At 43.2% G+C, this 253,443-nt stretch overlaps 3 protein-coding genes across 5 annotated transcripts; 1 reads left to right on the top strand and 2 right to left on the bottom strand.

Annotated features, from left to right (window-relative positions):
- Window positions 1–5,421: 5,421 nt before the first annotated feature.
- LOC119652822 (cytochrome c oxidase subunit 5B, mitochondrial-like) lies at window positions 5,422–7,163 on the bottom strand. The gene is made up of 3 exons (XM_038057150.1): window positions 6,945–7,163; window positions 5,909–6,082; window positions 5,422–5,839 (listed from the first exon to the last, which is right to left on the bottom strand). Exons 1-3 carry the CDS (start codon window positions 7,024–7,026, stop codon window positions 5,733–5,735), a joined length of 363 nt encoding a protein of 120 aa, XP_037913078.1. The 5' UTR covers window positions 7,027–7,163; the 3' UTR covers window positions 5,422–5,732.
- A 6,472-nt stretch (window positions 7,164–13,635) lies between these two features.
- Window positions 13,636–179,546, bottom strand: LOC119652817 (developmental protein eyes absent). Of its 3 annotated transcripts, XM_038057143.1 has the most exons (6): window positions 75,007–76,105; window positions 74,661–74,829; window positions 40,616–40,662; window positions 14,716–16,383; window positions 14,401–14,645; window positions 13,745–13,926 (listed from the first exon to the last, which is right to left on the bottom strand). In XM_038057143.1, exons 2-6 carry the CDS (start codon window positions 74,733–74,735, stop codon window positions 13,745–13,747), a joined length of 2,217 nt encoding a protein of 738 aa, XP_037913071.1. In that variant the 5' UTR covers window positions 74,736–74,829; window positions 75,007–76,105. The 3 variants fall into 3 exon arrangements, with proteins under 3 accessions (XP_037913072.1, XP_037913071.1, XP_037913073.1); XM_038057144.1 differs by having other exon boundaries at window positions 13,636–13,926; window positions 74,661–76,104; XM_038057145.1 differs by lacking the exons at window positions 74,661–74,829; window positions 75,007–76,105 and adding an exon at window positions 179,462–179,546.
- Window positions 179,547–228,999: 49,453 nt separating this feature from the next.
- Window positions 229,000–234,600, top strand: LOC119651566 (intraflagellar transport protein 52 homolog). The gene is made up of 6 exons (XM_038055200.1): window positions 229,000–229,213; window positions 229,364–229,466; window positions 233,013–233,127; window positions 233,192–233,616; window positions 233,675–233,923; window positions 234,029–234,600. Exons 1-6 carry the CDS (start codon window positions 229,092–229,094, stop codon window positions 234,320–234,322), a joined length of 1,308 nt encoding a protein of 435 aa, XP_037911128.1. The 5' UTR covers window positions 229,000–229,091; the 3' UTR covers window positions 234,323–234,600.
- Window positions 234,601–253,443: the final 18,843 nt, after the last annotated feature.

Here is a 253,443-nt window from a genome sequence, read left to right on the forward strand (position 1 = left end):
TTATATTGCATGAGACACAGGTCCCTCATTGTTGAAGTAGCCATCTTCTCTAGCCACGGCCGCACTGTTCAAAATTTGGCCTCTTGTCCCACGCTGAAGTTCATGCAGTAATTCTGGGTCACTTTTCATCTAATTCGACAGTACATTTAGACAGATTCCCGATCTATACTTTCAGGGGGAGTACATTTTTGGAGAGCCCTTCTACGCAAAAAATTATGTAAAGTGCAACACGCGAAAACTACAATGTCAATCAATCATCATCATCAACAGCGCAACAACCGGTATTTGGTCTAGACCTGCCTTAATAAGGAACTCCAGACATTCCGGTTTTGCACCAATTCGATATCCCTAAAAGCTGCCTGGCCTCCTGACCTACGCCATCGCTCCATCTCATTTCTCTCATCTCATCTGCCTCGCCTTCTTTTTCTACCATAGATACTGCCCTTATAGACTTTCCGGGCAGGATCATCCTCATCCATACAGATAAGGTGACCCGCCCACCGTAACCAAGTGAGCCGGATTTGATCCACTACTTGACGGCCATGTAACGCTCATAGATTTCGTTATGTAGGCTACGGAATCGTCCATCCTCATGTAGGGGGCCAAAAATTCTTCGGAGGATTCTTCTCTCGAACGCGGCCAAGAGTTCGCAATTCTTCTTGCTAAGAACTCAAGTCTCTGAGGGATACATGAGGACTGGCAAGATCATTTTCTCGTGCAGTAAGAGCTTTGACCCTATGGTGAGACCTTTCGAGCGAAACAGTTTTTGTAAGCTGAAATAGGCTCTGTTGGCTGCCAACAACCATGCGCGGATTTAATCGATAGCTGTTATCGGTTGTGATTTTCGACCCTAGATAGGAGAAATCTTCAACGGTCTCAAAGTTCTTATATCTTCATTATTTTCGTTCTTGCTAGCTTACATTCATCGTCAAACCAGCCGTTCCGACTCTAGTGGACGGCTATGTTGTGGATGGCTTCAGTGTTAACTCTCACCTGATTGTCAGAGAGAATTCTAGGTGGTGTTGTTATTCGAGCTCGGAGCACCATGACAATAAGATAATGATGCAAGTCTCTATTGGCCCCCTTATATGTTCTTACATTGACCAAGGCTGAGAGGTGGCGGCGTTCAATCAGCACGTGGTCAACTTGGTTGAAAGTGGTTCCGTCTGGAGAGACGCACGTTTGATTGTGGACCGCTTTCCGCGCAAACCAGCTACTTGCAACAACCATTTCCTGTGATACTGCTAATTGAATAATCCGCAGTCCGTTATCATTTGTAATTTGATGTAAGCTATGCGAGCCAACATAACGCCTGAATACGGGTTCCGCCCCTACTTGGCTGTTAAAATCCCCAAGTATGATTTTGATATCATACCCGCGACAGGCTTCGAGGATTCGCTCAACTGCCGCGTAAAAGGTATCCTTCTCCGACTTTGCAGTCTTCTCTGGTGTAGCGACTCTTCTCCAGGAATCCGGTCCCTGTTCAACGCTTCTCCTGCGACGCTGTTACGTCAGCCCTATATTGGCTGCTCAGCAGCATTCGGTTTCTACATGGAGCGCACGTTCCATGAGAAAATGCGCAAATCGTTATTCCGTTGTCGGTGCCGGGTTCGTCCTTTTGAAATCCATCCTGCCCGAGGCTCCTTCCGTGGCTTCGTAATTTTGGTTTTCCGTGTAGGGTTGTCAGCCTTACTCAACCCCCAACCTTGAGGACTAATTAGTACAGTTTGTCCCATTTTTAGGCGCGGGATGCTCGCCCTCATCCCTCTCCGTCTGCAGTTTTTTATTAAGAAACGACTCCCAGCGATCACCACGTGGAGGTGGAGATAGGGTTTGGTAGTAGAGCTGTTGGTGTTGGTTCAGCTCAGCTTCATTTCACAGTAGGGGACCTAATACCGACACCTGTGGTATCCGACTGTGACGGTGTACTCTTTGGGACCCTCACCCGCCTCGCACCAGAAAGTTCTGAGAGGTAACTTTCGATGACTAGACTCGCTAAATATTCAGGAGCACCCATGTCAGCTAACGCCCCTTCAAAAATTAACATACACCGGAGTGCAACCGCTCACCAGTTGCTAGCACAGTTCGCTGCGGAAGTAAATGCTGATCTAGTGCTAATTAGCGAGCAATATCGACACAAGGATCCGTCCTCATGGCATCTCGACTTATCGGACACCACTGCCATCTCGGTTCGGGACGACGTTCGACTTCATGTTCTTGCTGAAGGCCGGGGGAACGGGTTTGTCTGGATAACGTTTCGAGCAAGCACGGAGGGACAAATCCTGGTGAATGGGGCATGTCTCAGTCAGACTTCAGAGGGAAATGGATTCTGGAAATGGCCGCGAGAACTGGGCTCGTAGTTTTAAACACCGGATCCACACCAACGTTTGGCGCCGGAATCTCTGGCATCATCGGTGGTCGGGTGGCGAGTCCTGGAAGACTTCTCGACAAGTAACCACCAGTACATCGCGTTCGAAGTGGTTGACGCTACTTGCCGGCGAGCACCAACGCGACGCTCCCCCTGCCTGTGGAATGTTGCGAGGGTGAACATCGGGAAGTTCGTTGAAGCTCTTGGAGCAGGCAGAGTCGCGCTGGAGGGCGCTCCGGGGAGTGGTAGTGGTCGCAGCTGACACCGTCGTGAATTCAGTGATGAACCTGATTACGACGGCGTGTGAGGCTTTCATTCTCGGGAGGGGCTCCAATGGTGGACGGCAGAAATTACCGGTCTACAGAGGGAGTGTCATAAGCTCCGCTGTTTGCACATTAACGAGGAGGCATGCGCCATAAAGGCACAGTATAGATCAGCAAAAAGGAGACTCCGCAGCGTTATAAATAAAAGTAAAGCTCGAGGCTGGCAGAACCTTGTGAACGAAGTGAATGAGGACCCGTGAAGGACTTGGCTATAAGCTTGTCACCCGGAAAATCGGCGTTTTGCGGGGGCCCTGCACACTAAGTACCCTTCAGATGGACCGCATTGTACCCCAGACATCCTGCAAGGGTTGATGACAATAGCGGGGAAAGCGTGGAGGATTGCCCCCTTTTCACAATGAGAGAGCTCGAAGAAACGGCTGTCACTATGAAAAACAAGAAGGCACCAGGTGCTGATGGCATCCCGGCGGAAGTTTACAAACTGGTGTTCCGCCAACGGCCAGAATTGCTGCTTGGGGCGTTTAACGCATGCTTAAAGGAGGGCATTTTTCCGTGTCGCTGGAAAGTGGCCAGACTCGCGCTGATTAGCAAGGGTGAAGGAGACATGGAGCTCCCGTCTGCATATCGACCGCTGTGTATGGTTGGCACGGCCGGAAAAGTGCTCGAGAAGCTCTTCAGGAGTAGACTCACTGAAGCGATCTGCACTGTCTGGGACTTATCCCCAAGACAGTACGAGTTCAGAATAGGGAGATCCATAGTGGATGCTATTATGGAGGTTGCGGATGCGATTCATCGAGTCGAGGCACACAGCCGCCAATCTCGACGGATACTGCTCTTCATAACGCTTGATGTCAGAAATGTCTTCAATTCCGTAAGATGGACAGATATGCTAGGCACATTAGAAAACTCATTCCATGTGCCAAGTTATCTCTTGCGGATATTGAGGGATTATCTGAAAGACCGCTCCCTGCTCTATGAGACGCTACAGAGCCATAGGAGGATGGAAACCACGCAGTTAAATACATTGGTTTAATGCTCGACTCGAAGATGAGCTTCTTCGAGCAAATTAAAGCAGCAGGGGACAGAGCTGCAGCTGGAGTCGAATGTTGGGGACCCTATATCTACTAGGAGACGCTTCCTTATGGGAGCAACGCAGTCGGTTCTGCTCTATGGCGCGGAGGTATGGGCTGATGCCCCTGGCAAGGAGGTGTATCGTAAGCGCCTTGGTCAAGTGCAAAGGCGGGGAGTTTTGCGAGTGGCGCCTGCTTATCGCACCGTCTCCGAACCGGCCGTGATGGTGATCGCGGGAGTCATCCCCGTTGCCCTCCTTGCCAAGAAGCACAAAGCTATCTACCGTCGTAAGGGCGTAAGCGAAGTGATTGCCCGTGAAGAACGTCAACGCATCCTTACCGAGTGGCAACTCTCTTGGCAAAATGAGCCAAGGGGCAGATGGACCGCGCGGCTCATCGACAATTTAGACCCGTAGTTGAACCAAACGCACGGTGAGATTGATTATTTCCTTACCCAACTTCTAAGGGGGCATGGAGGTTTTCAGTTTTACCTGCACAGGATTGGGAAGGCGCGACCTCCTGATTGTGTGTTCTGCAATGGAGTGACGGACGACGCTGAACACACCTTTTTCTCTTGCAAGAGATGACACGGCTTTCGTCAGCAGCTTTATGCAGTCACAGGGGAGCTCTCTCCAGACAATATTGCCAGAGAGATGCTGAAGGGCGCTGGCCGCTGGAATCGTGTTGCGCATTATATTCGGGCTCTTATTATTGCGAAGATTGAACTCGACCAGCGAAGGGATCGAATGGTAAGGGGTTTCCTGAACTAACAACTCCCTTCCTCCCGTTGGTGAAAGGTGACTTGAAGGCTTCCGAAGCCGGGAGAGCGGAGGGCTAGCCCGAAGTAATGTGTCAAACGGTTCGAGGCTTATAATGCCCCTTTAATTCGGTTCCATTTGGCGGAGTCTAATTCGTTTTTGACATTCAATGCTAACATTGCCCAGCAGCGACCAGAAACCAGCCCATACTTTGCCAGATTCCCCACCATGCTTATTGCATCTACCGTAGAGTGAGCGCCCCGGAAGCCATATTGGCGCTCCAACAAGTTAGGTCTGTTGTAGATGACTCTCTCATGCGATATGATGATGGATCCCCAGAGGGGTTGTTGAGTTTTGAAAACAACACCAACTTTTGTTTTTTCAACTGAGCAGGGGTATACCTTCACACCTCGAATGTGTTAGGGAAAAGATGGGGCCTAGTCTTCATCGCCAGCTTCAAAAAACTGTTAGGGATGCCTCCCAAACCTAATCTCCCGGTTAGTGCCTTAGACGTAACAGGGGATTTTAGCTGGTAGTTTGTCTGAGACAGGAATCTGATGCTTTATACCACAAGCGACATTCATGTAACGTCGCTTTTGTGCTCCAACGCTTCTACAATGTTGAGCCTACATTATTGATAGTTGGTGATGATCAAAATGAGCATCCTGTCGTCAACCGCAGAGATATTGTGTCGACGGCATACTGCAGTTTAGGTGCTGACAGATCTGCATATTCATCACATTTCCATTCCACCATAGTCACTACAAGCCCAGTATTATTGCCTTGTTCTATTTTTTTGGCGTTTTTGCGATAAAAACCTTGAAATCCCCGCCCTAGACCGACATTCTCCTTTGAATACCTCAAATAGCGTCGCAAACTTCGCTACTTTGTTCGTCTCACGCCAACAGAGACTTCAGCGTCAACCAAAAACAATAGAAATTCACTCTACTGGCAAAATTATTTAATTCGCTGACTAACGGTATGAAAAAAAAGAAACAATTGTGAGAAATAGTTTGTAGTTCGGTGACCATCGAATTATATGACACAGCGGCGAAACCATTTTGTCAGTGGTTCGGACAGAGCGGAACGCCCATACGCATTCCATTAATTACCTGCACAGTCCCATCCTTCCCCTTTGGTATATAGAATTCATTTTTGTTGTTCTAGAACTTTTTCTTTTCTTAAGATCATTTCACTGACAATTACTTTTCTAAGGAAAGAACATAATTTGATGGTATTATGGTACGCTGGCGTCTTATACTGGGGCTTTCTCGACTAGTTTGAACCAATGGCCGCACTCGCAACGCTTCGGCTGTCCTTTCTGGAGCCACATCCATTGTACGTAGGTTTGATCTTCTTCGCCTGCAAGCAAGGAATCGTGTTATTCTTACATGATTGTATCGTGGGGAGTAGAGGGGGCGGAATACTTACAAATACATCCTACAATACGTGCATCGAATGCAGATGGAATTAGGTTGGGTTGATCCTTGGAGCCAGCTCCGCGTTTGAAGACCTTCATGTCGAAGGGATTGTCGTTGCCGGCAGCTTTGGCTAGAAGTTCACGCTTCTCAATACCCGTGGCGTGTTCGAGGGGATCGTTCATCACTGAAAGGGGAAAGTGCATTGTATAATTTCACGCGATATGAACGTCTGTTACGGATACATTTATCGGGAAAACTCAAGGTTTGTTAGAAAATGTGCTGGAATTCGTACATTAGGACGCCTATCCTACCGAATTTCAGGGACGGAAGCATCGCCTATTGTCTTAGAAACGACGAGGTACAAGCTAGAATTTTGGAAGATGTCACAGTTGATCCGACATTGCTAGAATACGTGACAATTCCAATTGGTTGTATTTTCATTTTCCAAAGTGGAACTGAGAGGCGGCAAATGCGATGCCTAGAAATTGACGCCGACTCATCAATCGCTAAAATAACCAGCCTCGGTCACTTGATTTCTTTTTTTCATTTGACAGATTCGCTCGCGTTCGCCGCTAATGCGTTATGTAAACTTACGAGCCTATCAGTTCCGCTTCTAGGTTAGGGCGTATTATCAAAGAATGAATGCTATCCGGAGTATTTTTCTGTGGAATTCATGTAAAAAATCGATATCTCTTCCCCGATTTACAGATAAACAAGCACTTTGTCTGGATTCGATAAGAACGCTGGAACCAATAGACCTAACCGTCGCCTCCATCACTGCATGTGATGCATTCCCGAATTGACGTCAAAAACGCCCTTCGGACGCAAGAGACCCACCAAGTGCTCTTAATCACACTTTCCAGGATTCATCTTTTGCCCTCCACGGCCCACAATCCCCCGGAAAAGCTGGAAAATCGCCTGTTACGTAACCTCATTCGGTCACCCAAAACTCCCTCTGAGCCAGCGGACATGTCAAAATCCAGCCATCCATCGGCTGCACGCTCGACGTTTTCTCACGTCGCTGCTGGGGCAAGAGTTTTACTTACTTTTACAGAATCGCACGGGCGTGTAGGTGACATTGTTGCGGGCTGCCACACGGACTGCAAGACGGGTGCAAATCGATGCCATTTTTATGTGAATTCCGCTAAACTGATCTTGGTTTGACGCACTATAAAAATTAGCCCGAGATAGAAAACTCTCGTCCGGAGAAAAAATTTCGCTGTTCAGTCGGATCGGCGTTTAAATGACAGTCAGACGGAGAGATAGGTGTGAAGTTGGTAAACGGTTGTTTGTGGGAAATGTGTATTTTAGAGAAGAATTACTTCTAGGCTATGAAAATGTAAATAATTGGCGAGTAGGTGTCACTATTTGGGATCGAAATCGATTTTTTCAACCGGAAGAGAATTATTTTCAATTCAAATTTGAATTCGAAAATAAATTATTCTGGGGAATCCCGTAAAATCTCCATACATTGCGTAAACCGATTTCTGGCGTTTGTCATAACTCTCAGGTGATCTAACGGGCCGTGGGACTCCAGTTCTCCCTTTTGTCGCACTTGCAGTTTGTCTGAATGTAGTGACCCATGTAACAATTGATTTGCGGTCTGGGACGGGAGCGAACGGGGCTAAATTAAAGCGATTCCGAAATGCACGCTGTGTTGCAATAACCGAACATCCGCTTGAAAAGTAAACCTCAACGGCAAAGGCACGCTCCTCACTATTCCAAAGCATGATGGCGACTGAACCGTTCCGGGACAAAACTTTACAGTATCCCCTCTTGAACGAGACCACTAGCGCTCCGCTATGACATCAACTAACTGAGTGGCGCGCATTTTAAAAAAGGAAGTTATGCTGCCGCACCCTGTACTAGGAATAAGGCAAATATAGACAATAATTTAAAATAAAAAAATAGTTAGGTTTTTCTGGAAATTGTGCTAGCACTCTTAAAAAGACTTATAAGTTAAACACTTGAGTTTAATTAATTTTTAATTTTTATTGTATATTTATTTCTGAGTTTTCACAATCTCGGTAGATGTCGGAGTCTACCTAATATTAGCACAAAGTGCCAAACATTTAGGCTCGGACGATCCTATCTGGTGAAAAGCTAAAGTGGCGCTGGTGGTAGTGGCCGGTGGCAGGTTAGTGGGAGAATCCGCCGAGAACTCCCCGCAACATCTAGCACGTACGCAGAATGGTATACTTCTGCATGGTTTGAACCAGACTGTGAGAAAGTCCCAGGACATCAAGGGAAGTCCTGAGGGATTTAGGTACAATACCTGTAGCTGACAATATTATGGGAACTACAACCACCCGCTCGAGACGTCAAATTTCCTTGATTTCCGCGACCACGCCGTCCTGAATGGTACACATGAATCCCACCGTCTCAGCAAAGAGCTCCCCAGCACACAACCATCTGTTCGACAAATGCAAATCGACAAATGGCTGCCAAAGGCAATTCAGGTGTTTACCGTGCATTGCTTGCGACTTCCATTCATCGATCCGCTCTTGGTCCGAATTCACCCCACTCAGGGGATTGAAAGATCGTTCCTTCAAGTCAAGTGGAGCCCGTCCACAACCTGCCTTACGCATGCAAGGAACCAGCCTGCTCTTTGCTGTAAAAATAACCGCACAGCGAATCGACTTGGCGATGATGTTGTGCCGCCACGTCAACCACGCCCTACCTCCGATGTCAAGAGGTAGGTTCATCCGCTCGACGGCAGAGTTTGGATGATGCATTCGGAATTTGGACATAGTTATCCATATCCGCTGCTGGACGTTTTCCAGATCAGTCTTCGTTCACGGCAATATTCCGAATACATAAGCCAGTGAAAAGATAGCGAATATATTCAGAGAGATGCGATTTGAGTACTAGCTTTACACGTCGCTGGGATTTGGACAGCAGAGCATCCTTCAGATCATCATCAACGGCGTAACAACCAGTATCCGGTTTAGGCCTGCCTTAATAAGGGACTCGAGATATCCCGGTTTTGCACTGAGGTCCACCAATTCGATATCCCTAAAAGCTGTCTGGCGTCCTAACCTACGCCGTCGTCCCATCTCAGGCAGGGTCTGCCTCGTTTTCTTTTTCTACCATAGATATTTCCCTTACAGACTTTTCGGACTGGATCATCCTCACTATTCAGCTTTTACCGATATCGAATTGGTGGACCCCGGCGCAAAACCGAGATGTCTGGAGTTCTTTATTAAGGCAGACCTAGACCGGATACCGGTTGTTGCGCCGTTGGTGATGATGATGATGAAGCCTCTTTGGTTTGGGTCAATGATGTTCTGGGCGTATGGGGTTATCCGGCCTAGCAAGATAGAGGATATCTTATAGATGGTACTCAACAACGTGATACCTTTATAATTGCTGCACTGCATGATATCCCCCTTTTTATGTATGGGACGGATAATACCTGGTTGCCAGTCGTCAGGCATTGATTCGCTGTCCCATACTTTGAGCATCAGTTCATGAACCACTTGGTGTAGTTGGTCGTCTTCATATTTAACCAATTCGGCTTTAATTCCATTGGCTCCTTGCGACTTTTGGTTTTTAAGCCGGTGGATTCCACGGACTGTTTCTTATATGCTTGGTGGTGACAGTATTTGTCCGTCGTCTTCAGTTGGCGGGACCTCTAACTCGCTGATGTTTTGGTTGTTGTGCAGTTCATCAAAATGCTCAACCCATCGCTCCAATATGCTCATTCAGTCGGAAATCAGATTTCCCTCTTTGCCTCGGCAGGATGAGCATAGACGTGTATAAGGTTTCATCCTGCTGACCTGTTGGCAAGACTTGCGCGCCTGGTGCGGTTGCTCCCTGTAATTTTCTAGTTCACACTCTTGTTGGTTCTCCCAGGCTTCCATTTTCGGTCTGTGTAGCCGCTTCTCCGCTCGACGGAGTTCGTGATAAATCTCTGCGAGTGTCCACGTTCTTTGCGAATGCTACATTACTGGGTATGCGGCATTCTTCCGTTCCGTTGCTAGCTTGCATTCATTGTCAAACCAGTCGTTCCGACTCCTTTTGCGGCTGGAGCCAAGTATGTTTGTGGCCGTATTTATTATAACGCTCTTCAGAAGGTTGTGAAGATCATACTACCCAACTAGGGTCCCTTCGGGATCCTAATACCCCTAATAACCTAACAACCGACAATGTCTTAGGGTAGAGGACTGGAGAGTGTCTGATCAGAGATCCTTCTCGGATCACAGTTGGATACTTTTCAGTTTAGATCTTGAAGCAGAGGTCTCCAAACCCTTCAGAGACCCCAGGACGATCGACTGGAGAAATTAATTAAGAACAAACTGTCCGCTGCGCAAATTGGTAAGATTGGCACGACAGACGAACTGGAGTCAACGGTCGGGGCTCTGGAAAAGGCATTCGATACTGCTTTTAAAGTCTCGTGCCCTACTAAATACAGTAAAAAGACACTGCCACCGTGGTGGAATGAAGATCTCTACAGCCTCAGGAAGCTGACCAGAGAAATCTTCAACATCTGCTACAGGCATAAATACTGGCAGCCATACAAGGGCTGCCTGAAGAAGTACAAGTCGGCCATCAGGACCCCCAAGAGGCGGTCTTGGTTGGACTATTGTCAGAACATCGAAAACATCAGTGAATCCGCGAGGCTCAGTAAGATTCTGTCCAAGGAATATAAGAGTCCATCCTTTCCTAGAAAGTCGGAAGGCTCCTCGATTCAAACGCATTTTCCTGCCAGCGAGGATGACTGTGCGAGACTTTCAAATCGGTAATTACCGAGGATAAGATCGGCGGGCTATAAACAGCTTCTCCGCATAGAAATCTCCAGGTCCAGATGGCATAATGCCAGTTATGCTACAGAAGCAGCAGGAAAGGGATGTGCCGTGACTTGTTGAGATTTACCGGAGCTGCATCTCTTTAGGATACGTATCACAGCCCTGGAGACGCGCACGAGTGGTTTTCATACCGAAAGCGGGCAGTCGCGGTCATGAGTCCCCGAAGGACTTTCCACCAATCAGCCTGACCTCTTTCGTGCTGAAGACCCTAGAGTGCGTCCTGGACATCCCGATTATGGATTGAACGCCTAGTGCTAGCATGCCTACCTCAAAGGAAAATCCACAGAAACCGCCCTCCACGAAGTAATTGGCACGGTTGAGCGGTCGCTGCAGTCTCAGTATACCCTAGCTGCCTACTTGAATATAGAGGGAGCTTTCAATAATGTTAGTACCAACGCCATCAAGGAAGCCTTGACCAGTATTGGATTGGAGGAGTATTTTACGCATTGGATTATCGCCATGCAAAGTACTAGAATAATACAGTCGGATCTGGGAGGAAACCGCTTGACTAGAGCTGTGAACAGAGGCACGCCCTAGGGTGGCGCAATCTCTCCGGTGCTCTGGCTAATAGTAATGGACGAAATTTTACGCACATGGGACAGCAGCGGGTTGAAGGCGTATGTCGACGACTTGGTAATATTAGTGTCAGGGATGTTTCCGTCCATTATGAGGGAGATCATGGAAGGGGCGTTGCGAAAGGTGTGCTTGTGGGTCGCAAGATGCGGACTTGGCATAAACCTAACCAAAACAGAACTGATGCTATTCACCACCAAGACAAGAATACCTGAATTCCACCTACCACGGCTGAATGAACAAAGACTGGTTATTTCTTCTAATGTAGAGTATCTGGGTGAAATCCTGGATCGAAAGCTAAATTGGAGATTGAACGTAGAACTGAGGGTTAAGAAGGTCTGTATAGCCTTCCATGCCTGCAAGGGAACCTTTGCAAAGAATTGGGCCGAGGATGGTTCTCTGAGTGTACACCGCTGTAGTCCGACCAATCCTAACGTACGGCTCTATTAGATGGTGGCAGGCTTTGAGTTAAAATACAAGAGAATGATGCTTAATAGGATTCAAAGAACTGCGTGTGCAGGTGTTATTGGGGCTCTGCCGTCTTGCCCGGTAGATACTCTTAATGTACTCCTGAATCTCGTCCCCCTAGATCTCCACATTAAATACGTTCCAGGGTGCAGTGCCGTCAGACTACGTGAGTCCGGATGCTAGGCAGCGAAGTCCTACGGCCACAGTAATATCCTAGACGAAGTACCTCGGTACATCTGGTCATTCCCCACGGACTATGTCACACGCAAGCTGAACTTCACGAGAAACTTTGCTATGGACTTTCCAACCAGGGCAAAGTGGAAGACAGGCGGCGTGTTGAAGGGCTATGACGCAGTATTCTTTACCGATGGATCAAAGATGGCCTGTGGAGTCGGCGCGAGGGTTTTCTCGAATACACACAGTCGTATGGTTTGCCAGGTTTTGCCAGTGTATTCCAAGCGGAAGTACTGGTGATATTGGAAATCTGTCGATGGCTGGAGCGAGATTCGAGCCCCAAGCGTAACATAGCCATTCTGACCGACAGTAAAGTGACCATCAAAGCCTTGTACTCAGCGACGGCATCTTCCAGACTGGTGGGGCACTGCAGAGACGCGCTGAACCGTCTGGGCAGCATGCTCAAGGTCACCCTCCTCTGGGCTCCCGGGCATAGAAATATAGAAGGGAATGAGCGGGCTGACGGGTTGGTCAGGCAAGGCTCTGCTCTTGGCAGCCCTTCGGTGAATACAGCCGGTGTTTCGCTGGTGGCTGTCAGGGGGGAGTCTACTCGTACTACCTAGCAGCCGCGGGCCTTAGATGGTGAAGGCTTACGAGCTGTGCTAAGTCAAGGAGAATTTGGCTTGTGATAACATAGCCCGATCATGAGAGCCCTTGTGCCAGATGCGTGCAAATGCATTCAGGATTACGGCGGTCTGGTGGTCGGGGCACTGGCCAATAGGGGACTATGCCGCCAGGCTCGCCATACCCTACAATTCGCATTGCAAGCTGCGGAGAAGGAAGGGAAACCCTCATGCACTTTCTCTGCGATTGCTCAGCTCTAGCTAGAGTCAGGCTACGGACAGTGGGGAAACCATTCTTTGGGGACCTCCGAGAGATTTCTAGCTGCAGGGTGGGAGAGCTGCTTTCCCTCGTGAATGCTACGGCTGGCGCTGAAGATACTCGCTGAAGACTCGCATAGCAGCAGTCACGATCTTAGGAGTTTTTGGCAGGATCGACGATGACGATTCAAAAGAACTACCTCTTGCAATTCACACACCAACACGTCAGACAACTTCTCTAAAATATGAAATTATTTTATTATTTTATTTTGATTACATAAATTATTTTTATAATAGTATTTAGTGCATTTATTATTTGTTCAACTTATATTTTAGTCTTCTATTCTACATATAACTTTTTTCATCTAATCTTAGTAACATTATATCTATTTTTATGAAATAAATTTATTTTTCCATCTTTTCTTATTTAAATCACTGGTATTTTGTCCAAATTATTGACTTTTTCATATTTTCATTTACACGAATTCGGTTTGGCGGTTTTTTTCTTGAATTTAATTTAACATTATTTTAGTTTGATGCCGGATAGTTTATGGCAGAGAACGCAGTTTTGTAGATAATAACTGAATAAATCTAAAGGAAATTTTTCTCTGTTAATAAAATACGAACGCTTTGGAAAAACCCTGACTGTAGCAGTCTTTGGAGATAAATTTAAAAAAGAAAACCAAACCATTTTTACTAAATATTCTGCTCTTTTTTAAAATTTTGTCCTGTCCAAGTTTTCTATTAATTTGATAATTTTTTTTTTGTACAAATAAAATATTAATTACAATAATTAATTAAATAATGAGAAAAGTCTTTTGTTTTTAGGATCTTTTTTGTTTTTATTTTTTTTTAATATTTAATGTGTACAGTAAAGAAAATTGTCGATTTGATCATCACAAGTTTCTCTAAATTTCCGTTTCTAGTATTAACAATGGGATTTCATAAGAATCCCATATCTAAAGCTGTGTAGAGGGCTCTGATGTCGCTATGACTCGATATTCGCCAGAATGGAAAATTCAGGTTTTTCGCGGCTGTCTCCTCGTCGGGGCCGTCGCCAATGACAACGTAGGTACTTTTTCGGCCGAATCTCGTTACAATTCGCTCAAAACATGATTCTTGCCCTGGAATGAGGAGAACGGGTGGTTAGTTTAAGGTTTAGTACGGGAGGCATACTATGAAGGATTCTGTTTTCTATTTTAAATTAGAACTTTCTAGGGTTAGAGCATAAGACTGCCGCGGTTCAAATCTCCCTCTCTTTCTTTCGCTCGATTTGACGTCGGATGTCAGTCCACTCAGCTGTCAATGAGTCAAAACAGGGTAATAATCTCGGGGAATGCAATGCTGCCCACATTGCCTCCTACAGGCTACTGTAATCCTATAGTGTACCGTTACGTCTTAAATGAAATGCTCTAACACACTTCAAGGCCTTGCTTCCATTGGATTGTTGCGCCAACGATTATTATTATTATTTTTAGGGTTGCAATACAAAAATTGGGGGGCGCGGAGTTCATTTGAAACGGCATAGTGTGTCTCTAGCATAAGGAGTTCTATTGATGGATGATACCTCTTCCATTCTTCGCTGGTTTTACACTTACCTACTTTATGTGCGCTGTAGATATTTTCAATAGAAAATATTTGTCCCAAACCGAACAGTAGAACTTTAGCTAGTGCTGGCGCTAACTGTGTCGTTGTAACTAAAACATTCACACAATTTTCACGTTGTGCTATCATATTCAGACATTTTGTTGCTAGGCTTGCCCAATTGTCCGTTGCTACTTCAATTTCTGAACGAACCTGGAGCCATTGATCACGTTTAGGTTGTCCCAGAAGGCCACCAACACTGAAAATAGCAAAAATAAATTTATAAATAAAACTTATTCATTAATTATTCATCCCCTTCAGATACTTACTTATTCCTATACATATTATACGTGTCCTTAATTTTCCTATAACGAAATGCTAATTTTCGCATCCAATCAACGCCACCCCTCACGCCAGTGGGCAAACACAGGTTTGGTGGAGCACCTTGAGGCGCACCGGAATGAAATCCATCTGTGGCGAAATTATAGTTACTTAAGTCCTGTCCATTATCATCCGACGAAACGTCATCGATATGAACTTGATCACAGTCTTCGATTTCATTGAAAAAGAAATGTGTATCGGCCATATTGAAGATCAACTCCTCCATTCGGAATGCCAGTTGAAGCAGGTGATTAGGGTCTTTGGTATAACGATTTGCATATGAGCCTGATAGCAAAGTGTGGAAGATTATGATGGTTTCGTCGAGGTCCCAGATGAAAACTCGTTCGGGACATTTCACATTATCTGGTGCACCCGGATCGGAAGTTGTACTTCGTGTTGGGCTAGGGTGAGCATGTCGACGTCCTCGCGCTCGTCCTGTTTTACTCGTTGGTGTGGTCGTTTTTGCTGAGAGAACTGCGTTGGGTGATATCGTGATTGGCGAGTTAGGGGAGTGGGTGGTATGTAGGATCGGAGTAGTAGAATGTCCATCAGATGGGCTTTCGGATAATCCAGGTGCCACGTGGAATCCGTGACCTGCACTCGAGCCAGGAGAACTGACGTAGGTGGAGTAACTGGCAGGGCTATAATAGTTGCTGTATTGGTCGTTATAGTATCCTGTGTAATCCTGCTGGGAAGCCCCAAACTGACTAAAATTATTGTAGCCATACGTTGAATAGAGTTGAGAAGAGTTGTTATTTGAAGCCGCTGCTGCCGCTGTGTAGCTTGAAGTCAAATATGTATTGGGAGATGGAATCTTTCCCTGGGTTCTTGTCGTATACGGTGACCCATAGGATGGATAAAATGAAGGCGTGTATTGCTGCATGCTGTTGTAATAACTATAATATTCTTGCTTATGATCTGCATACGCCGAAGTAGCGTTTCCCGTTACAATGTTCGACCCTTGTACTGACGACGATCCAGCCACTGGTCCCTCCACTAGTCCTGCAGAACAGAACAAGGCAGGATCCAAGTGTGCTCCGCTAGCCCCTATTAAACCCGATCCTGTTGCCGAAGAAATCCCGGCTGTACCGGCTGCTATCACCACTGAATCTAGGCTACTAGGGCTACGATTTTCCGACTTCACAGGATTCGATTCGGCCGCGGACAACCAATGTGACATTCCCAGATCGGGGTGGTGAGATCGTCCGATGACGCCGCTCCCGCCTGTTGTACTACTACCACTACTTCCGCTACTAGATGATGTTAAGTTAAGACCGGCACTGATTGAAAGGTTATCTCCGTTTGTAGCAACATTGACGTCAGGTAATACAATGCCAGGTGGTAGTCCAGAGATTGATGAACTAGAATTTGCACTACTGTTGCCTGATGGCGAGGTCGATCGGAGATTGAGTCTACTGGATCCTGTGCTGAGATTTGAATTTGTGGCAATCAATTGTTGGTGCTGTTGGTTATTGTTTAAATGGGAGAGACTGGATTGTGCAAATGATATTGAGGATGATGACGGTGAGGAGAGTAGTATACCGTTGTTGCTATTGGTTCCGGTGCTTATATTTGGGCTACATTGATCGCTGGATGTTATAGAAATGCTGCCTAGTCTGCAATAAGAGAAAAGAAAGGTGTGAAAAAGATTTCATTGGAGTATACAAAAAAAAGAAGGTCAAGAGAGATAAGAGACAACAGCTCGACGAGTCATCAGAAAAACCTCTGCTTAATAGTAAGGCGGACATGAAGGAATGGAGCGCCAAGAAAAAGGTGGGGAGATGAAGGAGGGCTAGATCGTCAGCTTTGCTTATTAAGACGACGGAGGCACGACTTTTGCGGAAGTCCCCAGTGAAATCTGCTTCAAAATCGGCCCCGAAGCTAGCAGAGCAGAAGTGTCTTCCATTCGAAAAAGGAAGGGTGGTGGAGTCCTAGCCGAATTAAGCCCGAGGAAAACAAATAAAGTTACGTTGTGTCAAGCAGTTTGGGAGAGTGAGCTTTGGTTTCTAGCCTGAAAACCACGTGCCCTCTGGAAATCTGAGACCTGAGAACGAGGTAGAAGAAGACATCAAACGAATGTTCGGAGGTAACCAACGTCCGGATTGGTATCACCTCTGCGAGCTCCCGAGGCCAAAAACTCGAGAGCTCGACCGGTGGAGAAGCCGGATGGCCGGGGGCTCCTTGAACTGACAGTTCCCTTCCTCCTCTTCCTTACGTTAGTGAACGCTTATGTCGGCCCTTCAACGGTACTTTCACGTTCAGTCGCCCATTATAGGCGTAGATTCCCTCCGTGACTACACCTTCCTAATCGATCTCTGTAAGCAGTTGATTGACGGCTTTAACAAGTTCATCTCGAAGGGCTTGAATAATGGGTGCATTTAGAAGGACTTGAATAATGGGCATCGAGGTAGTTTGTATATTTAGGAACCTTCGTTTCTGCTGACGTTCACATTGAACTAAAATGATTTCCCTCGGCGTAATAACAGCACTAAATCCAGAACCACTGCTTTGTCCAAAATTTGAAGATGCGACTATCTCAACAAAAACATCAAGTTGAGCCTGATCGGTTCCTTTGTATGCTACTATATGGGAAAAATACATGAAAACTGATCACCAATGTTACCCAGAACCTTGTGGAGGAGTATGCATATATTTAGTTGGTGCATTCTCCCCCATATATCGATTTTATGGCATCCGTAACAAACAATTCCTGCCCCGGCGGCTTTAGAGAAAAAGCGGCGGCGTTAACTCAACTTATGCCTATACCGATCCTTTAGCTGAATTTTCATGTCTAGATGTGCCATTTGAGGTGCGGATTTCATCTTATAGAATTCCCTCTCATCGACCACCGAGGTCAGCAGCTGATCGACTATCGTCTATCGTCCAAGACCAAGCTGCCTTGTATCTCCTTTTATTGTGGTATTGTTGTAGTAGGTGGAGCGCAACCGCCGTAGATATGAATGCGGTTGACTTTTACCTCTACAAAGCCGACTTTTGGGAATGCCATTGTTTCTTCTATGGCTGGCATTCTATATGCCCATATCGCACGTTTTCAGATGCACATAGTACCACCATAATTTTGATAAGGTTCACAAATTACCGTCACGTCCACATTCGACTCTTGGAGGGTTCCTAAGAGCAGGTCTTGAGCTGCCCCGTAATGGTTGAAGTTGATTTGTAGCAACCTCATTCAGCTCCTTCCTATACGCTAGAAATCTTCCACCATCTGCAACGTACCAGTCGTCCACCCCCTGTTTTCCTTTGCGCAACATGCATCCCACTCTTTATGGTCCACGGACTCCTCTTTTTGAGTTTAACACCCCCTAACTGATGAGTTGCCTCTGCCCTGGTACGAAACTTTAGCCGTCTTCGTCCCTCTTTTACTTTTTGAACTTTGGGTGTTAAACTCAAAAAGAGGAGTCCGTGGACCATAAAGAGGTGGAGCAAGTTGCTCTCCATTTGGTCTGGTCCGGCATTAAGTGGATGCGGACTTAGGACTCCCCAATCAAAGAAAAAGTGTCTAGCTCCGGCGAAGCTGTGTTTCGAACTGTGGGCGGATTTACGTTGAATATAATTTGTGGGCTTTTCGTGTTTTGCAAATTATAAAAGGGAGCGTATAACATCTGCAAGCTGCTTCGGTTACGCTACTGCCAGGGCAGAGATGAGGCAGCGTCTGATGAGTTGCCTCTGTCCCGGTACGAAACTTTTATCTACATATATGGATCTAGCAGTTCTCCTCTTTAGACCCCATTTGAAGCCCATCAGACGCCTCGATATATACATCAGTTTGAACCTCTTTCTGAGCCTAATCAGGTGCATGTGTAATATATACTCTCGTCAAGATAATCCCTAAGTACTTAACTCGATTCTCGTATTTTAAACAGCTGCCATTCAACTTAGGCGTTGGGCCCGGTGTAGGCAGCATTTGAACAGCACAGCCAAAGTTGGAGACAGACATACCGACTTTTTCTTACCAGGCATTAACGATACCCATGTTTTCCGTACCCCTCTCTTCGTACTCAAGTTTTGTGCTCCCTTTAAATAGAGCTATCGAGCTCAGCTCGATCACCAGTTTGTCCATCATTAGGTCCCATAGAATTGGACCTGGAATGGATCCCAGTGAACAGCCGGATTTGGCATCTACCAAGTCGCAATTCCGCACAGCTGAGGAATTTTGTACTTTTAGGATGAACTAACGGGGGGTTCCGGGTTAATTTCTAAAATATGGTAACATACTATTATTAACTTTCTTATAACACATATCGGAATGGGATGTATTTTGAGGCCTAGATTTCGTACGGGCGGATAGCTCCTGAGAACGAGACCTGTTACACTTTTTGGGACACACATTTTGAGTACTCATTCCTTCTATGTTCCATCCAGTATCAAAAATATCAGTTTCGAAAAGTACTTATCGAGCCCTTTCATTTGACGTGAATTTACATCCCTCTTTCGCATGTATGGGGAGCCCCCCTTAAATCCAGTGCAAACTGATGCCACCTATTTTATGTAAAGAGATTCATAGATCACATGTTCTCACCAAATTTCGTGACAATTAGTTTAGCCGCTTCCGAGTAAATCGGGTGTGACAGACAGACGGGTAGATAGACAGACAGACATGGAATCGATTCTGTTAAGGTTTTGTTTATAGAAAAACTTTAAAAGGGCATATAGGGTATACAGACGGCTATTGTAAATTTGCCGTGAGCAAGGTAAGGATAGGTTGGATAGTCGTAGTCAGAACGATAGATGAAAAAGGCGCAGGAAGTGTAGGGAAGAGGGCCATCTAATCATAGTTTGTACTCGAGATCCATGATGTATATAGTGCAAAGGAAAAGAGGTAGTGGTCGATGTGGTTCTAATTTGCGCCCCTTATCGAAATTTCGGTAGTACTACGTGCGTGAACGATACATCTGGAAATGCTAAGTGACGAACGCCAGGAGCTAAACCTTGCTTGAAATCTCTTTGTTGCAGACATGGTCCTTGCTTGAAACCTCTTTGTTGCAGACATCGTCTACTGGGTGAATCAACACTACGCAAACACTGACCACTAGGTAATTTTCCTAAACATCAGAAACGGGACAGGCGGCAGTGAAGAAAAACTAGGATAGCTGACTGTTTTACTGGAGCTTTCGGCGAGGACAGAATGGAGCTGGAAAGGGTGAGTTAGAATTGTCTGCGGGTAACTGAGGTATGCGACTCCACTATAGTAGGAAACCAAACTGCTGGTGGAACCAGGAAATCTGCTTCTGCGAGCGAAGGGACTTTGCCGACGACAATAGGTAAACCGGAATATCGGGAGCTTGCAAAAGAACACCGCGAGTTTCGTAGTCCCTTTATGTAGTGTGGAAGTGTTACAAACAGCTGTGCCTGGTGCACATACGAAACCATGGGGCGCTGCGTACAATTTTGTAATGAAAAAGACTCTTGGGCAAAATTCATCCCAAGTAGTGTGTCGGTGATTCTTGTTTAAAATAATAGAAATTCTTTTCCCATAAGACGAACCTCAGCCAATGGTTCAGCTGGATGTCTAATCGATCCTTGACTCTACCGAGGAGAAACTACGAGAGATCTGTGAAAGAATTGGGAATAAGAAAGCTTCGGGACTGGAGGAGACTACGAACAAAGTGCTGAAATTAGCTATTAAAATTAGACCCACATGGATCATAACCACTTTTGAATTGCACATGGTGGAAGGAGTGTTTTCCACAGTGAACCAGGTAGAGGTTGGTTCTCCTACCGAAGTCCCAGAAACCATTTCGCGTACTTCTTTTTATCGCTCCATCTGCCTTTGAGTCACTATAGAGAAGATGTGTGAGAAAGTGATATACAATAGGATTCTTCCGTTCGTTGGCGCGGCAACATGGCTTTTGGCGAGCCCGTTTTATGATCGAGGCAATAGGAATACTCGTGGAGCCGGCTCGGAATTTGAATAATCGAGAGTTACCTCCCGAAGAGAGTTCTTTCGTATGAGGCGGACGACGGTCCGAAAGAAGATGTTGTGATAGCAGGTGTTCCCCAAGGCTCTGTATTGGGCCCCTATTGTGGAACATAATGTACGATGGAGGGCTCAACCTATGCGTTCCAGAGGAGCCAACTTTGATTGGTTTTACAAATAACTTGGCGGTGGTGGTAGTTACGAAGCATCCCCTGAAGCTTATTATGGGGGTGTCGAAATCCAGTTTGTCATACGCGGCTTCTGTCGGGGTGGGAGAACTGAACAACGTGGCCCCCCGTTCGTCATACCAACCAATTGCGCTGAGGGCGTGCAGTGCATATAGGACAGTATCGGGTGAGATACGAAAGATGTGTCGAGCGAAAACGTGGCGAATTGAACTACCACCTAACACAGTTTTTTGCGGGAAACGTCACTCCAGATTGGACCAATTCCTCGGCTGCTTTTGCACCATGACCTCTGGGAAAGATCGCTTCTATCTGTTGGGTCTGCAATTTGTTATAGAGAAAATTTTTATTTCAGTGGGCGTAGTATTCCGAATTTCCAATGGTCCTCATGGTTAGCGCTAATATTTTCAGCGTTCCCTGGAAAAGTTCAGATTTTCCAGCTTTCCAGCTAGTTTTTCTACAATAGTTACATGATCATGGCATACAAAACGTTCTCGGATTTTTTTGTATGTGACTTGAAGGCTCCTAAGCGCATAAGTCAGGAAGGTTCTCAAAAATGCATCATCCACCAGTCAAACACGTCCTCCCAAGATTATGAATCCATTTCTAATGCAGATATATCTTCAAAATTTTCGATCAATTCATCTTATCCATCTGCATTCCACTAAATTTAGGCAAAAACCTGAATTGGGTCGGTTTGCAATCCGGAAAGACACACGATTTATGTCTATCTTAAGAATGGACATCATTTGTCGACCATGTGTGCAATTTTTTTCTGCTGCTTTCCTATTGGGATCTCTATATCTAGACTAGAATTTAATGTGACTATTTTTTCGACCCTCAATATGTCTTTTATTATACTCAAGTAGTGGTCGGCATATTCTTAGTCCAAAAATTACACTTGACTTTTAAGAGCTCTTTCAGAATAGGGTTTGGTTCCTACTTGTGCCTTCCATCCGTATGGAAATTAGGGAATGGAGAGAATGCATTTAAGGGATGATCGCGTTTTGTGTTCTCAAAAATGAGAAAAGTTGGAAGCTGGAGGCAGTTGTGATAATTTTCAGTCAAAAATTGTAAGAATTATAGACAATCTCAGAATTATAGATACATTATTCGGTTTTATGAAAAATCTTGAATTATTTCTTTTAAAATAAATTTTCATATATTAAAGAATAAAATAAATATAAATTTTTTGAATTTAGAGTATCTATTCTTTCTTCTACAATTTTTTTTTTAATTAGATTACAATTGTTTTGACAAACGCAGTACAAAAGGGTCATATTGCTAATTCGGTAGAACAATTCCACTATAACAAAATGAAATGTTATGAATTCTAGGTTTTGAGGTTTTAATTGAATTTAATTATATTCAAGATTTCTCTATTTTTCATCTTTCTCCTCGACACAAAATCTTATCTTCCAAAACCATACATTTCTCTATCTAAATCTAATGCCACCCCTTAAATTACTGCATCTTTAATAGATTAAAGTAAATAACGCACGAAACTCATTTCATAATTTGATTTGACGGTTCTTCATTTTAAAGATTTAACTGTTTTTTTCGAAGAAATTGACAAAATGTGAATAAAAAATATGATTGAAGAAGGTCGGGCCCATGAAGTTAACGAAGAGGTTTCCTGGGTCTTAAATAAATAGCTTGAGGGTAATGAGGCGTTTAGTTTTTTATGCATATATGGGCATAAAAAGAACATTTGGAGACGGAAAAATAGGATTTTTTGGGTGAAGAAATGAACTTTGTTTCACACATCTTAAGGAAATAGCTCTCATACTATTTTAGGAGAGTGTGTAATAAAAATTATACTAAATATTTAGAATTTATTTTTTTCTTTTTAGTAGGAAATTAAATATATTAATTATCTTAAGAATGTACTATATGTGAGCCAGGTTTAATATAATTATTTTTTTTTGAATAATTATTATGAATTTTATTAAAAGAAATGATTTTTCACAACCTGGATACTGTTATCTTATATTCTTTGCAATGGGTATCAACCCACATTGGGCGCCAATATGAATATAGTTAAAACAACATTTACAGTATGAGGGGTGCCTTTGAATACTACCACACTATGGATATCTTTGATATTCTATAGTGAATTTCCTTTAGAGAAGGTTTAATAAGTTACTTTAAGGTAGCTGCCATTTCTATTGCAACCACTTTCGGCTTTGTATTCCAACAACGGCGGTCAGCTGTACCACTGGTAGGCCACCTTTTTTTCTTTATGGGTGGAGGTGGAAATCTTGAAAAGATGCTGCTGCGTCTGGTTGCAGCTGTGTGTGGAATTCTCACCCACTAAAACCACCCCTACTTCTCCGCCTATACCTTTAAGGGACCACCGTGAAATATTACTTCGCGAGGAGGGCTCTCGTTTACATCAGCACAACTAAGTCACGCGTCCGTCGGGCTTTCCGGGCTCGTTCTAGTTCCCGCAGTTTCTCCTGTATCGCAGTTACTGTTGCGTTTATCGCCCTCAAGACCTCAGCATCTCCTCCACGAAAATAACTGCGTTGAGGGTGTCGTTTAACCTCTCTTCTTCATTCGTGAATCTCGGACAATGGAACATAACATGCTCCGGATCCTCGGGTGTAGCGGCGCATTCGGGATATTCGGGGGACTGATCCAATCCGAAGCGATGCAAGTACTTCCTATATCCACCGTTTCCGGTAAGGAACTGCACTAGGTGATAGTTCAACTCTCCATGTTTGCGCTGGACCCATCCCTCAATACATGGGATGAGTGTATGGGTACAGCGGCCTTTTTCAAAATTATCCCACCGTTGCTGTCACTTCCTGTACAGCTCCTTCCTAGTGGCGTTTAGGAAGCTCACAGTCACTTCGGCAGGATTCGCCCTCCTTCTCCAATAGAGATAGTGTGGGTCATTTGCTAGAATATCCAAGGGAATCACCCCCACGATGACATACACCGATATGCTATATGCACTGCATCCTCTTCAGCGCGATTGGTCAGTATGCCGAACTTACCCTGCCCTGGTTCACTGTGTTATCTAGTCCGCCCGCCTATACAGGAGCCGGGTATAGCAGGATGGATTTCACCACCCCTGCGATAAGCAGCCGGCGACTAGACTTTGCCTCTCTAATATTACGAATCATCCTTGCTCGATATGAGCTAGCCTTTGTTGGCTTTTCGCGCGAATAGTCCAGGTGCCCCTTGAAGATCAACTTGGCATCGATCGTTACCTCCAGGTATGATTGATTTTGAAACGACCTCGTGATTACCAACCCAGATTTTGACAGTGTTATTTTTCCTGCGATTGGCAAGAAGGATCGCCTCCGCCTTATCTTCCGCCATATCCAGTTTCACCATTTGGAGCCATGCTTTGATGGCGTGAAAGGTTTCTCTTCCGCACCGTCCCACGTCCTGGTGGTGTTTCGCAACTACTACCACTGCCAGGTCGTCTGCAAAACCAATCAATATTGCCTCCTTTGACACGCGAAGCCGAGCACTCCGTCGTGCAGTATGTTTCACAGCAGGGACCCTAGTACAGAACCTTGGGAAACACCTGCTGTTATAACATATTCCTTCGGTCTGTCGTCCGTCTCGTACCAAAGAAGTCTCCCTGAAAGGTAACTCTCGATTATTCGAGCTAAGTAACCAAGGACATTCAGTTTAGCCAGCGTGCCCTTAATCCAACCCTAGTTAGCCGAGTTAAAGGCATTCCTGACATCCAGTGCCATCACCGCGCAGCACTTAGCCCATGCCCCCCGGGCCAGGTCTACGACCGTTGCATTGACATCGACTGTGGACCACCCGCTAACTCGGCGAACGGAAGCAGCCTGTTGTATATCACCTTCTCCAAAATCTTCCCCATAGTGTCTAAAAGACAGATAGGGCGATATGAAAACGGTACGCCAAGTGGTTTTCGGGACTTCGGTAGCAGAACCAACTTCTGCCTTTTCCATTGCGCGGGAACACTCCTTCCACCATGCACGATTCAAAAGTGCTTATGAACCATGCGGGCCTGATTTTAGCAGCCAATTTCAAGGCTTTGTTCGGAATCCCATCCAATCCCGGAACCTTATTATCCCCAATTCGTCCACAGATCTCCCGTAGTTCCTCCTCGGTAACTCCTGGGATTGTGAACACGTCCTGTTACACCATTGGTTGAGGTCCACTTTTTTCGTGTTGTGAGAAAAGAATTATTTTGAACAAGAGTCGCGGGACGTCACTTGGGGTGATTTTTGTCCACGAATCTTGTTCATAACAACCTTGTAAGCAGTGGCCCACGGATTCGTATTTGCATCAAGGCACAACTGCTTCTAGCAATTCCGCTCACTTTTCCGAATAGTCTTCGTGCGCGCTCTGCATTGCGTGATTTCCTGGTTCCACCAGTAGTTTGGTTTCCTATTGTGGTGAAACTTCCGTCGTGGCATTGTAACCGTACCCGTTGACATAACTGGCTCACTTTTTCCAGCGCCGTTCTCTCGGGACGTAGTCTCCTTTTAAAGCCGCCAGAAATGTCTCTTCCAGGAAAGGTGCAATGGACCACCCAGCTATCCTGTTTTTTCCGCTTCTACTCTCACTCGACTATTGCCTCCTTCATTCCTGATGTCGCAAAAGATGGTCCGGTGGTCACTGTCGGTGTAGTGTTTACTCACCCGTCAACGAGGTACTGAGGTAGGTTAGATCGACGATTGAGCCTAGCCCTCTGCCTCGGAACCTCCAACGTTGGCTAGTACGATCTCCAGCTTCGCGAAGGTTTCAAACAAGAATGGTACGGCTAGAGAAAAAGCCCACCCAAATCACTCGATGGGTGATGGAAGCATGCGATGCTATTATGCCCAGAAGGCGATTGCTCCACAGTAGGCAACCCAACTTCTGGTGGAACAATGAAATTGCAAGCATGCGGGACGCATATTTCTGGGCAAGGAGGCTTTGCGAGAGGTTGAGGGGAAAGCCCGGTGCCGACGATCGAGAGGAGGCACACAGGCAATTGCGTGGGCACCTAAAAGAAGCAATTCGGAGGAGTAAAAAGAACTGCTTCAAATAGATGTGTGACCACGCCGACATAAACCCTCTGGGCGAGGTCTACAGAGTGGTAATGAAAAGGCTGCGGAGACCACCCCAGTTGACCTGTTCGCGCCTCTTGAAACAGATTGTTACCACTCGGTTACCTCACCACGAAAATAGGGAAAGGCAAATGGTCGTCCACGGCATAGTATTACCATTATGCCAGTAACTGTGGAAGACCTGCAGAAAATATGTGGTAGGTTCGGTAACAACAAGGCCCCAAGTTTGGATGGCATCCCCAACCGAGCTTTGAAACTGGCAGTGAAGCCAACACGTTCGAGGCCTAAAAGAAGGAATATTCCCTGCCCAGTGGAAAAGTTGGTGTTGTTTCCGAAACATGGCAAGCCACCTGAAAACCCAGCATCGTATCGTCCTATCTGCATGCTGGATACAACGGGGAAGATGATGGAGAGAGTCATCTACAACAGACTTCTGGCCATCGTTGAAGCCTGCAATGGTTTGTCGGAATGCCAGTTTGGTTTCCGATGTGCCCACTCTACGGTGGACGCAATTAACATGATGGTAAACCTGGCAAAAGGCGCACTGATTTCTGGCGGCTGCTGTGCCCTGTTGACACTGGATGTTAAAAACGCTTTCAACTCGGTCAACTGGAACAGAATTAAAGGGGCGTTGGCTGACATAGGTGTCCCCGGATATTTAGCGAATTTGATGGAAAACAGGTACTGGTACAGGATAGATGGGGACCCCAAAGAGTACATTGTCACAGCCGGGGTACCACAGGGATCGGTACTTGGTCCCTTGTTGTGGAATATCATGTATAATGGCGTGCTTGCTTTTCCCGTCCCAGAGGGGACTACGATTCCCGGCTTTGCTGATGACCTAGCTGTGGCTGTTGCAGCAAACACCCTGAAGGTGTGGGGGTCTACGCGACGGAAATAGTGAGAGCAGGAAAATAACACCGTGAAAGTTCAGGTCGGTGCATATATGGCCGTATCAAAGCCGGCCATCAAATACTGTTGGGTAATAATTAACACCAAATTGAGCTTTAGGGGACACCTAGAATATGCACGCCAAAAGGCAACCAGTATCATCACGGCAGTTGCAAAAATGTTGCCGAATATTGGTGGGTCGAAACACTGTCGGAGGTTGGTGCTAGTCGGAATGGTGCGTTCCATCTTGCTCTACTCGTCACCTTTGTGGGCAGTGGCGCTTGCAAACTCATAAAGACGGAAGTAGGTAAACTCGGTTTACCGGCTGATGGCTTTGAAGGTTTGCAGTGATTTTAGAACCACATCAGATGAGACAGTATTAGTGGTGGCAGGCATGATCCTTGTCGACATTCTGCCTAAAGAAATGAGTGTGCTGTACCAGGCAAGACGTAGCAAGGGGAATACAGAGCGTAGAAATGCGGCAAGGTCAGAGTCGCATGATCTCTGGCAGCGCAGATGGAACGAGTAAACGAAAGGTCGGTTGATGCACAGGCTTATTTCCAACATTAGGGTGTGGCTTGAGCGGAAACATGGGGAGACCAACTACCACATTACCCAATTCCTTACGGGACACGTTGGTTGCTACAGCAGTATCTGCACCGCTTTGGGTTGGATGATTCTCTGAATTGTATTAGATGCGGTAGCATATCGGAGGATCCCGAGCATGTGATGTTTCACTGCCCAAGATTTGCAATGGAGAGGGAGAGCTTAAACCAGGTACTCGACAGAAACGTGACCCCGGAGAACTTAGTTGCAGAGATGCTGAAGTCCGAGGAGAACTGGCTCACGGTTTGCTCCTGAAGGTGTAAAGAAGGAGGAAAGCCGCAAATAGGAGAAGGACGAGTGCCTAAGGGCAAACCTACCCCGCGAAGTAATACCTAAATGGTGCTCCCGCGGGCTATGGTTGGAGAGACCGGCGGTAGTTTTTAGTGGGTGCGAATCCCACACGCGCCCGTTGTATCTCCGGCGTTTGGGTGGATGTGTCTTTCTAAGATTTTGTACTTCCGTGTGTCAGAACATCCATCATACCCTCTATGTAATAGTAGAACTATAGATTCATAAATAGGTTTAATTTAAACCCACCCTTAATTTTTTTGAGCTAGAAGAGTTTCCGGTCTAGACGCGAACCTGTTTAGCGCGACTTCACTATATAAATATTCATATTGTTGGCTGTTTGCTTTTTAATTCTTAATGAATAAGCTAACACCAAAGCTTCTACATATATTATCATTGAAATTTATGTAAATATTATAAAAATGGATTTATGTTAATTTTAATGAGCCTGCGCATACTTTCCAGGGCATTTTACTGTTAATTATTTCGTTGGATCTGTAGACAATATTGCTTTCTACGTAAGTCTAGCGCTACCAAACACAGTTTTTCTAGCAACATTCTTCGGAAAAAACCCGGATATAAATTTTATATCTCTTGAAGTCTTATACCGTGCATGTATACACAATAAAATTTTAATTTCAACCCCTTTTTTAATGAGGGCTTTAATTGTCCGTACGTACTTTGTTCAACAAAAATGTTAATTTACATTTAACGGGCTGCAACCATTTGTTCCTCACTTAACAACCACGTACTGGATTGTCTGAATATCTTGAGCCTTATCCTTGATTTTTTTTAGCCGTTCTGATTTAAAATGAAAGGCGTCTATGCACTTAAAAAAATACCCCACAAAAAATCCCGAAGCCCAAAGATTCGGGACGTAAAATCAGTGTGAATTTGCTTGGCTGGTGGAACGATTGGGGGGCGTCATTAATGAGCCGGCACGAAATGCTAACGTATGCGGGCGAAAAGCCAACAATTAAACAACAAAAGATAAAAACTACCATAACCATATACAAAACTCAAATTAGTGTTGTGTTATCACTAGCATCTGGTATTTAATCGCGTCACTATTAATTTGGAATTTCATATAGTCCGTTGAATGTGCCATTCTTAGATGGCTTCCAGCTTGGCTCGTTAGTTCTTGGAAGCAAGCTGTTATGATAATGAATTATATCATTGATATCTATTTATATTGTATGCAGGATTGCTGACGATTGGGTTTGTCAAAATTCCACTGCGATGATGATGGAGGTTGTGAACGAATAAAGTCAGAATCAACAAATATTCTTATTCGATCATTGATAAATTCTCGATGTTAATTATGACACGAATGCCATAATAAATTCTCAAGCAGATACAAAAGCCACTGGATTCTGGTTGAGTTACATTATAAGATACTTTATTAAAAAAAGAAAAATTCTGAAAGAAAAAATGCCTAACCGGTGCTCACTCGTGAAAACACATGTAAAATAAACGTATTGGAAAATATTCGTGAGAATGGTCTTCATTAATATACCAAGGAAGTGATTTGTAAGCATGAATGGTTTATCTAAACAAATGATACTTTTGAAGTATCATAAATTCAGAAATTGCGATAGTGGCGGAATTTTAGTGGTTTACATATTTATGTTTCTTAGTGAGATTTCTACCCTGATAAGGGTGATTTAAGATTGTCTATGAGATGCAAAAAGTGGAATTTATTTGTATAATTTCTTATTCTATTTTGGACCTGGTCAGCAAATAATTTTATTGGCCCAAGTTGCGGAATAAAGATATTGACTGTATTAGATAAATATAATAATTCAAAATATAGGAGCTCGGTGAAGGGTTTACCTTTGTCTCCCTTTTACGTTTTGGAACTTCTGGCGTTGTCCAACCAAATGGACAATTTTTTTTAAGAATGAGAGAGTCTTAAACCCGTTTTTCACTTGATGGCGCATGGGATCAATTGGAGTGACGGGTAGGTATCAGTGGCCGCTCCAAGGGGTCAATTACCGCTGTGGTGCCCTGTTTTGATACTACAAACTCTTAAGAGCATTACTGCTGTGGCAAGAGCAAGAGGGGCAGAGCTTAGCCGACTCAGTCCGTAGTATTTAGGAAGCAAACTAGCTCGCCAACCCTGTAACTAGAGATCTCCCTGAGGTCATCAAAGAATGGTTCACTTAGTGTCCTGAAACTGGATCTAGCTAGAGCAGGGCAATCATAAAGGAAGTGCCTGGGAGTTTCTCCTGCTAATACGCAGCTTCGGCAATGCAAATTGCAGGGTATACCGAGCCTGGCGGAATGGTCTCCTATAGGTCAGTGCCCTGTGCAGACCGTCGTAACTTTGTATGAATTTGCACGTGTTTAACACAAGAGGTCTTACGATCGGGCCTCTTATGACCGGGAACTCAGAGGAGGACTTTAAGCGTGCCAGGCGTCCAGGCTGTTCACCACGTTCCTTCACCAGCCTGGATGATGTTGCCACTGAATACAAAGTCTTAATGGGCGCTTGCCTGTTGGTCAATTAGAGTGAAACTTTCTCTTAATTTTTTGGTCCACAGACCCTTGTTTTTGGACAAAACGGCCGATTTTAAAAAAACAGACAACTTGCAGTACAGGTAAGACATGTGAGTGAATCATACTGAAAACAAAGACCCGCCCAGTTGAGTCTGAAGCTACCCAAAGTAAAGTAAGTAAGTTTTTGTTTTAGGAACTTGATTTTGGACCAGTCTGATTGAAGATAAAGTTTTCTCCACCCATCAAGTTGATTAAGTAGTCCTGCTTCGATTGGCTTTGGCTTGAATTCAGCACTTTTTCGTCTTTAACATGAATCTCACTTATGTTGTGTCTGTGAGCGAGTAGTATCTAAGAACTAACTTCGGTTATATTGCTCTTCGGGCAAAGGTGAGGCAGCTTCTGATGAGTTTGAGAGGTGAGGCAGTGCCTGATGAGTTGCGTCTGCGCTGGCGAAACTACAAGTCGTTTTCTTTTTAAACGTGGGCAATATTTATGGTAGAAAAAGAAGACGAGGCAGACCCTGCCTGAGATGGAGCGATGGCGTAGGTCAGGATGCCAAACAGTTTTTAGGGATATCGAATTGGTGGACCTGGTTCAAGTTTCGCAAGGAAGCGGATTCAGATTTTTTGTCTCTTCACTACACGTCGTTCTTTGCAGCAGTGCAGCTAACTTGGCTTTGGCGTTCTTCCAAATTTGCCTCCAGCTATCTTGGTTTAATCACTTGGTTTTCCAATTCCTTAGGCCCAATAGTACATCATTGCCCACGTTAAGTGTATCTTTTCGTCTTTTGCCAGTTTTGACGACTGGTCTACTTCCGTCAGTTTACAATATGTGTACCGTTATAGGTATTCTTGCGTTGCCTATATTAGGTAGATGGCCAACTTACTGAGGCTCTTATAACTGTAAGATGACCGGAACTTCTGGCTCATTGTAAATTTCGCACAGTTTCTTGATGTAGCTGATGTGGCATTCATCTTCAATGAGAACTTCGCTCAATATTCTGCGTAGAAACTTCTTTTCAAAGGTTCTTGACTTTCGTTTTTGCTGAGGAAGGTTGATGTCCACATTTTCTTCTATATTAAGGCCTTCTGGCGTTTTTTAGAACCGCAAAAAGATCCCTATATAACTATATGCTGGGGCTTAAATAGTAGCGACTATTTCTTATTGGCGGGCAGCTTTTTGGTTACGCGTCATCATATAGGTCTGCTGAGATGGATTTGAATCCGTTCCTGGATTCTCCTAGAACCCTACACTCGTCTTCTACTGTTTTATGCCAAGTTCTCCTGAAGTGGGTTGAATTATCCTATCTCCTCCATTGTCACTTTCGCCTTTTCAAAAGCTCGCCCAAGGGTAACAGGGGTCCCATAGGATAGAACTGTCTAAATTTTATCTTGGCGTTGAGATACTTGGATTTCCAGATTTTAGACAAGGCAGCGAAGGTGGATTTAGGGTTGTTAATGCGTCGAGTGACATCTAGTTCGGTGCGTCCGTCGACAGGAACCTCCTTCCTTACGTTAATAAAGATGAGGAGATTGTGACGGTGTTTATCTTCAGTCCGACTTTACTTACCTTTCGTTCCAAATCCAGAGTCGAAGTCTCTCGGTGAGAAAGTAAGCAAATGTCATCAGCGTATTTGAAGTGTTGAAAAAAGAAGTCTTCCACGTCCTCCGGACAAAGCCGCATGAATAACGTCACCGATAACAATAACAAATAATATCGGTGACAGAATGCAACCTTGCCGAATTCCGTTTTGGACTCTGGCAATAATAATAGTTATTATTTTATTTGGCGATTGGGGGAGTCCTAAGTCCTAAGTGGGAAGAAAGTTTCTTCCATATTTGTGGTCCACGGACCCCTCTTTTTTAATTAAAAACCCAAAAGTTTCAAAAAGTGACTGACGGTGTTGTCCAGGGTCAGTGTAAGTTTCATCCCAAATAGTCCGGTCCAGTATAAATTGGATGCGGACATAGCACTCCCTCAAACCTTAAACAAAATAATTTCACTTCGGCCTGTGGTGGGTCTGAATACAAATTCCACTTGGATATAATTCGCACTCATATCGTGTTTGTGATTATACATAAAGGAGCAATTACCACCTATAGCCGCTTTCGATCAACTGATGAGTTGCCTTTGCCCTGGACTAAACCGGCAGTTATTTTTTGAATAGCTATTAGTTTGTCTGGAATACCTCTCCGGCGTTCTCTGTTGGCATTGTTGAAAATCTTCTCCAAATTTATGGAGAGCAAAATGATCCGTAGAGTGTTGATGTAGTCAATGCAGGAGGATCCAGAGTGGAAATCAGTCTGTTCTCTGTCGACCAAGCTTTCGAGATGTTCCTTCACGCATTCTAGGATTATTTTGGCTACTATCTTTGTTACGAACAGGAGCACGCAGATACTCCTTTAATTGTTGCACTCAAGTCCGAGACCCTTCTTTTTTCACTCTCTCCGAAATATTTCGGATTCCTAAGATTTACGAGTCTAAGTAGCAAATTCACTGAAGCTAACTTTTTTTTCAAACGTGTTTAGGAAGCGCACCGAATGAGGAGAATCAATTGAGCAACCTATATTGTATTGAACTGTTTAAGGATAAAAAGCACATTTTCATCCTAAATTAAGAGAAGTCTCCCTACGCCCAGTCCTACTGTAAGCAAGAAGCTTTTTATTTAGTGAACTTTTCTAGATTTATGATTGAATCGAAGGCAATTTATAACGAAAACCATTCCTTCAAAACTACTTAACTGGGGCCTCAAAAGAGCTGAATTTTTGTTACGAGTAAGAAGCATATCTTCCTATATAATTCCTACCCTGAACAGAGACCAAGCTCCCTATATGCAAATGGGTCTAGCTATCGGCCTCAATGATCCAATCTCTAACGCCCTTGGGCATAGCATTAGTCACAGTGCAGAAATTTATCCTGGTGTTAAAGGAACTTTCAACGCTGGGTTGACCTGTCTGAAGATTGCTACAGGCCTCTTGTTATTTACTCGACAAAGGAATCCTCAAATATTATAAGGGAATTACGCTACCAAATGAAAGATAATTGGTTTCAAAAACTTCCTTTTTTGCATATGAATTCTTCAAAACCTTTAAGTCATACTGATCACTGAATACAAATGATTGTATGATCCTAAAACAGAAATTCAGGAATGTAGGCCAAGGAAACTATCGTTAACAACCCACCTGGTAAGAAAGTCTAATTTTTTTTGCATAAACCTCTTCCTCGTATAATCACACTTGTGTTTCAATCGGAAAAAATATATATGCCGTTTTAAACAAAAACCAACCTGGTGTACGGTAGGGGAAGAGGGAGGTTCCCCTTTTAAGCCCGCGGCAGCTAATAAACTTCCTTCAAAAACCAATGGTGGTCCAAATAGGGTTCTAAGACCTTGTTAAAGTTTGCATTTGTAATACCATTTTCGGGAGAGCAGGGACAGGAAGCGTATTTAGGAGGAACAAGAAGGTCAACCACCTCAATTTTCCAGTGGGATTCGAGAGAAGGGACTCCCAGTTCACTTCACTTCACTTGCCCACACCCCTCCTCTCCGGGAGTAGGGTTAGAAAATCAAACCTTAGCATTTCAATATTAAAAAGTACTTCGGGTCATCATGATTTTTTAAGGAGAGATGATCGCCATGTGATTCCAAGGGGTCGAGAAGGGAGACCTCTTCCTTTGTCTTCCATATCTGTCCCATTCACTCGAGGGTTGGGTTGAGAATTAAACGCTTACCTTAACTTACTACCGAGCTAAGTGCGTATTTATTTCATTTTTGTAACGCTGGTACAAATTTAGTTACGAAGGATGATTCATATGCTTTCGAAAAAGAGTTATTATAGGGCAGTTAATAATATGGATGGTAGCGGGTCATTAGTTGTACCTGTGGTGCTAGACAAAACGCCAGCCCCAAAACGTGTTTTATTAATAATCTCTATTCGCCTTTGTTACTCAAATTAGAGTTGAGGACTTACTTTGTTTGCCTAGATGTGCATGTATGTATATCTAATTAGGACAATAGGAACTCAATTTACAATTTTATTGTGATTACCCCAGAAACCTTGCTATCAACTATCACATAAATCAACACCCCATTGGAATTTGAGCAATTTTCTAACAATTTCTAGGAATTACAAAAATTAACCCCAAGATCATCAGCTTAACTGCCTAACACTATTTTCCATAAAAAAAAGGGAAATAAACTAAAGAGAAATTCTGAAGAGATTAACCTATCTTCATCTATTTATCCCCTGTAAGTGCCAAGAAGACATTAATCAATAAAATAATGATCATAAAGGAAAGAAAAGACAGAAAGACGAAGTGCGGAGGGACCGGTGGCTTATGTCTTTTCGGAGGAAAACATGTGTTCCGATCTTCCACACATACGGGTCTGAGATATATGGACCAGTTTCTGGATTTCTTGTGGTGTCTATTTTTTTGTGTGCTTCTATTGTATCATACAAAAAGATGTCCCATAGTGTCTTTTTTTCTTTGGAATTATTAGTTTTGGCATGTGTTTGATTCTGGAATTGTTTTTATAGGGTAAGTAGTTAAGAATAATGGGCAAATGTCTTTTACTTTCACTATAGATTCACAGTTCATAGCCAAGGCGATTGCAGGCAGAATTGTGAGTAGGGAGCTAGGTCGCGTGGAGAAAAAGATAGGACCCATAACTAACCGAAAGCTACCAAAAATTATAATTTAATAATCGCTCGTGCAAACAGTCGAATATTGATCCTAGGTCGTGGACTATACTCTGTGAAAAGGTAAGTTCAAAATTTGGTGGGTTCAGTCTGAAGCTTACCGCAAGTCTACCGTCCAGAGTAATTGCAAGTATTGGAGGCATATAGTCTGGGACTTCAACTTCGGCTTGAGAGAATGGTGATAATGATGTGTACCATTCATTGATCGTGGTATAAATCCAATAAAACTCAAAGTTTGAAAATTTGGTGATTGCCCTCTTTTTAATTTCCTTAGTGAAATATGACGATTGGTAATGGATATACATATATGGTTGACATTTACCCCTTCGTGAAGTATAGTGCGTCAACTACGTCTACGTGCCATCGCTCGCGATTATTTAATCTGCGCTTCAGCTTTCCCCAAGACTTTTCGAGACGCTTGCACTCATCCTCTATTGTTCTATGTTAAGGGCCCTTGGGGCGACTCATTCGTCGGCCATCTTGGCCATCTCCCTAATGTGTGACCTATCCATTGTTACTTCTGTCTTCCGATCATAGTGTTTACGAGTTTACGGGTCAAGTTTGTGCGCCGACCAAGTTCTTCGTTTTAGATAGTGTCAGGCTAGGTGTTGATGAAGGCTTAGAGCTTTTGAGTAACAGTGGAGTTCACTTTCTATATACTACTACTATACAGCAACACAGAAAGAACACTAGCATAGAACAATTCCAACTTGATTTTGGTATTGAGATAACTGTATTTCCAGATTTTAAACAAAGCAGCGAAAGCGGATCCAGCGCTGTTAATGTGTCGGGCAACAGCTAGTTCGGTGCCACCGTTGGCAGAAACCATGCATCGTAGATATACAAATTGATCATCATTTTCACTGCTATGCTCATTAATTCAGATAGGGAGAGTGCGATGACCTAGTCAGACTGTAGAGGCTTTAATGGTGAAAGAGCAAACATATGTCATCAGCGTAGTCGAGGTGTTTGAGGAAAGATGTCATATTCCATTGAATTCCTCCACATCCTTCGAACAAGGCAACATGAAGAATGTCACCGATAACAAGAAGTAATAAAATCGGTGACATCGGTGGCCCTGGCAGACTTCATTTTGGACCTCAAATGCTCTGAGATTTTACTTCGGTACATCATGTGACATTTTGCACTATCATATGCCGCTCTCTCTAGTTATTAGTTCCTCGGGAATGCCTCTCCTGCGTAGAGCACTCTAGATGCACTTCCTGTTCACATTAACGAAAGCTTCTCGAAACCGATGAAGAGCAGTTGCAGCAAAGATCTACACTACGCGGATTGTTTCAAAATGATCCGTAGAATGTTGATGTGGAAATGTATCATATGATGAGCGAATATTTCCTCAGCAATTTAATTTGGTAGACGGCTGCGCGTGACATTAGTCCATAAGCAGGGCCGTCGAGGAAAAATCCGGGCCCGGGGTTAAACTTATTTGAAAAAAGGGGCGAAAACTACATGGGCCTGGAGTGAAAAGTAGACGGGGCCTCTCTTATCCATTGTTTTTATAGAAATTTCTATTCCGGGCTCCTGAGAAAACCGCGGTGCGAATCCCCTTTTTCACCCCCTTGCCAGGCCTCCTCATAATTTTAAATAGGAAGCATACCGAAGATAATTGATATTCCGAAAACTCTAACTTAAGACAGTATACGACCTGTGTTATTGGATGGTGGAGCTATGAAGAGAGCCTTTGGAGTGCCAGGCGACTCCCATAGTAGAAGCAGGTCAGTGTACACGTGGGTCCTCAACAACTGCAGTATCCGCGAGTTCTCATATGGATCATACAATAAAAAAACAGGAGCAGCAGCAAAATGGAGAAATTGGCGTGAGGATAGGACCAAGTCAACTTTCGTGGATTGAGAGAAATGGTACACTCGTGAACTCATGTGTGGTTGTTGGCAAACCCAACCGTGTCAAGGATGGGCAGATTAAGTTGTCTAAAGGCCAAATGTGAAAGAAGGCTACAGAATGAACGAAAGAATGAGAGAAACTGTTGAACCCTGGAGGAGGCAATTAAACTTTGAGTGAAAAGAGGAAGATCGGAATTAAAGACGCCACCAGTTGATGTTTTCAAAACTCATTTCAAATGATCCAGAAGCGGGTTGAAAATTTAGACCCGCCGAATCGACAACACCGGAGGAAACCTACAGTGGAGCACTATCTTTTTGAGTACGCCCGTGCCAGAAAAGTACCTGAAAGGAATGCTAAGCGTCGAACGAAGCACATGGCAGTTCTGGCTGAAGTGTGGAAGTGTGAACTCCCCACTTGGCATCAGTTTCCCAGTAGCTAATTAAACAAAGGAAACTTATTTAAAATCTGTCCAAACCCGCGGAATAAAGAATGGATATGGACTATAGATCGCGTAAAAACCTAAGGAACTGGAACTGATCAGCTACTGCAGTTTTTGGTCTCTACCGGTTTAATACCTTTCAATGTGTTAAGATGGGGTTTACCTGATGTGCATTCAGGGCTCGATAGAACTGTTAATTCAGAGAGTGTATATTTAGAAGCAAAACTCTCAACTGAGATGGGAAGCGGAAGGACGGAGATCAAAACCTCAAAACCACCTCAAACCCCATCCCAATATGGAGTTGGTTTCCTTGTTTGGAAAAAAAATTCTCAGGGAGTTGAAAGCCTCTTTTCCTTATAGATCTTGAAGTTATTAAAGGATTGCTGAAAATTCTTCTAAGTTGCTGATAGACCATTTTTAGCCATGGGATTATCTATGACCAAACAATACGAGGAGGGAGCAGATCTTTTGAGCTTTATCAGCTCCTTAGAGGTTAATAGCGCCTTTCTGAACGCCAGAGCATGAGCTACATGATGCGGTGAAGACTTAGTTGAACCTAACCATCTTTCCAGCTGAGACGCCACAATCGTGGCTATTCTGTTGTTCAGGTATTTGAGCATCAAGAGCGTGGAGGCAGCAGCATAATCAAGCACTGATCGCACAATGGTTCTAAACAATTTTACGGCTCTCTCAGGTTTTAAAGGGGTCATCCGTGTGTCGGATTCGTGGAATCGAATTTTTGGCATCAATTATATCTAGATATAGTGTAGAATATATGGGCAAAGTGATTTTTTGATGTTCGAAGTCATTCGGAAATTAGAGTGCTAAACTCGTAATAAGTCACATGCTAGATTTATGCCCATCGCCGTAATGAAGCGCGTATTTATTACATACACGGGATGACCCCCTTAATCCCCATGAGAAACCTGTGGCAAAGTTTACTACCGTCGAAACCTGTTTCGCCTTTATGATTGTATTATTGTTTTGATCTTTTAGGGATAGTGATGTCGTCGTGATGACGTCTCCTGCCCAGAAATGTTATCTCCGGTGCCAATTTTAGAAGGGACTGGGGCACCAAAATTTAACATAGTTTGCCATTATTTTTCCTAAAAGCAATAACGCTAGATTTACCTTTGTTCACTGGGAGTTGCAGGGTGTTACACGGTCCAAGAGTGTATATCATATGCCACTTTTTTTTCTCTCATAGTTTCGACAAGAAGGAGTAGTTTCAGTTTTTCTTACGTTTTGCTGATGTCAAAAGACACAGCTTTCCCTTACTCTTGACTACACGAATTTTCAGCAACTGGAAATTTTCAGCAACAGGAAGCCGGGTGAACTATAATTCCTAGTCCTTTTGGGAGAACGCAATTATCAAATTTGGCGAAATATCTGAGTCTGAGTCTGGATTCGAAGCTTAACTGAAATGCTTGCAGCACACAGGATTCCGTTGATCAGCAGGTGTGCGGCTTTGGCTTAAGAGTATATCTGAAAATGGGTGACTTTACGTGACTGAAATATAGCTCTGATTATAAAGTTGAGATCACGATAATTAGGGAGGACTGGGATCATTCGAGTGATAACCAGCTAAACAATTACCGGAGTATATGCACACAAGAGAAAGGAATGAACCTGAAACACGACATGCCATATCCCCTACGGCAGCGTCTGATGAGTTAACTCTGCCCTGGTACGAAACCGTAGCCGTCTTCGTCCCTACTTTCATTTTTGAACTTTGGGTGTTAACCCAAAAAGAGGAGTCCGTGGACCATAAAGAGTGGGAGTTAGTTGCTCTCCATTTGGTCCGGTCCGACATTAACTGGATGCGGACTTAGGACTCCTCAATTCCTAAAAAAACGGTATACTGGAAGTGTATGTAATAATCCAGTGTATTAGGGGGAATTAAGGGAGGAAATGCAAAAGTGCTTATCTCCATATTCTCTAGGACAGTTAGGTGACATTAAAAACCATTTTAACTGTGCAGACCAGATCTAAATTGTTGTGGAAATGGCAACAAACCCTTCAATCTCAGGTTTTTAAAAACGAGATAGTGCTGCAATAGATATTGATGAATATTGATATTGATGGTAATGAGAGGGTGGGTGAATTAAGAAGAAAGAGATCCAAAACACCATTTGCAGGACTGAATCCTGAACTTGAAACCATCAAACTTGCAGCTAGGAGAGCAATGCAAGACGGAAAGCTCAAGAAATTAGTCCATCATGGGTTGTAGGATCTATAATGGAGATCCAATATAAAGATAGCAATGAACAGATTGAAACAACCTCCTATATTTTTGTTGGATGAGGTCATCTAGTGAATTATATTAGGGCGGGAATTTTTGCATAAATGAACTTTGACAGGACATATAATAGGGTTGGAGTGTGGGACGACAAAACCGGAACCAATCTGTCCATTCATCCTTGCATTTATCTGTCCATTCATCCTTGCATAGAAGTACCAGAGAACATAGATTTCTTGGGGATATATTCTAGAATGGACATTTGCCATCACTTCCACCAGTTTCGGAGTGGGATTTTTCCCTAGAATTCACGTTTCAGGGTGGGTGGGCGGTACGCTATCAAAAATAGAAATACCTACGTCTGCTGTTGGCAATAACTGTTAGCAACAGTTTCCTACCAAATTTGACGATATTTGTTTGATCCCTTTGTGAATTTACGACATAGATAAAGAGTCAGATAGTACCATAGAGTTCTTGAATTGTATTAATTTGTGATTTGAATAAAATAACTGTTTTAATATTGCCTGAATAACACAGATAACTTTTACAACTTTCAAGATGAATGACTTCCCATTCATTATGCAGAGCATTCTAAAAAACATTCCCCCCATCAAACGGTATATTACGTTGATCCCAATCTATTCAATTTGGCACATCTAGACAAGAAGCCATTAATCCTTAAACTATCAAAATCCAATTTATAACAAATATCAAAAGATAAAATAAATATCAAACATTATCTCATACAAAGACCACCTATGGTCGCGAAGCAATCCCGTCAGGCTAACAAAAGGAGAGAAGGTGCGCCCATTTGTTAATTTCTCTTTGACATTGTAACGATAAGATAATCACCTGTCGATAAAACCTCGACATTTTCAATGTTGTGACATTAATAAAAATAAAACTTAATAAGACTCTATCGTCATAAGAAATGTCAGCTTTACATATATATCTGAATATGTTTACGAAAATCTCGACATCTTGTGTGTGGGATGAGTTCCTATTGTCTTTCAACCAGTAAATGTCTGCCGACAGTTTGATCCAAATCAGATTTTTATTTGAATTTTTAGGTCGGCTTAATATCGAGAACTATCTAAATTGAAACATAATTTTTTTTCTTGGAGCTGAAGATATGACGGAAAAAAATAATCTCACCTGTTTCGTTCGCCTGAATCTGTACTCTCGCTTTTAAGTCGTTTGACCTGTAATAAAATGGAAATAAAGGTTAACTTATACGCGCCAGATATTTGCATTGAAATAGGATTAAGATGGAGAGAAGTCAGATTTTATAGAAAGTTTTGAAACGGTTCTTTTGTATCTATAACTAAAAATTTAGACATTTGAGGGAGATTTGCTGAAGGATAACCTCTATAAAATTTTTTTGAGGTATTTCGAATTTTCTTCAGATTAACCAATCTATATGTGATCCAAAGAATCGAAATTGTTCCCAATTAATTCGATTTATTGTTCAGGCTATGAGGGTGGAACATATTCCTGAAATTGAAGTAAAATTTCCAACTGTACCCCAGATGGGCCAAAAAATTTTCTTCAGTGGAACCCGTTTCCAGGAAGGCTACCCTAAATACTCCTTCCTACAACAATATTCATAAGATATAGATTTTCTTTTTAATTCTTGTCATGTTTCATTATGATTTTCCTCTTTTCACTGTGAACCAGAGCGACGACCGGAAATCGGCTTCTATCATTCTTTATTTAGGAAGCCAAATAAATGCATAAAAACCAGCAGGTGTGCCTGTGGAGAGCTATGTACACGGTTTCGAAGTACTACCGTATATTTGCAAATGCATTAAAGTGAAGGATATGACGGTATTGATCTAAGGGCTATTGTATTTGAAATTCTTCGAATGCTATCTCTACGCAAATATATATCATGGTTTATCAGATTTGCATATATTTTCTGAGATGAAACTGGTTTTAAAAGAATTATGTAAGGTTCTATGAAGGAGTTTATACTGAAGAAGGGTAGGTTTCCGATTTGAAATCTTTTGACCATAAGATCTTCAATCTTAATCGAAATATTCGTTAGTGCAAGTGAACACAGAATAAGTAAAACCATTTTCAAAATATAGATAAATTGATGCACATGAAGGGGTAACCTGCACTGATATTGGAATAAAAAATATCTGAAGATATTGACAGAATCAGCATCAAGCACTTCCGATGAATTAAGGGGGTCATCCCGTGTGTCGGATCCGAGGAGGCTTCACTTGTGTTTCTTCAAGAAACCTAAGGTTTCTGGACTAGGTATAACAGATATCTAAAACACTGAAAAAGGGAACACACACTATCAACCAATAAAAGGAAAGATATCTTTTGAGGCAATCTTTCACATCAAGATACATTGATGCCAAAAAAATCGATTCCTCAGATCCGACACACGGGATGACCCCCTTAAATTCGTTGTTGTGACGGCCGTGTCGTGAAAACTGCGAATTATCACCAAAACAATGTGATTTTAAAGTGGAGCTATCTACAACTGATGCGACTGAGTCCAAGCAGTGAGACTGGCTGAGGCACACAGTCCCCACCGTGGACGAGTGATGCTCTTGTGACGTTAGATATAAGAAACGCCCTCAATTCTGTGAGTTGGTTGGCTCAAGATGTTGGAAAATTATATCTATATTCGAGGTTACCTTTTGCAGATATTGAGAAACTATTTGAAATATCGCACTCTACTCTACGAGACCCAGGAAGGATTGCGTAGAATGAGGGTCATATCGGGGCCAGCTCAGAGATCTATTCTTGGCTCGAACCTTTAGACGGGCTTATATAATTGGTTTGCTACATCTCGAGGTACCGGATGAATTGCATCTGGTTGGATACGTGGATGAGCTCAACGAGCTCAACACACCCTGAGAGTGGTGATGCGGCGAAGGGATAGCTGAGTATGGATTCTCCCTAGCTCCGGTGTGGTCGTCTTGATCAAGGAGAGGGTTCACAGAGTTCAGGATGTTTTGGTTGGTGAAATCGTGGTATTAAGCTTCTTCGATTAGATGCGGAACACAGTAGCCAAGGGTGCAGCTCGAATGCTGGCGATTTGCTGGGTCGGAGGTCTTTTATAAAGTATGCATCGTTTGCTGGTGAAAGGGGTTCAGTCTGTCTCTATTTACGGCTTCGAATTAATACCTGCCGCACTTATTACGGAAATGAGCCACGAGTGCCATGTAAAGTAAAACGGCGAGTTTTGATAGCAGGAGTTATTCCGGCCCTTTGCATTCTACAGAGCAGAGGTCTATAAAAGAACAGGAATTAAGGAAGCTGTCGCTTGTGAAAAAGAGCCCGCACTATCAGCAGTGTGGGCGTGGTTCAGTGGAAAGCACAATGATGTGACTAAGGGAACAACGCACGCGCGCAAGTGTGAATCGAGCTGAGCATCACATCGAAAAATTGTTTTTGACAGTGAAACTCTAACCCCCTTCGTTTCACTTGTGCGTTCTCTCTCTTGGGTGGTTCGCTTCCGCTAAACGATGTCCTCCGGAATAGAGGCCCGCGGTAACTACCGTGGCCGTACGAATGCCACCGTTTTGGCGTAGGAGCCCGACAGCATGGTTCCTATAACTTGAGGCCGACGTCACAGCGGATGCGATTCGTTTCAATTACGCATTGGTCAAGTTGAACGTGGAAAACACTTTTCGGTAAGTGAGACGGCTAAATTTAACCGCTTACTGACAGAGCTAACACTGGGCGATCGTGCGCCAAGCCAACTGCTGCGTGAGATGAAGCAGTTGGGTAGTCACAAAGTCGACACCGAGCTGCTACAGTCTTTGCGGCTGCAGAGGCTTTCGGAGAGCACACATACCATTCTGGCGTGTGCGGATTTGGGGTGTGTGGATACGTTAGTCATCATCGTGGCCAAAATCCATGATATCCACGTGCGACCCATGGTTGGTGATGTGTCCTGCGATAACTTAGGTCAGGTGGCTCAGCTGCAGATGGTGGCAGCATTAACAGCTACCTTTTCTGAGTTGGCAGAGGCCATCGGTGCGTTACGTTCGGGGTGTAGGACTACATCAAGGCCTAGATCCGCCTCGTGAAATGGGCGATTGTTTAGTAGGTCGTCGGGACCTTTGAAAAGTACCGGGGCATGCTGGTACCATCGTACGTCGGCTGAAAAAGCTTCAAAGTGTATCAGCCCCTGCAATTTCTCAACAAATAAATCAGACTTGCCTGGAGTTCTGGCGACTGTTACGCAAAATACAGCGCCACGTTGTCTGACAATCTACGATCCCTTGAACCGCCGCAAATACCTTGTCGATACAGGCGTTGAAGCCTCGATTCTTCCCGTATCCTGACATAACAATTTAATACCGCAATCATTGAAACTCGCGGCAGCAAATTCTTCATCGATCGGTATATATGGCTACAGGCAAGTAGACTTGAGTTTAGGACTTTGATGAACGTTTTTTTGGCGCTTCATAATCGCGGACATCAATATACCTATCTTAGGCGCGGATTTCTTGTGCCGCTATGATTTACATCACTACTGAGCATAGTCTCTCTAAGTTCGCTAAGCATGATCTTCAGAGCTACATCAACACTACTGGCTCCTCATTTTTCTTTAAGGTGCATCCATTACCACCCGTAATCCACTGCGGGGGGGGGGGGTATACGGGGAAAATCTTAGACTCCCCAGCGACCCTGTTCTCGATATCAGGTCGGGACTCCGGTAGCGGTAGCTACCGCCAACAACGCAAAAACCATGACTGACTAATTAGGACGGACGCTCCTCGGAAGCCGTTACAGCCACCTTATGAGGGCCTCTTCAAAGTCTTAGAGCAAGGCCGACATTTTTATAGGCTCAATGTCCGGGCACCACCAAACGGCTGGGCTCGGCTAAATCCCTGCGTCCAGCAAGAAAAAGCGACCAGAGTGAAGGGCGCGTTCACTTTTACTTGCGGAAGCCGAGTTGAGGATGCTGGCCGTCCAGTTCCTCGTTGAAACCCCCTTTAGTTTCAGCAGAAGGTGGTCTATTGTGGTGGAGCGAACAGCTTGTGTGTCGCACGCGCGAATCGAGTTGGCCACGCTGTTAAAAATTGTTTTTTGATGCCAGTTCGAGACGAGCCCAATGAGACAAGGGAGTCCTCACGGATAATTAATTTGTAATTAATAATTGTTAATTTAATATTCAGATAATATTTTAATCTGTTAATAATTTAATAAAATTTGATATAAGCAAAATGAGGTATGATAAACAGGTGTTTATCCTGAGGTGACCATTACTTCACCGAGAGGAGTTTTTTCAGTCTTACCGTACCTCACCGATCGCGCATTTTGGAGAAGACACATCGAGTGACTTTGATTTCGTGATCATTTGTCGGCAGAAGTTTGTCAAGTGTCCCAGACACTATAATTAGGGCCATGGCGTAGAGCGAGGACACATGGAACAGAGTGCACGTTACACTAAAGGCATTTTAAGCGGGGAAAGCGGAAGTTAGATAGGATAGGCGGCAGGGTAACTGAGGCTCCCTCAACCAGGGCTGTGTGCTCCTATACTGAATAGGCCTGGCCCAGGCTAGTGCTCAAGAGCAACATCCAGGAAGAGTTAGCCTCTTGTGTATATTTAAATAATTATGAGATTTTTGTTACTATATGGGTGGGGTGTTAGATAACTCACAAAAGGAAGTAAACGACTTAGTATATGATAGTAACGAATACTTGGATAAGCCAGGCAAGGCTAAAAAATTTGCAGTTTGGATTATTTGCATCGACCTTCGTGAAGCAAAACTGCAATTTTTTGTGTGCCTTCTATGCATTGATGCAGGCAGAGTCCTCACCACTACATTAAAATGCTTATATGGTTGCTGCTCATTGTTTTTTGAGGCATAGAGAACCCACAGAATTTCTTTTTATTGTTATCGTTCTTTCAATATTTTATTTTCCCATGCATTACGCGTCAGGTTAATTATCGTCACCTTTAACGATCTACAGAAGATAAACAGAAAGTTAAACACTGGTTGTGATTGACATGAAGGATGCTTAACTACCTTGAACATTACATTATTATCCACTAGATAGGTGTAAAGAAATCGATCTGGAGAAGCCCCACATAAATGACGGATGGACGCAGATAGGAAATCGTTGGTGCCTAATTTCAGGATCTTCCTCAGAACAAGAAACGCCTTAGAAAACTGGAGGAAAGAAATTAAGAAAGCCAAAAAGAGCCATTGGGATGAGCTATGGGAAGAAAACTGAGGGTACGCTACTATTCCTACAGAAAAGGTAGATTGGCCACACACAAGGCAATAAAAGCGGCAAGAATTGTCAACTTCTCTACGGGCTTCTCATGGAGCCTCAAACCCAGAAAAGCGGTCAAACTGTTTCAAGCAATGGTTTGCATCGAGCACGTTTACAGCCCGCTAAATCTGGCAGATGGGCGGCATATAGCTAAGGCTTGCAACGAAAAGGAGTGTGGCTTTCTCTGTAGGGATCGTAACGCGTCTGATGGGAACGTCGCATATACTGTCTTTAGGACGATGTGCCGTCTTCAGGACGAAACTAAAAATGGTTAAGACGCTGCTAAGACGATTCGCATCCAACAAGTTCACATGTATCGGAGTACAATCGCTCAAGATTCACCTGCTCAGTTCGCTTAGAGGTAAAAGGTGATTAAGTGCTAATAAACGTGCCATATCACAGTAACAATCTAACTTTATGGCATCCTGAGTCATTGCGGGCCATTGTTAACTGGTTCCTGGAGGACGCTTGGCCCCGTTCTCGATGTTTTTTAGCATCTATCTAACATGGTATGGTGCTAGACTTTCCACGCAGAACTTATGCTTCGCAAGATGCTGTTTTAGGCACCGGGAGCCGGTCCTGGTTGAGAGAAGTTTAGATGCCACAGTTAACGTCTAGGCTGCTAAGGAAGCATTGCCACATAACCTTTGCGGCAGAGTAGATATTGTCGTCGATGAGGAAGCGGGGGAGAGTTGACGAGTTCTGGAAGACTCATTGATAAATGACCATTGATAAGCCGTGTCCGAACTGTCTTGAGAGAAAAAGGACTTTAACACGGGAGACCTAACAATGATGTACCTTCCCTTACAAAAATTAGCCATTATATATAGTTCTGTTGATCCTAGAAATAAATTTAATTAAAATCAATAAAAATGTTAGATTTCGGGTGATTGCAAGTTCGCTGGAATCTAACAGCTGCAGAATCCGATTGCAAGATTTCGGCGATTGGAAAACCACCATATTGAAATGAAGGATTTATTAATTATAATAATAATTAACACCTTGTTATTGGCATAAAATGGCAGGATCAAATATAATGGAAAAAGTTCATCAGCAAAAATCTAAAGGATATTTATGTGACGCTATGTAGAAGGACGTGGCATTAGTCCTGGTATGGTAACTCAATTCACATAGGCAGTACATAGGTTTCGGATCAGTTTTCCATACATTTTTGAACCTGAACCTCGTGGTTTATTTTACTATTAAATTTTTTGATATTGGCGCCCAATGTGGGTTGTCGTTGTTCAAGATTTGATGTCATTTGTTTCAAATTAAACGTACTTTCCCTTAATATTTAGACGAAACAATTTTTCAGAAAGTGTTTTTGCTTTCGAATTCGTTGATACTTTCTTTGAAATCCATACAGCCAATAAACTAGGATACTATCATTGACCACCGGTGATTTAGGAATATGAAAAACCTTCGAATGTGCAAGCATAACCGCATCTGACAAGATTATTCAGATTGCAAAATTGCTATTAAACACACATATGTATGAACATATAAGATACTAAATTATTTTCTTGTCTTGTTGACCAGATTTAAAATTTATTCCTTCAATAAACTAAATATATTTCTTAAACTACGAATTCAACAGAAACCATCTAACACAACCTCATCTACCATCATGTCAATGAAAATCAGATAAAAATCAACATATTGAGCTAATTAAAATCACTTAAACCAACAGTTTATTAAACTTTATAGACCCTACATGTTATGAATTGTTATTTCTATTTACATTTACACACCTTGTAAAACCTATTACATAAATTCGAAAAAGAAAAATCATAAAGTGCCATCGTACGACCATAAAGTTGAGGGTAATCAAATAAAAATAAAATAGTAGAGAAGTGAAAAATTACCCAGTCGTGGAGTATCGAGAACAAAACATGAGAGGTGTTTTCTAACATGCTTCCCAAAGGTGCATGCAGAGAGTGCAGCCTGCACCAAGCATATGATGCACAAGGGGAACATACTTAGTATCTATCCTGAGAAGATCCATAGAAATCCATTGCATACGACCATATCGTATCTTAACTTCTTGTACACCTTTCGAGGGGATCGACGTTTAACTTAGTGGCAATTGGCTTATCAGGTCATCTTGTAGCAAGTATAGATAAATGACGCAAGAACAACAAACATACTAAAGTTATAAAACAAATAAAAAAAGCAACGGCCACACAGATACGATGTGGTTAATATAATGTCATATACATGTGTATAAAGATGTGTTGCGTAAGATAGAGAGAAGCAAACGATGTCTTTTACGAATAGTTAAACAACTACCAAACGACATTACGATTCTGTGGTTGTTATTAACCCTAGTTTTGGGAAATGAGCAGTTCAAGGAAAATGTTTGTTGGGGTATCTAATAAAAGGGACAACAAGTGAATCTAAAACCCCTAAACTAAGTGTTACAAAGAGGGAAGAAAAGTTATCCTTCCGTATCTTTTTTTTGAGAATATTTACAAAAGGGTTTATTACACTAGTAAGCACATCACTTACCGATAGATCGAGCAGCCCCGCCAGCAATTTCGACGCCTCAAAATTATCACGCGACAGCATCGCGACGGTTGGTATCAACGATTTGCGTTCGCTGCTAAACTGCAGGCAAAGGAGATTGAGGTGGAGTGTCTCTACAACATCATTCGAGGTCAATGAAGACGATGATTCCCACGTGTTTACCCGCATGCCCAACCCCAGTCAGGACATCTTCCACTGCTGTGCAAAGGAGCACAGCCAGCCATCAACCCAGTACATCCACCAGCACCTCAATCAGCAGCAGTACAGTTACCACCACCGAATCCCTCAAGACAGCACCAGCCAAGCTAAGCAGACTTTTCTGCCACGAAATCAACTCGCCAGAAATCCCTCCCTCACGCATTTTTAATTAAAAAATCAGGCTCCGAGTATCACAAAAAATACTCGTGAAAACCGAAGAGGAATTTAACTCCACTAAAAAACTTCTGGTCGAAAGTGAAACCAAGCTTTACACTTATACCCTCCCGTTCGAGAAGACAACTAGTCTCTCTCTCTCTCTCTCTCTCGCTCTAAGAAATTATGGACGGCTTACACCCACGCGTCCAAAATACCATCTCGGTGAAACCTTACCTGACTACCCGAACTAAAATCGAGAATCCCACGCTCTCTCGCATTACCTTACACGCGGCCTTCTCTAAGGAGCATTTGTAAAAAAAAACAGGGCCATCGAGCAAACTATCGTTCGTTTCGAAGAAATCCGAAACAAACAAATATTGCAACGTAAGAACTGTCAAAGGATCGGCCACGCCTTGACTACCGCTGCGTGAATTGCGAGCAAGTTCATCCACCAGCGGCTTGTTCGAAGACCGCAGAAGAGTATCCCAAGTGCGCTAACTGTCACTCCAACGATCACCCCAACTTTAGAAATTGTCCACACTTCACATTGATAATCTCCAAGCGGAACACGCAAAGGCGCACACGCACCTCTCAACCAGCTCCATCAACACTTCCTCTTCCGTGCGTCCCTTGGTGTCATACGCCGATGCCACGTGCAGCCAACCCACCGCTGCAACTTCCAGTTCCCCACTCGCCGCTAGGAACCCATCGAACAGCATCAACATGCAACAACTCTTTGACATGTTTTCGATGATGGTCAATTCTTTAATTTCGAATAATGGACGTTAGATTTATTGCATTTAGCATCAAGTCGATTGTCGGTGAAGCACAGCGACTTTGAACTGTTTCTTAAGGAACACAAACCACAGGTAGTCATCCTTTGCGAGACCAGGCTCAAACACCCTTATAAACCCACCTTACCAATCTGTTCCGAACAGATCGTTTCCAGCAGTTCCAGCTCGGCTCTATTATCACAGGTGGAGCCGCAATGCACGTCTTCAACAGATTCTTATTGATACAGCACTACCCTCCAGTGGACAGCAGCAAATCCATTGCAGTCACCTTTATCTGAATAAATAACGAATCAGCTACGGTATACGTTACTGCTATCTACTGCCCGAACCAAATTTTGGATTGCTCCGGCCTTTCCAACCTTATTTCCTTTTGCTCCTCTCAACCTCGTGAGATAGCCAAATCCTGCGCCCACGTCGTATGCGGAGGCCTGAACGCTAAGCATCCCTCATGGCCCCACTAGGACCATAACTTCAATGGTCACCAACTCCACAGGTGGCTCACATGTCCATCCTCAGCCCGAAACATATCCCATCTTAGTCCCACACAACCAACTTTCCTCTGTGTTAGCTACTACTTCCATCTTGATCACTTCCTGATCTCCTCTAACATCATCATCGCCCCAAACTCTAACACCTTCCTTTTCCTAAAAACCACCTCTGGACTCAGTGACCATGACGCTGTCATTCTCGACCGCAGGAAGGGTAAAAAGTGCCCTTTCTCGCTCTGTCTCGAACTTCAGTAAAGCAAACTGGAAACTAATCAACCAGCACATAAGCAGACAACTAGATAATATTTACGTTCCCACCAAATCTACAACGCCGCAATCGAGGAAACAGTCGACCAGCTCACCCAGCTCATGCAAACTTCATGCAACGAGCTAATTCCACAGCGCACCTTTGGCTACAGGAACCTCATTACATTCCCCAATGATTTCTTCCAAGACCTTAAATTAAAAAACCCTTCGGCGCAGACTCTTCAGAAATAGATTCTCGCCACGAATTAAAAAAAATCTGCCTTGGGATCGGAAAATCTTCCTCTACAACCCCGATTCTTCCTCAAAACATCCCCTCCAACACCAAATCATCGCCTCTGTACAAAACTCCCCAACAGAGTCGAAAGTCGCGGAAATTATCCCCGCAATAGATTCTTCAAACATTTAACTACAGACACCCCACTTTTCCAATAAATTTGCCAACGAATCCACCCCATCAATATCTTTTACTAAGCTCAGTATGATTAAAAACATCATACTAAAGAGCAAAAATAAACGATCAACCGATTTTGACCGTATACTCTCAGACGGTCCTAAAAAGTGCTCTGATTTCATCAACCCCTCCCTATCCACTCTAACTAACTGCATCATAATTGCCCACTTTCCCACAAGCTGGAAATGCGCACGTATCGTCCCCATCCAAAAAACAGAAAAACCCACTCCATCCAAACAGCTACCGACCAATTTCAGAGCTCCCTTCTCTAGGAAAAGTTTTTGAACGAACCGTCAAAACGTTCATCGACAAATAAATTGACACCGCAAACGAAATACCCGATTTCCAGTTTGCTCCGCTCATTCAGTTGAACGCGCCCTCCTTGGCCTAAACACAGACATCCTGTTGGGCGTCGATAATAAAACCCCTACCAAAGCATACCTTCCTGATCTAAAGAAGGCTTTCAGCTATGTCTGGCAGCACGGACTAGTCCATAAAATATACCATTCCCTCTCCTTCCACCCTCATCTATGCAAGCTCGTAAAGAGTTTCTTAGAAGGTCGATCGGCGAAAGTAGTGACGCAAGAAACCACCTCTCTGCTCTACTCCTGCATGGTAGGCATCCCACAAGGCTTGATCTTATCCGCCACCTAATTTTCTCTCTCCACAGCTAACCCCCAGAACCACCCTCACACCAAAACCCCATCAGAATCCGGCAATATATAGACGATCTGATAATCGTCGACCGGAAATATTCTGTCCGGGCAATCTCGCTTTAAATCCTATCTTGGCGAACTATACCACTATTTCACTATATGTGAGCTGGCCCTGAAACATGGCAAGCCATGGTATTCTAAGGCCACCTCAAGCTATCAAAACATTTCCTGCAAAATGCCGAAAATATTTCACTCAAGATAAGAAAAGAATGAATAAAAATCCCAAACACCAATAATGTCACATACCTAGGTGTCATTATGAGTTCGAGACTATCATATGTTCCCTACATCACGAAAGCCAACTCTGCCTTCTACGCCCTCCGCTCCATTTTACTCTACCGAAGCCCAACCCCATGCAAGATCAGAGATAAAACCAAAAGGCTATCCGCCGAAGACAGTTGACGTTTAAAAATCTTGTAGTGGGATTCCTAAAAGCTCTTAGGCAAAATAAGGGCCACATTGTCCGGGAATGTAACAGGGAATGCATGCTCAGCCATGGAAAGGAGTTCTAGATAGCATGCATACCGCTGGAAGCGGCCAGTGTCCGGAGTTCAAAAAGGCGCTAGTTACGGTGGGAAAATAAGATTGATTCAAATCAACCTCAATCATTTTAGAGTCTCTCAAGACCTGCTCTCGCAGACTACCGTCAAATTGGAAGTGTAAGTGGCTATAATAAGTGAATTCCACAGAAATCCTAACAATAATGTTTGGACAGTCGATCGAACAGGCTGAGCGGCTTCGTTGGGAAGTGCTGACCAAGCTATATGAGACTGTCTGAGGCATCCCACAACTGGATTTGTGTGGGCAAAATATATACATCTGTGGTAGCTACGCTCCTCCAAGCCTGACGTTGGCAGAATTCAAGGACATGTTGAACAGATTGGTCTTGTAAACAAAAGGACGGAGGCCAAAGGTGGTTGTCGATGACTTGATTCCTTTTGCGGGCCAGCGCATAGTTAGACGTCATCTTCGTCACATTATTACACATCGGAAAAGAGGGTCCGGACCTGGATTCTATTAGTCCTTCACTAGCTCTTGATATGTTCGCTCCAGCTTTAGCGAACACAGTATCCACAGCGATTACCAGGCAATCGGGTTCGACCTGAAGAACAAGCTAGGCGATCAGGAGCCTGCACGTTCTAAAAATAGGAGAACGTTGTGGTGGCGTGCAAAAAAAAATGACGGGAAAACATCTATAAAGGTATGGTTGGACCAGGACACTGTCGAAGAGAGCGAGTGCTGAGTAAGGATGCCGAGATGTTATACTTTCTCCAGTAGAATGTGAGATGGGCTGATAAGTTAGATTTACAGCGGAGCAACAGAGGCGGCTTCAAAACAGGGTGGTTTGCAGATCTCCTCTTGAAAATGATTCACGGTTTATTTTTTCAGCATAACAAGCGCAGAGACCTTTAGAAGAGGTTGTATAACGAGGGGTACGTGGACCAAAAAAAGAGGGAGTAAATTGCTCCCCATTTGGCCCGGTCCGGCATTAAGTTGATGCGGGCTTAGGACCCCACAATTCTCAAAAAAATATTGTCAGCTCTGGCCAAGCTCTGGTCAATACGGCGGATTTGCGCTTAATATAATTTGTAGTCATGTTGTGTTCTGCGAATTATATAAAGGAGCACTTCATATCTACGAGCCGCTTCGGTCACGTTGCTCCCAGGGAAGAGGTGACGCAGCGTCTGACGATTTGCCTCTGCCCTGGTAAGAAACCGTAAAGCCGTCGTCGTCTAATAGGGGGGATTTGCAGCAGGCTGGGAGATAACAAAGCCTCGAGTCTTGGTGGTATTTCAAATAACGCTGTTAAGCTGGCTATTAAGTCGAGCCCGGACATATTCGTGGAGTTGTCTCAGGCATGTTTGGTGGATGGAATCTTTCTAGATCTATACAGTCTATATGTCTGTTGGACACTATGGGGAAACTGGTAAGTGAACAATTTATGACAGATTGCTCCCGGTGGTAGAAAATCTTGGAGGGATGAGTTTGGTTTATAGGAGGACCTTCTTGAGAGTTCCTGTCACTTTAGAACTGTCTCAGATGAAGAGGCCTATGAGGTAGACGGAATGAAGAAGGACATGTGAAAAATGGCGATAGAGAGGAGTGTTTGAGTAACAATGGGAACGGGCGACTAGGGAACGATGGTCCTATAGATTGATTCCAAATATCGAGGTAGGGACACTTGATGAGATAAACTATGCTATCACGCACACCTGAATGTCCCAGATATGACGGTATTCTGAAAGGCCTGTAGGATGACTTGAACGTGACGTGAAATCTAAAACTAGAATGGTGAAGGCAAGTGTACGTGGACCCTAGCCGGGGACAATGTTGAGAATCAACAAACCGAACATAACAAAACGAAGTTGTGAGCTGGAATAGGCTATTTTCCACCGATTCAAGGAACTTGTAATTAAGATATTTTGGGCTGGGAACGTTGGGCCCACGTTGGGACAGCTCTTTCCTCTAGGTCCTCCTCGGCTACTCAGGATGGTTGTCTGACCATCGCAATACTCATTAATTCATTATTAATATTTGCGAAAGCATCTTTCCTTTCAGAAAGTCAATATTTGAGGAGTTACACTATATCTGAGTGAATTCGAATGCCGTTTCCCCTAGACGTTATGTAGAACTCATCTTTTTTTCTAAGCAAATTTTCGGTTACTACTTATTTTGTACTATATTTTGGCAATTACTGATCAGAGGAAAGATCTGAGGAAGAGTTTTTTTTTTGCCAAAAATCGGCATCTACAAACTACAGACTCTCAATTAACCAAGAATACACTGTCGATAGTCTCTGGGTCTTACGTCTTGAATTCGTTTTACTTATAATAGTAAATATAAATCTAAAGTTAAGATGCATTAGTAGGGAGGATAAATTCCATGATCATCGACTAAGGGATTTTTATTGACCTTTGTCCACTCTTTCATCAGAGATAGTATCTATAATATCAGGGGCCACTTTTTTCTTTAGAAGAGAGAACTTTGTTTGTAGACGCCTCCATAAATTGGTACAGGTTGGTTTTCAAGGTTTAATATACTTCAGGAGAAGCCCTACATTAGAAAATACTAACTACAACTAGAAAATTTGACAAATGTTGCAATTTTTCATCATATAGCATTCCTGTCATCAAAATTAACAGCCTCCATCCTCAACAGTTGGGTTAATATAAAAGTTAATATGACCAAACATCACTTCACATCACATAAAAAAATCAAATAAAAACATGCATGAACCATATGAGCGAAAGAACGACAACATATTCACCCATAACAACAAAAATTGAAGGGAATTCTCAATCTCAATGACCAGATGTAATTTATGATGAGACTCACTGATCGTGGATAGCCATGATCATATCAAACTCTTCTCTGCACTCGAAAATGAGATAATGATAAGATCTTTACCTTTAACCATATAACCATCATGTGAAGGAGAGAAGAAGTTGACTTAATGTATAGAGCACAATTTTAAGATGTGAAAGGAAATATATAAATAAAAAAAGTAAAAGAGTTGTAGCACAGAAAAACAAAAAAAAAGCACCATTAAGAAACCATACAAAACTGTTACAACAGAAAGAGAAAAGAAATCCAGAAAAATTCAAAATAAAAAGATTTAATTTTCATTTAAAACGACATCAGATTATCAAACAAAATAAAAGATACATTTTTAGTGTCCAAGGAATGCCGTTTTGTGTACTAAATTTATGAGGCATAGGTGGATAGTTATCTGAGAATAATCATTATTCCGGGAGCGATAACGGTTTGAAATACTTATGTATGTATGTCCTTAATGACATAGGATTTTTTATTAATTTCTGATGGAGTCATATGATCAGCAAAATAACACCGGGTTTAAGTGAAATCACTTTACATTTAGTATTCCATTAAATCTATGTAGGAGAATGTAAGCCAGCAGTACCTTTAACCGCTTTCTACTTGTAGGTCTACATATCAATAACTACAGTGTCTACTTGTGAGGTCTACACTACATGTCGCATATTTGGCATATTTAAGGCTTTTGGTTAAGTAAACTCTAGCTGCTAAGGTCACATAGTCTGAATAAAAATAACGCAACTATCGAAGGCTTAGCTAACTTCACAGTCAGAAAGTCGCGGTATTTTATCAATTGTATGGTAATAATATTGCTTGCGGCACGAGTTGGTTGAGCGTTACTCTCCTGATCCCATTACCACGGGTTCGAATCTTGATTCATCCAGGATGTTTGTGCCTTGGCTTGCCCAATGTCACGAACACCATCAAAATGATGCACAGAACTCTTCAGGGGCAAATGATTGAAGAATTCCGAATATGTGCATTGCTTTTCTGTCACCATACAAATTTAAGCAATGCACCGGGAGACGGATCTCCTGATGTAGCCTTCTCAGCATCAGTTGAAACGGAGTCCAAAATACACGGGTAGTGCTGATCGTCTACGTTGTCCTAAATATTACTCCTAGCACGAAAAACAAAATGACCTTAAGCAAAGAGATATCACACCAAAAAGGTGGTCATGCTGGAAATAGGAGCCAACTTTACAGAGGTTAGAAATTCTCTCTCTTAGAAGACTCCCAGCATACCGACACATTAAAGTGTCCTTAAAGTATTTTCCATTTCACTTTTAGAAAGAAATCCCCCTGCTACCTTGACCATCTGATGGTGATTAGTGATGCATTTCTTCGTCCACAACAAAGATATATTGCAACCTTTCGATTTGAATATTATGTTGCTTCCATTTTCGATGAATTCTGTAATTGGAGAAAAGTTAAAACTGAAACTTGGCATTGCATTGCATACTTTTTTTAAGGATTTTTTTGGTGCGGATTCAAGATGTTGGACAAAGGAAAATCAATTGAGTTTGGTTTTTCAGGATCAGGATCTGTTGCTTTTTTATGCATGGCAAATGAGGCTCTGAGTTGGTGATACACTTTTCGTATTGTGGCTCCGGGAATAGTCTAGGAATATAAGGGCTTTATGAATAGCCCAGCTTCATCGCGTGTTGTGGGTGGAATCAAGGTAGGTGATAGGAGCATAAACCAATGAAGGGAGGTTAAGAAGTCCGAGTGAGCCGAGGAAGCAATAATTATCTATAGTGCGATAATATGGGCAAAGGAAATTCATCTTAGCCCAATAGTTAAGGAGGTAGGTAAAAATTGAGGACTAGCAGTGTAATCATTATAAGGGTCGTAAGAATATCATTCTTCATATTCACCAACAGATATAGCCGAAGAGGACAATTTTTGAAATTTCAGGGGATAACAGTAAGTTGGAATGTTTCCCTGGCCAAAGGAAGCCTGACATTTTTTCCAGGCAAAATCCTGAAATACTGATACCGAGATACAGTCTCACTTCAGCAAGAAAGTTGACACTCGAGCGAGGAACAGGAAAGTTGAAAAAGTCCGCTGCTCGGCTGAAACCTATTATCAAAACAGATGGTAGATGGTCTTGAAGAAAGAATATCTTATTTACGAAAATTCGGTAATATGCGAAAATAAAACACAGTGCTTGCCCTTCAACTAAAAAACAATCTTTTTATTCCCAAATGGGGTTAAAAAAATTACAAATCAAATGACAACAATCAAATGATACCAGATATATACCGGTCCAGTATGGAAGAGGGGCCAGATGCAGATCTTTGGCCTAGGAAAAAGTAAAAAAGTCAACTGGTGGATATTTCAAATATTTCAACATACGTCAGGCGAAAATGTAAACCATAGGCAGGTATGCTAAGACGTATGCAGGGGGCATAAAACGTAGGAATGTGGCAAGGTTAGAGTCGCATGATCTCTGGCAACGCAGCTGGGAGGAGTTTATGAGGGGTCGGTGGACGCACAGCCTCATTTCCAGCATTAGTGCGTGGCTTGAGGGGAAACATGGGAAAACCAACTACCACATTATCCAGTTCTTCACGGGACACGGTGGCTGCTACAGGCATGACCCGCACCACTTTGGATTGCATGATTCACCGAATTGTCCTAGATACCTATCGTCGGCAATTGGCACGAAGTGAATCTATTTTGGAATGGTAAAAAAGATGGGATGATTTACCTAAGGAACGCTGGAGACACAGGATTATTCTAAATGTCTCAAAATGGATCAAACGAAGGCACGGTCAGGTTAGTTACCACCTAACTCAATTCCTAAGCGGACACGGAGGGTACCGTGCATACCTTTATCGCTTCGGGCGTGACGACTCCCCGTATTGTCCGACATGCGTGATGATTCCGGAGAATGCGGAGCATGTTGTTTTTACCTGCCCGCGGTTCGCTGCACACAGAGCGGAGGCGGAAATTGACGCCGAGGCACGGTTTAGACCCGAGAATATCGTGAACCACATGCTAGCCTTTGAAACATCTTGGAGGGCGGTGGAAAAATTAATGAAGGCGATCCACAATCTGCTGAGTTGGGAGGAGCTTCGGAGGAAAGTTACAAATAACGACATGAGCCGCAGTTCATAGCTGATCCTGCCCCGCGATGTAATACCAAAATGACAGTCCCGCGGGGTAAGCGAAGGAGAAGGAAGTGGTTTTAGTGAGCATAACCGTATGGCAGGAGCCAACGGTAGGTTTTGAACCTTTTCATCCTCCAACGTATAAAAAAAAAAGACAGACAGACATTGAACCGATTTTAATAAGGTTTTGTTTTGCAAACAGAACCTTAAAAAGGGTAATAGAGAGACAAAATTTCTACTTGGAGTCCGGTGGTGCTCTGAGGTAGTGACTAAGTAGGTAGGGCACAATCCTGTAGACTACATCAACATCGAATAGCCTTGGAGAACCTCCACCCGGTAGCACCGGGAAACGCTGTTTTCACATTGACTTGCTGGTCGTGATTTAGTGGGCGAGTACTCTCTGTACGGGGACACATTTGGAATGGCTTCACCAGAGGTAGTTTGGAATTATGGAAACTGGGATAGCCCTATGAGTTCATATATCTTAGGAGAATTCCAGGGACGAGTGTTCTCAGCCTGGTTATTAGCGGTTGACTCCCTACTGGGAGTTTAAGGGGGTTGTGGTTAAGTCCAAGCAGACAGAGACTTTCGGGCCTCAAGCGTGAAGTTGGGTTTACAACTTAGGTGCCGGACACTGTCCCAGGACGTGTACAGAGCTTTCCTAGGTGATAGTTTAGCTGACATTGACCGGTGAGAATTTCCATTATGATTCGGAGGTTCTTTTTGGTGAGGTTTAAGCAATCCTTTGTGCGCATGGGTTGGTATCCCCCAATAAGTACCTTGGACTGCTCCATTCCTGGTAGGTACCAGTACCCAGTGTAGTTCCCTCAACCGTTCGTGTTCATTTCTTAGAGTCATAGCCATGAACCCGTTTCTGATTCCACAGAAGGGTTCTGGCCCGTGTAAAGGCGTCCATGCTCTCTTCTTGGCTGGTTCGTCCGCTGCCTCGTTGCCTTCCAACCCAGCATGGCCTGGAACCCAAAGTATCTAGACCTTGTTGGACGAGACGAGTGTATTCAGTCTCTCAAGGCATTCCCACACCAGTTTAGAGTTCACCTAGTTGGACCTAAGTGCCTGAATAGCAATGTTCTGCCCCCTATAGTTCCTTTGCAGATTAAAGGAGGCACATTTGTCTGCGGCGTATGCACTCACTATAGACTGGTACCGTTGTTGCTTGTCACATCGGAACTTTGATTGTGGTCACAAAATCTATCCACGTCTTAAAAAGATCGTGAGGTTAGGCCAATATGGCGGGTACTCACGTAAAACCACCAGGACGTAACCTCGGGTCGTTATTTCCACTCCGAGCCTGAATTTTCTCTTTATGGTTGGCTACATTCGAACTTATATCTGTCAAATATATGAGTATCCAAATAGTTGAGCTTGAAGCTTCGAAGAAATCAAGCTTTCCTCTGACTGTAAAAAACTTCCAATTCACCAAAATATTTCTGTCCACATCGAATAGTCAATTATGGGGCGTTTAGGAGATACCCACATTAAGTAATTAGTCATCTGCTTATTAGTACATAAATAGGACATAATTCTACCAAATCATTCAACATGACGCTAGCATGATGCCACTTTGTCTCTAAATTCGTCTCTATGTTCACATCTTAATTTTTAATGTAATTGCAGCCACATGCTTGGCATTTAGTTCAAAAATTCTAGTAAATATGGTTTTCTACTATTTTTTTCTGGTCCGTTTTCGGTCCTCTCATTTATTTTTGCTCTAAACCCACTATGACAATATTTTTCTGCAGTTGGATGAAAAAATATCTCGACTAAGTATGAGCTCATTAAGAAGAACCGAAATAAGAAAAAAAAGTGGCAAGGAGAAATCCTTAAGCAAGTGCTTTTAACACTTGAGTGGATCGTGTCCTTTGAAATTGGACACTTGCTTAAATTCACGTGTCCAGAGAATTTGATGCTTAGAACGAGAGTGTGGTGCCTTGCGACACTTGTTCATTTGTATGTAATGCAAAGTATCTTTGGTATAGGTTTTTGGGGTAGTTGGGAGTAGAATAGATGTGTTTTGTAATATATCTACATTTGGTTCCGAAATTAGAAAATTAGAGATTCGTATTCAGTTGAAGCTTAAGTACTTCTGTTTGAGATACTTGTATGGTGATATTGGGCTGACAATAGTTTAGTTTACCGGGGGGAGCCGCAGCCCCGAGCACTCAGGCCATTGTTAGGCCCACTGTACTATCCCCGTAAATTGCCTATTCAATGGCTTCTCGCCTACGGTGTTCGCAGTCTTTAGCGAATCTAAGAACATTCTCCTGAGGCAGAGAGTGTGCTGATTCTTCATTGAAGAAAACCTTGCCAAGGTGTTATCTTCGTCTGAGATCTGAGGATGCATAAAAGGAGCTGCATAAAAAATGTAGGGCCGTCTCTTCCTCCTCCTCACATTGGCTGCACATAGCCGAAACCACTACCCCAATCTTTTCCATATGGTAGTTTAAGGAGCAGTGTCCCGTTAAAAGCCCTACTAAGGTTTACATGTCCCACTTCATAAGGGACAACAAAAATGCCGCTCTAGTGGCCCTAGGCTCTTTCACAAGGATTTTCGCCTGCTGGCAAGGGAGTGCGTGAATCTTTGCAATTTCACCCTTCAGAGTAGACTTGACAGTAGATGGTCGGGTTCGAAGAGCTGGTTCTCCCCCCTATTGTGGATCCAGACCCTCGGCGAGGAAGTCTGTCAGCCTTCTCATTACCGGCGATGTTAGAGTCCCCCGGCACCCACATCAGGAATATTTCCTTCAGTCGGCCAAGTTTCAGCAGCACCTGATGACAACTCCACACCAACTGGCTTGATATGTGGTTGCTATTTAGTGCTGATAATGCCGCCTGACAGTCGGAACAGATTCGAATGGTGCGACCCCTCCACTTTTGTCGCAGACATTCTTCTGCTGCCAATGAAATGGCATATATCTCCGCCTGGAATATGGTCGTCATTTTTCCGAGGGATCGGGCCAGTTCTATAATCGGATTCTCTGAGAACACCCCTGCACCCGATCTACCCTCCATGACGGACCCGTCGGTGAAGATTATTAAGTCTGTAATCCGAAAGGACTCATGGCCATTTGTCGACCATTCTTCTCTTTCGGCGATTAAGGCAGTGTATGTCTTTTCAAAGACGAAGTTGGAAACCATATGATCGGTCGGCATCAGGGCTACTGGATGTTTTTCAAGGAATTTCCAGATAGACGCATGACCGTGTGATTGCCGCCTTTCCACGCCCCAATGGTATCGAACCTATATGCGTCGTTGGCTGCTTTCCGTTTTACCTCCAAGTGAATGGGGGTAAATTTAGGATAGCTTCAAGCGCCGCAGTCGGCGTAGTACTCATTGCTCCAGTAATACTTAGGCAACTAAGTCTCTGAATCTGAATCGTTAGCAGCTTCCTGCTGTTAGCAAAGTTCAGTCTTGGCCACCAGACGATGCATGGATTCATCAAAATGGGTTTTATTATGGATATATACAGCCAGTATATTCGTTTGGGTGAAAGTCCCCAAGTTTTACCTTCCTTCAGAACCAGAGCAATCTGCAGGATTTCTGATATTGTTCCTGGATATGATGCTTCCTCGTTAACTTGGAGTCGAAATGTAATCCTATGTACTTGACTGTTTGTGCCTGTTGGATTTCCGCCCCTGCCAAGGTGGGTAGCGTATAGCTACCCGACCTGACGTTCCTAGTGAACATAACTAGTCCAGTCTTCCTAGCGTTCATCGTAAGTCTATTGCGAAGGCACCAGCTGTGGATTTCATGTAGGGTTGCATTCAAGCGGTCACATACCGTGTCCGCAAACTTGCCAGTAATTATTACGGCTAGGTCGTCCGCAAATATTTGCGCGAAGACTTTTTTGTCCTCCAGGAGCCAAAGTAGGGTATCTATTACCAAGGGCCATAACAGTGGAGAGAGAACCCCTCCCTGTGGGCAGCCCCTGAGACATCCTGCTCCAATAGATTTTCCTCCACTCTAGCATGTGAAGGATCCAACTGACGGTTCGATTCCATGTTGTCTTGCCGCATCATAAATTGCCGCGAATGAGGCATAATTGAAGGCACCTTCGATGTCCATGAATGCGCCTAAGGCGTATTCTTTTTCGAATATGGCCTTTTCAATTTTTGCCGTAAGTTCATGGAGTGCTGTCTCCGTGGATTTACCTTTCTGGTAAGCGTGTTGCCTATGGTAAAGTGGTCACTTAGGAATGTGTGTATCCCTTATGAACCGATCTACTAGTTTTTCTAGTCCTTTTAGCAGAAAGGACGTTAGACTGATCGGTCAGAAGCTTTTTGCGTCTGTATAGGTGGGTTTCCCTGGTTTGGGAATGAATAACACATTCACATCATACTATTTAATTGGAATATAAGCGTGTGCTAGGCATGCACGATATATATTCCGAATATGTAGACCCAGGGCATCCATTCCCTCTACTACTAGCGCAGGAATGATGCCATCTGGACTTGCAGACGTGTATCTATGGAACGAGTTAAATGCCCATTTTACTCGGTCCAGTGTTACTACTTTGCATGCCAGATTTCAGTCTCTCGGTTGAGGGCTGTACGCACCTGTTGGCCCTGAGATTAGATTTTGGATGCTGCCTGGGAAGTGCACTTCAAGCAAATGGTTTGCCGTTTCTTCATCGTTTTCTGTGTACCTCCCGTTCTGTAAACGTAGATAACCCTGTTTCTGGCTACGTTCTTTGACCAGAATTTGCTTCAGCTTTGAGGTTGCCTCAAGAGAGTTCGTCTCTTCGCAAAAGCGTTTCCATGATGATCGTTTAGACGATCTTGGGCTCTTCTTTAGAGCCTTCTATGCCTCTTTTTAGCGCCTAAATCACCCTTCAGAGCACGATTGAGGAGCATCCTTGTCGTTCTCTTCTGTTTTGCCAAATCCGAGTTCCACCATTGTGTTTTACCCTTCTTTGGCATCTTGAGTGAACAGCTTTCTTCGAAAGCTTCTCTCATGCTAGTTGTGATCATCTGGGTTGTCTTCTTAACTCCAGCAATGAATTTGATGCGCCTCCCAGGGATCGTGACTCGGCGCTAAATTCTGTTCGATACATCACCCAATCTGTCTTCCTCGCATTCCGAAATGGAGTGGGTGAAGGTGGATCCATGCCCATTACGAAATCAATGCGTCTGTGATCCGAGAGTGTGATATCGTTTAATACTCTCCACTCTCCGATCAGAGCCGCGATGTCAGGAGATGCCACTGTGATGTCGATGATTTCTTGAGCACGTTGAAGAGAGTGGGTTAATTACCCAAATTAAGGATCTGCAAATCGGTCCTGCTAGATACTCCAGTAGTCTCGATCCTCTTGCATTGATGTTCGAACTTCCCCAGCATATGTGGTGAGCGTTGACATCACATCCTGCAATTACCCCCATGCCTCCACTTTTGGCATATTTGATAGCTCTGATGAATGTTCCACTGGGAACTTCTTCTGCGTCATAGGCAAAATATGCAGAGGATATCTCCCTGTTGACTTTTTATGGTTAACTTAGCCGATGTGGTGTCGCCATCACACAATTAACCTGGAAGTCTTTTGAGACTACCATGCAGGAGCGGGGTCGATCGCTTCCATTGGCATATGATAGGTCAGCATGTTGGAAATTTAGGCCCCTGACTACCCCACCAAAAACCCACAGTTCATGTATGAGGCTGACAATAAGGGAACAATTGAATTATAGTTTGAGAAATCGGAACAGAGAAGTATCTTTATCGGAGAAAAGTAGTCCATTCAACCAAGAGTTCTGTTCGCAAAAATATGACAGATTTTCGAAATATATTTAAATTTTTATGAATAACTGTCTTCTTTTACTTTTTGGGTATTTGCGGAATTTACTTTGATCATGCCGATCTAAAAAGCACAATTATTTAAAAATCAACAGTTCATTGTTTGAGAACAAAAACAATCCCGCTAAGCCAATTTCAACGACATCAATTCTATAATTTAATCCCTGATAACTACTCAGCTTATAACCTAACAGCATCAGTAGCCGCAACTAATCACGTTATCTAGAATGCCCACTTCAATTAAATAGTAATATATCAATACAATATCTTCTAACAGGAACTTCAAAGCTAATTCTTCGCCTGGGTGAAAACAGCACGGCATTTATGGAACTTTGACCTTAAATATTATTTGTGATATATGACACTCTATTATTGAAAGAAACATCCAATTAATTAATCAATTTTACAAATTGACTTAAAGTTTTACAAATTGGAATAAAATTCCCAATAAGTCAACGTAAGGGGACTAAAAAAAGTGTGCCGCGTTGTTTTATGTTTGAAATTGATTTAATTAAGAGATACATTCGTTTTCATGCAAATATAGGGAATTAAATTAATTAATTTGGGGGATATTCCGTAAAAATTAAGATTGTAGCAAGGATGATAATATTCTTTGATAAAAAAATTAGACAAACTGATTTTTTTCTCAAAGGAATAGTTTCTGAATCAAGCGCATCGTTAAAATTTAATGGTTCATAAAAATCTATTAACAGTCTAATAACACAAATATGCCTTAGTTGCTGCAGTGCCCAAAAAGGCGGTTTGCTTGTTTATTAAAATCACTGAATATTTAACAACTGGTGATAAGTAGACTCCAATTAATTATATCGAAATAAAACTAAACCTTGGAAAAGTGTTAACAACTTTTACTTCGTGAAGGTTTCCCTGGAAGAATCAAATTAGTTTTCTTCTTCTGAATTTATAAGGTCGTCAGCTCATTAAAAATATAATGATAGAAAATTCTATTTTTGTCTAGTCAAAATATAACTATATTACTAAACTTATAAATTGCCAACATATAAAGTGCTTTTTTTGGTGCAAGTGTGGCGGCACATCAGAGGTGTGAACCCTGAACGGCACCGAGAATTCGTCTCCTGGAATCAGCTGACGGCTGGAGCAAAAATGTCAAGAATGACGCTTTTGACTAGCCTCCCGGCGCGGCAACAACATATTCCTTGCCAAAAAAGTATAATCTGAATAATTATAACGAAACATCATTAAGTAGTGTAAATGACATAAAAGTGAATACATAAATTTGATAACGTAACCAAATTACTTGGAATCAAGTGATTTAATAGTTTGATGATATGTTGATATTAATTTCTCGGAATCCCAATATTTTCGAGAAAGTGACACTGAAGTCCGGAAGCAATTTTAACGTAACCAAACAGGCTTTGCTTCCTGGTCGACAGGGGCGCTGAGGGCGCAACATTACTACGGAAAGTAGCTTCTCCCAGCCAGTTAAGCACAATGTGCAGCACATCAACACTACCGGCTCCCCGATTTTCGCGAAGAAAGAGTTTAATGATTTGATGAAATAGGGTATCTGCAGCCCTTCCAATAGGAGGGGTAGTCCTCTCCACTTCATTTGGTCCTTAAGCCTAACCACGAATGGCGGCCATGCGGAGATTATAGGCGTCTGAATGATCAGGCAGTACCAGACCAATGCCCCACTCCACTAATCCATGATTTTGCGCACTCGCTTACGAACTGCTGTATTTTTACGACCAAGGCGTATCACCAAATTCCTGTCACTCCCGAAAACATTCCGAACACGGCTATCTGCACACTTTTCGGACTCTTTGAGCTCACCAGGACGACTTTGTCTTGTGCAACGTTGCGTAGACTTTCCAGAGGTTCAGTCACTCTGTCCTGAGAAACTGTTGTTTGTTTCTTTGTTTCGTTTATAGGGATATTGTTTTGGTCGCCTCTCCGCATAGGCAGCGGATGCAATGGAATAAGGAACTATACTTTCTTCTATTTTTCATACAACCGCGGAGGAAAGTGAAAACGTGCATGGACTTTTCGTGTGCCAACATGAATGGATATTATGTCACATACAAAAGGTTCAATCGCCTTTTCAACAACCTCAAAGAACATTCCATACCAAAGGTGGTAAGCGTTCTCTGAATAAAAGCTTGTACTTGCAACTCAAGGTTTCAGCCCCATTAAATCGAGTGCAGCATCGCAGTACTAATAGACGATCAACACAATAAAATCGACATTTTCTGAAAATATATTGGCTTTGAAAGGAATGCATCAGCATTGATTGTAATACGCTATACAAAGTTACATCCAATTCGATAACCCAAACTAGTTCGTCTGACAAAATCAACTGCGTCTCTCTGGCTTATTTATAACACACATAGGAGCTCATAATCACTAAGGCAAGTGGGTGTTCGTTTTGATGGAGTTTTGGCAATAGTTCCTTATCACGTGTGTAGATCCTGAATTTGATATTTTCTAGGGAACTGAAGTCGATGTGTTTTTTACGCGCAGTGTTGGACTCCCACACCAGTATACCGTCGGACTACTAACTAAGTACTTAGCCTGGAATCCTTTGTAACATTTCTTCGTGCTAGCTCTCCTGAGTCTTCAAGTCGGGAAATTCCTTTCACCGACGGGGAGAGGGGGGGGGGGGAGGAGGAAGAGAGTTCTTAGTTCCGGGAACCCCTTGCCGTCCGATCGCTGAAGTGGTCGCGCTCAATCTTTTTTCCAACAAGGAAAAACCCGAACGTAATACATAACATGACTCCATCTGCCAGCGCATGTTGATAACGTTGTTTGCAAAAGCTGCCCTGTGTCGCGATAAAGCTGCTGGCGAAAGCCATCCCACTTTTCACAAGAGAAAAAGGTGTGTTCAGCGTCGCTTGCCACTTCATTGTAGAATACACAATCAGGAGATCGCGCCTTGTCAATCTTGTGCAGGTAAAACTGGAAACCGCCGACATGGTGTTAGGAAATAATCACTACTTTCTTTAGAAAAAAGGGCAACGGGGATCACTCCCGCGATCACCACCACGGGTGGTTCTGAGGCAGTGCGATAAGCAGACGCAACTCGCAAAGTTCCCGTCATTGCACTTGGGCAAAGTCCTTACGATGACCATGTCAATAGTATTACCCTACACCTCCGCGCCGTAAAACAAAACGGACTGCAGAAGAAGATCTCTCCTGGTAGATACAGGCCCCCCAAACAAAGCCGAGACTCCAGCGACAGCCCTGTCCGCCGCTGCTTTGATTTGCTCGAAGAAGCTCATTTTCGAGCAGTGAACCAAGATATTTAACTGCTAGTTTTGACTCTGTAATTAATTCGATCGATATGGAACGCAGGGCTGGGATACTCTTTCTGATCAGGATGGCTCGGTTTTTTTCCGTCGCATTAATATGCCAAGTCTGCTTGGTGCTCAACAGTACGTGCGGCAACAAGTGCCGAAACGCGGTTTGCATAACTGATTTGGCGCGACTCTTCAGGAATGTCGAGTGTTAGCAGAATATCGTAGAAAACGTCTTAGAGGTCCGGCCCTAGGATGGACCCCTTCTCTACCCCCGACGTACCATCCATCCTCCTCTGACTGTCTAGCGTCTCATAGAGCAGGAAGCGGTGCTTTAGGTAATGTTGCAATACCCTTAAGAGGTAACTGGGCACGTGGAAGGTATTTTCTAGTATGCCTAGCCTATCTGTCCATCTTACGGAATTGAAGGCATTTCTGACATCAGGCGTTATGAGGGATACTATCCGTCAAGATCGGCGGCCGTGTGCCTCGGTTCAATGAACCGCATCCGAAATGTCCTGATGTCCTGGGTAGCATGGATTAAAAATTGATAGACAAATTCCTTCCTAAAATTTTTAGTTTTAAATGTAAATATATATTTTGAGACCGATTTACCCCCTTCAATAGTGCAAAGCTACTTAATTACTTGAGTCGCTCCCGAAATATATATTTACATTTAAAACTAAAAATTGTAGTTTGGAGGAAGCTACCCCTTGTCTATCAATTTTTAGACTAGACTACACGTAGCAGACAAAAAATTTAATCTCTTAGCATGGATTAATTTAGCGAGTCTACCCCCGATGAGGTTTTCGAGCAGTTTCCCGGCAGTGTCAACTATACACTCCAGCCGGTATGCAAATGGCAGCTCAGGGTCTCTTCTTCCTTTGCTAATTAGTGCCAACATCGCCATTTTCCAACGACAGTTAAAAATGCCCTCCTTCAAGAAAGCGTTGAACGCCCCGGGTAGCAAGTCTGCCAGCTGGCGGAACACCAGTTTGCGAACTTCGGCCGGAATACTATCAGGATCTTGCTACTTATTATTTTTCATTGTGGGAACCGCTTGGTCGAGCTCTGTTATTATCAAAAGGGGAGCCGTTATCAACGCCTTCCGCACTGTTCACGTCAAGCCTTACGTAAAGACAACGTTGACGTTCACATATTGGAAGCATTTCTTTAGAGCGGATTTTAGCCGTGAGTGTTATTATATATTTGTCCACTCTACACCCTTTCTTAAGCATAGTCAACCATATAACCCCTCTTGTTTTATGTCTATTTCCTCCGGTGTTGATGACGGTGCGATGACCGAGTTTGTTGAGGATCAGCATCTCGAACCTGTCACCCTGGGTTCGAAACCCGGTTTATCACAGATGCCTGTGTTCGTCTTTGTCTTGTTCCGTCGTTATAAAGTTAGCACTTACGTTAAGTGTGATGATAATAAAAAGGAAGGCCTGAGTGCAAATCAAAATATCAAAACAACACCAAAAAAGACCGCTTGACAAATACTTATCGCAAGATGCCGCTTTAGTTACAGACAGGGTTTGGTGGTAACCTATGTCTGAAATAAGAATGTTATTTGCACGGACGGACAATTGGAGAGTAGTTCGACAAATCTTCGAAAATGATTTGTAAGTTTACGAACGAGTTTGTATAGACCTTATAATCTAGGCTCTCACATTCATAGTGACATTTATCAAAACTGATTGCGAAAGGATTAACTAATAATAAGCCACCAAATTGAATGAGGTCACGCACAAAATATCAGGAGGCCTTGCCATCAACAATGTAAACTCCACGCGAATCGAATGTCATCACATTTGATCCTCAGCCGCGTAGGTATACTGGCTCAAAAAAATTGCTTACTAACATAGTGCTGGTTACTCCGTTGGACACTGCCAGTTAGTAACCCAGATCGGGTCTGGTCGGTTAATAGATAGAAGCTTCCCATGCATAGACATGCAATCAGAGCAGGTATACACTTCTTTTTTTTTGCCGATTGAGGAAGTCCTCAGCTGACCTCCAGTTGATAATGGATTTTATTAGGGCATAGGCGAGAGACACCGTATCACGACGTTTTCTGTTATGGACAAAATTGTAGTTTAGTCGAACTTGTTCAGGACTTGCGCATTTGCATAAAAAGAGAAATTCAGAGACATTTTCTGCTCAACTGGTGCAACCCATCATCAACTGGAATTGGAGGCACGACTCCCTTAATAGCCAAGAAATTAAAGATCCTAGGTGGGACAGCTGAGGCTCGAAATAGGTATAATTTGAAACCCGTTTATATTTGCTGTTTTAGAAAAAAGGAGTAGTACTATCTGGGTTGCAGTTATACTAGAAAGGAGTAGGTAATATCTGGATAGCAATTATGGTCACGCTCCTCTTAGATGTAAGCTAGCGCCTGATGGGTTACCTCGGACATGGGCGAAACTTCGGTTGAATTCTTAAAGGTATGCACATATGTATTTTCATGTTGCAGAAACCAATCTATAAAGAGTTAAAGATTTCGAATACTAAAATAATTGGGAAGACTACTTCATTTCTGAAAAAACAATGTTTAATGGAAGGCTTCAGAGTAAGCTAGTAAAGTGGACATATTTAATCATTAGTGTAACCGGCAGGTTATTTGACAATCTCGTATTGAAAGAATATCAGAAACCTCAAGTCACAGTTGCTGAAAGCGTTGAAACAATTTGTGTGTTCGCAGCAAAGCCAGTATGAGTTAATGAAATTGCTGAATTGATGATCGACACCACTTTATCAAAGGATGTGGAAATGAATGGAGACAATTATGACTCGACTAGAATAATTTAGTTGCTTAAAAGAGGTCAAACTGGAAAATAAAGGCAAGATCCCGGCCTCCTAAAAAAATATTCAGCATGCCAAAATTGGAAGACCCCTGCCCCTAAATAAGTAGGAAAAAAGTGCCTCTCTTTAGTGGAACTTTCTGAATAATAGAAACATCCTGGCATAGAGGCGTGACTAGAAAGAACATTGAGTCTTTGTTAGTATTCAATCGCAATAGCCTTAAATTTAAGAATCCTTAGGAGATCGGAACTAGTGATGAAATAAGTGCAATTGTTCACTGTAGTGGACACTCTGGATTTGGATTCGAAAAGAATGTGTGAGGCTTATTGGAGTTCAACCCTATTTCCTAGATGACAGCGGAATTAGGTTACCAAAAATTATAAACCAGGTATTCCTTGACTTATCAAACTTCGACTTATATCATTTGTTTTATTGATTCCTTGTTTTCTGGATCCTTAGTTACGTATTAACATATGTGTTCAAAGGGAAGAACTTGGTGCACGTGAACAAACTTCGATGTTTGTGAACAAAAGGAACCATCTGAACAAATTTTGGTTTATTATGATTGGTATGCAAGTTTACATGAAAACGAAAGGACATAAGAAGATTATTCCTAGATCTTGATAGTAGAACTCAAGACTAAAGGACGCCTAATACGATACTGGTTTGATTTCGAGTAAGAATTGAACGATTAGAATTTGGTAAGAAACTTTCTTTTTAAACGGACCCTCATATTCTAAGGGACAAAATGGTTTTGACAGAAAAGGGATCAAAAATGGATAAAGGATACAGCTCCTCTAAAAAGAAGAGGCAGAGGCAAGTTATTAAATTAAAATGAAATTAAACAAAAATGGAAATAATTAAACGTTTGGATGAAGGAGAGAGAGCCGTGCAAATTGCTGTTTCCTTAGGATTGAAGGCATGTGCTGCCAGACAGATAAAAAGGAATACGGAAAAAATTCGCGAGCATATTAAGACAGGCATTTCTTCACCGGGAACTACTCTAATAACAAAACACCGACCCTTTGTATTAGAGAAGACGGAAAAATTGCTGTATGTCTGGATTCTCGACATGAACCAAGAAAACGTGAACGAACGAAGCCTCTGAATTTAATGCAGGTTGAGGATGGCTCGGCAAGTTCGAATCAAGATTTGGTCTGCATAATTTAAAATTGACTGGAGAAGCGGCTGGTGCTGATTAGGAAGAAGCGAAAAAATTTCCCGGCATGGTTAAAAGTATTATTGATGAAGGCGGTTACAGCCCAAGACAAGTTTTTAATGTCGATGAGACAGGACTTTACTGGAAGCGTTTACCATCATGTATATTTATTTTCAAGAAAGAAGCCACAACAACATCAGGCTTCAAAGTCTCCAAAGACAGGCTTACACTTGTTTTGGGCGGAAATGTCGTTGGTGATGTCAAACTGAATCCTCTACTGGTGTACCATTCGGAAAACCAAGGGCCTTAAAAAATATTTCGAAAACCACGCTGCCAGTTATTTGGAGTTATTATTAAAAGGCTTAGGTAACTTCGGCGTTATTCACTGAATGGTTTAGAAATGAATTTTGTCCAGGAGTCAAAGAATACTGTAGGAAGAACAACTTATCTTCCTACCGCCAAATACCATTTCTTTGCTGTAACCCATGGACCAAGGTGTAATTGCTACCTTTCAAGCATACTATCTGCGCTTCACGTATTATCGCAACCTGGATGAAGTGGCGTTCCACAACTGATGTTCTTTGTGATCGACGTATCAACGAACGTCTTAAATTTAAAATTTACGGTCCATCGTGTCGCTCCTCATGGTTCTGAGTGTTGGCCGACTACAAAAGATAATGAACGGCGTTTTGCGGTAATGGAGACGAAGATGTTGCGTTGGGCTAGTGGCGTGACACGTTTTGATCACATCCGAAATGAGGATATCCGCGATCGTTATGGGGTTGCACCGATCGTGGAAAAATTGCGATAGAGGCGTCTTCGAAGGTATGGTCACGGAATTCGTCCTAACGAGAATTCACTTGCCAAGATTGGTCTGCAAAACGAAGTCGATGGTATACGCTGGATGGGGATTGAAAAGCCTCGAGACTGCGCCCAGATCAGGCATTCGGTAGAGCCAAAACGCGAAACTGATCACGAAGAGCTGACCCCGCTTGTGAACGGGACAAAGACTGAAGAAGGAGAAGAAAGCATGCTATCTGCGTCGAACTTTCAGGCAGTTGGTGGAACGTTTAGACGATATAATAGCATTGGATAAAGATAGGCAATTATCAATTAAAGAAATCTGGAAAAATTATGATATTCTTAAGGCTGTTGAAAATATCGAAGCTTCTTGGAGACAGATAACTAATGTCACAATGAGCAAGCCTGGCGTAAAATCTAGCGAGAAGCGGTTGTGTCTCTTTCTGGTATTGATATCGACAGCGATTCAGAAATCAACAGAGAAATTCTTGAGATTGCGAAAACTATAGGCTTTGACGAAATTGATGAAGAGGATATATTTGACGTAATTAATACTCCTGAAGTGCCACTTTCCAACGAAGAATTGTTGAATATTGAAACAGATGACACAGAATTGGTACAAAAAAATTCTGACGAGGGAGGAAAAGAGTTTCCAACCAAAAAAATTTCCAAATTTTTCTAATATATTCAGACGGCGTTGGGGTATTTGGAGGATGATCGAGGCAATGAAAGAAGGCAGACGGTGTCTTTTTCAATCAGTAAAAGTGGTGAATGTTATCGGGGATTGTGCAAATCGAGAAAGTTTAAAGCAAGTCAAACAACTTTAATTAAATTTTTCAATCCGTTAACATCTGGGACAGCTTCTGAATTGGAAGCCTTAGCAGGTATTCATTGTGATTTGTCATCAAGTGATGAGGAGTGACTCATAAATATTCATATTTATATACATGTGTAATTTTATAATATTTTCTAATAAATCCTCCTTATTTTGATAGTTTTATTCTTTTTCTTCAGCCTTTGTCCCGTTCACAAGCGGGGTTGACTTTTAAATCCAGCGTATCAAGTCATCGTTGTTTCGGTCTGCTTTTTGGTCGTTTACCATCGACTTCGATGTTCGGACCAATCTTGGTAAGTGAATTGCGTGACCATACCATCGAAGACGCCTCTCTCTTAATTTTTCCACGATCGATGCAACTCCATAATGATCGCGGATATCTTCATTTCGGATGTGATCAGAACGTAACATGCCACTAGCCCAATGCAACGTCTTCGCCTCCATTACCGCAAGACGCCGTTCATTGTCTTTTATAGTTGACCAACACTCAGAACCATAGAGAGTGCTAGTATAAACTAAAAACGTTTAGATTTTTGTATGTTTTTTGAATTGATTCTTAATAGGTGCTATATGCGAAATGTTAGTTTTTGTACTTTATAAGCAACAAGGGACAATTAACGAAGAATTCTACTCTTCTTTACCCTATGCACACGAGGGCGTATTTCTTACGCTTCGAGTAATCACATTTTCGAGTTATAACGTATTTTCATGGAACCAATTAACGTGATGTCTTCTGCTCTTCTTTACCCATCATAGCGTTCTTACATAGTTGTTTCTTTCTTCTTGTTTTGTCTTTATCTTATTTCAAACGAGACAGTGTTTTAGCTTCATTATCATCACAATTGATATTGTACAAGTCATAAGCCTACAGCAAGCGGACAATCTCAAAACTAACGAAAATATCCATGAACGGCACCAGGATTCGAACCGGAAGGCTGACGATCAACTGCCTCGACCACGGCACCTTAAATGGGAGAAAGAATAGAGACCAAAAGAAAGCAGAAACCTTATAAATTTAACAACTTTTTTAAGACGGAAAAGGCTGGGTTTATAGTCATTAGAAGGGCTGGGATTTGAAAATATTGTTGTGAAGGTTTTGGCACCAATTAGGTTGATAAAGGGAAGGACGTGTATGCGCGGTTCTTTGTATACGAAAAGATATTCTGTCGTGTATAAGACAAAAAACTGAATCTATATTTGAGCGGAATGAATTTCAATGACAAAGGTATCCAAGAGATACCGATTATATGTATTTAAACCAGACCCTAAGGAAGAAATTTATTTCATTTCATTCATACCTGAGAAAGTATTGTACAAAATTATCCAATAGGGGTTCGAATATAGTAAAAATAGAAATCAAATTAAGATGAAGCGCTACCAATAGTATTGAGTAAGTAATAGATACAAAATTCCAAGCCGAGTCCAGAAAGGATTGTAAAGGGCTCCTACAAAAACTGGAATTATCGTTGCAAATTTCAGTGAAAAGGATTAGGATCAGAAAATTTAAAAACTCAGAGGTACTTAACCGAATTCGAATGAAAGGGATGTTGTATCATACAATGCAGGAAAGGATGACAAGTTACGTCAAGGGAATCATATTGCAAAACCGACATAATATGTGGAAAAGCTATAGAATTACTTGAAAAGAATGTTCATCCTAATTTGAAGGAATACGTGAAATAGAAAGAAGAAAGTTGATCTAAAAACAAACGGAGCAATCTTTTCCAATTTTTATGGAGACGTTCAAAAACGGTCTTCATCAGATAGAAGGGAAAACTATCTATCAATTTCTGATGAATGCAGATTTGTACGACATCAATAAAGCACAGTGGCCTTAAAAGGTATACAAAAAAGTTGGGGTTCCAAAATCTACATTCCCGCAATTCCTATATTTATATGTCTAAATATAATCCTTGAATATAAATTTGGGACGAACAGATTTGTGATTTTTCTCTTTAATTTATTTAAATGTTTATTAAAAAATCACAAAATGAAGGACTTTGGAAGGTATATTATTTGTGATGCTGTTTTGTAAATTCCATAGAATAAAGGATTCTAATAGATCCTGCAATTCAACAGTAGGACAAAGGTATTCATAATTTAGTACTTTGCAGGATGTCTATGGTATTATCTTTTATTGGCTTTGGTTTATAATAAAATTGACAGAATAATCGAATATATATCTGAAATTTATATACATACTATATTTAATATATTCTACCTTTGGCTCCAACATCTTTTCAATAAGACCACATCTTGGCGGTGCCGGATAACCAAATGGCATAAGTGTTACCATTTTTTTGTATATCTCAAGTGAAATATAAGATTCAATCTCAGTAACTTATTTGGTTCTAAGTATACTGATAAGATTTTCACTCCATGCTGCGTGACTAAAACAAATCACACGTTTATGATAAATACGATAACTACAATTTATCTTTTTCTTTTTTTTTCGTACTTTCCAACGATTACGAAAATGTTAATTAAAATTTCACATTTGCAATCACCAAAACATTAAACGGTATTTATCAAACAACAAGAAAACACTACAGATAAAACGGCATTACCTTTTTTACATAATTTAACAATTTGTGCAAGTGATATTAATCCGATTTATGAAACAAAGCACATATGGGATTCACACTATTTAGATAGTACACTTAGATATTTTTAACACATCATCAAGGGAGTGCTGATTGTTTAACTATTTTTCTTTGATTTTATTTTCGAATCCTGGGATTATCTTCCTTTGAAACTTTCAGTAATCCGTATTGTCAATATTTTTAATTCACTAAATTTTTAACAATACTTTTCCCCTTTTCTTAAATTAAAAAAAAAACTGGGAATTGTCCTAACCGCCGGTGTAGAAATTCTACACTGCCGGAAACCGTACTTTACGGAACACGATATCTTTAACACCACACACACTAGACAGTAGACAGCGAACGACTGATTTCAGATACACTTTGTGGGCATGGTCGATATCTATACCAGGTTTCTAGTTTATTGTGTCATCTCGTTTTTTCCTCTACTGTTATGAATCTTTATCCTTTTTCCCGGAGTACGAAGGACAGCCCTTTTTCCATAGGAGGGCCTAAACAATCTTTTTATCTTTTGTTGTGAAACAAGAACGGGCACTTTATGGTATCACCCATACTTTTCAAACCTGAAGGTATACCCGTCCTCTCTCTACGGAAGAATGAATGGTCGTTTGTATTGTTAAAACCATCTTCGGGTGCTGTTTTCTTACACTGGGATTAACACGGTTAATGTAGATAAAATATATATACGGAAAAGATATAGCAGTTGGAGAGGAATGTGTTAAGCTAGTTTTATGCAGTGGCGTAGGTGGTTTGAAATTTGGATTGTGTTGATTGTTCGCTTCTGGACCATTTCAATATTGACATGTTGTTGACTTCCGGATGATGGATAAATGTGTAATGGTGATTTTAAAAAAGTGCAAAAAGTGAAGTTTGTACTATTGAATTCAGATATAATCGTGATTTTTTCTCCTTTTTTCATGTTAAATTAAGCAAAAGGACATAAGCTCACAGAATCAATATGGGGGAAAAATAACCATAGGTTTTGAGACCTCATCATGTATTATCCAATTATCATCAGAACCATGGCATATGCTCTTATTAAATTGTGCTGGCCTCAATCAAACTCATTAAATTGTGCCAATCTGGCTTTAAATCTAAGTGACTTTCGGCTTAGAAATTATAACAATTTTTATTTGTCGTCGCACGGAATCAATTTAATGTTTTTTCCCGTAAATTAAACTTTGTGAAATTTCTGCAGGTTTCCCATTGCCGACGTAAAGTGTAGAATGTTCGCCTGTTTTGGCTCAGATCCTTTTGACAATAACCGGATTACTAATTCTCTACTTAATAGTTACTGAAAAAGGACTAATGGAGTAATGCAAATTAGCCGGCGTATGTCCTTCTTAGGCTTTATATAGAAAAGTGAAAAAGATTTACGTCGCACATAATTTTCATCTATGCAGATAGGCTAGAAAATATATTTTTAAAAAGGCTAAAGGGAACTCAGGGATAGTTAGATAGTTGATGGAAGTTTTTAAAACATAAATCCAGTGTAAAGATGTTTCAGTTAAATAGATTTTCGACTATAGTTTCTTGGCTGTCGGTGACGGTTTTTCCAAAATGTTCTTTTCTTTTAGATTTAAGTAGTGAATTACTACATGGCGGGTCTGTAGAATGAGGCCAGTCGTCGATGATATCTGGACTCTTTTTGAAAGCTATGCACTCTGATATGCATGGATTATGCTGGATAACTAAAATTCGCATATTTTAAGGGGGAGTACAGTGTAGAAGGGTCTAAATGAGGTCTATTTCCTGAAGTAAATCAAGGCTAAAATTGGCAAATTAGGTATTAATTGTTTAAATAGAATTATTTGCATCTTTGGCTTCAATTAAAAAAAAAGACCTTCCTAGCCTCTCCCTAGCTCCATCCAACAATGGCATCCATTGGCGGACACGATTGCAGCTCTCCGGTCGGACATTTGTAATTATGGTGTGAACCTCGCATTTAAAAAAAAAAAATGTGACTATTAAAAATTTTCGAAAATTTTTTATTTTAAAGTTTTTAAAAAAATATTTTTAAGTAAAAACGGACTAATGTTAGAGATTCACACGAGAACGGCATATGTTAGCTATTATTTTTCGCAAACCCCACAAAAAGAGAGAATTCTTTATGAAAACTTGGAAAAACCGATTCGTAGAGTACCCGATCCTCTTCGATGGCTTCCTTCTTCCTTCCTTCCTTCTTCGCAAACTTCAATTTTTATTTTTCAATGTAGATATATATTTTGGGAGGAACTTACCCCCTTCATCAGTACAAAGCTAGGTCGCTAGCTTCTTACTGATGAAGGGGGTAAGTTAAGTGTAATCTCTTCCTTGAAAATTTGTTCTGGTTCTGGGTGAATTGCTAATTAGGCGTAACATAAAAGGTGCCTTTCTTACTTTGGCATTTCAGAGTCTATTAAACTGAGTTCTTCCGTGACTGCTATTGACTGGCGCCCAACGTGGGGTTCTATAATATAATAGTAGGTCTCACTAAGGTGTAATTCTGGTAATGAACCTATTTGGCTCCAAACGCCGATTTTAGGTTGCCAGATATGAATGACCTCAGTCTCCCAATTTGTTTCAGAACTGGGCTCCAAGCACACTTTCCGCATTCACAGATTCATTGGTAACGATTCTTATCTCTATAAAGAAAATCCTTCTTCTCCATATTTGTATACCGCCTGATAGACTATTATTCTTTGATTTTGATTATACCACAAAAGGCTTCTCATTTTTGCGAATGTGAACGAGCTTTTTTCGTGGGATTTGAAGATGCGGCAAGGGTCCGCTTGCTTATTAAGGACGGAAGAATAGGGAATGATATTTCGTTGATAATTGCCGGGAGAAAGACTTCGCTATGAGTGTTTGGTTGGAAACAGGACTAGCTAGCCTGTCGCCGCCTAGCTGTTCTTAATAATTCATTTTCGGGTAACTTTCGAAGTCTCAACAAGAAAGATTTTAAATAAGCGGTCTTCTTGTTTTCGTTTTTTTTTTAAACTGAGGGAAGAAATAATAGATAGGAAACGGAGACAGCATGAGGTTGTAGGAGAATCTGCGGCGAATCGTGACATTTTGGATTGGAAATTTTTGTGTTTTTTCTTTGATATTTATCCAAGATAGAATATAAAGTAGGCCGTGTCTCATGTCACCGCGGGAAGTCGTGATAGAGTCCAGGGCAATTCGTGACACTGTATTTAATTAACTGTTTGGAGTCAGTCAGAATTGCAGTCTTTCTGCGTTTTCGACCTTTCCTGTGACCTTTCTTTCATCCGTTTTTGGAAATGATCGAATGGATAGAAGCACCTGGGGGAGAGAAATGCCATTATCGATCAGGTTTGGCCCTGAGGCATTCGGCACATTGTTTCCGGTTGACGCCCTTGACTGTGGTCGTTCTTCTTCACTGCTCTATCAGTGACATGACCGGGCGAGAAATCAATTTCACCAAAAATATCAGGATTCAGGAGAAAGATTCCTGTCGCTCTAAATCCAGATCTTCTCTTTGAATTTGTTGCAGCCAGGGGCAACACAGAGGTGACAATCGAAGGAATGTGATATATTGTCATCGTCTTTCCAGGATTTCTTAACATCCAAACATCACAATAATGATTGTACAATTTTTTCAATGGACCGAAATCACTCCGATGAAGGGGTTGGAGTTTATGCGAACAGTGTGGCGGCAAAGACAAAACCGTTATATGATTGTGTTGATAAAATTGGAGAACGTCAATAGAGATATGAGATTGATGATTGGCCAAAATGAGAAATACTGAATTTGTTGCTTTTTTCGAAAACGTCTCAAAAGCAACAAAAAATCAGAAGTATACATCCAGCCACTCTTGTTTGGGCTTCTGGCGAATACGAAAAATGGTGACACATAGCTTTCTTGGATTGATACAGCATTGCCAAGATCACTCCTCTTTCTGCCGAGGTGATCCATCCAATCTGCTTAAAACCTTTGCAGTGTACAATTCTACAGGGAGTCTGTGCTGTGGTAAAACCAGTTTCGTTCATATTGTAGATGGATCGTGGAGAATAGTCTATTCGGTTGTATGTGGTTTGTAGATTTTGAAAAAATTCATTGACAGTCACTCTATTAAAAGCGAAGGCCCGGGTAAGATTCGTAGCTTGGGATTTACGTATGGACAAATTATGGTGCCCTTTTACAAAAATTGGAGAACCGATCTTTTCTGGCAATTTCTTCCTCCGTCCAAGAATTTGGTGTGTGGAGGCCAATTTTCGAGTTTCCATTGGTGAAAGCCCGAAATAAATATTAGATGCTTCCAAAATGTAATCAACCAACGCTCCAATCGCTCTAATCCTGATCTTCATTTCTATAAATTTTGAATGTTTAATTTCTTCAAAATCGTTGTTCCATTATTTAAAAAATTACCGGCGGCGAATGGCATTTTTTAATTTATCTGCATCTACAGGAGCGGTCTTCCGAACATAATTTTGCACCATTGGATGATTAATTTCGGATTTATATTAGAATTGACGAAACGCAATTTGTCACAAAATACCCCCCGAAATGCCCCAGTTTCATATGTCATATTTACATTCGTAAAACATACACCTAATGATAGCAGTGCATAGCAATGCATACAATTTGCCTATTGAATATGTGCGTAGCAATGTAGAAAATAAGTAAAACTTACCGAATGGTGATATAACTGGTAAATTTGTTATGAAAACAAAAAATCAGAAACTTTAGACTTTTACTTTTGACATATGACAACGCTTCTTATGGCACCAATAACCTATAATGGCAGATGGGTGTGTCAAACTTCGTCCCAACCTAGGAGGTCCTGTAGGATTTTTCTCAGATTTTTAGATTCACATCGGTGCCTGTGATGCCTTTTTCAGATTTTTCGCGTTGTCACGAATTGCCCCGGTCTCCCCTACCTGAACGGCCCCAATATTCTGCTACTGGTCATCTTTCGAAATCCTATCATGGAAGTAGACTCGCTGAAGCGATACGCACTGCCGGAGATTTATCTCCCCGGCAGTTTGGTTTTAGGGCAGGGAGATCGACAATTGATGCTGTCATGCAGGTCGTGGACGCCGTTCAACGAGCAGAGGCACATAGCCGCCGAACTCGATGGGTGGTGCTCCTCGTAACGCTTGACGACAGAAACGCCTTCAATTCCGTAAGATGGAAAGACATTCTAGGCACACTAGACAATACCTTCAACGTGCCGAATTATCTCTTACGGATTTTGAGGGGCTATCTGAGGAACCGCTCCCTGCTCTATGAAACACTGGAGGGTCAAAGGTGGATGGAGGTCACGTCGGGGGTAGCACAGGGATCCATCCTAGGGCCGGACCTCTGGAACGCTACCTATGACAGTCTGCTTAAACTCGACATGCCAGAAGAGTCGCGCCTGGTCGGCTACGCAGATGATGTCGCAGCGCTTGTTGCTGGACGCACTGTCGAACAGGCGCAAAGCAGACTCGGCATATTGATGTGACGGGTAAGCGGATGGATGACTACTCATGGTTTCAACCTTGCACTGGAAAAAACCGAAGTAGTCATCCTGACTAAGAAGAGAATTCCGACCCTGCGTCCCATATCGTTCGGCGAGTCGATAATCGAGTCAAAATCAGCGGTAAAGTACCTCGGGTTGACTCTTGACTCAAAGATGAGCTTTTCTGAGCAAATCCAAGCAGCAGCGAACAAGGCTGCGGCTGGAATTTCGGCGTTAAGTAGGCTAATGGCAAACATTGGGGGTCCTACGTCTAGTAGGCGACGTCTCCTGATGAGCTCAACGCAGTCTGCCCTACGGCGCAGAGGTATGGGCTGGCGCTCTTAACAAGGAGGTATATCGTAGACGCCTCGCGCAAGTACAGAGACGGGGAGCTTTACGGGTGGCGTCTGCGCACCGCACAGTCTCTGAACCGGCCGTGATGGTGATCGCGGGAGTGATCCCCGTTGCCCTTCTTGCTAAGGAGCATCAGGCCATATACAAGCGCAAGGGAGGTGGTTGCTCGCGAAGAACGGCAACACACTCTAGACGAGTGGCAGCTCTCTTGGCAAAATGAAACTAGAGGCAGATGGACTGCGCGGCTCATCGGCAACTTAGGTGTGTGGCTGAGTCGGAAGCATGGTGAGACTGACTATTTCCTTACCCAATTTTTAAGTGGGCATGGAAATTTTCAGTCTTACCTGCACAAGATTGGAAAGGCGCGTTCTCCGGATTGTGTGTTTTGCAATGGAGTTGTGGACGATACCGACCACACTTTTTTTTCTTGTGGAAGGTGGGATGGGGTTCGTCAGCAGCTCTATTTAAACACAAGGGATCTCTCTCCAGACAACATTGTGGAAGAGATGCTGAGGACTGCTGACAGCTGGAACCGTGTTGCCCATTACGTTCGGCCCTTCTCGTTGCTAAGAAGATAGAACTCGACCGGGGGAGGAGCCGGATGGCAGGGGGTTCCTTCAACTGACAGTTCCCTTCCTCCTCTCCTCTCCCGTTGGTGAAAGGAATTCCCTGATTTGAAGGCTCCGCAAGGCGGGAGAGTTCGGGGGCTGGCCCGAAGTAATGTGACGAACGGTTCCAGGCTAGCTCTCTGACGATGGGGAGGGTTTTAGTTGGTAGTCCGACGACGTACCGAATCGGGAGTCCAACACTGTGTGCGTAAATGCATTCACCTACCCTACCCCAAAAAAAAAAAAAAAATCGTGGAAGATTAGATTTACGTAAATTCTTTTCTGTTTTTTTTGAGAATTGCCGGGTCTTAAGTCTAAAAAGAGGGAGTAAGTTACTCCCCATTTGGTCCGGTCCTGCATCAACCTGATGCGGCCAAGCTTTGGTCAATAGTAGTCATGTTGTGTTCTGCGAATTATATAAAGGAGCACTTAACATCTGCGAGCCGCTTCGGTCACGCTGCACCCAGGGCAGAAGTGAGGCAGCGTCTGACGATTTGCCTCTGCCCTGGTAAGAAACCGTAAAACCGTCATCGCCAAATATTCTCAAGGTTATGTCTTATCTTATACCCCTTACACTAATGCTAAATCTTGTATTTCTAGGATGAAATCAAGGGGGTTTTGGGTAAATTTCAAATAGTAGAATACTATTATTAACTTTATTTGAACAGATATCAGGATAAGATGTATTTTGAGGCCTAGATTTTGTATTGATGCACCATTGTGATTTTTTTAGATGTTTCGGCTGGATAGCTTCTGAGAACGAGACCTGTTTCACATTTTGGTGCATGAATTTTGAGCCCTCCACTACCCTCTGTTCCACCCAAAATTAGAAATAAGATCAGTACTACCCCTTCAAACTCAATACAAAATGACGCCACTTACCATATGTGAAGGGGTTCACAGAGCACAACTTCTCATTAAATTTGGTGACAATTGGGTCAGCCGTTTCCGAGTAAATCAGGTGTGGCAGACAGACAGACAGGGCCTTCTAATGTGGTTACCCCCTTAATAGGTCTTCGGCACAATTCGCTTTTAAACAGTCACAAACATCCATGTCGTGGCAGAGATTTAAATCGGAGCCCGTAGGTCCATCAAGAATTGCAGTCTGCTATACTTTTACCTAAATAGAACTGCAAACACAAACGTGGTCAATTTGGTAACGTCTAGTATAACCTAAAACTAGTTTCGTGGGTAAGTATAGACAACCAACCATTATGTTGAACTACCCCAATGCAATTTAAATCATCGTCACTACATTTCCTATCCTATTAATCCTATCCTCCAAAAAATTGAAAGAAAAAGGCCCAATAGATATCGTAAACACTTAATTTACTGCTCTAATAAAAAGTGACCAGAACTAGGCGATGAAATATGCTGATTTATTCTAATGAGACCACTATCATACTGAGAATAAATTAATTGGACAGACTTAATGACAGTGGTAAAAAAACGGAAGTGGATAATTATTCACTAATTCTCCAGCCTCAGACTTGTTAATTATCGTATATAAAACATGTTTACAATGCGGCTTGCAGACGATTAGAATTGCAGATATCAAAACACACTTTATCTTACCCCTTTTAAAGCATCTATTGCTTTTCCATAAAATCTGATTAGAAAAGTGCAAGGAATATGATGCAATAGAGAGCATGTAGGTATAAGAATTAATAAAATTTTAATGCTTATTACTAATCATTTGGAAATTTCTTTAGCACGCAAATCTAAAAAAATTCAGTTACGTGTAATGTCCTTGTTTGTTGTCAATGTTGGTTCCATACATGTTTCGATTCTTGTTCAGATTGGGTTAAGAATGTGATCTGCCCTCGTGCATGGGCTCTTATAACCATATCCTATTTAATCGCCGTAATTTAGGTTTAGATACAAATTTAGATAGCATCGAACAGTAATACAGTATTAATAGTCAGGGCTGTAGTAAGAATTGGGAGCCTTAGGCTTAGGATAATATTAGGAACGTTATATTAATTACTTATTCATATTTTCACTGGAATTGCTGGTTTTATAACCAGATGTCATACCGTAGTTGAATGGCTTTACATCTCAAACAAAAGTTAGATTTGTTAGAGACATGCAACAATTTTGACAAATTCAATACATGTGAGCTGGTTTCAAATTTCTTCAAATTGACTGCTGCGAAGTATGAATTTATTCACCCCTTGGTGGGGTATAGGTCGTTAATCACATCTACGTGCCATCTTTCGCGGTTCGCTGAAATGTGTTCAGATCGTCCCAGGACTTCCCGAGGCGCCAGTACCCCTTCTCTACTGTTCTGCGCTAAGTATACTTGGACCGACCCACTCGTCGCCATCTTGGGAGAGTAGATTCCACTATATGGCGTAGACAGCAATGCAATTTTCGCCCCCCTCAATGTGGGGCATATCCACACCCACTTCCGATTTCCGATCACATCGGGTAAATCAGGCCTGTAGACGGTATACCTCTAGGTTGCTTATAGTCAGGGTTGTAACCTCAATCATGGTTTATGAGACCCCAGTTTGGAGGGATGCGTTGCGGATGTAGGTTAATACTAACAAACTGAATGCAATCTACAGGAGGACATCCCTGAGGGTGTGCTCTGCCTTCAGGACTATCTCAGACGATGCACAATTCGTCATCTCGGGAATGACGCCCATTGACGTTTTGAGTTTGCGAACATACACAAAGCAAAGCCAATCTCTCCCTCACCGCAGACGAAGAAGGCTGAGAGGGAGAGTTCCATAAATAGATGGCAAGAGCGGTGGGAATTCTCGGAAAAAGGTCGGTGGATTCAAAGGCTCATTCTTGCCATCTGAGAGTGGTTCGAGAGACGAGAAAATGAGATTAATTATAATCGCACCCACTTTCTCATGGGGCACGCATGTTTAAATTGGAGACCTCACCCGATTGTCTAAATTGCAATGGAGTCCTAGACGGTCCAGAGCATGTATTCTTCCAGTGCCCGAGATTTGTGGAAGAAAGGAGGACTCTAGAGGAGACTCTAGGAGAGGTGATGGTACTTGAAAATTTTAGTGGGTGGAAATCCCACACGCTGGTTTGTCCAGACCAGTGTTTTTTGAAGATTTCCAACCTCCTAACAAAAAAAAAAACAGTCAGATAGACAGACAGACAATAAACCGATTTTAATAAGGATTTGTTTTACACAAAACCTTAACAACGGCGACATTTACATATGTGAACAGGATGAACTCGATATAAGACCGGCGATTCTCAAACTCTCAATTAGGGGAGGTTCACACTTCGCACTAATTGCAGTGTCCTTCATACAAAACTCTCAATGGTCCTATGAAGGATGTCAGCGGTCGACTTCTCATTCCCGAAATCGTATTATATGTGATGAGGTTCCTCCTCTTGTAGACGCAATGGCTAGTCACCGTAACATGCGGATGCGAACTGTTCCTCGGAGGATTTCAAGTAGAAGAGAAATCATTTCGACCATCAACGCTCTCAAACAAAGTAAATCCGCTGGGTTTGGCGGTATCTCCGCTGAGATATTTATTGTTGCACCAGTCGTTACTGCAGATCTGGTGCTTCCAATCGTACGAAAATCTGGGGAAAGAGATACCTTCCCCAACGATTGGAAGAAAGGGATGTTCATTAAGATTCCAAAAAATTACACCCATTTTGAGTGTGACAATTGGAGAGGTATCAGTGTGCTCCTTGCCGCTGCATAGATACTGGTTTCCGCTCGGGATCTCCTACATTGAACACATCAACACCCTACGGACCATTTTGGAACAGTGCGCGGAGTTTAGACCTTCGGTACAGCTGCTTTTCATCGATTGAGACTGTTCGGTGCAAAATTTCTTTTGTGTTGCTATATGGAAGTAGCCCATGGAAAGTGAACTCCACTGTTACGCAAAAGCTGTAAGCCTTCGTTAATAACTGCCTGCGTCATATCATCTCAAACGAAGAACTTGATCGGAGCACAGACCTGACACTTGTTCGTACTGTGATCGAAAACGGAAAGTGACAGTCGATAGATCACACATTAAGGGCTACGTCATGCAATGGATCCCACCCTCCAAAGATGGTCGACAATTACATTGCGGGCTGGAGGGATATCCACCATGCAGTGGAATTCACTCTCACAAGATGGCCGACGACTGTGCCGCCCGAAGGGATTTGGCACAGAATAAGAGAGAATGAGTACTCCCCAGAAGTCGTAGGGTGAGCTGAAGGGAATTTCAGGAAACCGCGAACGATGGTTTGTAGGTGTGGCTGACGCGCTGTACCCCACCAAGGATAAATGGCAATATGTAACATCTTTGGCGTCTTGTGGATCAAAAGGAAGATTGACTATTTAGGTGGGAGCTAGCAACGGACTGGCTGGGGTATATCATGGGACCTTGTACCATGATATTATCAACTGGCATTTCTCCTTTGCATATTGGCTGTCTTGTTTTTGTTTTTTTTTATTTACCGGTATTATCTGTTCATTTATTGATTTATTTAGGAGCCTGGTAATCGGGGAGGAGAAATAAAATCCGAGCTTCTCAAAACGCACCTCGACACTTTCGGGGTTACGTGGGATATGTGACGACAGTAGATGTTGTCGGTAGTGTCAAAGCAGTCCATGGAACTAGTAGAGAGTCTATAGAGGGTACACATATTAAGGAAAGTTTTCGTAGTTTTGAGTAAGGGAAAGAAAAAGGATCGTGTGAAACTGCGTTGAACTTGTTGTTGACAAGATATTTACAGTCGCGGAAAGGAAACCAGTTCACGGAGCAATATTCACGGATGCTTCGAACGAGGGAGTTGAAGAGTGCTAAGGAGGGTTAGACAGAGACAAAGTTGCTATACGAAGCCAGACATTGTCTAAGCGCGATCGTAGATATTTAGGCAGTATTTGTAGAAGCGGAATATTAAGTTGGAAAGAACACCGAGATCTTAAATGGGACCCCGGCATAACAAAGAGTGCCGCCAAGAGAATAGGGGAAAAAATTGGGGCAAGATTCAACTTATTTATAGAACACCAGTGAATCAGAGTGTCTAAGTTAGACTGTGTGTTCCGTCTATCCGAAAACATAAAGTAAGCAAGGTACTATAAGGAAAGAAGGAAGGTCGTTAATGAAGAATAATTAAGAAGGAATAGTAGTGGACTTAGAATGGGAACTTATAGTACAGCATAGTAGGGGGAAAGGAACAGGGTGCGTAACTATAAAAAGAAACGAAGTAAGAATAGTTGGGGAGATGGCGAGAGGATGCTCAGAGTGGTATTAGAGGTAAGGAGAAAGAGGAGAGAAAAAGGAGGTCATTCATCGAGGAAAAGTAACGAGAAGGTAAGTTACATGTTAATTGAGGCAAGTTGGCAGAGGGTCCGGCATACTTTATGAAAGTGGTAATGAGATTGTGGGCGTTACCAATATGAGACCCGAAGGGCTTGAAGTAGGATGATGAGCATTAGGGCTGACATAAGCAGGAGCGTCTTAAAGTTGGGAAAAGTAATGTACAGGTGCAGGAGATCAAGAGTACGATTCAAACCATTTCTGGTGAGGTTGAACTGAAGAGCGGCGCAGGTATTCTGAAGATGCATAAACGAAAAGAAGGAAGCAAGAAGTTCTTGGGAGTGGTTGAAGACTGGGAACGTTGAGCCAGATGAGCATAGGGAGATTAAGGGAAGGGGAAAGAAGGGAAAACTGGAGGTAGGTTTTGCGATAATCGGTCGAAGAATTGTTCGTACAGGCTAACGCAAGTGAAAATATGCAGAAAGTAATAAACAGGCTTGTATTAAACGGAAAACTGCGTATTGTAACACAATCGTAAAGAGAAGAAGGAAGGAAAAGATATGTTTGGCACGGAAGGGAAACTTAAGAGCGTTCTAGTCACTTCTGCCTGTTGCGCTGGCCAAAGTCTCGTGGCTTCTCATCATCAACAACGGCGCAATAACCGGTATCCGGTCTAGGCCAGCCTTAATAAGGAACTCCAGACATCCCAGTTTTGCGCCGAAGTCCACCAATTCGATATCCCTACAAGCTGTCTGGCGTCCTGGCCTACTCCTACATCTCAGGTAGGGTCTAGCTCGTCTTCTTTTTCTACCATAGATATTGCCCTTATAGACATTTCGTTCTGCATCATTCTCATCCACTATTAAGTGACCCGCCCACAGCAACCTATTGAGCTAGATTTTATCCACAACCTGACGGTCATGGTATGGTTCATAGATTTCGTCGCTATATAGGCTACGGAACTCGCGACTTCTGCTACAGTTAAAAGCCGAGTACTCTTTATGGAGCTCATTCAACCACGTTATAGTGTTACACTATTTGGTGTGGTGGTAAGCCAGAGCAGATACGAGTGAATTCAAGACTTCTAAGATCTCTTTTGATAGAAGGGTTTAAAGCTAATGAACGATTCATTCGTAATAGTTGTCGGAGGTAGGTAGGTGGCATGGAAGTGTCCTCATAGTCTGTTCTTTTGGTAAGGTTTTACGAAAAACACCTGGAGTCAAAAGCAAAGGGATACATTAGCTCGAAGAAGGCTATTATACTCCCGGGTGATCCATCTTTCGTCAGCTCTAAACACGAGAGGGCCGGAAGCTTTGCGACTGATGTAGTCGAGATTGTTGTCAGAGGAAGTGGAATAATCCTAGTTGAATACGAAGGATTGCTTTTGTGGTGAAGCATTTTGCAGCAGCGGGTTCATGGAGTAGATAGTTGAGGAGCTTGGAATGATAACGGTCCTGCGAAGCCGGTTCACTGGTTGTGCATATACCACCAGCAATGATGACAAGCTCGATTTTGGCGATGACTTCGTTTGTGAGCAGCAAGACGTGTCTCCTCTTTAAAAACAGCCGAAATTGTTGAAATTTGTTGCAGTTGAAAATGAAGTGCTCAACATCATCGCATGTGTCGCAACGGTTGTGGGTGACCTTATTGAATGCTTGATTGGTGACCAGACGGTTAATTAATTTGGTGGTGGTTAAATGGTGATGATATTGGCGAAAAACTTTCCAGTCGTCTTAGAAGTTTGCTTTTAGTGATTATTTTGCTTCTAGTGATTGAGGATGGGAGGAATTTTGTGGGCGTACCCGCTAGTGCAGCACTTTTGGCAGCTTTGTGTGCCAGCTGTGTGCTGAGCTTTAAATTAGCTGAAGTTCTCCAAGTGAGAAATACAAACATGAATTTTTCAGCTATAATAGTGAGTTCTATTTTCTTTGTAGTTGAAATAGTTTTTTGGGTTTCGGGAAGATTCGCCTGTAATAGCGGAGATGGCATGTGTCAGGATGGATTTGATCCGATCTGTACATCGTTACAGTTAAGAGTTGAGTTGCCTTAATGAAAAACTGCAGACGGAGGAGACGAGATGAGTTTACCGCGCCTAAAAATAGAAGGGGACGGGTTCTCCAAGTTAGGGGTTGGGTAAGGCTGACAACTTAATACGGGAAACCACGATACGGACGGATTCTATAACGACGGAGTCGGCAACGAAAGCGAAAAAACGATTTTCGTCATGCTCTCCCTATACAGAAAAGAAGCTAGACAAGGATCAGGTTCCTGGAGAATCACCATATATTATAGTAGCCATCCAGTAAATCACGTGCATGCAGTAGGGTTCCTAATCGGATTTGAAAATATAGGCGTTTGCGACGCCAAGTCCGAAATGTAAGCCTTATTAACGCTCACGCCTCTACAGAAAATACTGCGGAGTCTGAGGAGGATACCTTCTCCGAGGTTGTGGAAATAACCTTCGAAGCCTGCCCTCGGTATGCGGTGTTGCATGGTAATACTATCGTCGGTTGAAGGTCGTCCCGTGATGCTGGACGAAGTTTGGTTCAATGGACCAGCTGGATTGATACCAGCATTTTAGTTGCTACCGGAGTCGTGGAAATAGGGCATGGGTTTGACGTCCGGGCCGACTCACGTATGGCTTCAGTATTGACCCCAAATTTCGCAGAAAGAGTAGATAATGAGCATAGCGGGGTGCCTCAATGGCCGAGAAAACACTGTCACCCGAAGAAGCAGTAGGGGAAGTTGTGTGTAGGAGAAGGCTCTCAGTGGTTGCAGAAGGAAATGAACCATGTCTACCGGACCATGACCTAATAAAGCCTCTGCGTTTTGGTGCTGAAGAGGAAAAATTGAGGATCAGGAAGGTCACTGTTGGTATAGAGTAACTGATTTGTTTGGGGCACAATAGTTCTTCAGGGACGCAATGCGACTTTCCCTTAACAGAATAATAACTGATTTGTTGATTATTTTTAGCTCAGTTTCGAATGAATTTCTTATATTGATAATTATAAAATTGAATAAAAAGGAAGAAAATAAACAGAAAATAAAAAGGAAGCTGACAAAAGGCTTTGATATCTCCAAACACTACAAACCCATCAAGCTAGCACAAAGTCTACCCGTATCTCCACACTAAAGTTTTCATCCTTCTTCATCTATAAAGCTGAAGAGAAAAGATGTGTGATTTTCAATGAAAAGATTTATGAACTGAATGATGCATGAGACCTCCCTGGTGCCAATTCAATTCTATTCAGTCCTTTTTTGCATAAACTTCATTCTTGTGGACGTTCACAAATTAAGTCACGTCGTTTAAAACAAATCATGTTATATTTTCTGTTTTTTTCTTTATCTTAAATGCATTCGTTGCGTTTAAGTGAAGGGATAGATACACGCGGTAATTTGTTCATCAAATAATGCAGGAAGAGGTGGTAGTTTTCCGCAGATTTTTTTTTAAATGTAGCAGTCCAGATGTAGTCTTCTGAGGAAAGGTCACTTAGAGAAATGGGTATTACCTCTAAAGGGAAGACTTCTGACTAGGTCAATTGTACTTTTATCTGAAGAAGTCTAGGAGAAACTCTAGTGTCCAATTGGTTGGACCCGGTTTATCGAACCACATGGACGATCCTATCCTGGGCTGGAGACGCATTTCCTGACATGCATTTGCATTATTGTAAGCTCATTATTGGTAAGAGATTTAAGGTAATGCTGATGGATAAAAAAGCTTTGATTATAGGGATGACATCTCCAAGAGAAGGGAATGGGCAAGGGGGATACCTATACCTATCAAAATGGATACCAATGATTTGTTTTTAAGGAAATTCGTCCAATTTCTAGAAAGACTTCACGTTGCTTCCAGAATTTCAAGTGAAGAAATTGAAAATCCAATCGTTCCATATGAGGGGGAGTTTACCAGATTTAGACTTGCGTGCTATGTAAAATCCAACTGTTTCGAGTTATAAAACCTTCAAGTCTAATATGTTGTATGCACACCACCAAGAAGTCAATGTATAAATGAATCAGAAGGTGACTATGTGCTACTCGACAATCCTTAGGCCGCTTACGGAACACACTCTCCTTCCAATCTTCCAATCTTCTCTGCCCTTGCAAACTTAACGATCGAATAGTGGATTTAGATGGTGTTAATGTGAATCAGATTAACCTTGACATTGTGCCAGGTTTCATTTGTAAACTAGAAAGAAGTATGAAGAGAGCAATTTGTATCTTTTTATTGTTCACAGCTTAACACTTCCTCCCTCACTTGCTCCTTTATTTACTGTTGTGATAATTTCAACTTTGAATCAGCATTTTATGGCATTTTGAAGACGTCGTTAATTTCACATTCAAATACGTTCGTACTTTTACTTTCAAATAAAATTTCGTTGAGTTTGTGGGAAAATGTTTATTGCAAATTAACAGAGAAGAACACCCACGTTGGTAGGTTATATGCTTGATGGTGCAAAATTTACGATTGTTCATTTTGACTATTATTTTTTAATTGAAGATTTACTTTAAGACTGGTTTTATTGTAGTTTTCAGGGAAGTTTAGGAGTTTTTGTGGTTTCGTCTGCAGATAGTTTTTGTTAATTTGAGTGAATACCGTCGAGGTCACGTACACAATTTTAGGCAGCTATGAGAGTTATGTAAGCATCTAGAAAACCATGCATGAATCTCTATTCGAGATTTAATTACCTTAAAATCGTCGACGGGGAACTGATTCGATAACCAAAGATGAAAGACTGAAAATTGGTTAATTGGAAAGGTGCATAGCAATCCAAGGATCAATGCCCCAAATGAGAACAGGAGTACGAATTTTAGGTTCTGTCACCTTAGAAAGCCTCTTGGTGGATAACACATGTTCATTTTATTTGTGCCGACACAGTCGACCAACAGTTTAGTTAGTATTCAGTGGAGATCTTGAAAGATTACCTAGGGCGGTTAATTTTTCTAGGCTCGTAACTCATAACTGTAGCTTGACCATTGCCCCTTTTATACATGAAATTCCTTAGTCAGAAAGCTGAGGAATTTCTCGTGAAGAAGGAAATGTCAATATTACTTGGGGCTAGCCTTCAAGTTCTTCCGCCTTGGGGAGCCTTTGGGCCAAAAAATTCCTTTTAAGAATGAGGGGCGAGAGGCTGAAAGGAACTGGTAGTTGAAGCAATCCCGGCTGTCTAGCCCCTCCACTGGTCGTGGTCTACCACAGCGAATTTTTGTCCTCGTGAGTTGGCAGAGGTGCCATCAATCCGGGCATTGTTTACTTCTGGGCATTCGTGCTTGATGGTCTCTTCAAGTTCTTCTTTTCTGTGAGGCAGTTAAGACCTCGGATTTATAGAAAACACGTGGGTTTTAGTTAAGAAACCAGTGCGGTTTCTCCCAGAAGCATCTTGACCGCTTCACAGCACTTAATAAGCAGAACTATCGGTCTAGTCCTTCTTCGCCTCCCCACCTTCCCCTGTAGTGGTCCATCATTCGTGTCCGCTTTGATTTCAAGCAGAGGTTTTCTGATGACATGGCATCTTGTCGGCTTTTGTCCCTTAATGCCTTCTTGTTTTAAGTCCTGGTGAGTACCTGCGTGAAGTCAAATGCCCATTCCTCCTTTCGCTTTTCCCCAGTATATTCTGCAAGGGACTGTTTGCGATCCGTTTAGCGCTTGCGCTGTTCTCAGCGGGAGGGGCGATTGTTTTTGCTCTACGCACATTTTCTGTTTCTCTCCATGTACGCCTTAAGTACGAAATTTTGTCCAGAAACTCTTGCAGCTCCATCAGCCCATTTTTTAAGCGTTTACTGACGTTTTTCTGGTGGATCGTCCAAGACCCCTTGCGCTTCACAACTGCTGCGGATTTCTTAATAAGCCTTTTCTCTTCAGCTTTCACCAGAGTATTCGACAGCGCTCTCATTCGGCTTATATTCGAAACCATTTGGTCAGTTCCAATAGTTTCCACTGTGCCTCTTTCCGCAAGAACAGCACTGTGTGGTACTCTCTGGTTTGCTGTCTCCGTGGCAGGTGCGGAATCACTTTGCGAGTCTTCTTGTCTGTTTGCGCATCCTGATGTCTCGTCGGGTATTTCAGCCCTTGTTGAGTCCTTTGCTGGGCGCTGTGACGGGCGATGTATTTTCGTGCTGCGTACAAACATAGTCAACTCATCCTCCATTCCCACGATCTCGCCATTCGTATTGTTTTGCCTTCGCCATTTAAGTTTTTACCAGCGCATCGTGTGCAAGGGCGCAGCTGCAATAGCCAGGAACTGGTATAACCCCCGCCCCCTAGTTACCAGAGGCCTGACTTACGCTTAGCTGATCCTGGATCTCACGGACGGATCAGTGTTCGTTCGGGGCAACGGGGTCTACTAATTCCGGTCCAATGCACACTACTCGACTAGGGCCCCGAAGGGGCTGGCTCCTGATACACGCCACAACTATTATCTTAGCAGAGCTAGATTCACATCACTACATCGATGTCGGCAAGGAGTTGTCGACGGCTCCGAGGACTCACAGTGTTTCCCGGGGTGTATCGGTTATTAGCAGTTCGGTCTTCCCCGAGAAACTCGAGGCTGCTACCTAGGACGCAGGTATTATGCCAGGTAGGGGGTCAGAACTTCTTGCTCGGGTACCTTGGGGACGCCAATCCCGACCGGTTAAAGATTGTTTTCGACTCCTGTGGAGAAAGGGTCCTATAATGGGGTGAAAATTAAATTTGTAGCCTGAGTAGATCAATCGGGTACATAATCAAAACTTATTTATTTTATTTGAAAAGATATCGTAGTGGGATATTTCTGTTTTTCTGATCAGTGCAATAATAAATTCCCTTTTGTCATAAGCTGGACTGCTCGGAATTTAACACGGTATCGGAGCTAGGACGCGGCGATTAATAGAGTTTGCAGTCCATTACATTCATCGATCCGTTTCCACGGTTCCGTAGCGTCCAAGAAAGGAAAATCTTTAATGCAGTTCAATGCTCATCAATATACCGAGGCGGGTTACTCAGGATATCTAGCCAACTCCGCTGATGAACTGGACAACGGCTGAAGAAAAAGAAGAAGTTCCTCAAAATATCTGGTGTCCGATTAGCACTGTTGAATTATAATGCGCTCTCCAACCTTGCGAGAAGGAATGGTTGCCACACCGAAGTGAAGATGATGATTCCTTTCGAAGCCAATTTCACTATCTCTTTTATCTTTCGATGACTTCTGAATTTGCTTAGTGTTTCCTGTTCACTCTTTTATGGAGTATAGGACATACACACAGTCACACTGTGCTTCAGTTTCACTATCATCACACTTAACGCTGTGCAAGTGATAAGCTTACAGTAGCTCGACAAATATAAAACGAATGCACACACCCATGACGACTGGGATTCGAACTCAGAGCAGCGAGACTCAGGGGCTGACACTCTACATCCTCAACTATCGCACTGTCATCGTAGTCGTAAAGTGATGAATCTGATTAGATATACGTTGCTGGGCAAATGAGACCCGATTGGTCCTTATGGCAGACTCTATGCACGAATAATGTATCACTAATGACGAGGCAGAGGAAGCTGGAAAAACGCATTCATCTCCACCATTAATGCTATGGTGGTCGAGACCATGTTTCTCTATCGTATGTCTGAGCAAGGTGTTGCCAAAGCCTACTTTGACATTCAGATCCTCTATTACCATCGCAACGCTACTTTTAGGAAGCCTCTCCTGAAGAGCATTCAATTGTTCATAGAAACCGTATTTCTCCTCTGAATTGAAAGGTTCCGTTGGTGGGTAATGCTGTACTATTGAAAAGTACTCTAAAGTACTCTAATTTACTGTGCAGCCCTAGAACATGTTTAACTCCCGGACTACTATCCTACAATTAACTTTATTTGAAGTGATATAAAAATGGAATGTAATCTAAGGCCTGGATCTATTGGGTCATCTATTGACAATCAAAACATGTAGTTTACAAACATGTTTTAGGTGTGTGGAATTCTGAGGAATATAGCACCAGCTCACACAGTCATATTGCTAAGGGCTATGTAAAAAAATCCAATTGTCTGTCCAGCATGCTAGTTGATGGTGTCTCCATGAAAGGTCGTAGTATAAGCATTCAAGTTGGAACACAAACTATCTATTGACAGGCTGTGCTCCACTACTTAGAGGTTGGTGCTCTGAGGTGGCTGGGAGGAAGACGGGCCAGCAACCCTGTCGGCCAAATCAAAACCAAATCCTCGAGGAACCTTCATAGTATACCAGGAGGTGTTGTACCACTTTAGTTTGGTGGCCGTAATGGCTGATTAGCTTAATCAGACCCGAATTTGCACGATGTTCATCTGAAGTGGTAGTAGTTCACGAAACTTTACCAGGGGTATACTGGTACAATGGGAACGGGCATAGCTACTGAGTTCACATCTTTCAGGAGAATTCCTGTTTCAACATGGGTGCGTACTCCATAGTTCGGTAGAGATTTAGGTAGATCTTGCATCCACCAGCACGAATAAACTGTATAGACTGGTATCGGTGTGCTTGTTTCAGGGAGGCCCCTTGAATCCCTGAATTCACAGAATCGTAACTACCTAGGGGTATTGATCTATCAGAATCTAAGTTTCAAACTATATGTGTGATTTTGCTACCCCTGGCCCTTGCTGGCCCAAGGTCAAACTGTCACACCTTACCTAAGTGGCGGTTAGCTCGACCTTACTAAAGTTGGCAAATGCTTTCGAAAACAGACCAAACAGAAGAAAAACAAGAGTTGCCTGAGCGGATTTCGAATATGTTGCACTTACTGAACATTATCTGACGGAGCAAATGTTCTCAATCAATATCCTGGCGAAAGCAGGAAAACATCTTTATGATCAAGCGAATGTCATTGGAGGATCTTCTGACTACCGGCGGTAGTAAGGCTATCACTGAATCGCAGGAAGGGTGAACTGAATTGAGATGGATTCAACGATGCCAAAGTTGACTACGAATTAACACGAAAGAAGGTATGGATTGGTATACTCGGACTATGTATTTAGACATGACAATTCATTATGTGCCCCAATATTATAGAGGACACCGAACATGGTTCGGTCAAGGGACTAACTTTAAACTGCAAGATATGTTGAAGTCGATAAGATGATGATAATAATCCGTAAGGTAGAAAAAAATCAGTCAGGAAAATGAGAGAGGAGGAAATGGATTTTGGTTCAGCTGGGCGAGTTATACCATATGGAAGACTCGCAGGGAGAATGGATGAAGGAACAAATGATTTTAGTAGATAAGAATAACCTGGTAGCAGTTAGTGGTAGCCTTCCATTTTTCTCGGAAAAAAGACAGAAGACCTGAAAGTTAACCTTCCATTTTCCTTGGAAAAAAGTCAGGCGATCTAAAAAGAGTGAGTAGTTTCTCTATTAAGTGCTTCTTCAAGTGAGGGATAAAGACTTTGAATAGGTAGGCGGTCGCATACTTCTGGGGTATAATAGACTAAAAAAGGCCACTGAAAAGACGCTCACAACGCAGAACTAAAATGGAAGGTGAGACAAGGAGAAAACTTAAACTCAAACGTAAGCTTAGACTCGGAATTCCGATGACCGTAGCTTTTGGTCCTGTATAAGTGGTTTTCCACTGTTGACATCCGTTGCCCACAGTGCCTCTATGGTGGATAATTTGGACATGGTAGCATGTAATTATACACTCGATTCGCAGGAAGAAGTACTTAAGCGAAGTTCCATCTTACCGAGAACAAGAGCACCGATAACAAAGGCACAGGATGGTCTAGGGAGAGAGTCCTGGTCAGTTAAACTGGTTGTGACAGGCGTCGCATTTTTGCGGAAGGCGAAGTCGCAAGGGGACCAGAAGATGTATTCATTTAAGACAGGCTTACTAATTCTCAGGTCTTTTCCAACGGTAAAAGTATCGTAAGGGGAAATTTAGGGATGCTAAGAACACATCTTGGAAGGTAGTAAAGTTCATGAAAAGGTACAATAAAAATTCAGGAGGTTTCGCAGAAGTTAGAAGAATTCAATGGACACAGGATAGAAGCTTAGTTCAGATGGATTGTCTGCTGTCTGAGAGAAAAGATTTCATTAGATAAGTATTTTAAACGTTTCGTCGTGAACACTTGAAGCCAAAACATTTGGAGAAAAATAGCAAGTTGCTATAAGGTGAAACAAGGACCCCGAAAGCATACTGTGTCAAGTAAAGGAGGAACGGAAGCGCAGTGAAATTTTTTATTTTTGCAAATACCGATATTTCGGGAACCACTAGTTCCCTTCAGCACTTGTTCCCTTCATCACTTGTTAGCACTGATGAAGGGAACAAGTGGTTCCCGAAATATTGGTGTTTGCAAAAATAAAAAATTTCAACACCAGCGAAAAAGAAAAAAAGTTTTTTATTATTTCAAATGCTGATCTTTCCCCCGAAAAAACACAGGAACAAATTTTACCACCATATCCATGACCTAATCATAGACATTATTCCCTGCGGGAGCCATTTTTCCCACTTCCTTGCGGATTTTAACCTGTACTTCAAATGCACGACTTTTGGGGGTACTTTCACTGGTATTTCCTGCTCTACCCACATTAACACTTTTCAACTCCTTGCACTTATCCACTCCTCCAGTTGAAATTATCCCAATACTTGTGTTCCTTCTTCCCAACTGCTCTTACAACTCCTTGTTGCACTGCTCTGCCTCCCTCAGTTGCTTCTTCAAATCTCTCACTACCTGACTCAATCGTTCCCCGTCTTTGTCTCTTTGTGCTACTCTCCCTTTCAAGCCCTCCTCTTTATGCCGTACGCTTTCCATAGTAATGTATCTAGGACTTCAACCTCCAGCTAGAGATTCAGTTCTTGTTGGATTGCCAACGAACTTTACGAGAAATCATTGAGAATGCGAGACATGGAAGGATACATTCTGATCTATTCTATAATAAGGACTTACTGGCATTATTAGAACAACTACCCAATTGAGATCCTTTGAATGTGAAAGCATTGAACCTGGATCAGCAGTTATTAGAGCAACTGATGAAGGTTAGAAATTTGCAAAGTGGCCGCGATCTTTTGTTTCGACTTGATGTACTATTACTAGAAAAACGACCATTCCAGCTCTTCCGAACGTATGCAATTCCGGCGGCCCTTGGTGCAGGCTTCCATTACTGCGGGACTACTTGGCGGTCAGTGGTGCAGCACAGCATTTCGCTCTGATGAATGAACAAGAAATTAGCGAGTATATCCAGATTTTGTTACCAGCGGAAGAGACATGTTTTGCGTGCGAGAAAAAATCCCTCTAATTATAGAAGCCGAAAGGATGTGTGTGACCAGTATAAAACTAGAAAACTAGAAATAAGGATTGCCGCCGCACCTGGGTAAATCCTTGGGATGGGTTAGTTAGAATGAGTATGCGTAATCACTATATATCACTATCATATTGAGGCATGAAGTCACGGTGGTGCTCCATTGTTTAGATGGAAAAGGGGAGGGGGGGGGGAAATTGGAGTGCTGACACTAGGGGAACGGTGCGTTCTACAAGCAGATGGTTTTCGCTTGACGTCATTAGATGTTGTCGGAAAGGAGGTCACGATGCAGATTGGTCGATGTTGTAACGAGATTCAGCCGTTACCAGAGGAAATTCGTATATTCATGCGGCCTAATCAAACAAAGTTCTTGCATGTATTAGGAGGATTTGGCCAAATGCAAAGTTCTTTTAAGATGAACATTATATTACATATTACATATACATATTACATATTACATACATATTATATTACATAACTTATTCCATTCTTCCTTTTCAAGACAAAGTTTTATTATTTTCGTTAATATATAAATAAGATAAAAACAAAAAATGCTAATTTTATTCCTTATTGTTAATATTATTGTATTATTGTGTTATTAATATGTGTAATAAAAAAGAATGAAGGTTAAAAAATGAATTAAAATATAAATCTAGAAAATAATGAGGCAGAGAAAATAGTATAAATAAATTTAAAAAAATCGAGTTTATAATTATACAATCTAAACAAAAAAATTTAAAAAATATATATTCAAATTATATTAAATTTGAAATCCATTATATATTCTTTAAAATAATCTTGTATAATGATTACTAGTATTGTACTTGCTGCTATTTTTGTTAATGAAAAAAAGAGGTATAAATTGTGAAATATATGTAATAAAGTACTGAGCTACTTTTAATTTTCTCGATTACAATTAAAAAAATAAATGTTATGGTTGTCGGTATAGCATAATTAATTATATGGTTGCCCCGAATGGGACATAGTGGGTCAACCACGTTATTTTACGATTGCTTTTAATCCATTTCTCCCTTTGTAAAATTGTAAACCATATGTTGTAAGGAAAATGAATTTGAAAAACCAAAAACCAATTTCAGTTTTATAAATCATTATTAGTATTTCATTAAACTTTATAAATTCAACATTCTGCGAAAACACATAACAAATCACGACTGCAGATCATTTGCATTACATAAGAGTATCATAACAATTAAAACAAATTACATGCTCAATTTACATTAAAAATTACAACTCACAGTCTAACATACGTTCCAATGAAAACACTAATGTCGCATAATTAAACAACACATTAACACTCATCAGTAATATCTCGTGCAGGCAAAATAAGATAAAACACATGCGTGCATATGAGTATGTAATTCTGCATCATCAAGTGAAATGATGAAATTCCAAATAAACAGAAAAATAACATTGTCCGGAGAAATGTGTTATAAATGTTTTTAAAACCATAATTAGGAGCAAAAAGTAATTTACATTCACTTCAGTTGTTATTGCGCAATGTGTATGGACGTGTGTTCATATTGAAGAAGAGGAAATATGGAGCGTGGATGATGTTTTTATTTTGGTATCATTTTCATTGGAAACAGGAATACAAATTAAGGTTAAATAATTGGAAATGCAATATTCTAGTTTTCTTTGTTTTCTACATAAGTAATAATGAACGCCTCATTAAACAGTAGATTCAGAGAAGGCAACAATTATATAAATAAAATTAAAAAAAGAAGTATCCGTTAAAAATAGCAGACAAAAATTAATAAAAAAAAATATTAAAGATACTTTTATTGAGAAAATCATTGGAACTTTATTTTGAAGGTGATAAGTTCAAACTGAATTGCTGTAAAAGTCTTAAGCGTTAGAGAGGGTGATATACAGAATGCTATTAATTAATGCTATTAAATAATAGTGTTATTAATTTTTAGTATATCAATGAACACCACTAATTTGGTCTATCAAAGCGGAGAAACTTATGTATATAATATAATTTCTCTTGTTTGGAGGGCTACTGTTCCTCAGAAATGGCTTATGGCAAGCTTCAACAATTCTGTGGTCAATATAGCAAAAAAGATCATTTCCTACCATACTATTTTATATAGAAAAGGAGATCGGATACTCGCGGTTGTCTTCTTGATTTAATCAAACAGTTCGCCTCACATTGTACATCTTTTAAGCTACATTGTGGACATGTGTGTGGATCATCTTTCAAAAATTACTTTTTGAAAAAATCTGCCTACAGGATTCTGGTACGGTAATTTGGACTTTAGAAGCGCGATCGTAACGAACTTCCTTTGAATCAACTGCATACCCAGTCAATTGTATGCTAAGGTAATAATAACAAACAGCTCGGCTTTAGGGACGCACGCATATGAGATAACTTCATGACAAGCGGTGACAAGCTTCCCTCTGTTGCCAATACAGAATGTGGACCGCTACGACAGAATGAAGCACCAAAGGTTTAACGTGTGCATATGTGGATATACCTCTTCGGAAAAAAATTAACTTTATAGCAAAGATGAAAATTAGTTTACAAATATTAATTGAGGCTTCTTTACTACTGTGACTGTCACGAGTGGCTTAGGTAGTACTGCTCCTCCTTCAACGATGTGTGGGAGGGTGCGCGACGGACCTTGAAAAAGGGCTCCGAGCTACCATCGTTTAGAAGGTGCTTTCTGTGAGGAGCGTAATGGTGGTCAGGTTTTGGAACAACTTCCAGTCCAGAATAACCTCAACACCTCCACCTGGATATTGCTAGGTAGCAAAGCACGGGGAAGAGCCGGTAGGTAGGGAACTTTCTTCACTAGTGGTGTTCCTGAACCGGATATTAAGAAGGTCCGAGAACAAATGGGTTCTAGAACCGTCACATTATAAGGATCAGTTCCTAAAACGATCGGGAAGGACGTGCAGCCCACGGCATCTTCATCTGAGCCGTAGATGAGGTGCCATACTCCCAGATAAATTTGCAGAATTGTAACCCGGCGATTGCACTTATCAATCGTCGGATCAACAGCTACAAGAAATGTGTATATCTCATACAAGAACCATGGGTTGTTGGTGGGGACATTTTAATATGCTGATTTGATGTACGCCAATGGAAGTTTCAAAATACCTCCAAGCTATCTTGGTTAACGATCTATGTGATGGCGACACCACCATTATCAAATTAACCATAAAAAGCCAACAGGGAGATAAGGAGATCCTATGGTGGTCTGCGTATTTCCCTTATGGCGTAGACGAAGTTCCAACTAACCAATATGCCAAAAATAAAGGCGTGGGAATAATAGCAGGATGTGATGTTAACATCCACCATATATGCGGACGAAGTTCCAACATCAGCGCGAGAGGATCGAGACTACTGGAGTATCTTGTAGGTATTGAATTGCAGATCCTCAATTCGGGTAATAAACCCCCTGTCAGTGGTCAGGCAAGAGGTCATCGACATCACGGTGGCTCTTGTTGAAGAGTGGAGAGTATAAAACGATATCACGCGCATTGATTTCGTACCTACTCCATTTCGCAATCCACGTAGGACAGATTGGGAGACGTATAGAACGCCGGATACCGGCAAAACAGAACTGAGCACCTGAGTTACGATCCCTGGGACATCTATTGCTGGAATTGAGAAAACAACCCAGATGATCACTACTAGAATGATATATGCTTTCGAAGAGAGTTGTCCACTTATGATGCCGAAGAAGAGTAAAGCACCATATTTAGGAACAATACCAAAAATCCAGCTTCTTTGTGTGGGCGAAAATAAACGGGGTATATGTGTCCAGCTGTTGTGCCCCACTAAGTCTGACACTGTCCGAATTTGAGGAAATGCTTGACAGTATTATTTTCGATGCAAGGGGTCTTAGTCCAAGAGTGATTATTGGTGATTTCAATTCTTGAGCCCGTGTGTGGGGTAGCAGAGAGATAAATGCAAGGGCCAGCAGTCTATGAGACGCTTGTAAGCAGGTGGATATAACTCTGGCCAATGAAGGTTATATAAACACCTTTCAGAAAGGGGGGCCCTCAGTCGTAGACCTAACTTCTGTGATATGTCCTCGTGCGACAGCAAAGACTACACCTACAGCGATCACCGGCATTCTTCTTTGGGCTATGGGTAGAGTCACCGGGCAGAAGACCATCATTATTATTATTCTGTTAAGGGAAAGTCGCACCGCGTCCTTGAAGAACTATTGTGCCCCTTTTACTGGTTATAGTGTACCTGTTGATCATAGTATCTCAAGCAGGCCAGTAACCGTTAGGAACTTTAGTATGTTCCCCACTTCCAGAAGTTTCAGCTTTGCATCTGGTATTAAGTGTTCTCCCAGATGTATCGACCTACTTTGCACAAGTGCTGGACACTGTCCCAGGACGTGCATAGAGGTTTCGTCCTCCTCCTCACAGAACCTGCAGGCAGTGTCCGTAGATATCCCTAGCTTCCCTAGGTGGTAGTTCAGCCGACAATGACCAGTGAGAATTCCCACTATGATTCGGAGGTTCTTTTTGGTGAGGTTTAAGCAATCCTTTGTGCGCATGGGTTCGTATCCCCCAATAAGCACCCTGGACTGCTCCATCCCTGGTAGGCCCGCCCAATATAGTTCCCTCAACCGTTTTTCTTCGTTTCTTAGATTCATAGCCATGAAACCGTTTCCGATTCCACAGAAGGGTTCTGGCCCGTATAAAGGCATCCCTGCTCCCTTCTTGGCTAGTTCATCCGCTGCCCCATTGCCTTCCAGCCCAGCATGGCCTGGAACCCAAAGTATCCAGACCTTGTTGGACGAGCCGAGTGTATTCAGTCTCTCAAGGCATTCCCATACCGGTTTAGAGTTCACCTGGTTGGACCTAAGTGCCTTGATCGCTGCTTGGCTATCGGTGAGAATAGCTATGTTCTGCCCCCTGTAGTTCCTTTGCAGATTAAAGGAGGCACATTTGTCTATGGCGTAAATTTCCGCCTGGAATATGCTAGTGTACCTGCCCATTGGCTCAAAGTACATTTTCCTTGGACCAATGACACCGGCACCCGCTCCCTCTGCTGTGAGGGATCCGTCAGTGTACCAAGTAATCAGTTGCTGGTTTAAGCCGTATCATGCTCGAAACCGAGAAAGATGTTGGGCTGGTCGGCAAAAGCTCTGTATGTTCAGACCTTCATAGACCAACCTAATAAAGTAGGCGCCCCTGGGTAAGGAGCGGTCTATGCGGTTCAATGCATCGCCAAAGTATGTGATGCACAAATGCCTAGGAGGTGCTCATTCCCCAGTAGAAGACCAAATTACTTGTGGAATACTGAACTGGCCAGCCTTCGATGAACCTGTCACCGAGCTTGAAGAGCGGCTCAGAGGGCGGTAGGCAGAATCGATCAAGGGCAAAAAGAGCGCGCGTATAAGAAAGCCCACAAAACCCTCAAGCTCGCCATCCAACGGAGCAAGAGGGAATGCTGTAAGAAGCTCTGTTCGGAAGCGGGCGTAAACCAATGGCGGAGCTCCTATAGAATCGAGATTGTGGCGATTCTGAGGTCGTTCATCTCTGCAGATCACGTTCCCTTCACTCTTGTTAAAAATTATCCACGAGTTAAGAGGAGGGCACTGACAGCTTCCAGTGACTTCTGAGTGTGACGGCAATATCGCCAGTCACCAGTGACGAGCTGCTAGAGATCGCGCTAGAATAGGAGATAACAAAGCTCTGGGTCTGGATGGCGTGTCGAATAGGGCCCTTAAGCTTGCTGTGAAATCCAGACCGAGCATGTTCGATGAGTTGTTCGAAGCGAGCATGTCCGAGGGGATATTTCCTGGATCGTGGAAGTGACAGAAGTTAGCGCTACTGCCTAAGGTTGGTAAACCTCCAGGTGAGCCAACCTCCTACAGACCTATTTGTCTTTTGGACACTGTGGGGAACATATTAGAGTGAGTAATCTGCAATAGATTACTCCTGGTTGTTGAGAACCAGGGAGGCCTCTCAGATCGACAGTATGGGTTCCGTAAAGCCAGATAAACCATTATAATAATAATAATCGTTGCCGCAACAATCCATATTGGATCAGGGCCTTGAAGTGTGTTAGAGCACTTCATTCAAGACGGTAGACTACAGTATATTGTAGGAGACAATGTGGTCAGCATTGCGCTCGCCCAAGATTATTACCCTGATTTGACTCAGGTACTCATTCACAGCTGAGTCGACTGGTATCCGACGTCAAATCACTATACAAATCCCACTGCTACCAGTGAGATTTGAACCGCGACCTTCCATACGACAGCTTTGTGCTCTAACCACTCAGCTATCCGGACGATCAACTATTAATGCCATCGAAACGTTTACTGGCTTAGCCGAAAATGCAATCCACGGAAAGGGTAGCAAATATTGCGTGACCCTGGATGTGAGAAATGCATTCAATTTGGCCAATTGGAATCTAATACGGGAATCTCTGACAAAGATTCCAGGGTGCTTATAGCTAGGGTAGTGAGCTCGATCCTGCTCTATGCAGCTCCAGTTTGAGGAAATGCACTGCAGGTCACATTTAGTGCTAACAAACTGAGTGCGGTTTACAGAAGAACAGCCCTAAGGGTGTGTTCGACATTCAGGACTGTCTTAGATGATGCAGCATTCGTCATCTCGGGAATGATGCCCATTGGCAGCTTGGCAGATGAGAGGACGAATATATACCATTCGCAGTTTATCTCTCCTTTATCGCAGATGAAGAAAGCCGAAAGGGAGAATTCTCTAAATAGATGGCAAGAACGTTGGGAACGCTTGGGAAGGGGTCGGTGGACACACCGGCTTATCCCTGCCATCAAGGAGTGGTTGAAGAGACGGCGCGCTGAGATGAATTATAATCTTAATCAGTTTCTCATGGGGCATGGAGGATATCGCCAATATCTATTCAAGTTACCCCACCCGACTGTCCAAACTGCAATGGAGTCGTGGAGGACCCAGAGCACGTATTCTTTCACTGTCGAAGATTTGTGGAAGAAAGGAAGTAGAAGGAATTCCAGAAGAGGTGCTCGTATCAGAAAATCATGGTCGCATATATCCAGGGCAAACTACGAATGGCAGAGGATACTAGAAAAGCGCGGTTACGTATGCCGCGTAGAGACGAAAGGTGACCAAGCTAAAGAGAGCTGAACCACCTTATGGTGGTTCCACGGGGCTCGGGGGAGTCGGTAGTGGTTTTAGTGGGTAACAAACCTGCACACTGGCGTGTCCGGGCCAGTATCTTTTGAAAATTTCCACCTCCTCAAAAAAAAAAAAAAGACAGACAGATGGATAGATGGACGGACGGACATCGACTCAATTCTAATAATAACCTGAAATTGAAAAATTATTGCCCGAAAAGGACAAAAATATGCAAAACCAATTGGGCATACATGATTGGATTACCACAAGTACTACCCCAATCAAATATTACTCAAGAGTTTTCAAAAAATTCTAACAAGATACCGCCTTGCATCCACTAAATTGTTTCAAGAGATACATGTATCTAAATGCATCGATATATCTAAAATAACAATCATTTTAAGTACTTGTAAATCTCGAATACGCGTACTATTATACATAAACTATGAAGAATATCTTTTGAAGAATATTTCGAGTCTGTTTAATGCTAATCCAGTGATATCCGATCGTGTCAAAACAATTATCTAAGATGTTGAAAATATGTGAGAGATCTCCTGCTTCAGATACTTGTGTAAGATTCGGTTCGGAACGTCAGAGGGCATACAATGTATTGAGTGGATGGATGGATATCAAAATAGCACACTTGGATGGGGGTATATAGTATGTTATATTGGCTGCCCCAGATTTTCAGAACGTCAAGCAGTCTGCCTATCTAATTGAATGTTTATACATAATATATAGACTCATATATTGTTGGAAATACGTTCGAGTACATACTATATTTTCATGTGCCGAATATAACTGGTAGTCGGTTCTTGTTTCGTAAGTTAAGTGCAACGATATCTTTAGATTTGAAATTCTTATAGATGAATTCAGTAAAATATTTAGTATCTGATAAAATTATGGAAATAAGAAACTCAGGCATTTTCCGATTGATTTATTAATTTCATAATTTTTGTTGGATGATACATATATAGTATTATAGATTGATTTTGTATATAATTTAAATTCTTGCTCAGATAAGAAAAGTGCCCAGCAAAGTGAAATTTGCAAACGGCTCCCTTACAGAATGCACCAATCCTATTCAACTGTGTTCGCTTTAACCGTCTTATTATACACAAGTTGTGTTTATCATAATGTTAAAATCTTAATTAGTAGCCCATTCTTGGCGCCTCAGACAAAACAAATAATACCGGCCACAAAATTGTTTAAACTGTAGCCACTGCACATCCAGTGAAATGTATTATTTTAGCGGAACCTTCCACCCCGATCTTGATATAACTCTATAAATAAACAGAACAACCCACAGGATGAAGTGCGGAAACCATAATGGAAAGTTAAGGAGCATGTTTTGATTTTTGGCATCAAACCTTCGGGTTCACAGTACTTTTAGGAAAACAATCTTTCTTGGCCCTTCTGGGTTGGGATCTGCAAGTGCTAAAGGGTACAAAGTAAGCAAACCATGATTAATGGAGACTGTTTGGAGCCTGAATCACTATCGTTGCAGTCTCGAAAAGGGAACTTGCGACTAAAATAAAGGACAACAGGAATGCATAAGAAAGGCTACTACTGGTACGACCAATTCCGCCCTCAATTGGTGTTTCAAGCGTTCCACGTCAACCACGTTCATACTCCCCATTCCTGTCTAGACACTAGACGAATCAAAAACCGATAAAAGTAGCTTACACACAAATATTAGTAAACAATGGATTTCCACCAACTTAATCCGCTTCATATTTATCAACAATTATGCATTTCAACAATAATTCATCGAGGTTTGCATTTTATAAATAATCTCAATTTTTATTGCATGAATCATAAAATATGAATAACCCAACACTTTACTGTTTTGCGTGAAGTTGGTATCTTTTTTTCAGGGTGGGGAGCATCATTTAAAAGCAATTTGCAAAGACAGCTTTAGGTCACGCCACATAATCATGTTTATTTCAAATTCGTAAATCAAAGTGATTCATACAGTGTGTGTAATAAAATTGATTGGGCAAGTGGCCCTAATTATTCAGTATTTGGCACACCAGTCTGATAAAATTATTCAATGCCTTTTCTTTTTCGCTACAACGTAGTGGTTTGACAAAATTATGGATTCAATTCATTTTGGAGTCACAATTTTCAACTGGACAATCTTCAGCTATACAGGAAAATATAGGAGTGGCTATCTTGCTTCCTATTTCCGATGATGCTACTGGGTTAGTCGCTCCCCATCGAACAGCACCTTGTCGTGGTGGAGAAGCTTGTGGTAGTTTACTACTACACTAAGGGTGTCCAAACACAAATGAAGATGAAAACAAAGGATTGTAACTCTCCAAGTGGTAAGAAGTCACAGACTTCGAATCCTGCCGCGACTTTGAGAAATCAGGCCGTGGCCGATTCACGGATTTTGGAGGACTCACCGGATTTATGTTCCCCCGAGGAGAAATCTGTGGAAGACAGGCTCTCCACTTCAATGAAAAACCTACACCTAGTGTCTATGACGCGGTCAGCCACAAAGGATAGTACAGCAATTCTCTTAATGCCAGAAACTCGAAACCTGACTACGGTGAAGAGTTGTCTAGCTCTTCCAAAAAAAAATGAGGGAGGAAGGCTCGCCAGAAGGAAATTTCAGCCCGCAAAAAAGAGGGAATCAGGGAGGGGGGGAGGGGAAGGGAAGGGAGGGACTAGGAAAAGTGGAAGAAAGGGAAGCTGGTTATGTGGACGCACCTGATATAATTCTGGTATGTGGAAACAGATCTATGCAGCCGGAACACCGTGAACCTGGGAGGAATATTTGCGACTAGGGGCAAACCGAATCGGCAGTGGTTTAATCACGATTTAAACTCGTCAACTCAGATGGTAGTAAAGAAGGTTTTTACTGGCAAGAGCAAAGTCATTATTCGCAGTCAAGGATATCGAAGCGATCGATGGGTCTCACTTGACGACACTCATCTATCAGGTGATGATAGCCAGCGATGCGAACAGCTTAAAAAGAAACTGTTTCGCGACTAATTCTGAAAATGATCTCTGAGCTGCTAACGTTCAACAAATGCTTTCTGTGGCTTCCAGAGGCGGACCCTAATGGCGGTGGGGTTCTGATTCTCTTGGTGTGCAGAACAATCTCAGCACCCGGGTGCTGCTGGGCAACAGCACGACAGTCAATAGGTGGGCAACTTTCCTCCGCGACCGAATGCTAAAAAAGTTCGGGGACAAGCAGCTGCCACTTTACTACGGGTTAAGGAATGCTACTTTACAGGTGCCGTCATCTAAGGCCAGTAAAGGGTATGAGCACCTAAACTGTAGAGGAGGTGTTATACTACCTTAATAAATTCACTGCGTTGCACACCACTAATTAGTCGTTGGATTAATCGCAAGAAGGCGTTTAGATAACCATGAGTTGTAGGCAAATGAAAATACTATTATAGAATCCGCTCCTGCATCTTAATTTCAAAAGGCATCCAGGCTGCCTTGGGTAACGACCAAGATATGTCTTAAAGGAGTTCTGTTATTAGCACTAGGTGTATTACGACTAGTAGAATATCTGATAGAGATCGAATTACAGATCCTCAACATGAATTATGAACTCACATTCTGTAATGCGGTTAAGCGCCAAATTATCAACATGACATCCTCATGTTGAGTCTACATATTGAACAAAGTTTGCAGCGCAAACGTGTGAATAGGGTGTTTGGCTTGCTTGTTAGCGCTTGTAGACGATCATGCGCATCCACACATTTGCCAATCTTCAAAAAACCGTCGTAATGCAAACGTGTGGACAAGGTGTTTGAATTGGCAGCCAACGCTTGCCGCCGAACCGATGGAGTCTCAGTTTTTTGACTCAGATTATAGGCGGATTGATTTACAACCATCTCCAATGGTTCCATTCCGGAATCCGCGGAAGATAGACTGTCAAATTGGAAACTAGAGATGAGTGAGTTACGATCCGTGGGACGCTCGAAATTACCGAAATTGAGAAAACAACCTAGATGATCACAACTAGTATGGGAGAAGCTTTCGATAGAACTCGATTTGGCATAGCAGAGTAAAACGACTACAATACTACTCAACCGAGCTCGGAAGTCTGGCTGGGCTGTTGGGTGGAATCGGTACAAAGGTTCAGAAAGCTTTGAAGAAGAGCATATGGCCGGCTAAACGATCACCATGGGAGCTCCATCTGGTCACTTGCAGCTATCGACGGAACTCTCAATTCCTTATGTTCATCGATTCAAGTCAAGTCTTCTTACATCTTTTTCGGGCTTGGCCAACAACTTCAGCCGCCCAAGAGATAAAGGCAGTTTTGATATCGGCTCAGTGCTCACCAGCATTCTCGGACGGATTGTTCAGACTTTGTGTCGTTTGAGCGATGCAAAAGGTCCACATTGAAATGGGGGCCGACGCTCTGTTCCCCCGCAAGCAGATGCAGTGGTACGCAAACGATGGTGGTACGGCGGTGGGATGGTAGTCTTTTCGAGGGCCGATGTCAGCACCTCTTTTTTTGTTACGCACATTCCATCACAATATCAAATTTCGAAGGCCTCTGCTGAACTGTGTGTAGTTGCCAGCGCTGCACATTGTGATGCTTCTCCACCTGGAGCGAAATTCTGCAGTCTGGCTGCCAAGTCAAGTGGTTGCGCCTTGCGGTAGTCTTCAGTCACACAATGACACTGAATTCAAGTCGCAACCACTTGGTTTTCCAGACTAGAAAAGCGCAGTGCCGCAAAGGGGAGAACCGCAGAAAGAGCAGAGTCTCGCCATCTCACTTCGTTTAGGCTCAGAATGCCTAGCCTATATTGCTGAAATTCTCGTTCTAGTTTGTGAAAGCAAATATCCTGGGGACACCCTAATCTGTTGTCGAGGAATGCGCCCACATTCCAGATGCCAATGATTAGCTATTTTTGGTAGCGATAAGTCTTCTGTGCAATAGCATTAACATTTTGAAATTTGGAGCTTCCTAGTGCACAAATTTCATAATTTTTGGCTGCGTACAAAAGTCATCCTAACATTATTTGGAAATTTTCTTGCAATAATCAAGCTCTTCGTTTGAGATAGTGTTAAGCCAGCGTACGCGATGATATGCGGCAGACAGATAATGACGAAAGCTTGGAGCTTTTGGGTAACAGTAGGATAGTAATATAGAGAGAACACTAGCACAGAGCAGTCTCAATCTGATTTTGGTGTTGAGATAACTTCATTTCCAGGTTTTAGACAGGGAAGCCAAAGCGGATCTAGCGCTGCTAATGCGTCGGGCAACACCTACCTCGGTGCCGCGGTCGACAGGAATCACGCTTCCTAGATATAAAGGTGTTGACCTTCGATGCTCTGTTTATTAAGCAGACAGGGAAAGTGCGATGACCAGTCAGACTGAGAACCTTGGTTTTGTTGATGTTTATCTTCAGTCCAACTCTACTTGCCTCTCTTTCCAAATCCAGAGCAATTTGGCCAAGATCCATGAGAGAGCAAACAGATGTTATCAGTGTAGGGAGGAAAGATGTCATCGCCTATCTGCCGGACACCGCTAACAAGAAGAAATAATATCGTTGACACAATATTATTCTCCGAGATTTTACCTCGACGTAGCAAGTGCCAGTTTGCGCCATCATATGTCGCTCTGATAGTAGCTATTAGTTCATTCGGAATACGTCTTCTACGTAGACTACTCCAGATATAATCCTTTTTCATGTTATCGAAAGCTTTTTCGAAATCGATGAAGAGCAGCGAAGATCTAAACACTATTCCAGAACACTCCATAATGTGGTCAATTCTGGAGGATCTGGAGCAGAAACCAACTTGCTCTCTGTCGATCAAGCTTACTAGAGGTTTTTTAATGCGTTCCAATTTTATTTTATTATAGCTATTTATTTGCGACGGAAGGGAGCATGCAGATCCTCTTCAACTGTCGCATTCCAAACTTGTGCTTTTTTTTGGAATCTTAACGATCATCCCCTTTTTCCACTCTCTGGGAAGGGTCTCGGATTCCCAACATTTCCGTACGAATGGAAACAGCAGATCTGCAGTTGCAGCGATAAATACCTCTGCAGGGAGACTGTCAAGCCTAGCGACTTTATCCCGTTTGGGTGCATTTATGGCGGAAATGATTTCTCTTCCGCTTGGAGGAACAATCTGTGTCCTCATGTTATCGTGACTAGCGATTTCATCCAGAAGAGGGGGAACCTTATCGGATGATATCATCGGATGGTGAAATGATATTTCCACCTCTTCAGTTGTACATAATCGTGGATGAAAAGTCGACATCGAAAGATGTGCGATCACATGCAATCTCTTTCCTGACGCGATGTGCAATTCTGAAATCATTCCGAGCGCAATAACAAATTTCCTCTTGTCAGGGCGTACCTTACACTGAATTTCACAAGGATTTCGCTCGGTATCGGTGGTCGAGAGCGTCATGCCCGTCATCACTCGCAGCGGTCAGTAGAGCCTTTAACTCCTTCCGTTCATCGGTCCGCTTCCACGACACCGCAGTCAGCCAGATCTTCTGACGCCCTTTCGGGACATGGCCGACGAAATGTGCAGCATCCGAGAAAAGATCATTTTTGATGGTGACCCAATGCTCATCAATATTCGCAAGCGCGTTACTTAGTAGATCTGCCGCTCAGTCAGCAAGATACCTCACCCACTCTCGAGCGACAGCTGGGTCGTACAAGTGATATGTGCTGAACTTATGGGGTCGCAGCTTCCCAACCCTGCGAGAAGTGGCGAACGGAACACGCAACTGAACGGAGGCGACCATCAGATGGTGATGCCTTTCGAGGCTGATGTCAGTGGTTCTCTTGCTACGCACATCCAGACGACAACTCCTAACTCTACTGCCGACCGCGAATTGGTTGATCATACGGCGTCGGTCAGTCGAAACTCAACTGATCTTATAATAGGCTCTGTGCTCGAAGTATGTGCCACCAATAACGAGGCGGTGAAAGTTGCAGAAATCCACGAATCTCCCATCATTACCGTTAGGGTTGCCAATACCGTGCTGCCCCCATCACATCTTGGAACAAGGTGTTGTCAGATCCGATCTTGGCATTTAGACTTTTAGGAAGCTTTCTCTGAACCGCATTTAATTGCTCATAGAAAGCATCCTTCTTAACTATATCAGAAATCTTCGTTGGTGCATAGCATTGTGCAATTGTGGTAGAACTCTGTCAGAAACCGGCTCCCAGGTCAAGAGAGTGTGCTTTGCGGTAGTCGTCAAAAACAACTACCACTTGGCTTTCCGGAGTTCAAAAGCACATTGCTGCAGGAGGGAGAAGAGCACTCTCCAGAGTCCCACCATGTTACTTCCCTAAGGCCCAGAATGTCCAGTTTATATCCCGCTCAAGTTGGAAAAAGCTAGCATTCTGAGGACCTTCGCTACCGTTGTCGAGGAGCGTGCGCACTTTACAGAAACCAATCATAGTCACTTTTTGATAGCCAAAGTCGTTGTCGGGAAGTTGATGTTTCGGTAGCAATAAAGTTTCAAAAACTGCAGGTTGCTAGCCTAAATATTTCTTTCCCTTTTAGTCGCCTCTTAGGGAGGGGGGATGCAGGCGATCAGTTGCACCACAAGGTATCAGAAGCTCCCTCGATTGAACAAGCAAGAACACAGCTACTCGAAACTGTTAGTGAGTCGTGTGATACAATTCTTCGATGTAGCGATTTAGAGGATCCTGGACGAAGCTGGTAAGTTGAATATTGACGGTAAATTATGTGGATCTTACTCGTTTGGGATGAGCCTTCTCGGTGTTTAGAAGATTTGGGGTGGAAGTGAGGAGAAAAGACATTTTATTCGCTAACTTAGAATTTGAAAGGTTTTCTCGGGGCACAAGCTGTAGAAGTGGAGGTGTTCGCGAAATCTCATAGTCACATGTGAGTGCCAAATATGCCGTACGCGTACCATTCCACATATCAGCAAAAAAACGCAAAATTTTAATGCTCGGCTGAGTTGTCTGATTATCGATTCCATTTTATAATTCTTGGCAAACAAAAAGCGAATAAATATTCTCAATTGATTAAATATTTTTGAAAATATCCTCTCGTCAGTTCGCCCATAAGAGAGTTCTCCGAAGTAAGTAGTCTGCCGTGGCATGTTGCAAAAATGGAATGATTTTTTCAAGAAGTCCACATTAAAATTGTTTCTGTTTATATTTTTCAAGTGATCGTAAACCGCCCTGAGACGTTCCACGCTGTTTATTTGATTTGTGAAGCGATAATTTGACGTCCGATAGTGTTCATTTATCGTTAAAGACACGTTTCGCTTTGACGCCCCTTTTGATGATGTTGGGACAGCGCGCATTCAATAGAAATTATGAGGATTGATTGTTTTCAAGCTTCTTGAGTTTATACAGTAGATAATTGGAATGGAAAGCTGAGATTTGGTGAGGCGAAAAAATGGATTGGTTTTTGGTATTTGTTGGGAGAGGACACATGAACATTGCAGAATTTCGGAATAGCACTAGCACTTTATGCACTAGCGCTTGACGCAACGTCTATTGGAAAACTTGTCTAGGCCAGCTTCCTTGTATTGTGTTGCACCTACTTCGATAAGGGTGGAATTGATTGACCTCGAATAAGGCTCAATGGATTGAAAATACTAAGTGATTAGTAGGCTCGGATCGGTCGTGGAGCATCCAGATCCATCTTAAAATCAAATGACATTATTGATCAAGAAAAATGGAAAGCTTACAGAGCAGCTAATGGCTGGGGAGGCGGGCCCGCCGTCTTCAAAGGTAGCCAGTAAAAAGTGAAGCTTTTTTCAAATACTTCTGCAGCCATGGAGGAAAGGGTGCCCCCATTAAGGTTTACGAATTAGGTGGTAGAAATTTAGCCACTCTACTTAATGGGAGCTCGGGGCTCCCGAATTTTATTATTAAAAAGACGGGGGCCGAGAGAGTCCAAGTCAAATGTAACAAAATAGCAGATTACAAAAAAACACGGGAGGTCCTCGAACGACTGAAGGCTCCTCACTTCACCTACACTCCAAAGGAAGAGAAGGTGCAAACCATCCTTCTGAAAGGCTTGGATGCGGAGGAAGAGCCCGATGAGGTGCTCAAAAAGCTGCGGGAGACGGAAGCTGAGGTCAAGTTCCTCTCAGTGTTACGCTTTAGTACGAGAAGATCCGTTTTGGAAAAACGAATCCTGCCGCACTTCCTCGTGCAAATAAGCCCGAAGAGCCGGGGAAGCAATTTGATCGGCAGCAGAGGGCAAGGAAAAAACTTTCTGTGTCAACTGCGGAAGCTTCGTACCGTGGATGTCCTGCATATCGAAATGTTAAGGTCACAAGGCAGCAGGTGTCAAGATCGGCCCAAAGGGCGAAGGTGTCAGCGGCGTTGAACGCTACCGTCCCTTCGGCACCAATCGTCTCGGGGATCCCATTTGCAGAAGTAGTTCGACAAGGAGGAGCTAAGAAGCCCCAGCAAGATGCAAGTGGCGGAATGAATACTATCCTCAATAAAATATTAACCATGTGTGAAAACATGCAGCGTACGCTACACGTACACAATACAAAAATAAACAGTATAGCAGAATATTTACATAAACAGCATGCCCGCTGCTAGGTTTACAGTCACAGCGGTACCACTGGATCGTAGGAATCCACCGAAGAGCGAAGCTCCTTGATTTCGCTACTAGGCAACAGCCTGACATTGTCTTCATTTCAGATTTTGAATTCGTGAGGAACGATAGACGAAATTGTGATGGGGGAGGTGGTACCGGAATACTTGTGGGTCGCTAATATCGTTTCAGGCATATTAATAAGCCTGAATTTGAAACTTTTGAATGTATCGAAGTCTTTTGTATTCTGTTTTCACTGCCTAGAGGAAGGAATTTATATATTCTGTCAGTCTATGCACTGGGAAACAATTGAGCCAAGTTCAAGGAGGAATTCCATTCTCTGTTGACGATACTCGAATTGAACAGGTTGCATAATTATTATATTATAGCTTGCGACTTGAATGCTAAGCATACCTCGTGACTAAACCCCACAAACAATCCCAGAGGGGTATTCCTCAATTCTTGGATATAGCAATACCAGATAGAGTATAAATGCGAATTATATGGGTCAGAGAGTCCAACCTGGCCTATTCCTATCTGAATTTGTGCATTGCTGACGCGCGCCTGAACTTTAATTTTAAGAATCCTTAACGGAAACTACAGAGTCTTCCTTGCAGCCATGGAGGAAAGGGTGCCCCCCATTAGGGTTTATGAATTAGCCACCATAACGCTATTCTTATTGAAGTTCTGTTTGATGGATAAAGAGTTCGCCTTCTGCCGATGGACAGTGGCGCCCACAGGCTGAATTTTAAACAAACAGATTGGAAGAAATTCCAAAAGAGGTTTATTCGGGGATATCGAGAGGAATGCCCACCTCCAGTTTAGCTCTGCGTTGCAGGCTGATCTCATACCGAGTGATAATCTGCTTGATTACTTTGTCTCATGTGTGGAGTTAGCTTCCATATTTAGAAGCGTAAACAATAAGAGATCATCCGGTATGGATCGCATTCCTAAAGTGGTCCTCAGGCATTTACTAGACATTGTCATTCGTAATTATTGCATTTTGTTCAATAATTTATTGAACAATTCATTCTTTCCAGGACAATGGAAGAAAGCCCGAGTGTTCCTGATTTTAAAGAGAGAGAAGGATTCATCCAGTCCTAAGAGCTACCGCCCAATCAGTTTGCTACCTAACATCAGCAAGGTGTTTGAGGTTTTGGTATTGAAAGCTTTGAACGGGTATATCAAGAAGAAGGAGATATTGTCGAATGTGCAATTCGGATTTCGATCTGGACATTCGACAATACATGCAATAACGAAGGTAACGTCTGATATTTGCTGGCGGATTAACAATGCATAGGCGCTTGCCTTAGAGACATGGCCTTTGATACCGTCTGGTTGGATGGACTGGTTTTCAGGCTCCTGAAGAACGAGTTTCCCAGCCACCTTGTAGCGATGATGCGAAGTATGCTGTATGGCAAGTGCTTTGTCATTATGGACGGAAATCTCACTACCAGCAGAGAATGTTATGTTCTGAATGGATTACAGCAAGGGACAGTGACTGTGCCTACACTTTTTGCAGTATTTGCCGGCAAATTACTCAATTCTTTCGAGTCTAATAGATCTCCTAAAAGGTCGTTGGTTGCCTTTGCCTACCCGGTACACAAGAAGGTAACTGAGGTACAAGTTGAACTTTACAAGATGTTCAATGATATTAAGTTCTTCACGGACAGTTGGCGGATGAAAATCAATGCGCAAAAGTGTGAAACGATTCTGTGTCGAAATTCCTTGGCGTACACTAGTAGGAACTTGAAAAGGAATTGGAGAGATTTCCCCATTGTCGCGAATGAGGATAGTTCTGAGCGCATTCTTCATAAGAAGTGCGTTAGATACCTGGGCGTGCGTCTCCAATTCAACGATCACGTTTAAGTCGCGTTAGAAAGCGCTCGCAAGCCATTCATGTCCCTTTGAAGACTCTTTTATGCTCCAAATCTTTGCTGGAAGGTTAAGATTATCTGTTATCTCACGGTGCTCACCTACGGGTGCCCTATCTGGTTTAATTTGAGTGCTAGTCAAATGGATAAAATAAGGATCTTTGAAAGGAAATGTCTGCGAGCTTGCATGGGGCTTAATAGGATTGCTTCTTCAAACTATGGGCATTATGTAACTAATGAGGTGATGTATGCAGCTGTTGCTGTACCGAGAATCGACACAGTTATCATCAGATTGATTCGGAATCATATAGTGCGATCTGTTTCCCATGGCAAGAACCCTTGGTTTTCGCAGCCGTTCTACCCAAATTATGGGTATTTCGAGAAAACTCTAGCGACAGGCTTCATTCCTCCTGAAGCGTTTGTGTATCGTGACAGAAATGGTCTAATTCTTGATTCTGCCGGTGATCCGGTTATGTATCATATACATCGGCGGGCCACGGACAAAAGGATAGAATACCCCTCAAACTTGACTGTGGGGGCTCCGGAATTCGACTGGAGATACTCCAGAGCGAGAGCAATTGATATTAAACGGGATGAAAAAGAGAAATCCTGAAATAATAAAAAAATTGCTGTTTCTTTTTCGCTGGTTCAGATATTTATTCTTGCAAATACCGATTTTTCGGGAACCACTTGTTCCCTTCATCAGTCTTGGAGACTTGTTAGCACTGATGAAGGGAACAAATGGTTTCCGAAATATCGGTATTTGCAAGAATAAATATTTACACCAACGAACGGAACAAGTGGTTCCCGAAATATCGGTATTTGCAAGAATAAGTATCTACACCAGCGAAAAAGAAACAAGAAGAAGAAATTATAAGATTGGTTTTTCATTCATTTTTCTCAATCTATATTATTATTGTTCAACATTTGGTTTAAATAAAAATGATTTTGAAAATGAAAATAAATGGAAATACTACATTGAAATTCTGGCGATAATTGCCCCTAGGGAACGAAATCCATTTCCTACATACTAAGTACCAGCGAAGCTAAGTTTTCAATTAATGGTCCTCTAACGAGAATAACCCTTTCGGTTCCATCACCTTCATTAGGGTTGTATCAAGTTTCATCCTTCTGTCGCAAAATTCTTAAAGGTCGCTTGTAAGTTACTTCATCAAATTGTTTCCATAAACTAACATAAATCTTATATAATAGATATTCCCAATAGTTTTCTCACCGTCCAATTTCATAAATTTTTCATAACTTGTCCATAAAAAACAGAAAATTTTCCGCGACATTCACATAAAACTCATGAAATTGAATTCGAACGACACCACTTGTGCTCTAAAAAGGAAACTCTATCGTTACAAAAGTAATTTGATATTTTCCCTACAACCCAATACTGAACGCACTAACGGTCACCCTGCATACTACCCAACGTTCAAAATCAATCCACCACCCCATTAATAAAAATTCCAGAAGGTCGAAGCCAAATAGGTCGTCACTATTTTGCCGCAAATTACCTCGATCTTTCTTCGTATCACTGAGCACCCCGTCCAGTGGTGCATTCAACCCCCATGTAAAATAAATGCAGTTTTTTAAAAAAAAAAAATCGAAGTACATTTGTGTACAATTGTGTAATTTACGCAATTTTTAGTGAAGGAAAAAATTTGGAAAACTGCAGTTTTCTCACGAGTTATGAATAATGAATTGAAAAAAGGGTTAATCGAAATTTTTTCTTAAGAAAACCTTCTACCATCCGTGGCTGGGTTGCATTTAAAGTCAAGCCTTCAGTTAAATTTGGATGCTTTAAGAAAACTCAACCCTTTCGAATGGGTTAACAAGCCATCATTGTAAGAAAAAAAGACGCTCAGGTGCATTGTCCTGCGTGTATAGTATATGACGCGCGTATAAATCATGACTCAAGGGTGGGAAATTTAGAAAGAATTAAGTCTCAAAAGAAAATTAATGAAGAAACTCTTTCCCAGTAGGAACTTTTCAAGCTTGGAAAGTATATTAATTGCTTGACCTGACACTTTCTCGGAAGGGGATTAAGCTTGATTATTTTAATGTTCTTCTGTGATTTTTCGAAGGTTCCTTAACGCTGGGATAAAATATACATCCCCAATCTGTCTTCGTTCTTAGAAAAAATTCAGATGTTATCATACCCATGTGAAGATAATACGAAAAGTGTCACCGTAATCTACTAAAAAAGCATCTGAGTATCTGGGAAAAAAGTAGGCACTACTGTGCAGATGAGATTCTACTTACCTAGATACGCGCTGAAAAGCGGGAAAATTGCAAAGGAATAAACACTTGGTCTGACTCTAACACTACCTTTTATACAGTCAACCGTATTAGAGACCTGTTAAACAAACAAAAAAATTGTTTAGTATTCCTCAAGCATCTTATCGCAACGTTAGCGGACCCCCATAAGCCTCCAACTTCGAACTTTTCTTCGTGGAACAGTTTAGGAGGCAGAGTTCAACATGAAGACCGTCTTCTACCAATAACTCAACTAGCTGGAGATAAGGTAAAGTCCCAATAATCCCCCAGTCTTCGTCAACCATTAAGGTAGTGCCTATACTTAAACGTGGTCAAGAGCTAACGGACATCACCAGCCAATTGCTCTAATTAATGTTTTAGCGAGAACTGTTCATGCCGTGAGAAAAAGTAAACTCGCAGACTTCATTCACAAAGCTGTCATCCTACGCCTATAGAGTACGCAAACCCACCTTACGTCTGCATTAATAAAATAATCCTATATATTTTCAGTGAAAAATAAAGGTACAAACAGGTCGAAGCTCCTAGGAGGATCCTAGGCTAGGATTTTGCCATCGAAAGCTGATATGATGAAACTAGAACCAAGAAGAAGAAAGACATGTATAAATTAAAGTCAGCCTCCATTGGCCTATCCTTTTCCAGACTCCTTTCTAATATCCTGGGTATCCAGTGGTTTAATGAAACCAAAACTAAGTCGAAACCGACAAGATCATTAACAGACTGCTCACCAATATTATTCTTCATAAATCTTTCCTAGCCAATTTTGGCACTTCAACCTCAGATATCTGCTACCAATAAGGTATAAAGGAGACGAACTGGTTGCCTTCAACGAGGAGGCAAGCTTTGCTATCTAATTTTTTTAAGGTTGTTGAAAACAAAAACCTTATTAAAATCGATTTAGTGTCTGTTTGTCTATCTGTTCGTTTGTCTAGCTGTCTGTCACATCCACTTTTCTCAGAAAGCGTAACATCTATTGACATGAATTTTGTTGAAAAGGTGGAAACCGTGTAGGCAGTGAGTTACATCATTCTAACTTTCACCGAATATAATCATGTGAGGTAACAAAGGTCTTGATTAGTACTTTTCGAGTCAGGTCTTAATTTTGAAGCCGGTTACGAAACGGAGGAGTGAGGAGTTCATGAAAGGGTCATTTAAACTAAGGGGCCATTCTCAAAAACTACCCGCCAGCGAAAACTGAAAAAATATCCCATTTAACCCCTGCACCCTCAACACCGATATCTGCTCAAATAAAATGAATTATAGTACGTTATATCTATGGTAGAAAAAGAAGACGAGGCAGACCCTGCCTTTCCTCAAACACCTTGACTACGCTGATGATATCTGTTTGATCTTTCAAAATTTCCTGCATTCTTTATGGGTTTCACCAATCTAACGTTTTTCTTGAAAACGATTTGATTATTCTATAAATTTCCAAATTTACGGCAACGTCCAATCATAATAATCACATCGTTTTGAAGGAGAGCGCTAGTGAAACCTGTATTCTCTCTGATGTATACTTTATTGGTATGGTCACGTAAATCGCGCTAACGAGAATTCACTCGCCAAGATTGGTCTGAACATCGAAGTCGGTGGTAAACGACCAAAAAGCCGGGCGAAACAACGTTGGTTTGATACACTGGATGGTGATTCGAAATCCTCGCGATAGCATCCAGATCAAACATTTGATAGAACTAAATGGAAAAACCGATCACGACCAGCCGACCCCGCTTGTAAACGGGACAAAAGCTGAAGAAAAAGAAGCAGAAGTACTTGTCGACTGTTACTGAAAACGACGTCCAAACCATGTTTTCCCAGTTTTTCTTTTAACGGAAGGAAAATTTCGTTTAATTTCAAAGCCCTTGTGGGCTGTTGATCATGAATCAACTTGATAAGGGTTTGCTGTCGAAGTATCTGCTTTCATTTACTGCTGTTGATCAGGTCGGTGTATTTGACCAGTTTGGCGAAATCAAAACTATGCTTGGTTTGATTCACCACGCCTTCCGGGGATATTGAGGAGGGTTAGCATCTGGTAGATCATATGGTTGAAAGTGTTTGCTGATGAGATCATGAGTATCAGATCGTCCGAAGTTAACTTCGTCTCCTGGTTGGCCGTGAAGATATTGCTAATAAACCGGAAGAGTGGGTTCCCGACCACCATTTCTTTTAGCTGGTTCTTAAAATCGCCCCTGAAAGGGAAGTGGTTTTCGTCCAGACAAATTTGACCAGCTTCATTTAATGTTTCGTCTTATCTTTTCGTGCTTTCTTTCTTTCTTGCTTCGGACAAAAGCTTCGACCTCAAAGGACACCAAGAGTTCATGTTGCCCGATTTCCACAATCAATTGAGGATCCTTTAAAAACTCGCTTGAAGTCTTGACCGATCTAATCTCAAACTGTTTTGCATATTCTGGAATTCTATCATTAACCACTCGGCTACTTGATGCGTGGCAGACATTTCCTTCACCAACCACTTGGCTATTTGATGCGTGAGAGACATTTTTGAAGGCTGTTTCCATCATCTCATAGTTTACAGATTTTGAAAGACTTTCAATCGTAGGAAGTAATGGGTTGGAGACTCATTGTGTTGGTTCCCAAAATTGGTTGGCATTCCATAATAACACGGTCTACGTGTTTTAGGGGAGCGTTCCTGTCAGGTCCATTCTTGAGCTGGTCCTCTCCTGAGTTATCTTTTTCTCTCGTGTATTGTTTGTGTTCCAGGCATTGCCATTGTTATATTCCTTCCCTTTCTTTATTATTGATATGCCGAAAATATAGAGACATCCCGGTACAGTGGTGTTCCCATAAAATATACACCAAAGTTTTGGAGAAGAGGCTCAGAACTTATCTTGCGAACCTTATTGGCCTATATAAATGTGGTTTCAGGACCGGAAGATCTGCAACAAATTAACTGCTTAGATTGTGAAGAAATGCTGGGTCAGGATACACTAAATGATCCATTTGTCATTCAAGTAGAGTTACAACAAGGAGACGAGCTGCATAGTCAGAAAGTTCCTCACCAATACCACAGGAACGGTACTAATTAAGTCCAACCGGATATTGACATTCGTTGACGATTGACTGACATTGACTGTGCTATATTATGGCCGCGAATCGTGCACTCTATGCAGAATGTTGGAAGTAGTTCGCAGGGTAGAAGAGTGGTGTATCAACTACAATAAATTGTATGAAATCCATGGTAAGTCTGAGACGGAAGGAGGTCAATCAAAAAACCGACCTCCAGGGGGTGAAAGGTATATAGAGGGGAGGGGGGAGGTGTCCATTTCAATCCAGATGAAAACTCTTGACGGTTATCCTAATAAAAAGTTGTGGCCCCAAAGTGGTGTCTATTTGATATCATTATGGTAAAGTTTGAAATATCAAAATTACCACCTAAGAGAGAGAGAATGGGGAGGGTATATAGGAGGGAGGAAGAAGTAACCTACTCTAACCCCGTTAAATAATTACGGCGCTTCCTCTTCTTAAGAAGTTATGGCGGCTTAAAATGAGAATATTTTTCATGTCATAAAGGGTGTCATAGGGTTCAGCTTTAAACGCCATCTTCGCAAGGGGAAAGAAAAATACGAAAGGAGAAGCAGAAGGTCCTGTCTCTCAAGTCTCGTTCAGAAGTCGGGGCGGTCGCCCCCTTTAAAAAGTTGTGGCGTTTGATATCATCATGATAAAAATTAATTTCCTAACCCCACTCCTAGCGAGAGAGGGAGTGAATATAGAATGTATGTAAGGAAAGAAAAATATCACCATTTCTAACGATATTGACAAATTGTGATGTGAGGAAATGGAGGGCCAATAGGCGGCACCCCGCCTGTAATCACTTTTTCACATCGTGAGCATGATAGGGCGCCGCAACTTTTTGAGGAGTAATGACCTCTTTGGGGTTTTAGCGGGGATTAAAAAAAAATTTTCAAGGAGAAATTACGGCTTTGGGTTTTTAGCGGGGATAGAAAAGGACACTTTACTTCCTCTTACATGCTCACCTTATCTCTTACTTACTTACCCCCCTTCAGTCTCCCGCGTCAAAAAATGGAATAAATTGTATTGTGTCCTCCAGGTTGGGGGTTGGGTAGAGCTGACAACCCTACACGGAAAACAACTTGTTACAAAGCCACAACAGGAGCCTCGGACTGGACGGAAACAAAACGACGAACCCGACAATGACAAAGGATAACGATTTGCGCATGGAACGTGCGCTCCCTGTACAGAGATGGAGCTGTCAAGCAGCTAGCCGATATCCTGTCCCAATATAAGGTTGATGTAACAGCATTATAGGATATGCGTCGGACAGAGACTGGTTTCCTGGAGAAGAGTCGTTACACCATACATTATAGCCGCCATCCAGTAAACCATGTGCTCGGAGTAGGTTTCTTAGTCAGCCAGAAAATGAAACCGGCTCTTATCGACTTTGAAAATATAAGCGAACGGCTATGCACTCTGCGCTTGCGACACAAATTTAGAAAAACCCTCATTAACGTTCACACCCCTACAGAGGAGACTGCAGAGTTTGAGAAGGATACCTTATATGAGGCTGTAGAACGAATCCTCGAAGCTTATTCCAGATATGATATCAAAATCATACTTGGGGATTTTAAGAGTCAAGTAGGGATGGAGCCCGTATTCAGGCGATTTAGGCGTGTCACACGAAATGGTTGTTTGCACGGAAAGTAGTCCACAAACATATGTGGGCCTCTCCAGATGGGACCACTTTCAACCAAATTGACTATGTGTTGATCGAAAGCCGTCACCACTCAGCCTTGATGAATGTCAGAACATATAGGGGGCCAATATAGACTCGGATCACTATCTCGTTGGCATGGTGCTCCGAGCTCGAATAACAACACCACCCAGAATCCCCTGTGATATTTAGGTGGGAGTTAACACTGGAGCCGTCCACAACACAGCCCTCCGCAACACGTATAAGAGGAAAATGGATGCCGCAATAACCGCAGTCAACAGAGATCCCGGTGATGAAGCATCAACAAATGAAATCCACAATCACCTGAAGAACGTTATCATTGATACGGCTACTAACATACTTGGCCCCAGCCACAAAGAGAGCCGAAACGGTTGGTTTAACGATGGAACGGGAGAATGCTGCATAACAAGTAATGTTGTTCAAAGAACGCAGGCACGCGGAGACTTATCACGAACTCCGGCGAGCGGAGTAGCGACTTCACAGACAGAAAAAGGAAGCCTGGAGGAATTGACAGGTCTGTACAGGGAGCAACCGCACCAGACGCGGAAGTTTTACCAACAAGTCAGCAGGATGAAGCCTTATACACCTCGATGTTCATACTGCCGAGACAAAGACAGAATGGGCATATTGGAGAGATGGGCTGAGTGTTTTAATGAACTACTGAACAACTGGAAGATCGGCGAGTTGGAGGTCCTGCCAACTGAAAACGACAGACAAATACAGCCACCACCAAGTCTAGAAGAAACAGTCCGTGCAATTCCTCGGTTTAAAAATCATTAGTCGCCAGAAGCCGATCGAATTACAGCCAATTGGTTAAATGTGGAATCGACCAATTACACCAAGTGGTTTATCAACTTGTGCTTAAGGTGTGGGGCATCGAATCAATGCCTGACGCGTGGAAAAGAGGCATTATCTGCCTCTTTCATAAAAAGGAAGATATCACGCAGTGCAGCAATTATAGAGGTATCACGTTGCTGAGTACAATCTGTAAGATCCGGTTGTGAATAAAATCTGGCTCAACAGGTTGCGGTGGCCGGGTCACCTAATCCGTATGGAGGAGGATGATCTAGCCAGGAAGACGAGGCAGATCCTGCCTGAGATGCAACGATGGCGTAGGTTAGGAAGCCAAACAGCTTTTAGGGATTTCGAATTTGCGGACCTCGGCACAAAACCAGGTTGTCTGGAGTTCCTTATTAGGCAGCCCTAGATCGGATACCGGTTATTGCGCCGTTAATGATAATGATGATCGGAAGGGACCCTTTTCTTCTTCTTCATTCTTCCCTCTCCGGGGCTGGAGTGTCAAGTGATATCAAAATACCACTCATTTGAAACGCAATAAATTCTTAAGAGGGTTGGGGCGAATTGCCGCCCTCGATTTTTCAATGGAGTTTGGGAAGGATAACCTACTACTTTCTTACTTTCAATTGGAGTTAAAAATTAAACCCTACCGTTATGATAGGAAAATGGTCCTACTTTTAGGTGACATGATTTACTAAGGGGAATTGATACGGTAATTACTTAACTGAGTTAGATTGTTGGGGGATTGTCCCAATACACAACCCACACCTTTCTCCTTCATACCCTCCCAAACCTCTTCCTGCAACCGGTTAAACTTGAAAATTCAAACATTACCATGTTGCGGGGGGGGGGAGCTCACCCTTAATTCTTTATCAACTCTCCACACTTTGTGGGGATGGGGTTGAAAATTAAACTTTACCGAAGCTCGAGGACGTGGTCACTGTTGCTGTTCTTGACCAGTCATTTGTCCCTTACTTTTCACACAGGATGGGAGTAATTCAGATAATCTGACTTCACTATTGATATGTTATCTAGCCTCAGCGAACGAGGGGAATTGAACCAATTCAAAGTTCAGATATTCCGGAGAAAATATTTAACATTGTCAAGTGACAATGGAAAGAAATTTAACGAACCGTACTCTTCCCAAAATATTCTCACGATAATTTTGTTGCTTTTTTTCTAAAAAAGACCACCTCAATCCTTACCATTGTCAAATCAATTGGAATTCCCCACAAAAAATGTAAAAATATGATCATTAAATCAATCTTGGAGATAAGCTTTTAGACACCTATAAATATTTTTATCTTAAATAGGTGAGAATCCACCTGAAACGTTTGGGATGGAAACGAGAAAAAACTCTCAAAACCAAGCATTCGGAATGGAAAGAACTGGCTTCTGCGTAGTCATTATCATTTCGATTCGAATAAGACATACACACAAACATAATCTGCTTGTCGTATGTCGATATACAAGACGTTCATCCACCTTCCTACATAACTTAAGACTTCAAGTGAACAAGCTGGAATAGTTGATTTAAGAAGGGGGCCGTCTCTCAAGAGCATGTACGTGTGTGCCAAGGTGCGTTCTGTAGAAACTAAGAAAACAGCGCGAAAATCTTAAGAAAATCAAATCAGGTCCACAAGATTACTCAGCTGAGTCCTCAGCCAGTCGGTTGGCTGTCTCGTGCTCATAAAGTAAGTTTTTAAAAATCTTGTTATTCTCGTCTTCGCTACGTATCTTCAAAATGCGCCATCCTCTTGAGTAGATACAAAACTTGTGAAGTAAGAAAAGCATAAAGATACTCTTCAAGATAGATTTCATACGAAATGCCTCCGCCTTTTCAGATTCATCTTATATCATGGCGAGCATGGCATGCTTGCTAGATACATTTGTTATTGTGATGTTGCGTTGTTGCTGATGGAGGGTGGTATCTTGAAACGAGTCAGATAAACACCAATGCTATCTCATGCCGTCTGCAGATTGTCTTTGTGTTATTTTCAGAAAGAAGCAACCAGACTATACACGTACACTCAACATGAACGGAAAGTACGTTGGCAAACGTAAAAGGCGGATCGAATATCGACCAAACCCAGTTTCACTCTGGGAATGAATTCGGGGCTGAAGGTACCATCCATTCATTTATGCCGGTACATCATATAATGGTGACCTTACTTTGAGGGTATATAACTATACATGGTGAATACAGGATAAGAGATGGCTGGAAGAGCGCTACCACGGAGATGAGAAATTGCTGCAACAACAAATATTCAGATAGTCAAGCTCTTTCACCCTCTGGATGTGGGTTTGTTTGAGTTTATTGTACGCATTCATGTCCTGGCCAGCAATACATACAAGGATTACTTCAAATGCTTTTCAGAACGTTTATGGGGTAAACTTTGCTTGTTAGCACAACTGGAAAAAAAAACTGAATGAAAGCAATGGAGTATTGATGGTAATTTTATTGATTATTTTAAATCAGGGTTGTTTTTCTGAACCTTGGTGAAGTAGCCTTCAAATTATTTCTCAGGAAAATATTTCATATCCGTGAAAATGAAATAAAATACGGACATATATACATATATTTGAGGGTGCCGAGTGGGGGAATGTTCATCTTAATTATAATTAATTGAGTTTTAGTTTCAACGTAAATAGAAAGGATGATTAGATTGCGAATGTAGGTGGACTTTAAAACTGGTCCTCATTTCTGACCCATTGAGCTTAAAAGAAATGTATTCGAGAGGAAGGAAAATTGCTGCAGCCCTGGTACTTATATCTGCTAGAAATCTCCTGAATCGATTGATGTTTTGTTGACTTGATACCGGATGTAATACTTCGAAATGGGAATTTTGATAATAGATAGTTCCACTGGAGACAATCTTTAAATATCCAGAAGTAAAATTAGAAATAGAAGTTTCCCTTCTTGGGGGAAATTTGCTTTATTATGCAAAAACTGTATTTCGGGAACCAACTATTCTATTCTTCAGGGGGGGGGGGATTTTTCTCGAATTTTTACTTAACCTTTCAATATTGGCTATAAAGTGACTCCATATTTTAATAATGAGTATTAATTGCTTTTCGGAAGATACGCTATCTCAAGGCTTTTGTAACTGCTGGGTCAATGGACTAAAAAGTGTGAAATGCAAGTAAATGTTCAGGATTACCAAAATGACCATCGTCCTGATGATGAAAGAGCTAATCCAAAATCATTTCGTTGTTTGCGCCCAACGTGGGATCATAAATTTCTTAGAGTTCACAAAAGTGACATTAGTCCCTCCGCTTGCTTTTCGTTTCTTTTCTGGAGCTTAGGTTCCGCAAGTCAATGCTTTCAGAAATCTCTGGAAATACTGGTCTTAGCGGCTAGATGATGTGAAGCATTTCTCGTACGAATTTTTTGAAAGAGCCTTTATTTGCTTTTTTCCAGGATGTCGATTCTTTTTCTTCATTTTTCCTCTTTTGCCAGCAAAATGAAGTGATTACGTTTGGAATCTTGGAGGAATTGGAGTCGATTTCGTTCTTTGATTCTTTACGAGCGGCGCGAAATATTCGACTCCTTGTATGTTTCCAAGCCGGACATTTTATTCTTATGGTGTTATTTCCTGTGTTAAGATACAGTACTTCCCTCTCGTCTGTCGATTCAATGTTCAAATGGTCGACGATATAGGATCGACAGCACGCCTGCCCTCCTCTTCAACTCAGATCTTCTTCTTTTTCTTCAGCCTTTGTCCCGGCTCGTCGTGATCGGTTTCGTTATTTTATTTTATCAAATGCCTGATCTGGATGTAATCGCGAGGCTTTTAGATCCTCATCCAGCGTATCAAGCCACCGTTGTTTCGGCCGGCCTTCGGTCGTTTACCATCGGCTTTGATGTTCCGACTAATCTTGGCAAGTGAATTCTCGCTAGCGCGAATTTCGTGACCATACCATCGAAGACGCCTTTCTCGCAATTTTTCTACGTTCGGTGCAACCCCATATCGATCGTGGATATGCTTATTTTAGATGTGATCAAAACATGTTACGCCACTGGTCCAACGCAACCTCTTCGTCTGCATTAAGGCAAGACGCAGTTCATTGTTTTTTATAGCGGGCCAACACTCAGAACCATACAGGGCGTCAGGACGGACGACATTCCGGTAAATTTTAGATATGAGACGTTCGTTGATACGACAATCACAAAGAACACCAGTTGTCGAACGCAACTTCATCCAGGTTACGTTAATGTGTGGAGCAATTTCATAACGCAGTTCTCCATTGGCTGATAGCGTTGATCCGAGGTATTTAAATCGCTCAGTTCTGGGCAGGTCACTGCCGTTGTTTCATGGGGATCGGTCTTTAAAAATTCAGTTTTGTTTAGATTCAATCTGAGACCGTGTTACATGAGGCGATCATTCCACAAGTTGCTCGAGATCATTTTTGCTATTAGATGCTAGAAAAACATCATCTGCATAAAGCAGTGTATAGGGCCCAGGATTGGATGTCCCGTGTCACGGTGTCCATAAAGAGAATAAAGAGGAGTGGTGTGAGGGCGCTACCTTGATGAATACCACCAGAGACGCGCAGCAGTTTTGATACAACCGCTGCACTTCGAACTTTACTTTTCGGATCGTGGTAGAGCAATTGAACCCAGCGCACGAGTTCTTCTGGCACTAAGTGCTGTTGTAGAGCATACCAGATGAATTTGTGTGGCACACAGTTAAACGCTTTCTCTAGATCCAGAAATGAAATGTAAAGAGAGAGATGCTTCCAACGGTGTTTCTCCATGAGTAACCGCGCAGCGTGTATTGCGTTAGTAGTTCCGCAGTTCTTGACAAACCCGGCTTGATTCACGGTTATTTGAAGGATTTCACGAATACGGTTGTCAAGAATGCGTTCAAAAATCTTCATGGTATGGGAAAGTAACCGGATCGGGCGATAGTTTGAACATTCTGCTGGACTACCTTCCCAAAGTGTTGGGTCCCAGCTCTTCGTTTTCCAGAGCTTAAATGCGATATCGTCCGGTTCTGTGGCTTTCACTGATTTCACTAGTTGTATTTCCTCCTCGACTTCAGTTGCGTTAACAGGTGGAACTATGGATGACTAAATCCTTCAGTTGATATCTGCTCGAAGTATTCTCGCCAACTATAGGTCGCGGTTCGACGGTTGGTAAGCAAAGTACCGTTCTTGTCATTAATGCAAGAGAAGTGTTTGATATTATATCTTGTGTGCCTTCATTTCGGTTTTTGGCAAGTCTATACAGATCTCTTTCGCCATCCCGAGTTTCCAGTTTATCGTAAAGATTTTTGTAATGGTTCGCTCTGGTGGCAGCGACTGCTTTCTTTGCTTCCCGGTTGGCATTCTTATAAATTTGCCAACTGACCAGCGTTTTATCGTCGAGAAACTTGTGATAGAGGCGTTTTTTTCACGGACCTTCATTTCAACATCGTCATTCCAAAGCTAAGATCTCAAGTTTCGGTTGATGTATCGCTTACCTGGCTTGGTGACCCCGAGGGTTGCAGAGGCCGCTTTGTGGATCGTGTCTTTCATTTGGTTCTACGATTCTTCCACAATCGTAATGGTTGGTAATCGCGAGAGTGAGATCATTTCTTCTTTGTTCTGACGAAATCGCCACCATTTGATGCGGCGCGGGCAAGTGTGGTCCTCACGCTATTTTATCGGTGGCTTAATTCGCAGGACCACAATCAACGGCAGATGTTGAGGTGCGATGGTCTCATAGGGAACGGCTTTGCAATCAGTGACGGTGGTAAAATATTGGCGTCTTATGAGAATATAGTCGTTTTGCGTTTTACTGTTCCCACTATAAAATGTAGGAAGATGAGACAATCGTTTGGTGAACCATGTATTCATAAGTACAAGGTCATGAGTGTCCGCAAAATCGATTATACGCTCGCCACCCTTTCCCCCATGGCATCTGTTACCGTCTGCCTTTTCACCCACATCAGCTTGCGACATGTTACGAGTTTGTGTAACTTTCTAACTGATTCAAGATGACAAGCCTTGCGATCTTCTAGGCAGAGGAGAAGATATTCGTTGCCATAAGTATGTTGAGTAACGAAATAGGAGAGTAACATCCAGCTTCCGGAATTTTGGGGTGGGGTTTTCTTGTGTTGTCTCGACCCGATAATGGACAATTTTCTATTTATTCGTCATCACTGAAGACATAAACTCGGAGAGGGTGGGCAGGAGGAATGTTTGAGTTATACCTTCTGCTATTGTTACTTCCATCGAACAGGATCGAGACGCATCAAGCATCTAAATAAATAGCTACTTTTTGCGTTTCTGTGGATTTTTATTTATATTAAGAGCTAGCAAAAATTTGTGGCCTGAGGGGAATTACTCCCTTTCTCCTTGCCTCCCTCCTTCTCAATGGGGCTGCTTTAAAACAATGTTTTTGATTTTACCTCGTTTTCCGAGAAATGACTGAATTTTCTTTCCTGGTTGAGTGTCGTTTTATGTTAATCACAAGACCTCTCCACATTTAGATGATCTGTTTTTGTCATCATCTTCCCGTGCACATCACCTCTACAATTGAAGAAACATTGGCTTGATGTTTGATTTCGTTTGGCGAACTTTTCTCGGATTGCTGCTTTGTTTCGCGGTCACTGTCCCAGCTTAGAAAGCCTTCACTAACGGGAGGGGAGAGGAGGAAGCTAGTTGTTAGTTCAGGGAACTTCTTGCTATGCGGTCTTTCCATCTGTCGAGCCCAATCTTCTTCGTAACAAGAAGAACTCGGACGTAATAAGCAACACGACTCCATCTGCCAGTGCTCCTCAGCATCTCTTTGACAATGTTGTCTGGAAAGAGTTCTCCTGTGACTGCATAAAGCTGCTGACGGAAGCCATCCCACCTTTGACAGGAGAAAAAGGTGTGTTCGGCGTCGTTCGCCATTGCAGAACACACAATCAGGAGATCATGCGTTCTCAATCTTGTACAGTCAAGACCGAAAACCTCCATGTCCACTTAGAACCTGGGTAAGGAAAGAGTCTATCTTACCATGGTTTCCTCGGATCTAAATTGTCAATAAGTCGCGCAATCCATCTACCTTTTGGCTCAGTTTGCCAAGAGATTTGCCACTATGCGTTGAACTGGTCATGGACCTTGGTGAAATGATTATGGGTTTGGAAAGAGGGGCAAGTAGAATTGGACTGAGGGTAAAAACCAACAAAACTAAAACTAACTAGATTATGGAGAGCGCGGGGAAAGTTGTACCTGCAGGCTGGCAAATTCAATCAAAATAGAGCTGATGCTGTTTACCACTACGGTAAGGATACCCAATTTTCGGTCTTTGGCCTTCAAATGCCTTTGCTTCAGCCATCTCGATCTATCGATAGCGTTCTATGATTTTGAAATCCGACCAGTAGAAGGCTCACCTTCCGCAGCTAAATGGAAAAAGATTGTCGCTTCCCTCCACAGTAGAGTATTCGGGTGTTGTCTTGGATGTTAAGTTAAATTGGGAAACTTATCATAGAACTGAGGGTTAACAGTATAGCCTTCTAAGCTTGACAGAAGACCATTGTGGAAAAACTACAGCCTTCGGCAGGGAAGTCTGAGTCTGAAAGCTGGGCAGCCTGCAGTCATCCTAAACGAAGTACCTTGGGATCTCTGAGCATTCTTTATGGACTGCGTCACACGCCAACCCGGTTTCAAGAGGAATTTTGTTGTGGGTTTTATCAATCAGGTCAGAGGGAAAAACCGATAATGTGTTGCGGGGTTATCATCACGGGAGTATCCTCACATGGTAATGAATCGGGAGGTCTTCCAACCTGCCCTAGTGTATACTAAGCGGAGGTATTGGCGACACTGCAGGCCTGTCTATGGTTGGGAAAAATCGCAAGTGCAACGCCGTCATTCTTACCAACAGCCAACCTGCCATTACGGCATTGCATTTAGTGACTACATACTCCAAGCTAGTGAGGCTATGGTAAGATGCGCTGAATGGTTTGTTTCGTACCGTCAACAACAAAATTCGATCTCGGGAGTTTTCGGGCTTGACGAACGCAATCTTGTACAGGTATTCGACGGCCTGCGCAAGGAATGGGTCTATAGGGGCCCATGCCGGCAAACTGGGGCGCCGTATAATTCACATTGTCGAAGTTGCGGAGACGAAGAAGATACCCTCAACAACTAATTTTGCGATTGTCCAGTTCTAACTGAAACCAGACTGCGGACATTAGGTAAACAATTTTTTGAAGAATTTGATGAGCAGTCACGGTGTTAGGAGTTTATGGCTTCAAAATGCTTTGACACAGTGCTAATTGGCCTCCTCGGAGCGGCTACTGTTACCTACCTATCTATGCCTTTCAATTCAGAAGTAGGAAATAGTACTGAAAGATTTTAGCAACGTATAATTTAGCTTTATAGTCCGTTTAATGTCTATTCCGAATTTAAATACGACTCTTCACTTTGAATTCAGGATTCCGTCTTTCAACTACTTTCAGTCCTTTATTTTTTTTTCGTAGGAGGGTAGGGGAATGTGCTTCCTTGAAGCTGGAATACCAATTCGTGATCGCTTTAGCAGCTTCCGTTCACGGTTTCGGCATCGCTCACGCACAATTTCTCCCATATTCGTAAGCCAAGCTACGAATATCATTTATAGAGTGACCATAATTCATTTTCGCACATTTCACAATGTACGACAACAGGTCATTTTCCCCAGGCGAATTAAATACCTAAATTGAAAGAAATGACCAATTAAACATGGACGGATCATACCAAGAACGAAGAGAAAAGGAAATTTTGATTTATAATTAGGAAAGTCACCGGCTCTCCACCAAGAATGGCAGTTGATTTAAAAAAATTAAGCACTTCTGTAATGCTGGTAAAACTACACTCAGCTGATGGAAGCTGCGCGTTAAATTTTTTTAAATGCCGTGATAAAGACAAGGCCAACAACTCGAATCTTTCGCTTACCGACCGGAGTGAAATCGGATGATGGCCTTTCACCGATTTAATTCCTGCCTAAATTGCCCAAAGTTAACCGGAACAGCAACAGCTTTGTTTAGAAAATCTCACTTGGTTCTGGCACAGCGAAACAGCTTGCGTCTTATCCCGTGTGTTTTCTATTAAAAATGAGGTACTTCCAGACAGATGGTATGCAGTTCATACATACCAGATATCAACAGTGTTGCACATCACCCCACTTCACACTAGTTGCCGCAAAGGAGGCTATTTGGTACCATGAGAACTGGGATGACGTTCTGAAAGCATATGTTCCCGAAGAATTCAAGGAGGGTCTGCTCTCGGGGCGGCTGTTTGCGGTTGTCCCCTTGTGAGAGTTTCATGGTGGTTGTGGTTGTCTCTATATGTTAGACAGAACTCCTTGTGGGCTCAAGCGTGAAAATGCTCTGTACAATTCGGTTGCCGCACCCCTTAATTGGGGCAGATGTGATAGATAGGACTTGCATTAATTGGTATGAATGCTGAATCAGCTTTCAGTATAAACCAGTGCCGATGTGTTAGTCTCCAGGGTTTCTTATTGTGGTCCTCAAATCAATCCGTGTATCAGGAGAACTGTAGAATTATGCCTACACCGTAAGCACTGATAGCCGACATTCTCCAAGCTGATGGGACAGTAGCAGACGCTCCGGATGGGACAGTATGAAGACGGGCTCCGATCTTGACAGTTGCTCGGTGGGTGCAGTATGGGTCTATTCACACCTATTTTGCAGCCTCTGACACCTGACGGCGAACGCTCACCACCTGCGCTAAGCCAAGGAAGACCAGGCCATCCTACAACAAAGCCCAGTTACAAAAACTTTTGGAGCATTCACAAGCAAACGTGTACCGCAATACGTTGGTTCGCATGGAGCACTGGCCTAGAGATGACTATTGCAACAGACTTGGGAGTGAGACACTCTCTGCCACTTCGTTTATGACTTTCCAGCTCTAACAGGAGCCAAGTTATAGAGAGTATGTTGACAATTCTTAGGGGGGCCTTTAAGAGGTCTCTGATTGTAGAGTGGAGGTGGTATTATCCTTCGTGATTAGATTCTGCTCTCCTTGTCTTTTCCACAGCTTTAGGAGTTTGTTGCATCCAAACAGTCCAACACATCGCCAATTGGGCTCATCGGAGTGACCACTTACTTGCCTATTTAAGTCTTTATAAGGCACAAGAAGAATGTGGTGTTGAAAGATTTTCGCAATGCATAACCTGAGCCTATCGCCCCTTTCTTGTTCAAATCTACTAAATGACTTGTTGATTTAGTTTTTCGAAATTCAATAAAGCTCTTCACTCTCAACTCATTACTGATGTATGATTCCTCCTTATCAACTACTTTCAGTCCTTTATTAGGCTTAGAGCTGTTCAACATCTATAACGACTTAATAACTAGTCAAGCATCACTTGAACAAGGTGCTCAAATCTACTTTAAAGTTCTCATCTCAATAATTTCGTTTTTTTTTCTTCGAGCACACTCATCTCAAAATAGGAAACGTCCATTATGAATGAATATGAATGAAAACAGTGAGCCTGATAGAGCGCTCTATGCACGTATAAGGTGAACCTGAAAATCGATGACTACATACTTGGTTCCTTAGCTCTTAATCTGGTCGTGGGTAAATCCTTTATCTTTCGTCTTTTGGATTACTTTCTTTCTTCCATGAATGAGATGATGTTGACGGGCGACGTTAAGAACTAGATCACCTAGTAACAAGGAGTGCCCACTCGAAGGTTGTCACCATCAAAAGGGTCTCAGTAGATTGCGTTTTTTTCTAAGAGGTTTACGGTTTGTTTCACGAAAATGCGTGTAATTTGGAATTTGGGTTATCCACATTTCTTCTCTTACTTCTAATAGTAATTCAAGAATATCTTCTCACCTCAAAGAATCTCGAAATGATGCCTCTGTTGTATCTACGGGAACTAAATGCCGAATATCTCCCAGATAAATTGATGTTTTCAACTTTCTAATTAACATCGTCAGTGATTTATTATCTCAATCATGCTAATAGTGGAGAATCTAGTTTTCGCAAGCATTTCTTATGGTAAAGACTGTTCCGGGGGTCTTCGAAAGAAAAGATAAGCATGTGAACTCTATTCAAAGTCCTTGTGATCCCGAGCGTCAAGATTTCAGTTGTTATAGCGGTTCATTATAAGGTATTTGAACATCAGTCACAAACAGGTAAACGACGCGTTTCGCTATGACAGATATTAGTAAATCTTGTATGGGAAAGGTAGATAGATTTGAGGTAGCAGAGTCCAATCTTTAAATCTGAACTCCATTCACCCTCCTCAATCTTGAATAGGCCATTTAAACGGAAATTGTCACATTAGTTGGAAGCAAAAGTAGATTTCAAGATAATGATTTTGAGAAATCACTACCAAAGATTAATCAAGAATGATAGATTGAAGTTCGCGTGGCAAACTAGAAGATTTTTGTGTGAGGCAATCTTTGGTCACTACGGAATATCTTAAGTATGCGGATACGTAGCGGTAGTTCTATGGAAGCCAAGATTGATTTCCGCAAATATGCAACATACAAATCTTATTCTGCGATAGAAGCTCATTACTTACACATTATAGACCAGTCATGCACAATATTTTCCATTCATGCTTTCCTCTATTCAAATGAATTTTCTCGTGAACTATTTTCAGCCTTCATAATTCACAGCTTCGAATCGTGAAATAATTTTCTTTGTATCATCATTTCATACTTAATGTTTCAGGAAACAGAAAATTCCATAGAAATTTCCAAACGTTTTCATAAAAGTGTTTAGAGCTCTCCATTATTTGCTATTGCCGCAGCATCAAATATGGGTACTTTGATACAATGCAGCTTGTTCAATGTTGGCACTGTTCATATTGAATCCGGGGAATACTCTGCAGTTTGAACCACTGCCACCGTCATCATTCTCCTCATCATCATCATCACCATAGTCGTCGTCCTCGCCGTCGTCATCATCAGCATCATCAACATCTTATGGATGTATGAATCCCGGGGTCTGTACCGTTTTGAAATTCGATATCACAAAATGATGATGCGTGTTCCTCTGCACGATCTATTGTTGTCGTCGTCCTGAATGCGGACGGATTCTTCCAATGCCTGAAGGTTTGCTCCAGTGAATGTTTGGGCTTGTTGGTGTATTATTCTGAGGTACAATGTATGAAGGTTTGATGCGCTCTTCAAGTTGAACCATTGCAGCAGCAGGCAGTCCTGCAAACATGTTTTATTCGTTCTGTGATTGCACTTTTCCTGCCCCTTTCATTTTAGTGTCCGGACTTATCAGGGTTTTAGTGAAATTGTTGAAGGTGTACTTACACATATTGAGGAAAATGCTTTGGATGCTTGTGCATTGTTCATGGAGTTCTGGTGCAAAGAATAGGCACCTTTTCATGCATTCCATAGTTAGAAAGCAATCTGAGGAAGCACCGCTTTCTAACGCTGATGTCGGAGGTAAATTTCCGGATATATCATGACGGAAGCTTAAAATGTGGTAAGTGCGGACTGAACTCCCAAACCAGCATTTTAAGGAACTGTTTAGGTTTGCTTGGTTATCAGAAAGCTAATGCTCGAATTATGCTTGCTTGTAAACTCAGTGTTATTTATGCAGCTGTGAGTTCAAAAAAGGATTTACTCACTCAGTTCAGCCAGGACGAGCGGGAGCGGTCACGAGCGGACGTGGCATACCAAAGCCAACCAACGAGGAGAGGAACCTACAAGCGAGCATTTAGAACTAACTTCGGTCGGCAATCAACCACGACGGATAAGAAAAAAAAAATTTTTTTTTCAATAAATTTTGCCGACCGACATTAGTCGGACCGATGACATATTTTTATATTTTTTTTATTCTCCACAGGTGGAAATCACATCCCCAGGGCAACAGAGTTGCAGGTAGCAGCAGCCGCAGAAACCCAAGGAGATGTCCGCCAAGAGGGCGAAAACCGGATGCCCTTCGGACGAACAGGGGGGCCCGAGCCCCGGAGATGAGACTCCAGCAGATTTGCTTGAAATTATTAGTATGCTGAAGGGGTAGATTACTGAACTCCGGCAGAACTTATGGTGAAAAGGGAGAAACAGCAAAAAAAAAAGAAAACCAGCAGCATTTGCAAGAGCGAACCCAGCAGCAGCTGTAAGAGCAAACGGAGTAAACTGGGCAACCGATTGAAATGGACGACATCGTGGGATGTTCCTCTGCTTTCGTCGAAAGAGTACAATTACTACTGAAGGCAGCAACCTCGGAGGACGAGAATCAGTTTAACTTCGTGGCAAGGCGAAAGCCGAAAAAAATTAAGGTTAGTGCCAAAAATGTGAAGATTACTGGAAGCACTCTGCTGGCTAATTTCACCCCAACACCCTCCCAGAAACCCAAAAAACCCATAATACCGGTAATTACCGGATACTCCATAAACGTCCCTCAAATGTTGAGGTCCGTTAAGTCAAAAGGGATAAAAACAACCTTAAATAATACGAGGGCCACAACCAGCATCCCTCAATTCCTAGAAACGCAGTACCTCCTCATTCGAGGACTTAATCGGGAAACCGATGCTGCGGAAATCCTTGTAGAGCTCAAAGCAGGGCATCCGGAAGTAAAGATTACATTAGTGGCCAACTTCTTGACCAAACAGGATAAAGCTCTCCATAAGGACAATCCTACGGTCCCAATTAGGTCACAATCGGGACTATTCATAGTGGCTCTCAAGAGCTCAACGATGCCTTCAAGGTGAAGTACATACTGCACCAGAAGGTTACACTAGAAAAGATCAGGCCATTGGAACAAATACAGTGTTTCAACTGTCAGATTTTTGGACACGTAGCTCAAAATTGTACAACTATACACCGGTGCGTCAGATGCACGAAAAAATACTCGCGTGGCGACTGCCCACGTCCCACAACGGAGATGCCACCTTGCTGCAACTGCGGCAAAGTCGAACATTTCGCCAGCTACCGCGGTTGCGCAGCATACGAAGATAAGCTGTCCCGGAAAAAGGTTGCCAAAGCCCGCAAAATTAACGAAACACAGCAGACCAAACAGGCAGTAGCACAACTACCTCAAAATTTGGCCAAACCAGGCGTCTCTTACGCCCAATCCACGAAAAACTCGCTTCACCGAGTGGCTCCTGCACCTCCAGTTCCAACAATACCGTCTCTTCCAAACCAACTGGCTGCGTTCCGTGATTTAGTTGGAGGTCTTGCTTCAGCCATCGCAAACGACCAACGGCAATTCGCTGCAGTCAAGCCCAGTCTTACCCTATTGAGTTAAATATCGTTACTTTCAACTCCAAAAATCAAAAAATGATCGCCTGACATTTTTTTAAAGTTTCGGTGCTAAGTCCTAAACGAGAGGCCCGTGGACCAAAAAAAAGAGGGAGTAAGTTGCTCCCCATTTGGTCCGGTCCGGCATCAAGTTGATGTGGATTTAGGGCCCCACAATTCTGAAAAAAAATATTTTCAGCTCTGGTCAAATTTTGGTCAATATAATTCGTAGTCATGTTGGGTTCTGCGAATTATATAAAGGAGCACTAAACATCTGCGAAGCGTTTCGGTCACGCAGCTCCTAGAGCAGAGGTGAGGCAGCGTCTGACGATTTGCCTCTGCCCGTACCGTAAATCCTCGTAAAGCCGTCATCGCCTGACATTTATTTAATTAAGTACGAATTCCCACTCCCGATGATCAGACCTGCCATCAGTTCCTTCGAGGATAAACATTTTTATGTCAGTGTGGGAAATGAGATTTCCGATCCCTTACCGGTAACTTCTGGAGTGCCATAGGGATCCATTTCCGGTCCCACTCTGTACAACATTTTTACTGCTGATGTCCGCTCCCCTGAGGTTGTTACAGAACTAATGCAATATGCCGATGATACACTCGTCTACTCCTCCAACTTTCAACCCGAAAAGGCAGTTAGCGAAATAGAGGATTACTTGATGTGCTACTACTACCATAACATAGCATATTAAAATTAATGCAGCCAAGACACAAGTTTGCATTTTCAGGAGGAAATCTAGATACTTGGGATCTAGATCTATCAACAGGAGGGTCAAAATCGATCAAATATCTAGGAATCAAATCAATGAACTACTAGGATTAAATGATCATGTGAAGTTCACTATTGGCAAGGCAAATGGTGCATTGGGTAGGATCTAGTCTCTTTTTCGTAAGATCCACTTAGACCCACCAAAGCCAAACTAATCCTACACAAGACTCTCATCAGGCCCATCATATGCTATGGAGCCCCTTTGTGGATCACTTGCTCTTCGAAAGACATACATTTATATATGGCTTGTATTGAGACACTACACTAGATTGTCTGACAATGGCAAGACTAAGAAGAAGAATGTATAGCCACCCATTATAATAACTTTAAGGTCGCTAAGCCAATTCTAAGCTCCTTGTAAGTAAAATGTATTAGAAGTAAGTCACTATTTTGGAAAATAAATAAAAATGGAATGAAAAATGAAGGATTTACTGACACAAAAAGGTTGACCGGGGGGTTGAATAATTGGGTTAGACCTAAGCGTCTCAAGTAGGGTTCAGGAATTACATAGACAAACGTGCAACATAGTTGTCTGAACTCTGGTACGTTTCTAACCACCTGAAGCAGCTATTACCGAGGCCACCCCAAGATAGGGTTTTGCGATGGGCCACGTAAAAAATGGAATAGTTAAGAAGTAGTCAAGAAATCTGGAACATTTGCTTCGGATTAGACGGATAAACGATGACGACCAAGCAAATTCTAACGGTCCTCCTTTAACATGTCAAGATTTACAAATTGAGCATGATTACAGTTCACGGAGTGCGCAGGGAATAGTGCCTGGACTCGAGTTTTTGGGTTACTAGTTTGTAACCGGGTCCCCATTCATCTCCTCGACCAGATCTTGCCAGTTGCGAACTTTGCTCTTTGTGGAGCTCTGTAATTTCCGCCATCCATCAATGCATAGAAGGTATGCTACGCCTCGATACCCTCCCGGACATCGAAGCTCCGCAGGCCGTCAATGTCAGATTTATAATTGAATTTACGACAGGGTCAGCTGCAGCGCCATTCCCCCCAGGAGTGTCCTGCAGCGCGGCCGCACCTGATCCAAGAGTTTCGACAAACTTCAAGGTGTTGATCTTCGCGATGTTCCATGCACAGAAATAGTGTTGGGTTGGCGCACACCGAGAATTTGTGTCAACCACTTCGAAGACAATGTATTGATGGCCATTTGCCGAGAAGTCTTCCAGAACTCGCCACCCGTCCACCAGCGACACCAGTGACTCCGACGCCAAGGTTATGACTGAAATGATTCCCTTGTAGCCGTGGCGCCGGAACGTTGGGTTGGATGCGATGTTTAACGCAACAACTGCTATTATCGCCGGTATTTCAAGAATTCGTTTCGAAGCATGCCCAATACAAGTGTCTTGGCATTGAAGTTACCCCCGACCAGGATTCGCCTCTCTGTGCCTAACATAGCGTCTTCCAGAAGCAACAAGCCTGCGTCAAAAGTCCGACATCGTCGGATTCGATGTTAGATAGACACTGAAAAACGTTAGCCCTAAACACCGAATCCAGACAAAGCCGTCCTTTCGGTCTTAGGCGAAAACCCTAAGGAAGTTGCCGTCCCGAACCCAGATGGCAGCGGTAGCTGCTACGTTATTTCGGTATTGCTCACTAATGACCACTAAATCAGCTTTGGTCTCTGCAGCGAACAATGCTAACAACTCATGAGCGGTTGCAGTCCGGTGCGTATTGATTTGTAGATTGCAAATCATGTTGACCGCGTCCTAGCTCTTTCCAGTTCTGCTCTGAAGACTGGACAACGCCCCGAGTTCGTATTATGCGCAACGTTTTCGCGTCACGGCCCTTGCATAGGACGCAACTCTTATTTTCGTTGCAGGTGTTCGCTTTATGATCTGTCTGACCGCATTTGCGCCATGTTGCCCTTCTGTCGGGTCCCCGATAGGTTGCAGACGTGTACCCATAATCCAAAGATAACATTTGCGTGGGGTGGCTCGGATTCGTACCCTACACATTACCTAACCAATTCTGATTTTGCAGCTGTTTAGAAGCTTCCTCGCGTAGTGCTCCGCAACTTCTAGCACAGCGAGTTTTTGGCTTCGGGAGTTCGTACAATCTGATGGCCTTTTCTACCTCGTTCTTTTCTGTGAGGCAGTCAAGGTTTCGCATTTTCTGGGAGCACGTGGGTTCCATGCTAGAAACCAAAGCTTTCTCTCTCAGAAGGATAGACTTAGAGGCGAAAGTTTGGATAGAAGTATTTTGCGATTTACAGTATTAAAGCCTTTAGTAAAGCCAGTGTAGATAGTATGCACTTTCTGCCATGAATTCAGACATTTAGCAATAGAGTTAGTGAAGCCGAGCAGGTTGGAGGCAATCGATCTGCGGTTAACAGTCGTGTCGCTCCTTTACTATGAGATAACCAAAGTTGGCGGACAACCTGGTTCTGACATACCTTTCGGAACAGGAGGAGAGGAACAAAACAGGATTTTAATTCTCGGCATGAGTGCGATCGCCTCTTTAGATGCGCGGTTTCCTTCCGGGTTAAACGAAGATATCTCGAAAAGGTATTTTTCAACAAGGCTTTGGAAATGTTTAAAAGCCTCCAAGCAACTCAGGCAGGACATTTTCTTAGAAACAGTAAAACGGGTCTTATAACATATGTATAAGAAGCTTGAATACTTAGAACTAAGGTTCTTCCTATTTCTTAAATATACCATCCAACTTCACTTGCACCCAAAGAACTCAGGGCAGACTCAGTTCCCCTCGTTCAATAAGTGTGCTCCTCTGGAAGATATACAGGAATCATGATGGCAAACACTGCTTCATATATTCGATATGGTTTTTGATATGGTTTTAGACAAAGATAACATCTTCCGCAGAGACTTGACAACTTCAACATCGCAGTTTCTTTGCATCTGTCTTTGCTAGAGCCTTAGTTAACTATCATGCTTTCCACGCTTATCCTTCTCTTTCTCATCGGAATATGTTTTAAGGTTTTACTTTGCTATGAACACAAGAACTGGATATTGATTAGGTGGGGTCTTGTCAACCAAAAGGAGAGAGATAGAAATCATTGCCATTCATTGCTGAACAGTGACCTTTTCTGGTGTGCCAGTACCTAAGTGCAGCTTGAATGAATTGTTTATCGGCACGTGCTTCCATAGTGTTTTACTAACTAGTTAGGGGATAAGGGCAGGGAGCGGCCTACTCATTTCTATTCCTCCAATATCGTTCTACAAAATTTAACTGTTTGGTAAGTAGTTACTGCTGAATTGATGAGCTTAGGAAACTAAACACAAACTATTCTGGTTGGTAGATCATGAGGCCCATAATCTCTAGGTTGTGGGTTTGAAAACGCTGCTGGGCGCCATTTGTGGTGAAAACATTTAGATGCAAGAGGTTCTAGGGGGATAATATTACCTGATTTTCCTAGTCTGGCCTGCTAGCAAGCAAAGTCACCCCGGGATGGTTTTTGGTCTACCTTTACCATCTCGTGTTTACTACCACTTAGAATTCTATTTAGGGTCTTCCTAGAAAGGCAATACATGTGCAAATATGTGGCTACTGTTTACTGTGGGTGCAGGTCAGTAGAGCATTACTTAGTATTGATCTTTGTTCGTTTTGTACTTTCTGCAGCTAGTTTAACTTGAATTTTACTGAAGGACCAAGAATGACTTTCTGTCCAACTGTAGGGCCTATCAATTAGGGCCATGCAAAAACTACATGGGTAGGGTAAGAGAGCGATCTATGAGTCGTATCTACCGGCAGGAATCAGCTAATTTTCAGGCATTCATCTTTATCTACAGTGATATTTACTCTCAAATGTGAATATATACTAAATAACTTCCGAAGATAAATTACTCATCCCAGACTTAAGCGCCGTATGTAAAATATCATAACAAAAATCTTTTCCCCATGTCATACGTATGTTCAGTGATCTTGATAATGTACTCATTGCATAGTAACACACTCCCATCATTTTTCCAGTTGAAGATTTTCCAAGTATCTAAGATGTTATGATACGTCGCAAATGTCAATTTTGAGAAGTCTCTCATTCCCATATAAAACATTAAAATACTTTTTACTTGAGTTCTAAGATATTTTTAGGTCCATTTAGAATTTGTGTTATGAGTGACTGTCAAATTTTTTTTAAAAGTATCTACGTCAAAATGTAAGTTTAGATTAGAATGCTGTGATTTTTTGAAAACAGAATATATAATATTGAGAAAGGCATAGTCATGTATATATTGTTGGATATAATGCAATTGGGACAGCAGTTTGACAATTTTTTTTAAAAGTAGACTACCCACTGTTACGAAAAACATTGTCTGTTATCTAGAGAAAGGTATTGAAGGGATAATACTTACTCTGAATATAAAATTGGTGGTGCAAAATCGGGCTCCAAATATTTTAACAAGTAGCTGATCGTAACCAAAGAAAATTAGGCCTAAACTTTAAGGGAGTTAGGTTTCAAAAGATATTTTGGTTATTTCCCTAAAGGAGGCAAAGTTAATTCCAATCTAGAAAGCTTGTGTGGAATCAAAAGGACCCTCTGCTGCAACTGAAGTGTTACGTCGTAACGGACACAGGATGCAAATAAAAAGCTTCCTTTAGAAAATGCCACATAGGTATTAAGGTATGTAAGAATGACACCTACATGTAGACATTCTTCATGTGGTGAAGTCCTTTAGCTTGGTGATGTTAAGGAGACTGAGAAAAGTTGAAGTGATCACCTAGCGCCCTAGGAAGTATACTTCGTAGAAGATCTGTCAGATCTATGAATACTACATACGCTCAGCCTTTGCATTAGCTTCAAGTGGGGAGAGTGGGAGCCTTGAATGCAAGGGATGAACCCCATGCCTTTGCTAGAAAAACATGGGTTACTGATTGGATTGACAAAGCGGCGCTGTAGGTGTACTGAAATATAGGAGACCCCAGGTTGCAGAACAACAACGAACGGAGAGGAAAGGTTTACAACTTTACAGCCAATATAACCCGACATTCAAAATACGTCTCATATCAATCAGAGGGTAGTGAAAAATCGTTATAAGAGCATCGTGACGAAGTAGGATCTTTTCTCCCTTGGCGATGAAATATCTGTAGTTGAGCTCCGCGAATTCATCATGGAAAGAGCGGTCTCTGCAACATGTTGGACGGTAAGAACTATAATCGGACTCTATGGTGGAGGATGAAAGAAATGATATGTAAAAAGATGAGCGGTGTGATGTTCCTCAAAATCTAAAATCAGACCAGAAGAAATCTTAAAAGGGGTCTGTGCTTTTTTCAAAGAAAAAAGAACCACCGGGGGAGGATACAAGTGTAGGCGATCATCATCTCCAAGTGAGGAGAGGGAACGTATATCGAAATTCTTTGAGCGGCTAAAGCAACTTGGCGTCTGCCGGCCTAGGAGAAAATATCAGTCCTACTAGATATCAAAAGGTTACTGAAATCGAAGAAATTCAAGGATAAAACTGTATAAGTTAAGTTCAAAGGAAAGACCCATTTACCCTAGCGAGCGAATGTAAGGGCAGGGGATTATCATCAAATGAAAGCACATTAATTAAATCACCACAAAGGGTGGGATTCTCGAAGCCTTGTTAAATTCCCGATAAATCATATTCAGGAATCGACGATCAAATTCCTCAAAAGGGGAAGCATTGGTGTAGGTGGCTTGGTTTTGCTTACATTGCGAATGTATGTCGTATGGTCATCATCAACGGTGCAACAACCGGTATCCGGTCTAGGTCTGCCCTGAAAGCTGTCTGGTGTTCTTACCTACGTCGTCGTTCCATCTGAGGTAGGGTCTGCCTCGTTTTCTTTTCTACCACAAATATTGCCTTTATAGACTTTCCGGGCTGGATTCGCCTTATCTACACGGACTATGTGACCCATCCACCTCAATCTATTGAACCGGCTTTTATCCACAACCAGACGGTCATGGTATCGTTCATAGATTTCGTCACCATCTAGGCTACGGAATCGTCCATCCTCATGTCCTCCTGATAACGACGGCCTGAGCAGCTTGCATGCCCAGGAGGGCATCGAGACGTGGCAAACCCTTCTCACACAGCTCCGGAAAGAGAGACTCTGCCGTTTGACTCAACGTTTAAACGGCCGGGAGGAGGCATGTATCAAATGACAGGGTATAAATCAACCAAAGGAAGACTCCGCAGCGCAATAAACAGGAGCAAAGCTCGTTACTGGCAGGATTGGGCAACAAGGTAAATGTGGACCAGTGGGGACTCGGTCACAAACTGGCAACCCGAAAAATCGGGGCTCTGCAGAAACCCTGTTCACTTAAGGCCGAGCAGATGGACCGCATTGTACGGGCACTACTCCACTGCACCATGTACGGGATGATGAGGGATGATGACGTCGACACGGAGGGCGCCGAAGGCTGCCCACTGTTCTCCATAAAATAGTTAGAACAGGCAATCCTCTCTATAAAAAACAAGGAGGCACCATGACTCGATGGTATTCCAGTAGAGGTATACAAACTAGTATTCCAACGTCGACCAGACCTACTGCTCGGCGAATTCAACGTTTGCCTGGAAAGCGGCATTTTCCCTTCTCGTTGGAAGTGGAAGTTGGGTTGGTGCTGATCAGCAAAGGGCTCGACACTGCTGGGAAATCGTTCGAAAAGCTAAGCAGAAGTAGACTTGTTGAAGCGATACGTGCTGCTGGCGACTTATCTCCACGGCAATTCGATTTTAGAGCAGGGAGATCTACAGGAACTATCTGAGGAGCCGTTTCCGGCCCTATGAAACGCTAGAGGGTAAGAAGACGATGGAGGTCACGGCTGAGGTAGCGCAGGGATCCATCCTAGGGCCGGGCCCCTGCAACGCTACCTATGATGTTTACGACGGGTAAGCGGATGGATGACTACACATCGTTTCAACCTTGCGCTGGAAAACCCCGAAGTAGTCATCCTGACTAAAAAGAGAATTCGGACCCTGCGTCCCCTATCTTTCGGCGAGTCCCATAATCGAGTTAAAACCAGCGGTAAAGTACCTTGGACTGACTCTTGACTGAAAGATGAGCTTTTTTGAGCAAATCAAAACATCAGCAAAGAAGGCTGCAGCTGGAGTTTCGACGTTAAGTAGGCAAATGAAAAATATTGGGGGTCCTTCGTTTATTACGTGACGTGTTTTGATGAGTTAAATGGAGTTTGTCCTGCTCTACGGCACAGAGGCATGGTATATCGTAAGCGTCTCTCGCAAGTATGGAGACGGGCAGTTTTGCGGATTGCGTCTACTTACCGCATTCTTTTTGAACAGGCTGTGATGTGAGTGACCCTCCTTTGCCCTTCTTGCTAAGGAGCGTCAAGCCATATACAAGTGCAAGGGAGGTGGTTGCTCATGATGAAGCGTAACGCACCTTAGATGAGTGGCAACTCTCTTCACAAAATGAAACTAGAGGCAGATATATTGCGCGACTGGAAACTTAAGTGCGTGGTTGAATCGAAAGCATGGTGAGATTGACTATTGCCGTACCCAGTTCTTAAGTGGCATGGAGGTTTTCAGTCTTACCTGCACAAGATTGGAAAGGCACGACCTCCGGATTGAGTGTTTTGCAATGGAGTTGTGGACGGCGCCCGGCGCATTTTTTTTTCTTGTGGAAGACTTGTCAGCAGCTCTATTTAAACACTGGGGATGTCTCTCCAGTTAACAGGTGAATCCGTATTGTCCAGTACGTTCGGGACTTTCTCGATGACGGTGGGGAGGTGTTTAATTAATAGTCCAATGAGGTACCGTTGCGGGAGTTCAACATTCTGTACGTAAAGCATTCACCTACCCTACTCCCCCACCCGCCCACCCCGTCAAAAAAGGGCATACCCTACAATTTGTATTCCCGAAGTTGCGGAGAAGAGGGAGAAGCCCTCAGGTACTTCCTTTGCGATTGCCCAGCTCTAGCTAGATTTATGCTACGGATACTGGGTAAACCATTTTTAATGGACCTCGTGAACGCTCCAGGCGGCTCTGGAGATCTGAGCCAGCTGGACTGTGCCTCCACACTCTCATAACAGCAGTCACTGTCCTAGGAGTTCGTGGCATCAACACGGTGTACCACAGCGCTAATTGGGCTCCTCGGTGACGCCACTGATTCCTACCTACCTACCCCAGGCAGGTATCACGGAAACATTCGTTATGGTTCTCCCGTTCTAAGTGTCCAAGGAAGTTTTTAGCTGCACCGTGGATACCATCCCTAATCTGTCGCTATATTTCGTCACTACTTCCCTCAGGACCTGCATAAGGTAGTGCGTCGTAATGTGCCTTAATTGTGGAAATGTAAGTCACTTTGACCGTGTCGTCTTTCAATTTTTTCACATTGATTTTAGGAGTCCAGCTGCTGTAGGTGTGGCTGTTTTTGGCTATTCGACAACGGTATTTCACACACGAGTCACAGTTAGCATCTCGCAGTGTCCTCATGTCCAATATGTTTGGGACAGCTCTTTTTTCGACGAGGAGGTGATCCTTAGGACGATCCAGCCATTAGAGTCTGTAAGGGCTATGTTTACGGTAGAAAGAGAAGACATTGCAGATACTGTCTCAAATGGAGCGATAGCGTAGGTCAGAACATCTGGGGGCTGGTAGGGATATGGAATTAGTGGAGGCCAGGCAAAACCGCGATGCTGCGGCTCCTTATTAGGGCTAATCTAGACACGAAATCGGTTGCTTTCCCGTTGATGATGATGATGGCAAAAAGTGAACCAATAAGCAGTATCCGATTGTTTTAAGCCTTTGTTTCCCATGCATCCTTGAAAAATCATCCGCGGAAACGAGGAGTACTTTTGCATCCTCCGGAACCAATACGTTTCTCAATTTACTTCCCTAATCAAATCTCCATCAAAACGAATAAAAATCATATAAAAAATATTTTTATTTCTCGATTTTTTATCAACTTCCGAAGATCTACAGCTCTAAGGGTGAGTGTGGATCCGTAACGCTATAAACCCACTTTAGACGTTAATTTGATCTCTTGGGACTAGATAAATGTAAAATATCGCAATGCTTACAAGTAGAGGCAAGACGACGAAAAATTGATGTAAACCACGAGGGGACCTTATAAAACTGTTACATCTGATAAGGATTTCTTGACATGATTGAATTTATTATCAACTTGTCGCATTAGGGGTATGAAATGTTTCACTGTTGTTGGCGGGAGGGTAAAAGGAGCGAATGACTTCAACGTTTTTAGGATGCCTCCCCGGTGATTAACAAATTTGATATTTTTGTCAGGAGGATGGCTTTTCTGTAATTATTGATTTTATTTATGGAATTTTTAAGGATTAATGGTTTTCAAGGATATTTTGAAAATTTTGTTGGATAACATCTTGAAAGAATATGAATTCGAGAAAAATTTCAGCCCCCTCAAAAGGGTTCAATACGACTATCAGCAAGAAAAGTAGATAAACATAAAACCCAACAATTATCACCTTCGAAAACCACCGGGAAAGTAATAGAGGGTTGTTCTCCATTCTTACCTTTCATCCCACCCAAAACGAAGGGTTGCAACTGTAAGTCGAGCGTAGATAAGTCCATTACGTGAATAATTTCTTCCACGCATTTATCTGTCTGTATCTTCTCTGAAGGGGATGAAAGAATAATGACAATGATTATTTCATACTGAATTGGAACTGACAATTTGCAGCTTTAGCCGATTTAATTAAAATAATGACGTGGGCACGTGTACTTGAAAATGATTCGGCATGAGATTCCTAAGGGGCGAACGGACCGTTTCATATTGTTATTCGAAGGGGGTCCTTGACTTGTTTTCACCTGAATGAAAGGAACAGGCGCGGAATTCGCATATTCTGCAAATTGGATCAGACAGGAAGATAAAACCGTAATAGGAAGAAGAATGACTGAATATCCTTGAGAATTAAGTTGACATGGAAACACCCCCATGTTGGGAGTTTTTGCTCGACGGGTGAAAAATTAATTTAGATTGTTTTTGTTGTTGAGATATGTTTGTTATTTTCTGAAACTATGAATTAGTTCCTGCCTGTCCTCCTGTTTTTCTTTTAAATTGGGGCAAACATTTTGAAAGAGAGGATAGGACATACACCCCATCCCTACGGGAAGCAATTTAAAAACGTGCTAAAAATTTTCCCAAAAAAATTCGACTCGGGGTAAAAATTATACGGGCCTGAGGTGAAAATTATGTGGGCCCTCATATTGTCACTTTCTAAGATTTTGCGTAAAACAAAATCTTATTAAAATCGGTTTACTCTTTGTCTGTCCGTCTGTCTATCTGTCACAAACATTTTTCAGAGAAACGGTTATACCGATTGATACCAAATTCGGCCGGAAGATCGAAACTGTAAACGCTCACGCATGGAGTGAGTTACATCATTCTACGTGGAATTTAAGGGGTGGCCCATACATGCAAAAAGGAGGTATTAAATTTTCATTTAGCAAATACAGTCATGTAGCGTATTAAATAAAAGGTCTCGATTAGTACTTTTCAAAACTAGTCCTAGTTCTGACATTTAATTCAAAAGGCAGGAGGGCGGAGGCAATACTACTCAACCGAAGAATCTGAAAATAATTAAGAATCTGCCACTTTATGGTGTCTAGGCTAGTAAGTGACCGCAGAACGTCCCTTGAGTCCATCCTAGAATCGTACGGTAATATAGGCTATGATATAGAGCATGATCTTACAAAGTTTGGTGGAAATCTTTATTACCCACAAAGTAAGAATAGGTTAAATTTGTCGCTTCAGTGTAAATTCTAAAACTTTGGATGACAGTAGCCCCCAGAAGTGAATATTCTGACGTAATATATGCACTTCCATTACGTACTAGGGGAGGGAAATATTTTTATGAAAGAAATACACAAAACCCTTCATACATGAAGCGTCCAACTTCAGGTTTGCCGACTTACTTTCATCGAAATTCCTATTCCTAGCTCCTATTTGTATTCCTAGTTCCGGGTCCGGAAGTATCTCCTCCTCTCATCAGGCCTTTACATTCGTTGCATGTAAAGGGTTTAGGGAATATATTTTTTGGTCAGATTTCTTGACCATAAAATTCGCCATTGTCGTGATAGATCTTCTATTACTCACTTTCTTACAGATTGTACATGTACATTGTGCATGGATCATCCATATGGAAAGGACTCGGAACACAGGAACTCGGACTCTAATGCTGGTAGCTTTTGGTTGTGAACAAGCGGCTCGGGTGGGCATATTATGGTAAATAAGTCGGAATACCCGAAGTTTGACGCTTCAGGTATAATGGTAGCCATTTCTGGAAGTAAAACCCAGTACTTCAAGAGGCTATGTAGGGAAGCGGACTTCGACAATGGGGAGGCGCGTACAACGTAGTCATCGCATCAATCAAGGATAAATGCTCACCGTGTCCCGCGTAGGGTACTTCGCTGAAGCATACTCTTGCCTAGTTAGGTATAATGGAGCATTGTAGTCAGCGACGGCTATATCAACAAATAATTATTTGTGAACTATGAAAAGAGCCCCAGGGCAGGAGACCCATATGTTCGAAATCAAAAACGATGTCAGATTGGTCCAGATGATGAAGATGCCGCTAAGGCAAGCACCTTCATAGCAAGAGCCTTCCACACAAAGGAATACATCGCGAAATCGTGCAATTGGTCCATGCTTCAACAGGGGACCCAACTACTGATGGAATATTAAACTGGCCAACATACGATTAGCTTGAACATTTTAATTACTTCCCCAACAATAGAGGTAAACTGATGACCTCAACAGACCTCTGGATATGTCGACAGTTCACGCAGTAACCAGCAAAGAATTGTTGGAATTTACACTAGACAACAAAGCGCTAAGTCAGGACAGCATAAAAAATAGGGCTTTTGGGATCGCGGTGAAGTTTAGATTGAACATATTTGCTGAGCTATTGAAAGGTAGCTAAGGCAACGTTTCCAACGTTTAGTTGAGAAAATTTGGAGAAGACCGGCTTACATAGTGGTAGACTTGATGCTGTGTTCTCTTGTCTCGAAGGGTACCACTTCGGGATCATGAGAGGGACTAGTGGACCTATCGGCTGGTCACTGTTATATCAAGGAGTGGTTGGAGGGAGGGTACCAATTGTAATTTTATTCAGTTTCCATCGGAGCATTAAGGATACCAGTACCACTGCAATAGAAACATGACACTATACCGGACTCTCCCAATTATGAGGAGGGCCCGAAGAACTTGTGTTATGTTTTCTTCGCTGTCCGGAATTTCCATACGAAAATAGAAATCAAGGCGAAGTTTTGGGCGAATTAATTTGAGTCACTAAAAATCTCAAACACTGGCGTTTCTTAATGAAACTGCCTCTTTCTTTGAAAACGGACACTTGTACCGAGGCAGGCAATAAATCAATTTCAATCAGGTTGTGTTCTGCTCGAACAAAAGATATGGAATTGGTGCTTCTACAGCAGTGCTCCCGCAGGCAGTCAAATGGACGCTACAACTTTCAGAGCTTAAATAGAATGAAAGTCTAACAAGAAACTCTAGAAACGCTTTCATAAAGAAACTAGAAGGAAACAGTTGCTATAAAATTGACATTTGCCTATTAAGACGATATATGCGAGATTCCTTTTCGATGATAACCTTGTATATTGGCATTGCTACATTACTTTTCCTAGGAAGCATAGTAGGGTAGGTGAATGCGTTTACGCATAGAGTGTTGGACTCCCGCAACAGTACGCTGCTGGACTACCAACTAAACACTTACCAGTCATCAGAGAACCAGCCTGGAACCGTTTGACACATTACTTCTTTCACCAACGGGAGCGGAAGGGAGGAAGCGAGTTGTTAGTTTAGGAAATCCCTTGCCATCCGGTCCATCCGCCAGTCGAGTTCAACGCGACCCCATCTGCAAGCGCTCTTCAGCATCTGTCTGACAATGTTGTCTGGAGAGCTTCCCAGTGTCTGCCTATAGCTGCTGACGAAAGCCATGCGACACAAGAGAAAAAGTTGTGTTCAGCGTCGTCCATCACTCTATTGCAAACACACAATCAGGAGATTGCCCCTTCCCAATCTTGTGCAGGAGACTGAAAACCTCCATTCCCACTTAGAAGTTGGGTAAGAAAGTAATCAATTACACCGTGCATTCGGTTCAGCCACGGGTCTAAATTGTGTTAACAAGCCGCGCAGTCCAGACGCTATTTGTAAAGCTCCCCGTCTTTGTACTTGTGTAAGGCGCTTACGATGCACCTCTTTGTTAAGGGCATCAGCCCATACCTCTGCGCCATAGAGCAAAACCGACTACGTTGCTCCCATAAGGAGACGTTTCCTAGTAGATACAGGGCCCCTAACATTCGCCATTAGTCGACTCAAGGCCGAGACACTAACTGTTGCCCTGCCTGCTGCTGCTTTGATTTGCTCGAAGAAGCTTATCTTTGAGTCGAGCATTAAACCAAGGTATTTAACCGCTGGTTTTGACTCTATGGTCAACTCACCAATCAATATGGGACGGAGGGTCGGAATTTTTTTTCTGGTAAGATGACTACTTCAACTTTTTTCCAGCGCAAGGATGATACCGTGAGCTCTAGAGGTCCGGCTCTAGGATGGATCGCTGTACTACTCTCGACGTCATTTCCATCCTCCTTTGATCTTCTAGCGTTTCATAGAGTAGGTTGCGGTCTTTCAGATAATCCCTCAATATTCGCAAGAGGTAGCTTGGCACATGAAATTATTACAGTTTTCTAATGTGCCTGGCATCCTCCATCTTACGGAATTGAAGGCATCTATGACATCAAGCGAGGAGTTGTGTGCTTCAGCTAGATGAACCGTATCTACGACCTCCATAATAGCATTCACTGTGGACTTCCCTATTTTGAACCCGATCTGCCTTGGGGATTGCTTCAGTGTGAGTCTACTCCGGATGAGCTTCTCGAACACTTTCCAGGCCGTGTCAAGTATACACAGCGGTCGGTATGCAGACGGGGGCTCCGAGTCTCCTTTAGCCTTGCTGATCAGCGCGAGTCTGGCCACCTTCCAGCGACAAGGAAAAATGCCCTCCATTACGCAAACGTTGAACGCCCCTAGCAGCAAGTCTGGGCGTTGCTGGAACACCAGTTGGTAAACTTCCGACGAGATGCCATCAGGATCTGGTCTTCTTGTTTTTCATGGCGAGAACCGCTTTTTCGAGGTCTCTCATTGTGAAAAAGGGGCAATCTCTGACGCTTTCCACGCTATTGACATCAAACCGTACAGGATGTCTGGGGAATAATGCCTCCACGCAGCTCTGCCTGCTCCAAGAGCTTCGATGAAAATCCCGATGTTCATCCTCGCGACATTCCACAGGCAGCAGGAGCGTCTTGTTGGCGTTTGCCGGCAAGTGGTGGTCACTTGCTGAGAAGTCTTCAAGGATTCGTCACCTGTCTACCGATGGTGCCAAAGATTTTGACGCGAATGATGTCAGGAATACTTTCTTCACAGCCTGGACGCTGAAACGTTGGCGTGGATCCGGTGTTTAAAACTATGTGCCCGGTTCGCTCCGCAATTTCCAAAATCCGTTTCTCTCTGGAGTCCGGCTGAAGCATGCCCCATTCAAGGGCCCTTGCATTAAAACCACCGCCTACCAGGATTCTCCCTTCCGTGTCCAAAGTGGCGCCTTTCAGAGCATCAAGCCGCCGCCGAAAGTCCGGCGTCCCTTCATTCGGCGTCTTCTCTATGCACCTCGAATATTAGAAGATTGTATTTGTGCAATAAGGACAGTCGAGAGACTCACCCAACCGAAAGCAATACAAATACTTGGTACAACTAATGCATGGGGTAAAGAACTGAGTCAGCTGGCAATTTATTTCACTATGTTTTAGCATGATCTCCTATATATAAGCCATGTTCAGGTCCAGTCGACATTTTTACTACCTTTTGTTAAAGGATTGAGGGAATACTGAGAAAAACTTTCTCTCAGTTCTTTTATCCACGAGCCCTTCTTTGACCGCGCACTCCAGGTAGACCGGATACCTCCAACTGGTGGGTTCGCTTCTCAATCCTTAAACAAAAAATTTGCTTCTACCAAGCTGTAATATGATGAAGACGGTTTTCTCCTCGGTAATAATTCGCACTTATGTTGTTTTTAAAGTTGCGTTCGAGGCAGCGATGAATAAACATCTGGAACTACTTTTGGTGACGCTGCTCCCAGAGTAGAGCTAAGGTAGCTACTGATGAGCTACCTTTTTCTGGACAGACCAATGTTCCGCACTGGAAGAAACCGCATATAACAAAATGGATTGAATTACTCTCGCTATGAGCAGTTTGCAGTGTCCTCTCTGCTAAACCTCAGCTTCTCCCAGTTATCTTCATCCGGATATAATTTAGGTTCCCTTTAAAATTCAACCTGGCATCATCATGTGTATCAACCCGAGTATTGACATGCTATTTTTCTTGGTGATAAGCATCGTCTCCGCTTTTCTCGATGATTCTAGTTTGATCATTCATGTTTTGAATAGTTGTAATGAATGTAGTTTTTGGTGATTAGCAAGGAGAGAAAGGAGAAGCGTCATTGTGAATTAATGCTGTTCCCCGTCCAGGACATTTTTCAGACCAGGTTCAGTTGCGCCATCGACTGAGTATCTAAGTGCGAGACGAAGGAAGATTCAGTAATTACCACATCCTACTTACTATTTTCTGGTGGATCTTTTCTTGGTGCATTTTCTTCTTTTTCCTAACCTTGATTCAATCTTCCGGTTACTGAATTCTTCTATTCTTGCCAGTGTTAGAGGTTCTGTCAATATATCCTTACTTTCGATGGTTCTTTCCTGGTTAGGTTTTCTTGAAGGGGCTTTTCTCCTACTGATGGTTTGTTGACATTCCAAGGACTCATTTCTCTTGTACCTTCGTATATTACGCGAGAAGGGTCTATCTATAAACCTTTTGCCATCTTTTGCGATATAAATATTGGATAAGTTTAGCTGATACAGCCTACGATATCTACCGTATTCCGTGAACATTATTTCTTCGGACTTTTCGACTGAGGAAGCCAGGCAGCCCAGCATTTCCCCGGTACACTACCAACTCCCAATTTTACTGAATTTACTCTAACCTAACACTCGTCCACTAACCCATTAAACAACCCTTCCCCTTTAATTGAGCTTATTATACATGAAAATTCAGCACGCGTCTAATTAATTTAAATTTCACGGGAGTAATACTGGCAAATTTTCCAGTTCCACCCCTTAATCCAACACACATCAAGCCAGTCAGAAAGTAGCCTTTCAATTAAATCAAGGAAAAATAAAAACACCATCATTAGACCTCATTCAATTCGTAGTCCTGCTGGGCTTCGAAGTGAAATAGCCTGGCAAGATTCGCTCTACAGGATCGACAACAGCAATATCACAAACATATCGTGGTGGGCAGCTCAAGTTACCGAGAGATACCACCGCGACGACTAAGAGGGTGAACTGTGAAAATAGCAACGATGGCATTTGTTATGTACTACCCACGAAGAAATGGGGGTTGTTTTTTGTCGTGAAGGATATAATGTGAGCATATGTTTTCGAAGGGAATGTATACTTGCCGCCCTTATCCAACCGCATCAGTAATAGCACGGCAGGACTCCATATTAGGGACACCTTGCATGGGTAGGGATTGCATTATTTTCAGCTCCGGGATAATAAGTGTCTACGCAATCTAATTATTGTAGATTTCGGAAATTTAATGGTGTACCCTGACAGCAATTGCTGGGAGCGAATTTGGGGAGCCGGAATTGATTTTTGCTAGTTCTCTATGGTATCATCATTGGTTATGTATAGGGTTATATACAACAATTCATACTCAGGCTCCAATTATTATTTTTGAACCATCTTAAACAACAATTCCCAACCGAAATTATTTCTATCTTTGAAGTTACAAGTAACATAAAATGTTTCGCTTGCATCGCCTATATGTACCCTTTAAATAGGGAAAGGGAAGAGGCAGCAGTTTCCTGTCATTATCCTTTTTTGAACCACATCATGGACAAGTTAGCTTGCCCAATTATGTGCATACATTACTTCCCTCTTACCTTAATTTAAGTTCGTCCGTTCATACGATACGAGAACATCATCAACAACAGGAGGGTGTGTTCTAACTTAAATCAAGCTAGGGTACCACCCGCATAGTAATTTTGAAGCTAGACGTCAATTGAGGTCCATATCTGGGTTAATTACGCAGTTTTAATGACGAGGAATAGATTTAATTATATCCTTTGGGTAACTATAATTGCTCAGTAATTTTTGACATAGCTATAAATCAAAATAATCAACGGACGACATATGAGAATTTGATTTTCTCTAATTATATTGTGAAGAAAGATTTAGAGGTTGTAATCTATTTTCTGGAATTTCTGGAAGGAGAGAAAGTGTCTGTAAATCTGTTAAAAATAAAAGATTGGCCATCAAAATGTTCGGACGCGTAATTGTGTTCTTTAAGTTGGTTATGCAAATGACTTATTGTTGAAAACCTTATTAAAATCGATTGGCTGTTTGTCTGTCCGTCTGCCACACGCATTTCCTCAGAAACGGTTACACCTACTGATATGAAATTTTGTGGAAAAGTCGGAACTGATGACGGTAAAGAAGCTCGACCATGCCATCAGTTGCTGGATGGTATGCTGTATTTCTGATGTAGGTTGCACCGACTAAGTTGCTGAGCTCTTGAAACAACCTCTATTTGAACTGTCTTTCTTGATCTGTGGTGGTCCGAAGTGGTATGTCGAACCTGGAGATCCATGTGTCAAGGAAGGCTCTGGCAACTGTGATGGCTTCTTAATCGGGGATTGGTGCTACTTCTGGTCAACGTGAGAACGAGTCTAACATGGTCAAGCAATAACGTTGCTCCTCACAATAAGGCATAATGATAAGATCCAGTTGAAGGTGCTCACATCTAGATGTTGGGGGCGTAAAGACCCTGACTGGTGCAGTCACATGATGAGTCACTTTTAGTCGTTGACAATTATTGCAACCACGCGTCCTATTTCTGCAATCGATTTCGACAGATATCCAAACATAAATCTGTGCTACCAATTTAATGGTGGGGTTAGCTCCTGGGTGGGATAATTAGGGTAAGCTTTTGAAAACAGTTTTTCAGAATGGGTGAGTACTGTAAGATTGGATGGTACCAGCGGATATATCATATCATAGCTTGCAGCTGGCCTCCGGAATCTGGAATTGCTTCAGTCGAAGCCCTGTGTATCCCTGTTGTAGCATTTTGAGCTCTTTGTTCGCGGACTGAAACGTAATACCTTAATGCGCGATAATGCGTCCGCGTCAACGTTGTCGCAACCAGATACGTGCTGTATATCGGCGGTAAACTACCCAATAATTTATATGGCAAAGTTGACGTGGTGTGCGCTCGTTCTTTTTGTGGACGGCGAAGGTTTGCGGCTTGCGATTTGTAAAGGTGCGAATTCCCTTCCCTCAGCCAGTAGGTGGTACTTTTCGCATTTACGTTCCGCTGAATCGAGCTTTCTTGCGAAAAAGCCAATGGTAGTCAGCAACAGTTAATTGGCTGTTGGAAAACTCCAATTGCGAAGTCAGATGCATCGCAGAAAATGGCCAAAGATGCGTTAGATTTTGGATGTGTAAGCAGCGTTGCCTGCTCCAATATAGTTTTGGAAGCTATGTTCCTTATGCCCGGGAACCCAGAGGAGGATGACCTTGAGCGTGCCGCCCAGACGATTCAGGGCGTCTCTGCACTGCCCCACCAGCCTGGAAGATGTCGTCGCTGAGTACAAGGCCATGATGGCCGCTTGGCTGTTGGTCAGAATGGCTATGTTACCCTTGGCGCTCCAATCTCGCTCGCTTTCAATATCGCCAGTACTTCCACTTGGCGAAACCTGACAGACCATACGACTCGGATAAATTGTGTGTATTCGAGAAAACCCCCGCGCCGACTCCACGGGCTATCTTTGATCCATCGGTAAAGAATACTGTTTCATAACCCTGCAACATGGCGCCGGTCTAGTTCTAGGGGGAGGAGACGCAGGAGTCCATTTAGAGCATTTGCCGGGCAAGACTGCAGAGCCCCAGTAGCACCTGCACACGCGGTTCTTTGAATCCTATTAAGCTTCATCCTATTGTATTTTTTGCTCACAGCCTACCACCATACAATAGAGCCGTACGTTAGGATCGAACGCACTACAGCGGTGTACATCCAGAGAACCATCCTCGGTCGGAGACCCTATTTCTTTCCAAAGGTTCTCTTGTAGGCATAGAAGGCTATACAGTCTTTCCTAACCCTCAGTTCTATATTCAATCTCCAATTTAGTTTTGGATCCAGGATTACACCCAGATACTTTACATTAGGAATCATCAACCTTTGTTCATTCAGCCAGGGTAGGTGGAATTCAGGTATCTTGTCTTGGCGATGAATAGTATCAGTTTATCAGTTGGATACTCTGGTAGTTAGCATGGATATAATCCAATGCGTAAGATACCCTTCCAATCCAATGCTAGTCAAGGCTTCCTTGATGGCGTTGGTATTAACGTGGTTGAAAACTCCCACTATATCCAAGAAGGCAGCTAGGGTATACTGCTTGTGCTGCAGCGGATTTTCTTTTGAGGTAGGCATGTTGGGACTTAGAGGAGGGCGTTCTTTCCATAATTGTCCTTCAGTGGGTATCCAGAATGTGCTCTAGGGTCTTCAGAACGAAAGAGGTTAGGCTGATTGGTCGAAAGTCCTTCGCGAAATCATGACTGCGCCTGCTCGCTTTCGGTATAAAAACCACTCGTGCGCGTCTCCAGGACCGTGGGACGTATCTTAAATAAATGCAGCTCTGGTAAATCTTAACAAGCCACGGCACAACCCTTACCTGCTGCTTCTGTAGCATAAGTGGCATTATGCCATCAGGGCCTGGAGATTTAAATGCGGAGAAGCTGTTTATAGCCCAGCCGATCTTATCCTCGGTAATTATCGATTTAATAGGGTGGCCGCAAACCCTCCAAGCGAGGTTCTGACTCACAGTTTCACTAGAAGATTCCGTCCAGTCCAGTCCAGTCGGAAGGCGCGACTTTTTAAGAAAGGATAGGTTCTTATGTTCCTTGGACAGAATCTTACTCAGCCTCGCGGATTCACTGGTGCTTTCGATGTTCTGACAATAGTCCAACCAAGACTGCCTCTTGGCGGTCCTGATGGCCGACTTGTACATTTTCAGGCAGTCCTTGTGTGGATGGCAATAATTATGCCTGTAGCAGATGTTGAAGATTTCTCTGGTCAGCTTCCTGAGGCTGGAGAGATCTTCATTCCACGCAACGTTTTTTTTTTGCTGTACTTAGTAGGGCACGAGACTTTAAAGGCAGTATCGAATGTCTTTTCCAAAGCCCCGACCTTTGACTCCAGTTCGTCTGTTGTGCCAATCTTACCAATTTGCGCACCAGCGACTTTGTTCTTAATTGCTTGAACAATCGATCCTCCTGGGATCTCTGTAGAGTTTGGAGACATTTTCGCAAGATCTAGACTGAAACATATCCAACTGTCAACTGAGAAGGATCTCTGGTCATACATTCTCCAGTCCTCCACCCTAAGAATCTCATTGTCGGTTATTAGGGTGACATTAAGGACCTCCTTCCAATCGTCATAGTTCTCCGAGCTGGGGAAATGGAAGGCTGCCCCTGTTACACACCGATATGTTTGAAGTAATAATAAAATCAAAGCATGACTCATCTCTCTCACTGATTTCCGAGCTGCCCCAACGCGTATGCCTTGCATTGGCGTCGCAGCTTATCAACAGGTTGGATTTGTTTGTTGCTATGGTGTTCGACAGATATTGTAGTTCTTCTGGCGGAGCTGATCGGTCGTGAACCATGTAAGCCGAGGAAATATACACGTTCTCTGCCACCGCTTGCTCCAGCTTAACTACTATTAGGTCGCTGGAACTCAGGACACAGAAAAGCGTGCTGATTCTTCCTCGCGAGAATACATGTTCTAGGTCTGTTCTGACCAGCGCCTCCTGTGCTGTGGAATAAATTAAAATATTTGTTTTGGAGCTTTTTGATGGTTCGGTCGCCTCCGACCTAGGGCTTCTGTATTAGTGCGATGTCTATGTCTTCCTCTAGGAGGATTGGCCAAGGTGCCCTTCGAGTGGTGAACATTTATCTGCGATACCTTCAGCATGATCTGCTTGCGTGGGGAGTTCGTCAGTCCCCGTCGGACCGTCCATCGTCATCTCCTCCAACAGCTCGTTGGTGGCATCGATTGGATCTAGGTCGTCGTCTGGTTTTGCAGAACGGAACACTTTTACCTTTGCGTTCCTGACTCCGAACTTTACTTTATAGTGGACATTTTCCAATGCCTCCAGGGGCTCTTCGTTTATACGAAGTAGGAAAAGTTGGCTGTTTGTCTGGGGTTCATCCTCCTTGATAACAACCCAGACGTCAATGGGCATCCTGGGGTTTTGAAGGCGTGGGGATTGGACGAGTTTGTCCTTATTCAGGCGCATATTCGGCAACCAGGTGGGAGTGACCGGCTTCCTGGGAATCTCGTAGTAAGCGATGACATTGAGCTTTACGCCCTCCCAGGCGAACCAAGAAAGTCCCTAGAGAATTGGTTCTCGCAAGCTTTAACATGGAATCTACGGGCCATCTGAAAGGAAATCAAATCAAATCCCGTGTATTTGCCTTCGGTGCCCTGAAGATGTTGAATGACCATCTCTGACGGCCTGGCCTCAACAGGGGTCCACACCTCCGCGCTAGTTTGCCGGTAGTGAAATAACCATCCGCCAGCACCACATGTAAGTGGCTCTTGGCCGCGTCGTTGCAGGGTTGCGCAGTTCGTGGCCCATCGGTATTTAGCGAGGTCTTATTCATCCTGCTCGTTGACGGTACCGGCCTCCTTATTCTTAGCAATATTGCTGAGAATATGCATAACCTTCTGGTACTGGCTCTTGAGTAGGACACCAGTGGACCTTCGCTTCTTAATCGGTTTCTGGTGACCGACATTCTTGTTGGTATTCATTTTTGAGGATCCATCGACGTCCAGGGTTTCGGGTTAGAAGTCCTATGTCTGGTAATTGGTACACCCAGTTTGATGGCAGTGGATTCCAGGGTGGAAACCACTAGTCCGTCTGTCGCGTTGTTCCGGGAGCTCCCTGCCGTTGGTTTCAGTACAACGGTGTTACAGCTGGCACCGAGTGTACTGCTCTCGACGGCCACTGTCTCCTGGCTGGATGCCAGCCGCTTGTCTTCTGATGATGCGCCTGGCATCACCTCCCCCCCTTCTTCTTCTATCGTCGGCTTTTTTATTTGTAAAATCGAGTATATGTCTTGGTCCCACGAATAGTCCGGGAAGAATGTCCACCATGGCTAGTCCGGCCACCAGGTAAAGGGTCTTATTTGAAACAAAAAGTGCTCAAGGTATTCAGAGTTCGCATACTAAATACCAAGCTCACCATTGGCCACGCAGCCCTCGGCGTACGTTATTCCACCTTGGCTTGGGGTCCTATTAGCACCTTCTCCAGTGTAGGGAGGACGATCCCCGGGGTGTTGCTTCGGTCCATCCCCCCGCCAGATCTACTTGCATCTAACACATGATCAGTAGACAAGTAGATCCACGTCAGTTGGATGGGTCTACTCCCAGTCCGGACCTACGCACTGTTGGTCTGTCCGAAGACGGTTTCCAGCGGCCAACACGAGGAGGTCTTGTGAGGACTTGCCGAATTATGCAACTTTAGCCTGAAGCATAATCAGACCAGGCCGTAAAAGCAGAATAAGTTGGGTATGTGGTCTGATTAGTACCAACCAACCAAGATGAGGTGAACATTTTATTCCAAGACTTAACTTTATTAAATACTCCCATCTTATCTTCCAATTGCTGCACTGTTTCGAAGCATTGGCGAATGTTGTCTGCATTTCCAAGGTGAAGAAATTCAGCACCTTCCCTTCCTTTGTTGTTTCCATGTATGCAGCAAGTTCTGTCTGTTCTATTACGGAACACAATACAACCAACAAAAAGTGCTATTGCAACTCAACAGTAGCAGTTTCCTTTAACTGCTTTTCAAATTCAATTTAATAACTTGCGGTGTCCCGCCGAGGATAATACCTTTACCGATGTGTGGGCTACAATGCAGACAGTCTACATGCATTGGCGTGAGTCCTTCAAGGATGATTAATTCAATTATGAGATAATCCTTGTGGAAAGTTAAGTGGAATGTGTTCGATCAAGGTTTCCTCTTGTCAATTCTTGTAGGCCCAGTTTTTTTTTGGGTTTTTGGTTTTCTTACTTCTCTTCATTAGAAGGTTTCCTTTCTTAGTTCTCGTCTCCAATCAACTTTCCTCCGTTGCTACAATATGTGTGCGCCTACATATGCATGCTGTCGATAAAATTTTCGACTCAATGAACACGAAAAGTAAAGTGAACATCTTCGAGAAAATTAAAAACTTTTGTTCATTTTTTACCGTCTGTTTTCGAAGTCTGGAAAATAATGCGTGTGGGCTGCAGAGTGCCCAATTTTACAGGTAGACAGACATACATACGTTTATATGCATGCAGACTGATTTGTTGCATAATCCTGCCATCCCAGCTAAGGATAAGAGACACGACGGATGAATATCTGGACGAAGTTCTATCGGAGGGAGGGTGGGTCGGGTGCCATCTACATTTCGGTGGTAAGCCCATACTCCGAGTGGAATTATACGGCGGCGGAAAGGACATAGATTCGAATTGTATCTTTGAAGAAACTCTCAGTTCTTATCAAATTCAAGTATCCTTAGCGTTTTTCCTAGGCCCTTCGTGGAATATCCTTGATGTATCATTGAATCCCATCTTGCACAATCAAGTATAGTTGTCCACTGCCGACGGCGACGGTGTCGGCATCATAAAATCAATGAGTAAATATTTTAAAACCGCTACTCGGCAGTAATCTGATATTTCTAAGCAACCACATCGGTCATGCCTTCACTAGGTTACGTATGGAGGTACTAACATGTCGACTCAGCAAATACTCCACCGCCTAAGCAATCTGTTACTATATCCATCCGCACAAGGTAATAATTAAATTAGAAAAAAACGAACGACATGCAAAATCTATATCTAAAAAAATAATGTTTCATCAGTAAGCCGCCACCAGAAGAATATCGAAGAATTTCCCAACGACCGGCCTAACATGTCGGGTGATAATATGGCTTCTGTGTTGTCAGACAACTCTTGGATTGAGTCGTCCTTGCTGCATATAGTACTTATCTGACGTCGTCATATTTGATTGGTTTTTGTGCAAAGTGATCTGAAATGGGTGAGTATTACTTAGTTTTAGATGCTCATAAAAATGCCCCTGAAAATTAAGGGAAACCTTCAAGAGAATGGAGATGACTATGGAAAAATATTGTGAATTTTTTATAGGCAGATGTTTGAGGTCAAATCCTCATTCATGATTTTTTCTTTTCATACTTCCATCAGAAAAACGAAGGGTAGTGGAATCCTAATCGAATTAGACCCAAGACAACAAATCAAGCTACGTTGTGTGAAGCAGGCAAGGAGCTTCTGGGAGAGAAAGTTTTGGTTTTTAGCCTGGAACCCACGTGTTCTCTGGAAATCCGAGGTCACAGAAAAGAACGAGGTAGAAAAAGCCATCAAACAAGAATGTCCCAAAGTAATCAATGCCCGGATTGATATCACCTCTTGCGAAGCAATACGTGAGGAACCTTCTAAACAGCGGGAAAGTCAGAATTGGTTGGGTTGTGTGTAGGATACGAATCCGAGCCATCCCAACCAAATGTTATCGATGTTTGGATTATGGGCACACGTCTGCAACCTGACAGAGGGGCATCATGCCGCAAATACGGTCAAGTAGGCCATAAAGCGAACACCTCCAACGAAAGAGGAGTTCCGTCCTATGCAGGGACCGTGGCGCTTCTGATGAGAACTTTGGGCACACTGCGGGCTCGGGATGGTGTTCAGCCTTCAGAGTACAATTGGAAAAGGGTAGGGTGCGGTCAACATGAATATGATTCGCATCTTACAAATTAATATGCATCGGAGTGCACCAGCTCACGAGTTGCTAGCATAGTTCGCTGCGGAGCTTAAAACTGATTTAGTGCTCATTAGTAAGCAGTACCGAAAAAAGGACCCAGCTTCATGGCACCCTGAAATATTAGGTGCCACTGCTACTTGGGTCCGGGTAGAACCCACTTTAGGTTCTTGTCGATGACCGAAGGGACGGCTTTGCCTGGATTCAGTGTTCAGTGTTTACGTTTTTCAGTGCCTATCCAACACCGCATGAGACGATGCCGGACTATCACCGCAAGCTTGATGCTTCTGGAAGACACTATCTTGTGCACAGAGGGGGGATCCTAGCCGAATCTGATTTGAAAGTCAGGGCACTTGAATGCGAGATGCTTCACCCGGACGTCAAAGGAAAACGAATTCTCGAAATGACACCGAGAACAGAACTTAGGGATTTAAATACCGTATCCACATCAATGTTTCGGCGCCCGGACTGCGAGAGAACCATTCCAGATGTAATCTTCGCGTGGGAGTCACTGCTACCGCGGTTTGTCGAAACTGTTGAAATAGACGGGGCCGCGGTGGAGGATACTCAATTCAGTTATGAACCTGATAACGACGGCTTGCGTAGCCTCCATGCGCAAAACGGCATCAAGACGTGGCAGACCTTCTATGTACCAGTGGACGGTGGAAATCGCAGAGCTCCGGAAGGAGTGTCAAAGGCTCCGTCACTTGACACAGCGTCAAAACGACCGACAGAAGACATGTACCATAATGACAGAGCACAGATCCGCGGCGTAATAAACAGGAGCAAAGCTCACTACTGTCAGGATGTGGTTGTCGAGGTGAATGGGAACCCGTGGGAACTTGTTTGCAAACTGGTAACCCGAAAAATCCGGGCTCTGCGAAAACTCTGTTCACTGAAGACAGAGTAGATGGACCGCATTGTACGACCACCATTCCCTGTGCACCCCGATGATGACGTCGGCACGGAGAGCGTCGAGGACTGCCCACTTTTCTCTAGAAAAGAAGAAGCCGCCTGGACCCGATGGTATCCCAGCATAGGTATACAAATTGGTGTTCCAACATCGGCCAGACCTACTGCTATGCAAGCGTAGAATTGCTTGCCTCAAAGTGCGCCTCGTTGGAGGCGGGGAGGACACTACTGGGTAAGTGCTCGAAAAGTTCATCAAAAGTAGAGTCGCTGAAGCGGTATGTGCTGCCGATGACTTATCCCCACGGCAGTTCGGCTTTAGAGCAGGGAGATCCACAATTGATACTGGCAAACACGTCTCCTGATAAGCTCAAGTCTATCTTGCTCTACGCCGTATGGGCTGACACTCTTGGCAAGAAGGTACGTCGTAAGCGTCTCGTGCAAGTACGGAGACGGGAAGTTTGGAGGGTGGCGTCTGCGTACTGCATTGTGTCTGAACCGGCCGTGATGATGATGGCGGGAGTGATCGCAAAACCATATGAAAGCGTAAGGGAGAAGAGCCAAGGAAGGTGGTCGTTCGTGAAGAACGACAACGCACCCTAGATGAGTGGCAAGTCTCTTGGCAAAATGAAACTAGAGGCAGATGGACTGCGCGGCTTATTGTCAACTTAGGTGTGTGGCTGAATCGCATGGTGAGACTAACTATTTCCTTATCCAATTCTTAAGTGGGCATGGAGCTTTTCAATCTTACCTGCACAAGATTGGAATGGCATGGTCACCGGATTGTGTGTTTTGCAATGGAGTTGTGGACGATGCCCATCACACCTTTTTTTCTCGTGAAAGGTGGGATGGGATTCGCCAGCAGTTTTATTTAAACACAGGAAAACTTAGAAAACATTATCGAGGAGATGCTGAGCGGTACTGACAGGTGGAACTCGAATTCGCGTTACGTTCGGGTTTTTTCTCGTTGCAAAAGTGATAGAGGTCTGCCGGTGGAAGAGCTGGATGGCAAAGGGGTTCCTTGAAGTGACAGTTCCCTTCCTCCTCTCCTCTCCCGTTGGTGAAAGGAATTCCCTGATTTGAAGGATCCGCAAAGCGAAAGAGTTCCGGGGATAACCCAAAGTAATGTGACAAACTGTTCCAGGTTAGCTCTCAGCCAATGGGGAGGTGTTGGTAGTTGGTAGTCCGACGACGTGCCGTTGCGGAAGTCCAATACTCTGCGTGTAAATGAATTTATCAACTCGCAGATAATATAACTGAAGGTAATCATCATCTTCAAATCAGGATAAGTAACATAAGAAAATATTTTTTGTAAATGATCGAACAGAATTCAAAGTTCATGAAATTGGGAGAAAATGTCAGGTGACATTAGTCGGAGATCAACAAATATAGGTAGATCCCTTGAACATTTCGATCTATCACGTGCAATTTAATAAAACTTATAAAACATGTCATTAGCCGTTGCGTGGGCTCGCACTGGAACTTCATAGTCAAACAAGCGGCCTTTGAAGCTCCCTCTCTGCCTTGGCATCTTTAGGCCATTATATTGGAGGATGCTATTTCACAAGGCATCGATTTGAAAAACGATTCATCGAGGATCTCTCCTGCGTGGGGCAATCAGACCCAAGTCTGTACGGTGACTGATTAAAAGTGGCTTCGGCCAAGAAGCCTCACCAGACTTCATCTGGTACCATAAGAATCGGGATAGCACTTCGAGTTCCTATGTCTCAGATGAATTCCTCAGGCATGTGTCCTCTTTTGGGATATTTGTGGTTGGCCTCCTAGTGAGGGTTTCGTGGGGGTTATGCTTACATCCATATCGCTGATGAAGCTGATGAAATAAGGCTAAATTGGAGGCAATAGACCTACGGATGACAGAACTGTGTTGTTCTTTCGTTACAGGCTGGCCAAAGTGGGGGACAACCAGTCGCTGCCATGTCTTTTCAAGATTAAAAGACCACGGAGACAGCTTATGGTTTCCTACCAGGACAGAGGTAACTCATCAGACGCTGCCTCAATTCTCTCCTGGGAGCAGCGTGATCGAAACAGTTCACTAGATGTATTTAAAAAGAAATTTGAAAGATCGTCGTGATCAGTGACAATTTTGGCATCAAGGTTGCCAATGAGGTAAGGAGGAGGATGATAGAAGATACGAAGTAGACTGCATTCAGTCGTGGGAGACAAGTAAAGGGAGGAGAAGGACCATAGTCTGAGGAAAAGTAGCGGCAGAGGAAATCATAAGGTCGTTGGGGGAAGTTCGTTTCTGGACTTAGCTATTAGAGATTTGATGGAGAAATGCCGAGTTTTGACAAAAAATACAGGACCAAATACAGGAACTTTTGCCTAACTTAGGAAAGGAGGGGACGTAACAACGAAGGGTTCCTGGCAGAATGGTACCGAAGGTGCTGGGTGTTTGGTGACATGTTAATGAAGAGAGGAGAGGGGCTCAGCTAATTGACCCTAGGGTTGAGTTGGAAAAGCAATGCTGAGCAACGTTACAGAGGGCAGCATCAAGGGTGTAATTTAAGTAATTTCTGGAAAAATTGATTTGAAGGATGACGCAGCTGTCCATGAAAGTGGATAAAGGAAGAGGAAGGAACATAGAAAGATTAAAGTCGCCACAGAGGATGGAAGGAAAAATGGTTAACAATGTGGTTGGAACTTTAGATAATTTGCCGAATAAATTTTCGTGGAAGAGAGAAGAATGTGGAAGGGAAAATATACACAAGCTATAATAAAAGGATATGCGATTGGTGGAATGCGTCGTACGGTGATGAAGTTGATATACTTTGAAGAATTGCTCAACAACGAGAATACCAGCCTCGCAGACAGAAGTCGATAAACAAATGTCACAACAACAAACACGGAAGAAGTGATCGATGAAATTTGTCGAATAGAACCGAATTACAATCACACTGGTTAAATATGGAGGCAACCAACCAGACAGTTCATCAGCTTACGCTCAAAATTTGGCATACCGAATAAATGCCCTATGATGGCACTATCTTCATTTTTCGCAAAGGTTTACCAATTAAATTCCCCCTGATGCTCGACCGATGCCGTACGAGCATCAGTAGTAGATTTAGGAGTTGTCTTCTGGATGTGCCCTAAGTTCAACATCGACCGCTTATATGACCCAACTGTCGTTCAACAGTGGGAGAGTTATCTTGCTGATCGAGCGGCAGATCTAGTGAGTAACGCTGCTGAAAATATCGTCCTTAACTGTTTTACATCCGGGGAGGTTCCTCCTCTTGTCGGTGAAATGGCTAGTCACCGTAACATGCGGATACGCACTGTTCTTCCAAGCAAAAGAGAAATCATTTCCGCCATCAATGCACTCAAGCGGATTAAGGCCGCTGAGCTTGACGGTGTCCTCGCAGAGTTATTTATTGCTGCACCTGCAGTTACTGCTGCTTCCACTCGTATGGAAAAATTCGAGACCTTTCCCAGACAATAGAACAAGGGGATGATCGTTAAGATTCCAAAGAAGGGCACCCGTTTTGAGTGTGACAATTGGACGGGTATCTGCGTGCTCCTTGCCCTTGCAAAGATAATAGCTAAAACAATCCTGGAACACATCAAAGAACATCTCGGAAGCTTGGTCGACAGAGATCAGGATGGTTTTGGCACCGTATTGTCCTGCTTCGACCACATCAACACCCCACAGATCATTTTGGAACAGCGCGTGGAATTTAGATGTTCGTTGCATCTGCTCTTCATCGATTTCGAGTCGATCTCGATAACTGAACAGGGAGTGTATCGGGTGCCTTCTACGTAGGAGGAGCATTCCGGAGAAACTAATAGCTATTATCAGAGCGACATATGATGGCGAAAAATGTCATGTGCTACACCGAGGTAAAATCTTGGAGGATTTTAAGGTCCAAAGCGGAGTCCCCCAGGGTTGCATTCTGTCACCGATATTATTTCTTTTTGTTATCGGTGACGTTCTTTAGGCTGCCCTGCCCGGAGGACGTGAAGGAATTCAATGAACTATGAAATCTTTCCTTAAACACCTCGACTACGCTTATGACCTCTGTTTGCACTAACGAAACCAAGGAGGAATCTTCAAGGTAGGCTTAAACAGGCTATACATAGCAGCAAATCGGAATGCTTCAAAGAACTTTGCATCTACACGGTACTCAACCTTTGGGGAACGGCGTACAGGGCAGTTATGAAGAAGTTTATGGAGCGAATACCACAACTGATCTGCCAACACCCTTATTACATATAGTGACGGCGCTATTTTAAAAAAGTGTTGGGGGTCTTCGCCATACATACATAAATTTTCCCGCTCATTGTAAGATGCGGAAACTAGTTTTGCTAACAAAGCCCAATAAGTAGCAGGGAGACCTATTATTATCCCACCCGATTTACTTTGTAGACACAGCAAGACGCTAGAAGGGTAATTTTCCTTTTTCCCTATCACTTGGACTGACAATTTGGTTTTCGTCAAGACCATTTTCCGTTCGACACTATAGAGGTGACATTGAAGTTTACTCAGTGATGTCTCTCTATAAATGCTATGTGGTGCCAGGCGGGAATTGATAAACGCTCATTGACAAAAAGGAGCGAACATAGTTACTTGACTAACCTTATCGAAAGTTATCTCGACTGAAGATTTGGGTACGATATATAATAGAAGAGGAACCTGAGGAATACACCGTCACGGTAGGACTACCGCGGGGCTTAGTGTTATAATAATGTCCTTGTTTCTCCTGTGCCGAAGGGGGATGTTAATCGGTTGTGCGGATAGATTGACTATGATTGTCATCGCGAAACAACCTGAAGATGTTGAAGAATATACTAGTGAAACCATCAGCGCCATTAATACGTGACTGGGATTGGTGGAAATTGACCTAGTGGAATATACCAAGGAGACCATCTTAGTGATGGCCATGCTTTTACTTCAAAGGCTGTTATCAAGTCCCTGGGAGTAATGATAGTTGCGAGGATTAATTTCCAGGGAGATTTTGGCTATGTCGGTGAGAAGGCGGCAAATATTAGCCAGTCGATAGTAAAGATGACTCCCAACATTGGAGTTTTGAGATGCAGGCACTCATTACTTGTCGCCGGAGTGGCCGACTCTACCCTATTACTCGCAGGACCGGTTTAGGAACAAGCACTGACGGTTGAGAGGAATTGGAGGAGGGTAAAGTACATGAAGGTCTAGAACATGTTTTGTTTTACTACCTTTCCCATTTTGCTAAGAGAGGAGGAGCTAGAAAGGCTAGGCAAATTAAGTATTTATTTTATTATTTTGATTACCAACTTCAGTTCCTTTTTCGTGAAATTTTTGCTCTTTTCAGGGCTACCTTGATAGTACAGTAAACTGCCGGTAGAAAATACAAACGTAAGTACATGTATGTGTTACTCTGCAGTTCAGGTGAGTTCTACGTAAAAATGATTTCCTGTCGAGTTATATACGCTCATTGAACTGACATTGGAAGGCCCTTTGCCTTCACCACGTCTACGTTCTACGCAGGCATACAAGTAAATATCTGTGCACATATGTAACGCTGGGTATTTGTGGACATAAACATATTCTTTTGAGTATTCTCATATGTATATACCTATTTATGACGGTTTAAATGATGTGCAGAGTCTAACAACAGAAGTGGTAGTTCATTGGTAAGTCTTCATTGAATTAACTTTTTCCTCATACCACCATCATTCATTAACGGAACTGGGATCAGTGATGCAAAGTATTAAAGGAATTGTACTTCATCGAGCATGGAATGTTTTTGTTTCAAAGGTCAAGAGGTTTTCACAAAAAAAATTATTTCCTTCTTGAAAAGCGGAAAGTAATCATTTAGATTGTTGTTTAGAAATTGAATTGTCGCAAGAGAATTAGCAATTTTGGGAATGAGGTCCTTCAATGGCAATTTAGTTTGGTATTCAAAGCTACACAGTCACATATACAATTGTGTTCAAACCCCAAAATTTGGATTCATTTCCATCATGGAAGATTTGAAATTCAGCCAGAACGTGCCGCCTAAATCTCCGCTCTAAGTCCTTGGAATCCGATCAACCAGTGAAAACATACGAAAATATTTTAATCCGTTTTTCAGATTATCATCGAAAATCAATGCACATGCCTAAACAAAGCACGCCACCTAACTCGAAATCTGTTTTTTCTTGAAATTGAAAAACCCGCAACTCGTCTACTCAGATTTGATGATACCTATAGGTCCAGAAGTTGGTCTAGGGCATGGAGGCTGAAGAAACTGAGATAATATCCTTAGGACCATCCTCATCACAGTTTTAAGATAAACACAAAATAAAAACATACAAACCTTGTATGTGGATGCAAAACAGCGAAATGCACTGAACTAAAGAAGGAAGAAAAGGATCAATGGAAGCAGCCAGCCAAGCACATAAGCAGATTTAATTCGAAAGAAGGTCTACTTAAAAGGCTTCCAGAATGCACTTTCTAGTCAGTCTACTGTTGGCGTTGCCCAACGGATTAGTCCTCATGTATTGCGTTTTTGTCCTTTCAGTTTTTTTTCATTATTCTTGGACCAGGGTTCAGTACCATTTCTCTTTTCTCGAGTTAGAAGGGCCTGGAATGATGTGGCCAGTTAACTGCGATGCAAAGTCCACGTTAAAAAAGAAACGCATCGAAAATCCAGGAGTCAAGATCGGAATCTATCTTCATCCAGATTTCTATTATACGGGTCACTAGTTGGTTTTCAGGATTCCTTAATCCTATTTTATCAAATTTTGACATCGAGGATTTTTAAAGTGGACTCATTTTCGGATTTGCTTGTGCCGTCTTGTCTGTAGGCGTCTCACCATAGTAGCTAGAGGCATTCATGCTCTTTTTACCGTCGCAAAAAATATTTTTAAAACGCGTCCTTCATTCGCATGAAATTATCATTGTGCGTAGGCCATTTGGAGAAATTATCTAAAGTAATTGTTCAGGAGAAATTCTCTTTAAAAAGACGGAATTTTTCTTCATGAATAAGCGATTATACTTTTGACAATGGAAGAATATGTTCATTTTTCGACAATTTGACAAAGGAAGGGCAATTTGATATCAAATTTCAAAAAAAAAGGAATTCAAGGAATATTCAGCAATACGCACCTGTTATTTTTTGCTATATTGGGAGGATGCTTTATATGTACAACCAAGTGTAGATCCATACATACTCGTAGATATGTGATTAAATGGCAAAGTTCAATTTTTTTGACAAATAACAGTTTCGTCCTTTTGATAATTTGTGCGACTAATTGGTTTCAACTGCGTAAAAAAGCACTTTTTGTTCTACCTATCAGCAGAAGTATGAATTGCAGCGTACTAATTTAAATGTCAGAGGTTAGATATCCAAGATTTTGAAGATATTTAAAATCTGTATCTTATTTGAATTAATGATGATTTCTGGCTACCAGCTTCGGCAACGTTTGAAAAATATCATTCTAGATAGTGTAATCCTAGAAATTGGAGTTGCTGGTGCAGTTCCGGTCGTCAGCTCATCCATCCCCAGTTCGATAGCTTCCAGCGATTCGACTGAGGTTTCGAAGTCGGCACCCAAGCCACTAAGCCAAGTGAAACTACAACCACGACTCCTGCAATTTCGGCAGCGCTCTCAACCAGTGGCTTAAGTTTATTTATACAATCAAAAACTACTTTTGGATCTCCACAACCAAGAGTAGGGCTCACTTTTTTGCACCTTAGAGCCTGTAGTAGTCAGCTCGACAACTTCTGTGGCAACATTAACAACTTCCTCCTGGTTTCCTCATCTTTGTATTGACATTCCGGCTTGAGCGGTTCTGTTTCGGGGGTGAATTCCGCTTCGGCCGTGGTGCTTCCACTCCACTCCGTTCCACTCCGGTCACGTTTCCGCTTATTGTGGAGTCCGGAGGATTCTTCGCTGGGCTCCTCGTCAATTCAGCTTAAGTTCGCAATATCATACGACAACAACGCTGCAGGCGCCTCCGCAGGCCTCGTACCCGCAATGGCGGTCCGGGCGACGTGACTACCGTTTCACTAATTGGAGGTGCAGTTCTTGCTCGCGGGCATCGCTACTGATGCCACGCGTTCGTCGGCCTAGAAGAGGAGTCGATTGGGTTCGTTACCGAGGTACTAGCAGAGTGTTCTTACTCAAAGTTAAAAGGCATCAAACGGTTGTAGGTAAGTGAGTCAGCAAAACTAAATCACTTTCTGATGGAGCTTACTTTAGGCGACCGCTTCCCGCTTCAACTGCTACGGGAGATGAAGCAGTTGGGCGGGGACAAGGTCGAGGTAGAATTCCATAAGCCGCTGTGGTTGCAATTACTGCCGGAAGGCAACCAAGCCATTTTGGACTGTGGGACTCCGGGTCTTTGGAAGTGTTACCGAACGCCACTGTCAAGATGTGGTCAGTCAAGCGTCGCGAGAGGCCACGAACCAAACTATCGAGTGTCAGCATTGGCTAGCGGCAACTTGGGGAACTTTAGTTTCAGGAGGTAGGTCTCGAACTCGTTCGCGGTTCACCAACCGAAATGGGCGATCGAGTAGTCGCCTGTTTGCTGATACCACCGCATCTTTGTCAACAACGCAAAGAAGTGTACCAGCCTGCGCACGTTCACAGCATCAAAAGACTATACTTGTTGGAAGGTCCGGCGGCAGCTACATAGAACGCAGCTTCACGCCACCTAACCATCTATGATCCTTCGTGGAAGTGCCATTACCTAGTCGACATAGGTGCAGACTTCTCAGTCCTCCCGGTATCGTTGAATCACAAATTGATCCCGCAATAGCTCAAACTAGCAAACTTCTCAACTGCACACTTATGGCTATAGGCATGCGAACGTAAGTCTGGGGCATCAGCAGTCTTATATTAGGCGTAGATTTTCTAGGTCACTATGGATTACTAGTAGATGTGCAATACACGCCTTTAATAGATCACACATTTGCCACCAGCTCAACCGTCATTCTTTTTGTTAAAGAGTACCTAAGTCAAATCAGGGTAATAATCTCGGGCGAGCGCAGTGCTGACCACAGTGCCTCCTACAGTGTGTACTGTAGGGCACCATCGCGGTCTGGAATGAAGTGCTCTAACACACTTCAAGGCTCTGATCCAATATGCTGGTCTTCTACACTACACATGGTCCCAAAGCCTAATGGTGAATCAAGACCATGAGGCGATTACAGATGTCTGAACGCTTAGACCTTTTCAGACTGCCACCTCATACCACTCATCCACGACTTTGCGCACAATCTCGCTAATTGCCGTATTTTCACGACCTTGGACTTAGCCAAGGCGGACCAAAAAGTATTTCAAAAACAGCAATATGGACACCCTTCGGACTCTTCGGGTTCACACGGATGCCTTTTGGCCTGTGCATGCGGCGCAAACACGCAAAAGGTTCATCCACTCAGCCCTGTGTAACCTTAACTATTGTTCCGTGTACTTGGATGATATTTTGGTGACTCCTCCCCCTGAGTCGCGTTGAATATCTTGAGTGCATTTTTCTACGTCTCCTTAAAGCCGGTCTTGTACTTAACGTTGAAAAATACAAATTCCTTCATGAGCAGTTGAAGTTTTTAGACAAGGTTCAGGCCATCACTAACTCCACGCAACCAAAAACAGTCATATATCCGCGAAGATTTTTGGGCGTAATTTACTTCTACCGTCGTTTCTTGCTCAAAGCCGTACAATATTAAGCGATTCTGAACGCCTACCATAGACCAAAGGCTCACCTGTGTTTGCGTGATCTACAGAGGCCGTCCAGGCATTTGAGGTAACCAAATGGCAGCTGGCGGACGCTTCACTCATGGCGTCTCCTCAACCAGAGCCAGAATCCCTAACCGTATTCGTTGATGCCTCAGACATGGCAGTAGTTGATGCCCTTCACCAACAGCTGAAACAAACCTGGTAGCCGTTGAGTCTCATTTCCAAGCAATTGAATACAGCTCAACGACACTGCAGCACCTACGGTCACGAGCAATTAGCCCTGTGCATGGCAATCAAATGCTTCTCATATTTCCCAGAAGGTGTTCCCAGTGTTTACGGACCACAGCCTCTTACATTCGTTTTTAACCAGAAGCTCCACAAAGCGCCTCCTCGCCAACTTCGGCACCTGAATTTCACAAGCTAGTTTACTTCGGATATCCAGCACGTATCGGGCAAGGACAATGCAGTTGCAGACGCTTTGCCAAGTATTTCAGAAGTCAAAATCCCTGCCACGATCGATTTTTCGGCAGTCGCACTGAAGGATGACGCAGTGCTTCAGAGCCCCAGGGACAACCCTAAATACAAATTTCGAGATTTAATTTACAAGTTTTACGGTTCAACCTCTGAAATACTCTGGGCCATATATTTCGACCACTTTTCGCAAGGAAGTATTCCCTGCAGTACATGATCTTGCGCACCCATTCGGATAACGAATCGATGGTCACTAGCAAATATATCTGGCCCTCAATGAATAAGGGTGTTAACTCCTGGGTCAGACAGTGCATCGCATGCCAGAAGTATAAATTCACTAAACAAGTACTGAAAGAAGTTGGCTCATTCCCTTGGCCTACCAAGCGTTTTCGCATGGTCCATACCGCCTTGCAAGATTCGCATGGCCTCAAGTATTGCCTCACAATCATCGATAGGCTCCCGCGCTTGCCTGAAGCACTACCTCTGACCGACATTTCCGCACAATCGTGTGCTGGCGCCCTTTCGTCAGGAATGGATTCCACGCTTTGGAGTTCCGGCTGAGCTCATTACTGACCAGGTAATGCAGTTCGAATCTACCTTGTTCTGGTAATTAGGGAAACTCCTAGGCTTGAATGTCATTGGACAACTAACTGCATACTACCCGCAATCCAATGGGATGCTGGAACGCTGACATAGAGCGCTGGAGGCCGCTATAATGGCACACGATGATTCTTCATGGCGCAAGTCCTACCTTCCGTTCTACTTGACCTAAGTACAGTCCATCGTAATTAGTATGCTGCCTTTGAGCTAATACAAGGGGAGAGCTTGAGACTCCCTAGCAACCCTGTGTTCGATACTTGGCCAGCCGTTTCCACCACTGGGCTTTTGCGATTGCTCCGGCACGGCCAAGAACGTCTCCGAGTCCAAGCTAAAACCTTTTGTCCCCTGGGCTGAGGTCTCGGGGAAGAGTGCACGGGGCGTGAGATTTAATCTGCAACCTCAGAGTTGACGAGCCAGGCATCGGGTTTTATTGCTGAAGCCTAATGTCAGCTGGGGTAGTGCGGGGACGACTTGGCGAGATTCGCCCGAGCTCCGAAGCTCACCATAACTGAGCAACTCCGAACACCCTCGCTGAGCAACTCGACTACTTTTCAGAATGGGGGCCACGAGGCCGGTTAGAAAGTCGTCCACGCTTTTCAATTTTTGGCCTCTAAAAGACGTCTCCCGTATTCATCAGTGAATTTCCATGCGTTAAAGTCACTGGCAATGACTTTTGATCTCCTTCCTTTCGGATCGAAGACCGATCTGTATAACATGTCTTCAGGCTAAGTTTATGTCAAGCTTGGACTAGTATAGCAATTATAAATGTATATGCCGACTGGCTTAGGACTATAGTCTCCAAATTGTAAGTATGGAGAGAAAGGAACTGTAAACATGTACTGGGGATGCTAAAGGAGGGGCACACATGGTGACGATATACCTTCCCAATCATAGCGATTAAACAAAACATTGACATTTTTGAAGCAAGGAGGAGGGCAAAGACAAACTCCTCGCGGTTGGGGTTGATAATCGACTCTTGGAGGCAATTGAACGTCGTAAGTACCTCATCAATTACAGATTTGGTAGCATACCTGTGCACGTACGCAGGAAGGAACAAAGGAAGAATACTTCGGAGCATCGGATGGGAAGCCCACCGAGATCGGCGAAAGAATCGTGAAAGCCATTGAAGGGGGAAAGGGTAGGACCGAGCAGGGAGGCCGGTCTGCTGCAGAAAATGAAGGGGGAGCTCTATTCGCACAGCGGAATGCAAGGAGGTGCCATTTTGGGGGAGGAGGATGATACTCTGACCAAAGCCAACTCTAAAATAATTCAGATAAACTGGAAGGGAACAGGCACCATATTGCATTCCATTTTTTCCTCGATAGATTGAAATGCATTTGTATCAGGAAACTGTAAAGCATCATCTCCATATTGAAAGCCAAGTACAATGATAGTCCTCAACTCACACGAGATAGAGCAAATTGCAGCATCTTCTGGGCGCTTCCCACAATGGAGTTATCCGCGGAGGATAGTGTATTGGAGCATTATGACAAAGTCCCAGAGTGTGTCATTGACATATGGCTAACATTAGCAAGTGATTACCTGTTACATTGACGGACCCATTACTGCAGGGGGAGCGGGCGCCGATTTCATTGGTCCAAAGAAACCCCCTTTGAACCGATGAGTAAGAATACCAGCATATTTCAGGCGGATATATACGCCATAGACAGATATGCTTCCTTCTACTTCAAAAGATGTAGGGGCAGAGTACACAAGAAATACTCTGTAAAAAGCAATGAGGCAGCGAACGAGTTGGTTAGGAAAGGTACAGGGACGCCACTTTACGGGCCAGACCCATTCTGTAGAGTCGGAAATGGGTTCATGGTTACTACATTAAAAAACGAAGTGGAAAGGTTGGCGGAACAGTACTAGGTGAAGTTACCAGGAACGTAACAATTCAGGGTGCTCGCTTGGGGATACGAACGAATGCACCGGAACGAGGGGGGGTCCGTATATATGCAAAAGGGGGTATACATTTTTTTCTCCGAATATAGTCATGTGGGGTATCAAATGAAAAGTCTTGATTAGTACTTTCCGAAGTCGGTTTGCTTGTTTTGACATTTATTAGAAGGGTGGGGAGTGCGGGGGTCAAAAACGATCATCTCTTCAACGAACCCATTCTCAGAAACTACCCAACCGAAAAATCTGCAAAAAATTAAGAGACTGCCATACCGATATTCTCTCAAACAAAGTTAATAATAGTATAATTTTTAGTAGTTGACTGCACAACTCCCCCCCCCCCCCCCCTTCCATACCTGAAGCGCCCGTCTTCCGGTTTCCCGACTTGTTTTTTTTTTTTTAATTTGATCTTGGCTAACTGCCTGATACTAACACTTTGGGCATTACCGAGGTTTTACTGGGCGACACGACTTTTAGCTTTTATTGGCATAATTGGTTGTTTGCGTTTTACTTATCCTTTTCTCGAGCCCTTCTGCTTCTCCGCACATATGTTGGAGGTCATCTGCGTCGGGTCTCACCTGTGTCGGATGTGTTACCGTTGAAGAAATAGTTTTAGGGCTTTTCTTGGACTCTTTCTCATCTGACAGAGTAGATATTTTTCGTATGCAAAATTTTGCATGATTCTTCCAGGTCAGATTTCCGTTCAACCCTTTCTGCATCAAGGTGACCTCCATTTTTGCTTTCGCACAATTCAGGATGTTTAAAGAGCTCCAATAATCCATATCTTTTACGGTCGTAGATGCTGGAGGAGATCTGATTGTCGCTAAGCTGTTCCTGCACAAGAGAAGCCTCTTGTGAATCCAATATTCGACGGTCCGCCTGGCGGTCTATCTTAGCCCCGCTTTTCGGATAAACGATAGCACCTACTGACAAAAATGTAGTGGGAAGGTTGGAACTTTACACCTCCACACCTGCAGTGAAAGGAATAGCCTAATGTTTGTGGAGAACAAAACGGAGACACCGGGTAATCTTTATCCAGCAATCCAATTAAGAAAAAAACTGAGACACTAGTGTAATCTGGGTCCGGCAATTTAGAAATGAAATTTGCAGGCCGAGTAAGTTACTATCTGCAACATCATTTTCAAAAACTTAGCAACTTAAGGCCCCACATTGGGCGCCATTTGTAAGAACTCACAAGTTAGGAACTTTTAATCCCAACTTCTGTCAACGTTTCGGTCTGAAGCCTAATTTTCTTCTTCTTCGGCATTTGTCCAATTTGGTAGCGGAGTCGCCTCCTTTAATTCAAATTGGATACTTTCTTTACTTATAGGCTAGGCCGTTTTCACCAGATACTAAGGAAAAGCAATCCAATCGGTCCAGTTTTCTACCGAAAGGCATCCGAATTTCACTATCACCACTTGCGCTCTTTTGTTTTTCCAGAGCCATGTTTAGTAAACGAGGAAGAACTCGATTCATTTTTTCTACAAGGATAACCTGCTATTCAGCTGAAAGGTTCGAAAATGTCTAGTCATCGCTGATTCACTGACTAGTCAATTTTGTCTTACTCCTGCGACTGCTCCTGTTAGCTTGCGCGAGTGAACCAATTATTCCAAAAGGTTGCTTACGCGGCGGATATTCTGAGAGTAAACTCTTTCAATACGAGCTAGACACAGGGCCCTACATATATTGTTTCCATTAGCAACTGTGTCATAGCACAACCATATGTGGCTGTGGAAAAGAAAATTGACGCTGCTGGGAGGATCTAACATGTGCAAGAGCAACCGATGGTATGTACGTAGAATTCACATGAAATATGGAACATAGAATTTGAATTTTGAGACAACATCAAACCTTGAAATAATCCAGTGCTGACAACTCGTTGAAGCAGGACACATTATATAACATTCTAACGAAGGTTTTGTTCACCACAATTCCACTTTTTTCAATAATAGAACACGTCCCTTGGTCTTATAATATCCAAACATTTTTAATACCAGATACACCTGAACTTCAACAATTCACACTAAGGAAGGACACTAACTCACTTACCGGCGGCAAACAATTATTTCTCACGTAGTTCGTTACACCACTAAATATCCCGACGGAAAATTCAGCCACATACCCTTCCTTCGCGAACTCATTTTTGGGGGATTCCCGAGAAAATTGCTCTCTTATTTTAATAATAATGTTCTATTAATGGATATTTTGTTTGGAAAATATCACGATTCAGTATATTACATAAAAAGATTCTTGGAAGGAATCGTGAAACGGTCCTTGAACATAGCATGGTAATCGGGCCAATCTTGCTCATCATACATATGTACATAATGCATTCAACCTCAAAGATAGGTCAATGTTACTTCGTTTTGTATCTTTTTAAATTTTGTTTATAAACATGAATAAGATGTAACAGAACATGTATCTAAAACTTCTTCGAGTCCACTACTGCACAGTTTATCACAAATTGTCCAACCATTTTTCTCAAGGCATTTGCTCACAATGTCAACTATACATAAGTATGCACATACTAATTACAGCTACATATCTGACGGCGATAAGATACTTGAACGACACTTTATTTCAGGATATCCACAAACAAATAAGAGTCCTGAAAACCAGAAAAAATAACTCTTTGAAACAGAGTCCTTTTGGTGTTATTGTGGTTGTGATTCGGTACTTTTGATGTAACAATGAATTACGACATACGCATACCGTCATAGTATCTGCCCCATATCAATGGAAAAGTCGACGATTGCGCTACTATGATGGGGCTTAAGATAGTTGTGTTTGTAGATATTCTCATGGATACCGTTCACCCCCCAGTGGTAACCATATGAACATGAGTATGTTCGTATTCTGCACATCGTCATATACGAGTGCCATATTCGTTTGGAAAATTCAATTTCCATGGATACCTTCGGAGTCAAATCAATCTGGTGAGCCCGGAAGATGACAAGGTGATGGAAACATCCATCTTCCTCCCGCTTTATTTGCAAAGCATAACTCAATAAAATTTGATGGAAGTTTTGGGTCTTACGAGAAATGGGCCACACTTGATTTAAGCTGACAAACAGTTTATTTGACTACTATTAATAGGACATGAGATAGGAAACGCTAATCCGGCGGTTATTGCTTTTAGTCCAACTTTTTCATCCTTGAATTAATTAATGTTAATTTTAAACGTATGCATGAGAAGGACAAGTTGCGAAATGTGGCGGATTTCAAAACTTTGTATAAGGCAACTGGATCATAAAATTTAATATACTCTTTGGGTCCTTTTTTGTTTCGGAGCAATTGTAAAAGAAGGCCTCATTAAAAGAGGTTTAGAGTTTGCCTACATTTGATCGGCGCTTTCTTTGGAAATGGAGTCGGCACATTAACGAGGTTCGTCTCAATCGAAATCGTCTCTTTTATCGGTCATAGGTCCGGGTGGAGTCGGAGGCTCCACCAACCTGGCGTTGTTTCGATGGTAGTCTAGTCACTGCCGTAAACTGATTGACAAGTGGAAATTTGGGATTAAGTTTATCTCGCCCTCTATTTTTTTTGTTTTATGAGGATGAAAGCTATACCCAAAACGTATAATTCAGTCCGCAAACGGAGCCTTTTACTTGGTTCTGCCCATTTTAAGAACCAGTACACAGGAAAGCAAAGCTCCGAGCATACAAATCGATATTAAGATCTGTGCTATGTTACGGATGTGAGACATGGATCCTAATACAAACCTTCAAAAACTGGTCAGTACCATCGAGAAGAGAGTCCTGAAGGAAATATTTGGAACTAATAAGAGGTGGTCAAAGGGTAGTATAGGTTTCAGGGCAAACGTGGATTGGTACCCACGATGGAACATAAAACCTGGGAAATGCCTGCTGAACCAACACCAACAGCTCTACTATCAAACCCTATCTCCACCTCCATGTGCTGACCGCTGGGAGGTAGGTTTCTTAGTAAGTCAAAAAAATGAAACCTGCTGTTATCAGCTTTGAATATATAAGCGAACGGCTATGCACTCTACGTTTACGAGGCAAGTTTAGAAATATAAACCTCATTAACGTTCACGCCCCTCCACTAGAGACTGCAGAGTCGGAAAAGGATACCTTTTACGAGGCAGTTAACCGGACCCTGGAAGCCTGTCCGAAGTATGATATCAAAATCATACTTGGAGATTTCAACAGTCAAGTAGGCACGGAGCCCGTATTCAGGCGATACGTTGGCTCCTATAGCTTACATAGGGATACCAATGAACACGGATTGCGGATCATTCAGTTAGCAGTATCGCACGAAATGGTTGTTGGAAGTACCTGGTCCACAAACATACGTGGGTCTCTCCAGACGAAACCACTTTCAACCAAATTGACCACGTGTTGATTGAACGCAGCCACCTCCCAACCTTGATGCCAATATAGACTCGCACCACTATCTCGTTGGCATCGTGCTTCGAGCTCGAATTACGACACCATCTACAATCCACTCTGACAATCAGGTGAGAGTGACAACGGGAGCCATTCACAACACAGTCCTCTGCAACACATATAAGGGCGAAATGGCGAAAAGTTGGAACGGCTGGTTTAACGATAAGTGTAAGCTAGCCACGGAACGGAAGAATGCCGCATACCGAGTAGTGTTACATTCTCAAAGAACGCGGCCACCACAGAGACTTATCACGAACTCCGTCCAGCGGAGAAGCGACTTCACAGACGGAAAAAGGAAGCCTGGGAGAACCAACAAGTCTGTGAACTAGAAAAGTACAGGGAGCAACCGCACCAGGCGCGGAAGTTTCACCAACAAGTCAGCAGGATGAAGCCTTATACACCTCGATGCTCATCCTGCCGAGACAAAGAGGGAAATCTGATTTCCGACAGAATGGGCATATTGGAGCGATGAGTTGAGTATTTTGATGAGTTACTGCACAACCAGAACATCGGCGAGTTGGAGGTCCCGCCAACTGAAAACGACGGACGAATACTGCCACCACCAAGAATAGGAAAAACAGTCCGTGCAATTCATCGGTTTAAAAGCCAAAGAGGCGTTATCTGTCTCATACATAAAAAGGGAGATATCACACACTGCAGCAGCACTGCAGCAATTATATTATTTTCCACTATCTTGCTAGACCGGATAGCCCCGTTCGTCCAGAACATCATTGGCCCATACCAAAGAGGCTTCACTCCAGAAAATCAACAAGAGATCAGATTTTCTCTGTGTGGCAAGCGATGGAAAAACTGTTGGAATATGAACATCTGTTCATCGACTTTAAAGCCGGCTATGATAGCATAGTCAGGGTAAAACTGTACACGACCATGAGAGAATTTGGTATCCCGACGAGATTGATAAGTATGACTAGGCTGACCCTGACCAATGTGTGAGGCCAGATAAAAGCAGTAGGATCACTCTCAAGACCATTCGACATCAACAACGGTGTACGACAAGGAGATGCCGTATCATGCGTCCTCTTTAACATGGCCCTGGAGAAAGTGATCCGTGATGCTGAGGTAAATGTAAGAGATACGATCCTCTTTAAGTCAACCCAACTACTGGCCTATGTTGATGATATCGACATCATGGGAAGAACGACCCGAGACGTACAAACTCCCTTCATCCAGATCGAGCAGGCGGCGCGAGATCTTGGGCTGCACATTATTGAAGGCAAGACAAAGTATATGGTGACAACGTCAGTACCAAAAACCAACCAACAACATCAAACCGCACTGGTCAAACGGGAAGAATAAAGATAGGAGACTCCAACTTTGAGACCGTTGATAATTTCGCTTATCTAGGGTCGAAAATCACAACCGATAACAGCTACAATGATGAAATCTGCGCATGGTTGTTGGCAACCAACAGATCCTATTTCAGCTTACAAAAACTGTTCCGCTCGAAACGTTTCACCATAGGGTCAAATGTCTTATTGTGCAAAACAATGATCTTGCCAGTCCTCATGTATTCCTCGGAAACTTGGGTTTTTAGCAAGAAAAATTGCGAACCCTTGGCCGCGATCGAGAAAAGAATCCTCCGAGGAATTATTGACCTATATGAGGATGGACGATTCCGTAGCCTACATAATGACGAACTCTATGAGCGATACCATGACCGTCCGGTTGTGGATAAAATCCGGTTCAATAGGTTACAGTGGGCGGGTCACTTAATCCGTATGGATGAGGATGATCCAGCCAGGAAAGTCTATAAGGTCAATATCTCTAGTAGAAAAAGAAGACGAGGCGTAGGTGAAGACGCCAGACAGCTTTTAGGGATATCGAATTGGTAGACCTCGGCGCAAAACCGGGATTTCTGGAGTTCCTTAGTAAGGCAGGGCTAGACCAGATACAGGTTGTTGCGCTGTTGATGATGATGATTAATGTTGCAGTGCTCAAAGGCATGAAATCTTCATGAAGTGTAAGAAATCTACTGACTTAATGGAGCCGAAGAAGTTTCTGCCAAGGAAGACGCTGGGCATTTCAAGTAGTTTTAATGCTTGGGGACGTTTCTTTGTGAATGCAAACAGGCGTTTCTTTTTGCTATATTTGACGACTGTTAGCGAAAGAGAGGGTCCACTGCATTAGCTTTTGAAAATTTACTAAATATAGCCTCACAATGATCATCAGACCAATATGAAAACCAAACAAGGGGGAGTGGGTTTGGTCGCCTTAGAATGAGGAAAACGTCATTCGGTAGGACTAGTAAAGCGGTGGAAGTTTACCTGCAAGGAAGCTACCAGAAACTTCAACCGACGCAAGAGGGGTTGTTTCAAATAAATCTGTGCAGAGGCGGATATAAACTCGTGACGAAGCCTTATGCAACATAAGTTCCACAGGAGGCAAAGTCCGTCGGATGCCTAATCTTTACATGCTTGTATCTGGCGAAAAGAGGGAAGAGCTGTTAGAAACTTGCAGCAAGGTGACAGAGATCAAAGCGCCGGGTCTTGAAGGTGTACACAATAATATTTTCAAGCTGGCGGTTAAATCGAGGCCGGATTTCTTTCTGAAGTTATTTGTGGTGTCCTTAGTGCGTGAGAACCTGGGATTCATATTGGACCAATAATTGGGCGTCTGCAGAGTGAAATTAATCGTTGACCTCATAAAGTCAGCCGAAAAACCAATATTCGAAGAGGGTAATATCAGCAATTATTGCACACCTTTGATATGTGCAACTCATTAGATTCGGCCAATTAGAGCCTAATAAGGAAGTGGGTGATGATGACAGAAATTTCACGTGTCATAATGTTCTGAACATTCTTTTCGTTTAGGAGGAGGAGAAGGACATGTCAGGGTTTTCCAAAAAGTGAGGTTAAACTATTTCGCCCGGGTAGGCCCGATGAGGGAGAGGTGGAAAAGGGAGAAACCACGGGTCCGGAGTCTTATCGTGGAAAAAAGGGATAATGGTGGCCTGCATAATTTTCACAACAGGCATGCATAGTTTTCACCCTGGGCCGCTGTTTTCCGCATACTTTTTACCCCGGCCCTGTTATCTTTGTGCGGGACTAAGTTCGGACAAAGTTCAGGCAACGTCTGATAGGCCTATACTCTGGACGAAACAATCAGTTTGCATTTTTGACAAATTGGGTGTTTTATCCAAGGGTCTGGTCCGTGGACCAAAAAAGTGGAAGACAGTTTCTCCTCAATCGGCCAAGTGGATGCACTTTGTTTTTTTTTCTTGTATTTTTGACGACATTGACTACCTATGTAAAACCTTTCGCCGCCACTTTCTCTATAGCATTTTCTGCCCTCTTATTCTACCGAAACCAAATCACCAGAGGTAGAAAAATGATTTAGAGGAAAAGCCAAGTCAGTACTGAACATCCTACTATTAATTCCAAACAAACTCATGATTCCTATCCGATTCAAGATACAAAGTTCAGACACCTTCATCAACGGACATTGTTATAATAATTATTATTAACAATTATGAGATAAGACAGGTGGCAAAAAATTTCATTTCGTCCACTAGAAATTTGCCCTCTCATCAGAGAGAGGAAGGTGACCACCATCACTCTTCCCAAAAGACGGCAGGGTCTCCACTCTCATCATCATCATCAACGGCGCAACAACCGGTATCCGGTCTAGGCGTGAATTAATAAGGAACTCCAGACATCCCGGTTTTGCGCCGAGGTCCACCAATTCGATATCCTTAAAAGCTGTCTGGCGTCCTGGCCCACGCCATCGCCACATCTTAGGCAGGGTTTGCCTCGTCTTCTTTTTCTACCATAGATATTGCCCTTATAGACTTTCCGGGTGGGATCATCCTCATCCATACGGATTAAGTGACCCGCCCACCGTAACCTATTGAGCCGGATTTTATCCACAACCGGACGGTCATGGTATCGCTCATAGATTTCGTCATTGTGTAGGCTACGGAATCGTCCATCCTTATGTTGGGGGCCAAAAATTCTTCGGAGGATTCTTCTCTCGAACGCGGCCAAGAGTTCGCAATTTTTCTTGCTAAGAACCCAAGTTTCCGAGGAATACATGAGGACTGGCAAGATCATAGTCTTGTACAGTAAGAGCTTTGACCCTATGGTGAGACGTTTCGAGCGGAACAGTCTTTGTAAGCTGAAATAGGCTCTGTTGGCTGACAACAACCGTGCGCGGATTTCATCATCGTAGTTGTTGTCGGTTGTGATTTTCGACCCTAGATAGGAAAAATTGTCAACGGTCTCAAAGTTGTATTCTCCTATCCTTATTCTTCTTCGTGTTTGTGTTTGACCAGTGCGGTTTGATGTTGTTGGTTGATTCGTCTTCGGTGCTGACGTTGCCACCATATATTTTGTCTTGCCTTCATTGATGTGCAGCCCAAGATCTCGCGCCGCCTGCTCGATCTGGATGAAGGCAGTTTGTACGTCTCGGGTGGTTCTTCCCATGATGTCAATATCGTCAGCATAGGCCAGTAGTTGGGTGGACTTAAAGAGGATCGTACCTCTTGCATTCACCTCAGCATCACGGATCACTTTCTCGAGGGCCAGATTAAAGAGGACGCATGATAGCGCATCCCCTTGTCGTAGACCGTTGTTGATGTCGAATGGTCTTGAGAGTGATCCTGCTGCTTTTATCTGGCCTCGCACATTGGACAGGGTCAGCCTAGTCAGTCTTATTAATTTCGTCGGGATATCGAATTCTCTCATGGCCGTGTACGGTTTTACCCTGGCTATGCTATCATAGGCGGCTTTAAAGTCGATGAACAGATGGTGCAACTGTTGTCCATATTCCAACAGTTTTTCCATCGCCTACCGCAGAGAGAAAATCTGATCTGTCGCTGATTTGCCTGGAGTGAAGCCTCTTTGGTATGGGCCAATGATGTTCTGGGCGTATGGGGCTATCCGGCCTAGCAAGATAGTGGAGAATATCTTATAGATGGTACTCAGCAACGTGATACCTCTATAATTGCTGCACTGTGTGATATCTCCCTTTTTATGTATGAGACAGACAATGCCTCGTTGCCAATCGTCAGGCATTGATTCGCTGTCCCATACCTTGAGCACAAGTTGATGAACCACTTGGTGTAACTGGTCGCCTCCATATTTAACCAATTCGGCTGTAATTCCATCGGCTCCTGGCGACTTATGATTTTTTAGCCGATGAATTGCACGGACTGTTTCTCCTAAACTTGGTGGTGGCAGTATTTGTCCGTCGTCTTCAGTTGGCGGGACCTCCAACTCGCCGATGTTCTGGTTGTTCAGTAGCTCATCAAAGTACTCAACCCATCGCTCTAATATGCCCATTCTGTCGGAAATCAGATTTCCCTCTTTGTCTCGGCAGGATGAGCATCGAGGTGTATAAGGCTTCATCCTGCTGACTTGTTGGTAAAACTTCCGCGCCTGGTGCGGTTGCTCCCTGTACTTTTCTAGTTCACAGACTTGTTGGTTCTCCCAGGCTTCCTTTTTCCGTCTGTGAAGTCGCTTCTCCGCTCGACGGAGTTCGTGATAAGTCTCTGCGCGTGCCCGCGTTCTTTGAGAATGCAACATTACTCGGTATGCGGCATTCTTCCGTTCCGTTGCTAGCTTACATTCACCGTCAAACCAGCCGTTCCGACTCCTTTTACGGCTGGGGCCAAGTATATTTGTGGCCGTATCCATGATAACGTTCTTCAGGTGGTTGTGAAGATCATTTGTTGATGCTTCATCTCCAGGTCCTCTGTTGACTGCGGTTATTGCGGCATCCATTTCCCTCTTATAGGTGTCGCGGAGGGTTGTGTTGTGGATGGCTTCAGTGTTCACTCTCACTTGATTGTCAGAGGGGATTCTAGGTGGTATTGTTATTCGGGCTCGGAGCACCATGCCAACGAGAAAGTGGTCCGAGTCTATATTGGCCCCCCTATATGTTCTGACATTCATCAAGGCTGAGAGGTGGCGGCGTTCGATCAACACGTGGTCAATTTGGTTGAAAGTGGTCCCGTCTGGAGAGGCCCACGTATGTTTGTGGACCGCTTTCCGCGCAAACCAGGTACTTCCAACAACCATTTCGTGTGACCCTGCTAATTGAATAGTCCGCAGTCCGTTATCATTTGTGTTTTCGTGTAAGCTATGGGAGCCAATGTATCGCCTGAATACGGGCTCCTTCCCTACTTGGCTGTTAAAGTCCCCAAGTATGATTTTGATATCGTATCTGGGACAGGCTTCGAGGGTTCGTTCTACTGCCTCGTAGAAGGTATCCTTCTCCGACTCTGCAGTCTCCTCTGTAGGGGCGTGAACGTTTATGAGGCTTATATTTCTAAACTTGCCTCGCAAGCGCAGAGTGCATAGCCGTTCGCTTATGTTTTCAAAGCCGATAACAGCAGGTTTCATTTTTTGGCTGACTAAGAAACCTACTCCGAGCACATGGTTTACTGGATGACCGCTATAATATATGGTGTAGTGGCTCTTCTCCAGGAAACCGGTGCCTGTCCATCGCATCTCTTGCAACGCTGTTATATCAGCCCTATATTGGGACAGGGTATCGGCTAGCTGCTCATCAGCTTCATCTCTGTACAGGGAGCGCACGTTCCATGAGAAAATACGCAAATCGTTGTTCCTTTGTCGTTGCCGGGTCCGTCGTTTTAAAATCCGTCCTGTCCGAGGCTCCTGTTGTGGCTTCGTAACGAGTTGTTTTCCGTGTAGGGTTGTCAGCCCTACCCAACCCCCAACCTGGAGGACCAGTTGGTACAATTTGTCCCGTTTTTAGGCGCGGGAGACTCGCCTTCATCCTTCTCCGTCTGCAGCTTTTCGTCAAGAAAGAGCTCCCAGCGGTCACCACGTGGAGGTGGAGATAGGGTTTGGTAGTAGAGCTGTTGGTGTTGGTTCAGCAGGCATTTCCCAGGTTTTATGCTCCATCGTGGGTACCAATCCACGTTTCGCCCCGGGACCTATACTACCCTTTGACCACCAACAAGCGGATAACAATAATCACTGGGATTCGAACCCGGGCACGCACAACCGATATACCAATCCAAGTCATATTTAATGATGCTGAGTATAGCGTTTGCAGCATAATGCGAAACACCATAATTTATAAAATTATTGATTTTTTCCTCAGCGCAGATGGAGAAAAGTCGATGGAACAGAAAGTAGATACTATATTTAAGATATGATTCGAAAGAGATTAAAAACCATGTTCTCTAACCACGCATACGAACTGGTAATCTTAATGAAGTAGTGACTTCTGCATTAAACAGGAACCTCCTTCAATGGTGGCAAAATACACGACTCTTAAATATTCCTAATCAGCTTAACTAAGTGATTATTGTCGCAGCATCGGAGGATTTAAACCTGCTGCCTCCAAGGTTTGAGTAACCAATTCATTGAATTCGAGCACTGAAAGGTGAATGAAAAATCACCATGTACCTATCTTTGTATGAAGAGTATGTACGACTGTGAATATTATACGTAATATATGAAGCTCTAAGTGGTTCGCTGTATTCACTTTGGATAGTGGCTGATGATTTAACATACACGTAACTCATAAAAATTCTCATATTTTGAAAGGTCCTGTCAATTTTGAGCCGATTACAGAATAAAGCCAGATGTTAGAGGTGCGAGCGTATGCATGGTATATCCTTCGAGTATGTAGGACCACTACTTAACTAACTATCTGACATGAGAATCGGTAAAAAACTTCATTTGATGCTAGTATCTTATGGGAAGACAGTATGCACTTTCTTGAATCTGCTGTATCTTCTCCGGCGACTTCCTAGTGTACATATCAGTTACCAGCTAATCTATATTTATCTTAAATTTGATGGAAACTTCAACTTTTCCTTACGTTTTGCGAGATGTTGTTTTCTTTCTAGTTCACAACGTGATTATCATTAGCGGATACCCTTATAAAAGCGACCTGGTGCGAATCCTTAATTTTGATTATGCGAACATGCCCCCATTGAAGTTCATTTTTCGGCCCTTCATTTCCGCCCTTTTTGTAGATACATGTGCAAGAATACTTACAAATGCTTGGACTTCTACATGGTTTCAAGGATCGACTAATAACAAACACGTTCCCATAATGAAGTCCGATCGGAAGTTTCCTTGACTGATTTCCGAGTCAAAGGTGAATATCCCTATCAGGTCATTGAGTAACTTCCAATAATGAAACTGAAGCCAGACTTTCCCAAAGTGCAATGTTTGCTTTCCAATTGAAGTAGTCCTTGCTTTTATATCTACTGTTAATTTGCGCATTAAGGATATATATATATATGGACATTCAACGTCCTTCCTTAGAAGCAAAAGGGCAAATAAGTTCGTGGGAAGGATTAGTCAAGACATATCAATGGAAAATTATATTGACAGGGCTTGAAGTCATGAAGGATTTCGATATTGGTGGGAATTATTCTGAACTTAAATATAATATAATTTATTGAGTATCTACTGATTTCTGTTCGCATGAAGCTAAGTATTAATTTCACGAACATCTTTTCTTGGGGGATATTATCAGGTCTCCGTCGTGAAAGGTAGAACTCTAAGGATCCCGCTGTAAAAGAAAGGGATCTTTTAGCCAATTAGCGCTGTTGTGCGCTTCAGGGTTGCCTCAGGGTTTTCCCTTCTTCTCACCAGATTTCGGCAAGGCGAGTTGGAGGGTATGCTTAGTCTGGCGGCATGATATTTGCATGCGTTTGGCGCAAGGGTTTTTGCGATCGGGTCTTGTTACAAGCGGGCTAAATCCTTCTTGACTTGGCGCAGATGGTGAGTCTTGGGTATCCGAAGTGACCGCTTGCTAAGTAGAAAGAGTAGATTCCTCTCGTGTTAGCCGCAAGTGGAACGCAGACTCTGGGACTCTGAGGGACTCTGAAAGACTGAGCCCCACCTGGCCACTCTGTCAGCCCGCTCATTCTTCTCTAAGTTCCTATGATCAGGAACCAAATGAGGGTGAATTTGAGTATGCCGCCTTGACTATTCAACTCGTTCCCGTACTGCCCCACCCGCGTGGAGGATTTCGCCACTGAGGACAAAGCTTTGGTCGCCGCTTGGTTGTTGGTGAAAATGGCTATATTACGCTTGGGCGTAGTATTTCGAGCCCGATATGCGTGATTGAACGGTTCACGCTCTACCAACTCTGTCTTCGCATCGTCATCGATCAAAAATGATCGGCCATCCTTCGTCCATTGGTTTCTCACAGTTTTACGAACCTTTTCCCTTGTTACGCCCAGTATACTATTCCCGTAAATCGCCTATTTAATGGCTTCCCGCCTACACCGTTGACAGGTTTTTGCAAATCTGAGAACATTTTCAAGGAGCAGAGAGTGCGCAGATTCTTCGTTGAAGAAAACCTTAGCGAGGTGCCTTTGTCTGAGATCTGAGGAGGTCGGGCAGCTGCTTATGAAGTGCAGGGCCGTCTCTCCCTTCATTTCATTTCCCATACATCTTTGACGGGGGACTGGAATTGCCTGAGTCGCTCGTTCATGTCTTCGTCGGTAAAGTTTCTTTTTCTTCTATGGCGCTACAGCCCAAATCGTCCCTTGGCTTGCCGGATGTATTGCTTCCAATTATCTCGATTGAAAGACAGCGTTCTCCGGTTGGAAAATCTTGGAGTTGATCTGCAATCTGCGTCCACTGAATCCTCTCAACTTTTCCTTGGCTTCCCTTTTGATCGGCTACCATTGGCTTTGCCATTGAGCCTTCGTTTCCGAGTCTTTTCCTCGTGCACTCGTTCGATGTTGCCAGGTCATTGCTATTTCCGAATTTTGACTAGTTTCAATGCTGGTGGGTCGTCAAATTATTCCGAGCATCTTCTCTCTTTACGGCTCCGAAGATCTATCGGAAGACTTTTCTGTCGAAGATATTGATCTGTTTTTCTGACACTTGCGTCAAGGTCCCGAGCTTCATACAGCAGCACAGGCCGAATTAATATCTGCGTCTGTGTACTTTTCTCGATCTTATTCCGCGTAAAAGCTTCATGAGCAGTAGTAATTTGCCTTTAGATTTGTTTTTCGTTTCCATCGCTCGCCCGCTGAGATGTTCTGCATTCTTACAGCCGCCCTCCTTCGTACAAAATATCCATCGGCCAAGAATATCCACGCGTACGCCGCCATTGCGGGAATTTTACCAATAACGTCTGGTATCATCTGAGGCCACCTCCAAAACGATGCATTTGAGTACCAAGTTAAAGAGGGTGCGGGCGAGACCATCCCCTTGCTTAAGTCCCGACACTATAGGAAAGCTTTGTGTCAGCTCATTTTGGATTTTTACCTGGCTCTTGTTGTTAATCATTGTGGCTTTCACTAGCCGGGCTGGCTTTAGTGGGATTTTTATTGTAGCTCAATCATTATTCTGTACAGAGCATTACGATTTACACTGCCGTAGGGCTGAGAGAAGCTAACGAACAGTTACTGCACATCGATGCCATATTGCCTGCACTTTTCAAGCACCTCCATATTAACGACTATGAAAGGGACCAGATTTAGTACCAAAAATTACATAAGCTGGATGCGGTGCGTTCCTATTCTTCATAAATGGAGAGTACTTGACAGCATTAGAAAAGACGTACCACAGAGGATGGTCAGAATCGAAATCGATGAGTAGGAGGAGGGTGGATTATCAAAGGAGTCCAAAATAAATATTACAATTTGTATTTCTTCCACAGTACAGTAGACACTAATACTGAAAGGCATCCTTGCCAGAAAGAGCATGTACGCCTGTCAGTCTCCAGATTAGAGTCCTAAACATTTAACTACGGTCAGATTGGCGCAAGTGGAAATGGAAAATATGCACATCTCCTTGCCTTACTTAGCTCAATCCGACTAGCACCGCCGAGAGAATTAAAGCATCTCACGTCTATCTTCTCATCCAGGAAAGCCAGTTTGTTGAAAGTTTACGATGTCAATGTATGTTCATTGGCTTTTGGTTTTTTGTTAACACAAACGTTGTTGTGTAAAAGGTGCAGTAGGCCAAACCTGCTTTTACAATTCGGACAATTGGCACGGTCATTAAAATCACCTACTGGATAGTGTCTACTCAGACATCCTCCTCGGATTTTAACCTAAATATCACTATAGAGGCAGCATACCCTTTAATAATCGACTGCAAAAGGTTTGATTAGGCTATCGAAAGCACATTTATGACCGACGAACTAGAATCGAAAGTTGGCTATCGTGGTGGAACGAAAACATGTTCAATTTCAGGAAGATGGGCAAGGTGGTCTGCAACATCTATTGCAGGCATATGCAAGGACTGCCTAAGGGCTCCAGGCCGGAGTATTCTGAAAACGTCGAAAGATTCTCATCAAGGTATACAGAAATCAGCCTCACTTCTGTCGTATTGAAGATCATAGAGTGCCTCCATAAATCATGAAAAAACGCCTCTTTTAAGACCTCAGGACGCCTACTTTAAAGGTAAATCAGCCGATACCACTATTAACCAATTAGTTGCCTTCCTGCTTATATAGAGGTGGCATTCCACAAAGTGAATCCTAATATCGTCAAGGAGGATTTGATCAGAATAGGATCGAAATGGTGTCTTATGCAATTGATAGAGCCTATGCTGGAAATCGGAATAATCTGATCTAATTTCTTCTGGGAAGTAGTCACTTGACCAAAGCTATAAGTAGAGGGATGCTTCTTTATTGTTATGAATGAAAGGAACGAATGAAGGTGGTGGCGTATCCTGACGTCTTGGTGATCTTGGAATTAGAGATGGTCCCCTCCATTACGAGTGAGAGTATGAAGGACGTGTTAGAGAGATATATCTATTGGGTTGCAGGGTGCGGACTCGGTATATATCCAAACAAAACAGCTGATACCATTTACCACCGGGCTTACGACACGGTATTCCTTACCGGCTTTACCTTGAAGATAATTTACCAAACGAAACTTAGGGAATTACCGAAACAGTGAGAAGACTTGATCAACGTTACTAAAAAGCTGCTGACAATTTTTAAACAGTTTGCAGTTCTGTCCAAAGACCAATTACTTGAAAAGACTAAATTGGAGAGGGCAAACCTGTACGAGGCGGACACATCTTCAGACCCGAAGAAGAAAAGGAAGAAAGTGCAAAAAGGGGAACAAATAACCAGCCTTTCCTACTCAGCATAAATGGGACACTGTCAGAATTAGGATAACGAAGGTCAGAATTTTCCGTTCCTCGAAGCTGGTCGACGGTTTGGATCCAGTTACCGCCGTCCACGAGCTTTAGAAGGAAATGAAAATTAACGGTCTGACGGCAATCGATAGTCTCCTTATATGATGCAGAGAAAAATTTGCAGTACTCGAAATGTGCCTTAGTTAACCTGCTGGTCTACCTTCGGTAAGAAAACATCACCGTCTCATTCATTATGAAGCCCTAGATCTGAGAACGACGGATTCCCAAAGGGCTCCAAAACAAATATTAAAATTTATTCCATAGCACTATGGACGCTGATTGGGACATGCCTATAGCATGTATCCTTGCAAGGAAGAGTTTGTACCCTTTTTTATTTCCGGATCTGGGTTCTAGCAGTTAAATTGTAGTCAGATTGAATAATTAAAGCATTTGACGTCTACTATCGTATCAAAAAAGTCAACCTGTTGAGAGGTAGTGATGTCATTGCGATGCACTCGCGTTAAGGTAATTCGAAAATCAACGAAAGTGACGCATTTTCGACTTTAACATTAATACAAACCTATCGATGTGTAAAAGGGGTAGTACACTAACCACTTCTCCAATTCGAGGAATTGTAGCAATTCAGAAAAGGTCCTTGATGTTATCTACTGGATAGTACCTACCTAAAGAACCTCTTTGGATTTCAATCAGAACGCCAATAAAGGTATCATACCCTGTCGGAGATCACAAGGATCGAATGTTTGATTAGGCTATCAGGAACAAACTAACGATAGATGAACTAGAATCAATTGCCGATTCTCTCGGCAAGGCATTTGAAGTCGCATCATTGCAGGCATATATACTGTCAGCTATACAGGGACTGCCCAAAGAGGCCATCAGTAAAAGTCCTGCCTGGAGTATTTTTAGAAACTTAGAAAGGTTCTCGTCAAGGGCAGGGTACAGATCAGCCAAACGGAGACTTCTCTCTATAAAAGAGTTAGAACAGGCAGTTCCCTCTATGAAAAACAGGCGCCAGTACACAATGGTATCCCAGCAGAAGTATACAAACTGGTGTTCCAACATCAGTCAGACTTACCGCTCGGCGCATTCAACGCTTGCCTGAAAGAGGGTATTTTTCCTTCTTGTTGGAAGGTGGCGAGGCTTGCGCTGATCAGCAAACTGAAAGGTGACCTTGAGTTGCCGTCTTCATACCGCCCCTTTTTTGTGATTGACACTGCTAAGAAGTGCTCGAAAAGCTCATCAGAAGTAAACTGGCTGAAGCGATATGCTTTGCCCGAGACTTATTCCCACGGTAGTTTGGTTTCAGAGCAGGGCGATCCACAGTTGTTGCTCTTATGTAAGTTGTGGATACCGTCCGTCGAGCAAAGGCACATAGCTGACGAGCTCGGCGGGTGATGCTCATCGTTGCGCTAGACGTCAGAAACTCCTTTGACTCCGTAAAATGAAAAGACATTCTAGACACACTAGACAATATTTTCCTCGTGCCGAACTATCTCTTACGAATATTGAGGTACTATCTGAGGAACTCCTCCTTGCTCTCTCTCTAAAACGACAGAGGGTCAAAGGAGGATGGTGGCCACGTCGGGGGTAGCGCAGAGATCCATTCTAGGGCTGGATCTCTGCTTAAACTCGATATGTCAGAAAAGTCGCGCGTGTTCGGTTATACAGATTATGATGCGGCGCTTGTTACTGGATGCACTTTCGAACAGACGCATATTGGCATATTGAAAAATACATATTAAAGATGAACTTTTTTGAGCAAATCCAAGCAGCAGTGAATAAGGCTGCAACTGGAGTTTCTGCTTAAGTAGGCTAATGAAAAATACTGGGGGTCTTACGTCTGGCAGGTGATGTCTCTTGACGATTTCAACACAGTCGGTTCTGCTCTACAGCGCGGAGGTATGGTCTGACACTCTTGGCAAGTTTCTCGCACAAGTACAGCGGCGGGAGCTTTGCAGGTGGCCTCTGCGTACCGCACTTTCTCTGAACTGGTCCCGTCGCCCTTCTTGCTAAGGAGCGTAAAGCCATATACAATCGCAAGGGAGAAGAACCAAGAACGGCAACGCACCCTAGATGAGTGGCAACTCTTGGGGCGGCTCATCGGAGGGGCAAACCTGAACACCATTGTGAATTTGCCTCTGCCGCTGCATCCAATGGCCGTGGAAAATGGTTCCCGAAACTCGCTTGGCAAAATGAAAGTAGAGGCAGATAGGCTGCGCGGCTCTTTGACAACTTAGGTGGAAGTGTGCTGAGACTGACTATTTCCGTACCCAGTTCTTAGGTGGACAAGGAGGTTTTCAGTCTTGCTTATACAAGATTGGAAAGGCACGGTCTCCGGATCTTCTCGCGGAAGGAAGAGGGTTCCTTGAACTGGCTATTGCCTCCCGTTTGTGAAAGGAATTCCCTGATTAGAATGCTTCACAATGCGGGAGAGTTCGGGACATGCCCGAAGATGGGGAGGTGTTTAGTTGGTAATCCGACGACATACCATTGCGGGAGTCCAACGCTCTGTGCGTAAACGAATTCATCTACCCAGCTCCAAAGGAATTTTGTGGTGATACTTCTAACAGAATGGAAGACCGACGATGTTTTTCGGGCTTACGACAGGTATTCTTTACCGACGGATCAAAGACGGTATGCGAAGTTGGACTAGAAGCATTCATAGATACACTGAGTGTTGCCAGGGTATTCCAATGCAGGTCATCATCAATCATCCTCCTTTCCCTGTCATAGGAATATAGAGAGGAACAAGCAAACCGACGGACTGTATAATCAACATCACCTATCTTTAGGGTAGTATATCAAGCGTAACTTGGGGAGTTACGAAAACAGTTAGGAGACTCGATCAACGTTACTAACAAAGGTGCTGAATATGTTCACATAGTTTACAGTTCAGTCCAGAGACCAATGACTTGTAAAACTTAAATTGGAGGAGACGCAAACCTGAATGGGGCAGATCCATCTTCAGAGAGGAAGGAAAGAAGGAAAATCTTCATCTTCAGAGAGGAAGGAAAAAGCTGCAACAAAGGGTTCCGTTTGAAGTGAGAATAGTTCATTGGTCATGGCTTCACTATGGAATGGTTATCGCGTTTTATGCAGGCACGTTTAACTTTAGGTTCGTTTCAGATAAGGCAGAAAAGAATTGACTCAAAAAGGATATGAGGAGTTCATAAGAAAAGGGAGAGGTCTTCAATGTAGTTTTTAAGTTCTCACAAAGTTTGACGGCTGTAGTAACGTGCAGGTTCAAAATGAAATAGTGATTCCAATTGTTTCAACCAGGATCGCCGCTAAGAAGCCTTGAAATCGCGGGGAAAATGAGGAGCTTAATTAGCTATACCATTTAGGGGTGGCTTTACTGAATAATGAGTAGTTTAGGATGGTTTAAATGACACAAACCCTGTGGGTTTTCTGGTCAGAAAAGGAGAGATACATAGTTGGTTGATTTAAAAGAGGTTTTAAGTTCATGTTTTGAGACCTACCCTTGACAATGCATTCAATTTATGTTAATATGGAGTAATATGAAGCTGCTTAACCTCCCTGTTGACTTTTTCCGTCAAAAAGTGTAGGATGTCTAAATTTTATTGAAGGACATTAAGTTTTATGTCTAGTGTTTCGAATATATGTTAATAATTACAATTAGTTCTTCTTTCCTATTTTAATGCCGTAACAGTAAATATTCAGAGTAATGAACTTCTCCCCTAAAGTTTATTTCCCTAATTTTCACTTTCCCTGTTCCTTCAAAGGACCTTTGAGACCGAAAATTCTTCAAATAGTCAAATAGTCTCAGTCAATGTTTGTCAAGGACTTGAATATCGGCTAAAGCTCAATCAGGGATGTTTACATGTTTGAACGACCATCTTTCCTGAACTGTTTGAAGGATAATCTGCGCAGGACCTAACTTTACATAATGGGGGCGTTATATATTGGAGGCTTCCTCCCATTGGATGATAGTTCTTCCAGAGGAGAAATGCAACCAGAATTATGTAATGAATCGGGCGAAACTTACGCCCGGTAGAATCCACCCTCGTTTTTTTGGTGGTTGTCATACCTATACGAGGATATCTGTTTTGAAGGAATTTTTACATGTAGCTCTGTAGAAAAAGATATTAAAGACTTGAGTAGGTGATAAGTGAATGCCTTCCTTATCTCGAGCTTCTACAATGAATTCCCAATGTTTTGTCTATGGTAGTGCTCCCTTTCAGGTGTTTGCTTTTGCCAGTTATATACATATATCTGGGCAAATACACGCTTCTGGTTTAAGATAATCAAATTGTTGCTATCGTTGCATATTACTTCGTCGGTACTATCTTTTCTTATTTTCCATTCGCTTCTTTTTACAGAAAAAATCTGTCAACTAGATCTTGGCTGTTGAGTTTTCTGTTTTGGTTTGTGAGTTGCGTCTCACAAGTCTAGGATTACTCCGCGATAAAACCGCAAATTCAGCGAGCGTGGCAGCCTGAAAATCTTGAAATGAAAAATTATTTTTATTATTACCATAGGGCTGACTACTATGAAGATAATATGGTCTTATCTAGGAGGCTAAGGTATGGTGGACTAGTGGGAAAGGTGGTGACAGGTGCTGGTAAGTGAGTTTATAGTGTTTTCTGTTGATTGAACTGTGATCAGCTTAGATGGCCACTTATACTCGTATTGGACTTAGGAATCCGACTGGGGAATTGGCTATCAAGTGCTAAACTAATAAAAGGTCATCCACCTGTATCTTTCCTCCCAGCAGATACCGTAGCTAAATAAGATATTCATCAAACTTCATTCGGATGGATATTTTTATAATAATTTTCAGCACAGATGTATTTCCCACTGGAAAGATTGCATTTAGATACTTCACTCATTATCACATTGAAACGTAACATGCATGCTACCTCGTGGAACTCTATGGCTGCAGTTTTCTAGTTGAAAACTTCAGTTATGATTGCTTTGAAAAGTCTTCATTGTTGACTGGTGGCATTTTTACTTGAAATGTGCCGTTCACTGACAATGCTTTCCTATGCATCCAGATAAATGCTTCATGGAAATACTTCATGAGTAAAAATATCTTTTTATCTTTGCGGTTTTCTGATGTCACCAGTGATGATCAATGAAAAGTTTTGAATATAGCTCATTGTAGGAGTGGATATGGATTGCAACAAGGTGGAATTCACGATAAAATAGAACGGCAGATCCGCTTAGATAAGTATTGGTACATATCTACGAATGGTGAATATTTCCTGGATCATTACAAATTAGTTTTTGGCTGAAGACGATGACTTTACGGTTGAGATGTTGGTACCCAGCCTGCAACACTAAGACCCTTTCCATCCCATGTAGATGGTAACTTAATCTTCCCGTCCCAGAGGGGACTACGATTGTCGGCTTTGCTGATGACCTAGCTGTGGTTGTTGCAGCAAAACACCCAGAAGATGTGGAGGTTTACGCAACGGAAACAGTGAGAGCGGTAAAGTCCTGGGTAGAAAAGGCCGGGCTGACCTTGACCGACGCGAAAACGGAATCGGTCTTAATAACGAACCGCAGAAAAAATAACACTGTGAAAGTGGAGGTCGGTGGACATACGGTCGTATCAAAGCCGGCTATTATTATAAATACCTGGGGATAATAATTGACACCAAATTGAGTTTTAGGGAACACCTAGAGTATGCATGCCAAAAGGCAGCCAGTGCCACCACGGCACTTGCAAAAATGTTGCCAAATATTGGTGGACAGAAACATTGCCGGAGGTTGGTGTTAGCCGGAGTGGTGCGCCCCATCCTGCTCTACTCGTTGCCTGTGTGGGCAGAGGCGCTTGCATACTCTGAGAGACGAAAGCAGGAGAACTCGGTTTACCGGCGGATGGCTTTGAGGGTTTGCAGTGCTTTTAGAACCACATCAGATGAGGCAGTATTGGTGGTGGCAGGCATGATCCCGGTTGACATTCTGGCAAAAGAAATGAGTGTCCTGTACAATGCAAGACGTATGGAGGGGCATGCACAGCGTAAAAATGCGGCAAGGTCAGAGTCGCTTGATCTCTGGCAACGCAGATGGGACGAGTCTACGAAAGGTCGGTGGACGCACAGGCTCATTCCCAACATTAGGGTGTTTTTTTTTGAGGAGGTGGAAATCTTCAAAAGACACTGGCCTGGACACGCCAGCGTGTGGGATTCTTACCCACTAAAACCACCCCCGATTCCCTCCAAGCCCCGTGGAACCACCGTACGGTATTACATCACAGGGCGGAGTCAGCTCATTTTGCTTCGTCCCCTTTCGTCTCTACGCGGCGTACGTAATCGCGCTTTTTTGATCTCCTCTGACTTTCGCAGTTTGCTCTGGATAGATACGACCTTGGAGTTGATCGCATCCCAGTCTTCCTGACATGTTAGCATTCTTCGCACCAGATTCTCTGGCACAAGCACCTCTCCTAGAGTCTCCTCTAGGCTCTTCCTTTCCTCCACATACCTTGGACAGTGGAAGAATACATGCTCTGGGTCCCCTGGGACTCCATCGCAGTTTGGACAATGGGGTGAGGTATCCAGTTTAAACCTGAACAGGTACTGGCGATATCCTCCATGCCCCGTGAGAAACTGAGTAAGATTATAATTAATCTCACCGTGCCGTCTCTCCAACCACTCCTTGATGGCAGGGATGAGCCTGTGTGTCCACCGACCCTTTCCCGAGCGTTCCCAACGCTCTTGCCATCTATTTAATGATCTCTCCCTTTCGGCGTTCTTATAATAATAATAATAGAGGAGAGATAGACTTCGCATTATATATATTCGTCATCTCGTCTGCCAAGATGTCAATGGGCATCATTCCAGAAATGACGAATGCTGCATCATCTGAGACAGTCCTGAATGCCGAGCACACTCTTAGGGCTGTTCTTCTGTAGACTGAATTCAGTTTGTTACCGTTAAAAGTAACCTGCAATGCCTTTCCCCAAACTGGAGCTGCATAGAGCAGGATCGAACTCACTATCCTAGCTATAAACAACCTGGAAGCATGCCGTGGCCCTCCTACGTTCGGCATCATTCTTGCCAGGGCCACACTCGCAGTGGATGCTTTGTCATAAACATACTGCACATGTGCTTTATAGCTAAGCTTCCCATCTATCACTACTCCCAAGTATTTGATGGCAGACTTAGAAGTGATGATATGATTCCCAATTTGAATACGGGCAAGATTTCTTTTACGGCGTTTGGTGATAAGGACCGCTTCCGTTTTTTCTTCCGCAAGTGTCAGACCAGAACTCTCAAGCCAACCTTTAACAGCACTGATCGCTTCGCATGAGTATAACTCAGCATCTTCGAGATGCTTTGCGACAGGAACCAGCGCTATATCATCCGCGTAGCCCACCACCGTGGCTTCCTCCGGAAGGGGAAGATTAAGAACATCGTTGTACATGATGTTCCACAGCAGTGGGCCCAGTACGGAGCCCTGTGGGACACCGGCGGAGACAACGTACTCTTGGGGTCCATCATCGGTGTCATACCAAAGCCTCCGTTCTTGTAAATAGCTGTTGATAATAGCTGCAAGATAAGCGGGAACACCAATCTTCGCCAGAGATTCCCGTATTAGGTTCCAATTGGCCGAATTGAATGCATTTCTCACATCCAGGGTCACCACTATGCAGTATTTGCTAGTACTGCCCCTTCCGTGGATTGCATTTTCGGCCAAGACAGTAACCATTCTGATGGCATCACTGGTTGATCTGGCTTTACGGAACCCATACTGCCGATCAGAGATACCTCCCTGGCTCTCAACAACCGGGAGTAATCTATTATAGATTACTCGCTCTAGCATTTTGCCCACAGTGTCCAAAAGACAAATAGGTCTGTAAGAGGTTGGCTCACCTGGTGGTTTGCCAGCCTTAGGCAGTAGCACCAACTTCTGTCGTTTCCATGATGTAGGAAATATCTCCTCGGACATGCACGCTTCGAACAACTCAGCGAACATGTGAGGTCTGGATTTCACGGCAAGCTTAAGGGCCTTATTCGGCGCGCCATCCAGCCCCGGAGCTTTATTATCTCCTATCCTAGTGCAGATCTCCAGCAGCTCGTCACTGGTGACTGGCGGTATTGTCGTGTCGTTCAGAGGTCGCTGGAAGCTGTCTACGCCCTCATCTTGCTGAGGGAATAACCCCTGGATGATTTTTAACAAGAGTGTAGGACACGTGATCTGCGGAGATGATCGGCCTCTGAATCGCCCCATCACGATTCTATAGGCGCTCCCCCACTGGTTTACGTCTGCTTCTAAACAGAGCTCCTTAAAGCATTCCCTCTTGCTCCGTTGGATGGCGAGCTTGAAGGTTTTGCGGGCTTCCTTATAGGCGCGCTCTTTTTGCCCTTGGTCGATTCTGCCTACCGCTCTTTGAGCCGCTCTTCTGGCTCGGTGACAGGCTGATCGAAGGCTGGCCAGTTCAGCATTCCACCAGTAGTTTGGTCTTCTACTGGGGAATGAGCACCTCCTCGGCATGGACGCGTCACACGCTTTGGCGATGCATTCAGCCACATGGACAGCTCGTTCCGTAGAGGCGCCTGCTTTATTAGGTTGGTCTAACCACACCTCCGTGAAGGTCTGCTCATCCAGAGCTTTAGCGGACCAACCTGACATCTTTCTCAGTTTCGGGCATGATGATCTTATGCCCGGTGACTCCACCCATAGCCCAAAGAAGATTGCCTGGTGATCGCTGTGGGTGTAGTGGTTGCTGACACACCAAGGCATACCACGTGCCAGTGCAGGGCTGACAAAAGTTAGTTCTACGATTGAGGTAGACCCCCCTTTCTGAAAGGTGTTTACACATCCTTCGTTGGCCAGAACGACATCCAACTGTGCGAAAGTGTCTAATAGACTGCGACCCCTTGCATTTGCCTCTCTGCTACCCCACTCACGGGCCCAAGCATTGAAGTCACCAGCTATCATCCTTGGACTACGACCCCTTGCGTCGAGAACAAGGCTGTCAAGCATTTCCTCGAATTCGGGCAGTGTCAGGCTTGGTGGAGCGTAACAGCTGTACACATATACCCCGTTTATTTTCGCCCACACAAAGCCGCTGTATGTCTGATTCCCAGTACATTGGATGGCTTGTGGACCGCATGTCCATATCGCCGCTCCACCAGACGAATCTATAACCCACACGCCCCCGTGACGGTTTTTATAGGGTTCGCTAATGATAGCAATTTTCACCTCGGATTCGTAGATGGTCTGCTCGAGTAAATCTTGAGCGACTCTACAATGATTAAGGTTTATTTGAATAAACCTCATTTTTTCATTGAAGTCAGCGCCTTCCTAAATTCCGGGCATTTAGCACTTCCGGCAATATACCGGTAATCCCGTCCCTTACTTCCTTCGCATAATAAGCATTTGGGGTCCCTATTGCACGCTTTGGCAATATGGCCTTTCTCCCCACATCGGACCGATCAATGCCGCTGGTGCATGCCTTCGCGAAATGACCAAACGCGAGGAACTTGAAGCACCTCTTTAGAGAAATCTGCTCTCTCAGACGGCAAACAACCCATCCGATTCAAACCTTCCTGGCCGCCAATAACTTCTGCGCGGCGTCCACTGGCAATTGCAATGTGGCCGTCTGAGTATTGCCATAGGCTTTCCGCAAACTCACAATGGACTCTTCGGCAAGTTCCTCCAACTTGAACTGTTCCATCAAGGCAGTGCAAATTTCTCCTTTGGATGTCACTTCATCGAGTTCCTTGCACTGTACATAGACCTCATGTTTTTGGGTCCGTACTGTGACATTCTCCCCAAGTGAGCTCTTAACCTGAGCTCGGAAGCCATCAGTTTTCCCCAAGCTGGTTTTTTTCAGTTCAAATATGAGGTCACCCTTTTGGGTCCTTCGAATCTTGCTGACATTTCCGCCTAGATCTTTTAGGTCGGGGTGAGCTTTGACCATTTTCAGTACCTCAGCGTAAGACAAACTTCCATTGCTGGAGATTACAATCGCTTCTGGGCGAATCCGCACTTTTGTCCAACCACCTTTTTCATTCTCCTTGGATTTCGTCGAGTCGATTGCCGGAGCTCACACTTGGGGGACCTGCTTTCTCTCTTCGGTGCCTTTAGTTCCGTTTTTCGGAACTATTTGCATGGCTTTTTTCCTCTTAGGTGCCTGTTGACTTCCCAGAGGATCCACATCTCCTTCCCGTACTCTTTTGTTTGGTGGCAGGCCGATTGCAACACGATTAGGTGTCACTTGGGTCGCTTGTGACACCGTTGGGGCCACAGATTTCGACTTGCCCTTGGAATTTTGTTCCTCCTGCTGCGATTTGTTGTAGAGCACTCTAATTGCTCTGACCATATTTTTTATGGCTTGGTGGACATTGTGCTTGTCCTTGATGAACTCAGACAGCTCCACTATTTTTGCACCAAGCTGTGTGAAGGGTAATTCCTCTGCTTCAGGGCTCTGCTCTCCATGATGATTCTTAACCAGATTACTACTTTTAAATACTCCTTCACATTTGGCATTCATTGACCTTCCCTCGGTTTTATCTTTTTTGATGTTTGGCATTGGCGGGGATCTCAAAGTTGACGAACTTCTTCTGAATGGGTCCTTTTCCTGGTCCTGGAGTACCTCCTGTTGCTGCTCCTCTTGAATATGTGCAGTCGATGTTGTTGCTGTTTTTGTTGTCCAACGATCTACTTTCAATTCACCCTTCTTCGGTTTTGTTACTGGTGTCCTTGGTAGAGTGGTACTTCGCTTGAACACATCCTTTTCCAAATCTAAAACACTTGTAGCATTAGATGCCACGGTGGCCAAGTTGTCCACCACCGAGGCACTGCGGTCGAGGGCTATCGACGGCCGGAAGCCCGCTTGCTCACTTCCAAAAGCCGCCGGTACTGGGGTTCCGAGTCCGTACACCGTAACTTTACTCCTTCTCAATTCGTCCATGTTGGTTTTATTTTCTGGGAGTCCTTCCCATAGCCATTTTGGTCCGCGCACCAGAGATGAGCAAACACTAGCCCATGCACAGTCAGAAAAGAAAAGTGCATGAGCACATATTTACACATCAATAGGTATGCCCCAATCCGCCAGCTGGGGTCGCGCCTGATGGGAGATCTGGCCACTCCTCACAGGCCAACATTAGGGTGTGGCTTGAGCGAAAACATGGGGAGACCAACTACCACATTACCCAGTTCCTCACGGGACACGGTGGTTGCTACAGGCAGTATTTGCACCGCTTTGGATTGGATGATTCTCCCAACTGTCCCAGATGCGTTGGCATACCGGAGGATCCAGAGTATGTGATGTTTCACTGCCCACGATTTGCGATGGAGAGAAGGAGCTTAAACCAGGTGCTGGGCAGGAGCGGGATCCCGGAGAGCTTGGTTACTAAGGTGCTGGGATCCGAGGAGAAGTGGCTTGCGGTTGGCTCCGCAATCATCCAAATGCAGGCGGAGTTGCTACAGGAACTAAGAAGGAGGAAAGCCGCAAATAGGAGAAGGATGAGTGCCTAAGAGCAAACCTACCCCGCGAAGTAATACCTTAATGGTGGTTCCGCGGGGCTGGGGCTGGAGAGACCGGGGGTGGTTTTTAGTGGGTGTGAATTCCACACGCGCCCGCTGCAGTTCCGGCGTTCGGGCGGTGGACGTGTCTTTCTAAGATTTTCCACCTCCATGTACGCACAAAAAAAAAAGATGGTAACTTAATATCCATATATTAGACAAAAAAATTTCCTAAATTCCACGTCAAGGATCAGAACATTCTCATCCCTTACCGTCAAATCAAATCAAATTTAGATATTTCAGGACAAATTCTTCTGGAAGTAACTTGGCAATGCCTAAACTAAGATTAACCCAAATGGCCTTCACCATATTTTTGATGCTACACCTCCTCATAACGGTGTGGTCTAATTCTGGCAATTTTCAGGGTAGTTTGTTTTTCCGGAAAGTGTCTCAATAAAAACTACTGTCGCGTGATCCTTTACTAGACTACACACGATTGTTCATCCATTTGCATACGTTTTGTGTCTGGACAAGTGACCAATCCACTTTTTCCTTTCCTCCAACCTTCATTCTAGTGAAGCGCATTAAGTTAATTTTTGTTGAAACCAATTAATTTTCAGCTGATTGAATCCATGTCATTTCCAATTAGATAGACAAATGAACTCTGTTTGGGTAACCAAATGGACATGTTTTTGTTTTTTGGTGCTTCCATTGAATGAAAAGATTTTGGAAAGTTGAGGTAGATCTCAGAGATAAATGATGTGGGCGGAAAGATATTTGAAGAAATAAGAGTAATTAAGAAAAGATATTTTGAGACTTATGATAAGCGATTAGATTTAGCTCGTCCATTTGAAAGAACTTTTGAGAATTACATATATAGGAAGAAAAGGGTCACCTATATAAAAAGAAAAACTAAAATGCATTATATTAGTTGCTTAGTTCCAGAGGAAGTAACTCCAAACTATGCGTTCAAGGGATAGTTCGGCGATCCTTAAGCGGTGTACGAGGGATCGACTTCCAACTACCTAACTGGTGACACTACCTAGGATGTGGATGCTCTAAAATCGATGTTGGAGGCACCACAGATGATGCCTCAACAGTGCCGGTCGCTAGTTCTGGACAGAATAATATCCGTCTTTTGGGTCCCTTTACGAAGGAGAAATTTGCAATCTTCGTCGAATCCACCCACCCTCCATTGCAGCTGATTTTCTGCGATATCTCGCGCTCCCGGCATCGTAGCTTGAAAATTTTTCATCGTCATCATCAACGGCGCAACAACCGGTATCCGGTCTAGCCCTACCTTAATAAGGAACTCCAGGCATACCGGTTTTGAGCCGAGGTCCACTAATTCGATATCCCTAAAAGCTGTCTTGCGTCCTGGCTTACGCAATCCCTCCATCTTAGGCAGGGTCTGCCTCGTCTTCTTTTTCTACGATAGATATTCTCCTTATAGACTTTCCGAGTGAGATCATTCTCATCCATACGGATTAAGTGACCCGCCCACCGTAACCTATTGAGCCGGATTTTATCCACAACCGGACGGTCATGGTATCGCTCATAGATTTCGTCGTTATGTAGGCTACGGAATCATCCATTCTCATGTAGGGGGCCAAAAATTCTTCGGAGGATTCTGGAGGACTGTCAAGATCATAGTCTTGTACAGTAAGAGCTTTGACCATATGGTGAGACGTTTCGAGCGGAACAGTCTTTGTAAGCTGAAATAGGCTCTGTTGGCTGACAAAAACCGTGCGCGGATTTCGTCATCGTAGTTGTTATCGGTTGTGATTTTCGACCCTAGATGGGAGAAATTGTCAACGGTCTCTAAGTTGTATTCTCCTATCCTTATTCTTCTTCCTGTTTGACCAGTGCGGTTTGATGTTGTTGGTTGGTTGGTTTTCGGTGCTGACGTTGCCACCATATATTTTGTCTTGCCTTCATTATGCGCACTTGCCTTCATCATATGCGCAGCCCAAGATCTCGCGCCGCCTGCTCGATCTGGATGAAGGCAGTTTGTACGTCTCGGGTGGTTCTTTCCATGATATCGATATCGTCAGCATAGGCCAGTAGTTGGGTGGACTTAAAGAGGATCGTACCTCTTGCATTTACCTCAGCATCACGGATCACTTTCTCGAGGGCCAGGTTAAAGAGGATGCATGATAGGGCATCCCCTTGTCGTAGACCGTTGTTGATGTCGAATGGTCTTCAGAGTGATCCTGCTGCTTTTATCTGGCCTCGCAAATTGGCCAGGGTCAGCCTAGTCAGTCGAATGGGGCTATCCGGCCTAGCAAGATAGCGGAGAATATCTTATAGACGGTACTCAGCAGCGTGATACCTCTATAATTACTGCAATGTGTGATATCTCCCTTTTTATGTATGAGACAGATAATGCCTCTTTGTCAATCGTCAGGCATTGATTCGTTGTCCCATACCTTGAGCATCAGTTGGTGAACCACTTGGTGTAATTGGTCGCCTCCATATTTAACCAATTCGGCTGTAATTCCATCGACTCCTGGCGACTTATGATTTTTTAGCCTATGGATTGCACGGACTGTTTCTCCTAAACTTGGTGATGGAAGTATTTGTCCGTCGTCTTGAGTTGGCGGGACCTCCAACTCGCCGACGTTCTGGTTGTTCAGTAGCTCATCAAAGTACTCAACCCATCGCTCTAATTTGCCCATTCTGCCGGAAATCAGATTTCCCTCTTTGTCTCGGTAGGATGAGCATCGAAGTGTATAAGGCTTCATCCTGCTGCCTTGTTGGTAAAACTTCCGCTCGTGGTGCGGCTGCTCCCTGTACTTCTCTAGCTCACAGACTTTTTGGTTCTCCCAGGTTTTCCTTTTTCCGTCTATGAAGTCGCTTCTCCGCTCGACGGAGTTCGTGATAAGCTTCTGCGCGTGCCCGCGTTCTTTGAGAATGCAACATTACTCGGTATGTGGCATTCTTCCGTTCCGTTGCTAGCTTACGTTCATCTGAGTGAACTTGTTAGCACTGATGAAGGGAACAAGTGGTTCCCGAAATATCGGTATTTGCAAGAGTAAATATCCACAGCAACGAAAAAGAAACATCTAGTTTTTATTATTTCAATTACATTCATCGTCAAACCAGCCGCTTCGGCTCTTTTTGCGTCTGGGGCCAAGTATGTTTGTGGCCTTATGCATGATAACGTTCTTCAGGTGGTTGCGAAAATCATTCGTTGATGATTCATCTCCAGGATGTCTGTTGAGTGCCGTTATTGCAGCCTCTATTTCCCTCTTATAGGTGTCACGGAAGGCTATGTTATGGATGGCTTCAGTGTTAACTCCCACCTGATTGCCAGAGAGGATTCTAGGTGGTGTTGTTATTCGAGCTCGGAGCACCATGCCAACGAGATAGTGATCCGAGTCTATATTGGCCCCCCCATATGTTCTGACATTCATCAAGGCTGAGAGGTGGCGCATTTCCACAATCTGGGCCGCCTCCCCTTTCGATCAAGGTATCGCCCTAGGAAATCTGAAAATTTTGCATTTTTGGCCATTTTGCCGACTCGGGGGTCGTGTAAATTTACAATTTTCGTGGATTCTAGGCAGCCTCCATGGCCCCCGAATTTCTGCAATATTTCGCGCCCCTGGGATCGTAGTTTAAAAATTTTTGGATTTCCGCAATCTGGGCCGCCTCCCCTTTCGATCAAAGTATTGCACGAAATTCTGAAAATTTTGCAATTTTGACATTTTGTCGACCCGGGGGCCGTGTAAATTTTCAATTTTCGTGGATTCCAGACAGCCTCTATGGCCCGCGATTTTCTGCGATATCTCGCGCTTCTGGCATCGTAGCTTGAAGATTTTTGGATTTCCGCAATCTGGGCCGCCTCCCCTTTCGATCAAGGTATCGCCCGAGGAAATTTGAAAATTTTGCATTTTTGGCCATTTTGTCGACCCGGAGGTCGTGGAAATTTTCAATTTTCGTTAATTCTAGGCAGCCTCCAGGGCCCCCGATTTTCTGCGATATCTCGCGCTCCCGGCGTCGTAGCTTGAAAATTTTTGCATTTCCACAATCTGGGCCGCCTCACCGTTCGATCAAGGTATCGCCCGTGGAAATCTGAAAACTTTGCATTTTTGGCCATTTTGTCGACCCGGGGGCCGTGGAAATTTTCAATTTTCGTGGATTGCAGGTGGCCTTCGTGGCCCACGATTTTCTGCGATATCTCGCGCTCCTAGCATCGTAGCTTGCAGATTTTTGGATTTCCACAATCTGGGCCGCCTCCCCTTTCGATCAAGGTATCGCATGAGAAAACCTGAAAATTTTGCATTTTTGGCCATTTTGTCGACCCGGGGATCGTGGAAATTTTCATTTTCCGTGGATTCTAGGCAGCCTCCATGGGCCCCGATTTTCAGCGATATCTCGCGCTCCCGCCATCGTAGCTTGAAAAGTTTTTGCATTTTCGCAATCTGGGCCGGCTCCCCTTTCGATCAAGGTATCGCCCGAGGAAATCTGAAAATGTTGCAGTTTTGGCCATTTTGTCGACCCGGGGGTTGTGGAAATTTTCAATTTTCGTGGATTCCAAACAGCTCCCATGGCCCCCGATTTTCTGCGATAACTCGCGCTCCCGGCATCGTAGCTTGAAAGTTTTTGCATTTCCGCACTTTGGGTAGCCTCCCCTTTCGATCGAGGGATCACCCGAGGAAATCTGACAGTTTGGCATTTTGGGCCATTTTGACGACCCGAGGGTCGTGGAAATTTTGAGTTTTCAAAATTAACATTTTGGTAGTATAATCCAATAGTGAAGACAGAATCAGTTGTATAGGTCGACGGAGCTCCCTTGAATTTGCCCGTTTGTATGGCTTGTCAAAGGCCTTAAAGCGATACGGTGGAATTTACGGATCTTTGTATAAACTTACGTGATGAGATCCAATTAGGCTACTAAATCGGCCAACTGGAAACAAACATGCGACTCCGAACCGAATGAATAATGATCTTCAACACGCATTTGTTAGTTATGACCCGATGATAATTTCAAATTTGACGCTACTATCTTCAAGATTTCAGCCCCGTCCTTCGTGTTTTCTTTTTGTGTCCTGGAAACTTTCAATAAAACACTAATCCTGTTAATTTATGATAACAACGAAAGGTCGCCACCATAATCCGGACAACATGGGCACAAATTTGTTCATTTCGATCACGAAGATTTCATACGGCGATTGTATTGAACAGTCCCTGGCACCATGTGATAGGCTAAGAGCGTACAAAGACCGAGGAGAATGTGGCCGAGCTAAAAAGATACCAACTAAAGTGAACGATGATCGCGCAAACGAGATAAAGATCATGTTAAACAACTTGTCTTACTTGCACCTTCCTCGATATTTATTGATACTGGATAATTTGTTAAAAGACGTTACGAACTGAACATTTTTAGTTGTACACGTAGTAACATTTAACATATTGGATGCTGTTGGTAGGATTTCTTTTGCAGGAAAAAAGATGCTTGTGGAAAAGGGACTCTTATTTGTTTCGAGTTGCTTTTTTAGGAGGAATGGCGTTTTGATGGCATTTCTTGCATATTTTGCAGGATATTAATAGTACCGTCAAAGAGAGATACAGTGGGATGTGGGTGGTGACGCCAATTTTTGGTCCCGGTAGAGAAAGCATACCGACCCTGCCAGGGTATCATGGATACATGCACCTTTGAAATGTGAAAGTAGCAAATATTTCACGTCAATTGTATTCAGTACTTCATCACTTCACAAACTGATCGCCGAAAAGACAGAAGCCGCCATTGAGTCTCTGCCATGCAAATATTTACACAAAGGCTGCAGCTACCCTACATTGGCGGGATTTGAAAGAGTCATTTCCAGATGTCCTTTGTTGTCTTAGGTTCCACTAAATGAATCCAGTTAGGGATATCTCGAGTGTTTCCCAGTCAAGTAGAGGATATATTTGCGTTTGATGATTGTCAGTTTCCTTCTTTGGAGTCAACATGCCCAAACGTTTGCATGGATGTACACATGAAAGAGGAGTCATTTACAATGATTTTATTTGGGGTGAAAAGCAAGGAACCGCCCCGACCTTTCTCTGTTACAAACCGAAAAGACAATCAAGTGGTTTTCATTCTATTTGGAAAGTAGATGAGTGTTCAAACCGATGAGATGATATTTGCTTTCTTTTGATTTCCTTTCTCTCGGGCCATGTTTGATTTTGATGGGCATTTGAAAGTGTTTCAATGTGGGATGATGTCTTTTTGACGGAGATAATCTGTTAGACATGAAAGTACTATCGCTATAGTCGCGAGTTAGGTTGTAATGCATATACAAAGCAGACAAAAAACGCATTTGTTAAGTTAAAATTAGAAGCTCCTTATTTGCCAATCCAGACCATACATAGGATCTTTTGATATCCTGCCAAGAACAAAACTTATATCCAACATTCAATTTCAAATTAAATTGACCTATTAATGGGAATTCATCAAAAACGTTACAATCAATTAACAAAACAGTCGAAAAAGATACGAAAGGGTCATTGTAACCCACAACGGGATACCATTCAAAATATATCGTGACAATAATATTTCCATCTACCAAAGAATCATTTAGAATATCTCAGCATCGCTAATAAATTTCACTAACCCGAAAAAAAGATATTCCATGGTGATGATGATGCGACAGCATCATCTTTTTAACTTCTTAACAACGAAACGTACCACAAGCTTCTTTCTTATCTCCGTTCATCTGAATCCAACGAATGCCACCTCAGAGTTGAAAACAAATTACAAAGAATTAGAGTTCAGACCAAATAAAGAACAGAAGAGAACATAACCGAACCAGCCCGGGGTATGGAGACCATATAGTATCTGTTCACAATGTATATACCTGTAAGATACTGGGATGTGTTACGAACTGACTGGAAGAAATTGCTGAATTTGTCACCTGGCCCCACAGAAAGTACCGGACAGGGGACAGACAATAATCTGTCGTCCCTGACTTCCATGCCATCGGAATGGTCCAGCATGGTGTTAAGATAGATGGTGTATAATATTGGAGGAGTATTTCCTTGTGGGAAAAGAAATGATATTAGTAAATCTTTATTTCAAGGAAAGAAATATATTAATGAATGTTATATGCATTTTTTGAACTACAGACCAAACATGTTTTTCCAGGTGTACTGCATTGACTATATGGTACTATTCACCTCAATGTGGCACTGACTTTTTGACGTAGGCTGCAGTAATTTTACTCTAGATAGACAACTGTGACCTATTGTAACTTGGTTACTAATAATAGGATTTCCACCAAACTTTCCAGTAGTATGCTCCAATACTTTTGAGACAAGATATTGTATCCAGGAACAACCTCGATTTTTTCAGATTTTTCGTCTTAGTAACTTCTGAGAATTAATCCCAACAATAAGTGCCTATTTTTTAACACTCCATTCTCCTCTTTTCAACTGATATGGAAAAAATAATTGTTTCGAAAAATACCAATCAAGACCTTTCATTTGATACCCCATGTGACTATATTTGGAGGGAAAACATCGGACTGCAGGATAGACAGAATATAGCTTTCTCGACTTCGGATCTAGACTGACGAAAAACACCTCCCCAATTCAGGATGATATGCGAACCATGCCGACTGGATAGTTTGCAGTCTGGGTAACTGATACCTGGTCGGTTGAGCTTACCGTGCAATAAAATGGCGGACCTCCTAACCCTATATTCGTTATACAAAAAACAATCGGGACCCCGAACCGTACATAAATTGATTCATCAGGTGTAGGCACATCTTTGCAATACAGAGAAATGACTGACTACAGACATTGGGAAGTGAAGCAGTGAAGGAAAGATAAACGTTGGCCTGTAGCGAAGAACCCAACCAACAAAGGCTCCTGTTCAGAACGCACACCAGGAAAAGTGTGGCAGAGGTCAGTATATCAGACGTCAGGAAGGTGTTAAATGATATCTGCATTATCTAAAGGAAAAGCAGTAACCAGGAGAGACTCTTAGGAAGGCTAAGAGTAGGATTAAACCTTCAACAGCCAAGCCAAGGAGAAGGGGAGCAGCGAAGATCAGTCCACAAGAGGGAAATGCTTCCAAGAGATCCAAATCCGAACCAAAGAGAGTGGAAATCCCGGGAAGATTAACAGTGGAGGTGGAAGTCAGTAAATCCACTGTGGGCTATGCTAATGTAGTGAAGGGTATTCATCTAGCCTGACTGCTGAAAATATTTGCGGAGTGAAGACTCACTTACGAAGAGCAAGAAATCATCACAAACTTCGACGTCATGCACTTATATGAGGGATTTTGTAAGGATCTCATATTCACTGGCATACGCTTTCGATCAGGGATTGTGCTGGTCAACTGCGCGATAGAGGACACCGCAGATTGGGTTAGGGCCGTAATCTATAAAATGTTTGGCTTGAAAGAAGCAGAACTGTCGGCATGTGCTGGGGATAATATACCTACGGCACACATGATGCAGCCTACCTTACCAAGAGAGAGGTGGAGAAGCTTCTGCGGCTCCTAATTACTCAAAGCATATATCTTAACACACGATTATTGAGAGTTTTTAGAAGCAAAGAAGAGGACAAAGGTAAACTCCTCAGGATCGGAGCAGATGATCGACCCCTGGAGGCAAGTAAACGTCACAACTTCCTCATCAATTGCAGATTTGGCAGCATATTTGTGCATGTGCATACGTAAAAACGGAAGAAAGTTACTTTTGAAGAAATATCGAGTAGGAAGCCTCCTGAGAACTGGAAGACGTAGACGTTGACAACTGACCAATGAAAGTCACGTTGACAGGGGTGAATAATACTGCGAGATTGGAGAAGATTTCCAAGCACTAATGGAGTTAATGGCTAGCACTAAGATAATTTAGGTATACCTCCACCATGCAAAAGCTTCAAAGAGACCTCGCGTATCTCCACTCTCAAAAAAAAAAGCAAAAATGAAATCGTAATTTTGATAGGTAGGTCTATCTCCATCCATTTTTATTCTTTATAGATATGCCGAGTGGCGATCCTTTAAAGTTCAATCCTTTAAGCTATCCTGTTTTTTCTATTCACCCCGGACCTCCCTAAACTGGGTTTCAAACCTAATCCGATGGAAATCCTTCAATACGTGGATGAACTGATCCTTCACACTTTCATCAAAAATCTTTCACTCGGCGGGACTCATTTGAATTCCTATTTGGACAAGCTTTACCGATACTTTATTCGTTAGAAATGGTCGCTTAATCCACAGAATTGTAAGACAGTTGTGTTTCTCAATAACATGGATATAGCGCCAAAAAGAGGAAGGACCAGTCGACCTTTCTATCAAAATCCATGATATGCTCCTTCCCATTATGAATGAAGTTAATTACTTAAAGGTAATACATGAGGACTGGCAAGATCATTGTCTTGTACAGTAAGCGCTTTGACCCTATGGTGAGACGTTTCGAGCGGAACAGTTTTTGCAAGCTGAAATAGGCTCTGTTAGCTGGTCCGCGGATTTCATCATCGTAGCTGTTATCGGTTGTGATTTTCAACCCTAGATACGTACGTTTCGGGTCGTTCTTCCGATGATGTCGATATTGCCAGCATAGGCCAGTAGTTGGGTGGACTTAAAGAGGATCGTACCTCTTGCATTTACCTCAGCATCACGGATCACTTTCTCGAGGGCCAGGTTAAAGAGGACGCATGATAGGGCATCCCCTTGTCGTAGACCGTTGTTGATGTCGAATGGTCTTAATTACTTAAAGGTAAGAGTGAACTTTCGACTGGCCAACATATCTTATATTTGGAAGGACTGGCCCGTTCAAACGATACGTGAAAATCCCTGTATCATATCTTAAAATGCTGCCCCTGGTGTTCTGGTACAAACAGCTTAATACAACTCGTCGCTTCATCTCCGGTCTGGTGGATCCACCAGTGCTCTAATAACCAGCAGAGCGAATACCATTCAAAATACATTTCCAACCAAATCTTACATGATTCCTGCAATTGTCCTTTCCCACCAGGCCCTTTACTTCCTTACCAAATATCAGGTGCCCCAGGTGGCGGTGACCAGATCAAAACCAAATGGCTGTGGACAACTCCCTTGTGATGGCACCGCGAAATGCTGTATTCACTTTGGTTTGTTGGCCGTGATACAGTAGGCGAATGCTCCACGGCCTATTTATGACGATCCGACCTGAGTCTGCACGGGGACGCATCTGGGGTGGCTTTGGTCACGAAACCTTACCAGGGGTATACTAGTACCATGCGAACCGGAATAGCCGTGATTGACATATTTTAGGAAAGCAACCTCCCAAGGCCCGTATCTTAGCGATGATGGGTTTTAACGCAAAGTGTTTGCGACCATGTGAAAATGTATTGCTCCATCCCGATTATCGCAAACACTTCAAGCAATGACGCGGTGGTTCTACACTACAGAGACATGGATCTTTAATCGAAGACAGTACGAATCAAGACTGAAGCCCACTAGGTCAGATTGTTACCGAACAGAACTCTTCGGACTATAGCACAGGTTGTAAGGATAACCGCTTTTTGCATCTCCATGTATAGTCCAGCCCTAAGATCGAGCGTTTTCAGCGCTTTATGCAAATTTTGCGGGACTAATTCCGTCGCCGAAATTACCACTGGGACTACTTTGATTTTTTGTAGTATCCAAGTCTACTTCATATTGTCCACCAAATGGCCGTAGTTCTGGATTTTTTCGTGCTGTTTTTCAGCAGTGTTCCGGTCCAACGGTACGGCTACATCGATTATGAAGCATGCTTGTTCTTCATTGTAAAGCAGAACGAGATCGGGTCTGTTGTGATCTACACTGTGATCGGTGGCAAAAGTGTGATCCCACAATAGTTTGTCCCGATCATTTTCCAAGATTCTCTGCGGAGTATACTTATAATAAGGATGGTTGGTTGCCACTAAGTTATACTTCAACGCAAGGTTTTGATGGAGAATCTTCCAGACGGAATTAGGGCGAGTGGTGTACTCGGTATTCCTCAACATCCGGCACGCAGATGTTATGTGCTAGATGGTCTTCTCTTCGCAGTTGCATTCCATTACCTACGAACTGGAGTTGGTGATTGAGGAGTTGTCAAGAATGTACCGTTTCTAATTTTTTGTTGGGAGCGAAGCATCCGGAATTGAAGTTAGGACTGCTTCGGTCTCATAGAACAGTACACTATTAGTCAACCATTTGTTGGAGACTTCGATGCCAATGCCTGGTAACAACAAATTTTTTATATGGTCTCCGTGAATGGGTTTCTCTTTCCACATGTCGATCTTCTGTTGGACTGAAGTAACATTCGACATGGGATCCCATTCTCTGCTTCTCAAGTTCAAAGGAGATCATTTATTATCTGCCATGACGGTAGCCTGGTGTTATTGGCTAGAGTTCATTTTGGTTGTTTGCAGTTGGCTCCCTTGTGACAGATTCATGGGGGTCGTGGTTACGCTCAAGCGAACAAAAAACCTTTGGACCTCAAATGTGGTGTTGCGTACCCCAAAGTTCGGTAAAGATTTAAGTAGGTCTTGCACCCACCAGTATAAATAAATGGAGCCGCTCACTCAGTATTGACTTAGCTGGGTTCTGATTGTCGTTACAAAATCAATCCGTGTCTGAAGAGAACCGTGAGATTAAGTCCACCGGGCAGGTATTCACGTAAGACGCATAGGGATGTAACCAAATATCAGGCACAGCACAACCTCCTTATCACCCAAGTCAAGTATGTAGATTGAGAACGTGAAAGGAAATTTTTTTCATACTCATCTGTTCCCTCAACTCCTCTTATCCCTACAATCTCGAAACCGATCCCCCAGGTAGAGTAGTCTTCTACACCGGTAATTACTCCCAGTCCTAACCTAGCCAACCTAATCCCTAGATTTTAGTTCCCAACCCATGTAACATGTGAACATTTCTTTCTCTTTATCATCATTAACGGCGCAACAACCGGTATCTGGTCTAGGCCTGCCTTAATAAGGAACTCCAGACATCCCGGTTTTGCGCCGAGGTCCACCAATTCGGTATCCCTAAAAGCTGTCTGGCGTCCTGACTTACAACATCGCTCCATCTTAGGCAGGGTTTGCCTCGTCTTCTTTTCCTACCATAGATATTGTCTTTATAGACTTTCCGGGTTGGATTATCCTCATCCATATGGATTAAGTGACCCGTCCACCGTAACCTATTGAGCCGGATTTTATCCACAATCTGCCGGTCATGGTATCGCTCATAGATTTCGCCGTTATGTAGACTACGGAATCGTCCATCCTCATGTAGAGGGTCAAAAATTCTTCGGAGGATTCTTCTCTCGAATGCGGTCAAGAGTTCGCATTTTTCTTACTAAGAACCCAAGTTTCCGAGGAATACATGAGGACTGGCAAGATCATTGTCTTGTACAGTAAGCGCTTTGACCCTATGGTGAGACGTTTCGAGCGGAACAGTTTTTGCAAGCTGAAATAGGCTCTGTTGGCTGGTCCGCGGATTTCATCATCGTAGCTGTTATCGGTTGTGATTTTCAACCCTAGATACGTACGTTTCGGGTCGTTCTTCCGATGATGTCGATATTGCCAGCATAGGCCAGTAGTTGGGTGGACTTAAAGAGGATCGTACCTCTTGCATTTACCTCAGCATCACGGATCACTTTCTCGAGGGCCAGGTTAAAGAGGACGCATGATAGGGCATCCCCTTGTCGTAGACCGTTGTTGATGTCGAATGGTCTTGAGAGTGATCCTGCTGGTTTTATCTGGTCTCGCAAATTGGTCAGGGTCAGCCTAGTCAGTCTTATAAGTTTAGTCGGGATACCGAATTCTCTCATGGCCGTATACAGTTTTATCCTGGCTATGCTATCATAGGCGGCTTTAAAGTCGATGAATAGATGGTGCAACTGTTGTCCATATTCCAACAGTTTTTCCATCGCTTGCTGCACAGAGATAATCTGATCTATTGCTGATTTGCCTGTAGTGAAGCCTCTTTGGTATGGACCAATAATTTTCTAGGCATATGGGGCTATCCGGCCTAGCAAGATAGAGGAGAATATTTAGAGTATATCTTAGATAAGTTTAACTGTTAAGGTAGACGATAAGTTAGTAATGGCAACTAGACCCCATTAACTATTCTTGATGTATCCATTCGAGAACAAACTATCGCTTCCCAACGACAACATTCCTTTCCACATGGGATACAAACGGACATATCGAATTAATATTATTAAAATTCCATAGAAGACATACAGCACTTGAGCCAGGATCTTTACGTTCGTTCACGAGTCCTTCCGATCAACACACTCTATACGCGTAAACCCTAAGGTCATATTTCATTCAAGGTGTCTCGACCATGCACACACTTAATTTTTATGGGGACCTAAAATATTAATCGTGATGGGAAAGAATATTATCATCTTGTTATTGGTGTCTTCTTTGTCATTTTATTTAATTTTTTGATTTATGGAAATTTAAGCGCCACATGAATCGTTCAAATACTGGAAGATTGCCCGATGCGATTCGTTCATGATTTTACGGAAACTATGGTGAAGTCGGAGGAATGCATTTTAGAAGGTTCACTTGTGCGTTCTATCAGATGTGTTTGCATTAAATTTTAAATTTTGAATATTCTTCTTAAAAGGTGCATTAAATATCTATAATTTTAAAGGTTAAATCAATCTTAATTTGGGTCTATAAAAGGAGAATTTTCTCTATTGAATATAAACTCTAAACTCTCTAACAAATCCCATTGCAAACAAAGAAATTCAGATTTTCTCAAAAAACTAGATTTTTTCGATTAAAAACTAGATTTTGATAGTTTTTTCTGAGAAGAGTCCGATTCCATCGCCTTCTACACTAAATGGTCTTGCATACGAGATGGCAAACAATCAAGTATCATCTGAAACTGTCTCTTCTTCCACTTGCTAGGGTACCACAGATGAAATGAGGAAGATTTAATGGCGAACATTTACATCTTCTTTTGGGAAAATTTGTCGCTACGAATGCATGGAATGTGGCAATGAAATTTGTAGGGAGTATATTAAAATTTTATATGATGATAGTTGGCGACAGTTGTCAAAAGTGTGATCACAACACCATAATGATCATAAATATGCACGTTATTTATTTATTTAACTTGTATCTTTTATGGATCATAAAATTATAGGGAAGGTGTAACAAATTTGATGAGCTGTTAGTCAGCATGTGGATATATAAGTATTATTATGACACCGAGTAGAGTTATGGTTATGGCTTTGATTATGTTAATTGTATAATTGTATCGTCTATGGTATCGATTTAATGAATAATACAATAAAAATAATATAATAGATAAAACTCCACCCTAGCCGGTTCCAAGCCCGGTTATAAAAGGAGGAGGGATGGATGGAGGGATGGATATCCACTTTCATGTACACCTGTGGGGCCCTCCAATTTAACCTTTCTAGAAACCACTTAGATCGCACTCTTGACTTTGTCCTCTCTAACCTTCCTGTACGTTATCTATCCCAATCCTTTCATGCTCCGTCTTACGTTGCCCCTGACGCCCATCATCCTGCTCTCGAGTTCGATGTTCAGATATCCCGACTCCACTTTCCTGTCGCTCGCAAGCCTACCAAGATCAACTTTCGTAAGGCGAACTTCGAAGGTCTGAACTCAGCCCTGGCGTCAATCAACTAGGTCCCCCTGCTCTCTCCATTTACATGTGACCAAGCACTCAACACTTTCTACACCATTTTATCTGATCTTCTTCCTTGTTACGTTCCCTCCTCTCCTAAGTGCTTACGCTCTTACCCTGTCTGGTTCACCACTGAAATTCACAAAAAACTACGTCAAAAACAGACTGCGAGAAAGAAGTTCCTGTCTTCTAGAAACGTTGCTGACTTAGTTTTTTTCAAATCCCTTCGTTCCTCGGTCAAATCCTTAATACGTAAGTCCGTTCGCTTGCCGAGAATTACCCTCCCATTTCCCTCCTCTCCTCCTGTTCCAAAATCCTGGAAAGATATGTCAGCGACTGGTTGTCCGCCCACTTTGGCCAACACATAGTGAAAGAACAACACGGCTTCGTTAAACGTAGATCCACTGCCTCCAACCTGCTTGACTTTAACAACTTTGTCGCCAAATGTCTAAATTCACGGCAAGAAGTGCATACCATTTACACTGACTTCGCGAAAGCCTTCGACACTGTAAATCACAAGATACTTCTATCCAAACTCTCGTCCCTAAACGTTCCCATACCACTTGTTTTATGGCTTGCCTCTTACCTTTCCAACCGATCCTGCCGCGTCTCTTTTGACGGCTGTACTTCCCGCTCCTTCTCCCCCCTCTTCTGGCGTCCCACAGGGGTCTATTCTGGGCTCTTTGTAATTTTTATTTTTTATTAACGACCTTCCTCCCCTCCTTACTTGTCCCTGTTTGCTCTATGCAGACGACCTTACGCTGTTTTCCGCTATAACGTCGCCTATGGACTGTGTTTCCCTTCAGAATAACCTGGACACTCTGGTTCGTTGGTGCTCGACTAATGGTTTAGCGCTAGACGCCAGAAAGTGTCACTCTATGTGCTACTCCCTAAAATCCTCACCCACTTCTTTCTCCTACTCGCTTCACGGACATTCCTTATCCTGCTTAAATTCCACTCAAGGCCTCGGAGTCACTTCCGACAATAAGCTCCGCTTTGACACCCATTGCCACGATGTCATCAATCGAGCAGCAAAATTGTCAGGCTTTATTCTTCGCTCCTCCTCTGATTTTGACTCCATCCAACCCTCCTTAGCTCTCTTCAATTCCCTCGTAAGGAATACCCTCGAGTATTGCTCTGTGATCTGGTCACCCTTCCGTAACTGTGATTGTCTTGCTCTTGAAAATGTGCAACGTAAATTCACCCGTTCCCTCTTCTTTAAGAAAAGCTTCCCTCGTGTGGATTACCCCTTCCGCCTCCGCTTTCTAAACCTTCCCTTCCTACAACAACGTAGATCCTATCTGGATCTATGCACATTCTTTAAACTTTCCTCGGGCCTGATGGACTGCTCCGCCGCTGACGAGATCACCTACCGTCCTACGTCTTATAACACACGTAACGAAGGATATTTTCAACGTGCCCTTCGCGGAACTCGAAGTCTATTTTCATTCCCCGATTCCCAGGCTCTGCCGAAATTATAATGCAAAACAGCTTGGTCCTTTTAACTTCCCTGCTTTAAGTAGTTTTAAACGTAGGATAAGTGTTTTGCTTTCTCCTCCTCCTCCTGAGGACAATAATTAATTGGAATTCTCTCTGTTTGTTGTTCGTTAATTAAATAAACAAATAAATAGCTTCAGTCTGAATGGCTGTACGCCACCGCAGGGTCTCAGCGTGTAGGTGAGGAAAGTGCAGGAACTTTGCAGCCTTCCAAATTACTCACTGAGGATGCTATCACCGCACCTGGCAATTAGGTATAAAATGCAAATCTATTTATGAGAAGGTCTCCTGTACCTAGTGTTAATTCAAAATTTATTCAAAGCTCGGTAGTTGAAATTACCGATCAAAATCAAAAAATCATTCGATTAGCTGCTGTCTACTGTCCCCCAAAAAGCAAAATAAGTGAAAACCAATTCTCTGAATTTTTCAATACTCTAGGACCCAGATTTTTCGCGGCGGGCGATTTTAACGCCAAGTCGCCACACTGGGCTTCACGCCTAACCACCCCCAGAGGTAAACAGCTCTTAAACGCTGTATACAAAAACAATCTCCATTGCATTTCAGGGGGATTGCCCACCTATTGGCCATCCGACCCCCACAAAATCCCAGACTGTATAGATTTTGGTATCTTTAAAAGCCTAAATCCCAATCGCATTAGGGCCACTACTACGATCGACCTCTCTTCGGATCATTCACCAACCATTTTCGTGCTTAGACTTACGGCCACAAATTTCCAAGAAGAAGACAAACTAAACACTAACAAAACCAACTGGCACAAGTTTCAGAAACTTTTCAACAAAAACTTTTGCTCACAAATCAGACTTAAAACTCAAACGGACATTGACAACGCACTGCAATATCTGACTAGCACTATACTAGAATGCATCGAATTAGCTACTCCCAACCATAAATCCCCGAAAATATCCCATCCCGATACTTCTCAGAATGTCCAAGAATTGCTTAAAGCCAAACGAAAAGCAAAACGCGAATGGCAAAACCTACGCTCCCCAAGAACAAAAGCAATCCTGAATAAAGCAACCAAAACACTTAGACAAGAACTTATCAAAGAAAGAAATGAAAACATTCAAAAATTCGTTCTTGGACTAAGCCATTTAGCAGACACAAATTACGCAGTATGGAAAACAACAAGAAGAATTAAAAAGTCAATACAAGCGGAAACTCCAATCCAAAGTCAGCAAGGCGCCTGGATCATATCTAACCAGCAAAAAGCTGAGGCCTTTGCTAAATATTTTGAAAAAGTATTCAAAACGGAAGGTGGTGATAGCACCCCACCTGATATCCCTAACCACCATACAACTAACCCATTAACACCCCTAAAACTCAATTTTTCAGATTTGCTCAAAAAACTTAAAGTAACTAACCCTAAGAAAACCCCAGGCCATGATTGCATATCAGGGAAAATGCTAAAGGAACTTCCGCTCTCAGGAAAATCTGCAATACTATTTATCTTCAATGCAATTCTTCGTCTTAACTACTATCCTGACACCTGGAAACACGCCAGGATTACAGTCATCCCTAAGCCAGGAAAAGACATGAAAAAAATTGAATCATACCGACCAATAAGTCTGCTCCCAACCCTATCTAAACTATTCGAAAAGCTTCTATTTGACAAAATTCTAAAGGTAATAGAAAAGAAAGATATCATACCCTCTCACCAATTCGGATTTAGACAAAAACATGGAACGATCGAGCAAATCCACAAAATCGTTAACAATATTAAACAAGCCCTAGAAAGAAAAGAATATTGTGTAGGTATATTCCTAGATATTGCACAAGCCTTTGATCAAGTCTGGCATAAAGGCCTCAAGATAAAAATAACTGCCCTCCTCCCTAAAGAATTTCACGCTATACTATTTAGCTACCTAGATAGCAGGAACTTCAAAGTAAAATATAAGGATGCGCTCAGCTCAACCCACTACATAGAAGCAGGTGTACCCCAAGGTAGTGTACTTGGACCACTTCTCTATCTATTTTACACTTCAGATCTCCCTACAAATAACAAAATGCTGACCACCACCTTTGCTGATGACACCGCCATCCTATATAGCCATCCTAATCCATTAACAGCCGTCAGAGAAATCCAAGGACACATCAACACGATAATGAACTGGGCCAAAACCTGGAAAATCAGTGTAAATGTTAACAAAACACAGCAGATAACCTTCACGCTGAGAAAAAGAACATGCAGACCTGTCACCATAAACGGAAATAAAGTCAATCTTTCTAACGTAGTTAAATATCTTGGGCTGTACTTAGACAGACGGCTCACCTGGAAATCTCACATTGAACATAAACGCAACCAAATCAAAATTCAATTCCGCAAGCTATATTGGCTAATGCACAAAAAATCCAAACTCAACACTTTAACAAAAATAATGGTGTATAAATCTATATTAAAACCAATCTGGACCTATGGCTTGCAACTTTGGGGCACAGCCAAAAAGTCGAACATCAACATAATCGAGCGCGTACAAACAAAAATTATTAGGTCAATTTTAGGTGCACCCAGGTACGTTAAGAACGAAATAATTCTTCGCGACACCAATACTTTAAAGGTTGCAAAAGAAGCGAAAAAGTATAGCAAAAAATATATCAAAAGATTAGCCAACCATCCAAACACTACAGCTAAAGACATTCTTCTTTCCAACAATTATGCAAGACTAAAAAGAACTGACCCACTGCAACTAGCCAACTTGCAATAACATCTACCTTACAACATCATACAAATAATAACAAATCCACTACAAATTGCAAATAAAAAACCCGCCACACTCATCAATTTTCTTATAGTACTCTTTTCCGTTTAACCAAACCAGTAATATGGGAAATACTCAAGATAAGCACGTTGATAATACCGGGGAGGTGACGAACACAATCATAGTAGACACGGTCGACGTACAATCAGAAAGAATTGAAACTATTCTCATCATCCTCACTGCAACAGTAGGGTGCTCCTAAATCTGAGATTAGAATAAAAAGGCTAATTATATTAGTTATTAAAAAGATTAATTGTATTAGTTATAAGCGCTTAGCTATAAATTTATAATAAGACTTGAACAAAATAACTCTTTTCAAACACTGGCTTGATAGAGTGAGAATATTCTATTTTAGTATTAAGATTCGCCACACTACAGGCTAGAGACCAAAAGGTCTAATTCTTGTTGTAAAAATGTTTCTCTGTAAATAAAAAAAAAAAAAAAAAAAAAAAAAAATTTATGAGAAGAAGAAGAAATTTAAGGTCCGGTACGGATAACAGGCGGGAGTCGTCTGACTTGGTGACTGGGTCGGGCTCCCGTAATGGACAGCACCGCGTCGAAATCGCTAGTCGTGGGGCGGTTCGACGTCTAGGCGCGACGACAACCCGGAGCGTTGCTCCGCCTGCTGCAGCTGTTCCGCCACAATCTGTGGCGGCCACTTCAGCAGGTTCGCGTAGAGAGCGGAGGAGGTGGACTGAGGAAATGAACCTCTTCATCATCCACTCCTACTATGAAATAACGGCGGGGGGGGGGGGGAGGAAGCAACATTTTACCGCCCCTTGTTGCACCAGGTATTCGTCGAGCGTTTCCCACAATTCGCGCACGTAATTGAGCAGCGAGTCTACAACTCGCAGTGATACAGTCTCGGCCATCATCTGAGAGTTTGTGCGACTTGAGGTCATCGGGGAGACTGGTGACCGAGAGTCGATAAGGGCAGAGGCAGCGCCATCAACAACACCAGTTTCAGTATTCACCGAAGCGCCCTTCTCCACCGTTCAACTGAGGTTTCCGCTGTAGTTCGGGACGAATTCCAAAGAGCGTGTATAGAATTCTCGGAAATGGATCCTTTGCATAGACCAGGTATTACCAGGCTCTATGCATCTCCAGCAATTCCAAGAATTCTATCTCAAATGAAAGATGAGATTGTATCTCGACTGTTTGCTGATTTGTCGCTGTTGCAACTGCAATCATTTGTGTATTGTGGTGCAGTTACGAGTGTCAGATTGCACGATCAGAAGATCCACTTTCACGTTATTGGTTTGAGTGACCGAAGAGATCCACCATGGAAAATTCGTTTGGAAAATCGGCGGGAATCACTAAGGCAGAACATGCCTAGGCTGACTCAACTCAGCTCTGGTAATGCCAGCAGGCGGGTGAAGAAAAAAGTACAGAGTAACGAAACTATGCCATCCCCAGTGAAACACCCGTACTTGAAATTCTGGACACATCAAAGCAGAAACTTTCCGTCGTATGTAGTCGGTTACAACGGTATGGCGAAAGTCACTCCACACGTGTCCAAAATGAAACATATGCAAGGAACCAGCGGAACTTTTTCAGATCTCTCAACGAATCCCAAAAGAGCGCCCAGACAGTGTAGTTTTCGGTGACGGAAGTGAAAGAGTATTGGGGTGGACTTTGGTGGTTACCCGTCCAGCATGCTGAGTGGATCACCGCCGAAGGCAATCGTCATGCCAATACGCCTGGCGTGAATTTTGCGGATGCTACCGAATAAGAAGTTCGACGAACCATAAACAGCTCGAAGAACTGGAGGAGCCCAGGTCTGGATCGGGTCCAGAATTTTTGGTATAAGAAATGTACCAGTCGGTTGGCACAGCATATCAATCAAATAATAGTATATTACTATAATTTTTAGTAATTGGCTGAAAGACCCTCCTTAAGTTCATCCTAGCACCAAGAGATTTTGACATAAAGCATGATCTTACCAAGTTTAGTGAAAATTGCGCTATTACTAGCAAAGTTATAATAGGTCGAAGTTGTCATTTCTATGCAAATCCAAGGCTTTGAATGTCAGTATCGTACGAAAGGTTCTAATGGGAAAAATCTCCACTTTAATATTTTTATATAAATAACTTTTCATAGCTGAAACGTCGAGCTTCCCGACTTGTTTAATACTCTTTTAATTTTTGAACTTGGGTGTTAAGCCTAAACAAGGAGTCCGTGGACCAAAAAGATTGGGAGTAAGTTGCTCTCCATTTGGTACTGTGCGACATTAGATGCGGGTTTAGGACTCCTGAAGCAAAATACTTGTATCTATTGACGTGTTATCTGTTCTCAATCTCCTTTTCCTCCGGACATCCAAGGAAATGCGAACAGCGCCAACTGCTTGAAGCACTATGCCTCAATAACGGACATTGGTAACCAGTGGAGCGGAGGGAAGCATTTTTATCCATCTATTATTAACTTTATTTGAACAGATATCGTTATGTAGCCTAGCCTAGGTATTTCGGAGCCTAGATACCAGGTAGTCTCCTGATTTTTTACAGATTTTTTGATTGGGTAATTTCTGAGAATGGGTCCATGAAAGAAATTATCACTTTCGAACCCCCGCACTCCGTATTTTTCCAACAGATGTCAAAACTCGGCATTGGAAAGTACTAATTGATACCTTTCGTTTGATACCCTATATGGCTATACTTCGCGAAAAAAATTACACCCCTATTTTGCATGCATGGGGAGCCCCCTTCAATTCAACTTCGAATGTATGCGTTGGAGTTCACAGTTACCCCCCCTGATTTAGTGCTCATCAGTGACCAGTACCGAAACAAGCACCCAGCTTCATGGCACCCTAATATATCAGGTACCGCTGCCATCTGGGTGTAAGACGGGACCCTCCGTAAGGCTCTTGCCCAAGACCGCGGGAACGGCTTCGTCTGGATTCGGTGTTTAACGCTCTTTAATGTTTATCTAACACCGAATCCGACGATGCCGAACTTTTGATGCAGGCTTGATGCCCTGGAGGACGCTACCATGGATCCTGGTGAGGGGTGATTTCAGTGAGAGGACACTTGAATGGGGCATGCCTCCTCCAAACTCTAAAGGGAAAGGAATTCTCGAAATAGCAGCAAGGACTGGACAGGCACTGGATCCACCTCAACATTGCGGCGCCCAGGCTGCGAGGGAAGCATTCTAGACGCAGTCGGAGTCACTGGTGTCGCTGGTGGACGGGTGGCGAGATCTGCAAGACTTCTCGCCAAGCGACCATCAATACATTGCCTTCGAAGTGTTTGACAAAAACTCTCGATGTAAGCCCCTTCGGCGCTCCTTCTGTGTATAGAACGTCGCAAAGGTGAAACCAGGAGGTTTGTTGAAACTCTTGGAATAAGTGAAGCCGCGCTGGGGGGTACTTCTGGAGATGTTGGTGCTACAGCTGACACTGTCGTAAATTCAGTTATCATCTTGATAAGGACGACCTGGGGAGCTTCCATGCCCAGGCGGGCATCGAGACGTGGCAAATCTTTCGTGTATTAGTGAACGGCGAAAATTGAAGAGCTCCGAAAAGAAGTGTCACATACTTCGCCACTTAACACAACGTCTAAACAACCGAGAGAAGGCATGCATCATAATGACAGGGTACAGATCAGCCAAAAAGAGACTCCGTACTGTGGTGATAAACAGGAGCAAAGCTCGCTGTTAGCAGGATCTTGTTAACGATGTGAATAGGGATCCGTTGGGACTCGGATACAAACTGGTAATCTGAAAAAGCGAGGCTCTGCGGAAACCCTGTTTACTTAAGCCGACCAGATGGACCGCATTTTACGGGCACTATTGTCTGTGTGCCCGGTGCGGAATGATGACGTCACCGCAGAGAGTGCTGAGGACTGCTCACTTTGCTCTCTATGAAAAAGAAGAAGGCGCCAGAACGCCGAAGTTTTAAAAATAATTCTAGTAAAATTACGATGATTTAGGAATAGATACTCTTTCAAGTAGGCCTTAAAGATATTTAACACATTTTGTGTCATTGCCAGTGGAATTTAGTTTTCTATAATTATTTTAGTTTTCTATAATTATCTTTGACTCATATAATCCGTCTCTGAAAAAACCTAAACAATCTCTATCCTATAAGAAAGATTGCCAACATTGTGTAAAATTAGTCTAACCATTCTGGTAGAAATCGAAAGTGCCCTTCGGCGAACTAACCAATGTGAACTCCGGTTAATATCAGCTCTTACATGCTCAATGTTTGAGGAGTATGCGCTTCTTTTATTTACTAGATTTCCTTATTGCCGCTACCTAAGTTTCTTCAGACGTTTCAAGTCACTTTTTAAAATTTAATTAATAATTACTGAAGTGACAGGAACACGGCCAATTGCGTTTCTACCACTTTTCACTGGCTGAGTATAATTCCCGCGGTTTTCAAAATCCCTCTTTATTCGAGTCCATCCTGCGCTACCGGCGAATTTTTGTCGTTTATAATTCAAAGGAATGACAATACAACTCAAGTATTATTATCCCTCATATTCAGAACAATTTGGTTATTACCCACATTTCATGCGCAACTTTTCGGTGTTTGCGTTTCCGTATCCTTAGTAACCTACCTTGTTGTTTGATAGTAATTCTACCAGTCAATCATACGCAGAGAAAAATCGTGCGATTGGGTTTCTTGATTAAATACCAATTCCCTATTTATCATAAAAATAAAATATCGTGAAAATGAAAACAAGTGCAATCAAAGGAACGATTTCTTTTGATATTTCTAAAAATGAAATGTTTTTGTTGATCGATAATTACAAAACTTTACATAGAAAGTTGAAAGCTAACTGGAAAGTTGAACAGTAAGTGTTGAATTTGTTAATTTAATTAAATATGTTTGGACTGGAATTGAGCTCTGGTACCATTGTTAATTAAACATTGCATGCATTTTTTTGTTGCATTATTTAGTACTAATACGTAACTAACTTTTTCGCTGTGCTTTTTCTTAATAGAAATGATGCCGAGCTAACCAAGGAAAAACTATCAAATGTAAATATTTTCATCATTCCGGGACCACAGGATAAATTTACCGAGGATGAATTCAAAGTATTGAAGGTATGTTTATTGGAAACTGACCAGATCTGGGTATCCTGAATTAAAGATCATTAAATACTCAGACTATTGAGAAATTAGAGTACTGACCAATTAAGCATGACATCTAAATAATAGGCATCTACCATTCATCCATCCCCTTGTCTTAAACCGTTGTTGATGTTGAATAATCTCGAGAGTGGTCCTCCTGCTTTTATATGACCTCGCACATTGGTCAGGGTCAGCCTAGTCAGTTTTATTAATTTCATCGGATACCGAATTCTCCCATGGCCGTGTACAATTTTACCCTGTCTATGCTGTCATAGGCGGCTTTGAAATCGATGAAAATATAGTGTCACTGATGACCATCTTTCAGAGGTTTTGCCATCGCTTGTCGCACAGATCTAATCTGCTGCTGATTTGCCTGTCGTCAGGCATTGATTCGCTGTCTCACACTTTAAGCATCAATTGATTAACTGCTTGGGGTAGTTCGGGGGGTCGGGTCGCCTCCATATTTAACCAATTCCGCTGTAAATCCATCAGCTCCATACGACTTATAGTTTTTAAGCCGGCAGATTGCACGGACTATTGCTTCCATGCTTGGTGGTGGCAGCATTTGTCCATTGTCTTCAGTTGGCGAGACCTCCAATTCGCCGATATTTTGGTTGTTGAGTAGTTCACCAAAATGCCAAAATGCCACCAAAATCAGATTTCCCTCTTTGTCTCGGCAGAATGGATATCGAGGTGTGTAAGGCTTCATCCTGCTGATTTGTTAGTAAAACGTCCGCCCCTGTTGTGAGTTGTGAGGGGATCACATGGAGTTCACAGGCCTGTTGGTTCTTCCAGACCTCCTTTTTCTGTCTGTAAGGTGGCTTCTCTTGACTCTCTCTCTCTCGACGGAGTTCTTGATAGTTCTCTGCGCGTGCCCACGTTCTCTGAGAGTGCAGCATTGCCCGCTATGCGGCATTTTTCCGTTTCGCCGCTAGCTTACGTTCATCCGTCATTCCGACTTGTGACTGTATCCAAGTATGTTTTTGGCTGCATCAGTAGATGCTTCATGTCCAGGACATTTGTTAGCTGCGGTTATTGCGGCATCCATTTTCCCTTTATAAGTGCTACGGAGGGCTTCATTGTGGTTGGCTTCAGTATTCACTCTCACCTGATTGTCAAAGGGGATTGTAGGCGGTGTTGTAATTCGAGACCGGAGCATCATGCCAGCGAGATTGTAATCCGAGTCTACATTGCTTACCTATACGCCCCCCTTTTATTCATTTGTCATTTCCTGCTTGTTTACTTTTTGAAGCATTGGCTTTTAATTTTAAGTCTACAGCTTTCCTCTATCCATTCACAATGTTTGCATACGATTGCTTTTTCCCCAGTGCATGAAGGTATCTCAAAAATCGTACAGCTTTTCTCCCGTCGTTTCGCGATTTTGTTCTTCCCACCGCTGCCACCAGTTGTTGCGTGGAAAGCGAGCTTGAAATGGCGATATACCCTGAAAACACTACGCTGGATATATAGTGCAATATGCCTATGTTGCCTGTGGGGCAGCAATCTAGGTAAATAGAACAGAACTCGCCACAACAGCCGGCAGCTTTCGGGGCACTCAGCTCCAACCAGATGAACTCTTAACTGGTTTGGGAATGCGTTAATAAAGTAAATATGTTTACCTCGTACAATAAAATCAAGATACTCTAGGTTCCAGATCATATCAAGTTAGAAGCTAACGAGGCAGCGAATGTGCCCAAGAAAGGAGCACGGACCCCACTACATGAAGCTTAGCTATTCTATCGAACCAAAAATATGTTCATGGCAAACATGCTGATAAATGAAAGGATCGGCCAAGGGGACTATACTGAGCCAACTTACCAGGAACGAAACAGTCCAAAAAACCCATGCAAAATACGAAACCAAACTCTCATAGTATTTTTTGGACCTTATTAAGGAACAGTAAGTATCATTAGGATCCTGGAAAGTAGGAATACACTAGGACACTATCTGCAGATTATGTGGGGAAAGTGACGCAACCTACATAGCTATTCTAGGATAATGTCCAGTACTAGTGCAAATTAGGTTAACCCACTTGGGAGAATACTTCATACCAGATGCTACGCTGGAACTTAAAATTCTTGCGGTTACAGAAATGGTCGACATAGTATCGTTTTTATAATGAGGACATTACAAAGAAATAGTTAAAAGACATATAGGGGTGAATAGGTGGAAAAGAAATATGAACCATAGAACGATAAATTGATTCACAATAAGTTCCAAATAATAAACAATAGGTAAATCTAGCCCTCGCCTCGCTAAAACAAGAACAAGATGAAGCGACGGAGGGTTGAATGTGAACTTTACAGCCTGTCACAAAGTGTTTGTTTTGCGAACAGGCCCGCCCTGAACTAGTGATTCCCTCATGCCGGAAGATTTTTGGAGGTCTTCAATAGAGATATGGTCCATTAGCAGATTAGATCGATTGTCCAATGCCGGGAAAGTGGTTGGGGGCTGGGTATCCACAAAATTTTCACCCCAGGTCTACAATTTTCCCTCTGTCACCCTGAATTCGGGTAGCCCCGTGAACAAAATTGGCATTGAAGACTAGCCTCATCGAGTTCACAAGATGATGTCTTCTGTTCCTGAATACAAGCATATCGGCGCGAATGCGGGAAATTCAAAATGGTTCATGGTTCATGGATTAAGCCATTTTTATTAAGATCAAAAAACTTTACACAGGAGGAGCAACTTCAGTGGCAAAGGAGCATGAAATCTCATTGTGTACCTTTCGGTTAGGGACGAGGTAAGTAAGCCGTATTGATGTGTCGATGTCACCTAGATGGTTTAGGTGTCTGTATTTCTTCATCTTATCCCGGCAGGAAACGGATGCATCCAAAAGGTTGATTTTGGATGTATCTACTAAGTCCTCCTCACTTCTTAGTAAAGCAAATATGGATCTATTGCTGAGGATTTTGTGCGTGTTTGCTTCCACCAAGCCTCCCATGGAGGAGTTTTGAAACATCGTTCGCTCAGTGCTTCAGTGTTTCCATTGTTATCATTAATCCGAAATGAATCTTTAAAGAAGCTCTGTCTTTGGTTTCCGCTGGGATGTGCGAAGGCATAAATAGTTGTGTAGTATCTATTATTATGGCAGATGCTGTCACGCGTTTGCATGCAAAATTTTATTATTTTATGCGCAAAATTTTGCTCGCGCAACTCCTGCCGTGATCGAACGTGTGCAACTTTTCCATCTCCCTTAAATTTCATAGAATGTCCTGGAAGTTGAATCTCCTGTGTATAGTATTCTTGATTCAGGTATTTTATGCCCTTCTGTGGCTTTGCCATTTTTAGTTTTTTTCTGAAAACTTGTACTTTATTGTGTGTCGAAAGATTTGATTTCCAGAAGGGTCCAGTGAGACGAATCTGTTCTCTTTGTTATGATAGATTTCAGTAGACTCGAATAAGAATAAGTCGCTTTAGATGTACAAAGCCGTATAGAGGTTTGTGAACATGGAGTACCTCATGCCCTTAAATTATTGGAACTGACTAGATTAATGGAGTTTTCTGTTTCCTACGTAGGACTTCATAGAAAATGGTGGAAAGCTGATTGTTATGTTAGGCGAAGGGGGTGAGAATGATTTCAACACAAATATTAATTTTTTCCTGGAGGAGTATGGGATGTCAATCAATAGCGGTAAGTGAATTTTAAAGAATTGAGTAACTTAAGTAGTGCATCTATATCTAACAATGCTTCCCAGATACCGTCGTCCGTCCACATTACTACAAGAATTTTCACCCCAAAGAATGTGTCATTGGTGGTGGCATCGTATGCGAATCAATGTGTCGCCATTTGCTCTCACTGAATATAGAGAAAATCGACTACAATTTTACTGATGAAAAATTCAAAATCCACTTTCAATATCCTTATGGAGCTACATTGAACGTAGTAGATCCTGCTAATATTTTAATGACTACAGGACCAGTAGTGTATCCTTTTAATCGGCCACTTGTTGGTTACTATTGCAATGATAAGGGTGGTAAAATTCTCGCTATAGGTTCTGGTCATATGTTCCAGGATAAATACTTGAGTGACAAAACGAATGAGACCATTCTTGATTATTTGATTAATTTGTTAGGAGGCGAAGATATCAAATTTTCGCATCTGGATTTCAATGACATTGAGGTAAGTGAGGTTTGCTAGGAATGAGTGCCAAGAACTAAATTGGGTGTTTCATTTTTAGATCAATGATAACAAGATCATATCAGACATCAACTTCATAGCCGAACAACCGAAACCTTGTCTGATAGAAACGACTGCTTTCGATGTCCCGGCAGATTTCAAAAAATTATTTAATACAAAATTGCATTCGTTGAATAATGACTTATTACGTGAAGTCATAGATACGTATCAGAAACTAAATGTTCAGTACGAGCCACTTAAGATAATAAAACCACAATTCGAGATACCATTACCGCCTCTACAGCTTGCGGTGAGTGAAACTAGACTGTCTGTAGATGATGTAACGCATTTTTAATTTATTACTACACTTAATACTTTGGTTTTCACCGTTTGATATAATTAATTAATTTTCCAGGTATTTCCACCCGTTTTCAGCGATCTACCACCACCGAATTTAGAACTTTTCGATTTAGATGAAGCCTTCAGTTCGTCACGAACACAAATCATTCAACTTTCGAATAAATGTATTGCGGCGTCGGAGGATAAGGAGCGGAAAAAGGCTGTCAACGAGAAGGACTTGGAATACTATATTCGAGAGTGTGGGAGAATCGCCGGTGTCTATCCGGAGGGACAAGAAATGGTTGCTAGGGAAATACTCTACACGATTGGAGTGAAAATTGCACAATACAAGAAACTTGATAGGGACTAAATAATGGTGATAATTTGAAATGGGGTAAGGACCTCTTATGGGCTGTTCTGTTGTGCTTCGTTGTATTTGCGGAATTGGGCAGCGTTTCTAATTTGAATTAGATGATTTAGAACTTCACTTTGAAGTGAATTGATCCTTCCTACTGTACTTCTCATAAGAGGGGACAGGATACTTACCAGTAGCACTTACGATGAACAACCTCCAATTTATTATTAGCAAACAGAATGGATGGATACTTCAAAAAATAAATATAGCACGTGGTACTTTGAATAAACAGCCTATTTTTTTACAGCCCGCTTCAACTCCGAGTTTTCCTAATTTCGAAACACTCCAGGGAATCCCCTAAAAACCCTAATTAACACTCATCTAGAAATAGAAGCGTTCCCACCATGATCTGATGCAAAAAAAACGAAGCCGCGTCTCTATAATGAGGCATTTAAAATTAGTGATCCTGGGACCTAATTTGTTCCTTTTTCGCTTCCCCTAGTTTCCAAACGTATTACGGAATTCCCTTGAAAATTCAAATGCAGAATATCGACTTCGACTTGGAACAAAATTGATATCCCTGAAATGATGGACCCACGAGAGACATTGAAACTTCTCAGGCTGACTATTCGGGGAGTGCTAGCGGTGATGGTGGATGCTATATCATATTCGTTTCTGGAAGCAATATCAATTCAGTTTGACAGGCTAGTTTGGTTTTTTATTCTCCCAAACGGAGAAAATGTAATGCGGCATGATGCCCTTAATTTGTTTATTGTTAGGGTCTAGCTAATTTTCCTTATTTTCTAATAGTTTAAGTTGTAATTTATAGCGTAAACAAGTAGTTATAAGGAGAGGATCTTCTGAAGATTTGAGTCTGTATCTTTTTAGTGCGATAGTGATTAATGAGTATAATATGCCATTTATTCTATTAAGAGTAAGTGTGTGACGACAAAAAGCCACCTGGACTATAGATGTTTGTCTTATACCTTGATGTACACATATAGGGTTTTTTGCTTTTTCATTAATATGAGACTTGATATCAAACCAACCCTTCAAATATATTTCCTTCATGTATACTGTTGAGTAATTATGATGGCAATACTCATGATTCTTTAGGGACTAACGAAGCATCTGAATTGTCTCTCTCTTCTCGACAAATCCTTATACGCCACCTGAGTATCTATTTAGCAACTGACGAGGATCTATTGCTCATTGGTCATGTCTTAGATGCAACTGGATTTCGATCGTTGACCTGACATTTGTTAGCACTTCACTGGTGAGGGACATGGCTTGGCAAGTGAGTGAGCACTACACCCACAGTGACCACCAGGCCATCTTCCTCCGCACTGGGAACCGGGGAACCAGTCAACGACGCTCTGGAGGTGGAAAGGCTAAGGCGGTTGGCTGGTCTATCGGAGCTTTCGACGAGGAGACATTCCTGGCCGCATTGGAGGGAGCCCATGATCCGGATGGAACAGCGGTGGAAAGGGTCACACAGCTGTCTCAAAGTGTAACCGAAGCATGCGACGCTACGATGCCACGACGACGTTTGCACCACGGCAAGAGGCCAAACTACTGGTGGAACACGGAGTTCGCTGAGATCCTCTTGTCTCCGAGCGAGGAGACTTTCCCACAGGACAAGGGGAAGGCCGGAGCACCAGGAGCGTGAGGAGGTATACAGGGATCTGCGAAGCAACCTTAAGAAGGCCATTCGGAAAAGCAAGCGGGAATACTACCAGAAGCTTTGCATGGAGGCTAATACGAATCCGTGGGGTACAGCTTACCAAGTTGTAATGAAGAAGATCCGCGGGCGAAAATCACCTCAAGTGACATGCCCACGGCTCTTGTTACAAATAATTACAACTCTTTTCCCGCAGCAGGAGCAGGACGAAAGAGAACCCCAACTGGCAGCTCAGCAGGACGTCTTCTCGATCCCCGATGTTACCGAAGAGGAACTTTGGGAAATCTGCAGGCGTATTGGGGACAGCAAGGCTCCGGGATTGGACGGAGTTTCGAACAGGGCTCTGAAGGTGGCGGTCAGGGCCAGACCAAGGTGGTTCGCAAGCACATTCGAATCGTGCATGGCGGAAGGAGTGTTTCCCGCCCAGTGGAAGAGGCAGAAGCTGGTGTTGCTACCGAAGCCCCGAAAACCACCCGGCGTGCCCTCTTGATATCGCCCTATTTGTCTCTTAGACACCATGGGGAAGATGTTGGCGAGGGTGATATACAACAGGCTGCTCCCGCTCATCGAGCTTGCGGGTGGTGTTTAGGAGCGGCAATATGGGCTTCGGCGAGCCCGTTCTACGGTCGATGCAGTAGCAAAGGTCGTGGAATTGGCTCGAAATGCAATGGCCATGGGCAAATGCTGTGCTCTGGTGACGCTGGACGTCAAAAATGCTTTTAACTCAGCCAACTGGGGCTGGATTAAGGGCGCTTTGGCCAAACTGGGTGTTCCTAGCTACTTGGCTCGGCTCATCGAGAGTTACTTTTCGGACAGACTTCTCTGGTTCGAGACGGACGACGGGCCGAAGGAGTACATTGTGACAGCAGGTGTGCCTGGTTCTGTATTGGGACCGCTGCTGTGGAACATAATCTACGACGAAGTGCTTGGCCTTCGCGTGCCGGAGGAGACAACGCTGATTGGTTTTGCGGACGACCTGGTGTTAGTTGCAATTGCAAAGCATCCCGAGGACGTGGAGCTTTATGCAAATGAAGCCATTCATACCATCAAGTCATGGTTACGAATGGCCAAGCTGGACCTGGCGGACGAAAAGACGGAGGCGGTCCTCATTACCAACCGTAGGAAGAACAACACGGTTACCATCCAGGTTGGTAATCGTGAGGTCGTCTCAAAATCGGTTGTCAAATACCTGGGGGTGATGATCGATGCCAAGCTGAGTTTCAAAGGATACTTGGATTATGCGCGAGAGAAGGCAGCAAATACCAGCTCATCCCTTGCAAGTATGATGCCTAACGTGGGAGGGCCGAAGTATAGTCGCAGGCTACTCATCGCGGGAGTGGTGAGGTCGATCCTGCTATACGCGGCCCCTGTCTGGGCGGGAGCGTTGAACCACGCTGTCAACCGGAGGAAGATAAGTTCAGCATACCGGCCAATTGCGCTAAGGGTGTGCAGCGCATTTAGGACGGCGTCGGCGGAGGCAGTGTGTGTCATCGCAGGAATGATCCCTATAGATCTTTTAGCGGGCGAGGTACGCTGGCTCTACGAAAAACGAAAGGCAAATCCAGTCGAGGTGAATGCGGATTTCCGAAAAGCCATCAGGAGAGAGTTGTATGGCAAGTGGCAACAACGATGGGATAACTCCGACAAGGGCCGGTGGATCCCGTGTATCGAGAAATGGGTCAACCGAAAGCACGGAGAATTGAATTACCACCTGACACAGTTCCTTACGGGACACGGTGGCTACAGGAAGTACTTGCATCACTTCGAGTTGGACGAGTCTCCCAACTGTCCTGAATGCGGTGCTACACCCGAGGACCCAGAGCACGTTATGTTCCATTGTCCCAGGAAAAGGAGGTTGAACAGCATCTTAGGGGCGGACATCGAGCCCTCCAACCTGGTGGAAGAGATGCTGAAGTCGGAGGAAAACTGGATGGCGGTAAATGAGGCAGTAGCCGTGGTGCAGACAAAACTCCTGGAGTTGGATCGAGCTCGGAAGGCGGCGCGACGGAGACGTGACATGGACGAGCTGGTATAGCGAACCAGAGCCTCCTCCGCGAAGTAATACTTCACGTTGGTCCCGCGGGGAGGGGCGGAAGAGTGGGGGTGGTTTTAGTGGGTGCGAATCCCACCACTAAGATTTCCACTTCCATCCAAAAAAAACAAGTCGGAATACCGGAAGCTCGTGCTTCGGGTATAAAGGTTTTGTGTTCATCTTATCTAAGAAATTTCAACGCACATTTTTCTACCCGTATACAGCTATAAAACTACGAGACATACGGACATATTACAGCCGTAGATATTACGCTCACCTTAAACAAACAAACTGCCTATTTTTGAATACTGGACACATATAGGCACGTATATAAATTGATCGTACCCATATTTGCGATTTACTTCTTATATCTATCTGAATTAGGCTCTACCTTCATTAGCACGCATATATTATATACTTACATACACACATGTCTCGTTGGAATAATTGATATTCATATCCAAATGATTAAGGAACTAAAACAAAATAATTCTTTTCCACCCAATTTGTACGAACTTACTTCGTTGTGGTATGGACGAATTGATATGTGATGATGACGTCGTGCAGGTTGTAGAGTACACGAAATTTACAAAATATTGTAAAGTTTTACCCTCTATAACTTTGTTAATAATAGTAGGATTTCCTTCAAACTTGACCAAACTGTGCATTATGTTCTTCATTATATGCATGCCAAATTTTGTACTTCTGGGATGAACATAAGGGGGGTGCCGGGTAAATTTCTAAAATGTGGAATATACTATTATTAACTTTATTTGCGCAGATATCGGAACCGGATATATTTTGAGGCCTAGATTTCGTAGAGATGCACTACTGATATTTTTTTCAGATTTTTCGGTTGGATAGGTTCTGAGAACGAGACCTGTTACACTTTTTGGGGGTCATATTTTGAGCCCTCACTCCCCTATGTTTCACCCAATATCAAATATTGGATCAGTTTTGAAAAGTACTAATTGAGACCTTTCATTTGATACCCCACATGGCCACATTTTATGAAAAAAAATTTTGCACCCTCCTTTTACATGTATGGGAAGCCCCCCCTTAAACTTAACGCAAAATGGCGTCAGTTGCTGCATATAAAGGGAACAGCAGATCACATACTCCTACCAATTTTCGTGACGATCGGTTCAGCCGTTTCCGAATAAATCGGCTGTGACAGACAGACAGACAGACAGACAGACAGACGGACAGACAGACAGACAGACAGACAGACAGACAGACAGACAGACAGACAGACAGACGGACAGACAGACATCGAATCGATTCTAATAAGGTTTTGTTTCACACAAAACCTTAAAAAGATGCAACTGGATTTGGCAGAGGATAAACAGAAGCAACAGTCCGAGGACCGTCCTCCCTGCCCTGGAAAAGCTGCTAATATGACCGCAAGTGAAAATAGAACAGCATATAACGAGGGCTGCATGGTCAATGGGGATCTCAATTTCTAGTGTGTTGACTCTGAATACCTTGGGCAAGTATCCTGGTGCCGGGCAAGCGAAGATGAACATTTTTCCCGTATTATTCACTACACCAAACCATAGACTCAACAAACACAAACAAAAACCCGGCTGACGTTAGAGGAAAGAAGTGCCATCCAATCAAGAGACAGTAGCTGTCGAGAGCAATAATAAATTGCTCGCGAATTTACCTACCCATCTTCTTATGGCTGGGCAGCAGAATAGGCTCGCTTTGGTTCACCCATTGAAAACTGAGTTCTGCTACTACAAGTGAAATTGATTCCCGATTAAATGTAGGGAAAATTTTATTCTAAGCCGTAGCCCCGCTGTGCCGAAATCAATGACAGGGACTTCCACCACCACAACCAAGGAACAAAGACAAATAAGAATGCCAGGCACCGGAAACCAGCGGAGGTCCACTCAAGTCTTGCTAAAAAGCCATCCATATTATAAGCATGCCTGTGAAAATAAGTAAGCCGGTACTCTCTACAAGCGAGCTGAAAAGGATCACAACACAACTTCCTGGGAAACCAGCAGAAAGCGAAACATATCTCCTTCAAGCTCATTCGATCTTGAGATGAGGTCGAACGGCAAAACAAAAGAAGTATAGAGTGCAAAGGCTCGGACGCTAAACAACCTCTGCAAACAGTAAAACATCAACGGCGGTCGACAAGGTTCACATTGCGAAACCCTTCAGCGAAGTGGTCAGGAGTCACTTGCGGGTATCTCTTACAGATGGCTATTTCACTAGTGGCAAACTGGCTTCGGAAGTGTAAACCAACGTTGAAGCCAAGTTGTCGGAGATTATCATCAAACATCTCCTGAATTAAAAGAGGGAACAGAGGAAATTCATCCCCTGCTCTTATTCTATCCAGGTAGCCCTTGGGTTGCACGCCATTTCTCCAGGTTGTCTTGACGAAATCCCCACGAGTCCAATCGCTCGCATCTGATTGTCGAAGATCGACATGGATAAGGGCAAGCTTGTCCAATATCTTCGGCTTAAAAGCCCCCGGACTCATATGGACGATTGAGTGGTAATCAAGCGGCCAACCCTTTTAACTGCGAAAAAAATGTAAAAGGGGACTGACGATCCTGGGGGTTTAACGTGAGTACCTGCTGTGTAGGCATAGTCCCACGGGCCCAACTAAAATTTCTACCGCAGCTACAGAATGCAGTACCCGAGTTGTACAGAGCAACTACATGCTTGAACCCATGTTCGAAATCTGAGCACAACCACACCTACCATGAAACTCCCACAAGGGGCTAACCGCGAATAACAGTTGAGAACATGTGCTCGAGGAATTCTCCTGAAACACATGCTCTTAGAAGGTCATCCCGATACCTATGGTACCAGATAAACTCCGGTGAGTCTTCGTGACAAGAGCCACTTCAGATGAACCTGATTTCTCTCCTCGAATAAGTGAGGACGGTACTACTTAAATGGTTAACTGGAATCAGCCCAGTGCTGAGAACAGCAACAAAGCCTTTCCGTCAGTCAACTACTACACTGCGTACTGGAGAAGGTGGCCTATAAAGTGTAGTTCGGAGTTAGGAACCCAAAGGCTAAATTTTCCGCCCCGTAAAAGTGAACGACGAGCTGGAAACAATTGACATCGCGAACTAACTCTTGGTGTAGGGGAATGATGATCCTCCTTCGCAGGGAGATCATACTGAGAGTAGCGCAGATAAATTTGCAGCATTCAAAGTGCACCTAAGCTAATCTGCTGTTCTTTCTCCAAGGGGGCCGACATCGACGTCGCATTCGTACAGGAGGCGTGGATTAGAGATGGTCGAACTACAACAGGGCTTCAAAGTAAATATTACAATTTATTTCACAGCGCAAATGACAATGATCAGGACAGACGTAGAGAATGTATCCTCGTCAGAAAAAGCCTGCATGCTTCTGTGTGTCCGAGCCTGAGTTTCAACAACCTAGCTGTGGTCAAAATAGAACAGGCGAGAGTGGAGAAAGTGTAATGGAGCGGTTACTACACTACAAGCAATATATCCTAGTTGCCTTCCTGAATAAAAAGGGAGCATTCAACAACGTTAGTACCAAAGCCATCAATGGAGCTCTAACCGGAATAAGATTGAAGGAATGTTCTACGCAATGGATACTACACATGCTAAGAATCAGGATAATTCAATATCATCTGGGAACAGAACTGTGAGCATAGGGTTGCTCCAGGGTGACCCCAATTCTCCGGAGCTCCGGATGATAGCAGTAGACGAAATCCTAGCTATATTGGACAGGAGCGAAATGAAGGTAAAGTTTCTCGTCAAGGATGTTTCCCTTGTTATCAATGAAATCACAGAGGGCGCGTAGGAAAGGATTTGCATGTGTGCTGTGGTAAATCTGACGAAAACTGAGCTAACGCTATTAACCACGAAGACTAGGGTGACCTACCGCGACTAAATGGACAAACATTAGTATTTCCTCCAGTGTAAAGTATCCAGGTGTGATACCTATCCTACATCAAATTGCAGAGGAAACACGGAACTTAAGGTGAAGAAGCCTTTTACAATTACAAGAGGACCGTTGTAAGGAAATGGATTGTTTGGCTGAGTATAGTTTTCTGAGTGTACGCAGCCCTGGTTCGTCCCATCTTATTCTATTGTTGGATAGCCGGCCGGCGGTAAGCAAGAAATACAGTAAAACCAAGTCTCGTAAGACTCAAAGAACCGCCGTGCACAAGCGTTATTGAGGCTCTACAGTCCTGCCCCACAGATAGATCTGCTCAATACGCTGTAGAGTGTAGTGCTGTCAAATTACCGGAGCTCGGATGTTGGACAACGAGGCTTTACGGTCATTCTAATATCCTAGACAAAGTACCCCATAAACTCTGGGCATTCGTAGCAGCTTACGCTACAAACAAACCGAGCTTTAAGAGGAATATAGCTGTGGGTTTCCCTACCAGGATAGAGTGGAAGGCCAGCGATGTGTTGCAAGATTATGATACATAATGCTTGATTGATGGATTAAATATGGTCTGTGGAGTGGGCGTAAAAATTTTCCCGAACACGCGCCATGTAGCGAGTTATGCAATCTTCCAGGATATGACCCAAGTGGAGGTGCTGGCGATACTGAAAGCCTCAAATGTAACATAGTCATTCTTTATGACCGATAGCCAAGCGGCAATTAACACTTTGTACTCAGTAAAGACATCTTCCGGGCTGATGGAGCAGTGCAGGGACGTACTGAACAGACTGGACAACACGTTCTAACCCACCTGCTTCTGGGATTCCGACCATAGAAATGGGGGAATGAGCAAACCGACGGACTGATCAAACGAAGCTCTGCTCTTCACAGACCCGCGTTGGCTACAGTCGTCGTCCCGCTCCTGCCGCAATCATGAGATCCACTCGCACTACTTAATTGCGGGTGATTTCAGATGGCGAATTGGTGGACTTCGGCGCAAAACCGGAATGTCTGGAGTTCCTTATTAAGGCAGGCCTAGACCGGATACCGGTTGTTGCGCAATTGGTGATGATGATGACTTCAGATGGCGAAGGCTGACTAATTGCGCAAAGTCGCAGGGTCTACAACAAAACCCATTTTGGCCATAGCACCCACAGCATTTCCGCAGTTTGAACGGGGCGTTAGCATATAGGAGATCATGCCACCAGACTCGCTTGCATTGCCGAAATTCCAGAGAGGCGAGGGAGGCCCTCAAGTACTTCCTTGGCGTTTGTCCAGGTATGGTTAGAACCAGGTATTAAATATTAACTTGAGGAGCAATCCCTTTTAAGTCTTAGAATAGCATATGGTTTTACTCAAACGCGGGTTATGTTATTATCAGCGAAAGCAGCGCAAAAATTATTGGCTGCGGCAGCGGATGAGTTGTCTCTAATCTGAAATACCAGACTCCACTCAAAAGTGCTTCAAATGCCCCAGGTACGGGCTGCTCAACGAAGATAATGTCTAGGAAACGATACTAGTCAACGAAGGTAATGTAAATTTCCATCGAATAGGAATGTTCGTTTCAGTTCTGTCAGGCGCATTAACGAAGGCTGCTCTCACGCTGATTACTTGGCGATCGTCTTCAAACTTTCAAAGACCTGGTTGCACTTTGAAAACATTGGATGAGTAAAGTTTCATGGAGGCAACCTTTGGATAGATAGAGCACTCATCCAGCAAAACAAGAGGGAGAAGTAGCTGTAGAGTAACCGTGATTTGTCGTCTACTTTAATAGGATGGAAGGTGTTGTCCCTTTTCAGAAACCTTTGATCGTTACAATAATTCCCTCAGTAACCAGAGACGATCCGATGGAAAACTGCACATGAATAGATGACAACAAAATTCCCGACTAGGTAGGTAGACAGATAAGGACAGGGAATGGTTTGAAACATGCATGTCTAAGTAGTATTTCGTGCACTGGAAGCTGCTACTTACATATACCTAAAATTAGTAAACCAACAGGCAAGCCATCCCTCCGTAGACTATGCTGTCTTTTGGACAGAATTTTTGAATTGATAATTCGATTTGAGGGCGTTTATTAGATCGATAGTAAGATCTTCGTAAAACTGGAAAGGTAATATCAGGAAATATTGTGTGGCAGCGACACCATGTGTACATTTAATTTAACTAATTGGAGTAGTAGCAATTGGTATCTAAGATAACTGAGCAGGTTAGTTGCCTCGCTGTTATTGCCAACAGCTGTTCCGAAGAAAAAACCTTTCTTTAGGGCCTCGATGCTGGGATCAGAAATTGAAACGGTTTCAGCGGGTGTTTTATAGGACTCCATGCTGGGATCGCTATTGTGGAACGTTGCGAAGCATTCATTGGTCTAAAGACGTGACCAGAGGACGCTTGACTGAAACCTACAAAGGAGAAACTTGCAGGGGGTTCATTAAATAGCCAATAGTGGTAGTAGAGGTAAAATTCAATTTTGAAGAGAGAAGAGAGAGAGTGCACGCGGTAAAACATCCAGTATGTGTATGGCCCTGATAAAAAATAATGTCAAACGATTTCAATTGAGATTTCCTGAGTTGAATGCCGTAGATGAAAATGATGGCCTTATATATGATAAGTTTAAACTTTGTAACGCTTTTGTATATATTTTTGAGATATATTTTGAGATATTGAGCAGTCAAAAGAATTTCAATTTCAAGCTTCACTTTAAAGAAATGCAACAGACTTCGTTCCAAGAAACTGAGGAAAGAAGATAACACAGAGTTCGTGAGGTCAGTGTCATGATAACGTGACAAAATATCGTGAGCTACTTGCGTCGAATATAAGCTTCAGGCGCAGATCTATTAATTTGACCGAGAATTATGCTTGAATCAAACAAAATTATTTATTATCATCATCAACGGCGCAACAACCGGGATCCGGTTTAGGCCTGCCTTAGTAAGGAACTCCAGGCACCTCGGTTTTGCGCCGAGATCTACCAATTCGATATCCCTAAAAGCTGTCTGGCGTCCTAACCTATGCCATTGCTAAGTATAATTTTATGTGGCATAGCATATCAACTGCATCTAAGCGTTATCACTTTCGATTTTTAGCAATGCGGTTCAACTCTCTCCACGATTTTTTGAAAAGATCGTACACTTCCTCCGATGATATAGCGCAGAGAAGAATTGATAAAAGAATGGAGCTAAATAGCAGCACAGAGAAAACATTGACGCGGAACAACCTCAAACTAAGAAGAATTTTTCACCACCAACATATCGACCAATTTTAAATTCGGTACCACCATGGGCAAAAACAACGGCAACTGACAGACATACAAACTGTTCAACGGCCTCGAAGTTCTGTTCATTAATACTAATTGAAAAAGTGCGAAGATCGGTCAGACTGAGATCGTTGGTTTGGTAGGTGTGGTACAGTCCGAATCTATCTGCCTTCTTTTCCAAATCCAGAGCCCTTTGAACATGGAACAAGGAGACCTCATCAGCGTTGACAAAGTGTTTGAGTAAAGATGACATGGTCCATTGAAGTCCTTGACATTCTCCGGACAAGGCAGAATGAAGGACGTCATCGATAACCAGAGGAAATAATATTGGTGACAGGATGCAACTCTGACGGACTTAGATTTGGACTGCCAATTTCTCTGAGATTTCACCACAATGAAGCACATGACCCTATGTCAATCTGATATCAGTTTCTATGGGATGGCCCTCATGAATGGAGGATTCTAGGTGCATTTCCTGTGTACACTGTCAAAAGCCCTGTCGAAATCGATGGAAAGCAAGTGAAGCGGTAGTCTACGAGTAAACTTCACACACTTTTCCACAATATTAGCAAGGGTCTTAACGTGGTCAGTGCAGGATGATCCACAGCGGAAACCAATCTGCCCTTTCAGCTCATAGATATATTTACGACATCAGGAAGCGCACAAATACCGTTGTCGAACTGAAAATGAGTGCTCTTTTCCGGGTAACAATCATCTTCTTCTTCCCGTGACTAGGAAAGAGCCAGAGGAAGAGTAGCAACTCTGTCGAAACTGCAGGGATTACATAGTGAAATTCAGTTTGAGCGCTATAACGATAGCCTCCCCCAGAAAACCATTGATGGTTTATGACCCTTTGCAAGCTAATGCGATATGCAGTAGCTAATCGTTGTTATTTACGACAGCTTCTGCTTCTCCGAGCGAACCTGTGGTGGAATTCCTTTTGTCATGACGTCCGCTACACTACCTTTCTCGTACCTTATCTCCATAACGGAGCGCTGTGATCACCATCAACAGATCTCTCATCGACCCACCCTACGTTTTCGTAGACAGCCAGATCTTGTAACATTCTTTTGGGGCGTGGCTGACAATTTCATCCGATCAGAGATAAAGGTACATTTCTTTTGATGGCGTTCCAGTGCCTATCAACATTCGAGGAGACAGTTGGTTTTGAATTTTCAGAAGAGAGGATGACGATGCTTTGGTACGAGTAGATGTAGTAATGACAAGAAACATAAAATGTTGGTCCCTTTCGAGGGTGATGTCAGCAAGTTTTCTTTTTACTCGTGATATTGTTGATTTAATGAGTTGTTCGTTGCCAATTCGTTGAAACTCAATTTTGTACCAAACTCAAACAGTCTGTGTCAATGGCGGTGAGGTGAAAATTTACTATGCCTCCACATCACATGCCCGAACAGGGCATGATCTAAGTCAAGCTTGGTATTCAAATTACCCATCACGATTACAATGTCACATTTAGGAGGGCTCGCTTGAAATGCATGTAATTGCTAATTGAAAACCTCTGATGATACATAACACCACAATTACGATCCTCCTTAGCCTGGACTGGAATCTTCCAGTAAAAATCTGTCACCTCTTGATAGCCGCCGACAGGAGTTTGACATCGAATTTGTGTTTATTATGTATTACTAGGCATTCCGAAGTAGTCGTGTTTTACGACATACAGGAAAAAGTTTCAGTAATTCCTCAAACCTCCGCTCTTTGGACAAGGTCAAGGTGTCAATTTACCTCCTTTAAATTTGGAGAGGGCATACTATTTACGGAGCTTCTTATTAGAGTTCAAAGTCACGTTTATTGTGAAGTATTTTATATCCTTTTGGAAGTACTCCCAATAGAAAGTTCTCATTTTTTTGAAATAGATGATTCTGAGCGTCGTATCCCAGACTTTTCTAAAATTTTTATCCCCATCATTTACCATCGACCCGCATGAAAAAAACATCAGCTCAAAGATATTTCAATTGTATCTTAAGGCAGATCAGCCTTTTCTCAAGAATTCATTTCCATATGCTATAATTTGATTAGCAGAATTCTGAAGCAATGAATTGATTTTATTCTCCATAAATATTTTCGATAAGGTCTTCTTCCGATCAATTGTCTTTCAATAAGTTTATCAATAACACTAAATTAAGATTTCTGTAATAATTAACTCTTTCTTAGATTAGTTGATTCCTAAATATTTATGAGGCTGTCTCCAAAAAATTATAGAAAATTCCCAAAGATCCATACGCACAAGGATTGATGGAGCTCAGCATGTGGCCTTTTAGTGAGATTAGTATGCAAATCAGGTCATAGTGTTAAAACCGCGCATTAACGTGGATAAGACGAGATTACATCAGTGAAAGCCTATGATTCTGAGTTTTGATAGATTTTTTATATTTCATTATTTATTTATCAACAATTTTCAGTTTCTCACCTCCGTCACAAAAGTAATCTGATCCCCAGGCTTCATCCGTATTTTTAGAATAATCGTAACAATAATAATTTGTAAAATGTGTTAATAGTTTGGTGAAATATTAGAAGATATTCTCGGGCGAGTGTTGATTTACTCCCGATGTTGGCAATTAAATTATTTAGACTTAGCTCAAAACTGGTGGTGATTTTCTCAAAGTGATTTGCATCAGTTGAAGAAGAAATCAAACGAGAGATAAAATCATAAATCAATCATTTTTACACGTTGAGGAGTGTGGTCCAGTTAATTGTTGGGACCCAAGCTGTGATAACATGCTGGAATGCTGTGAGAAAATATCTGAAAGTATCAGATTTTTAGATGAAGGTGGATTATATGAATTTTGATCATTTTATGACCTGGTTAATGAGAAAATAATAAATTTTATTAGAGAAAAAAACACAGTCTTGAAGGTGCGGATATTGCATAAAACAAATCAATTTCTTTTAGAGGTGGAGCCTGAAACTTGGTAAGCTCAATGTTGTCAAAGCGAAATAAAATGGCGTAGAAAACAGTTGTTTGTGTGTGTGGTGGGGGAGAAGCTATAGCTTCTGACCAATCAGTCCGTGGTGGCCCATTGTACTCGACATCCCCATCTGACGGAATATCCTGGATTCGTTAATGTATCGCAGGATTTCTGTTAGTGGATATGATGCTACCCGTCACAACTGGAGAACATTGCACCGAAGATCTGATGCCTGATGCGTCCATAGGCACGGGGGCATTCACATAGGAAATGCTACCTGGATTCCGCTTCCTCATCACAGAAGGGACACGCATCATCTTGAATAATTCCTATTCTGAATATATGTTCACCTAGTGAATTATGGCCTATCAGAATGCGTACAATACTACTGCAAGTCCTCCTGCTTTTCGACAGGATAAACTGGTCGGTTCTGACAGAAAAAGTTTGATGTGTCTAGCTGCATTTAAGTTCTGCCACCTGTCATTGTGCGAAGCTTGCTCCAAGCTTTTGAAGACAGCTTTAGCCAACGCTACTGGTACTCCAATTGCTGGTTCTGGTCCCGGCATGGAGGAGATTGAACCCTCTTTTGCTAAAGCATCCGAGATTTCATTTCCCTCTACGCTACAGTGACCAGGTACCCAGAGCAGTTCCACCATATTGAATTTAGAGATAGAGTTCAAACGATTTCTGCATTCCTGAACGGTTTTCGGGGTGATCAAAAGACTACTTAACGCCCTCAATGCAGCCTGGCTATTACTGCAGATTGTTATGCACCTCCCCTTCAACCGCTCCTGAATCCTGTTCTGTTTTTGAGCCATCGGTGTAGAAGACTTCCGTATATCCCGCCACGCTTTCCTTTGGGACTTCCCAGTTCTCTCTACGTTTTAGGGAAGTTATACGGGAACGCAAGAATTGGAAGGCATTGTAGGAACTGCATTCAATACTCCCAGTAACCCAATGCTCTCCCCTTAGATCTAATCGAATTAGTCTATGAGCTGATCTCATTGCAATTCTTTGAATAAATATGCTGCAAATTGAGTAATGCCTTTAGAGCTGCGCCGGATGTCGTGCTCATGGCACCGGTAATACCCAGATACACAGTTCTTTGTAGTGTGGCTAATTTACGGTGAAAACCCTTTTGTCTCACCTGAACCCACCACACTACGGATGCGTAAGCGAGCATCAGCCTAATGATAGTTTTTTTTTGGGAAATAGGGTAGGTGAATACGTTTACGCACAGATTGTTGGACTCCCGTAACAGTACGATGTCGGAATACGAACTAAACACATCAGAGAATTACCCTGGAACCGTTTGCCACATTACTTCGGACTTGCCCTCCCAGTCTCCCGGCTTTGGGAGCCTTCAAGTCAGGGAATTCCTTTCACCAACGAAGAAGAGGGGAAGAAGGGTGTTGTCAGTTCAGGAAACCTCTTACCATCCGATCCCTCCGCCGGTCGAGTTGGCTCATTTTGTCAAGAAAGTTGCCACTCGGTAAGGGTGCGTTGACATTTTTCACGGGCAACCTCTCTTAAGTTGTCGCCCTTACGGCGGTAGATAGCTTTGCACTCCTCGGCAAGGAGGGCAACGGGAATCACTCCCACGATCACCATCATAGCCGGTTCGGAGACGGTGCGATAAGCAGACGCCACTCGGAAAACTCCTCGCCTCTGCACTTGAGCAAGGCGTTTACGATGCACCTCCTTGTCAAGGGCATTAACCCATACCTCCGCGCCATAGAGCAGAACCGACTGCGTAGCTCCCATAATGAAACATCTCCTAGTAGATATAGGGCCCTTCGCCATTAGCCGACTCAAGGCCGCGATTCCAGCTGCAGCCCTGTCCGCTGCTGCTTTGATTTGTTCGAAGAAGCTCATCTTCGAGTCGAGCATTAAACCAAGGTATTTAACCGCTGGTTTTGACTCTATAGTCAACTCGCCGATCGATATGGGACGCAGGGTCGAGATTCTCCTTCTGGTCAAGACTTCAGTTTTTTCCAGCGTAAGGCTGAAACCGTGAGCAGTGTTCCATTTGCTTACCCGTCGTATCAATATGCCAAGTCTGCTTTGCGCCTGTTCAACAGTGCGTCCGCCAACAAGTGCCGCAGCGTCGTCTGCATAACCAACCAGACGCGACCCTTCGGGCATATCGAGTCTCAGCAGACTTTCATAGGAAGTTCCAGAGGTACGGCCCTAGGATGGATCCCTGTGCTACTCCCGACGTGATTCCATTCTCCTTTGGCCCTTTAACGTCTCATAGGGCAGGGAGCGATCTTCAAAATCCGCAAGAGATAGCTTCGCACGTGAAATGAGTTTTTTAGTGTGCCTAGCATATCTGTCCATCTTACGGAATTGAAGCCATTTCTGACATCAAGCATTATGAGGAGCACTATCAGTCGAGATGTGTGCCTTGGCTCGATGAACCGCATCTACCACCTCCATAATAGCATCCACTGTGGATCTCCCCGTTCTGAACCCGAATTGCCTTGGGGATAAGTCCCCGGCAGCGCGGATCGCTTCAGCGAGTCTACTCCTGATGAGCTTCTTGAGCACTTCCCCGGCCGTGTCAAGCATACACAACGGTCGGTATACAGACGGGAGCTCCGGGTCTCCTTTACCCTTGTTGATTAGCACTTGCCTGGCAGCTTCCCAGCAACAAGGAAAAATATTCCCTCCTTCAAGCAAGCGTTGAACACCTCAAGCAGTAATTCTGGCCGTTGGTGGAACACCAGTTTGTAAACTTCCGCGGAATGCCATCAGAACCTGACGCTTTCTTGTTTTTCATAGTGAGAACCGCTTCTTCGAGCTCTCTCATTGTAAAAAGGGGACAATCCTCGGCGTTTTCTGCGCTATTGACATCAACCCGTACAGGATACCTGGGGAACAATGCCTGCATAATGCGGTCCATCTGGTCGGTACTTACTATGCAGGGCCTCCGCGAAGCCCTGATTTGCCGGATGGCAAGTTTATAGCCAATTCCCCACGGGTCCCCATTCACCTCGTTAACAAGGTTCTGCCAGCCGCGAGCTTTGCCTTCATTTATAGCGTTGCGGAATCTCCTTTTTTGCTGATCTATACTGTACCTTTATGGAGCATGCCTCCTCGTTGGCGTGGAAACGTTGTGCCAAACGGTGGAGCTTATGACATTCGCTCCGTAGGTCGGCAATTTCTGCCGTCTGGGGCATGGAACCCTCACACGCGTCGTTATCAGGTTCATCACTGAATATACAACAGTGTCAGCTGTGATACTACCAACCGCAGTTTGAGGAAACGTGACCAAATTGTTGGCAGTTAAAACATTGGGTGACTTCCCTTTTTCTGGGTTTCTCCCAACTGATCCGTTGATGAACTAGGATATTTTGTTTAGTGACTACATTGGCATCTGCCTCGGAATTGAGGGTCACACCGAAGAGGCTTAAATTGGTGTCGTTGGTTCGCGACCACGGGATGGAAATCCTTGATATGCCGATCATCGTAACCACTGTTAACTCCTTAATTTCCGATGTCACGTCTTCGGGAGTGAATTCGTGAGAGGAGATTCCTTTCAAGATGAAGGATAACTTCCTTTCGTCTTTCAGGGTGAAGGAATGACCTTCCAATTTAGTGATCTTGATTAGGTGGAGGAATTTCTTATGGGTATTGGGGCAATTGAGCCGGAGTTTGAGCCTGTCGGACGGTAGGTTGGTAATCTCATATTTGGCATTTTTGTTGATATTCTGGATAACGAGGCTCAGTGCGCTCATTGGCATGCAAGCCATACAAAAAGAAAATCGGAGCAAGAAAGCTAATCCAATCCTTATCTTTAACTACCGGCGGGTTTGCCGTGTCGGTAGATTTCGAAGTTTCGGGACGTGCGTGCGTCGCTTCGGGGCAATGCTCGTTTTCAAAGAGAAGATGGAAGCGGTTTTTGTTCGCTGGAGCCTCGATGTCCGAGATGCCCCAATCCGTTTGTTTTCGCTTGTAGACATGAAAGTCCTGGGGGTTTAACGTGAGTACCTGCCGTGTAGGCATAATCCCACGGTACTTTTCGGACACGGATTGATTTTGGGACCACAATCAGAGCCTCACTATGACTGGCACAGCGGTACTGGTTTATACTGAGTGCAGGCTCAGCATTCATCGCTTGAAGACAGACTTACCCGAAGCAAGTTTGAATTCGTCTCGGAATCCTTGCATGTAATTGACAGAGGAATTTGCTTCATCATTCCGACCGTCAGGCTGGTCCCCAGGAGGGAAGCTCTGGTCGTCGTCGATGATTATGAGAGGGCAGTCGTCGTTAATCATTTCTTCGACCGTAACAGTCTTGGCGGCCGAATACAGGAGTTGTGTGGTGATGTTAGAATTGCCGAGTTCACGGCGGCGATAATGTAAGCTGGTTCTGCGTCCTTTAAATGCTGTGGTTTGGAGTAAGGATGGGTTCCACACTCGTTGCGTGAGGCTTGTTTCAGCTTCACTTTGTTATGTTATTGTTAGAAATGTGGATTACAAGACGTACAAGCTTAAATCCGCTGTTTTTTTTCGAGAACAACACTTTTTTTTCATAGAAACCAAAAAAAAGCTTTATTCAAAATGGATGGGGCCAGGTCTGGTGAATAAGCGGAGTGGGGTAGTATCTTCCAGTTCAGCGTTTTTAAGTAGTGTCGAAGTATTTTCGACGTGTGCGAAGGAGTATTATTATAGGGGAAAATCAGCTTTTCATATCTTTGCTGATATTCCGGCCATTTTTCATTCAGAGTACGATGCGATTTTATGAGTTGTTGGTGATAACGGTAGGCATCAACAGTTTCACCAGGTTTCAACAGTTCATAGCAGTCAGTCCTGGGGGTTTTACGTGAGTAACTGTTGTGAAGAATTAACCCCACGGCCTTCTTTAGACACGGATTGATTTTGTGACCACAATCAGAGCCCCGCCGAACCGAGCTACGGCGGTACCATACGGTATAGACATACCAAGTGCATGGCTTAGCATTCATACTGGTTGATGCAAGATCTACCTAAATCTCTACTGAACTAAAGAGTTGAAACGCAACGCCACGTCCAGGCCCCAAGGTCTCTGTTCGCTTGAACATAACCACAACCCCCATAAAGCTCTCACTAGAGGGCCAACCGCAAACAACCGAGCTGTACTCACACACAACAGAAATTCTCCCGAAGTATGTGAGTCCAGGGGCTATCCAGAGTATATCCCTGGAAAGGTTTCTTGACCAATTGCCACTTCAGATGAGTCCCCGTGCAGACTCGGGTCTGATCGCCCTGATTAGGCCTTTGGAGCATTCGCCTACTGCATTACGGCCGGCAAGCCAATGCGATACAGCGTCTCTCGGTGTCACCACTTTGGAGGTTCTC

This window comes from Hermetia illucens, chromosome 3 (assembly GCF_905115235.1).
Source record: "Hermetia illucens chromosome 3, iHerIll2.2.curated.20191125, whole genome shotgun sequence".
NCBI classification, from domain to species: domain Eukaryota; kingdom Metazoa; phylum Arthropoda; class Insecta; order Diptera; family Stratiomyidae; genus Hermetia; species Hermetia illucens.

Excerpts from the sequence above, each read along its gene's own strand:
- LOC119652817 (XM_038057144.1), bottom strand. The coding sequence starts at position 74,735 with ATGGTAACACTTATGCCATTTGGTTATCCGGCACCGCCAAGATGTGGT. Across the intron at positions 40,663-74,660 it reads AAAAGATGTTGGAGCCAAAG|GTCAAACGACTTAAAAGCGA; the intron begins GTAGAATATATT and ends ATTTTATTACAG. Across the intron at positions 13,927-14,400 it reads CTACAGCGCACATAAAGTAG|GGCAAGAATCATGTTTTGAG; the intron begins GTAAGTGTAAAA and ends TCCTCATTCCAG.
- LOC119652822 (XM_038057150.1), bottom strand. The coding sequence starts at position 7,026 with ATGGCATCGATTTGCACCCGTCTTGCAGTCCGTGTGGCAGCCCGCAAC. Across the intron at positions 6,083-6,944 it reads GCCCGTGCGATTCTGTAAAA|TGATGAACGATCCCCTCGAA; the intron begins GTAAGTAAAACT and ends TTCCCCTTTCAG. Across the intron at positions 5,840-5,908 it reads ACGTATTGTAGGATGTATTT|GCGAAGAAGATCAAACCTAC; the intron begins GTAAGTATTCCG and ends CCTTGCTTGCAG.
- LOC119651566 (XM_038055200.1), top strand. The coding sequence starts at position 229,092 with ATGAAAACAAGTGCAATCAAAGGAACGATTTCTTTTGATATTTCTAAA. Across the intron at positions 233,128-233,191 it reads TGGGATGTCAATCAATAGCG|ATACCGTCGTCCGTCCACAT; the intron begins GTAAGTGAATTT and ends AATGCTTCCCAG. Across the intron at positions 233,924-234,028 it reads TACCGCCTCTACAGCTTGCG|GTATTTCCACCCGTTTTCAG; the intron begins GTGAGTGAAACT and ends TTAATTTTCCAG.